Source organism: Trichosurus vulpecula, chromosome 6 (assembly GCF_011100635.1).
Source record: "Trichosurus vulpecula isolate mTriVul1 chromosome 6, mTriVul1.pri, whole genome shotgun sequence".
Classification (NCBI taxonomy): domain Eukaryota; kingdom Metazoa; phylum Chordata; class Mammalia; order Diprotodontia; family Phalangeridae; genus Trichosurus; species Trichosurus vulpecula.
This window is the reverse complement of record NC_050578.1, coordinates 14836097-15124454: the sequence shown is the minus strand read 5'-3', so window position 1 is coordinate 15124454 and position 288358 is coordinate 14836097. Positions and strand designations below refer to the sequence as shown.

Below are 288358 nucleotides of genomic sequence, written 5' to 3'. Positions count from 1 at the left end.
GTCCATAGGTTACCACTGATTGCCAAAGTCTCCATGACCCTAAAACATTTAGGAACCCCTGCTTAAACCTTATTCTTTTGTAGCCTTATGAATCATTGTAGGAGTGTTAAAAGTCTAAGGAGTCCCAGAAATCAACTGATGACTCATGTTCTCTAATAAACAGAATTTGTAATAAAAAAAATTAGCTGGGATTACTGCCTTGGATGCCACACTTATTGCAACAACAAAAATTCTAAACTAATGAGACTTGTAAATAGGCAATGATAATATTGGACAATTACTTCTGTAGAAGGGATAGTCAGAGGTTTTTATAGATCAATTGAACTTTTTCTCTTTGTTGGACTAAAAATTGCTATAGGCCTCATAAATGTATTCCTTCTTTTAAGGGCCATGGCTTAAATGAGACTGACCTAGAATTTCCCTTGTAGGATACAAAAGTGCCAGACTTATGATTTCATGGTCTGGGATCATATTACAATTACAATTACAGACACAGCAGTGAAGCAGTCATCTAGACATAACCCTAGGCTCTTCACCTGTCTAGCCTACAGCTGAGCTCTGTAAAGACAACAGCCTGTGTAATATCAATTAAGTTGGGACTTTCTTACTGTTTTAAAATGATTAATTAAGTGTCTTTGATTGAGTCTTACTAGGGGCTAAGCCCCAGGCCCAAATCCCTATCTATTAGGTGTTCTAAGCCTGTGTGGGTGTGAATAGGTAACTAAGGTTGGGCTCCAGGTGGGGACAATAAAGGGAGGTCTGATTATGTCTTCACTACCAAGTAGGCCCAAAACCCCTAGCTATTAGGTGCTAAGCTGATGTGGGCATGAAGCCCTCAGGGTCTTTGGGGGAGGTGCTAACTCCAGAGCCCACAGTAAGAGCCTAAGTTCTGGTCACTCAGAGGACGTTTGATATCAGCTAAAGAGTGCGTAGAAAGAGAAGACAGAGCTATTTGCTTAGGGCTGTCACTGTTTGTGGCGTGCTGATGTGGAGACCCTAGGTAGCTGTACAGCCCTCCAGCTTGTAAACCCAGATATTGGGACTTTGTTAAACTCTGGTAACTATGCATTGAGATTTGAGTCATACAAGCTCTGTCTGTTGATGTTTGTAATTTGTTTGTATTTGCTTTGAAGCTCAGGGTGCTGGCTTTTCCCCCTGAACTGAGTGAATGATATTTGTATACTGGATTAAAGTAAGATTGTATAGCCTTAATGTTGCTTTCCTTAGTAAAGCAGATCAAAAGAATCTGGGCTTGCAGCATTCTGTGAGCTGGTTGTTGTTGATTTTACATCCCCACAGCAGCTGCTAGCTGGATTGTTGAAACACCCTGCTCCCTCAAATCCACATGCATTGGTGCTCTTTGTTCTTAAAGAGCCACACTCTTCATCAGAAAAATCAATTAGGTAGGAATAATAAATTCCTGACCAGTGGGAGATTGTGACGTTGCTTGTCTGGAAACATATTTCCAATTTTCAATTTGATCTTCCACACGTCAGATAAGAGCAACTGGCCCTTTATGACATTTGCATGATTGTAGACTTCAAAAAAGTGATTTTTGAGGCATGGTTAGTATTGAATATGGTCTGTTTTAATCCAGACCTTCAGTTCTTAGACACAGGTTATACTTGTGTTGTTACCTAATTTGCATCTTCACTCACTAATTTATCTATGTGGATAAAAATGGGCAAGCAGGAGAAAGCTCTCAAACAAACTTTACTGGAAAGGACAAGTCATGACCCAGCAAAATACTCTGATTGCTCAACTAGATTATAAGGTGCTAGAACATTAGAACCATGGAGGTCCTAGACAATGATTTGTATCATCTGTGCCTCACCATTTTAGAACTCTACTATCCCCAAAATCAAGAGGAACTAAATAGAGAGCCTGAGGGTTACCGTTATACACACACACACACAAACACACACACACATGCATATGCACATGTACACACACATACACACGTGCATACGCGCACATGTGGACATGCACACACATATGCACATGAATGAAAGGAAGGCTCCTGGCACATTGCAAAGCACATAAAGGATTTATGATAAAACATAAATGAAAATTGCATAGGATGAGAAAAATACAGTAAAATAAGTCTGAGATCTGTATTAAGGTAATACCTACCATATCAATGAAATCATGCATCTAGATTTGTGAAACTAGAATGGCACAAGTTATGTGTTCCTGCCATGTCTTTCTCAGGAAAAGTACACACAGAGAAATAAAGGTCAGTGAAGGAGAGAAACCCACTTCAAAATGGTAAAGTCTCACTGAAGAACTCCAGCAACTGAGCGCCTAGCACAGCAAACATCTATGGCCGATAGGCAGTCTGCCATGAGAATTAGCCACAAAAGGTATTAAAAGTAACAATAGCAGATTAAAATCTTGAATCCAGAAAGTATGTGGGGAGGAGAATTTTGTGGTTACTTATATGAATTACTCTGGTAATGGATTTTTCAGTGACAGATGACAAATGTCTATGTATAAAAAGTGTATATGGTTGTGTGTGGTAGCTATATAGCATGAAGATATGGCTGACCTAGATATGTCATTTGGGAATTTAGTCTACCCTATCTCCAAGGGAAACTTTGATTTTCATTTCTGTGAAGAGCAAGAGGAGCAGAGAAGGGCAGGTAGGATCCAGGTAGCTCAGCTGTGGCTGAGCAGTCTCTCTATCTCCAAGAGGATGATTGGGATAGAATTATAGCTATCTATTGCCTAGCAGGGCAGCTAGGTGGCACAGATACAGTGCCAGGCCTGGTGTCGGGAAGATTCATTTTCCTGAGTTCAAATCTGGTCTCAGATACTTACTAGCTACGTAACCCTGGGCAAGTCACTTAACCCTATTTGCCTCAGGTTCCTCATCATGACCTAGAGAAGGAAATGGCAAACCACACCAGGATCTTTGCAAAGAAAACCCTAAATGGAGTCACAAAGAGTCGGACATGACTGAAAACAACTAAACAACAACATTGTGCACCAAATACTTGTAGTCTGGGGGTATGACAAAGAGTTCAGCATAAAGGTTGCTTGCTCTAATGACTCTCAAAGCGGGGGCGGGGGGGGGGGGTTAACATTTAGCTTACTCTCCCCAGTTTAACTTCCTCCCACCAAATGTTGACTACAAAAAAACCATCATGAATGGTAAATCTCTTTGTCAAAATAATCAGTGAGCAAAAATTGAAGTAATCCAATGAGAGTAGAAACGCATCAACAAACATTTATTAAGAGAATACATTATAGCAAATGAACTCTTTGACTTGTAGCAAGATTAAAAAAAGACTCAGTCAAGGAGTGAAAAAAGTTCTAACTTGGGGTTGGGGGAGTCCACGCTTAACAAGCCCTGTCATTATGAGTGCTGTAAACCAAAGATCAGGGAAACTGGCTTCCCTACATCTCTGCTTTTGTCATTTGAAAGCCTACATTTGCATTTCTCCATCATCTCTCTTGAAATCTTCCAATGAACTAAAAAAGTGCCTTCTCCAGTCACAAAACATGCCATCAGCCAATCAGGAGTTCTGTCACCTTATACATACGCATTACAGCACGTAGAATCACTGTCTTTCAGGGAAATAGCCCCAGTCTTGTGACAATGTGGTGTTGCATGTATAAAAAATCCAGATCAGTTTCCCTTCTAGAGAAGGTGAGGAGAGTGGACAAGCCATACAAGGATGAGTTGAAAGAACAAGGAATGTTTACATGGAGAAGAGTGAAGAAGTTGTTTTGAAGTCTGTCACGTGGAAAGGAACATTAAAGATTAGACCTGTTTGTACCTGCTCACAAACTGCCAAACACAACTAGAGGAACTCACATTACCATAGTAACTGATTTCAGTATGAATTTATATTATTGGACCTCAACCGGGAGTTAACTACAGCAAAACTTCTTTGTCTACAAGAGGGGTATTGGGATAAAATTATAATTATCTATTGCCCACCATGGCAGCTAGATGGTTCAGTGGATAGAGTGACAGGCCTAGAGTCAAGAGAACCTGAGTTCAAATTCAGTCTCATAGGCTAGCTGTATGGCTCCAGGCAAATCACTAAACCCCATGTACCTCAGTTTTTTTAAACTGTCAAATGAGCCGGAGAAGGAAATGGCAAGCTGCTCCAGTATCTTCGCCAAGAAAACCCCAAATGGAGTCGCAAAGAATTGGACATGACTAATCAACTTTAAAAAAACTGATTCATACTCTTAACAGCAGCTCTTCCAAACTCTATTTTCTTCTCAGCTCTCCAAAGCTAACTCTCCAGCTACACTCTCTCAGCAGAAAGTTCCAACTCACTTTACTGAAGATAAAGTTCATTTTCTATAAGCTGCTTCTTTTTTCTTTCTATACCTCCTTCAAAACCCCTTTACATCATTCCCATTCTTTCCTCTCTTCAATCTCTAATGAATAGAAGGTCCTTGATAGAATGGTTCCCAGTGACAGGCATCTGGTTGACCTGACAAATAGGAGGTGATGTGGGAATTGGACGAAGCTGGTGAGAGCCGAGCTAAGAGTTGCACTTATAGGTTAACCCTTATTCCAGGGGATTGGAAAGAGGAGGAGGAAGAAGAGACAGAGACAGACACAGAGACAAAAAGAGATTTCTGCTTACCACTCTGGGTGCAGAGACTGAATGAAATGCACAGTCTATATCTATACATGATGTAGAGTAATACTTTAATTTTATTGCTATTTTTTCAAATTCTATTAAATGCTTATTGTACTAGGATACATAAATGCAATGAACAAGATCAAAATACTCAAAACTGAAAACTTCAACATTATAATGACCAAAACACCAAAGAAAAGCTGTGGGCTTATGGATATAGAATATTGTATAAACTGACAGATGTGTTTGTATGTGGGCTAGCCTTGTTAAAAAGTTTTTTCTTCTCTATTTTTGTTACCACAGATTGCTCTGAATGAAGGTGATAATATGTTGGGAAATGTAGGAAGAATAAAAGCAAAGGAAACCAATGAAATTTAAATTTTAAGTGTATTTTATTATCAAAGATTTTTTGAAAAAAAAATTGTTGGTACCTTGCCCTTGAATTGAAGGTAAATCAATGAAGCACACAACCAGTGATGTAACAAATGGGCTTGCATGGCCCAAGCCATGGTCAGATCGATGGAAATAAGTAACTCACAACTTCAGAAAAATGAGAATGTTAGTGCTATCCAAAAAAAGTTAGAACCAAGAGGTGAGCAGAATCAGCTACTATGAGATACAGAGAAAGGCAGTTAGTCCAGAGTTAGGGTGGTACGCATGTGACAGGTATGACAGGTGGGGCAAAATTCCTAATCCTAAAGAAGAGACTACTTCAGGATGACATGATCAAATTTTTGAAGATTTATTATCTGGAAGAGAGATCAGCTTTATTTTGTATAGCTTAGAGCAATCCAACAATGGAAAGTCTGTTGTATGAAATAGCAGATTTCCCATTGTATTGTAATTTTTCTTCAAATATTTTTATTATTTTGTTTTTCAGTTATCAAGAATTGATTTTTCATCCCTCTGCCCACTAAAACAAGAAATACAGACTCTCCGTATAACATAAGTACAGTTAAGCATAACAAATTCCCACATTAGTCACATCCAAAAATGCATCATCTTATTCTGCATCATCTATCTGTCATTAGGTGGGCAGTGTCTTTTAACAGTCTTGTGGAATAATGTTGATCATTTAGTTGATCCGATTTTGTGGAAATCATTGTTTCAGTCTGGGGGGTTAAATTTCTGAGGTTTTCCCAAGTATATTGCATACCACCATGTCATCTGCAAAAAAGCAACACTTTTATTTTCTCTTTGTATATGTATGTTTCTTAATTTTTTTCTTATTTTATATATATAAATATAAAAGTATATGCATATTGTGGGAATGTGTGTGTGAATATATATGTGGGTATATACATACATACATACATACATATTATATATGTAATTTCTAGCTCTATGTCAAACAAAACTGGTAACAATGAACATTCATTTTCCACCCTTGATCTTATTGGATTCTAGTTTATAAGCAATATAGATAATGTTGGCTCTTGGTTTTAGATATAACCACTTATCACTTTAAGGAAAGGTCCATTTAATTCCCATTTTGTAATGTTTTTAATAGGAACAGATGTATTTTATCCAAAGGTTTTTTACATCCATTGATATAATCATATGATTTTTGTTATTTTGGTTTTTAATATGAATGATTAACTTAGAGTATATTCTTATATGTGGTATTTTTATATACTATATATACAATATATATAGTATACATAATATAGAATATAAATATGGTATAATTAAGCTACTGATTTTCCTAATATTACAACAGCTACAAATCCTGATATAAACCCAAGCTAGTCAAAGTATACAATCTTTGTGGTGTCACACTATCTTTGCTAATATTTTGTTTAAACATTTTGCATCAAGGCTCATTAGGAATATTGGTCTATGGTTTTCTTTCTTTGTTTTATATTTCTTGGATATATATTCCTGAAAGATGGCACATTTCTGAGCTGACCGTATGGAGTCTTCCTATAGCCATCTCTATACCATTCTATTGAGCGTTAACCATAACTGTTAACAGCTCAGTCAAGCATGCAAACATTAAACTATATTGAAGGTAGAGAATTCTACGGTTCAAGATGCCAAGTTCACCTGGGTCTAATTCACTCCAGGCTGTACACCATTTTTATGAGTTAGGAACCAAATAGATACTTCCAACTTTGCCATGCTCTGAAAGTAAAAGAGCTACATATTCATAACCAAGATAACAACCATTTGACCAATTTAAGGAAAGAGAAGGGACTTTACAAAAATAATATAGAAAGATGAACTTTTTATTTAATTTTGCCAGTGTAATCACAAAGCTACTGGGGACCGAGGGGAGGAGGAATTTAATTTCCGAAGACATCGTGCTATTTTTAACTGCTTTGAATCTCAGACCAGATTTCATGCATGGTTGGGTTGGATAGCCTACTTCTTTTCATCAGAAAGTTGGAATAATATATCTTGACTTGTCATATTCATGATTTAAAAAATGTTTTATTTATGATTTTTAGGTACATTTATTATTTCCCAATGAGGAGAGTAGTGAGGATAAAAAAAGAACAAAACAGCTTCATCCTAATGGGAGAAAAAGGATAGTAGAACATATCTAGTAGAATCCACCATTGTAAAAAGGAAGTATAATCAAACAAAAAAAAATCAGTAAATGTGATGCCTGACAACATATGCCTATTTGATCACGTATAGGAAGGAGATATATCTCACTGCCTTCATATGGTTTGTGGCTCTACCCACTTTTCCAAGTGGACAATAGGAATATTTCTGTTCTATTCCAAAAAGACCAAGGCCTACCTTATTCTGCATTATTTAAAAAATCTTTAGGTTCACAGACCAAATAAAGTAAAGCTTAGTTCTTGTGATTTCAAAGCAAGCCTTAACCTATGGACTCCGGACCTCTATTCAGACTTCCTAGGTGACCTTTAAAATGCACTTAAGAGTTGCATTTGAGAGCTTCAGTATAATTACTTTCATTGTTTTTCAGTTGTGTCTGACTCTTCTTGACTCCATTTAGAGTTTTCTTGGCAAATATACTGGAGTGGTTTGCCATTTCCTTCTCCAGCTCATTTTATAGATAAGGACACTGAGTCAAACAGAGTTAAATGATTTGACCAGGGTCATTGTAGCTAGTAAGTGTCTGAGGCCAGATTTGAACTCAAGAAGATGAATATTCCTGACTCCAGGCACAGCACTCTATCCACTGTGCCACCTAGCTGCCTATAATTATCTATCTCAAGTTTTATTCAGATTCCCCAAACAGCCTCTTTAGGTAGATGAGCACCTTAATATTCATTGACTTTAAAAGACAAATTCATAGTTTCTGGAAGGAAAGGTGAAGGAGAACTCAATTAGAAGAATTTACTTAAAAACATTTTTTCTTGTGCCACATGAATACCATATTGGTAAAAAATAAATTAATAAAGTAAAATAAAGGACATCCAGATATATGAGCCAGACATCTAAACTGAGATCTCTTTGAAAGGAAAAATAAATGTGTAGGAATAGAGTGAAAAATTCTTCATGTAACTTTCAGTGTATACACATACACAAATATGCGTACACATGCCTCAAATATACTGAAAAATATTTTTAAGAAAAATAAGGGATTTTTCAGTTTATTCTTCTACATTTATACATACTTATACACATAACCACATGCACATTATTATGACAATGACCCTTGGTTCTAAAAGTCTATGTCAGTGAACATAAGCTCTAGCTTATCCACTACTCTGAAAAGGTTTTGAGTATGGTCTTGACCACAGTGTCTACTTTCTGATGATCAGCCTAGCTCAGTACACAAAGGTGCATCGCCAATAGGCTGAACAGTAGGTGATGAATTCCCGCAATGACAACCTCTGAAAGACACTCCAACACTACATTGGATCAATGATTTCATCAATTTGGATATTCCCTTCAATAATGCAAATCATAACCTATCCAGGCCTGTCCACCCTAGAAACTCTCATCCGTGTCCTCCCACAAGTTCTCCACAAGATTCCACCTCATACGCTACAGGTCTTCCTTGATTTCTCCTGATATCACAAGGACACCAGTGGAAAACCAGGCTGTCCAACCTGTCCCATACCACATGACCGATCCATCTCTTTTTCCCCCATATATTTCTTTAATGACATCTTTTACTCTGCTTTAAAAGAATATTCTTATTTGACGTATGGCACAGCTTGCTCACACCCATCGTGTACCTGTCCATTGCTCTGTGTGATACTAAATTTCAAATTTTGAAGAATGTTATATAACATGTCTCACAGCTACCTAACAGTCCATGAAAGATGCCATAAAATTGCCATATATAATACTGTGAATATTATTCTTATTTAAATGAAGGTGTTGTGTTCCTTTTTTTCCCTCACTACTCTTATTTTCATTAATTTTATGGTCATTTTCCTGTTACACATCTTCCCATAATTTGTTATCTTTACCATCATATGTGAAATGCAGCATTTTTAAAGATCCCAATCAATTAGGAAGATACTTTTCCCCCAGTTCATGATGAAAATTACATAGTTCTTAAGGTCTCTTCTTATATCAAAGCATCTATGTCTATGGCCTATTATTTTGGGCCACTCTCAGGTTTTATACAAGTCAAGTTTGGAGAAAAGGAACACATCTTATTCAGACTAACAGTATTTATTCATCAAGAAATCTCAATGTTATTCACAATACATATCATTTTTCAAGGGACTGCCATCATTCAAGAAAGAAAATATCACATTAAAAAAAGTCTATTAAGGAAATACGGCAAATAGCCACTCTATGACAAATGATTATGCTAAGGATGCCTATGAAATATGTTAGTGATTGTATTCCTTACCCCAGGATTACTTTTTTTAAAAAAATAGCACAGGCTCGGATGTATATTTTATATGTATTTTTATAAATTTTATATAACTATTTTTTTTACATTTCAACTGCCAAACAGTGGCAACATATGAAAATTGTTTCAAAATGTCAAAGTTCTACCCAATCAATAGTTCCAAAAGATGTCAGGAAGTATAAAGAGACCATGAGAAAATAAATCCAAGGATTATGTCTGTGCTATCACAATGAAACAGTAAATAGAAGCTTCTTACGTTAGAAATTTGTAGCCTCTCTTCACAATTTAATTTTCTGTTCTTATGTCAGGTCAAGAAAAGCAAAACATTTTTAAGATGTTTTTGATGAGCTTACAGATCCTTTACTCAAAATCAGAAACAACCAGTATTCGGCTTGTGTTGGAATGTTCCCATTGACTTTAATTTTAAAAAGATTTCCTCTTCCGTCTTTCTAATTCCTGACAAAATTGAGAAAGTTTCAAACTGACAAGTATTGTGTCTTCTAACAAAATTGGAAAAGTAAGAGATCAATCTCCCCCCGCCAAAAGAAAAACATTTTCTCCATTTTATTATTTTCCTCTTTGTCAATAGCACACTGCATTAAGATTTTTTACAGCACCCTGCCCCTGCCCCTTCCAAAATGCCCCTCCATCCATCACATTTATATAGTTAAATATGTACAGTGATTTGTCCTCTGTAAATTGTTTCACTGATATCACTGTTTTGGGACCATGAGACAATTACTATCTAATAAGTCAGATTGCACTGAGAGCATATCTTCAAAGTGATGGCTGGCTATCACCCAGAAACACCCTTCAAAAGCTTCATGCCATATGGGAGTATGTTATACCAAATGTCAAAGACACAATTGTATTAATCAAGACACAAGGGATTCCTTATTTATAACCAATAAAACACAAAGGGATTTTTCTTTTATCCATTGTAGGGGAGATGTTGCTAACTCATTCATATCCATTAATCATTTACCAACTACAGAACTGCTGTTATTCTTATAAATTTAATCTATTCCTTTTATATCTTGAAAATGAGCTCCTTGTCATAGAAATTTCTACCTTCATTTCATAGTGCCATCAAAATGTATCAAGGAAAGGACTGGCACGACCACATCAACGCATAACGGTTAATCTCACAATAGTGTGAAGGATAGATTGCAGAAATAAGAGACTACAAATTCATTAGGAGGCTATCACAATAATTTGTATTGGTGGTAATGGGACTCTATTATAGTGGTGAGATTAAGTTAAGAAGTACAGACAAAGTTACAGATGCATATGTGTAAGATATGTAGAAACATCTGAAATGTAGAAACAGAAAGTTAGAGATGGAATCTTAGCGTTCATGTAGTCTATCTCCTTCTCAGCCTTCCTCAGCTTTGGCACTGGATACTACTTTGTTATGCAATTAACATGCATTGTTTAATATATCTATATGCTCAGAAGCTCGAACCTTTGTTTTCTCGGTAATTTCATCTTACACTCACCACGTCTGGAGGAGAATACATGTGGACAGTTAAAAAATGGAGTTGGTCTGGTATGGGAATCAAGAGAACCAATTAGAATCTATTTCATGAACACTGACTCCATCTTGTACTGCCACATGTATTCTCCATCTTCTTGTTTTTCTGCAACTCACCCATGGGAAACTAGAGGGTATAATACATCTATTGTTTCATAAATCCAGGTGAATACAGTTAACCATCATCTTTCAATTCCTGGGGGAAAAAAGACCCAGAAACCTACTTGTCTTCCTCCCAACTCAACCGAAATTAACTCTTCCCCCACTCCCAACTTAGAAAGCCCCTGATGTTTTCTCCAATTAGATATCAGGTTACCTAATTTTGTATTCTGGTTAATTGTTTTCTTATAATTAACTGGTTTTATTTGATTAATTGTTTTTAATACATAAAAATCTGTCTCACTCTATATTCAGGGTCTTTGGACTGACTGGGGAGTCCACTGACCCATTTATTATGCCTTTTTTGCTAATTAATTGTTTTGCTCAGATTTTTTCTTCAGTTATTATTAATTAATCACCACACCATTTCCAAATGACTATGCAAGATAATATATACACAAAATGACAAGGCAAGATTCCAATTAAGCAGTGCTCCAGGGAAATAAAATCAATACAATTGAGTCCATCATAATATCAACACAGCTTCATTGGCTGGCTTACTATTTTCTATAGCCAACTCTGCAGTGCAAAACAAGCTTACAGCTTGAATCTGGCTAGTATTGCCAGAAATTCTTAAGGGTGAATTTAAGGTGTCTTTTCTTAATCACGAGAATCAGTAGAAAATATTCGTACCATGTGGCACATGAGCATGCCTATCTGACTATGAACATTATGATCAGAAAACAGTTGTAAAGATAAAACTCGTGCTATGTTGACAGGAAAATACCATTCTAACATTCATAGGTTACTGTGATGTGAAAATTAGAGAGACATCCATGAGATTCACTTATTGACTACTTCCTAAAGACACATGCTTAATAAGTACATGCTTAAGCACATATATCTTGTGTTTTTGTCAAATTTCCTTATGGCATCTTCCCATCTAAGACCTACTAGCAGTTACTAATTGTTCACTTCACATAACACAGGCTATACCTTACAAAGCCCAGGTTTATTGCCAACATATGTGTGTATATGTGTGTATAAGGAAACAAAAAAGGATATATATGTGTATGTGTGTATACATATATATGTATATATACATGCATATATATGTAAATATACGTATATATACATACATACATATGTATATGTATGTATACATACGTATATATGTATATGTATATATACATACATATATATAAAGAACACTGATTGGGAAACTGAGTTTCCATCCTAGAGCTTTCATCAACTTACTGTAAGACTACTTCCTCCTTCTAAAAAAACTTAGAATCTTGTCCCAAGCCTCTATCTGACTTGAAGTTAAAAAGTCTATAACTTACATATAACTCCCTTATACAATTCCTGTACCCAAATCAATTTCAGGGGACTCTGCCAAAGAAACACAAGGATCATGTGGGTATATGGTACCTTGCTTCACAGCCATCACCACCAAGAACCTTTGGATTCCTATCCAGCTGAAAAAGAAGGAAATAGGATTATGCCAAGGGATAGCAAAGTTTCTTGTAAATTACAGACTTTCTAACCCCAATCCAAATCCTGGATTGATCATAGACTTATCCTCTCCAAACTAAACATTTTCATTCAACGAAGACTCTACATCAGCAGATTAGAGTGCTTCCCCATGTGTGAACAGTTTGTTGGTGACTTGGAGGGAAAACTGAGCCAACAAAATGTTGGTAACAGTGGAGTAGAAAATGAGTGGGCAGCTTTCAGAGATTTGGTGTACAGTATTACATTTATTCATCTGGGCCAGAACACTAACAATCATCAGGATTAGTTTGATGAAAACGCTGGGGAAATTCATAAGTTACTAAATGAAAAACAATAACTTCGCAGAGAATACCAGCAGAATAGTTCATCTGTCTCTAAAAAGACAGCATTTAAGTTCATCGAAAGTAAAGTGTAAGCAAGATGCAGAATTCTTGGCTCAATGATAAGGCAGATTAAATTCAATTTTATGTGGATAGCAACAATTCAAAGTACTTTCATGATGTCCTGATGGTTATTTATGGGGCAAAGATGTATGGTGCATCTCAACTGCTTGAAGGGCTTTGGTATTGTATACCAGTTTCATGATGGCATGCTCGAACAGTTTATCGATAAAGGACAATACTCTTGCACTTAACTAGTCGCCAATGGAGTGAAGCAGGGCAGGGCTGTGTGCTTACTTCTGTGCTTTTTAGCATGATGTTTTCAGCAGCATTGTCAGAGGCCTTCAAGGAGGACAAAGATGTCATCAAGATCAATTACTACACTGGCAGTAAATTACTTAATTTGAAAAGGCTACATGCCAAGACTAAAGTGGAGAGAGAGATGGTGTGTGACTTTCTGTTCACAGATGATTGTGCGCTCTATGCAGCCTCTGAAGCTGAGATATAACAAAGTAGGGATCACTTTTTTGTTGCTTATGCAATTTTTGGCCTAACAATTAACACCAAGAAAGCAGAGGTTCTCCACCAGCCAACACTAGACCACCCATACATGTAACCATCAGTTACAGCAAACGGAGAAATTTTAAATGTTGTGGATAAGTTCACTTACCTTGGAAGTATTCTTTACAGGGATGTTCACATAGATAATGAGGTTAACACATGCATTACCAGAGCTAGCTCAGTGTTTGGGAGGTTCCAAAAGAATGTATGGGAGAGAAGAGATATTAGGCAGCCTACAAAACTGAAGGTCTACAAAGACATTGTGCTGACATTGATGAATGCCTGTGAAACCTGGATAGTATAGCAGTGCCATGCCAGAAAATCAAACTGCTTCTATTTGAATTATCTTAGGAAAATTCTGAAGATCATAAGGTGCTGTATATGGAGCTAGGTCATTCACAATTCTTCATCAAACAACATTGCTTTTACTATGTACAACATTCTCCTGGTTCTGTTCATTTCACTATGTGTCAGTTCATGTAAGTCTTTCCAGGTTTTTCTGAAATCATCGTGCTTGTCATTTCTTATAGCACAATAATATTCCATTGCAATCATATATCACAGCTTGTTTAGCCATTCCCCAATTGATGGATATCCCTTTGACTTCCAATTCTTAACCACCGCAAAAAGAGCTGCTATAAATATTTTTGTACAAATAGGTCCTTTCCCGTTTTCTGAATGTCTTTGAGATGTAGATCTAGCATCGGTATTGCTGGATCAAAGGGCATGCACAGCTTTATAGCCCTTTGGGTAAGGTACTTTTCCTAACTGAACTGCCAAGCTTTCAAACTCTACTGCAAAGAGCTCAACCCCAATGGAATGACCACATTGTTTGAATGCCAAACACGTTTGCCTAAAAGATTATTTTACAGAGAACTCATGCAAAGCAGGTGGTGGTCAGAGGAAGCAATACAAGGATACTCTCAAGGTTTCTCTGAAGAACTTTGGAATCAATTGTGAGACATGGCACAGGATTGTCCAGAGTGGTGTGCCTGCATCAAAGAAAGTGTTATGCTCTATGAGCAAAGCAGAATTGCAATAGCTCAAAAGAAATGTGAGATTCATGATTTTAGAGACATTACTTTCCAAATGGTCATGTGCACTATTTGTGCCTGACCTATGGTAGTACCTTCTGAGCCTGTATTGGTCTGATCAGCCACAGCTTGATACTTTGTACATTGACCCCAACATTGTGATGTCATTTTAATATTCTTCAAGCATGAAGGAAAGACAGCACACAAACTATTCTCTTGCTTATGGCATGACTCTGATACCAGCACACTCTTAGTTCAGGCTCGATTCTAGAATGAAATGAGGCACTGAAAAGTTATTAAACATCCAACAAAGAAAATTTATTTTGCTCAGACATAGCAAGGAAAAATGGTACTTAGCTTTGTCTTTGGTAGACATGGCCTCCCTTACCTCATTACAAAATGGGTCTGCTTAGCACGTTTACAGGATATAGTGAATCTTTTGGTCTTAGGCTCCCACCAATATGGGCTCCATGTGACTAGGACTTTTTATGCCATTGGATGACCAGGAAGCTGGAGAAAATCAGGTCTCAAAGAGTAGCTTTGTTGGGGGTCTGTTCCATATTGGCTTTGAGGGTGGGGGTAGAGAGAAGAAGCTTCATCAAGGGAAGCTGGGGCCAAAGGAAGTTGCATCAGAAAAATACTGGTCCTGTCACACTTCTGAAGCTCTTTCTAATCTCTCTTGTTCATTTTCTAAAAATTCTTCACTGATTTTCTTTCTTCCTTTTTCTAGCATTGAACTACCCTTACTCTTCCCTCCAATTTTCCCCTCCCCATGAATCTTCCTTTGATTTTTTAACAGTTAGCAGAGTTGAACAACCAAGTCTATAAATGAGCCACATTTGACAATGGGTCTTATCTGCACCCACAATCCATCACTTTTCTGTCAGCAGATAGGTGGCATGTTGTATCACAAGTGCTCTTGAATTATGCTTGGCCATTGTGCTAGCGAGAGTTCTTTTCTTTTAAAGTTGTTTTTCTTCACAATATTTCTATTTTAGTAGCCTAAAGAAGTCTTTTTGAACATGCCATATTCTGTGAATCTCCTATCACCAGGAGAGAAGCATAGGTAAAGTCTCCCAAAGGTTGCCCCAACCAACGTTGTTTAATGATTTCACCATTAATATACTAAAACTAAATTATACCATAAAGAAAATGTCATTCAGACACCCATTTTAAATATTCCTAAGTGTTTTGTAAGTGTTGCTAATGTTTCTGTGAAAGCCACTGTCCTTATAACACTGTTTCACTGAACGTCATGTTTTTGTGGAACCAGTTAATGACTCAGGCAGGCTAAGCCTAGACTTTTTGTTCCCCAATCTCTTTCTTTCCTGGTTAGGGTGGGGTTGGAGTGTTTCAGAGCTTTTCTCAAGAGTCCAAATATTTGAACGTCACAAATATTTGGGGTGGAAGGCAACAATAAATTGAAACTTATTAGCAATCCCAGCTCTGTTGACATACCCTATTGCATATGAAGGGCGGATGAAAATAATCCACATCTTTTATGCATTGCAAACATTTTCCTAGAAACAATATCACAAGGCAGATGAGAGCATTACTATTATCACTTTACAAATGGAGAAACTGAGGACTTCATGATAATGAAATATCATGACAATTTCTTTTATAAGTTTTATTGTGTCTTTTAAAAAATATTACAGCAATTTCTAAGTAGACACCACTCCCTTTTCTAACAACTGGAAAGGAATCCTCCCTTTTAACAAAAACAAACAGTTAAGTAAAAGCAACATACAGCAACCATGTTTACAGTATTATGCTCCCTTAACCCCCAGGCCTGCTATTCAGCGGAAGAAGGTACACTTCATTATGTGATCATCCCGGAGCCATTATTTGTTTCTCAATTGCTCAGAATTCAGAATCCTTTAGGGATTTTTTCCTAATACATTGTTGTTATCCTCATGAATACTACTTTTCTAGTTCCCCTTTAGCAGCTCTACATTCTTTGCATTCATTCCATTGAGCATCTTCATTCTTTTAAGAGATGAAAGCAGCAACAAAGAGATACGGGCTTGATAAAAACAGAAGCTTCCCAACAATTCGAGCTGTCCCAACGTGGAATGGTACGTTCAGGAGCCGGTAGATTCCCCTTCACTAGAGGATCTCAAATGAAGAAGGAGTGATCGCTTATATAAATGTTAAGGAAGGGATTCTTGGTTAGGGATGATGTAACAACAACGTTGCTAGCAGCTGCTGTGGGGGTGAAAGACCAACGACAAGAGCACACAGGAGGGCCGCTAGCACAAGTTCTTTGATCTGCTTTTCTAAGGAAAGCAACTTTAAGGGGTGAACAAGCCTACTTTACTTAAACGTACATATATCATTTACTCAGTTCAGGGGGAAAAGCCAGTACCCTGAACTTCAGCAAAAACACAAACAGAAATTACAAGCATATGTTATATAAACAGAGCAAATAAACACAGATCAGTCTATCCATAGCAATACATAGTCACCAGAGAAGCACCAACATCTGGGTTTTCAAAGCCGGGGGGCTGCTTCGACAGCTACCCAGAGCCTCGTCACCAACACTCTTTCAATGAGTGTGCCCCAAAAAGCAAAATGCTAACCTCTGAGCTTGTATACACTTCTTCAGGGTCAAAGGACATCACAACCGTGTGACTCAAACTCACGTGACTTAGGCCTTCTTGGGACTTAGACTCTTGTTCAGGGTCAGAGGGCAGAACTAGGCTTTCCCTTGATGTAAGCAGGACATCAAAGACTCCTGATTCAATCAAAGATTCCTTAGGGCTGAGAAGCACTCCAAAACAAAGACAACTTTGTTTGCCATTACATTTGAAAGGCAAGACTCATCAAAGGTACTTGATTACCTTAGCATTCCAAAAGAGAAAACAAAAAAGTCCCACATTAATTACATAGCAGACAACCTCCTTGATTCTCTGTTATACATACGTATAGATAGATAGATAGATAGATAGATAGATAGATAGATAGATAGATATAGATATATATACGTATAGATATATATACATATGGATACTTGAATGCAGTGGATAAAATATACAAAAATTGTTGTTGACAAAACATTTAATGAGTCAATGTGGTGCAGTGGTGAGAACCCTGGATGGGTAAGCACAGTAAGTTGGAGAAGTGGGAAATCCCCCAAAGTATACCCAGATTCTTTATGTGAAGAAGAAATTTTATATGAGTAAATTGATGGGTTTTTTATAAGTTTTGCTAATGCTTTTTAAAATTCAATAAATATTTTTAAGTACTCACTCTATTGAAAGCATCATGCACTGGGGATATGAAGACGAAAGCAAAAAATAATTCCTGTCCTCAAAGAGTTTATATTCTACAAGAATATATAAATTGTTAATATTATTTAGGGGAAAAAGGTATATATACTGAATTTCTGTTTTACCCTCATAAAAAATTGGATCACATGCCTTAGATACCAGTCTAATAATTATAATAATAACCTGCTTCAACACAGTGCTTTAAAACTGCCTATTGGCAAATATTCCAAACTAGAGGCACATAATACTAAAAAAAAAAAAAAAAAGGCTGGTAGAGCTGTGAGGGACATGCCTGGCACAATTAATTCACTTCAGTGTGTCAAACATTATAATCTAGTGAACTTCTAGCCTTTTCTTACTAGGGAGTGAAGCTGGATAACATACCGCCTTGCTCCAGAGGACCGAAATTTCTACATACCACAGAACAAAAAACCTAAAGTCGTATTTCCAGTCATATAGAGACTGCCCCTTCCCTACCCAGAAGGAGCTGAGCTATACTGCTTTTGAAGTGGCATCAATAATTCTCCTTTACTGTGTGTATACAGCCTTCCAGCAACTAGAGAGGAGAAATTGTTACTCCCTTCTCAACCTCCCAAGAGTATTTGGCCAGCAAACACTCTAAAAAGTAGAGAGCAAAAAAGACCAGCACTTGCTAAGCTAACAGTTTGTTTGCTGGCTTGCTACTGAGTTAGCAGAATATCTCTAAGAGGCAGAGAGTCCCTCTGTTTTACCAATGAATTCTCAAGGCTAACCTCGAGCAAAATGACAAACTAGTCAAAGTCTGTCTTCAACATTGCTCCATCTTCTTTTGTTAGCCGTATTTACCCCAAGTACCTGGTTGCCTCATGCTGTCCCCCTAACTGCTCAGAGGTCCTCCCTATGACACCCAGTGTGCAATCCATCTCAAGTACCATTGGCCCTTGAACAATACTTTGAGGCAGCTAGGAAGCTCAGTGGATAAAATGTTGTACTTGGAGTCAGGTAGAATCCTAAATTAGATATTTTGTTGCTGTCTGACACTGGGCAAGTCATTTAACCTCTCTTCAACTCAGTTTCCTTATCTGTAAAATGAAAATAGTAATACCACTTTCCTCACAGGGCTTTTGTGAAAATGAAATGAGATAATGTATGTAAAGCATTTTGAAAACCTTAACATATTCTATGCATGTTATTATTAATATTATTATTATTAACAAACTCTGTGGCAGAGGCAGTAGGGGAAAGATAGTTGGGGGCTAGAGAACCCATTTCAGAAACCTCATTTTAAACCATAAAAGGTCAGTAATCACATTGTTCAAACCATAATTTGGACCCATAGTCTAACAAAGGATTGTTTTTTTTTTCCATTGAGTTTATGGAGAAAATGGCATCAAATATTCGAAATAAGGATCATCCCAGAAAATCAGGGACATATGGTCACTATACACATAAGCTATTCCACCTGCCAAAAGATGGTTGTTTAATTACAACAGCTTGAAATTTAATGAGACAACTCATACAGTAGCCCAAGCTGGCATTTAAGGCCCTCCATAATTAGATTCCAATCTACCATTTTGACCTTATTTCCTTCTTCACTCATTTTATATTCCAGACAAACCATACTGCTCTTCCATTTCATCCTTCTGTCTCTCACCTATGTGTATACCCTCATTATCTCTATCTTTGACATCTTTCTAACTTTCTTTTTTTTCTTTTTATTAATTAATTTTTAGTTTTCAACGTTCACTTCCATAAGATTTTGAGTTCCAAATTTTCTCCCATCACTCCCCTCCCCCCACCCCAAGATGGTATGCATTCTGATTACTCCTTCCTCCAATCTGCCTTCCCTTATATCACCACCCCCTTCTTTTATCCCCTTTCCTTCTATTTTCCTGTAGGGAAAGATAGATTTCTATACCCCATTGCCTGTATATATATTATTTCCTAGTTGCATGTAAAAACAATTTTAACATTCATTTTTAAAACTTTGAGTTCCACATTGTCTCCCTTCCCCCTTCCCCACCCACTCCCATTGAGAAGGGAAGCAATTCAATATAGCCTATACATGTGTAGTCATGCGAAACATTTCCATAACAGTCATGTTGTGAAAAACTAATTATATTTCCCTCCATCCTATCCTGCCTTCCATTTATTCTATTCTCTTCTCTGACCCTGTCCCTCCTCAAAAGTGTTTGCTTCTGATTACCCTCTCCTCCCATTTGCCCTCCCTTCTATCATCCCCCCTCTCTTTTCCCCTTTCCCTGTAAGGTAAGGGTAAGATAGATTTTCATACCCAATTGAGTGTGTATGTTATTCCTTCCTTAAGTCAAATCCAATAAGAGTAAGGTTCACTCATTCCCTCTCACCTCCCCCACTTCCTTTCCATTTTAAGTTTTTTCTTGCCTCTTTTATGTGAGATAATTTACCCCATTCTACCATTCTACCTTTCCTTTTCCCCTTCTCTCAGTACATTTCTCTCTCACTACTTGATTTTTTTAGATATCATCTCTTCATATTCAACTCACCTTATGCCCACTGTACACACACACACACACACACACACACACACACACACACATATTCCCTCCAACTAGCATAATACTGAGAAAGGTCTCATGAGTTACAAATATCATCTTTCCACGTAGGAACATAAACAGTTCAACTTTAATAGGTCCCTTATGATTGCTCTTCCCTGTTTACCTTTTCATGCTTCTCTTGAGTCTTGTATTTCAAAGTCAAATTTTCTATTCAGCTCTGGTCTTTTCATCAAGAATGCTTGAAAGTCCTCTATCTCATTGAATATCCATTTTTCCCCTAAAGTATTATCTCAGTTTTGCTGGGTAGGTGATTCTTGGTTTTAATCCTAGCTCCTCTGACATCCAGAATATCATATTCTAATCCCTCCAATCCCTTACAAAAAAAGCTGCTAAATCCTGTGTTATCCTGATTGTGTTTCCACAATACCAGAATTGTTTCTTCCTGGCTTCTTCCAATATTTTTTCCTTGACTTGGAAACTCTGGAATTTGGTTATGATATTCCTAGGAGTTTTCCTTTTGGGATCTCTTTCAGGAGGTGATTGGTGAATTCTTCCAATTTCTATTTTATTCTCTGGTTCTAGAATATCAGGGCAGTTTTCTTTGATAATTTCTTGAAAGATGATGTCTAGGCTCCTTTTTTATCCTGAATTTTAGGTAGTCCAGTAATCTTAAAATTATCTCTCCTGGATCTGTTTTCCAGATAAGTTGTTTTTCCAATGACATATTTCACATTGTCTTCTATTTTTTTCATTCTTTTGGTTTTGTTTTATAATTTCTTGATTTCTTATAAAGCCTTTAGCTTCCATTTGCTCCACTCTAATTTTTAAGGAATTGTTTTCTTTAGTGAACTTTTGGACCTCCTTTTCCATTTGGCCAATTCTGCTTTCTAAGGCATTCTTCTTCTCTTTTGCTTTTTGGACCTCTTTTGCCATTTGGGTTAATCTATTTTTTTTTAATGCAATTTATTTATTTAACATATTTGGTTTTCAGCATTGATTATCACAACATTTTGAATTACAAATTTTCTCCCCATTTTTACCCTCCCCCCCACTCCAAGATGGCTTATATTCTGGTTGCCCTGTTCCCCAGTCAGCCCTTCCTTCTATCACCCCCCTCCCCTCTCATCCCCTTTTCCCTTCCTTTCTTGTAGGGCAAGATAAATTTCTACGCCCCATTGCCTGTGTATCTTATTTTTTAGTTGCATACAAAAACTTTTTTTGTTTTTGAACATCTGATTTTAAAACTTTGAGTTCCAAATTCTCTTCCCTCTTCCCTTTCCACCCACCCTCCCTAAGAAGTTGAGCAATTCAACCTAGGCCACACATGTATTATTGGGTTAATCTATTTTAAGGTGTTATTTTCCTCAGCATTTTTGGGTCTCCTTTAGAAAGCTGTTGACTCTTTTTTCATGATTTTCTTGCATCCCTCTCATTTCTCTTTCCAATTTTTCCTCTACTTCTTTGATTTTCAAAATACTTTTTGAGCTCTTCCATGGCCTGTGACCAATTCATGTTTTTCTTGGAAGCTTTGTATGTAGGAGCTTTGACTTTGTTGCCTTCTTCTGAGTGTATGTTTTGATCTTCCTTGTCACCAAAGTAAGATTCTATAGCCTGACTTTTTCCTGCTGTTTGTTTGTTTTCCCAGTCAGTTACCTGACTTTTTAGCTCTTTGTTAAGGTAGGACTCTGCTTCTAGTGTGGAGGGTGTGCTGTCCCAAGCTTCGGGGGTTTTGTGCAGCTGTTTTTAGAGGTATTTATAGGGACCTGTAAATTTTCAATTCTTCCAAATTTGTATGCTCAAAGGAGAGGTGTTTACTCCTCTCCTGGTCTGTGCTGTGATCTGTGAGTGATCTCAAGGACTCTTTTCTGCCTTGGAACTGTAAGGAAGATTCCCTCTCCACTATCACCACAAGCTCTACCATGCCAGCCCTCTTCTTTGCCCCAGGACCACCACCCAGGACTGCAACCCAGATCCAAGCACAGGCAAAGCAAGAGAATCCAGCTTGGTGCCACCAAAGACATCCCTGCAATCCCCCTCTGATCAGCCACTCGATCCCCCCACTGTCTGTGGGCTAAGATCTGCAGAAATTGCTGCCACTGTGGCCCTGGGGCTGGGACCAGACCATGCTCCTCTCTCACCTAAGTCCAACAGACCTTTCCTACTGACCTTCTAAGTTGTCTTTGGCATTTGTGGGTTGAGAAGTCTGGAAACCACCACAATTACCAGTGATTCAGTCCCCTGAGGCCTGCTCCAGGTTTGCTAGAGCCCTGTCTGTGCTACATGGACCATGCTGGACTATGCTCTTCTCTCATACTGGTGCAACAGACCTTTCCTGTTGACCTCCAGGTTATCTTGGTCTGGAAACTTGTTTCACTCTGTCATTTTGTCGATTCTCCTGCTCTGGAATTTGTTTAGAGTCATTTTTTACAAATGTTTAGAGGGGTTGGAGGAGAGCTCAAGAAAATCCCTGATTTTACTCTGCCATCTTGGCTCTAGCCTCCACCTTTCTACTTTCCTCAAGTCCCAGCTAAAATTAATCTCTTTGTCTTCATTTTTCCCTAGACTATTTAGTCTACATCTACTCTTTTCCCCACCACATCCCATCTTTATTCTACTTTTTTGTGTTTTGCTTTATTTTCCCTAGTACAATATAAACTTTTTTGAGGTCAGAAACTGTGGTCCTGGTGTTTTTTTTTAATCTTTGTATCCCCAGCACTCATCACAGTGCCTTTGTATATATTTGCTGTTTAATGATATTTCTCAAGTTCAATTGAATTGACCTGAATAGATTACTCTGAGTGTCATACAAAATGATGTGCTATTATGCTCTCTTACTCATTCAAAATAAAAAGCTATCAACTTGCTATTTAAAACTTTCCACAGTTGTACTTCAGCATATCTTTCCATAATAATCTCCTAGTCAGCAAAACTAATAAGCCACCCTCTAAGCATTTCAATGTCCCCTATGCAGGGCACACAGTCTCTAGCTGACCCTATAAAGTACCTTATGCCTTCAGAGTTTAACAGAAAGTTGATTAAAAAGATTAACAATGATTCTCATTTGCTAGTTTGAGTCACTCATTGTTGTAGATGTTCCCTCCAACAAGAATGATTGTCCTCATACTGCCCTCATACTCTTGTCCACATTTTCCTGTAAATCCTTTATGTGTCCATCCCATGGGCTAGGAGCCTTCATTTAGATCACTGGACATCACATGGGTTCCAATGGAGTGTGTTGATTCTTTGCCCTTGGTCCACCTCCTCTTCCAGTCATTTATATCTCTTTGATGATATATCTCATATTATTTGAGTTGCATAATATTTGCTGTTGGTAATATGATACACAGATTATTCACATTTGCCACACAACTCTCTGCTGACCTTTGGGCGACTCATAACTTTAATTCTTTAGTAACTATGGTATGTCATAATTTATAGTCACATAGCATCACTGGAAATATATTGGCCTCAAAATCTTGGCCATTTGTGTCAGGGAGGAACCCAAGGCCATGAAAAACACAGCACCATTTCCCAGCTTCAGTCTAAGCTGCACTCTTCCCCTTCCTCATTGTTTGACCTGGTTCATTATCTACCTTCAGTGTGTGTTCAAGATTTATGTGCTGCAAGAACAGCTTTATGGACTATGAATCAAACAGCATATCATCTCCTAGATAATAGATGTTCTTCAATCACTTGATCTTTCCTTTCTGGACAGTTGGGCCAAATTCCTTTGATAATCTGGGATTTCATTTAGATGGTTCGGTAGTGTCCTAGGCTTAATTCTACTAGCACAATGTCACCCACAAACAGAAGGGTCTGGAAGACCTCACCATGTAAAAAGAATCCATATTCCCCCTGTATTCTGTTCTGAACATCTTCCAGGATGGCAGCAAAGGGACGGATATATCTTTCTGTATTATGCAGATCTAATAAGATTAATATCCATAAAGTGCTTAGCAATGCAGGACTACATTTGATAAATGCTTATTCCCTTTCCATCCCTTCCCTTCCCTTGGTCCTTGGACTGGGATTGGAACAAGACCTGAAAATTCATTAGTGCGGGGAGCTCCCAGAGAGGGACTTCCTCCAGCAAAGCAAATCAGCAGCTTCTCTATCACGTGTAGCCACAAGGAGATGCCTAAAACACCGAGAGACTTGCTTAGAGCCACACAGCCAGTATGTGTCAGAAATGATACTGGAGGAGTGGAAGGAGGAAGGAGGGAGGAGGAGGAGGAGGAAGAAGGAGGAGTGCTGGCAGTGGTAGTAATAGGAGTAGTCGTCATTGTGGTAGCAACAGCAGGTAGCATTTATGTAGCACTCTATGGTTGGCGAAGCCCTTTAGACACTGTATCTCTCTAGATCTTCACAACCCTGTGAGGTTGGTACTATTATTATCTCCATTTTACAGGTGAGGAAATTGAGTTTGAGTGACTCGCCTAGGGTCACACAACTAATTAAGAATCTAAGGCAGGATTTGAACTCAAGTCTTCCAGACTCCAAGGCCAGTGTTCTGTCTGTGGTGCCACCTAAATGCTAGGTTTTCCTGGCTCCAAGGCAAGCTCTATAATACTACATGACACCATACTGCCTCTGTTTATGCCTTAGCCAACATTAATGATAAGAGGATCATTAAACAAAGGTATTTCCATTGTTAACTCTTTTAAGGAATGTTTTTAAAATTTGATACATGAAGAAGAGAAACTTTGTTGAAGGAAGACCTTTAAGGCAGCATTTTATTCCCAGAAAAGCTTGGGCTTTTCTGAGAGTGCCTTGCTAAACTTTCACACATCACTTTCACACCACGATGAATCACTGGAGTAGTACACAAATTCCAGTAAATAAAATAAATTTTGTATAACTCATATCCTGATATCAAGCAGAATAACTCTCTGAGATGCCAATCTTCCCAGTGGTTTCCACCAGCACCTAACATGCCACTCTCATTTCTGCCTTCAAAGAAAAAAGGAAGTAGGGAAATACAACATTCTAGCCTCACTCTCATCACCAACAACTTATTAGCAGAAAGAGGCTAATTATAAGTAGGGGGGTAGACAACAGGATACATGTACTTGGGATTGGGAAGAAAAGAAAGAAAGAAAGCTATTGGCGTAGTTGGATATGCAAGTTAGTGGTTAAACAGAATATTTAATCAATATTTGCTACTTACTCACAGGATTTAAAGCCCATTAGGTCATCGTTCTTTCCTATATCTTTTAATTAATATTTTCTCCTATACAAGTGTTGTTTCACTGTTTGAGCAGCACATTATATCTCTATGAGTCCCTAAGTAACTAGAATTTTGACTCTTTGAACTGGATTGCACAGTGCGCTAAAAGAAATGGAAAAGTAATTAGAACTACTGGGAGTACAAGGATAATATAACTTCTGGCATGTCATCATACTATTGTTAGGTTGAGTATATATGTACCAGACTTCAAAATTCCTTGTGAACAACTACCAGATTTTTAAAAGAAACAATCTTTTGTGTTATATTATCTTGGGTAGTTATAGGAGTATGATTAACAACTCATTAAAGGCCAAAATGAGATAAATTCTGGAAACTCTATTACTCTGAAAAATCAGGTGCCTCAAATTTATATTAAATAGCTGCTTATCTTACTTATCGAGAAGAGAGATGATTTCATTCTTTGCACTTGTATCTCCAGCACCGTGCACAGTGACTGGTTATTGTTCAGTTGTTTGACTTGCATCCAACTCTGTGCGACCCCATTGGGGTTTTCTTGTCAAAGATACTAGAGTAGTTTGCCATTTCTTTCTCTAGCTCACTTTACAGATGAAGAAACTGAGGCAAACAGGGTGAAGTGACTTGCCCAGGGTCACACAGGTAGCAAGTGTCTCAAGCCAGATTTGAACTCAGGAAGATGAAGCTTCCTGATTCTAAGTTCTATTCACAGCCCCACCTAGCTAGGCCCTTAATAAATGCTGATTGATTGATTGGTTGAGTAAGTGATCATCCAGCCTTTGTTTGAAAACCTCTAATTATGGAGAAATCAATTCCTCCTAAGTTAAACCACAGCACTTTTAGACAACTCAAATTCTTCTTGGAAAATGCCCAAATTGGGGGCGAGGGGCAGAGCCAAGATGGCCATGTGAAAACAACATCTTACCGGAACTCTCTCACAAGTTCTGTCAGATACCTCTAAAAAAGTGAATCTGAGCAGATTTAAGAGAGCTAGAAGCCACTAATAGACTGAGTGGGGCAAATTTCCAAGCCAGGAGAGTCTGCAAGGTTGACAGGACTGATCTGTAGTCTCGGAGAGCTCCCAGCCCAAGGAGCTGCAACAGACCACACCAAAGCAGAAGCAGCTGCAGAAACCAGCCAGCAATCCAGGCTGGGAGAAAGCTGGGTGCACAAAACCGGTGGCCTCCCAACACAGGATGGGAGTCTGCTGAAGTGACGAGAGGCAGCAGCGCAGCATTTGTGGCCACGAGACATCTACTCTTGAGGCTTGCAAAGCAAAGGTTTAAAACTCACCTTCTTGAACTTCTGGGAGACATAATGGCCAGGTAAAGGGCTCTCATCCCTCCCTCCCTGACCCAGAGAGAATACTTTGGGGAAAAGGGAAGCCAGAAGTGGTGCTTCAGTAGCCAAACAGTGGTAATTCCTGAGTTCCAGAAAGGGGAAGCCAGCAAAGGTCAACACCAAGAACCCAGACATGCTTTTGCACAGCCAGGGGAAGTGGCAAACATCAGAATAGACAATGGCTGAGACCACCAGTGCTGGAGAGCAGCCTCAGGGTAAGAGGAGACTTCCAGCAGCCAGATGAACCCTCCCCCACACCTCAGGAAACCAAGGCCACAACACACAAAGCTAGTAACTAGGGTCACAATTCCCAGAAAAATAAACATGGGAAAGAGCTCCCTGAGCCCCAAAAGCAGAAATCCACTGTAAAGCCAGGAAAAAGCTAACCAACATGAAGAAAAACATGAAAAAACTGAGGACCATTGATTCTTTTTATGGAAACAGGGAAGATCAAAATGCAAATTTGGAAGAGGACAGCATTGAAACTATACCCACATCTGATACCTCAAAAAGGAATGTGAACTGATCTCAAACCCAAAAAGCATTCCCAGAAGAGCTAAAGGAGGAGTTTAAAAACCAAATGAAGGAGGTAAAAGATAAAATGGAAAAAAAAATCACTGATGGGGTCAAATCTTTAAAAAGTAAAATTGGTGAAATGGCTAAAGAAATTCAGAATCTAAATAGGGGAAATGACACCCAGAAAGGTTAAATAAACCAATTGGAAAAGGAGACTCAAAAGCAAAATGAAGACAGCAATTCATTAAAAATTAGAATTGAGCAAGTGGAAGTTAATGACTCAATGAGACATCAAAAAGTAGTCAAACAAAATGTCAAGAATGAAAAGATAGAAGAAAACATGAAATATCTGATTGAAAAAACAACTGACCTGGAAAATAGATCCAGGAGAGACAATTTAAGAATTATTGGTCTACTGGAAAACCACGATGAAAAAAAGAGCCTGGACAGTATCTTCTAAGGAGTTATGACAGATAACTGCCCAGAGGTCCTAGAACCAGAGGGGAAAACAGTGATCGAAAGAATCCACCGATCATTCCCTGAAAGAGATCCCAAATTGAAAACTCCAAGAAATACTATAGCCAAATTTCAGAATTATCAAGTCAAGGAGAGAATACTGCAAACGGCCAAAAAGAAACAATTCAAATACTGTGGAACTACAGTCAGAATCATGCAGGATCTTTCAGCTTCTACATTAAATGACAGGAGAAATTGGAATATAATATTCCAAAGAGCCAAGGATCAACCACCCAGCAAAATTGAGCATAATTTTTCAGGCAAGGAGATGGACATTCAATGAAATAAGGGAATTCCAGACCTTCCTGATGAAAAGGCCAGAGCTCAATGGAAAATTCGATCTTAAAATACAAAACTCAAGAGAGACATAAAAAGGTAAACAGGGGGACCCCACACACACAAACCTTGTTAATCAATAAGGGCAAATTGTTTGCATCTTTATATAAGATTATATTGCTTTATATATGTTTTATATATATATATATATCAATCTTGAGAATAGTACAGTTATTGTGACAATTGAAAGGGATACACATAGACCGTGGGTGTCAGCATAAAATAACTGATATAATGATAAAAAAACATAATTAAGAGTTGTAAAAAGAGGGTTCTAGGAGAAGAGGTAAGGAGGCAGCAGAAAACGGTAAATTACATCACATGAAGAGGCACAAAAACATATTACAGTAGAGGGAAAGAAGGGAGGGAGAAGAGTAGTATATGAGCTTTTATTCTCATTGGATTTGGTTCAAGAAGAGAATAACATACTCTAATAAGTATAGAAATCAAACTTGTCCTACAGGTAGTAGGAAGGGAAAGGGGAAAGAAAAGGGGGGTGGTCAGTAGGGAGGGAAGAAATAGCAAGGGGAAAAGAGTAAGACAAGGGAGGGAAATCAAGAGGGAGGGTAAATTGAGGAAGGCAGTGGTCAAAAGCAAAACTCTTTTGAGGAGTGCAAGGGAGGAGGGAGAAATAAAAGCATAAATGGGGCAGGGGGAACAGGATGGAGAAAAAGACACAGCTTGTAATCATAACTGTGAATGTGAATGGGATGAACTCTCCCATAAAACAGAGTCAGATAGCAGAATGAATCAAAAACCATAATCCTACAATATGTTGTTTACAAGAAACACATTTGAAACAGGGGGATACACACAGGGTAAAAGTAAAAGGATGGAGTAGAATATAATAAAAATTGCCCAGGTTAACAGAAGAGGATGTAAATTACCTAAATAATCCCATCTCAGAAAAAGAAATTGTGCAAGCCATCAATGAACTCCCTAGGAAAAAATCTCCAGGGCCAGATGGTTTTACATGTGAATTTTACCAAACATTTAAAGAACAATTAATTCCCATTCTTTATATACTATTTGGGAAAATAGGTGAAGAAGGAGTCCTACCAAGTTCTTTTTATAATACAAATATGGTACTAATACCTAAACCAGGAAGAGTCAAAACTGAGAAAGAAAGTTATAGACCAATTTCCCTAATGAATACTCATGCAAAAATTTTAAATAAAATATTAGCAAAAAGATTGCAGCAACTTATCACAAGAATAACACACTATGACCAGGTAGGATTTATTCCAGGAATGCAAGGCTGGTTCAATATTAGGAAAACTATCAGCATAATTGATCATATCAATAACAAAACTAGCAGAAACCAAATGATTATCTCAATAGATCCAGACAAAGCTGTTGACAAAATACAACACCCATTCCTATTAAAAACACTAGAAAGCATAGGAATAAATGAAGCCTTCCTTAAAATTATAAATAGCATCTACCTACAACCATCAGCAAGCATTATATGTAATGTGGATAAACTAGATGCATTCCCAATAAGATCAGGCATGAAACAAGGCTGTCCATTATCACCCCTATCATTAAATTTGGTACTAGAAACATTCGCTGTAGCAACAACAGAAGAAAAAGACATTGAAGGAATTGGAATAGGCAAAGAAGAATGAAGCAGATGATATGATGCAGGTGATATGATGATTTACTTAGAGAATCCTAGAGACTCAAGTAAAAAACTACTTAAAATAACAAACAACTTTAGCAAAGTTGCAGGATATAAAATAAACCCACACAAATCCTTGGCATTCCTATATATTACTAACAAAGCCCAACGGCAAGAGATAGAAAGAGAAATTCCATTTAAAGTTACTATACACACTATAAAATATTTGAGAGTCTACCTGCCAAGACAAACCCTGGGCCTATATGAACACAATTATGAAACACTTCTCACACAAATAAAGTCAGTTCTAAACAAATGGAATAACATCAGTTGCTCATGGTTAGGCCAAGCTAATATAATAAAAATAACAATTTTACCTAAATTAATTTACTTATTCGGTGCCATACCAATCAAAGTACCAAAAGATTATTTTACAGAGCTGGATAAAATAATAACAAAATTCATCTGGAAGAACAAAAAGTCCAGCATATCAAGAGAATTAATGAAAAGAAATACTAGGGAAAGTGGTCTAGCCATACCAGATATCAAACTGTACTATAAAACAGCAGTCATCAAAACTACCTGGTACTGGCTACAAAACAGAGTGGTAGATCAATAGGGAAGTAGGTACACAGGATGCAGAAGTCAATGACTATAGCAAAATACTCTTTGATAAATCCAAAGAACCCAGCTTCTGGGCTAAGAATTCACTATTCCACAAAGAAAATGTTGGGAAAATTGGAAAATGGTATGGCAGAAACTGGACATAGATCAATATCTTATACCACATACCAAAAATAAAGTCAAAATAGGTTCATGATTTAGGAATAAAGGCTGATACTGTAAGCTATTTGGGAGAGCATGGAATAGTTTGCCTATCAGATCTAGGGGAAAGGGAAGACTTCATGACCCAACAAGAGACAGAGAGCATTACAAAATGCAAAACGGATAATTTTGATTATGTTAAACTGAAAAGGTTTTGTATAAACAAAGCCAATGCAACAAAGATTAGGAGGGAAGCAGAAAATTGGGAGAAAATCTTTACAACCAATGTCTCTGATAAAGGTCTCATATCTAAAATATACAGGGAACTGAGCCAAATTTATAGGAATAAAAGCCATTCCCCAATTGAGAAATGGTCAAAGGATATGAACAGGCAGTTTTCAGAGGAAGAAATTAAAGATATCTATAGGCATATGAAAAAATGCTCTAAATCACTATTGATTAGAGACATGAAAATCAAAACAACTCTTAGGTACCACATCTCTCCTGTCAGATAGGCTAACATGACAAACAGGAAAATGATAAATGCTGGAGAGGATTGTGGGAAAATTAGAACATTAATACATTGTTGGTGGAGTTGTAAACAGATTCAGACATTTTGGAGAGCAATTTGGAACTATGCCCAAAGGGCTATAAAAATGTGCCTATCCTTTGACCCAGCAATACCACTTCTAGGGCTGTAACCCAAAGAGATCACACAAGTGGGAAAGGGACCTGCATGTACAAAAATATTTATAGCAGCTCTTTTTGTGGTGGCAAAGAATTGGAAATCAAGGGGATACCCATCAATTGGGGAATTGGGGAACAAGTTGTGGTATATGAATGTAATGGAATACTACTGTGCTATAAGAAATGGGGAAGATACAGACTTCATAATAACCTGGAAAGACCTACATGATATGATGCTGAGTGAGAGGAGAAGAAACAGGAGAACATTGTACACAGACACAGACATATTGATTCTGTGACAACTAACTTTGATAGACTTGGCTCTCCTCAGCAATACAAGGCTCAAAGACAGCTCCAAAGGACTCATGATGGAAAAAGCTAGCTACATCCAGAGAAAGAATTATAGAGTCTGAATGCAGACTGAGGCAAACTATTTGCTCTCTTTTTTTCCTCTTCTTTTTTGGTTTTGTTCCTTCTCACTCATGATTCATTCCATTGGTCATAATTCTTCTTTGCTATTTGACTATTGTGTAAATAAGTTTAATGAGAAGGTTTATGTAGAATCTATATCAGACTGCATGCCGTTTGGGGTGGGGTGAGGGGGGAGGAGAGGGAAGAAAAGAAAATTTTATACTCAAGAACATGTAGAACAAAGTGTTGTAACTAAAAATAAAAAATTAATTAAAATTTAAAAAAATTTGCCCAAATTTTCCTCTTCACAACTTAATTCATGTTACTAAGCAGAAGCAGTCTAATCCCTGGGGACCAAGACAAACAATTGCAGTCCTTCTTGTACTTAAAAGACCCTGAAGACAGCTTTCCTATCCCCACTAAGTCTTCTCCAGGCTAAATATCCCTAGTTCCTCCACCCTCCCTCCTCATTTGGATTTAACTGAAGACCCTTTATCATCCTAGTCACTCTCCCCTAGGTAGATGCAGCTGCTGGCACAGCGGATAGAACACTGTGCCTAGGGTTAGGAAAACCAGAGTTCAAATTTGGTCTCTGATACTCACTAGCTATATGACCCTGGGCAAATTTTTTTTTACTCCTGTCTGCCTCAGTTTCCTTAACTATAAAATTGGGATAATAATAGCAACTTATTGTGAAGACTAAATGAAATCTTTGATAAATGCTTGTGCCTGGCACATAGTAGGTGTTTAATAAATTCTTCTTTCCTTTCTTCCTTGGCACCCTCCTATTTGTCTATGCCCCTTCTAAAATGTGGCACTCAGATTGAATCCAATACTGCAAGAATAGTCTACTGTTTGACAAAAGCACAATTAAAATGATATATCTTATGGGGTGGGAATTATATAGTATGAGAAGGTATAGAAGGAGTTTGAGCTGCATCAGTGGATGGAGAGTACCCACATGAATGAAATCATAAATCCAATAAAATCCAACCTACATCTCCAATTTTCTGGATTTCCATCATCCACAAAAAAGCCAACTTCCTAGTTAGAGGAAACTTTCTCTATGTACGAAGTGATAGAAAATTAATACGTAGAGAATTCCAAATTTTCAAATTATGTTAAGGCTTAGTGGATTTTTTCAAGAGTCATTCTATTCCTAGTCTTCCTATGTAAGGGCTTTGGGACTACAGATTCCTAATGACCAGGACTTGACCCTTCCCCTTTAATAGCCAGCTAGCTATATGTATACATTAGGGAACAGTGGCTAGAGAACATTCCTTTATGAGTGTCCGGAAAATGAGGTAATTCACCCTAGTTTACAAACAGGAAAAACCCTTAACTTAATTGAACCCTCTTGAGAAGGAAGGGCCAGCTGGAGCTTAGATTAAAATGCAAGTTTAACATTTTATTTTATTTTGCACTAGAGGACTTTCCATCATGAGTACTAGAGACTTAAGTGGGAAATTATAGCAAATTGAATCTAATCCTAATTTTTTTCCCTGCTATGGTATTTGTTGTTTTACTGCTGTCACGGAAAAGCACAGGGGATCTGGGATGGGTAGACATGAGTTCATAGATTTCCTTTGAAGCTTATCCTGTATGACCTTTAGCAAGTTACCTTAACCCCCTGGGCCTCAGTTTCCTCATATGTTTAATTAATTGTTTGCACTGGATAACCTCTGAAGTACCTTCCACAACTAGATACAAGATCCTATGATCCCATGATGACCTAGTTTTTTCATGGGCGCTTCAACATTTTTATAATATATAAGGTATAATGACAAAGAAAGGATTACAGATAAAAAAGTACTGCCAGGGTGTAGAGAGAGGAAAAACACTGTGGTTCCAGTTGTCAAGGAAGTCCTCAGAGAGGAACTGGGCCATGAAGACTAGACAGGATTCTATAAGTCGAGAACAAAAGAGCTGAGTTAAATGCAGTGAGTTCTGCTAAAATGCAACGTAATTGTTCTTAAAAATCACTGTGCTATTCAGAATCATTCAATAAAAACCATAGAGTTTATAGAGAAAATGGAGTTAGGGAAACCATACTGAAAAACTACATTACTAACACAGTTAAAAAGAAAAGATAGGAACTTAAGAAAATTGGTAGTACAGTTGTATACCTGTTAAATGGTTAAGAAATCTTTTTGTCGTTGTTGTTTAGTTATTTTTCAGTCGTGTCTGACTCTTTGTGACCCCACTGGGGTGTTCTTGGCTGAGATACTGGAGGGGTTTGCCATTTCCTTCAGCTCAATTTACAGATGAGAAAACTAAGGCAACCAGGGTTAAGTGACTTTCCCAGGGTCACACAGCTATTCAATGTCTGAGGCCAGATTTGAACTCAGGAAGATGAGTCTTCCTGACTCCAGGCCAGGCACTCTATCCACTGTGCCACCTAGCTGCCCATGCTGAGAAATCATAAATACTATGATAAATAGTGGCAGCATTTGAGGCTGTTCACTGCACCTGGGTTCCCACAGGTCCCAGGCTAACAAAGCTGATGGCTACTATGGAAAGGTGAGACTGAGGACTATGGCAGAAGGTAGGAGAGAGGAATGGGGAAAGGAGAAGGGGATGGACCATCTCTTCTCCAACTACAAGTCCTACAGCATAAGAAAATATACAATCAATATGGCGCTTTACCTTGAAAAAGACCTGAAGTTTGCTTGTGGAAGTGAGTGTTGGAAGGCTTACCACTCATGAGTTATTGTAAAGTGGTGTGGTTTTCTATGTTCTCACTGTTTCTCATGTACAAAACTTCTCATAAGCAAACATGAAACTCACATCATGCTCAAATTCTTCCCTAATATACCATCTCCCTGAAACAAACTGGCACTTTCAAAACAAGCATTATGGCAAAATTGACTATAACTATGTGTTTGAGGCAGTTAGGATAGAGCACTAGGCCTACAATGAGGAAGACCTGAGGTCAAATCCTAACTCAGTGTAATGGTAATGGGAGGGGTGGGACTTTTTTGTTTTCTCTTTTAGAATGCTAGGGTAATCAAGCACCTTTGATGAGTCTTGTCTTTCAAATGTAACGGCAAGCAAAGTAGGCTTTTTGTTGTCTTTTATTTCTTTGACTGAACCAAGAGTCTTTAACCTGCTTAAGAAACAAGAAAGCCTAGTTCACATAGGTTTGAGTTGCATGGTTGTGATGCCTTTGACCCTGAAGAAATGTATATAAAATCAGAGGCTAGTGTTTTGCTTTTGGGGACAAAGTCATTGAAAGAGTGTTGGTGAGGAGACTCTGGGTAAGCTATTGAAGCAGCGCTGCCCCTCTCCCTCCTGCCCCACCCCCCCACCCTGGCTTTGAAAATCCAGATGTTGGTGCTTCTCTGGTGACTATATATTGTGATTTGGTTAGATAAAAATGCTGATCTGTTTATATTGTCTCTGTTTGTAATTTCTGTTTGTATTTGCTCTTAAGTGCAGGGTGCTGGCTTTTTGCTGTGAACTAAGTGAATGGTATGTTTAATAAAAATAAGATTGTTAACCCCGAAAGCTGCTTTTCTTAGAAAAGCAAATCAAAGGACCTGTGCTAGCAGCCTTCCTATGTGCTGGTGTTGTTGGCCTTACATAGCCACGGGAGCAGCAAGCAGCATTATTGTTACACTCTGTCACTTAACTACCTGCATGATCCTGGAAGAGTTTAAACTACTGTCTGCTTCAGTTTCCTCAGGTATAAAATGCAGATCACAAAAGCACCTTCCTCACTAGGTTGTTGTGTTGCTTAACATGGTGCCTGCAACATATTAGACACTTAAATGCTTGTTCCTTTGTCCTCCAAAATTAATCTTTTTTATTATGAGCTAAAAAGTAATTAATACACATGAATATTTCCATCTACAAAGAAATCCAGAAGATGGAGATTATACATGAAACTTAACATTGACTACTTACAGTTTGTTCCTCTTAACATGCATTAAATTTAATATGGTAATACCAACATTGTCCTGCTTGTCTGTGTTCCCCTCTGAATCCCGTCTGTAGAGAGATTTTTAGTGAAAGACAATTCTCTTTGTATTCTTGTTGATATAAGATGAGAGGATCATGGAAGATACCTCAGAAGGCATCTGGTCCAACTGCCTCCTTCTTACAAATTAGTAAAGTGATATTAAGATTAAAGTGACTTTAAGATTCAGTTTCTCTGGAAATGGGAGTGCTACAAAACTTGGATGAACCCAAAGGCCACCCAACTTTGCCCAAGCCCAGTCTAGCAGATTTGGCAGGAGATGGATCCTGTCAGTCACTGAGTTCAACCTCAACTGGATTTGAGATATTAAGTGGGTTTCTTCAAATGTCTTTGTCTTACTTTTCTGATCCAGATAACCCAAGAATAGCAATAAACATTCATGCCCAAAGTCATTCTGATGAAAATTCGACGAAAAGAAATGTCATTTTGTATTTCTTCAGTGTCATAAACAAACAAAAAAAAAGTAGTTTCAATGGTATCTTTTGTTTTTACATTATAGTCATTTCCAGATATATCCATCTGCCCCACCTTCCACCTACTGGACGTTATTTTGTAACAAGAGAACAAAAAGTTAAGCAAAACCAATACATAAACCACATCTGGCATACAACATCCCACACATTGTTTCCTATTTCTCCGATGAAAGGAGGAGGCGTACTTCCTCATTTCTTCTGAGTATAAGAGTTGTCATAATTACACAGCATTCCATTTCTTAATTTCCACTTCTTTTGTTGTAGTCATTGCATGTCTTATTTTCCTTTCTCTGCATCAGATCAGAAGGTTTTTCTATATTTCTCTTAATTCTTTACTTTCACCATTTCTTATGGTGTGATAATATCCTATTATATTCATAATTTGTTTTGCCTTTCCCCAATTGACAGGTACCCACTTTGCTTTTAGTTCTTTGCTACTACAAAAAAAAAGTGATGCTATGAATCTTTTGGTATGTTACATATGCATTTTCAAGAAAAATATTTAATCTTTTCACAAATGCTTTTATCTCACATATGTTTATTAGGCATTTGAAAATAACTAGGCCATTTGTTAATTAAGTCTTTGATTCTGGACCAGACTCTGGAATTTGAGTCTTCTCCAATCCTAGCAAAAATTTTCCCAGATAAAAGGAAAATATTAGACTCTAGGATGTTTAAACAAGTGAAAGAAATCATAGGGAATAAATTATCATTTTTTAAAAATTAGTAGCTAGATATGCATATATACAGACTCATAAAAACTTGGTGCCACAGAGGGAAATTTGGAAAAAATAAAAGATTTTCTCCCTCTACTGCAATTCTAATGGTGTTCACAAAAGCAAAGTTTAAGCAACTGGAGTTTCAGAGCATTTCCAAATTCTAATGTCGCTTTATTTTAATGTCCTTTCATTCATTTCCTCTCATGTGTTCCAGCAGAATTTAAAGTGGTTTGTTTTTGTTTTGTTTTGTTTTGTTTTGTTTGGGAGGAGGGATTGGGAATGGTAGAGTATAGTTAATATTTGGGGCCAGACAACCTGACTGTATCTCAGGTCAATGCCAATAAGTGATAAGGTAGAGTTGCTGTGATAGTTCTCAGAATGATATAATACAGTGTTAGTGCCCAGTAGAAACATCAAGAACTCCCCCCAACCTTGAAAACAAATTATTAAGAAATAGCCATCAATCTATTGAACTCAAAATTAGCTATATTAATGGGCACTAGAATAAAGATAGTTATACCCTGTGTATGAATAAGTGTTGCAGAAGATAAAGAATAAGGGGAATTCTGTGGAGAAATTCACAATTTAACTAGCAAATTGAAGTAGGCAAATAGGCTCTTTGGCATTCAAATCTGACCTCCGACACTTTCTAGCTGTGTGACCTCAGGATTAAATGATCCTGGACAAGTCATTTAGTTTCTATTTGCCTCAGTTTCCTTAACTGTAAAATGCAAATAATATTAGCCCCCACCTCACCAGAGTAGTTGTGAGGATCAAATAAGATAATATTTGTAAAGCACTTAACGCAGCTAAGTAAATGTTTGTTCCCTTCCCCTTCTCTTCTTTGTGCACCATAGATAAAGTTCTTCCTGCCAAGCCATTCAATCATCTACCTGCCTCTCAGTAGGTACCTACTACCTACCTACCACCAATCAGGACAATTTCAGACTGTTCAGGACTCTCCTAAGGACAACATGAGACTCCCACTTCCTATAATCTCTATGTTAGGAATAAGTTTGTCTTGGCTGGGGGCAGCTAAGTGGCATAGTAGATACAGCACCAGGCCTGAAGTCAGGAAGACTCATCTTCCTGCATTCAAATCTGATCTCAAACACTTACTAGCTGTGTAAAGTCACTTAACCTTGTTTGCTTCAGTTTCCTCCTAGAGGAGGAGAAGGAAACAGCAAATCACTCCAGTATCTTTGCCAAGAAAAACCCCAAATGGGGTCATGAAGATTCAGACATAATTGAAAAAAAACTGAACATGAACATTGTCTTGGTCTGATGCTTATTGGTTTTCACAGTTGTTTGTGGCCTGTCACTTAGCAGATACTGTTAATCACGGGAAAACAGCCACAAAAGGAAAATAAAATGGTCAGCTCACTGCTTCCATAGACAGGATGAAACAAATGAAACTCACTGAACTTTTTTCTTGCCTGCAGCCACACCTCTCTTGTTTTTGAACAGTTGATCCTATAATGGGCCATCTGTCTATGCTGCTTCTAGTTCTTTGTAGAAGTTTGCCTAACCAGCTGTATCTGCATCATTACTAACCACAGATACTAGAACACAAGTTTCAACACTGGAGGACAATAAACAAGAGCTCGATTGTTGAAGACTAATTGTCAGAAAAGGCCTTTCATTTTCTCTAGCAGATCGTTTTTGTTGAGTTAGGGTGTAGGGAGGAGCATAAATGAGAACACAAAACTAAATTTTCCTTGGAGTATGTATGTATGTGTGTTAGACAATTGTATGAGAGGCAGTGTTGCAGAGTGGGTTGTGTCTCTGACAGCTTTTAATTGTTTGCTTGTAACCTTACCCTCTTGGGTCCAGACAGCTATCTAGCATGGGAGAGACTACTCCCAATATGTATTGATAAGAGGTGTTCCAGACAAGGAATTCTTATGAAATTGCAATCCTGGACCAAAGAAAAATGTATTTATAGGGAGGAAAATGAACTATTTTCAAATGTTAAGGAGAATCCAACAAAAGGGAGCACTTCCTGTCTTCAAAGTAAAATATAGTGATAAGAATAATAATAATAATATTTACATAGAGCTTCAAGTTTTGAAAGGTCCTTCATGTAGGCTATCTCATTTGATCCTCATAATAGCCCTGGAGGGTGGATAGTATTATTATCTTCACTTTACAAAAGAAGAAACTGAGGCTGAGAGAGGTTAAATGACTTGCCTAGGTTAATCCAGCTATTAAGTGTCAGTGGCAATATTTGAACCCAGACCTTCCTGAGTCCAACTCCAACCCACTGTCCACTCTGCCACCGCCAAGCTGCTTCAACATCTACAATGAAGCTCCTTTCATTTGCTACATCAGCACTATTTCCAGGACATTGCCAAGGTGAAATGACAAAATGAGCTGGAGATTTCAAGCTAAAAACAGAACTAACCAATAAAGCTGTGAACATTTTCCTTTTACCCGAAGCACCGTTGTGTTCATTAAACCCTTTGCTTAGCTAGTGAAGACCTCTCAACAGAATATATTCTAGAGTCAAATTCCCATTGTAGTTTTGTCAAGTATCTGATTTTATATGTATTGGTGCTAAAATGTAAGCTTCATAGTCTGAATAACAAATGAAATGGACAGATTTCCACAGTTTCCCTTCTGTGGAAGAAGGCAGGAGCAAGAGATTGCCTTGTCCTAGTGGAAAGAGAACTAAACTTGGAGTCTGAGGACATGGGTTCCAATCCCAGCTCTGTCCTTTCTATGTGACCTTCAGTAGTCATGTTATCTACCTGGGATTTAGCTTGCTTCATGCTGTAAAAAGATTTGGTTGGATTTAGAGAGACAGACAGACAGACAGAGATCAAATAGATAGATGGAGAGGTAGAGAAGTAGTGAGATAGTAGAATGGAGAGGAAAGTAGTGAGATACATAAATACATATATATATATATATATATATATATACATACAGAGAGAGAGAGAGAGAGAGAGAGAGAGATGGAGAAATAGGTAGAGGTTGTAGGTAGATGATAAATAAATAAGATCCCTTCAAACCCTGTACTTTTACTACAAAGGAACACCTATAGAAATAATAACAAGGTGTATTAAGCAGAATTGTGCATTTAGAAGAGAAAATTGTTTTCAGACTCTGTGGTGACTTCAATATACAATATTTTAACTGACGTTTTCTGTCTTCAACAAATAATCATGATATGTAATTTATCTTTTTCAAAATTAAAGAACAAAATACAAACCCTCCTTATGACACCACTGTTTTCTCTGGGGTGGCCAAATTTATTCCAGCCCCCTCCTTAAGTCCCTCGCTGTCCCTAGCCAATGCGTGACTTGGAATCGGGAGGACCTGGGTTCAAATTCTATGTGACAGTAGTTTTATGACCTAGGCAAATCACCAATTCACTCTCCTCCTCATTTCTTATTCCTCATTTGTTTCTAACATTTATATAGTACTTACTATTCCATATCAGGCGCTGTACCAAGTACTTTACAATTATCATATTATTCAGCCTTCACAGCCATCCTGGGAGGTAGGTGCTATTATTATCGCTATTTTTTGGATGAGGAAACGGAAGCAAACGGGCGTTAAGTGATTTGCTTAGGATAACACACTGCTAAGTTATCTGAGGCCGTACTTGAGCTCTGGTCTTCTTGGCTCCAGGCTGATTGCCCTATCTACTGCACCATCATGGATATAGCACCTACCTCCCAGGATGAAATGACGTGTAGAAAGTGTTTTGGAAACCTTAAAATGCTAGGTAAATGTTAGACAACATTATTCTCTTGTTCTCAATTTCTTCAAGTTGATAGAAATTGTCCTGAGACAAGTTGCTATCATGGCTGCCATATTCTTTTATATTTAATGTTCTAAGGACTGTTATAGAGGTGGATAAAATAGCTGTAATTAAATCAGAACACTAGTCATCGTCTCAAAAATCAATGTAAACATCTGTAATACAACTCCTTTTCCTGACCTTTTCATTGTTGCCTCTGATATCACAATTCTTCTAGTCACCAAAGTAAGAAAACAGAGTCATCTTTAAAGCTTTCCTCTCTTTTGTCATGCACTTCCCATTTAGATACCAAGTTGTGACTTTCTGACTTCATAATGTCTCACGCATCTCTACCTTCCTTCCAATTCCCAAAGATACACTCTAGAGACAAAAGGTATGTGACCTACAATATGGCAGACCAGACATTTTCTCTGGCCCCCACTCTCAAAAAAAGGAGAATTTTGAACTCTATGTAGAATAATTGAAGTTTAATCCACTAGACAAGAAAGCAAGGTTTCTTCAAGGTATGAATTAACACTGGAAAAGTGTTCATTAAACATCCTTCCCTGACCAGCACTGGGCAAGAACACACAACTGGCCCACAGGCTTGTTACCTAGCTCCCAAATAGAGATAGCACTCAACAGAGACACATTTTTGTGGCAGAGACTTCTGGAACATCTTTACCTTCTCTTTGCTCTAGAACCCCTCAAAACAGTCAACAACAATTCTGTTTAGTCATGTTAGGAGGAGGAGAGGGAGAAGAAAGATAATATCCTCCACTTAGGGAAGCCCCTAGGTTAGAAGGCCCTAAAGACTATAAATACTCTATATATAGTGACCTTATAATCATCCCGCAACCTTGTGAAATGGGGGTTTGGTGAATGCTTCCAGGAATGGGGAACCTGTGGCCTCAAGGCCGCATATGGCCCTCTAGGTCCTCAAGTGCAACCTATTCAGTCTGTGAAATTTGGATTTGGTCAAAGGGCTGCACTTGAGGACCTAGAGGGCCACATGCGACCTCTAGGCCACAAGTTCCCCATCCCTGCTAGACTATCTAAGATGGCATAATCCATGTGGAAGATTCCAGGAGCCTGCTTCCAGGAAACTGGAGGACTGGAACATGGATGGACATTTTGCAGTAGCTTACCACACTAGGCAGCTATGTGGCACAGCAGATAAGAGTGCCTAGTCTGGAGTCAGGAAGACCTGAGTTCAAATGTGTCCTCAGACACTTACTAGCTGTACAACCCTGAGCAAGTCACTTAATTCTCTTTGCCTCAGTTTCTTCACCTATAAAATGAGCTGGAGAAGAATATGTCAAATCACTCCAGTATCTTTGCCAAGAAAACCCCTAAAGGGGTTACGAAGAGTTGGACACAACTGAAAACAACTAAACAACAACCACATGGTTGGGAGCAACATTTTTCTTTTGGTCAGAACTGTTCATGTCTTTAGAATGTTCCAACAGAGTAACAGGCAGGACTTTTATTGGCAGTCTTACCAGAGAGTGAAGGACTGACCATGCAGTAAGGGGAAATGGCTCTGAGGGTAAACTACTTCATCTTTCCCTGCCTTAAGACACTTGGTCTGAGAAATGGATCTGGGGTTTTGGCCTTTTTAAATTTAATTTTGTTTTTTGCATTGGAGGTACAGAAGCAAAGAGTCTTATCTGACCTGGGACTCCAACCTGGGATTCCAGAAATCTAGTAATCCAGGCTGGATGTTATAACCAGCCCTGTTTTGAGCAACAAAGCTCAGAAAATGATAACCCAGTGCAGCTTCAGATTTGAATTTGGTGAATTGAGCTAAGCTGTGAACCTAATTCCAGCCCTACTCCCCAGTGATGGGTGATTTAGTGAAGATTAGACCCCTTAGATGTTGAGGAAAATATTGTATATTTGTCCTTACTGTTTTAAAGTAAATGTCTCTGTTAAAGTAAATTCAATTTTAAGTGGCTAAAATGGAAGTGGGGTGCTTATCCTTGGTCCTCTAATAATGGAGGGACACAGCAGGTAGAGGCTTGAGCTTTTGGCAGAGAAAAGAAACCCCTCCCCCAGGTACCAGAGAACCCTTTAGGGGATAAAATATAACAGTCCCAGCCTTCAGAGAGTGGGGACAGCATCAACTGTGTTATAATTGCATGCTGATTTAGTTACCTAGAGAAGAGAAGAATGACAGTCTAGGAAGGAACTATGGGATAGGAGAGGAGGGTGACTATCCCAAGCTTCAAGAAAAGTGGACTAGAATCCAACTGGAGCCAGTCCTGCCTCTCCAGAAGCTACTAAAATGACCAAAAATGATGAAATGTAAGAGGAGGCTAAAGAAGCTTTATGGTCCTGTACTCGGGGGTCTGTACATACTGTCAAAGAAGGATAATTCAGGAAATGAATGATGAGTTAACACAGAGAAAAAAAAGTCTGAAATACCAAAGATTATAAAAGGAAGAAAATTGAATTAAAAACCCAAAGCACAAGCAGGAAAATCAATAGAGAAGAGACTAAAATTAGAAAACTAAAACTAGCTCTCTTAATAAATAGTAAAAGGATTCAAGTTAATCTAATGGGGGTAATTGGGTGGTTCAGTGGATGGAGCAACTGGCCTGGAGTCAGGAAGACCTGAGTTTAAATTCAGCCTCAGACGCTGGCTCTGTGACCTTGGGCAAGTCATTAAACCTTTGTTTGCTTATGTTTCCTCATCTATAAAATGGGCATAATAAAAGCACCTACCTTCTGTGGTTTTTGTAAGGATCAAATGAGAAATTTGTGAAGTGCTTGGCACAGTACTTGGCACATAGAAAGCAATTTAGAAATGTTAGCTCTTCTTTGTTATCATTGTCGTCATCATCATCATCATCATCATCATCATCATCATCATCATCATCATTTCTATAGGGAACTTTCAGGAAACTTCCTTTACTAGATCAGCTAGATCAGCACCCGCTCTGCAGTTTATAGTCTTAGTTGCCTGGTATATGAGCATTGAGGTGATTTGCACAGTATGAGACTTATAGATCAAATTGAGAACTAGAAGGAACCTCAAAAGAAATCATATCTATTTTTTTTTCACTTTACATATAAAAAAATTGAGGTCCAGAGAGGTTAAGTTTCCCAGAGTCGTACAACTATTAAGTGTCTGAGGAAGAATTAGAATCCAAGTTTTCCTAATTCCAAAACCAGTTCCCCATTCATTATACTATTCCCTTTCTGTGTTTAAGGCAGGACTGGAAACCAGTTCTTTTGACTTCAAGGCTGACCATAATGACGCTCTATCTGCCTTTTTCTATTAAGAGGTGCAGAAAAATATTTTTAAAAGTGGACATGCTTCAATTTTACACCAGATTTTGGGCAAATCCAGATATTCTTACTTTACTTATAGCCCTTACACCTGCATAGTATGATTGCAGGGGCTTACCCTGAAATTTCTCCCCAACCCACTATGATGGTTGGGGAGTGTCATACTTTGGGCCTGTGATGCTGTTCTTCACTATCTTTAACAAAACCGTGCTTTGGATGCCTGCTAGTTTATGTTGCCAGGCTAGATACAAGGGTTTGTAGCAATAAGCAAAATAGTAGCCGTCCTTTCTATCACTCTTTAAATGAAGTTTCTGTAAGCTCCTTAAGGGCAGAGATTGCTTAGTTTTTGTCTTTGTACACTCAGTGCTTGGCATAGTGGAATAAAGGTACTTAGGTAGGTACTTAGATACTTACAAATGCTGGTAGGTTGACTGGTTCATATGCATTAGTTCATTTGAGCCTGACAGCATGCCTTGTGAGGTATAAATTACATTCTCTCTCCCTCAAAGGTTGTAACAACAATCCAGCTAGCAGCAGCTGTAGGGGTGTAAGACCCAACAAGACCAGCAACAAGAGCTGCCAGCACAGGTTCTTTTGATCTGCTTTACTAAGGAAAGTAACTTTAAGGGGTTAACAATCTCACTTTAATCCAACATACAAATATCATTCACTTAGTTAAGGAGGAAAAGCCAGCAACCTGAACTTCAGAGCAAATACAAACAAATTACAAATATACACGATATAAACAAACCAAAACACAATTCATAGTTACCAAAGAACCAATGGGTCTGAGTTAGCAAAGCCAGAGGTCAGTTGCAGCTTGCCTACTCCTTCCATGAGTGTGCCCCCAAACAAAACATCTGAGTTTCTTCAAAAAGGTGGGGAGGCTCTTAACAAAGGCTGCCCAGAGTCTTCACATCAACACTCCTCCAGTAAGTGAAAGCCCCAGACAAAATTCTAACCTTTGGGTTTTTAATACCCTATTCACACCAAAGGATTCATACTTAATCAGCAAAAGGGTGTGAGCCTGGGGCTTAGCACCTAGTTAACAAAAGGGTGTGGGCCTGGGGCTTTGCACCTAGTAAAGCTTAATCAAAGGCATTTGATTACTTTAGCATTTATGAAAGAGAAAACAGTAAAAAAAAAAAAGTCCCACCTTAATTACCAATACAGAGGTTTATAATATAGTGGGGAGAGAGAACATACACACAAAATGTATACATGCATACTTACATACGTACGTATGTAATGGCAAGCAAAATGGAACTTTTTGCTGTTCTTTGTTTGAATGAGGCAAGTGAAGTAGGATCTTTTTTGTCTTGGATTGCTTCTCAGCACTAAGACAATCAAGTCATTGAATTGTATGTGATGTGGTACTGACCGTTCAAGAGCTTTTCCACACCTTAAAGCCTCAAGCCCCCAGGGTGTCTAAGATCCAAGGTTAGGATTTGACTTTTGAGGGTACACTCATTGAAAGAATGTGGGTGACAAGACTCTGGGTAAACCATTGAACCCACTCCTCCCCCCCCCCCCGCTTTGTAACCCAGACAGATAGATGTTGGTGCTTCTCTGGTAACTATGAATTGTGATTTGAATCAGACAAGGTCTATCTGTTGATGTTTGTAATTTGTGTTAGTATTTGCCTTGAAGTTCACAGGGCTTATCTTTTCTCCCTGAACTAAGTGAATGATACATGTATGTTTAATTAAACTGAGATTATTAACCCCTCAAAGTTGCTTTCCTTAGAAAAGCAGATCAAAGAATCTCTGTTAGCAGCCCTTCTGGATGCTGGTTGTTGTTGGTCTTACACAGCCACAGCAGCTGGTAGCAGCATTGTTGTTACAACGTATGTATACACACATGTATGCATGTATGTATATTTGTGTGCATGTACATGTATACATGTATGTTACACTATATATACTTTTAAAACTGTATAATAGCTGATTGCACAATGGGTAGAGCACTGGGCCTAGAGTCAGAAAGACCTGAGTTCAAATCCAGCCTCAGACACTTACTACTGGGTGACTGGGCAAATTTGTTAACCTCTGATTACCTTAGTTCCCTCAACAGAGCAATGGGAGTCCTACTTCACAGGGTTATTATGAGGATCGAATAAGATAACATTTGTGAAAGCACTTAGCCTAGTACCTGTCTCATAGTTGGTGCTGCATAAATGCGTATTTCCTTCCCTTCCCTCTCATAGGATACTCTTTCTTTTTCTTTCTATATTGAAATGATTATACTTGTTGGTCATTAAATTCACAATAAAAATTTCCATTTAGAAACAGCATAAAGTCTCTAACAATATAGGAATGCACACACACACACGCACACGCACACACACACACACACACACACGTCCTGTTCCCTGCCCTCACCTGAGCTCCACAAGGACAAAGGCCCAAACAGTGAGAACTATGTGAAGCCAATAGAGGTTTCTGAGGTCAGAGGAAACTCCTTACTGGTATGAGTATTGGTGAATAAAGGAAGGCTTTACTATGGAGGGGATTTTGGCTTCTGAGTGGAATTGGGCCAAGATGAATTTTGACAGATAAGTGAATGAGCAGGCTGAGACTTATCCATCTCTCCCAGAAAGTAAACAGCACTTATTTTGATCTATATGGGATATTTCGTGCCATAGTTTTGCATGGAGATGAGTTTCGTTTGCCTCATTAACAAAACAGAGGGAAAATAACTTGCTCCTTTGCTGAAAGCTGTGGCATATATGAACAAATGGATATTTTTACAAAGTATTCTGACCTTTCAAAGAAAGGTTTCATGTAAATTCCAAGTGATTTATATTTAATAGGCTTCTGCTATGAAGGTGTTTGGGCTGGATACGATAAGTCCTTTATTACTGTTAGAATGAGAGACTGGCCAATAGGACCTCAGTCCTTCTAACATGACCTGAAAGTATTCTGCCTACTGCCAACCCACAAAGAGGCTTAAGGAGGCTGCTTTTGAAAAAGTATGATGTTAAGTGATGGAGAAACCTGCTCTGCACTTCAGAGCATGCACAAGTATTCTGTGACTGTTTTCTGTCTGCTTGCTGCATGAAGAAAAGCCTTTTAATTGGCTACTTATCCAGAAGTGAGTGTGGATGTGTACAAAAGTCTCTAACAAAGGACCTTTATTTCCCCCATCGGTTTTTGAATGGGGAAGAGGAAAAACTATAGTGGGCCTCTAAATGAAGGAAGAGCTCCTCCATAGCCATGAAGCTGGAAAGGCATGAAAATTCTGCTTTTCTCTCTGTTGTGTTTTATTCTTTCCTGTTCTTGGGTGAATGGATAGAATGGAGGGAGAATAAAGTAAAATAAAGCCTTTGAAAGATTGAAAGGGCCACCAGGAGCTCCAACAACTGTTGTCCATAGAATAGTTTGTTAGCAGTAAAGGTCAACGAATTACTAGCCTTGAGGAGTAACCTGCTTGATACAATCCATTAGTAAGTAGACCCACTATCCCACAATCCAGGCAGTGACTTTTCCTTTAGCTATTCCTCACTCAGAAGGGAACATGGAAGAAGAAATATTTTGTAATAATCACTTTGAGTTTGAACCCACTTTCCATAGGGACTGAGGTATAGAGGGGGGAGTGTGCCTAGGTTTGGGGAATGCTTTTTGTACTTTTGTCCTTGCTAGATCTGTTTAGTAAATAAACCTTTAAAAAAGCTAATTGATATTAATTGGTTATCACTGATATTAAGGAGCTATCAACTGGTTACTTCATATTGGTTCTAATCATTGGTTAGATGATATTGAGGAGATATTAAGCAGTACTGGTCAATTTATATTAGGGATATATATTGAATGGAGTCTCAGGAGTGGTAGGATCCTTAGGAAGAAGTAGCCAATCTCTGGGAACCTAACTTGCCAATGTGAATAGGAATTGGAATAATGACCCTGTGAGCCTACAAGTATGAAATTCTTTTAACGCAAGAACTGTTAAAATACATGGAGGTTACTGACAAAGGGTCTTGTCATTCAGGCACAGTGGAAAATTTATAGTTTGCTAACATTTAGAAAGTTTCTCAGGGGTGTGGGGCATTGTTTATACATCATTCAAATTCACTCCAAAGCTGAAAAAGACATCTGGTCTCCTGGTAATCTTTATAAAAAACATTCAAAAGCCTTGGAAGTTGTTTTTAGGGTATTTCTGGAGAACAACTTTGCCAGAAGTAAAATATACCTTCCAATACACTCTAGATGTCCAAAATTTTGTTTTCCTGTGCTTGTATCTAGCCCAGAAAGGATTCGAATTTACATATACCTTCATGAAAGACTCATTGGTTTTCAATTCAATTTTATAAACATGTATTAAGGTGCCACTATAGACAAAGAACTGGGGATAAAAAGAGGGAAAACAAAATAATATCTGACCTCAATGAGTTCATATTCTAATTGTAGAGTTGCTATAATACGGAGAATGCATGCTGGACTTCCTGACAGTGCTCAACATGCTCACCTGCCAGCACTTGCTTGTTAAGACCTGTAGGCAGACTTGACTACTAAGACCTGTCCAACTTGACAGTAGGTAGGAGCAAAAATTCAAATAGGCTAAACTTCTTTGGGCCACAAATAAGTAAGACTAGAGACAGACTGATGATGGTTGGTTGCTGTAGGTCATGCCGCGGGAACAAAGAGGAGAGTGAGCAGTGGCAACCCTACATTTTTCACAGGCTGCCTGATGGGCCACAAGTGGCCTGCGGACCATATGTTGTGCAGGCCTGGGTTCTAACTTGAATTTTATGTGTTTATTTGGAAAATAATGTAATCACTATGACTTTAAGTCTGTTATACAGCAAATGAAACATGTGTGAATGGTTTTTCAAAATTTTATCTTCTTTTCTTTCCTAATGCTTCCACCACCCCCTTATTTTTATTTAACACCCCCCAATTGCACCCAAGGCTACTTCTGCCCCTCCCAGATTGTTCCAGTGCCAGAAAGGGCATAGTATCACCCACTTTGGGAACCTCTAGGGGGAATAAACACTAGATGGTATCAGAAAACCCAGGTTCAAGTCCAGAGTCTTCCACTCACTAGCTGAGAGTTGCTGCAAAAGGATTGTAAAACACTGTAGAAAAATATTGAATGGTTTATGGATTTGAATTCAAGAGATCTGGGTGACCTTGGGCAAGTCATTTAACTTCTCTGAGGCTCAATTTTATTATCTTTAAAATGGAAATAATGATATTTTCCTTACCTACTTTGTGTCATCATCTCTTCTTATTGGTATTAGTATTATAGTAGTAGTCAGTAGGTAGAATCACTGCAGGGAGAAGCAGCACTAAGAGGGATGAAAAGAATATTCTATGAAAATTCCCAGCCTGTTGAAAGGAGGGCAGGGGGAAGGGAATAAAAGGAAGAGTTTGGGCATTTGGATTTAGAAAATTCACTATTATTTATTTCTTTTTATGGTAGTTCACATAGAGTAGGAGCTCAAAAAACTTTGGTTAAATTGAACTAGTCTCTATCTCCAGAGAAGTTTCTTCTAGAGGCTATTCAATCTGAAGGCCCCAGATTATTTTTGTTACTGTAGTAAAGAAGAGGAAATATCTGTCAGGCTGTATGAGGCAGTAAGATCAATTTATTGCTGCATCCCATTCTTGTGAAGTTGAATTTGTACATGGGCCCATCCAATAGAAGACACACAGTGTTGCCATTCTTGGTTCTGGCTGACCTGGTAGAGGGTTTGAGGCCTGCTTTTGGTCATGTGTGAAGCAGGGCTAAGATTTATGCACTTTGAGAGGCTGAAGAATTCCCTTATTGGCTAAAGAGGCATCAAAGCTGATGATTCAGTGGTAAGCATTTCATTCTTTTCAATCTATGCTGCCTATAGCTACAGTTTTCACCTCCATCTGAACTGAAGATTCCACCCCTATGACCCTGGGCTCTGAGTGGTGAACATGTTACCTAATCTTGTCTAGTCTCAGCCATTATGCTTCTTTCCTCCAAAAGCTCTTAACAACACTTCCATTCCTGACAAGAACATTAAATCAGATGTCCTCTTTACTCAAATCACCATTCTCTTTGACTTCTTCATCCAAAACACTCCTCTCTGGCCACCATTCCACCACATGTGTTCATTTTCTATTAGAATACATGGTATTAGAGGGCAGGGACCCTCTTGACCACTTGAATTTGCAGCCCTAGATCTTAGCAGAGTGTCTAGCACATAGTAAGCACTTAAATGCTCATTCATTCATTCATTCATTCATCCATTTACAAATAAAAGAAAGCAAATACACTGTAAGTCTCTTTCTTCTATTTTGGCTATGAATTGTTTCTGCATTGATTTGAGCTGCTTTCTAAGATACATCTGGGAAGAGGGGCAGCTTGTCCTGAACTCCAACCCAGCATCTATGAGGACATAATCCCTTGGCATCTAAAACATGTATGCTACCTAGGTAAGCCTGAGCCTGGATTTAGACTGTTTCTTTTGTATTTATACTTTTCCAGTCTTAGGAAAGTGATTACCTATCCCAAGATGGATATTTCCAGGCTTGGAGGCAATCTTGTGAGTACAGGAAGGCTGGAGTTTTCATGAGGTTGTAACTGAATGGGGGCATGGGAGGTGTCCCTATAACTACTGCCACAGATGGACTAGGCAAGCTAGCTTGATCAAACTAGTAAAGAGGGGCAGCTAGGTGGTGCAGTGAGTAGAGCACTGAAGTCAGAAGGACCTGAGTTCAAATTCGGCCTCAGACATTTGACACACTAGCTGTGTGACCTTGGGCAAGTCACTTAACCCCAATTGCCCTGCCTTCCCCCCTCCAAAAAACAAAACAAAAAAAAAAAACTAGTAAAGAAACTTGAAAGAGAAATCAGAGGTGGCATGTGTCCGGCAAGACAAACCATTGCTACACTTCAATCACCACTCCTTCCTCTTAGTCCTGGTGCTCAAGAGACCTGAATAGCAGTACCCCTCTGACCAACAGCTTTGATAATCTGGGTAAACAACTCTTATGGAGATGTGGCCTAAAAACTGCTTCTGTAGTTGCCACAGCCCCTGGGTCCTCAGCAAACACTAAATACTAAAGGGATAAGAAAAGAAATTTCTTATCAACAAAGTTTTAGCATCGTTAAATGGTTCAACATCTGAAATGGACATGAATTTATCAGTAGAAATAATACTAAAGAAAATAGACTACAATGCACTTTACCATTGTATCCTAGGGGCTATGGAATATTTCTATTTAACTTGTAACTGAAACCTGCTATATGAAATGTCTCTTCCTATTAAAATGTGAGCTTCCTAAAAGCTGACAGAATTTTTTTCTATCTGTATTCCTATCACTTAGCACAGTGCTTTGTACATAGTAAGGGCTTAATAACGTCTCATTCATTCCTTCTTAATCTAGCACTTTCGGAGAGTCATCACTCACACAAGAAGATTGACCCAAGCCTGACCATTTAAAAAAAATAATATCTTGATTTTTCTCACTTGCATGTAAAGATAATTTTAACATTCATTTTTAAATAATATTTTATTTTTCCCTAACTACATGTTAAAACAATTTTTAACATTTCTTAAAGTTTTAAGTTCCAAATTCTATCCCTCCCTCCTTCCCCTCTCCCCTCCCTGAGATGGTAAGCAATCTGATATAGGTTATACATTTGCAATCATACAAAACTATATTAGTTTATAAAACTATGTGACCATATAGGTCATTTTTACAAGAAGACTCAGAAAGGAAGGAAGGAAAGAAGAAAGGAAGGAAGGAAGGAAGGAAGGAAGGAAGGAAGGAAGGAAGGAAGGAAGGAAGGAAGGAAGGAGGAAGGGAGGGAGGAAGGAAGGAAGGGAGGGAGGAAGGATGGAAGGGAAGGAGGAAGGAAGAAAGAGAAAAATAGTATTCTTCAGTCTGTATTCAGACAATATCAATTCTTTTTCTGGAGGTGGATAGCATGTTTCATCATGAGTCCTCTGGGACTGTCTTGGATCATTGTATTTCTGAGAATAGCTAAGTCACAGTTCTTTATCACACAATATTGCTGCTACTGTGTATACTGGTCTCCCGGTTCTGCTCATCTCACTTTGCATCAATTCATGTAAGTCTTTCCAGATTTTGCTGAAATCATCCTGCTTGTCATTTCTTATAGCACAATCATTTCCTATCACAATCATATACCAAAGCTTGTTTCACCGTTCCCCAACTGATGGGCATCCCCTCAATTTCCAATTCTTAGCCACCACAAAAAGAGCTACCAAGCCTGACTCTTTTACCAACAGACATACATATTGGTAGTTATTTAGGTAGTGTACTACTGAGGTGACATATAAAATGCCCACTTAGTGATGCTACAAATTGCTTTATGTTCTTATGAGGCTTAAGCCAAACCTCCCAGTAGTTCATAAAAGTTGTTATATGTTAAGTTCCTAAACTTGTTTAAGTTATTCCATCAAATACAAGCTTATGAGTAGTCTGTGTTTAGCATTACTTTCATGTGCAAAAATAAATTACCCGTCCCATACCTGATGCATATTGTGTATTAAATACCTTTTCATTTCCTCTTTGTAGGGAACCCTAGACTTGAGGCATAACCTAAGCTATGATTATAACCATCCTAAGGGCACTGAGGTGGGGGGGGGTGGTTAACAAGCAGAAGAGTATAAAAGGAAAAAGGAAACTAACCCCTTACATTAGAAATAGGCTCTCCAAGACTGAACCTGGTGCCAAATACTGACATTTTGCATACAGAGTATAGTACAGTTCTTGATACTAGACCACCACCAAGAAAATTTAATAAACCCATTAACAATCATTTAGCTGTTTCACCGCTGCCCCATGGAACTTTAGAGAAAGCAAAGTTGTTTGTTCCTGCAAAAAGCTATGTAGAGCTTTCAGAAGCTTGCCTTTGTCATTAAGATAACAGGCCAAAACATTTGTTAGTGGATTGAAAACTTTGGTACATAAAAAAACAGATGCAGAGGATTAAGAGAACTGACTGACCATTCATCATATAATGAAAATAAAACTAACTGCTGATAAATATATCACAAAAGGATTAGAAAAGAACAAATTGTTATGAATACACCCTAACATCAGGTCTTTTCTACTGAGCTTACCTCTTTATGACAGACAAGGCATTAAGGAATGCTGCACTTTAAGAGAAGCAATAGGGAGCAGACTCAGAGTCTGGAAGGCCTGGGTCCAAGGCCTGCCTCTGACATATACTGGAGATGTGAGTGATCATGGATGATTCAGTTAGACTCTAAGACTTAAATTTGTGTTTTGTTGTTCAATTGTTTCAGTCATGTCTCACTCTTTGTGACCCCATTTGGGGTTTTCTTGGCAAAGATGCTAGAATGGTTTGACATTTCCTTCTTCAGCTCATTTTTACAGATGAGGAACTGATTTTAGGAATTTACAAATATAGTATTTTGCACTGGTAGAGGACTGAGGGAATTTCTTTTCCAGGAACACCATACACCCATAAAATTACAGGTCTAGACAAAAGCAACAACAACAAAAATCTTACAAATATCAATTATTTATTTTGAATTACTTAGTGAGTGGGATAAATGAATACACTGAATGACAAGATCCAAAAGGATCTCTGGGCTAGAGCATTAGGATGAATCTAATAGGATGAAATTCAATAGAGATAAATATAAAGTCTTACAGGTGGGTATTAAAAAATCAACTCCATAAGATGGGAGAGGCCTGGATAGAGAGCAGCTGTTCTGAAAAGAATTAAGGGGTTTTCGTAGTGGACTGTAATGTGAATTAGCAGTGTCATGTGGGCCATAAAAACAAATGTGATATTGAGTGGCATTGGGAAGGGCAGAGCTTCCAGAAACAGAGAGGTGATAATCCCACTGTATCATGACCATGTCTTACCTATCTTGGAGAACTGTGTTCATTTCTTGGCACCATGAACCTTGACTGATAAATTGGAGAGCATTTAGAGGCTGCAGGATGGTTAAGGGCCTTGAGTCCGTGACATATGAGGACCAGCTGAGGAACTGGGTGTGTTTTGCCTGAAAAAGAGAAGACTAGGGAGTGCATGATAACTGGCTCCAAGTGCTTGAAGGGCTACCATGGGCTAGAGAGATTGAACTTGCTCTGTTTAGCCCCAGAGGACATAACCGGAAGCAATGGGTACAGGTAGCAAAGAAGAAAATTTAGGCTTGAAAGCAAGAAAAACTTCCTAATAATTAGAGCTATCCAAAATTGGAATGGCCTGCCTATTAACCTGCTGGCTTCCTCCTTCTTGTCTTCAAGCGGAGGCTGAATGACCACTTACCCGATATGCAAAGGTAGAGATTCCTTTAGAATCTAAATGGCTGCTGAGGTTCCTTATAATTCTCAAATTCTCTGATGCTGTGATACTATTAATTAAAAAATGGCATAGTGGATAATAAGCCAGTCTTGAAGCCAAGAAGACCTGGGTTCAAGTCCCACTTCTGGCACATACTGGTTTGTGTGACCCTGGGCAAGTCACTTGACCTCTTAGTGCTCTAGGCTAGTGGCCTCAAATTAATATAGAAAAGTGGGCCACTAAATGGTACATAAGGATCTCTGCAGGATGCATATTGACTTAGAAAACCACATATTAACATTATCTATGTTCTATTGCATTATTATGTTAAACATTTCCCTCTTAAATATTATTCTCTTCAGGAAGCACTTGGGAGTATTGCAGGCCACCAGTCCTTTATTTGATACCTCTGCTTTAGGTAATTCTCTAAGATTAAAGGTTAAGTAGAAGGTTTTAACTTGTATTAGTAGAGGGGGTTTCCTCTTCTGGGAATTCCATATATTAATGAAATCACTCTACCTTTATTTTATTTAATAATGAAAAAACAAAGAATATTGGTAACTATTATACATGTGATGAAGCTGGCTCTCAACAGGTGGCTTTAGATGGGAGGGGCGTTTCTTAGTCACTACCTACAATATCACTTCTATCCTTTCTAACAGGCAAGCACAAGCAAATCATATGTCACCCCAAACTAAAGCAGGGTTAAAAGCAAAGCTGGCTCAGCCTCATTAGCTGGCCAATCTAATTATTTAGACTAGTGCCATAACTAGCAATTTTGGTACCTGGGATAAGCACCACAAAATTCACCCAATCAATCCCTTATTTAACCGAATAAGCATTTCCTGTATGTCGGGCGTGGTATTAAGTGCTGGGGATGCGAATACAAAATGAGAGACAGTCCTTTAAATTATGATAGAGGTTTTTGTCGTTCAGTTATTTCACTCATTTCTGACCCTTTATGACCACATTTGGGGTTTTCTTGGCAAAAATACTAGAGTGTTTTGCCATTTCCTTCTCCAGTTCATTTGACAGATAAGGAAACTGAAGCAAACAGGGTTAAATGACTTGCCCAGGGTCACACAGCTAGCTAGTGTCTGAGGCTGGATTTGTACTGAGGAAGATGAGTCTTCCTGACTCCAGGACCAGCACTCTATATACTGTGCCACCTCACTGCCCTGTAATAGAAGATGACAACAGAAATAGAGGAATAAGGCTAGAGAAGAAAGTTTTAGTTCAAGGATGTCAAATTAATCTGGGCTAATAGGGATGAGAGAAATCTCAGAAAGCAATCATGAACTTCTAGTACACAAGACCTCATGGAATAAGAGATACTAGACTGTTGCTAGGAAGGCCACTGTAGGAGGACACAAGGCAAGAGAAGGCCAAGGAGGAGCTCTTCCTGGGATATGGTGGTCATCTGGTAGTTTCATTTTTCCTAATAGTTTCTAAGTTTAATTGTTTCTACCTGCTGTAGAAATGCTCTCAGTGCCCTATAAATTGTGGTGCCCTGAGGAAAAGGTCAATTTGCTCCTACCTAGTTACAACTCTTTTTGGCTTTCTAAGGCTGCTCTTCATCCATTTCTTTGTTCGGAGGCCAAGAGGAGGTGGACTTCCAACCTTCAACCAAGTTCTGTGTGGTTGCAGTAGTAGTCAGAAGATCTAGGTTAAAGTCACTCCACCACTTACTGTCATTTTGGACAAACACTGAACATCTCTTAGGCTCGGTTTGCTCATTCTGATTCCATCAGAGGTTCATCAATGCTTATTCACTTGACGCTATAGAGAGCCATGAAATTCAATATAACTGAAAACTCAGCCCGTCCTCTATTTAAGAGACTGTGGAATGAGGGAAGGAATGCTTCTGGAGAGGTAATGATGAAAATGAGGAAAGATTTCAGCAAGGGGAAGAAGGCTCTAGGCTGCCTTATATCACCGTCACCGCTGCTGCTGCTGCATATGTCTGGTCCATTGCTTCCACCTACTGCTCCCCAGGCTGCTGCTAGTTTAACCCCCAAAATATATACAGTGGGAATGAAAATATGTGTGCAATATATCTCATAAACTTCTTGTGAAGATTACGTGGAATAACAAATGTGAAAGCATTGGGTAACTGTAAAGCACTATACAAATGTAAGCTCTCCTCTCTGGCCACCACTCATAGCATCACTGCAAGAAGAGATACAAGGAATGAATAAATGAATGAAAAATCATTTGTTAAGGGCTTCTGGGGTATGTACCAAGCAACTAAGCTAATTGCTAGGGAAACAAGTAAAGAAATGAAATGATGCCTGCCCTCAAGAAGCTTATGTTCTAATAGAGACAATACACCGAAGGAAATGGTTGCCAAGGAAAGGAGCTTTTGTTCTAGGGAGTCAGAGGATGGTGAACTGACCCCAAGAGAATTAAAGCTATTCTGCCAGAAGGCAACATTATCAGCATCCTACTTTCCTATTTTCCCGGTCTCAATACCTAAAACCAAATGGCTCAGTATTCCTACTGTCTTCCTATATAAAATACATTCTATCTGGCCCATCTCAAATTAGGTTTAAATAACTTTTCCGTGAATTTTCGCCGAGAAATTGAACCTATCTTCCCTCTGCAGGCAATAATAGGATGCCTAATGTACATTGTTTCATGGCAACAGACATTGGAATGATAACGGAGGACAGAGCTACGTGCAAAGAAGTGCCTAATAAGTGATCCTGATGACAAGTATCCTAGAAAGAGATGCAGGAACCAGGCAGTCTCAGTGTTAAACTGGGAAGAAATGTATAGAATCTCTAAAACCCTGATATGAAAGTTTCTCACTTCCAGACCCCTCACAATGCCATCAAATTATGTTGCTGTATCCAACTTACAGCATACGAAATGACTTCAATATTTATAAATGCATTACTCTTCATTTGTCCCCCTCAGAATTAAAATCCTGGTGACATTCTGCCCAAGAGTCTATTGGGAGGAAAATCTACTTCCAAGACAAAGAAAAAGAAGAGTGCAATCTCCTGGAGTGTGTTTGAACATTACCAAGGGTTTCAGGTCAGAATTTCCCAAAGGCTCAGCTTTTGAGCCAAGAAATCCCAAATTCCATCCCAGCCCCCCTTTTCCCCACCTCCGCCCCCAAAATTATTCTTTTTTCCTCTCAGGCTATCAGTCCAAGAAATCTTTTCCTGAATATTTTTCTCTACAGGAGGTCCTCCATGGCTTGTGCCAAGTTTTTGGTGAGTTTGATTTAACTTCACACCAGCATTGATTTTTTCTTTCTCCATGATTGGATTCGCAACTCAAACCTGTCCCATCACTAATAACTCATATCGTTACAGGCAGGCTCCTTTCCTGACTAATCACAGAAAGGCAAAAGCCTACTCTGTTCTCCAGGCCGCCCAGAGCAGGAGAGCTGAGGAAAAGACGTGTTCCTAGAGCGCTATCTGGTGGTGCTTTGGAATAGATTCAGCCCAAATAGTCTTGCTGCATCAAACCATGACTAGCATGTCAAGAAGGCTGAATTTTTTTCTTTCCCCTTAAGAAGCTAGAGAGATATTTAAATCGAAAAGAGGAGCGATGGCTAAAATGTAAAGAAGCCTTGCAATTCCATCACTTGTAATTATGTTCAAGACATAAATATATTAGCATATCATATTATCAGTAACCAGTACCTCAAGTCAAAAATGGCCAATATAGCTTTCTCTTAATAGATCTTAGATGTTATGTTTTTTGTATGAAAGCTATAGATAGCACAGACTGAATCCTCACTACAGCCTTTTGAGGCAGGGGATATTTAAAAATGAATATTATCCTAATTTTACAAATAAAACTGGTATCCAAGAAGGTCAAATCTTTCTTCAAAATTGATGATCAACAAGTTAGTAGTAGAATTAGATTTTTAAAAAGAAATTGCCTACTAGGATAAAGGCTAATGGCAAACCTATGACCTCACACGTTTACAACTTTCAGTAGCAACTTATACCTAATCTATTTTAGGAAACTTTACATTGGTGCAGTATGAGGTGTATGGAGTGTTCAAGGAGGCTTACTGAGCCCTTTTCAGGGCTACCCACCCACCTTTGGTGTCCACCTTCTCCCAACTCTCCCCTGTGGCTCCAAGAAGCTGTAGCAAGTACAGCAGACACTCTTTGGTAAAACCTTCTCAGCAGATGAGCTAAACCAGGTTGAGAGTAACGAAAGGCTTCAAACCCATCGGTGAGTTAGGAGAATATCTATCCCAAGCATGTGAAGACTTCCCCTCTGGCAGAATGGGTGGATGAGAACAATTTTCTCCAACAGCCATGAAGGCAGATGAAATAGGCAATGTGGAATGCTTAGAACTTGGTTAGACTTTGAAGACACCAAGGTCATCCACTGCATCCCTAGCCGTTGCCAATCATCTTGAATTTTGTCTTTCCACTGGACCTTGATGACTCTGGAAGAGATAGGGAGGCTGATGACTTTGTGCAACTCTACCTCACTAAAAATCCAATTCACACATGAGTCATGTCATGTCATATCATTGGATCTCTTTGAAACAAAAGATGAACGACAACATTGGTGTAGAGAACGTGACTACATTTTTGCAAACTAATGATATGGCTCAGTTTTCAATAGTTAATGTACAAATACATTTCCTAGAACTGAGAGATAAAGTCAAGTGAACAATTATTTATTAAGTGTATTTATTAAGTGCCACTTCTTCATTTTGGAAGTCACTTAACAGGTTCAGTCATCCCAATGAATACTGAATTAGACAAAATATCTTGGTGAATGAATGAATGAATGAGTGAGTGAATGATAAAATCATTCATTAAACCCTGTGAAATGCACTGGAGATACAAATGGAAAAGTAACATAGTCTCTGTTTTCAGCTCACTTTCTAACAGAAGGAGAGAACACATAGAAGAGGTTTTAGCTGCAAGTCTGGCCATTGGAAAAGCCCAGTGGTCCTCAGGGAGCAGTAGCAAAGCAGATGAGAATAGAAAATATCAAAAATTGTGCATGAGGAATGGTTCAAAGAACTGAGCATGTTTAGCCTGGAGAAAACAAATCTCAAGAGAGATACACAAAGCAGAACTCATTTTCTTTTTTCCAAAACCTTTCCCTCTTTATAACTTTCCTATTATTGACTAGGGAACCCCCATCCTCTAAGTCACTCAGGCTTAAAACCTTTGTGACATTCTCACCTCACTTATCCAATCTGTTGTCAATTTTTGTCATTTTAATCTCTGCAATCTCTCTCCTTGATCTTTCATTCTCTGTCCTCACACAGCAGCTACCCTGGTGAAGGGTCTCATCACAACACAGCTGGATTATTGGAATTTAATTCTGATGGATCTCCTCCCCACCTCAAGTATCTCCCTACTTCAATCTATTTTCCACCCACCTGCCAAGTGATTTTCCTAAAACACAGGTCTGACCACATCACACCTCACCCCCTACTCAATAACTCTGTGGTTCCTTATTACCTTCAGGATCAAATATAAAATCTTCTCTTTGGCATTTAAGGACCTTCACAACCTAGGCCCTTCCTATATTTCCATCTTCTTACATCTTATTCTCCTCCATAAACTCTACAATCCAGTAACATTGACCTTTTTGCTGTTTCTTGCAGAGGACTTTCTATATCCTCATCTTTTTTCTGGCTCTCACCCACATCTGGAATATTCTCCCTCATACCCTATACCTTCTGGCTTCCCTGGATTCCTTTAAGATTCAGCTCAAATCCCACCATCTATAGAAGATTTTTCCCCCTTGCTAGTGCCTTACTTATGAGATTACATTCCATTTTTACTGTATATATTTTGTATATATGTTATTTATAACCTATTTTATTTTAACTATTTGCATTGATACCATTTATAATCTATTATTTATAGGTTGTCTCCTTCATTAGACTGCAATCTCCATTTGAGCAGGGATTATATTTTGGCCTTTCTTTGTATCCCCAGCATTTCGCACAGTGCCTGGTACATAATAAACATTAATAAATGTTTGTTGAGTATGAACTGATCAATATGATAGCTATCTTCAAATATCTTAAGGGCTGCCATGCCAAGAAAGATTAGGCTTGTTTTGTTTGGTCCCAAAGGGCAGAATCAGGAACAACCAGAACAAGCAGCAAAGAAGCCAATTTAGGCTTGATGTCAACAAAATCTTCCTAAAATCAGAGCTGTACAAGAGTGGAATGGCCGGCCTCGAGGAGTGATGGGTGATGGGCTCTCCTTGTTTGGAAGTCTTCAAACACTCAATGGAGAACCACTTGCCAAGTATATTACAATAGGGATTCCTTTGGGGTATAGGTTGCAACACTGGATGGTCACTGAGGTCCCTTCCAATTCTCAAATTCTTGACTCTAGATATTGGAAATCTATTTGCCCCATTTGGTTAGGTTTATGATGATCCAAAGGGACAACAAATACTTCTTGACTGTCAGCAGCAGATCAGATAGTAGTTATGCTAAACTTTGTCAGGATAAGAAAGAAGCATAAGATACAATCTGTCTCCTGAAGGAAGCTGAATTCTGAAAGAGGAAGGCAGTATTGCCTAATGGTAAGAACAATGGAGCTGAAGTCAGGTGACCTGTGTTAAACTCCCAGCTCTACTATCTAACACTAGAGTCACCTTAAGTAATTCACTTCACCTTTCTAGGTCTTAATTTCCTTGAGTGGAAGGTGAAAGGAGTGGATTCAAAGATGTTGGGGGCCCTTCCAGTACCACATCCCAAGATTCTCTTATCTGTGTCTAAGAAGCTAAGTTACTTTAGAATAGCGATTGACTAGTAAAGAGGCCATTAAGTTTTGCAAAGTACCTCCTATATACTCTCTTCTTTGGGACCCACAACAACTCTGTGAAGTAACTGTCACAGATATTATTATCCACGTTCCATAGGTGAGGAAACCTCCAGAGAGGTTAAGTGACTTCCCAAGGTCACCTAAATATTGTATCTGAGGCAGGATTCAAACCCATGTTTTCCTGACTCCAAATCCAGCACACTAACCACTAGACTAAACTTTCTCTGAGATATAGCCTAGAAAAAATACTAAAGAAAATATGTTGAAGACCATAAGTGCTTAGGGACTCAGGGAAGTATTGGTGACTTTCAGAACACGGGGACTTAAGAAACAGACATACCATTCTTATATAATACATGTTTTTGAGGTACCAGATGACTACAACTGTAAAACACATAAATTTTTGCTGTCCAAGTCACTATGTGTGATTCAACATTTCCATCTCCTTTCCAGAGAGGTATTTTTAATAACAAAGATATTGCCTGAATGCCTGACTCACAGAGGCTGATTGATTTCTTTCTGGCAGAAAAGTAGCACCTCTAGTTGAAGGAAATTTAGGCATCCTTGCAAAGACTTCATGGTGACTTTTCACTGCTCCCATCTCTACCTCGTCCTGGTTGTCCTCTTGCAGTCTCTCTGTCTTCTTTTCTCTTCATACTCACAATATTTTCACTTTCTGGATGAAGTGTGATCACAACCAGCATGGGAGGTGGGGGGAAACAATAAAGACAGGAGTGGGATCCAGTCTCGGTGTCCTTCTGTGGGATCTAAAGGACACTGTTAGCTCTTGGTCTTTTGGCAAAGCTAAGTGAGAAAAGTAGAATGACAAAAAACATAAGCAAAGCCTTATTGCGCAAATGTATTTGTTTGACTTGCCTCTGGGAAGCTGATTCATCTTTGAAATAGAGTTTATCATCTTAGCAAAATCCACTGGAAAAAAATTATTCCTTATGTAGAGAGTCCTTTTTAAATAACCAGGACTTAAAGAAAAAGTTATTTACTATAATATTTACCTGGAGACTTCTAGGCAGATAAACAGCAGAACAAAATAAACGCCTATTAGTACGATTGGAGTCAAGGCAGCCTGAGAAATTAGGTAAATAGTCCATAATATTATCCTGCTAATTCACTTTCTTGGTGCAGAGTACAATTGCCTGAAGAATTATCTATAGCAAATGACCCCGTTCTCTAGAGTAAAGAGTTTTTTTTCCTCACAGCTTTGTGTGGCTTAAGCCCCTTATTCAATCATTCAGTTAATAAATATTTTCAGTCAATAAATATTTGTCCAGGGCCTATTATGAACATAGCATTTGCTAATCCGGTGGGGTATACAATGAAGATACAAGACGTAAACGAAACAAGACAAATTCAAGTAAAAAGTTAGAGATTCCTATAAAGCAAAAAGTCATTCTCCAATGGTCAAGTGATATGAACAAACAGTTCTCTAAAGAAGTATTACATCCAACCATTCTGGAGAGCAATTTGGAACTATATCCAAAGGCGATAAAAATGTGCATACCCTTTGACACAGCACTATTGCTGTATCCCAAAGAGATCATAAAAATGGGAAAAGGACCCACATGTACAAAAATATTTATAGCAGCTCTTTTTCTGATGGCCAAGAACTGGAAATTGAAGGGATGCCTATCAGTTAGGGAATGGCTGAACAAGTTGTGGTATATGAATGTAATGGAATACTATTATGCTATAAGAAATGATGAACAGGCAGACTTCAGAAAAATCTGAAAAGATTTGTATGAACTTATGCTGAGTGAAGTGAGCAGAACCAGGCAAACATTGTACACAGTAACAGCCACAGTGTGTGATAACTGATTTTGACAGACTTAGCCCTTCTCAGCAATGCAAGGACCTAAAACAATTCCAAAGGACTCATGATGGAAAATGCCAACTACATCCAAAGAAAGAATTACGGAGTCTGAATGTAGATCAAAGCAGACTATTTTCTTTTTTTTGTTGTTGTTTCTTCTCATGGTTTCTTTCATTCATTATAATTCTTCTATACAACATGACTAATGTGAAAATGTATTTAATAGGAATATATATGTAGAGCCTATATCAGATTGCAGGATTGGGGAGGGAAGGGAAAGAGAGGGGAAAAAATTTAAAACTTATGGAAGTAAATGTTGAAAACTAAAAATAAATAAACTTTTAAAAGTATTGCAAACTATTAATAACCACATGAAAGGATGCTCAAAATCACTAACAGTAAGAGAAATGCAGATCAGCCTTACACCCTATTTAGGCAAGACGACAAAAGAGAGGAATAATCAATGTTGAAGGGGTTATGGGAAAATAGGCTCATTGGCGCATTGTTGATGGAGCTGTGAATCTGTACAAGTATTTTGGAAAGCAATTTGGAATTATGCCAATAAAGTGACCAAAATATCCATCCCCTTGACCCAGAGATTCCAAGTATAAGAAGAAAGTCCATATATACACCAAAATATTTATAGCAGCTCTCTTCTGTGATAACAAAGGATTGGAAACAAAGCAGATGCTCATAAACTGGCGAAAACAAAGTATGGTATATTTATGTAATGGGACATCAGTGTTCTGTGAGAAATGTTGACCATGGAAGAACCAAGGAAAGACTGATTAACTGATGCAGAGTGAAATAAGCAGAGCCAAGAAAACAATACTCAATGACTAACAACAATGTAAACGCAAAAAACAACTGCACATGCATGCACACACACACACACACACACATCAAAAGTGAATAGTGTTTTCAAAACTTATGAAGAACAAGCATGACAGACTTAAAAGAAGAGATATGAGAATACACTCCCACTCACCTCCTTGAAAAGGTAGGGGGTGCACAAGTGTTGCATATTGCACATATTGTCTGACTTCTCCAAAGTATTGATCAGATTTCTTGTTTTTTTTTCCCTTCAAAAAATATTGGTTATAAGGCATGGCTTTCTGGAAGAGAGAAAAGAAGAGACACTGGGGAAAACTATGAGACATCAATAAAAATTTATTTTGAAAAGCAAAAAAAGTTAAAGAACAGGATGAAATAATGTACAACTGTTACAAGTGCTAGAAGAGGTCAGAGAAGGGAAGCATCACTGTGGGTTGGGTTGAGTTTGGGAGAAGCCTTCATGGAAATGATTCCTAAGTAGAGCCTTAAAATGGGCAGCTCGGTGGTGCAGTAGATAAGAACACCGGGCTGGGAACCAGGAAGACTCACCTTTATAAGTTCAAATCCGGACTCAGATACTCACTAACTACATGACCCTGGGCAAGTCATTTAAACCTGTTTGCCTCAGTTTCTCATCTGTGAATTGAGTTGCAGGAATGAAATGGCAAATCACTCCAGGATCATTGCCCCAAATAAATAGAATTATGAAGAGTCAGACACGACTCAACAATTGCAACATAAAGCCTCAAGAAAAGCAGGTAGAATTGGGGCAGGCTAAAAGGAAAAGTGAGTATGTTTCTAGTAGGGAATGTCAGTGTGTTTTGGGGACGTGGTGCGGCCTACAATATCCTGATTCCCCCTCCCTTCATGCAAATTAGACTATTTTTATCCTTAAGAAATACTGAAACCAATGTTGGAATTTGATTGGCTTGGGGGACTAAAGGTTCAGGCTGTTAATGTTACTTCCTGGGCTCCTGAGTACAAAACAGCCAGGAGGAGCTCCAGGATCTCTGCCTGATGATTGATTAGTAGACAGTGATGGACAACTCCCATACAGGAAAGCTTTACTCAGCAAATCAATTCAGGGTGTCCTTGGTGTATAGCCTAGTTGAATATCCTTCTTCTTCTACAGATAAGTAAATCTTTGGTTAACTATTGAATGGTATACTGGAACCAATTAATACTGTCATGCTTGCTGTTCCCCAAACTTGGAATCCCCTCTCCTACCTCAGCGCTTTTGTATAGGTGTCCCCTCATGCCCACAGACATGCTGGAGCCAATTCAAACTGGCTCATTTTCAGTGTGAACATTTACATCTCAGAAATCAGCAAGTGTCACAAATCGCAGCTTGATGTATTGTTTTGTTGATTGTCTCGAATTAAGAAAGTGATGGAGAAAATGTCACTAAACTTAGAAATATATTGTGCATACATTTTTTTCAGAGAGCCAGTGTTAAACATTTACCAGCACACTCCTACCTTCAAGTGTCTAATTCCATTGCAATATGGAGCCTAAAGTACTGTATGACCGTCCAGAGTCAGTCCTGGCCCAGACTGAGAGCTCAAAGAGACCATTTGACTCTAGAGGAGGATCACTGTTGTGTCACACTGGGAAAGGAAAGGTTAGAAAAGAAGATTAGTAAGAGTTTGAATGCAAGCCAAATAGGTTCGATTTAACTTCTAAGCAATGGGAAAGCAATTTTTGAAGGTTTTTGAATGTTCAATTGAACTATATTTCAATAGAAATTCAATAGAATTGAGAGAATATTTCATTTTTGTCTTTGTATTCCCAGTGCTTTGCACATACTTCATAAATGCTGGATTGAATTGAATGTGGAATAACATAGTGAAGGCTGGGCTTAGAAAAGATTAATGGGTTGAAGAGAAAGGGAAGGGGCAGTGATATGAAAATAAATCAGAGAAGGAAGAGACTAGGCAGGGAGGTTCAGTAGGAAGCCAAGCAACAGCACCAATGGGAAGCGACCAGTTTGAACTAGTGAACTGGTGGTAGTACTAATAACGGCTAACATGTACATAGCACCTACTGTGTGCCAGGCATTGCGCTAAGTGCTTTATGATTATTGTCTCATTTGGTCCTCACTAAAATCCTGGGAGGTGAGCGATATTATTTTATAGACGAGGAAACTGAGGCAAATAGAGGTTAAGCGACTTGCCCAGGCTCACACAACTAATTAAGCATCAAAGCTGAATTTGAATTCAGGCCTTCCCAACTCCAGACCCAGAAGTGGAAGCAATGAGAGAAATTTGAGAGCCCTTACAAAAGAAAAGTCAACAAGACTTTGAAACAAGAAGGGAGGGAAGAGGAGGAAATAGGGAGAGCAAGGTGGAAGGAGAAATTTTAAGCTTGGAAGTTTTGATCCTGGGAGCTCAATAATGATGATGTCACTCATAGAATCTTTTTTTAAAAGAGAGAAATCAGAAGGAGAAACTCTTTGGGAGGGAGGAAGGAGACACGTTTGTATTTGAGGTTGCGATAGCAGGAGATAATCAGAGACCTAAGGCTCCTCTCTGGTAAGGTACTGACTCAGCTCATACTCTCTCTCTTTCTAGAAGGGCCACTCATGCTCTCTCAGATTCACAGGCACTCTGTGGGTCCCCACTGCTACGCTCTTTCCAAAAGAGCAGAGACTCTTACCTAAAAACCTCCCCGAGCTGCTCTCCCTCAGAGCCTTGGCTCTGAGATCTGCCGTCTCCCAGACAAGATACGGGAGAACAAGAGCCTCCCAGCAAGACGCCTTTAATGACTTGAGGCATATCCTTCGTTTTAAACGATACTTCCCGGTACAAAGCTGGGTCTTCTTGGGGAGTGACCTCACCCTAACTTATGGCAACTATCCGGTTCAATTTAATTTCAGTTATTGGCTTTTCACCAAATAGCTCCTGAGTTCAAGGTTACACTGGGTTTTTTTTGTTTGTTTGTTTTTAATTACCTTCTAAGTTAGCCCATTTGGTCCAGTTAGTCCATTCAAATGAAAGACAGGCTAGGGAAAGGCACTGAGACAGCATATCCTGGAGGCAAGTTTATCTGCTGGCTCCTGAGATACTTTCCTGGACTCTTTACAGGTTCCTGGAGAATGTTCAACCGTTCCGAGGTATAAATGAACCTACTCGGAGTTTTAGATCTCTCCAAATGATCCACTCAAACCTGAAAGAGAATATTTCCTTAGGAAGTCCAAAAGCAGTCTGACCGGGAGGGACCTTTATATTTCGTTGTCCCTGTTACTTACTCTCTGTAGCTTTCAAGTTTCCCCAAGTCTGAAAGGAGCGCATCCTTACACTATGATTCCTTTGCAGAATTGTAGAAGAATTAAAAAGTGACATAGTGCTAGAGATGTTGACCTTTGGACTCAGTTCTTAGTGGAAGTGGAATAGGTTAGAAAAATTCCACTCCGCAGAAAATTGTATCTTACTTTATGCAATGGATACATTCCTGAAATGTTTTACACAAAAGTATTTTTATATAAATGGAATCATAATTTTTCATTTAAAATTTTCACTCAAAAAAGCCTACTTTCTTTTATTCTCCTTTCCACCGATTAAAAAAATAGGAAAATCAAGCCCTTGTAATAAATATGCAGAGTCAGGCAAAACAAATTTGCATAAAGGTCGTGTCCAAAATGTATGTCTCCATCTGTACCCTGAATCAGTCATTTCTCTGTTCAGGATATCACCATCGATCCTCTGGAATCATGGGTGGTCCTTGCATTGATCAGAGTTCTTAAGTCTTTCAAAGTTGTTGTTTGTCATTACAATTATTGTTATTATTATAAACATTGTTCTCCTGGTTCTACTTATTTCACTCTGCATCAGTTCATAAATCTTCTTGGTTTTCTCTGAAACCACTCCTCTTTTCAATGGAATCATAATTCAGACTTGACCTTATACCTCTGTAGTCAAAACTTTTTTTGCAAAAAAAAAAAAAGCCCAGAGTTTTACTGACTTCAAAGAATCATCTTCTAACTTATTTTCTATGTAATATGTTTTTGTAAGTTGAGTTTTCCTGAAGCAGACGCACTTGAACTGTCTTCCTTCATAATTGTAGCAGCTACTCCTCTTTTCAATAAGTGCTCCTTCATCATTCTCAAAAGCCTGCTGGGAACTCAAGATTTCTAAACTTTCACCACTGTCCTTTTTAAACTTGCTAGTCATTTTAACAATATTTTTCATATATTGAGAATGAGAGATAACAGAAAAGAGCTAGAATTGGGCAGTAGAAAGAGTACCAGACTTGGAACCTTTGGACCCGAATTTGAATCCAGCCACTACTACCTGTGTTACTTCAGTGAAGTCATTTCATTCTATGGGCCTCAGTTTCCTCATCTGTACAATTAGGAAGTTGAACTAGATATCTCAATATGTATACCCAGGATTTAGCACAGTGTTTTGCCCCTTTTTATTTCATTCATTCATCAACAAGGTCCCCCTGACAATCCAACTATAATCCCCAGTGTAACTTAAATAAGACAATGTCGAAGCTTTATGGGTGAACAAAGACAAAAATAGCCTAGGATGAGAAGGTGTGAACGGACTGCAATCTATACTTGTGGAAGGAACCATTGACCTATTGAAGCTGTCACAGTGGATACCCTTTTCCATCCTCTCACAGAGAAACTATTAGAGGAAAAAAAAATATAAGATATTAGACCTAGCAGGGATCTTATACATTATCTAATTGCACCATTTCATTTTACAAATAAGGAAACTGAGGAACTATCTGACTTCTCCAAGGTCATTCATCTAGTGAATGACAGAGGCAGGGCTGGGACCCGGATGGCTTCTCTCAAGATACTCATGGGATTTAGAACCAGAATGAACCTTGGAGATTATCTAGTCCAAATCTTTCATTTTATAGCTAAGAAAACTGAGATCTGGAAGATCTGTCCAAGATCACTCAGGTACTAAGTAGAAGGAGCAGGACTGTGGCTCCAAATTCATACTATTTGGTATGGTGCCAAGTGTGTACGGTATAGGATTACAGATTTCAAATTGAAAAGGACTTTATAAACCTCTGTAGAACAATAACTGATACGAGGCATTTTAAAGGTTTCAAAGTACTTTGCTAACATCCTTTCATTTGAGTCACATAACAACCCTATGAGAGAGATACTGCAGAGGCAGTATCCCCATCGAGCAAATGAGGAAACTGAGGCTGAGAAAGATATAGTGACTCATCCACGGACACATAACAAGTTATCAAAACAGGAAGGATACAAACCCATGTTCCTGGCTCTAAGCTTAGCCTTCCATCCATGCTGCCAGGCAGTTTGTACTGTACCTTAGTCAAAGGACACAATAAGCTCATTTGCCAATAAATTCATTATTCTTTTCATTACGGTGAGAGTTAGGAAAGAACTTGGGTCTGGCTCAAAAAATACTGCTGATTTCCTGCCAAGGTAAATGACTACACTTGTTCCTAATATCAGCAGAGACACTTGGGCTTAGTAAATAAGAGTAATCTCTTGGATCTCTGGATTCAGTTGATCTTGGACTGGAAAGACATTTTTTTTCCTTGTCAGACACCGCGTATTTTGAAGTGGCTGATGGATAAATCCATCTTTGAGACTTAAAGCCCATTTTAAACATGAGTTTTATTTTTTTTAAAAATTAATTCTTGATATAGGTTCTCAAATTTTAGCGGTGCCAAGGTTGTTTTTTTTAAGAAGAATGCAACTTCTGTCCACCAGGCAAAAGACAAATTGTAGGGGTATTTTAGCCTTAGTATTTCCTGAGTAAATCTGAGGATTTCAAAATTTAGGAGTGTCACAAGGTTCAACTTAAAAGACCAAGTAATTAGAAGTAAGAGAAACAGGTGGAGAACAAGAACAAGACCTCCTTACTAGGGAGAGGAAATCATAGGATCCTGGAGGAGGAAGCAGCCTCAAAGACCATCTAGTCAAACACCCTTGTTTTGCAGCTGAGGAAACTAAGGTCCAGGGAAGTTAAGTGACTTGCCTAAGGTCAGACTGGTAAGCAAATAGCAGAAGCAGAATTTGAACCTAGGTTATTTGACTCCAGAGACAGAGCTCTTTCCACTGAACCACACTATCAGCACTCAATATACATTGCCAGGCTACTTTTTTCTTACCAAGTCTGTTCCTAGGGCTAGCAATCATAGTTCCTGCACTAGGTACAGAATAGTGGAGCAATGAGACCATATTTTCTTCTAAGAAGATAAATCCTACATTCTTCCAGGTATAAAGGGTTCACACTTGTAATCCTTGCTATGAGGGAGGCTGAGACCCGTAGATGTTTTGAGTTTGGAAGTTCTGAGTTGCAGTAGAGCTAAGGCCCTAAAGCAGGGGTGGGTAACCTGAAGCCTCGAGGCCACATGTGGCCCTCTAGGTCCTCAAGTGCAGCCCTTTGACTGAATCCAAACTTGACAAAACAAATACCCTTAATAAAAGGATTTGGTCTGTAAAACTTGGACTCAGTCAAAAGGCTGCACCCAAGGACTTAGAAGGCCACATGTGGCCTTGAGGACACAGGGTCCTTACCCCTTCTAAAGTGTATTCACTAGGTCTGACACCAGTATGGTGAGCTCCAAAGAGTAGAAAGGAGGATACCAGGCTATCTAAGGAAAAGCAAACTGGTCCAGATGGGAAATTAAGTACTTCAAAGCTTCCTTGCTAACCAACATTGGGATCCTGGGATCAAGCTTGTGATTAGGCACAGGACTTTCAACTTGGGCAAGATAAGAAGACCAGTCTCAAAAAAAATAAAAAATAAATTTTAGAAAGTCCTACATTTTTACGTATTCCTAGAAGGCACTGGGCAATTCTTTTCTCTGCTATTGGGCAATTGATATTTTGGATACTCATTCAAGTTGTAAGAATGAAATTGCCCCCTCTGAGAATACTGCTTGGTAAGCTGGTCCCCTGGGATTGTGCCCAGCTGGGTGTGTGGAGGCTGTCCACCCCACAAGAGATTGGTATGTCTAGCTAATTCCCTGGAGAAAGCAAAAATTTGACTGGACATACACTCTACCATGGGGTTTCCCAAGCAGTGTTCTGTGGAACTATGGTGAACTCCTTGGTGAGAATAAAAGTTTTTGGGGGGTAGGGGAGGGAATATCAATACTACTGATATTTTCCTCCTTTGAAATATTAAACGTGAAATTGTGCATATGCTAAAAATTACTTAGCACATGAAGGCAATTTTGGGGTGAAAATGGGCTTAATGTCCTTGATGTTATACCCAGATTTCCCAAATCCCCCTTCTTAGGAATAGTCTGTGCTCCCAGATTTTCTCAGCACCAGAACTAATGTTTTCCACCAATATGTTTTCATCCTAAACAGTTCCATATTCAAATGAATTTGGGGGATGGTGATCTATAGAGCTCATTGATAAGGATGTAGAGATCATCTGGACCAGACATGTCAAACATGTGGCCATAGGCATCATTCCCAAGTACAGCCTGAACCAGATTGAAATGTAATTGAGAGATGTTTAACAAAACAAATAAAAATACAATAAAACATAGATAATGTTAATATGTGGTTTGCTAAGTAAGTTTAGTGGTCCTCTTTCTATTTGAATTTGATACCACTGATCTAGACCAAGCATCTCATTTTATAGAAAAGGGAATGGAGGGCTCAAGAGGTAAGTAGCAAAAATCTGAGGTTCAATTCGAATCCAGGTCTTCTGACTCCAGAGACAGTGTGCGTTTCCATGGTACAAGTTCTTCCTGGTTTCTCTACAACCCATCCTTCGCCACATCCTCTACTGTGGCAGATTAGAAAGAGTATTGGACTTGAAGCCAAGAAGACAGGTTCAAATCAAGTATCTAATAAGAGTTTTTACCTATGATCTCGTCACTTTAGCTCTCTGAGACTTTGTCTCCTTATCTATAAAATGACTATTAATAATGCATATGCTACCTAGCTCACGAGGTTGTTGGGAAGAAAGTGCTATATAAATGTGGACTATTATAGATCTAGAGCTGGAAAGGACCATAGAGGTTTTCTACTTAAAATCACCTATTTGACAAATGAGAAAAATGAGGCCCAGAGTGATTAAGTGATTTCTCCAAGGTCACAAAGTAGCAGAGCCGAGAGTCTAACCCAAGGTCATCTAGTTAAATTGATCTTCCTAAACTTCAAGTTTGATCATGTCATCCCCCGCCCCCACCACTGAATCAACTGCAGTAGCTCCTTATTACCTCCAGGATCAAACATAAGTCCTCTGTTTGACTTCTAAAGCCCCCTATTACTTGTCCCTTTTCTACTTTTCTACTTTCTTCCTCCTTATACTAGTGACACTGGTCTCCTTGCCACTTTTCACAATAAACAACTCTGGCCATCATCACTGGCTCTCTCTCATGCCTGGAATTCTCTCCCTCCTCATCTCCACCCCCTGGCTTCCTTCAAGTCTCAGCCAAAATCTCACCTTCTGCAAGAAAACCAGTGCTTCCCCTCTGTTGTTTATTTCTCATATATCTTGAATCTCTTGCTTGTACATACTTGTTTGCATGTTTTCTCCCCCAGGCTCACAGGGTGGTTGTGTTTTTTTACCTTTCTTTGTGTTGCTGGTGCTTAGCACAGTGCCTGGCACACAGTAAGCATTATACAAATATTTGTTGAGTAAGTCATCTGCGTCTAAACGCAGCTTTCTTTCTGCTACGCTACACTGCCTCTCATAACCTGACCCTTCCTCTTGTTAATAAGACCAAACTTTTTATGGACCTCCCATCAGGTGCCTGTTTTCTTTACCTCAACCTCTCAGCTAATTCACAATAATAATATCTTGCATTTGTATAGCACTTTAAAGTTTGCAAAGCACTTTACCTGTTACCTCATCTGATCCTCACAAGAATCCTGTGAGGTAGGGGCTATTATTATCCCCATTATACAGATGAGAAAATTGAAGCTTAAAGGTTCAATGACTTGTGACCAGTCTCACACAGGTATTAAGTGCTTGCGATAGGCTTTTCACTCAAGTGTTCTTGACTCTTAAGTGCAGTGTTCTACTGGGCTTCATCATGCCCCCAGGCCCTCACAGTACTGAGAAAGATACGCCCTGGACAGAATGAAGGAAGGCTCACACCTTTCCTGGCTCAAGATATCAATTCTTCTCGTGCCCTTTGTTATTTTTTTTTTCAGGGAAGTGGTTTCTCTCAGAATCCCATCATGCAATTTTATAACATCAGAAGTATTTTAAGGATTCGGTAATCCAAGTTCTACTAACAACAGAGGTAAGGCCTTGTTTCACAGACTCTCGAGAGTTAAAAATCCAGAGCTACGTTGTCAGATGGAGCCCTGCCTGTCTTTAACCCAGAAAAGATGTAGGCTCCTTTGAGGCTACAGAAATCAGGGTTTTGTTACAGAGTCTCAATGGTCCCATAATAGCAGATTGAGACATATGGTAGCATATCAGCAACTCCAACAACTGGCCTGCAAATGTACCCTACACTCCTCTTGAAAAACTCGACTTAAAAAGCTTTAGTTTTATAACTTATCCAAAAAAAAGACATTCTAGTGTTATTACCATGAAGCTGAACATCAGAAACACATCCCTTTATGTCTCTTAGTTGCATAAACTACAAAGTTGAGTTACAGCTCTGCTTCTTTTCACTGAGAAACAGCAGTAGTGTTAAATCCACAAGATCTCCCAAAATAACCTGAATTTTAGCCATTAGGAATTTAAGAAGACTAGCCTCCAGACTCAACACTGTGGCAGGTTGGTGTCATTTACTGTTGAAGAATATATTACTGCAACAGCTCAGAGTGAACATAGACTTTTGTCAAAGGCCTGTCATTTCTCATAACTGGAAAAATCAGATTGTGCTGGTTAATCCATCTAGCCCTTGGCTCTGCAGATGTGCATTGATGCCTATCCTGTAAAAGCATCCATGTTTCCAACCAAGTAAGTTCTAGTAAAAAGCACTGGTTCTAGAGGGTGAAAAGCAAAGAACAGTCTTTTAATGTCTTTTTCCTATTTTGTTTTATGCTAAAATAAGAGGGTTTTTTTTTTACTCTTCAGCTATAAAGATTTCAACATATATTCTTAGTGAATAATGAAACACAGTTTGGCTTACTTCTAATCCCTCTTAGTTTCATTTTCTATTCCTTGCTAGTAGCCCAAGGGCACATGATAAATATTACACCAAGTTCTTCCAGTAAAAAGACTGCTCCCAGGTTGATAACAAAAAAGAGACACTAAAAGAGTCTAATATGATGCCCTGAAGCAGTAATTTAGTAAACAGCTGCATAATCAAGCTCCGAGATAATGAAGACACCTGCAAGGAATTCTGTGACATCATCCCAGCTGCCCACTCAGAACAAGAAACTCAGTTGGCAGGTTGCAAGGACAGTCGGTGGACAACTCTCTGTAACTCATATAGCTGTAAAGTTGAAAGGGGCCTTAGAAGTCATTTAGTCCCTCTTCTCATTTTGCAAATAAGGATTCTGGGACCCAGAAAGATGGTATCTTGCTCAAGGTCACCCATTCTGCAATGTTCAGACCAAGACCAGAACCTATTTCCTCAATTCCCAGTATTCACTCACTGTGCAACATTGGTTCTCCCATAGAGAAGGAGCTGTAGTTGTACTCTTAAAAATGACTAATGAATTTTTTTTAAGATTATAAGGCAAGAAACATGGAGGCAACTACTGTGAGGTGGCAAATATAAGAAAGAAGCCAAAAAAGGAAAGAGCCAGCATAATATACCGGAGTGGTATCAAATTTAAATAGAAATTGGAGCCACTAAACCATACATAAGCATCCTTATAGATCATATATTGACTTAGTTTTAAGATATAATATTATTTATATTTTATTGTATTTTTATTATATTAAATATTTCCCAACTATTTTCCAATACTTGGAAGTGTTGGGGCCTGCATGCAGTCCACGTTTGACACCTTGGACTCAGGAAGTCCTGGGCTCAAACTCCATTTTAGACAAATTACTAGCTGTGTGATCCTGGGCAATTCACTTAACCTCACGGAGACTCAGTTTCCTCATTTGCAAAATTAGGGGGTTGGACTTGGTGCCATTTATGATCCCTTATAGCTGTAAATTGTGAACCACAGGTAGTGGGACTGAAGGAAACCTGTTTTTCTATCTCCCTCCTATCTCTTTTCTCCTCTATACTCATTTCTTATTCTAGGATCACAGATTCAAAGGTGGAAGAGAACTTAGAAGTCATTGAATCTACCCTCTCCTCTCATTTTATAAATGAGAAAAAGTAGGCTCAGAGAATAAATGACTCATCAAAGGTTACACAGGGAATAAGTGCCAGAGTCAAGATACGGCCAGTACTCTTTCAGGTCAAACATTTGAGTATCTACTGTGTTCGAGGAGCTATACTAGATACAATAAATATGAAAATGGGAGATGAAGAGATTTTGTCACACAATCTATGTAGACTAATAGATCTAGTCTTACTTGATTGACGTGCTCTATAAGGATTTTAAGGCCATTTTACATGGCTTAAGCCCTAAGAATTCCTAAACAACTGTTTACATTATTAAAAAGAGACAAAACTAAGTGAGCTAAGCTTAAGGCAGTAGGATTTTTTTTTGGGGGGGGGGGGTATAGGGGTAAGGGAGAGAGAAATCTAGCCTACTATCTAATAGTGGTATAATAGTGACCCTAAGCTCTCAAAGGCTTTTCTTCAAATTCTGGCAAGTTTTATTAAGCCAGAAAGACTTAAAGTCCAGCCCTCGGGACAGATTTGATGCCCTACCACTGAAAGGGTCATCTTTGCTAAGTTCAGAGATGCTGACTGCCATAGGGCTGACCAGCATCTTTTTCTTTTGATCACAACTAAAGCGTATGTGGATACAGATCACAGCCTCTATTAATGAAATCACACATCCTTGAAGCATTGAAGTCACAGGTTCACCCACTTCTAGGGAACATTATGTTCTTCATGGTAGGATGCCAGGGTTGTCCGAGAAGATTGATAGTGTTCTACAAGGCAAATTAATATCCGGCCATAGCAGAAACTAATGCTAGTGACGGCTCTGGTGTAAGGGGGATCCACAAGCCCATGTTCTTGGTTTGCTGGGTATCTGACTCGCCTTTTTCCTTGGTCAGTCTTGACTGTCTCAATAAGGCACTTTCATTCCATAGACATGGATGTGCAGAAGTGAGTGAAATGTGGAATAGGTTGTGCCTATTCCCTCCATATGGTTCTGTTAAGCACCAGTTTCCGCCATGACCCTCATTTACTCCCCCTACAAAGGCTGGAGACTAAAAGTAGCTGAAAATTAAGTCAGCGTTGTTAGGTACATAGAGTGGTGTGGAGTCCAGCTTTGTCTCACTGTGATGCCTCAGCTGTCTAGCACCCTGAGGACAGCATTTTCCCTTTCCAAGTTCTTTCTGCCTGTATTTCCTTTCTAGATCCTGTCCATTTGTGTTCATTCCAAACTGACTTCTATCTTCAATACCTGAATAATTAGGTCCCTTCTCAGCTCCAACATCTATTGAAGTTCAAGCTGAATTTTACCACTGGGATCCTCAAATGATAACAAAGGTGTCTAACTTCTTTTGGACTAAAAACATTTCCTTCATCTCTAACTCTCCTCTGCCTCCTGACCTAAAGTATCTTTCTTAGGAAGTGGAGTAGAGTGCTGCTGTTGGAGTCAGGCATATCTGGGTCTCAACCCGGGTTCTGATATTTAGGAGCTCATAAATATGAACAAGGCTTCACTTCCTAGACCCTCCCTTTCCTCATCCATAAAATGAAAAGAATATTTGAAGAGCAATTGTTTCAAACTCAATTAGAAACTGCCACATCTTGACTTAGAAAACCACAAATTAACATTATCTATTTTGTATCGTACTTTGGCTTATTTTGTTAAACTTGTTAAAATTATTCAACAAATTGTTAAAATTGCTAAACAGTTTTGTTAAATTGATTCTCAATAACATGTAAACCTAGTTCCTGCAGCACAAAGGAGTTGTCTACCTTGCAGGGTAGTTGTTAAGACTCAAATGAGATCATTTGTGTAAATTGCTTTGTCGACCTTAACACACTATATGAACTAGTTATTATTGATTACTCATTAACAATGAACTGATATGCCTTTAAACCAGAAGCCATGCACTCAAGTCAAACAAATGGCATCATATATTTAAGCATTGTGAAATGCATAATTCAAGATAAAGGAGTGTATCATGGACTTTTAAGGTGGTTTTCTTTTTTTAAAGGCTGAATTTGTGGCCACCAAAAAGATCAGATGATGCACTCAATTTACTTTTGGGACCAATCATACCCCTAGGCACACAACATTTTTACCCAGTTTCTTTTCTCAAACATATTTAAAATCACTGGTCACTCTTAAATGACATCTTGAAATCTTAAATTCACTTAGTGGTTCTTTGTTCCTGAGAAACACATAAACTTGAAGGAGCCCTGTTCCCTACCTGGTGAGCTGTTTATTTCAAGAACTGATGACATGGCTAAGATGAAGGCAAAGATCTTTATAAAAAGGTGCAGCTGGGCTGAGACACTTACTTAAGTTAAAGACATTTGTAAACTAAGACCTCTCACTCATTCATGTAAAAACTGCTGTGCCATGATCTCTGCTTAATGCAAGTAGATACAATGAATCAGGAAGCACACACATAGAGAAGATAGAAGCTGTATTTCTATAGCCAAAGAACAACTACTTCAAGAAAATTTTCCAGCTGAAAATTGGTCTGTCAGAATGAACTATTTCTTCAACAGATAGGCGTAATGTGCATATAATTCAATGCTTCCACATCAGTATCTGAATATTACTGATGTTTTTCTACCACCATCTTCACTCTTCCACACAAGCCTAGAATCCACAGGCTTCCCTCCTTGATTCTATATCTTTTGTGTGTTTTCAGAGACCTGTATGGATATATCTGAGTGTTTACTCTCTCTCATTCTCAAGTTTTCATTGTATATTAACAATTTTCATGTGATGGAAGAGGACACAAGGAAAAACACTTGGAAAAAATATGTTAACCTAAAACAGAACTCTTGAGATTATTTAGACATAAAACCATACTGATTATTAATATATTAAATCATATACAAAGTGGACTTTGAGTTACAGTAATATCTGGCCCATAATCATCAACTAATTTCACCAAAAAATGGTTACGTAGGGGCAGTGAGGTGGTGCAGTGAGTAGAGCACCAGCCCTGGAGTCAGGAGGACCTGAGTTCAAATCCAGCCTCAGAAGCTTGACACACTTACTAGCTGTGTGACCTTGGGCAAGTCACTTAACCCCAATTGCCCTGCCTTCTCCCCTCCAAAAAAAATCCAAAAAATGGTTTTGTGATCCCATATTACAGTAGATATTAAGTCTTTCATAGAAACAATGTTGTGTTATGAGCACAGGATTTGATGAATAATGATAAACTGGATTTACAACTTTATGGTAATGTTGGATTATAGTATATTAACAACATTATCATGAAGCCACATGGGTCAGGGCAATATTATGAGGTATACACTGGTGGTACATATTTGCAGGAATGCTTTAAGAATATATATTTTTAACTCACTAATATCCCAGACTTTATAGGGGCATCTAAAACACTGAAGCCTGAGTTTCATTTTAAAGAATGACGGGATTCCATAAGGTGGAGGTAAAGAAGGGGTGTATTCTAAGCATGTGAGATGGCTGGTACAGTGGCAGAGATGGGAAATAGAGTAGGATTAAGAATGAGAAAGAAAGGACATGAAGCCAGCACTGAGGGGTGAAGGGACTGAAGGTCATAGTGAAGAACAAAAAAAAAGTTTAGAAGCGAGACACATGGAGAAATAGAGAGATAAGGTATTATGGATGGTTAGGAGAATTTCACCGTTCTTCATCATGGAAGTAGGATGCATGTGGGTGAAGATGAAATTAAGGGATTAATTGTCTTTGTTTGAGGATAAGTGATATGAAGGTGAAAGTCATGGAAGTGGAAGAGGAGGAGGAGGACAAGGATTTACTACCTTCATTTCTTCTCTAGTCAAGAAACAATACTGCTACACTCTGGTCATCATTTCTAGGTAATTTCCTCTTTTCATCTAAATCTATTCTAGACTAGTGCTCCACTAGAAGAAGATAAACGATAAATGGCCAAACAGGAAATATCTGCGCAGACACAGCAAATGGTGAACAATTGTCGACAGCCTAATCATGACTCATGTATATTAAAATTTTAATTCTAAAACCACTGCCCCCAGCCATTCAAAACATGTCTTGGCTACTATCCTGTGCTATTAGTAACACTGTGGTAAAACAAAACATAAATGATAGCAATAAATATCCTATTAAAATAAAGTCATCATTTATTCCAAAGTGAATTTCAAAATGACTTTAGTATTATAGCCTACTATTCTGAATTACTGATCCTACTGTTCTCCTTCCATTAGCAAAGATTAGCACTTGATTATATGTATAGTTGTTGTTTGTATGTTTATGACTTTGTTTTGTGTTATATGGATATTTACATGTGTGTCTATATGTGTATGTGCATATGTGTATGTATATATACACATACACATATATCTGTATATACATATATGCATATATGAGTCGAGTAGCTGGAGTTTGGGATGGCATGGGGCATCTTTATGACTATGGGAAGGATTGGGATATATAACAGTATTTATTTTAATCTCACCACCACAGTGTCTCTTACCATTTCACTATAATAAGTATATTTTCCTTGTTTCTAGGGAGAAATCTTTTAAATGGATGAATGAGTTAATAAATGACTAGATGGATGGATGAATGTGTAGCATGTTCCACCTCATATTCCCAAAATTAGGCCTACAACATTTGCCTCTCAGGGTTCTTGTATAGTCCTGAGCTCCTACTAGTTGTTACCCCACCATTATTAGGCACCAATGACTAGCATCCCATTTCTATTTAATCACTTCATATCAATTAGCTTTTACAAAACTTTTACAATATTAAGAAATATCAGGAACAAATGTACAGTAATTTCCTTCCATTACCTCAGGGACAGATGCCTAATTCAGTTCCTACATAACGTTGGTCCTACCAAGTTCATGTCCAGATGTGATTTGACTGCTGGATGAATCCTTATATCAGTTTCCTCTGACCTGAGGCCAAAAGGTTACTCCTTGTTCCTCACTTTATCTAGGCCCCAATTACTGGGTTGCAAATGGTTATAAAACCCAGACTCTGGAATGCCAGGATACTGGTGTGCCCTCCTGACCTTCGAAAACTCAAAAGATCGGAGACTTCACTCCCTTCACCTAAACAGAAAAGAACAAAGAAGACCCTTTCCCAAGGCCATGTGGCCTCAGAGGGGAGAAGACCCCAAGGCTTCTTTTCTCACACATTTTATCTTACCAGATGCTGTGAGTGAAAGACTCAATCAGATCCCCTCAAAAGCACATCTGAAGAGAATTAAGTGAAAAACTCAAGCCAAAGCTGACTTGGCCTTTTTTGAAGATTCCCCTAGTTTCACAGCCAATTAAAAAAAGGATTCTTCTTAACCTTGTGCTTAGCAGACCAGAACCAGTTACAGAATGTGTATGCATGCCCCACAGTCTCTCTAAGGCATTTCCATCCCACCTTTTCATCACTCCCCCAGAAGTAGGTTCTTCAATCTCTCCACTTGGAGACATACCATCTGAGGCACTCTCTGAAGCCCTGTTACAAATGAAAATTAGCAAGTGAATTTTAAAAATAACAATATCTATTAAGCCTCATTAAATGCCAAGCACTATGCTAAATTCAAGGAATACAAGCACAAAAGAAAAACTGTCTGCCATCAAGAAATTTATACTCGGATAGGGGTGATAGTACACACAGAGGTGTGGTAGCTAGGGAGGGGCAATAGAGAAGCAAGTTGAAAGGCTTCTTCCAGGAACATGGCAGAGTTGATTATTATCATGGTTCTAGAATTGGAAGGGTTGGGGGCAGAGGATAAGTGGTTGCTGAGAAGATGGCTAGTGAATTGGGAATGGAGAAAAATATAGTTGGAGCCTGCCTGAAAGAATGAGCTCGGTGAGACAGTCACCAATCAGGATAGCAAGACTTCAAAAAGTTCCAGATAAAGACTATCTTCATGTATGTGTGTGTGCATTTGTGTGCACTTGTATGTATGTGCGTGTGTGTAAGTACATGCTAAGCAAGGTGCTAGAGAGATAGAAAGATGCTAGCTGTATAGATATGTGTGTATACATACATATATACATATACATACATACACATATATACACGTATGTGTGTACATACACACATCCTATATTACTGATCACTGAAGAATGTATCAAATGCTGCAGAAAAGTCAGAGTCAGTCAGTCAACAAGAACTTATTAAACTTTTATAAATATTTACAATACGAGGAACTAAACTAAGAACCGGGGATACAAAGAAAGGCAAAAATATAGTCCCTGCTCTCAAAGTGATAGAGCACCGGGCTTGGAGTCAGGAAGACCTGAGTTCATATCCAGCCTCAGACACTTACCACACATGTGACCATGGGCAAGTCATCTCACCCTGTTTGTCTCAGTTCCTCACTTGTAGAATGATCTAGAGAAGGAAACGGCAAAGTGCTCTAGGATCTTTGCCGAGAAAACCCCAACACAAAGAGTAGGACACAACTGAACAACAAGTTTCAAAGGGCTCATAGTCTAATGGAGAAGACAACATACAAACAACTATGTAAATGCAAAATATAAACACTAGAAGTAGAAGGTAACTGCAGAGGAAGGTACAAGGGAATTGGGGAGTGGGGGATGATTAGAGATAGGGAAAGAACCAGGGAAGGCCCCTGGCAGAAGATGGAATTTGAGAAGACTCTTGAAGGAAGCCAAGAGGCAGGGATGAGAAAAGAGAGCATTCCAGGCACGGGAAACAGATAACACAAAGGCATGGAGTTGAGACCAGGAGGAAATATCTTCCCGTTACGTCCCTAAAGGCATCTCATGTGTTTATAACTACGTGGCCAAGCTACATCCAAGTATATATTGAACCAAGGCAAGTTGATCTACGATGATGCCCTTATCTGAGGAGCATAAAAAGCTTCAGTTCCTTCAGGGGGTCCTTGGTGGATCGTAAGAACCTCCAAACTACTCTGAAGCTCACAGAGATTCAGACGGTCATAGCTTGACAATTCATCTCATCCAAAGCCTCCCCTGGGGAGGTTTTGTTGAGTTAAGGGATACTGAATATTGTGAGATCATAATGTCTAATACAGAAAATTGGCAGAAGAAAAACTTTGGCAGGGTCCTGTGGGCACACCCACATGAGCTTGGTGAAAGAAAATACATAGTGATCATGAAGAGGGTGATGAAAATTCTGGATTCACTTCATTGAGTCATCTGCTTTCATTTATACTCCTTTGAACATCTGTTATGTATTTAGCAGGGCTGATTAGTAGCTTCAGTTATATTTAAACAGGTGAATGTATATGCCCAAGTGTACATCAGAAAAGAGAAAAAATTTAAGTGGGACACATAAGGCACCAGTAAGGCTGAAGCATCACTTGCATTAAAAACAAAAAGATTAGCACATATTCCTCATTTTTAAAAGATGTCCATTTGGGGAAAAAATAGTTTTATTGATTCTCTTTTAATGTATATTAATATATTGATTATATAGTTCATATGTTTTAATATATTATTGTAATATATTATATTATATATTTATATATTTAATGCATTATATATTTAAAAGGGCATCAACAAATTTTTTCCAAGTGAACATATATATTCATTATATGTATGTGTATATATATATATACACACATATATCCATTATTTATGGATATAAACACTTCCTGATGAGTAACCCTCCCCCAATAAAAAAAATGTTAAACAAAACACATTTACACAGTTTTCCAGCAAGAAACCTCCCCAATAGAAAGGTCCAAAGTACATGGTCACTTCCAAGGACAGTGCCCTGGTCCAGGAGATGGAGCCTGGGAGAGAGCTCCTCTGATTACCTTCCGTTACAAAAAGAAAATCTTTTTTTTGTTTTCTCAAAATGCAACAGGTTGCTTCCTATCTTCTAATGGAAGCCTTTCCCAAACCTTCTTAATTCTAGAGGCTTTCCTCTCTTAATTATTTCCAGTTTATCCTGTATGTAGCTCGTTTGCACATGGTTGTTTGCTTGTCTCTCTCACTAGATTGCTAGCACCTTGAGGTTAGTGATTATCTTTTGCCTCTTTTTGTGTCCCCAGAGTTTATTTATCATAGTCACTAGCACATAGTAAGTGCTTGATAAATGTTTCTTAACTGACTGACAGGAGGGAGGGAGTCCCCCCTCACTGGAGATTTTTTAAGAAGAAACTGGATGGTCATTTCTTAGTGATATTATGGAGAGGATTTGTTTTCAGCAAAGGGTTAAGATAGAAGGACCCTGATTCCTAAATTCTGTGATACATCTATGTGTTTGAATCTTAAACACAAACCCAGGCTAACACAAAGAAAACTAAATCAGGTCATCTATAACTCTATGCTGCATTCTACTATCCCAATTCTATCAATAAATGAATCATAAAAATGTAGTTTGGGAGGTGGAAGAAACCTTAAAGGTCATCTAGTTCAACATACAGTCAATCTTCAGCGGTCGCCGGGGTAAGGTATTGAGAAAATAGTACAAAAGTAAAAGATGTAAATATTGATACATTGAACCTGTGGGAAATAAGGGATTGGGTTCTCACAACCACCAAAAACTGTAATCTTTCACTACAAATCGCTGAAAATATATTTTTCTGCATATAATTCTTTATAACAAAACATTAATCCTGATAATATGCACCTTTCCTAACACAAGTAACCATGAAATGACCCACAAAAAGGAGAGGAGAGGAGAGGCAAAGCGTGGGAAGGAGCAGGGGCATTGAGGTCAGAAGAAACTGGAGGTAAAAAAGGAAAAGAGGCAACCTGCAATCTCTAACTTTCCTTTAGGCTGGGTGGTTGTGAAAAGCACAGAACTCAACTCAGGGTGAAGCTCAGAACTTCCACCCTGGCTTGGCCTGGCCCCACCAAGGGCCAGATGTGGATATATAGAGATAGAGATTTGGATATATTCATATACATCTGGGGCCACAGCAAGGGTGTGAGGGGGTGAGGAAAGAAGACAGAGAGAACACTTCTGTTGTAGAAATCTGTTTTGATGTCTCTAAGTTTTCACCTTTGGACCTCCACTAAAATCCTGCTCTGACGCATCATTATGACCAGGATAGAGAAGGGATTCTGCGTTTGAAGACTAAGATGGTAGACCGTACACTCTGGCAGATTTTACCAAGCAGGAAAAACTTTCAAGTGTGATCCCAGCAACATACTGTATGTCTCTTGTTGAGGACCAGCAAAGGTAAATTTGGGAAGTCCATCACCAGAACAAACCCAGCAGCTCACAATGATGTCACAATTCAATCTTAAAAGTAACCATTTACCTAACAACAAAGAAAAAGTAATAATAACATCACAGATACTCACATAGTAAAGCAAATGCATGATTAATAAGTATATCACAATCTACACATGAAGCTGGGTCATCCTTTTCTATTTATATATCTCTTCACTATCAGGTTACTCAATGTTTTTCAATGGCTTCAATCAAAGCCTCCTAATACTGACTCATGTTTCATTGATAACATAAAAACTTTCCAAATCTCACCTGCAGAATCACACTTCTTATTTTAATAATTACATAGTCTCCAAAAATGTATATGATTTTTTAAAAATCTTTAAACTTTGCCCTCTTAAGTTTCAAAATAGTTACATGCAAGGGACAGCTAGGTGGCACAGTGAGTAGAGCACTGGCCCTGGAGTCAGGAGAACCTGAATTCAAATCCGGCCCTCAGACACTTGACACATGTACTAGTTGTGTGACCTTGGGCAAGTCACTTAACCCCAATTGCCCTGCCCCCCCCCAAAAAATAGTTACATGCAAATGAGCCGAGAAATCACAATGTACTGCAATGCCAGCCCATTATCAGTCTTCAAAAACAGTTTATTTTCATTGTGTCTTTAAAAACTGTTCCTTCATAAATATCAGTTTTCTATAAATATAAATTATTTCTCCATACCTCTTAAAGCATCAGACTGTTCACATACGAAAGAGGCATCATCCTACATCAAGTCTTATATCCCTATAAACTTTTATATCTATACCATAGTTCATTTTCTTCCCTAAACTACAATAGTCAATACTCAATAAACATTTATTGAATGCATACTATATGCCAGGCACTGTGCTAGGCACTGGAGATATGAAGAAAGGTATAAGACAATCTCTACCCTTAAGGAGCTCATAACACATTTTTTAAAAAGCTGAAAAGTGGAGGTGGAGAGGATGATGAAGTCTTGTAGCTGGGCTGGGAAATGATCTGAGGAAGTGTGAGTTTCAGAGTTGATTTCTTCTTCCACAAATAATCTTACTTCTCATTAAGTTTCTGGAGATCATGAAATCTAGGAGGTCAGCAAGATGGGAAATGGTGAGGCAGATTCTCTGGTTGCCCTCCTCAAATAGAAGGCATGGGGGGGAGCTGTCATATGTCTCCCCCCACCAACTTTCCCTTACAGAGGGAGGGACCCCAGGGGCAAGGAGTGCTGAAGAGGTGTGAGAATTAATAATAATAGCAACTTGCATTTACATGGAACTTTATGGTTTGCAAATCACTTTACATTTATTACCTCATTCAGTCCTAGGATATAAGCATTATTATCATCCCCGTTCTGTAGACGATGAAACTAAAGTTGAGAGAGACGGAGTGGTGTGTTCCCGGTCATACAGCTTGTTAGTATCTGAGGCAGTATTTGTACTCAGACAGTCCTGATTCCAAATCCAAGACTCTGTCTATGATATCACCTGGCAAGCAGAGTTATCTTGTACAAAGGTACATGCATTTCCAGCTCTTACTGGGGGGACCTGCAGCTTCCTAGAAAGGACACTGAGCTTCTTTGGCTTCTCTGAGTGCTCTAGGGACATTGCCACTTATCTGAGTGGCCTTGGGCTTGTGTAGGCCTTGGTTCCCTCATGTGTAAAATGAGTGGGGGGGGGGGCAAACACTCGAACTTATGACCTTACAGGTTTTCTGTGATGCTCAAATGAAATACCTATGGAAATCACTTTGTAAATAATGATGTGCTTTCAAAAGTTCTTATTAAATATTGCTGCTAATAATGAAAGCTTAGCATTTAAGCCTGCCTTCACCTCAATTTCATCTGCTTTTTTTTTACCTAGTGTGCTCTTCCTTGAAGTTAAAATGACTAGTGGTAGAAGTTTCTTTATAAAATGTTTAGACAGATAACAATTATAAATACATAATATGAGTATATATAATTTAAATAATTTAGTTAAATGATAAAGTAATATATATAGTGTACATATGTATATGTATTAACATTCAGATTTGATCTTTGTCATGAGCAAACTAGATAGTTGCCTACTTGGCAAGAACTAAGGACACTGAAAGGCATCATTTTGAAAATATTTCTCTCACCTACCACCTTCTTCTCTACCTGGCCTCCTACTGCCAAGGTTAGGTGACCAAAATGGGGACAAATTTCCTGAATACTACTGCTAAAATAAACACTATTCTGGGGAAATGAAGGAAGCCCTCTGTGGCCTCCTTCAGCCTTTTTCCTTAACAACTATGCAAATATATAGACTGAAGCCAATCCACCCCCATTACAGACATATTAATTTATCAGATGAACAATTAGCCATCTTCAGTGGCACAGAAACCACAGAAAAACACAGTTTGACTAGAGAAGTGTGAGTCTAGGGGCAAGATTCAAGCAGCAAGTACAAGGGATGCAGGGGACATAGCAAGAGAGGAAAAGATGTCAGCAAACTAACCCTCTGGTCATGGAAGGGGGCAGAAAGTACATATAGGCAGCCAGTCTTAAAAGGGGCGCTCAATGATGGACCATAAGCATTCCAGGACAAGCACAAAGAGCAAACCAGGTAGCCCTGAACAACTTCAATCTAGAGTCAGGGAAGTAGGGATTCCAAGAGAAGGAGGGATGATAAGAGGAAAGGGAAGGCTAAAAAGAAAACTTTTCCTGCCTCACAATTTAGCTTAAAGCTTTTGCCCTAGTCATGTTCAATGTTACAGCAAATACTAGTGATATTAAGGCTGTAGTATTTGTTTTATTTCTTGCAAACTGTCCCCCCTTGGTGCCACAAAAAGTAGAAAAAAACAAAGAAAGTTATATGAAACACTCCTCCTAAGTCTATAAAATGTTGATCAAACACTGGCCCTTTTTTCTTTCCTCCTTTTTCTGCATTAATTTTTAAGGTTGAGGGGGTTTTTTTTGAAGTTTTGGTCAGCAATGCATTAACTGTTACACTAACAAGTGTTAATGTAGTTCCTGTCTTGCCCCCTAAGGGCTATAAAACTGCAAAGCTTTTAGGATTTAAGGCCTGGATATAAATATTGGACCCAGGTGTTTCTAAAGAACTTTCCATAATCTGAAATAATATGAGTCTTGCCTAGTACTAGCTAAATGTCTTGAGTGGAGGCCATGTTTGTATTAAGCTGAACTGCCTTCAGAATGAATCCATAAAATAAAACAAAGCCTCCTGACATATTTACTTTCAGGATGATTTTGTCCTATGAACTTTGTAATCATATTTGAAAATCCAGCTGTGGAAAGGTATGTGCCCAGTGATAAATTATTTCTGTGGATTCTCCAGATCACAAAATTGAGTTGAAAGAAAATGAGGAAAAACTCCAGCCCCGTGTTATGATAATTCAACCTTTTGTTTATTAGAATCCAGAAGGAGTAGTCCAATTTTGATTGCTGAGGGTCTTGTGGTCCATTCTGATGCTGATTAACAGATAAGAAATAGCTTCCAAAGGTTTTCTGGTGGTACCACAAAAAAGTCATTTGATTTTTCCATCCAGACAGCAAAAGTCCTCTCTTTGCCCAGTGGTTCTATAAACACAGAAGTCTTGAAGTATTATTCCCAAAAATGAAGTGGAAAGCTGCTAAGCTGCCAAGTCCAGCACAAATGCCCTCAGTAAACCTGTGCTGGCTATAATCAGCTTCTATTCTGAGGTAGGCTCCAAACCTCACTGCCCTCCACTAGAAAAATTTGCCCTGTGTCATCTGACTGATTGCTTCAATTAGCCAGCGAGCTGAGTTTGTGTTTCTAGACTGAAGTCCCAGGAAGGTAAGGGATTCATTGACATGCATCGAGTTCATCTAATTAAGAAGAAAATTATCTTGCCTGCTCCAGGGACATTTGACTGGAGCAAAAGTGCATGCATGTGCTCAGTTTGAATGATCATCACTCCAAATGAAAACCCACTCTGCTCACTGCTATGTTTACTTAGAACTGCTGAGCCCCGGACAATAAGTGGGTGTGATTAATGAATCTTTGGGTCTGAAACTGTTGGGCACTTCCAAACCTGAAACAGACAAGCTCTGAACAGCTTCCAGTCCCCAGGACCATTATTTGGAAGAGGTTTTCAGCCTTGTGGTGACTCATAAAATATTAAAGGGAATTTTATTTAGAGGGAAATGACATGGAAATCTCTACAAGTTACTGGTGCTAGGAGTCAGTAGATGAAATGGATGAAGCCAAGGCACATATGCGATAGGGTTTCATAAAATTTACAGAATGGCTCTCTCTACTTCTGGCAGGATTGCTATGAGTCTATTCAAAAAATGAATAAATATTATCCAGGCTGGGTTCTCTTCACCCCCTTTAAAAATTAAGTTGAAGGTCATAAGATTTAGAGTTGGAAGGAATCTTATAGATCATCCAGTACCACTCCTTAGTTTTATGCATGAGGAACTGAGGCCCAGAAAGATGAAGGAACTTGCCCAAGGTTACAAAAAGTAGCAGAGTCAGAATTTGAGCCCTGTTTCTCTTAACTCCAAATCTGGTGTTATTTCCACCACAGCCTAAAGTGATTGGGAGTACAGGATAGAGTTCTGGACTTAGTGCCAGGAGAACAGGGTATAAATCCTACTCCTGATTCTTACTAGCTATGTAAGCATGTGCAAATCAATTAAACTCACTCAGCTTTGGTTTCCACATAAACATAAAACAGGGATAATAATATTTGCTCATACTTTTCTCAGAGGATTGTTGTGAGATTTAAAAATATATAAAGCACTTTGCAAGGTCTATCATTATGTAAATATCAGCTCCTATTAATCTCCTCAAGAGGCAGCCTGGCATAGGATATACAGGGCTTAACCTAGAAGTCAGGAAGACAAGGACTAAGGTCATACCTTTGCCCTATACTGACTCTGTGAACTGGGCAAATCCCTTACCCTACTTACAGAGATTTGCATCGGTCAAGGAAATTCCTCACAAGGAATTCCCCATACCAAGGAATGTGTGGCAGACACTGTTTTTCACAGATAATGCTATTGTCCCTTTTCCTCCTGCTCCTACACAGCTAGGATCCTTTCTCCAGATCACCTTCCCTACTAAAACCTTTCCCATTCCCAAATCAGCAATCTCTCTGCATCATAGATAGTATTCAGTAGCATCTCTTCTTTTCCTATATTTGCAAAGTATTTGTGAGTTTGGAGAATTGATCTTTTCTTTGAATTTAGGTAGAATTTGCTCAAAAAATCCATCTGGTCCTAGCATATTTTGGGGGGAGTTCATTTATGGTATATTTATTTTTCTCTTAGACTGAGTTATTTTAATTTTCTATTTCTTGTTATGTTAATCTGAGCATATTATATATATATGTATTAATATTCACTTAAGCTGTTGATTTTACTGGCATAGAGTTGAGCAAAATCAGCTCTAATAATTTCCTTTTTTTTTTACTCTTCATTGATTTTGAATTCTTTTTTTTTATTTTTGATAATATTAGTTTAGTTTTCTTTTTTTAAAAAACAAATTAGTTAAATTGTGTGTTATCCTGACTGCAGCTTCATGATATTTGAATTGTTTCTTTCTGCCTGCTTGTAATATTTTCTCCTTGCCCTGGGGTAGTAACAATTCTGATTTGAAGATCTTTCCCACCCATTAATGGGCCATGCGACCTGCTTACATCACAGGAAGCCTAAGACATATTTAGTAGGAGGAGCTTCCTGACAGGAAAAGGAAGTTACGTCACAGAAAATGCTGAGAAAGACATTATGGCCGCTGGTGGCTGCTAGTGGCTGCCCTCGTGATTGTGAGAGCTGGACAGGCTGACTTAGCTGTACTGTGCGTTTGTCTTTGGGGAGGCCCCAGCAGGGGGTTGGAGAGGTTTTGGGATGTTGAGGCTCCATGTTATGATTTTCTGTACTGAATGTTTTGGATTCCTTGGCTGTGGGAACCGAGCGTCTGGTCATGGGCTATGGTTCTCTGGTGTCTGAATAAACGGTTTACTTCTTCTACCTTTTGACAATCACCATCTACATTGTTATCAGTGCCTTGCTGTTTCACCTGGGAGCTTTGGAATTTGACTATAATATTCCTAGGAGTTTTCACTTTGGGATCTCTTTCAGGAGGTGATCCCTGCGCTCCGCTCTCACCCCAGCACAACAGACCTTTCCTGACAACCTTCTAAATTGTCTTGTCCTGGAAAGTTGTTTTACCTCATTTTTTGTGGGTTCTGCTACTTAAGAATTTGTTTTGAGGTGTTATTTAAAGTTGTTTGGAAGGGAATTTGGAAGAGCTCAGAAGACTTCCTGACTTTTCTTTGCCATCTTAGCTCCACACACACCCTCCTTCCATGATTTATCTAACTCTTAAGGAGCATTTTGGTGTCCTCACTATTACAGATTTGTTACCTCTCTATCCCTTTGACTCATTTAACTTTTCCTTTAAGTGTTTAGTTACTATGCCTTTCAGTGCTTATAGGTTAAGTATTGGCAGCAATTCATTATCTATGCCACCTTTCAGCTAGATGTAGTTTTCCTCTTCATTACTTTTAATTGTTATTTTTGGTGTTGCCTTGTCTTGACGAACAACACCGCCCCCCCCCCCCCGCTTCCCCACCCCTGCTTTAGGAGTTCAGCTAAAGCATAATAGATTTTGCCCCTTACTTTAACTCTATGCTAGCCTTTACATTTCAAGCACATTTCTTGAAAACAATATATTGTTGGATTCTGCTTTCTACTCCACTCTGCTATCCTCTCCCATTTCATGGTGAGTTTCAATCCATTCATATTTACAGTTGTGATCATTAATTGACAGCTAGGTGGTGCAGTGGTTAGAGTAACAGGACTTGGGTCAAGAAGATTCCTGTTTGCTTCAGTTTCCTCATGTGTAAATTGGAGATTATAATAGCTCCTACTTCCTAGGTTTGTTGTGAGGATCAAGTGATGTAACAATTAATGAAGTGCTTGGCACAGTGCCTGGCACATAGTAAGCACTGTATAATTGTTAGCTATTACATCGAGTTTTATTCCCTTCATCTTATTCTCTTACACTCTTTCTTCTCTTTGCTCCCAATCCCTTCTTTATATAGAAGAAAGTAGTGAAAGAGGAGTATATTCAGCACCATTGCTTTATGCTTGATGAGATCAGCGTTAGGTTACATGGCCTGTCTTCTCTTCCCCTTCAATTGCTGGATAGATTCTCTGTGGATGATCTATGAAAGGATATGCACAAGAATTACATAAGATGAGGTGTTAAAGAAATGCTAGCTGCACCAGCAGACAGGGTACACATAACAATGACATGACAGATCTATCAAAGTAGCATGTTTATAATATTAATCAAAAGCTACCAAAAAAGGAATTTTGAGAACACGAGGATCAATATTGTCATGTTATGCATCTGGGGCAACTGATCCTATGTCTCCACTATTCAATGCCATAATTCATCCTCTTGGTGAATTGTAGAATGATAACCTATCACTAGACAACAGAAGCCAGTGCTTTTACCAGTCAAACCTATTCTGCACAGAAAAAAATAGATATTTTTATAAAACTTAAACAATATAATGTAATACAATGACATACATTATAAATTCTATTTTACCCCTAGATATTTCCTGGTTTATTTTTTGGAAACAAGACTCTTTAGGATCATAACACTAAAGAATAAAGAACTAGATAAGAACTTTTAAATCATTTAGTCAAATCCTCTCATTTTTTGAAGGTGAGGAAACCAATGCTCAGAAATGTTCAGAGATTTGGTCAAGATCACATAGGTTCTAAGTAGCAGAATAAAGGTTTGAAGTGAGATCCTGACCCCAAATATAGTATTCTTGCTAGATTTCTTGGCATAACTTTTTAAATACTGAGTAACAAAAAAACAAACCGAACAAACATATACTGCAATAAGTGTTCCGGCTTTAAAAGTCCGGGTCTGACTAGTTTTAGATATAGCAGCAGATTTTTGTTTACACAGTATGGGATATTATGTTTAACTCATCCAAATCCAACATTGAAACTTTAACAAGATGGATCAGCAGTTTATTTTTACCATGAGTCTATCCTGTGGGTGGATGATGATAACCGAAGGTTAACACGAATTAATTAGTGTTGTACTAAATTAGGCAATGGTGTATTCCCCAGTAGGCCTTATCCATTTTTCCAGATCCTTTTGAATATGAAGTAGTATCCTTCATTAGCTATGGAAGCAAAATAACGTGGCTCTGGAAGTACAGAATGCATAATAACAGCTCATATTTACATAATGTCTTAGAATTTATAAAAGGGTTTTCCTTACCACAACTCTGTGAGCAAGATAATACAATTGTTATTATCCCTACTTTTTCCCAGATAATAAAACTAAAGAGAAATAAGTAACTCACCTGAGGTCTTATAGATAAGAAATTAGTAACTAGGACACACACTCAGATAGTTTGATTCCTGGTCCTGTGTTCTTTCTCCCATACAAGCACATAAAAAATTATCAAAAATTACTTCTATAGATTTAAAATATAATAATGAAAAATAATCCCAAATGTACAGACATACAAGTAATCACATGCAGAGGATGGAATCAAATGACAAATCATGACTCTATTAGAGATCTTCTGGGCTAACTTAATTCATAAGAAGGCAGTGGACCTGCCACCTACCAACTAAGCCCAGAAAGCAACAGAATTAGTTGGAAAAGACTCATATTACCAATTCAACTAATGGTCTTTTAGGGTAAGGACTTTGTTGGTTTTCATCTTTCAAGGGAATGAACATTCTGGTACCTTGCCAGTACCTCAACACTTCAATATAGCTTCATTTGCCCTTTTGTCCAGGGATATTTAACGCCTGAATACGACTGAATAAACATATGGCAGCACAAGTTTTCAAGATGAACTTTGGGAAAAAGGACAAGAGAGGAGAAGGAAAGAGGGGAAGAGAAAAAGCCTGTAGCAGAGGTTTGGAGGATTTTGAAATTTATTCTCCCTTTCTGAGGACAGGTGTCACAGTTGTAGGCTGGAGCCATCCAGCTTTTTGTTAAATTTTCTGTATAAGCACTTATATCTCAGAAACTAGCAAGTGCTAGAGATCAGCACCTGATTTACTATTTTGATGACTATCTTGACTTAGAAAGTAAAGAAGAAAATTTTAATAATGCAGATTAAACTTAAAAATCTATGAATCATACATTCCCCCCTTCCCTTTTCCTCCCCCAGATCCAGTTGTTAAACATTGACCAGCACATTCTTGAATGTTGAACACAGTTGTAGCCATAGTTTTGAAGCCCCAGAATTTTTTTTTTACCACTTTTGGTAATGTTTGGCATACAGAGTTGATGTGGCCCATATCCTTCCAGACTCTCATCCAACTTTCCTTCCAACATGAAAACAATGATCCAAGGTAGCATGGTAGTGGCTTTTAAGTTGGATCCATGATAGTATTCCTGAGGCCATAGGCCAGTTCTAACCATATCTTATCCATTTCTCCTAGACCAGCAATTCTTAACCTGGGGTCCATTAACTTGTTTTACTTTTGAAAAGTATTTTGATAACTATATTTCAATATAATTTGTTTCTTTTAAAATCCTGTGAATTTTATTTTATGCATTTAAAAAAGTTATTCAGAAAGGTATTCATAGGCTTTGCCAGACTGCCAAAGGGATCCATGACACAGAAAAAGTTAATAACCTTCTCCTAAGATGAGGTGCGATAGGAGAGAATAGCTCAAACAAGGGAGCTTGGATTCATGGTTTCTTAATCATTTGAATGACATTGTGGGGGATGGGGGATGGAGAACCTTGACCTTGGGGCATGGTTTTACTTACTTCATATTTTTCTCTTAGGACATGGGGTGGGGTGGGGGGGGCCCTTAGGGAGTGACACATCAGAAATGTTCATTTAGATTCAAGATTGAACTTTGGGCTGAGGTGAGACACTTGCAAGTCATTGAAATGCAGGGCAGAATTTAGTGTTCTCATGGTCTTCAGATATCAAAAATAGAGGGAACTTGACTCCATATGGATAGGACCGGTTATGGTCTTAGGCATCCAATTCTAGTTTCAGGATAGTGATAGGAATGAGATGGGGGGAAGGAGGGGGGGTGGGGCACAGGAGGGAGTGATTCTGAAGAGCAAGTTCCATTTCATCAACACCACTCTGGCTCAGGATTTCCCCTAGCCACTGACATTTTTCCTTTTTTTCCATGAATGCAGCTTCTTTGGCTGCTGTCACATGTCCTCCCTACTCCTCTTCTTACTCCCATCAATTTCTTCAGCCTCAAGGTCAGGGGGAAAGTATTCTGGGAAGGGCAAGAGTGTTACACTATGGTGATGCTAGGAAAAAATATGACCAGCAAAAAGGGTCTAAAAACTGCTGAAGGTAAGAGGCCAAAGACTAACTATAAATACTACTTGTGAGGAAAAGAGATGGGGGTGGGGGGAGGGAGAGAGAGAGAGAGACAGAGAGAGAGAGAGAGAGAGAGAGAGAGAGAGAGAGAGAGAGAGATTATCCATAGATTCCTAAAGAATCTGTTACATTTGAATCTAAGTTTTTCCTGTTTTGCTTGTGTAGCATTCTAACCAATCTCATATACTGTCTCTTAATTTTTTAAGTTTTTCTTGTAATGACACTGCAGATAGTTGCGGTCTTTTCCCTAAAAGATCAGTTCCTCCATAGTCAAAGGAAGGGGGTATACACAGTAGATACTCTGAGTGTGAAAAGACTAGTCCTGAGAGGTAAGGGGTCACAAACAAGGTAAGGAAGATAACCCATCTCACCCAGTGTATAAATGGAACCACTACCATTTCCAGTGAGGCAGTTGATTCTCATATCGCCATATATGCACTCACACATACACAGACATATATATTCATTAGATGACTCTCCTCATCTACAGTAGCTTTTTCTTTGGGACTATCTGACAACGTATTTTGAGCCCTTCCCAACTGCCCCCAGTTCACCCATGCCAAGAACCCTACTTGAAGTCAAGAGGTTCATGAGACCTTAGTAATTCTGCTAATTTTGAATTTCTTTCTATTTTTAATAAGTGTTTACATTTCACACATTCTTAACACAAACCAGTAACTTTTATCACCCAATAGCACATGTAATCATTTTTCTGTCAGCACTTATGAAGGTCTTAGCATAAGTATGCATTTTATTGAAATAGAATTTTTATTTCTTGATGTGTATGGTTAATTTCTTTATTCTCTCTCTCTCGCTAATTTTTAAGCTACTGCTGCTGCTGCTATGTATTCTATAGAATGCCTAGTCACCATATGGATTCCCATATGTTAGTTAATAATGGTGATGATTTCATTCTTAGGAGGAGCAGGGTTTGGACACATCTAGCCAGAAATGAAGCTAAAGTAGCCACTTTGATCTTTACAAGAATACACAGTCCTTTGCAGTTTATCAGACAATTCAGTTTGAGCCATGGTTACTTGAGGTTACAAAACTGAATTGGAACAGAGTCCTTTTTTATTTACATAGTAAAAAGTACAACTTCTCCTCAGACTAGGCTAAATTATGACCTTCAAATCAGTGAAGTTTGAACTATGTTATCAAGGAGCTCTGTGTTCCTATTAAACTCACACAAGAACAGAGAAAGCCTTTTGAGTAAGTCAATACAAATAAGCTTTAAAATTCCTGCATCTAAAAAAATGTTGATAGAGCGTGTAAAGTGCTCATGTAAAACTTAGAAGTTAATATCACGTCCATTTATTCAATTCAACAAACACTTTTGAAGTGCCTACTATGTGTGCAACACTGTAAAAACAGTGACACTGCTTCCCAGAAGCTTATTTTATACTTGGACTATGTGCATCTACACAGGTAAGTATATTTCAAAGTAGGGAGCCAAGGGGGTTAAAGCAAAGCCAGATGAAATGCTCAAAGCACGATTAATAATGGAGAGGATTTTTTTTTTGTCTTTTTATTAGATTTTTTTATTTTTAGTTTACAACACTCAGTTTCACAAGTTTTTGAGTTCCAAATTTTCTTCCCCTCTTTTCCCTCCCCTCTTCTTCCCCAAGACAGCATGGAATCTGATAGAGAGGAATTTAATAGGAAATAAATCATGGAAGGCTGAATACAGGAGGGAGCACTGAGACCATGGAAGAATGATAAGGAATCTAATGGTTCCATTTGAGGCAATAACTTGTAGATTTTTTTTAAGTATTGGACACAGTAGAAAGGCCCTCCTCAAGCAATGTGATTCCTATACATTTTGATGTCACTGCTGAAGATGAAGTGAATTCCAAGATAAGAGACAACTTTGAGAAAGTACATGGGGATGGGAGAGGAAATGTTGAATTGGGGAACATCTAGTAGTCAAGTTGGAATAAAATATAGAGTGTATTGAAGGGAGTATGAAATTAGGCTGGGACATCAGACTGGAGCTTGATTATAGTGGACCATAAATACCTGGATGAAGATTTTGCTTTGTCCTAGAAGCAATAGGGCATCACTGGAGATTTTTGATCATAGAGTCACAGGTCATTCCTGTGATTTAGGAAATTATACACACAAACACACATGTATCATATATATGTAGTTATGTAGAAAATGAAATGGGGAAAAAGAGATTAGAAACAAGACCAATTAAGAGACTATTAAAACAGTTCAAGCTAGAGGAGGTGAGATCCTGACATTGCATGGAAGCTTTGTGAATGGACAGAGGGAGAAGGATGGGATAAAGATAAGAGATATCCAGCAAACAATTGGCGATATGGAATTCTGGTGAAATATGAAGGCTGGATACATAGATTTAGGAGTAATTTTGGTAAACTCCATGGAAGTTGATGAACTCACCAAGGGAGAAACTATAGTGAGGGAAGAGGACATAGGCTAAAGTTATGGACACTACCCAAGCTTAGAGGAGAGGAGATTAAAAAGTGATTCAGCAGAGGAGACTAAGCAGCTACAAGAAGTAAGAATATCTAGGAATAGGGATGGTCACCAATGTCGAAAGTATCTGAGATGGTCAAAAAGGATGGAGACTCAGTCTGATGGCCATAAACTTAGCACATAAGAGGTCACTGGTATACTTGAAGACAGCAATTCTACTAGTGAAGTAGGATAGGAAGCCAGACTACAAGGAAATGGAAAGTGAATAGGCTCTAAGGAAATGAAGGTATTGAGGATAGACTACCTTCTCATAGTGTCTCATCTGGACGCATCCTCAAGCTCAACACACATGACTCTGCCAGATAGAGTTATACCAGATTCAGATTACTCTGTCAGTTCCCGTCCATTAAGAGCCATAGTTCGTGACACTGATTAATACATATACCATTTCTAGTCATCCAAAGAACAGTTAGTTCAAAGCACTGACATATAACGAATGTCAGAGTAAGAAAAGTAACAATAAAATACTTCCTTCATAAACCAAAGGTACTTTATCCCACAAATAAATATATCATCAGTGAAAAAGTGATCAAATGGCTTGGTAAAAGCTCATATGTAGAGAACACACATGTTCAGAGTACATGTATAAAAGGGAAAAAACCCATGCTTCTAATGCTGCAGAGCTGTTGATATCTGGTGTTGTCATCATATTCCTCTCACTCATACTGCTGATCTCATCAAATGTGTAGTCTTCTCTAATACTAATACTTTCTCTCTGAGATTACCTCCAATTTATCTTATATGTATCTTGCTTGTACATAGTTGTTTGCAAGTTGTCTTCCCCACTAGATAGTAAAGCCCTAAAACAGAGAAGGAATTATTCCCCTGCCCTCCCCTTTCTTTGTAACCCCAGCCCTTAGAATAATGCTTGGCACATAGTAGATGCTTACTAAATGCCTGTTGACTTGACTACTCTAGATACATCTTCTCTGCCAGACATAAAGTCTTTTGGGCATTGCTTCCTACTAGTCTCATGTGGATGATGTTCAGTTGTCTTGCTTGTCCTGTGGTCATCAGACACAACTTAATTGGAAATGTAACTATGGAGCTTCTCTTCACCTCTCTGTCTTTCTCTGCTAAACCTCTTTTAGAAGGCAGAAGTCCTTTAAAAGCTCAGCCAAAGGCTCAGGTAAAATCCTTCCATGGGGAAAAAAAACCGCAACACCACACACACACACACACACACACACACACACACACACACACACACACATACCCTGGTTTTTCTGTTATTTTAATAGATAGTTTTTGGGCAACTGGGTAGTGCAGTGGATAGAATGCTGGGCCTGGAGTCAGGAAGACTCATCTTCATAAGTTCAAATCTGGCCTCAAGATACTTACTAGCTATGTGACAGGACAAGTCACTTAGCCCTGTATTCCTCAGTTTCTTCATCTACAGAATGAGCTGGAGAAGGAAATGGCAAACCACTCCCGTGTCTTTATACCAAGAAAACCCCAAATGAGGTCACAAAGAGTTGAACAGGACTGAACAAAGAAAAGGCTTTTTCACTTCCAGATGATTCTTTGCCTTGGGCACCAAGTTCTTTAAAACACTGAGGAGGGCCATTCCTAGCTATCCAAGCCATCAGACCCAAGTCTATTTCTTGAACTGCATTACTAGTCAACTCTCTAAGACAATAAGATGCATAAAAAGCACTGATCAGCATTAATAGAGGGACTTTCACACACATACACTGAGAGTTCCCTATCTTAATAAAATCATAATTCCCACATCATCTTCTTCCCCTCAAAAAAAAAAGAAAAAGAGAAAATCTTGGTTATTGGGTCTTGGGTCTGCAACAGCTTAGGGTTGAAATTCTTTATAGTTCCCTACTCAACCTACAAATTCAGATCCAATGCCTCCAAATTCATTTTGGAAAGCACCCTGCCCCAGAAATCTCATTAAGTTCTCTGGAACTGATTCTTTGCACATCCTTGAGGACCCACCATTTGGTGCTGCTGTTTTCCCAACGAATCTAAAGAAGTACCAAAGTTAAACCTTGAGGTTAAGTCCTTTTCTTTCCTAGTTAGTCATTCCTGGCCTTCCATATTTATATGCCTCAGCAAAGCATTTCAGCCTTTAGACATACTCTTATATTAGAGTTTAGTAGCTAAAGGAAGGAAAGATGTAAGATGATAGTTCAAGGGGATGGCATAGTTAAATGAAGGATTTTTAAGAAAAGAGATCTGAACATGTTCATAGGCATCTGATGAAGAGCACTGGTTAGGGAGAGATTGAGGATGGGAATGACTGATGAGGTATGATCCGGAAGGATCATGTAAGGGGTAGAAAAGGGGTAAAAGTATAGAAATTTTTTAAGAGAAGAATCACCTTTTCATAGTCAGTCAATAAGCATTTATAAAGCATTTATTCAGTGACTAGAGGAAAATACAAAGGGAAACGAAATTTTGAGGGAACTTGCTATGGATGGTATTAGGTTTCTCAGTAAAATAACAAGCAAGGTCATTTGTAAAATGATTATCTTGTATGTAACTAATTATTTTCATGTTGTATCCTCTATTAGAATGTAATCTCCTTTAGGGCAGGGATTGTTTTTACTTTTCTTTGTATGCCTAGCATTTAGTACACAGTTAGTGTTGGCCTCTGAGGTCCCTTAGAGTTCTGAATCTTATATCCTGTAATCTGAGGAAGAAGACACATTGGTAATGTTGAGAGCTCAAGACAAGAGGACAGTATTTGGAAAATATGTTGTGGCAAATTCGATAGTGTAATTAAAAATGGCTAAAAGGAATGCTATATAGCAGGGAAGGAAGGAAGGAAGGAAGCAAGCTGTGTTGCCCAACTGTTCAATTCCAGTTGGACAGCTGCCCCCGTGGGGCAGTTCCTACTTCTACTCACAGAGGTTGTTATTGTATGTCCATCATTCTAGAAGAGGGCCATGACATCAGAGAGGCGATGCCATGACATGCATGTGAATTGGATTTAAGTGAGGGAGGGCTGTGCAAAGTCACCAGTCTCACTTTTTCCTCCAGAGACATCTGAGCCCAGGGGCAATATATAGATCAGGATGACTAGAGATGTCCTTGGGTGCAGCGGGAGACCTTGGCCTTTTTAAGCTAATGTCTTTCCCAGACCTCAGTTTGCTTTATTAAGTATTTACCTCTAGAGTCAAGAGGAAGGAAGGAGAGAAGATGGTGATCAGGGAGTGAAATTTCAGAATTCAAAATCATGGGTGTGGAGTAATTACAGATAATAATGAGGTCTTAGGAGTCTTCTCTTCTATGAGTGGAAAGTGAAAGAAACAGGTAATAGGAATACCTAGATTGATGAACTGGGAATACAAGGTGTTTGGAAAAACATGAAAATGAATATTGAAGCCCCCCAAGTATAAGGAAAGGAGTTAGGCTGGAAATGAAGACCGTAAGTCAAGTGCTGTGTTGCATTAGAATGTTGGGAGAGTTGCCTAGAGACCAGTAGAGGATTTCAATAAGAACCTAGACAGGGGAATGAAGTGAATCTCAAAGGAGAAAGGGTTGCTAAGAAACAGCAGCAGATGGAAGTCTGGAAAAAGGAATGATGAGTGCTACTGAATCCTCTTGGTCCAAGGTGTCAGGAGCATGAGAGAAGGAGCAGGCAGCCCTGGTAAGAGTGAACAAGGATAAGAAAGTTGATTTATGTTAATGTCCTTTTTGGGAGTTTAAGAAAATGAAAAGAACATGACAGAAAGAGGTACAGGACAAAAGGAAATTTGCTTGCTATTAAAAGAGCTGGGAACAGAGAAGACAGAGGAGGAGGTGGAGAGTGGTAAGGCTGAGTTCATAGACATGAGAATAAGAGGGAAAAAGTAACAGAGCAAAAATTTTTGCCTTAGGAGAGCATATCCAAATTATAGGAGATTAGAAAAAATGGAGGTATGAATTTACCTCCAGGAAAGAACCATGTGATTAATTGAAATAGCATTGGATTGGGAGTGAAGAGACTTGGATACAGTCCTGACTTTACCACAAACTAGCTAGGTGACCATCTGCCAGTGCAGCAAAATGCCTGGCACATAGTAAGTGCTTAATAAATGCTTAGTGAATTGACTTGAATAAAAGTTATTTAACCATATATTCCCATGACCCTAAAGCTGGAAGGGATCAATGCATAAATGTCAAACAAGCACACACGGGAGAAGCTGTTCTCTATGAGCAAAGCAGAATTGCGGTAGTTCAAAAGAAACATGAGATGTGCAAATTTAGAGACATTTCCACTCCAAATGTTGATATAAACTATCCATGCCTGACATCTGGTAAAGCCCTCCAAGATCATGTTGGTCTGATCAGCCACAGTCAGATACACTGTACCTTGATCCCAACATAGTGATGTCATTTTGAGCATGAAGGACAACCACCATAATGAACCAAGCGCTATGCTAGGCATTGGAGATATAAAGACAAAAATGAAAGAGGCCTTTTCCTCAGGGAGCTTACACTCTATTCAGGGAGAGAACATTCATGTAAATAAATATATACAAAATGAATACAAAGTAAATTTTCAGTTGGAGGGCACTTACAGTTGGGGATGGGGAGGTGGTCAGGAAAGGCTTTGTAGGTATTGTTCAGAGTTTTAAAGGAAATAAGGGATTCTAAGAGGCAGGGGTGAGAAGGAAGTGTATTCTGGGCATAAAGGTCAGCCAGTGCTAAAGCACAGAGGTGGGAAACCAGTAAAAAGGCCAGTTTGGTCAGATTGTAGAGTTTAGAAGGGGAATAAAATATAACATGGTTGGAAAAGTAAGTTGGAGGCAGGTTGTGATGGGTTTTAAAAAGTTAAATAGAGGAGCTTAAAATATTTAATCCTGGAAACATTAGGAAGCCATTAGAATTCATCCCATAGGAGGATGACATGATGAGACTTATGCTTTAGGAAGATCACTATGTGGAGAATGGATGAAAGAGAGGAGAGAAACCAAATGGAAAACCAGTTCGTAAACCAATCAAGAGGTTATTGCAACAGTCCAGGTGAGAGGTGATGATCTTTAGGGGTTATTCCACCAAACTCAAACCTGAACAGGAATTCCATCTACAACATTACGGGCAAGAGGACCACTCCAGGGGAGTCTTTGGAGAGTACCCACTGCAACGGGGAGGCAAGAGAGAGGCTTCCTTCTATAACATCTTATGTAAGTGCTCCTTAGGGCAACGACCTGAAGACCACTGGCCACTGGGACTCCTTAATTCTGTAGGCAGCCCGATGCTAATGGTTAGCAAATTTTTTCCTTCATACAGACTCCCCTGTTTGTTGATGAGTGCTGAAGCCCTGTAGCAAAGCAAAAACAAGCAAACAAAACAAAACAAAACAACTCTCCTCAGTTATTGTCAAATCGGTCTTGCCCAGAAGTCCAAATGTCAGCTACTTTTCAATTGTTTCTCTTCTCTTTTCTCACCTTTGAGATCTGAGAAACCTTTTACCTTCATCTTCCTTGAATCTTTTCTGTACATCTTCCGTCTTCTCTGAGTTTTAGCTTCATCATCTCTAAAATTGTGTGTGTATATGTGGTGGAAATAAAGGGAAGTATATGATCTCCCTCCAAGGTTCTTTCTATCTCTAAAATTATATGGTTCTAGTGCTTGTCCAAAAGAGCCTTTCTTCCAGAAATAGCATCATTAATCTTACAATGCATTTTTTTGTCTGAGAGATGATATCTATTTACATTTTTCATTATTAGAAAATGATATTCAAATAGTTCCCTAATTGGGCTACATTTGGAATGACTAATTCGACACTCATACCAAAAACTATAACCCTATCCACTTTTCTTATCATGAGAATGACCCCAGGGAAAGGGAAAGAATTTATTGGCAATTCATGAAAATCCGAGCCCTGGGAGTAATATACTCAAAAAACTAAACCCCCACCCAAAATGACTCCTTAACAGAAAAATAAATTGCTTTCAACCATTATATATTCTGAATTATAACAAAAGGTGCCCAAGGGAACATATAAAACAAATATAGTAATTCCCAATATTTAAGAAGTGATGCCTCTACACTCCCAAAGTTGTGTCATATACAGTAATTTCACTGTTACTGAAGGATAAGTAATTTGTTATAGGAATCTTGACAGGTTTTTTCCATTTTTCATATGTCTGTTGTCTTTCTGGTTTCATCCTTAAATGCTCTCAGGATGAACTAGTTTTGGGGTGGCTTGTTTTTCATTCCACTGCTGCTCATTGTTTTATGAAGCAATAGTGCTCAGAATCTTCTACCACTTTCCATCATAGGATTTTATACCTGAGTTTATATTCTAAATTGATGTAACTTTGGCTGCCATGTTTTCTACTACAGGAAGAACTGGTTTCTAGGTTCTTTTTATCTCTTTTGGGTAGTGATTGATTTGTATTATTGACTTTAATGCATAGGGCAAAACATAGAGGAAGACAGAAAAAATAGATTGGAAAAATTTCTCAAGATTAAGAAAGAGAGAGGTCAAAAACTTATAGAATATGCAGAAGTCTCAGTAAGTCTATATATTATAAATACTTTATTCAAAATGAGAAAATAAAGAGATACTGAATATGACAAAGCATGAAATAACCTAAAAAACGAAAGTGACAAGGAAATGATTGCTCACTGATAAAGTAGTTAACACAATTTGGCTGTGTAAAGTCAGATATTTGATTTGTTAGAACAAATATCAAAAGCAATAGCAAATTAGAAGAAATATTTGATATGAGAAAAAGATAGAGTATGCAATTAAAACAACTACAAAGTAACTAATTTAATTAAACTACCAATGCAAAAAAATGAGAAATAATGAAAAGAACAGACATTGACATACTGTCACTATTTCTTAAGGAAGTTTAATCAGTATAAATCAATTTCCAATATTTGGGTCAATTAACCGGAAATTACATAAACCAAAAATACAGTAGGATGAGAGGAAAATTTAGAGTCTTAGCATGTTATAAGAATATAATTTTAATCCTTCAAAGGCAACAGTTAGTCTGATATATTCAACAACTTTCCTAGTTCACTTGTGATTTATCTTTTGCAAAATGAAAGTTAGGTGTATTATAGTCCTAGAAGTCAATGGAGACATTCCATCATATTAAGTGGAAATTACAAATCACCATAAGGCATAACTATATTCATGTAGTGAATATTCATGTAATGAACAGTCATCTTCAGTTGAAATATATAGATATAGATATAGATATATATCACAAGTTGTAACTAGTCTTTAAAATTTTGATTTTCCTACCTTTAACGATTCTTGAGCAAGCCTTCCAAAATAATCTTTGATTCAAAAGACTTACTTGTTATTGTTGTGAAAAATTCCCAGATAGTTATACAAAAGCATTATTTTTAATGCAATAAGTCAAGTAATTGATGCCTCATTCAATAAACTGTATATACTAATATTACTAAAAATTTGAAAGATAGAAAAGTATAATCCAAAACACTGTAGAAATTCAAGAAACAATTTATATAAAGTTGCATGAAATTAAAGAAAAATCAAAGTAAAAGTTATTGAATTTAGGAAGGGATAATGAATAGCCTAAATACGAACTGAGAAAAGATTGATTAGTCTGAGGAGATTATTTAGAATATGAAAACATACACAGGTTGACAACATGATAATGAGGAAATTTTATGTGGTATTTTGAGATGCAGCAGTAGGAAGAAGTTAAAAAATGAGCAAAATAATTTATTCTCTATTGTTCACTGAAGAGACCATAACTAGACCTGTTTTTGACTCATCAAACAAATATTTATTGAGCATCCTCTCATTTTCTAATTCTTATGGCCTGTGATTCTTTTATGCCTAACATTTCTTCTTTCTGTGAATGAATAAACCACCTTCTATAGCAGTAAGGCAAGATTCATGACATCAAGGATGACCATGAACATGTCTGTATGGTTCGGAATCGCTAAGTATAAGAAATTCTCTAAGTAGGAAGTATAACATTTATTTAGACACAAGAGAATCCAGTCCCAGGACCAGTAATTCCAATTCCATACTGTAGCAATTATATTCCCAAACCAGTAAGGCCACCTCAATGTAGCAACAAGGAAATTATAACAAAGTATTATTGCAAGGAGCCAAGCCATTCTGCAAACTCCCCACCCTGCCAGGGCCTTCTTGTAAACAATCACTCATGAATCCTAGCTCTCCACTCAGCACTCTCTTCTGCACCTCTGCTGACTCCAGGTTCCTTGATCTCTGCAACTCTCTCTTGTTCTGTACTCTCCACTCTGTAGTCTCTCTTGATGCTGGCTCTCCCTCAGTGTCTGCTGCCTCAATGTCTTCTTGATGTCTGCTTCTGAATCCTGCCACTCTCAGTTCCACTGCTCTCAGTTTTCAGTTCTCAGTTCTGCTGCTCTCAGCTCTGGGCTATCTTTTTATACAGTCCTAGTTAGCTACTGATTGACTAGAACTCAGTGCACATACCATTGGCTCTGGTCTTAGCAACTCACCTTAGGTCCCTGAGGGCTTCATGTCTATGTGGGCTTAATTTGCAAAGGGATGTGAGCCTGGGGCCTTACACCTAGTTAGTGAAAGGGTGTGGGCTTGCCTCTAATCAGGCTTTCCTTTGTTGGCCCCACCTGAGGCCTATTCAATCGGCAGGAAAGATCTTTCACTTACTGATTGGCCTTATATACTCCTATGCCCAACTCATGTTTACACATTAAGTACTCAGGTTCCTAATTCCTTTTTTGGAGGAGGCCTTACACTTAAACCAAAAAAACGATACTATTCCCAGAGTGAGGACTTATGAGCAAACCAATAAGTATGAGAATTAGGAGTCTAATCCACTTAACTAGAGGTCAGGCTTCTTCAGGACGGAAACTGGCCCATAAATGTTTGGCTAGAACTTGGAGGAGTGAGGGACCCCATTCTGTACTCCTAGTAGCACCTAGTACCTTAATGTTAAACAGACAAATGCAAAACAGTTCTTCCCCTCAAGGGTAAAGAATATAGACATTAAGCTATATCTGGCCTTCCCCTTACCCATTATGGTTTCAGCCAATAGTGGAGTGGTGAATTGGTTTAACCACTCTGGGAAGCCATTTGAAATCATGATAAACAAACGACTAGAATATTCATGCCCTCTGACCCAGAGCTTCCACTGCCAAGCATATATGCCCAAGGAAGAGAAACAGAGAAAAAAAAATCCCAGATGCACCAGAATATTCAAAGGAGCATTTTTTTATGGTAGCAAAGAACTGGAAATGAAGTAAGTACTCACTGCTTAGGGAATGGCTAAACAAAATGTGGCACATGAATCTGATTGAATATTAATGTCCAATGATTTTAAAGAATTTCATAAAGTACAAAAAGACATAGTCAGTGAGGTAGAGTTAGTCAACTGGCATTTATATTAAGCAGCTACTATGTGCCAGACACTGTGCTAAGCACTGGTGATAGAAAGAAAGGCCAATACCAGTGCCTGCTGTCAAGGATTTCACAGTCTAATGGAGTACACTACATGCAAACAGTTATATATGACAAACGATCTATAGACAGGATAACTTGGGAGTGGTCTCAGAGAGAAAACATTAAGATTAAAGAGGACTGGGAGAGGCTTCTTATAGGACTTTAGTTGAGACTTGAAGAAAGTCAGGGAAGTGAGGAGGTAGAAGGAGAGGGAGCATTCTAGGTATGGGAGACAGCCAGTGAAAATGCTAGGATAGGGTATTCTGTATGAGCGACAGGAAAGAATCTAGTGTGACTAGATCAAAGCAACCAGAACTGACACAAAATCAATGAAAATGGAAAGGACAATAACAGCAAAAAGAAATGGAACACTATATAGTTACGATGATGGAGCTTGGTCCCAAAGAAGACTTGGGAAAATATATCTCATTCTCTTCAATGACACAGGGAGTAGGATGTGGGTATGGATTATCGCATGCGCTATTAGGTCCAATATGCTAGTTTTGCTGAAATGCCTTTTTTTTTTAAAACAAGACATTTTTGTTACAAGAGAATGGATGGGGGAGAGGAAAGGATATATTTGTAAAAATTTGACATAAAAACAAAATGAATGAAAAACAAGGTTAAAATTATTTTAGAAGTGGGAAACTCCTGGAATTTCTCTCATAAAGCCTATGAACATATTCTTCATTGAACTTAAGAATTACTTCAGCTTCTTATAAAATTCAACTCTGATACATTGTCATGCCTTAAAGGTGATCCTGGCTTCTCAAAGGCTGTGGCTGTGGAGCTCACACTCTGGTATAACCTACCAAACTTGCAAGGTTTTGCAAAGGGGCCTGGCAATGGATTGTACAATTGTTGTTGGAGGCCTAGCCTAGCAAAGTTGAGAAGCTTTTCACCTTAGCATCAGATGATGATTTTTTTTAATTCTAATTTTTCTTTCTTTTTGAGGGAGGGACAGGGCCAAGGTAGCAGAATAAAGGCAGGGACTTGCCTGAGCTCTCCCCCGAAACCCTTCAAATACCTTTTAAAAATGACTCTGAACAAATCCTAGAGCGGCAGAACTCACAAAAATACAGAAAGAAACAAATTTCTAGCCCAAGACAACCTGAAAGGTCAATAGGAAAGCTCTGTTACAACAGGTTGAAAGAAGAGTGCAACTGTGCAATTCAGCACAGGCCTTGCCAGTGCAGACTTGGCCCCAGCAAAGCTGGAGCAGGCCTCAGGTGACTGAATCACTGGCAGCAGTGGCAGTTTCCAGACTTCTCAGCCCAAAGACACCAAAGACAACTTAGAAGGTCAGCAAGAGACGTGCGTCGGTCAGGGTGAAAGGAGTGCAGTCCAGAGCAGGCCATACCAGCATAGCCCCAGTCCCAGCAAACCCAGCAGGCCTTGGGAGTGACTGAATGGGCAGTGGTAGTGGCAGTGGCATTGGCAGCAGCGGTGGCAGCCTCTGGAGCTCTCAGCCCACAGACAGAATATACAGGGAACAACAGTCTTTTAGCTTGAGAGGCTAGGAGGACTAACGGGAAAGATCCCTCTTACTGTGGTTGAACGGGACCAGTACAGGATGGGAGGCATCCCAGCAAGCCAGCAACAAGCCCCACCTCAGCAAACCAGTGGTTGATCCTGAAGCCCAGGGTAGTAGAGTAAGCAAGCACCAGCACCAGGAACCATCCCCTCACCCCACCCCTCACCTGAGCTTTGGCACAGTCAGAGGAAGCAGCAGACCCCAGCAGGGAGAGCAACCACAAGCTCTGGAGGGCAGGCTCCATTAACAGCTGAACTCACCTGTGCTCTAAAGCAGCCCTGGTTGAAAAGGCACCCTCCAGCAGCCAGACCACCCCCACCCCCACCCTCCACATCACAGACTTCAGTGTAACTTGGGAAACACAGAAGAACTCCATCTGTCCTCAGCACACCCCAGCCAACACCACCAGCTCCAGCTCAGTTACAGGTAAGGTACCAGATCTCTACAGCATCCAGCTGCCAGCACCTGAGGCCCCAGCACACAAAACCAGTAACCAGGCCCCTAGCCCCCAGCACAAGAAGCATGGGACAGTGGCCCCTGTGCCCCAAAAGCAGAGATCAACTTTAAAAGCCAGGAAAAAGGCAAACACCATGAGCAAAAAGCAGCAACAACAATAACAACAAAAAAAAAAAACACCAATTACCGTAGAGAATTATTATGGTGATAGGGAAGATCAAAACACAAATTCAGGAGAGGACAACATTGATATTCCAAAAGGCAAAGGAGCTTGGATTACAACCAAGAATCAACTACCCAGCAAAAGTGAGCTTTCAGACATTCAATGAAATAAGGGAATTAGAGACCTTCCTGATGAAAAGGCCAGAGCTCAACGGAAAATTTGATCTTCGAATACAAGACTCTAGAGAGGCATAAAAAGGTAAATGGGGAAAAAAGAGAAAAAAACCTTGTTATTCAACAGGGACAAATTATTTACATCCCTATATAAGAGGATGATTTGTTAATCTTGAGAATGGTATAGTTAGTACGACATCTAAAAGGGATATACGTAGACAGAGGGTGTAGGTATAAATTAGCTGATGTGATGATAAAAAACCTTTATTAAGGGATGTAAAGGGATTGTAATGGGAGAACAAGTGAGGAGGAGGCAGAAAAGGATAAATTGCATAGCATGAAAAGGTACAAAAACATATTATAGTAGAGGGAAAGATGGGAGGAAGAAGAGCAGTGTTTGAGCTTGAGTCTCCTTGGATTTGGTTCAAGGAAAGAATAACATAATCTGTTAAGTGTAGAAATCAAACTTGCCATACAGGCTGTAGGAGGGGAAAGGGGAAAGAAAAGGGTCTGAGGGCTAGAAGGGAGGGAAGAAATAATAAGTAAAAATGGTAAGATAAGTGGGGAGGGGCTGACAGGGAGAGAATATTGAGGGAGTTGGTGGTCAAAAGCAAAACTTTTTTGAGGAGGGGAAGGAATAAGGGAGAAAGAAAAACACAAACAGGGGGGAAATAGGATGGAGAAAAAGACACAGATAGTAATAATAACTATGAATGTGAATGGGATGTACTCTCCCACAAAATGGAAGCAGATAGCAGAATGGATTAGAACACACAATCCTACAATGTTGTTTACAAGAAACACATTTGAAACAGATGGATACACAAAAAGTAAAGATAAAAGGCTAGAGTAGAATATATTATGCTTCAGCTGAAGTAAAAAAAAAAAAAAAGGAGGGGTAGCAATTCTGACCTCAGACAAAGCAAAGGCAAAAATAGAACTAATTAAAATAGATAAGGCAGGAAATTACATCCTGCTAAAAGGAACCATAGACAATGAAGTAAGATCATTACTAAAAATGTATGCGCTAAGTGGTATAGCATCCAGATACTTAGAGGAGAAGTTAAGGAAGTTTCAGGAAGAAATAGACAGCAAAACTATACTAGTGGGGGACCTCAACCTCCCTCTCTTTGAACTAGATAAATCTAACCACAAAACAAACAAGAAAGAACTTAAGGTGAATAGAATTTTAGAAAAGTTAGAAATGTTAGACCTCTGGAAAAAAAAATTGAATTGGGATAGAAAGTAATATACCTTTTTCTCAGTGGTACATGGCATATATACAAAAATTGACCATCTACTAGGGCATGAAAACCTCACAATCCAATGCAGAAAGGCAGAAATAATCAATGCATCCATTTCAGATCATGATGCAATAAAAGTTGCATGTAGTAAAGGGCCATGGAAAGATAGAGTAAAAATTAATTGGAAACTAAATAATCTAGTCCTAAAGAATCAGTGGGTAAAATAACAAATCATAGAAACAATCAATAATTTCATATAAGAAAATGACAATAATGAGACAATATAGCAAAACTTATGGGATACAGTGAAAGTCATTCTTAGGGAAAGTTTTTATATCTCTAAATGCTTACATAAATAAAATATAGAGAAAGAGAAAATCAGTGAATTGAGCATGAAACTAAAAAAGCTAGAAAAAGCACAAATTAAAAATCCCCAATTAAATACCAAATTAGAAATATCAAAGGAGAGATTAATAAAATTGAAATTAAGAAAACTATTAAACTAATAAATAAAACTAAGAGCTGATTTTATGAAGAAAAAATAAAATAGATAAGCATTTAGTTAATTTGATTTAAAAAAAAGAAAGAAGAAAACCAAGTTACCAGCATCAAAAATGAAAAGGATGAATTCACCACCAATGAAGAAGAAATTAAAACAATAATTAAAAGTTATTTTGCACAACTGTATGCCAATAAATATGACAATCTTAGTGAAATGGATGAATATTTGCAAAACTATAAATTGCCCAGATTGATAGAAGAGGAAATAAAATACTTAACCCCATTTCAAAAAAAGAAATTGACCAAGTCATCAATGAGCTCCCTAGGAAAAAATCTCTAGGGCCAGAAGGATTTACAAGTGAATTCTATCAAACATTTAAAGAACAATTAAATCTCATACTATATAGACTATTTGGGAAAATAGGTGAAGAAGGAATACTACTAAATTCTTTTTATGATACAAATATGGTACTGATACCTAAACCAGGAAACACCAAAACAGAGAAAGAAAATTATAGACTGATTTCCCTAATGAATATAAATGCAAAAATTTTAAATAAAATACTAGCAAAAAGACTATAGCAATTTATCATGAGAATAATACACTATGATGAGATAGGATTTATACCAGGAATGCAGGGCTGGTTCAATATTAGGAAAATTATCAGCATAATTGACCATACCAACAACAAAACTAATAGAAACCATATCTCAATAGATGCAGAAAAAGCTTTTGACAAAGTATGACATCCATTCCTATTAAAAACACTAGAGAGAATAAGAATAAATGGTTTTCCTTAAAATGAAAAATAAATCTACCTAAAACAATCAGCAAGCATTATATATAATGGGGATAAGCTTGAAGTATTTCCAATAAGAGTGGGGGTGAAACAAGGATGTCCGTTATCACCATTGTTATTCCATATGGTACTAGAAATGTTAGCTTTAGCAATAAGAGAAGAAAAAGAAATTGAAGGAATTAGAATAAGCAAAGAAGAAATAAAGCTATCACTCTTTGCAGATGATATGATGATATACTTAGAGAATCCTAGAGAATCAAGTAAAAAACTACTTGAAATAATAAACACCTTTAGCAAAGTTACAGGATATAAAATAAACCCACATAAATCATTGGCATTTCTATATATTACTAACAAAGCCCAACAGCAAGAGCTAGAAAGAGAAATTCCATTTAAAGTTACTGTAGATATTATAAAATATTTGGAAATCTACCTACCAAAAGAAATTCAGGAACTATATGAACACAATTACAAAAGACATTTCACACAAATAAAGTCAGATCTAAATAATTGGAAAAACATCAGTTGTTTGTGGGTAGGCCTACCTAGTATAATAAAAATAACAATTCTACCTAAATTAATTTACTTATTTAGTGCCATACCAAACTACCAAAAATTATTTTATGGGGCTAGAAAAAATAACAATACATCTGGAAGAACAAAAGTTCCAGAATATCAAAGGAATTAATGAAAAGAAATGCAAGGGAAGGTGGCCTAGCTGTACCAGATCTTAAATTGTACTATAAAGCAGCGAATCATCAAAACTACTTGGTACTGGCTAAGAAATAAAGTGGTGGATCAGTGGAATAGGTTAGGTGCACAAGACATAGTAGTCAACGACTACAGTAATCTACTATTTGATAAACCCAAATACTCCAGCTTCTGGGATAAAAACTCACTATTTGACAAAAACTACTGGGAAAACTGGCAGAAACTAGGCATAGACCAACATCTTGCATGGTATACCAAAATAAAGTGAAAATGGGTACACAATTTATGTACAAAAGCTAATATGATAAGCAAACTACAAGAGCAAGAAATAGTTTACCTATCATATCTATGGAGAACAGAATAATTTATGACCAAACAAGAGATAGAGAACATTATGAAATGCAAAAGGGATAATTTTGATTTCATTAAATTGAAAATTTTTGGCACAAACAAAGCCAATGCAACCAGGATTAGGAGGGAAGCAGAAAATTGAGAAAAAAATTTTTACAACTAGTATCTCTCATAAAGGCCTCATTTCTAAAATATATAGAGAACTGAGTCAAATTTATAAGAATACACATCATTCCCAAGATTTTGAGCCCCAATCGTTCAAAGGGGTGGGAATGATGATAGTGTTCTGTGTACTTATTTTGTGTTATCCTTGCTATGTTGTTTTATTGTTATGATATTATTGATCCTATGTAATGGATACAAGGATCCAGGGGTGGACATTTGAATTATTAATAATTATTTTGGGGATGATTGATTGAAGAGATTATCTTGCTGGGACCTAGGGGTGGATCACATTTGAATCATAAACCAATATTTGGGAATGTCACTGAATGATATGTCTTGCTTTATTATGAATGATATGTTTTAGTTTCCTTTGTAATTGAATCACAATGTATGTTCTAGGATACATGGCTGATTAGATTATGTATCCTAGAACAAGGGGTGGAGTGTGTTGGTAACCAAAAACGGGCTCCTTAGCACTTAGTCAACAAGTGCCCTTGACTAGTTTGGCTTTTTCCCCTGAACTGAATGCTGTTTGTATGTTGGACTGCAGTAAGCTTGTCGGCCCCTTCACCTTGCTTCCCTAGCTTAAGCTGATCGAAAGAACCTGTGATTTCCTGGTCAACCCTTTCACCTTGCTTAAGCAGATTGAAAGAACCTGTGCTTTCCCCGGTGTACCTTACACCCCCGCAGAAGCCGGATGGTTAAAAACAGCTTCCATTGGAGCCAGAGGCTGCTACTACAGCCACAGGCGAAGCTGAAGCAGGAGCTGCCGGTAGCAGAGCTGACCTATGGGAGGAAGCTGAACAAGGATTTGAGGCCAGTGGGTAATCTTTTTGCCATAGAGGGGAAGCATGTATATGATTTTGCTTTACACCATCATGCTTCTCTGTGGCCTCCTGGTTACTCTTGTGAGGCGGACTTATTGGGCCTGGAAGCTTTTGATCAATATATCAAAATGGGGATGCTGGTTCATGGGTTGGTTACTGTGGAGCCTAAATATATGGTTTGATTCTTCTGCCTCTTATCTTGAGAATTTCTTATATCCAGTGGTTCCGAACCTTTCAGACATATTTATGATCCTCTTTGAAATTATAAACTCTGCCCTCCTAACACATGCTCCTGTAGAATTTATTTAGAGTCATTTTTTAAAGTATTTGGACAGGTTTGGGGGAAAGCTCAGGTGGGTCCCTAACTTTACTCTGCCATCTTGGCTCAGCCTTGAAATGGAGGACTTTCAAGCATTCTTGATGAAAAGACCAGAGCTGAATGAAAATTTGACTTTCAAACACAAGACTCAAGAGAAGCATATAATGGTAAATAGGAAAGAGAAATCATAAGGGACTGTGGTGATAATGTGATTGAAGATCTTTCCCACTCATTCAATAGGCCTCAGGTGGGGCCAGTTAAGAGAGGCAGGTCCATACCTTTGTGATGCCAATCAGTGATTAAAGATCTTTCCTACACTCTTTTGCCCATTGGGCATGAAGCCCTTGGGCCCTAAAAAGAACATATATCCCCAAAAGGTAGCTATTGAGAACTGAGAATTCAGAAGTCAGAAGACAAGCCAGATTTCAGAATTCAGCCCAAGTAAGAGTAATAACTCTGAGTCCACAGAGCTGCAGAAGAGAGTGCTGAGGGGAGAGTGTAAACCAGAGAGCTGCAGACCAGAGGACTGCGGGGGGAGGGGACACAGGCAGGCAAGGATTTGTGACTGATTATTTATGGGAAGGCCCTAGAAGTGGGGAAAGGTTACAAGCTGACTTGGCTCTTTGCTGTAATACCATGTTTTAATCTCCTTTTTGCTACATTGAGGTGGGCTTACTAGTTTTGGAATACAATTACTGTTATATTGGATTGGAATTACTGGTTCTGGGAATTGATTCTTTGGTGCCTAAATAAGTGTTATAGTTCCTCTTCCTTCTGCCTAAAAAGTTTTTCATACTTTGGGATTCTGAACCATACAGGCATGTTCATGGTCATCCTCCAGGTCATGAATCTTATCTTGCTGATACAGGGACTCAATAAGGTTAAACTGTTTATAGTCCTACATGGGAAGATGATACTTGCAATTCATAAAATCTTTCTCATTTTTAGGGCAGTTAGAAGGAGTATATATAAACAGAAGGCACAATATGGGTTGAATATGAAAGGGTATCTAAAAAAATAAAATTAAGGCTTGAGAAAGTGGAATGCACTGGGAGAAAGGGAAATGAGGAGGTAGAATGGTGTAAATTATCTCACATAAAAGAGGCAAGAAAAAGCTTTTACAGTGGAGAGGAAGAGGGGGAAAAAGGGGGGGAGAAGTGAGTGAACCTTACTCTCATCAGAATTGTTCAAAGAGGGAATAACATACACATTCAATTGGGTAGAGAAATCTATCTTACCCTACAGGAAAGTAGGCGGGGAAGGGGATAAGAGAAAAGAGAGGTGATAGAAGAGAGGGCAACTTGGGGGAGGTTGTAGTCAGAAGAAAAACTCTTTTGAGGAAAGACAGTGAAAGAAGAGAGAGAATAGAATAAATGGGAAAGGGGGTCAGAAATAGGATGGAGGAAAATACATTTTAGTAATTATAACTGTGAAAAAAAAATTGAAGCAAAATTTCTCTGATAAAGGCCTCATTTATAAAATATGTAGATAACTGATTCAAATTTATAAAAATAAGAGCCATTTCCCAATTGATAGATGATCAAAAGATATGAACAGTTTTCAAATGAAGTAATCAAAACTATCTATAGGCATGTGAAAAAATGCTCTAAATCATTATTGATTGAAGAAATGGAAATTAAAACAATTCTGAGGTACTACCTCATACCTATTAGATTGACTAATAGGACAGAAAAGGAAAATAACAAATGTTGGAGGGGATGTAGGAAAAATGAGACATTAATGCACTGTTGGTGGAGTTGGGACCTGATTCAACCATTCTGTAGAGCAATTTGGAACTATGCCCAAAGGGATATAAAACCATGCATATTCTTTGACCTAGCAATACAACTGCTAGGTCTATATCCAAATATGGATTTTAAAAAACATAAAGGAAAAGGACTTATATATACAAAAATATTTCTAGTAGCTCTTTTCTGGCAAAGAATAGGAAATTGAGGGGATGCCCATTAATTAGAGAATGGCTGAACAAATTTTGGCACGTGATTCTGATGGAATACTATCGTGCTATAAGAAATGATGAGCAGGATGCTCTCAGAAAAACATGGAAAGACTTACATGAGCTTATGCAAAGTGAAATGTACTGGGTACAAAATAATAGCAATATTGTAAGATGATCAGCTTCGAATGACTTAGTTATTCTCAGCAATACAACGATCCAAGACAACTCTGAAGGACTTGTGATGAAAAATGCTATGTATCCCCAGAGAAAGAACTGATGATGTCTGAATAACGATAGAGGAATACTTTTTTTACTTTATTCTTCTGAAGATTTTTTTGGTCTATGTTTTCCTTCGCAACATGACTAATATGGAAATATGTTTTGCATAACTACACATGTATTACCTATATCAAATTTCTTGCCTTCTCAATGAAGTGAGTGGGAAGGGAGGAAAGGAAAGAATTTGGAATTAAAGTTTTGAAAATGAATGTTGAAAATTATTTTTACATGTAATTGGGGGAAAATAAAATACTAAATATTTTTTAAACTGTCTGCCTCAGTTTCCCAATCTGTAAAATGGGAATAATAATAAACGAATCTTCCTCCCAGGAGGTTGTGAGGATAAAATGAGACCTTTGTAAGGTGATTTGCAATACTTATATCATTTGTCTATGCAATGTATGTATTTGTTTTGTGTGGCTACACTTTGTTAGAGAAGCACTTTTTAAAAATTTTTATTTGGGGAGATTTGGGACAGGAGCAAGGCAAAGGGCAAGTGATTAAATTTTTAAAAGGAAGAAAAGATGGGAAAGAATGTTGATGAATCATTTGAAAAATAAACAGAAGATAGCAAAAGGAAGTTCAGAAGGGGACATAGACATGCAGGGAAATTTTGGAATTCCCATGTTAAATTTGAATTATACCACAAAAAAAACCCCACAAAATCAAACTACTAAGCTTTTCACAGTAGAAAAAAACATTGAGCATGACAGAAGTTGAGTTTCATTGTAAACTTTTTTGTTTATAAATGTTTACAAACTTGTTTTACAAATTGTTTTTTGTTATCTATTGAAATATTCATATTTGTTGATGCATATGAAGTTCCTAATAAATGTTTTAAAAAATTAAACCCCAAATGTGAAGCCACTGGATTATTAAAAGAAAGAATTGGCTGGAGTCCTATTGTAACGGCTTTAAAAGCCATGCTGAGAATATTATTGGCATGATCATACTTGTACTTGAGTAATATGAGTTTTTCAATAGTGTGGAGGCAAGATTGGAGAGGGGAGAGGCAGGAAAACCAATTAGGAACCTATTGCAGCTGTCTACATGAGAGGAGATGAGAGCCTGACCCTGGTAGAGGAGAGGAGAAGGGTGTAAGAGACAATTTGCAGAGGTAGAATAAACAAGACATGAGAACTGACTGGAGAGGTGAGAGTGAAGAGTTGAGCATGACTCCAAGGTTTCAAACATGGGTGATTGAAAGGATGGCACTGTTCTCTGTATAGAGAAATTAGAGATAAGGGATGATTTTAGACAGGCAAGATAATGAATTTCATTTTGAACATATGCCACTTGAGATGCCAATAGATGATGTCCACCAGGCAAGTGATTCAGGGTTGGAGCTCCATAAAATAGGGCAGACAAAATATGTAAACAAATATATATGACATAAGAGAGAATGTGATAGTAGTAAAGGCAAAATGTAGACAAAACGAAAAGTGACCATGGGATAGGTATCCTGTTGTTATAACACTAAAAAATGCACAGGAAGTTTAAAGGCCAAGTTTAATGAATTAGAGCACATTTCACATCAGTGCTAATGCTATATATGTGAACTTTTATGTGTTCTATAACACATTCTGAATCCCCATTGATGAGGGCATAGTCTCTGGGAACCCCCTTGAATCTGGAATACAGTATCTGGGAGCCCCCTTGAACTGTCCTTGAATCTTCCAACTAGATCTGGCCTTTCCCTAAGGCCATAAGCCTCACACTATCATTAGGCTGAAATCTCTACCTAAACCTTGCCCTCTATTGTTACTATAGGTATGCATGCCTTCAATTACTTCCCAACCTTGATACTATTGATAAACATGCCTTCAGCTACTTCCCATCCTTAATCCCATTCTCTTGGTTCCTGGACTCTGACCTCACCTCCTTAGACTCCTCCTCAAGACCCTCCCTGTACCCCTCCTCTAGTCACCCCAGACCACCCCTCAATCCCTCCTACAATCTTTGTGTATATAATCTCCATCTTGCCTCCATGAAGGGGCTCAGGTTCAATCTAGCTCAGCTCAGATTCAATCTAGCTCAGTAGATTGAATCTGGCCCGCTTGTGAAAACAGGGGTCACAAAGGGTGGGATTTCTTAAGACAACCCATTATGGTGACTCCCTAATAAACTTTGTCTTTTCCCTTGTCTGAGAAAGTTTGAGTCAAATTCTTTTGGCAGGACCTGGCATGTCAGTATTTTGGGGTCTCGAGCACTCCTAGAAATGTATAGTTTCCTTACAATCATCATTTTTACTTTAACCTCTTCACCATTAGCCTTAAATGCCTGCATACAACCCGGTGTGAGAGTAATTATTGTGCAAAAAGCAGAGTCAAAATAAGTTTGAAATGGAAAATAGGGTATGCAAATTTGGTTCAACGGGAATAAGATCTGTGATCTTTTTAAAAAGTGCATCTCAGGTGTGATGTTTGAGGACAAGAACAACATCTGCATATTGATTTCTGTCCACCTACATAACACATACTCTCATAAACAGTTATTAAAGAGGGATTTTGAGGTTTAGTGAGTCATATGTCTAGAGATCTTTAGTTGCTGTACTCAGAATACTTCTTGTGTTCCTTGGACATGTGGTGCCGGGGGCAATGCTGGGGAGAAAAAGGATACATGCGGAACTTTGCTTCAAAACTATGATCCCCAGTTACTCCGTCTCCGCTGATCTGAAATTGGATCATTTAACTTGGGCTGGGCTGAAGCTTCCCTTTCCATTACTGGGTTGGGTGGAAGGGAAATCCTGGCAAAGTAAAGGAATCATATAATAAATATCACAAGAGGCTTGCTGGTGGGAACAAAAGGCTTTCAAAAGTTTTAGCCACATGGTATTGATGAAACAGATAAAGTTATCTATTCCTTAAAGCAGGTCCTCTGGCATTTTGAGTGACTGTACTTGAAGAGAAATATACTTCTTTAAGAAATATTAATTCTGTTAGAAGTTTCATTTGTTTAAGCTAGTCTCAGTCTGTTCTGCTTTAGTTGAAGTAGTACGTATGCATATATACCGATATACATACATATAAAACATAAAAATATATTTTGTATATAATAAATATGTTAAAATCTATTAAACACATAGTGGGATTAACATGCAAATGTATATATTTCCACCAAAAGATTATATATTATATGCACAATATGTAATAATATATAAGATGTAATATGATATGTATGATATAAATTAGATGTAATATTATATGTAATGTAATATAGACTATATATAACATATTGTATATTTCCATGAAAATATATGTATTTCCATGTTAAATCTGTTGCTGTTTTAACAATCGGCTACCAGCTTCTGTGGGGGCCTAAGATCCCCCCCACAGCCAGCACAGCTGCCGGGACGCCGGGAAAGCACAGGTTCTTCTTATCTGCTTAAACAAGGAAAGCACGGTGAAGGGGTTGACCAGCTTACTTTAATCCAGCATTCAGTTAGTTCAGGGGAGCATACAGGCAAGCATCAAGAGAAAGGCCAAATATAGATTAGAGTCAGCTAGTTCAGGGGAACAAACAGCCGGCATCCTGAAGTTCAGAATATTAATTTAGTTTGGGGGAAAATAAAATCAGCATCCTGAACTACAGAACTAAATACAAACAAATTACAAATATCGACAGACAGACCCAATACAATTCATAGTTACCAACATCTGGGCTCAGCCCGAGAGCAAGGGCTGGCCCAGAGTCACGCTTGCCACTGCTCCCATGCCAACCGGAAAAGGAAAGAGGAATCTTCAAGCCATCTTCTCCCCTGTTATAGAGTTTTTGACATCATCAAGCGCCGCCTGAATGACCAGGGCTGATTGGTTCTTGAGTTGGCCCCTTCCCCTAGGTTAACACCCAATAGGGCGTGGCTCTGGAGTCAACACCTCCCCTCAGCCAGCCCCATGACTCATCACGCAGGAAGTTCTCTGCTTCCAGGCATGGTCTCTGGGCTTCCTGCCCCAGAAGAGAAGCCCCAGCACCCCACAAGGCTCAATGAGGTAAGCTGAGTCACTCAAAGCAAACAAAGGCCATTCTGGTCACAGTTGCTTTAATAGGTATATATTAATACATAAATAACATAAAGTATATTTCCATGTTAAGCCCACTATGCTTTTAATTAAATGAAAGGAAAGTGATAACTAGTTAAAAAAAATGTAAAAGAAAGTGTAAGTATGAGTACGGTCACCAAAGTGATAGCTAGTTATAAAAAAGAAAGTATGATTATGGTTACCCCTGAGCTTTGATGGCATTCATGACTTCAATTTTCTACTATAAGAAGCAGAGGAAAAGGAGTTCAGGACCAAAGAATTTCAAAAGCATACAAAAACAAAGCAAGACCAATTTAATTTGGGGACTGGCAGCTTTTTATCCTTCATCACTGGCCACAGGCCTCCTTTGGGGCCTTCTCATCCATTCCTCCCTTTCCTCACACTCTACAAACTGGCCTTATTTTTTCCCTTGTTGTAGCAACAATCTTGCTAGCAGCTCCTGGCTGTGTAAGACCAACAGCCAGCACACGGAAGACTTCCAACACAGGTTCTTTGATCTGCTTTACTAAGGAAAGTAACTTTAAGAGGTTAACAATCTTACTTTAATCAAACACATATATGTATATGTATGTATAAACTCACTTAGTACAGGAGGAAAAGCCAGCAACCTGAACTTCAGAACAAATACAAATAGAAATTACAAACATCAACAGACAGACCTTGTCTGATTCAAATCACAATACATAGTTACCAGAGAAGAACTAATGGGTCTGGGTTAGCAAAGCTGGAAGGGGGGAGCAGGGGGGCAGTTACAATGACTTGCCCAGAGTCCCACACCACTCTTCCAGTGACTGGGAGCCCCAAAAGTCAAACACCAACCTTGGATCTTATATACCTGTCTCAGGGCACCGGAATACTCGATTACCTCAGGGCTGAGAAGCACTCAAAGAACAGTGAAAAATCCCATCTCGGGTGTGGGAAAGTTAATCCCTAGTACCACCACATACAAGTCAATGACTCCTGATTGTCTTAGTGCTGAGAAACATTCCAAGACAAAAAGATCCCATTTTACCTGCTCCATTCAAACAAGGGCCAGAACCACTAAAGGCACTTAAGAGAAGAACAGCAAAAAGTCCCAACTTAATTACTGATACACTTGTCTACTCCCGCTGTTCTTTTACACTGGCTGTCTCCAGTGCCTGGGATAAATTACTACAGTTCTGCCTCTTAGGATCCCTTCTTTTATTTAAAACTCAGATCAAGTTTCCTCTAGATAAAGCTTTTTCTGACAATCCCGCCTACTTGTATTCTCCCATCCTAAACTACCAATATTTGTTTTATACACACACACACACACGTGTGTATATGTATACACATTTGTATGTATGTATATGTATACACATGTATGTGTATATATATATATATACATACCCACATATATGTATATGTATATATGTATATACACAGGCTGCTTCCACTAACAGAATGCAAGTTCTTTTAGGACAGACTTGTATGAAAGGAGACAGAGTAATATGAGCAGAACTAGGTGAACAATTCACGGTGATTCCCACTCTGATTAAAATTATGACCAACCTTTCATTCCTGGACCCTCATGGCTTCTCCCTCTCAGTGCATGACTCCTCCATTTAAGGAGGGTGCCCAGGCCAGTCAGGTCTTCTTGTTCTCCAGGCTACACTTCAGACTTCCTAAACTAATATTTTCATTCCTTCCTTCCCCTCCCTCTCTTTCTTCCTCTCTCCACATGGGGAGTCATACCTGTGGGTGCTCTGTCCAAAGGAACATAAATTTTGATCACTTACACTTCACAAGGTATCTTTGGGACTTGAGGGTTTTTCTCTTCCCTATTTATTTGTTCTATCATTATTTTTTCAAAAAACTGGTACATTAACTCTTTTGTCTTACGTAGTTTTCATTTATGATCTCTCGAAATATAGCTCTAGAAAACCAGGCTTTGATAAAGCCCATAGTGATTCAAATGGAGATACTTGACTATGCCTTTAAACCCAAATCACTCTGGCTCTCACTGATTGGCTAAACATAAGTTCCAGCCCGAGCCTTACTTCGGCTCAGAATGAGTGTAAATAGCAGCTGTTTCTGTTGTGGCCGGAAGCTTCGAGGATCTTCCCCTCCCAGAGTGATTCTTTTGTGAAGGCTTCTTTTGCCTTTATTCTTAGTTTTTAATCATTGAATTGTCGCCTCAGAAAAACTGAGACCCGAGAAAGACCTTAGTTTTAAAAGGCCAAGGTCTTCCACTGCATCGGGGCTGTCTGACCTAGTCTTACCTCTGGACCCTGATGACTGGAGGAGAAAGTGAAGCTGATGACCTTTCACAGCTCTGCCTGACTTCAATCCAATTCACTTACAAGTCAAGACATCACCCTCCTGACGGCATTGGTCCTCTTCAAGCACTAGAACAATGTATGTGAGGTGGAATGGATCCAATTTGATACAAGTTCCCAGGATCCATGGCCATAAACCATCTCACTGCTCTTGTGTCTCCTAGATGATATAAACATCTGAGTTTAGCTGGTAAAAGGCACACTGCCCCTGCTCTACGCTAAGTCACCATGCTTTAGCCAAAGTTAATGTAAACTTATGAGTCTACGGTCGTCATGTTGCCTTCTTTGTCTGTTTCTCTATAAATCAAACAAACACTGGTCAGTAAGTGTGGTATGTGAATGCTGTGCTTGTCTCAACTTGCTGCCATCAAGATGTATAATTAGGGGGATGCTGTAGTGGGGTGCCCCTATTTTTGCAGGCCCCTTCAAGAACAGTAATTAGGTGGATGCTATAGGAGCTGAGCTCCCCCACCTCCTCCCTGACCTGCTGTCAATCAGAAGAGTAAAATAACCCCTTATCATCTCTCTACTACCGTCCTTCTGTCCACCCAGATCCAGACTGAACCTGCTAGAGGCTGGAGCTGAGGAGCTCTTGTGTTATAAATGAACAATCCCCCTCTTCCTTTAAACCTTGTCTTCCACTATTAGATTGTAAGCTTCTCAATTCTTTCTGTTTGTATGTGTATCTTCAGTGCTTAGCACAGACCAACATGTCTCTCACTTTTAAGGTGTAGAATACATTTTTAGAAACGGCTATGACAAGGTTTGGGATTGCTGGGAACCCTGAAACGTCAGGGTACAAGGAGGAGTTGCCTGGAATGAAATTCACACACTCGAACAGTCTTCTAGCCAAGTGGCAAAGTTTATTGTAACACCAGTAATAGTGGGCAAAGTTCCTAAGAACCTGCAAACTGAGGATGAAGTTGATGCTTCTATACACAAAGGACAGTGAAAGGATCTGGGTGGGATTAAGTAGTCTGGGGTGGGCCAGGTGCAGCAGTGAAAGGAATGTCAAGTAAGCAAATTTGGTGATCTAGGTGGGCTGGGGTAGGCCAGGTGCCTTGGGTGGAGGCACCAGTGATCTGGGCTGCTAAAATGTATGGGAAAATTCAGGGACTGGGTTGCTTTTAAAGACATGGTCCTCTCCTTTCAGGGGTCCAGGTTCCATCCCCCATCACCCATTGTGTGGATGTGTTTTGCTTGCCTATACTAACTTACAATTGATGATATTTAACACATCACCCTGGCAAATATTTCAGTTTGTTTATTTTTCTTTGGGAAAAGTAAATTAGCTCATTAAGTGAGTAGAGTAAGTTTGAATCAAGTGGAGGTGTGTTCTATCAACATCACAATTTCAAAAACCCAAAGAATTTTATGACGAACACTTGTGGCAGGGGGTTTGGTGGGCAGGAGAAGAAATTATACATATCTGAGAAGTAATGGGCAATTTATGTGTGGAGAAGCAAAGGATAGAGGGATCTCTGCTGGCTGCAAACAGTATGTCTGCCACATAAACCTTTAATTAAGGTGATAGAAAAACAAGCATATATAGTAGGGAATTATAGTGAGTGTCAACCTTCAGAGTTCCCTCTAAGAAAGACAAACAGGATTAGGTTGTATCAGTGTTTATTTCTCTCAAAGCAGGCAGCATGCATGCATCCATGCATGGGAGCCGGTTTGGAACTGGTCTCCCTTAGAGTTTTGGGTACACAGTTTATAAAAAGGTATAAACCCTTTCAACAGGGGTTGATGTCACTCTGCCATCATTTTACCCCTGGACCATTCCCAGCCATACCAGACAACTCCAGGCCTGGGGCTATGTAAACAAAAGAATCTGTCTCCACCCAAGCTTGAGTAGAACACAATGGGCTTTCCTATAGTAGATTAAATTAAATGCAAGTTTGGGTGGGGGCTGGATAAAGGGAGTCAATGCAATCTTATTATCGGAAAGTCCTTCTGAAGAAAAACTGAACTTAAAGTCAGGACTTTGGAAGAAAGGGGCTGGGGAAAACTCTGAATCTCTAAGATATTGGTTATTATTAATCATTTTTCACATTAGTAAACATGTTTTGAATTATGATGACTAAGAGGCTGGATGCTATGAATAAGTGGGTCTGCATTCATGTGCATTTGATAAAAATTCAGACTGTGATCCAGCTCACAGAGCTGAGGCTTCAAAAATCTGGTGTCAGCAAGCATTGCGTTAGAACCATTAGAGAGGTTCTACTGCTGTTCTAGGTCTGGGGAAGAACCCAGCTAGCAGAAAGTCCAGTTTTTCTTATTAGGAATAGGGGCCCCTAGAGCCTCTGTGTAATTCATTAATTGCCACTGCTGTTGTTCAGTCTTTTCCATCGCGTCTAACCCTTCAGGACCCCATTTGAGGTTTTCTTGGCAAAGACAGTAGTAGTCGGCCATTTCCTCCTCTAGCTCATTTTACAGATGAGGAGCTGAGGCAAGCAGGGTGACTTGGTCAGGGTCTCACAGTCAAGTGTCTGAAGCAGGGTTTGAATAATAATTATTATCTAGCACATTAAAGTTTGAAAAATGCTTTACAAACATCATCTCATCAATCCTCACAACCACCCTGGGTAGGGGCTATTAGTATCTCCATTTTACGGATGAGGAAACTGAGGCAGATATAGATTAGGTGACTTACCCAGGGTCACACAGCTAGTTTCTGAGACTGGATTTGAACTCAAGTCTCTCTGACTTGAAATCCAACACTTTATCCACCATCCTATTTAACTGCTTCATACATTAGTATGCATTAATTAATAGTTAACTAATAATTAGTACGCATTAATACACATACATTGCTAAGCACTGGCTAGACAGTGCTTAGATTGAGTGAGATCTGTAACAGAAGTATCTTCTAATGGACAACATACTATTAATCTTAATCGTCCAAGGAATAGCAAATGAGAATGAATGGACCAAAAAAAATCCTTATGGGAACTTAGGAGTGGCTAAAATAGTTATGACACTTTATACATTGAAATCATGTAAATGGAAATAGTCATTAAAGCAAAGGTTAGATGGTTGCAATAGTGTCCAATGATAAGTGTAAAATAAAACATTTTATTTCCTTTAAGCAAATAAATACCTTTTTTTTTTCTTTCTAGTTCTTCCAGCAAGAAGTAATGGCATGATATCCGAAGTAATGGTGTCTGATGGCTAGTCAAATTCCACAGATTCAGTGACAATCTCCCAGGGAAATTAAATGTGTAAGTAATACCTTTATCTAAGAGCAAGATCATGGAACTGTCCATTTGGATAACTTGTAGGATTTTAGACCCAAAAGGAACCTCCTGTTTTTTTATATTTAAATTTTTCCTTTGTATGATCACGAACTTCATAAAAAGCAAAATGTACATTTCTCTAAACAAAAATCAGAGAAATGAGAAACGCATATGAAACTATGAATCTCTACTACATACAATTTGTTTTTGTTTGTGTATTTCAAATTGAACATGATCGCTCCAACATGGTCATGTTTGTCCATGTTTTCTTCCCATCATCAGAGACATGAAGTGAGTTGTCCAAAGTCACACGACTCGTTAGTGACAGAGCCAGGACAGCAGCATCACACGAGTACACTAGTGCTTCTGAAGCAGCTTGGTGGCCTAATGAATAGAGCACCAGACTTGAAGTGGAAAAGACCAGAATTCAACTCCTGCTTCAGACACTTACCGGAGAGGGGACTCCGGGCAAGCCATTGAACCTGCCTCAGTCTCCTCACCTGTAATAATCCTAAGGCCTATCACTGAGTGTTTGTTATTATTACTGTATATAGAGTACTAGCCTAGGCATGGGATGAGAAACAGTTTTGTTAAGATGTGGTCTGTATACTTAGAGAATTTATGGTCAAGCAGTGGCATAACACTAGCATAAAGAATGATGATACCTAATATTATGTGATAAACACATGAGGTACGAAATAAAGTACTATAAAAGGTCTGAAGAGGGAAGTCATTACCAATAGGCTATGGGAGAAAGCTTCCAAAAAGAGGGGGCAGTTGAGCTGGTCTTTAAAATATGGGTAAGTGCAGGCATGGTTATACGTCTGTAATCCCCACCTGTTTGGGAGTTCTGACCTGCAGCATCCTGTGCCCACACCAAGTCCAGTACAAATATGGTGAGTCCTGACAGGTGGAGTGAACTGGTTTAGGCTGGAGATATAGGAAGTCAAAGCTCCCCTGTCAATCAGTAATGGGATTAAGCCCCACAAGAGGCCACTGAAACCCTAATGTAGGCAAAATAGGGAGATCTAGTCTCAAAAGAAAAAAAAAAGATAGGAATTCAAAAGGTCAAAAGCAGGTCTGAGTTTCAGTCTGGTGTTCTAACTATACTATAATGCCTTTTTTTAAAAAAAAAATATGGGAGAATTTACATACAAACTACACTTTGACAATAGTGTAAGATTTTTTTTTTGCAAGTGTTCAAGGATCCATCGTTTCAACAGAGATCCTTACACCTTATAGATGATCTTCATGAATTGATATGGCGGGAAAAAAATAATCACCTGCTGACCAACCTTCCCATGGCAGCCTCTCTGAACTGAACTAATCGGATCTCATCAGAATGAGAGACACAAAGCCACTCACCTTGGTAGGATATAAGTTCCTTGAGATCATTGTTATCCAGCCAATTTCAGTTGTGTCCAACTCTCTGTGACCCCATTTGGGATTTTCTTGGCAAAGATACTAGAGTGGCTTTGCCTTTTCCTTCTCCAGCTCATTTTGCAGATGAGGAAAATAAGGCAAACAGGGTTAAGTGACTTACCCAGGGTCACACAGTAAGTGTCTGAGGCCAGATTTGAACTCAGAAAGATGAATCTTCCTGACTCCAGGCCTAGAGCTCTATCCACTGCACCACCTAGCTGCTCCTTGAGATTAGAGACTGTTTAATTGTTTACATTTGTATTCCCAATGCCTAGCACAGTCCCTTGAATATGTAAAGCACTTATTACACTATTGTTTGAGTGGTAGGATCTGCCAATATTATGCTATACTGGCATAGCCTTTGAGAATATAGAGTCATAACCACACAACTAGTTAGTGGAGTGATGTGGAACTTGGGACTCAAATAAGATGGGGGGTGGGGGGAGGAAGTACGTATTAGGGATAACATTAGATATGTATTTCCAAATTTGCAGTGGCAGTCAATGGGTTGATTCGACAGACATTAGTTTTATGCCCATTATTAGAGGAATGTACTGAAAACAGTGAGGGTCAATCTGTGTTTTGCAGTTTCCAAAATATTTTCGCATTGTCTCATTTGACCATTATAGGAACAAATTGTGTATATGTCACCTCTACCATGTAATTGTTATAGTCATTAAAAAGGCCTCTCCTAATTCCCTACCAGTTGTAGGGAACAGTAGGGAATGACACCAATTGGGCTATATTCCTCCTTCCCCAGAGTTCAGGGAGCTACCGTGGGCATGGAGGAAACATTAGCATGTTGTTTAGTCCCAAAGTCCTGAAGACTAGTTTGTATTTTAAGACAAAGATCTGCCTGCTGGTGTTTTTAAGGCTATTTTATATATCCATAAATGCTGAAACACCTAAGGACATGCTAATGAATGAGATTTTCCAGAAAACCTGAGTCTAAACAAAATAGTAACATAATACAGAAAGTAGTGAAAGTTGTCTTGTGTTTAAATATATGGTGATTATGTCCAAGTATGTTGCATCCCCAATAAAGCATGAGAAGAAAAATGAATTTCAAGTGTAATTGGATAACAGAAGTCTCCAACCCTTAGATTAGGACCTGGTAGCTCTCCAAGGTTCTAGTCCCTCTCTATCCTACTCAACCCTGACTTTCCTCTCCTTCCCACACACTTCATTTCCTCAAAGCTTTCTATGACTGAGGCAGAGGGTGTATTGGCAATCAAAATGGGCTCTTAGCACTTAATTCAACCAAGTGCCCTTGAAGAGTTTGGCCTTTATTTCCTTGATTTAATTAGGAGTCCTTGCTGACCTCCTTGCCTCAAGGTAAAGCCTAGTTTACATGGGTTTGAGTGACATGTTTGTGACATCAGAGGCTTTTAGACCACGTGGGTTTAAGTTGCATTTTTTGTGACAATTTTAGGTCATGTGGGTGAGTCGCATGTGTGACTCACTCTTGACCCTGAAAAAGATATAAAACCAGGACTTGGCTTTCCTTTTTCAGAGCTCTGACCCACAGCAGTAGTGGCTTGGGTGACTCTGGGCCTGTCATTGTTGTGAGCTCCCTGGCTGAACTCAGATGTTGGTAACTATGAATTGAATTTGGTCTGTTTGTCGATGTTTGTAATTTGTTTGTATTTGCTCTGAATTTCAGGGTGCTGGCTTTTTCCCCTGAACTAAGTGAATGGTATTTGTATGCTGGATTAAAGAAAGATTGTTAACCCCTTAACATTGCTTTCCTTGGTAAAGCAGATCAAAGGAACTTGGGCTTGCAGCGTTCTGTGAGCTGGGTATTGTTGGTTTTACACCCCCACAAAAGCTGCCAGCTGAATTGTTGCAACAAATGGCATAGCTGTTAGGACCTGCATTTTAAAAGCAAAGTATGGCGTTTTGGGGTACTGGGGTAGCTGAATGTTTCCCAGTTTTTGGATTGCTCTTTGTACTTGGGGTGGCTATGGTTCTGTGGAGCCCCAGGAGAGACAAAGGTCTGAAGGAAAACAGGCTAGTGGTTTCCCAGGAGCCCAGGGCAGGGCCCCTGGAAGACAATCCTTCCTTCTGAGGGATTAAGTTGATAAGCCTGGCTCCAGAGGACTGTGCTGAAAGGGTGAATGTTTTGAAACTATATCGTATTCAGAGTTTTGAAACTGGAGCAGAGAACAGCCTTTCTACAAACTTCAGAGAAAAAGCAGAGAATAGCCTTCGTGCAGATTTGGCGGGGGCAGCTGGTGAGGAGAGAGAAAAAGCTGATGGTGGTTGCCTACATATTAACTTAGAAGGAATGGAGGACTGCTTGCATGGGAACTTTGGAAAGCTGAAAGCGCTGAGCTGCCTTGGAGCTGACTTTGGTGAGATGAGTGAAAAGGTGGAGAATCACCAATATTCCGGCAGAAGTCAGGTGTGGCCAGCCTGAGTTGGAACCCAGGAGCTTGGAATTCAGCACTGCTGCAAGACAGAAACTTTGCAGCAAGGAGCTAAGTGTATCTCTGTGCTGCCTCCCCCACCAGGCCCATCTGGGACCCAGGAGGGAGGTGTAGATTTGTTTATGTTGGGGTGGGGGAAGTGCCTTGGACCCCCAGGGACCCCACCCTGTTGGCTTTATTGCCCAGCCACCACTCAGGACTTGGAACCGGGGACTGGAACAACACAGGGAGAACAGACCCCCAACAGAACTTTGTTTGGACTTTTCCTTTGAATTGGGACTTTGGGTGCCAGTTTGGGGAGGAGACATCCCCAAGAAACTCTATTTGTTTGTTTGCTTTAGGACTTTACTAACTAAAGCATGCCCATGCCTGAGGGTACTGGGAAAAAGCCTGCAATGGCAGTGTGATACTGAAGAAGTACTTTATTCAGACACTCTGTATTAGCTAAAGAGATTAACTTGCTTTGACCTAGGGGTGGACATTCGAATTGTAAACAAGTATTTTGGGAATGATTGATTGAAGAGATTAACTTGCTGGGACCTAGGGGTGGATCATGTTTGTATTGTAAACAAGTATTTGGGAATGACTCTGAATGATGTTTTAGTTTCCTGCTTGATTGGATCACAATGTATAATGGTTCTATTTGTTCCAGGATCCATGGCCATTTAATTTAGATTTTTGTTAGGCCATGGAACCTGGAAAGGAGTGGAGTGTATTGTGGATCCTTGAAGAGTTTGGCCTTTGTTTCCTCTGATTAATTCAGTGTCTTTGATTGAGTCTTACTAGGTGCTAAGCCCCAGGCTCAATCCCTATCTATTAGGTGCTAAGCCTATGTGGGTGTGAATTGGTAACTAAGGTGGGACTCCAGATGGGGCCAATGAAGGGAGGTGCTAACACCACAGCCAATCGATGGAGCCTAAGTTCTGGTCGCTCAGACCCTTTGATGAAGTCTGAAACTGTATAAAAAGAGAAGACAGAGCTATTTGCTTAGGGCTCGCTCCTGGAGGCATGGGACTCTGGGCAGCTGCTCTAAAGGCCTTCCGCTGAACACAGAAGTTGATGGTTTTCTTGGTAACTATGAATTGTATTTGGTCTGTTTGTAATTTGTTTGTATTTGCTCTTCAGTTCAGGGTGCTGGCTTTTTCCCCTGAACTAAGTGAATGATATTTGTGTGCTAGATTAAAGTAAGATCGTTAACCCCTTAACATTGCTTTCCTTAGTAAAGCAGATCAAAAGAACTTGGGCTTGCAGCATTCTGTGAGCTGATTGTTGTTGGTTTTACACCCCCACAGCAGCTGCTAGCTGGATTGTTCAAAGAGAGTGGAAAGAGGGAGAGAACTCCCATTTATGTGTATTACATCACAGTTTCAGTGATATCTATGTAACTGAAATTCCAATAAAGAAACAAACATAAAACTACCTGGCTTATTACCACACAAGGTGTCAAGATAAGAGACATTTGCAGTGGAAGCAATATCCCAACCCTTACTCCATACAAGTTAGGCCAGGTTTTCCTTCCATCCTCAAAACTTGATTGGCTCAAGAGACTAAAGGCTCATACTGTTAAGGTGACCTGGTTACCTGGATACAAAATAGCTACAAGGATCTCCAGGCAGGGTCTAGTGTTTTGCAACACAGGCAATGAAGCTTTGCTCAGATAAATCAGTTCAGAATGTCTTTAATGCACATTTTGTTGAATATTCTTCTCCTGGTATAGCTAAATAAATGTCCTTTTGTTAACTGTCGAATGCTCTACTAGAACCTTATCTTCTTACAATATGCAGCACAAACTACCACTAGCCTCACTCAGGCCTAGACCAAAACAACAGCTAACGTTTCCTGATAGTCTTCAGTTTTCTCCTGGGTACCACTCCTCTTTGTGGTGTTCCATTTATTTTGCTGTATTATATAAAATTTTATTTAGACATTTCTCCCCTTCTCCCTGCCTCCAAACTCAGTTTATAACCCACTTGATCCAGTCAGTAAATCTGCTACCCAAAGTTTTTTTGTTGTTTTGTTTTTACTTCCTAAGTCCATTGTTCCCTAGAGAATAAATCATGACTGGTTTATGTATCCAAATTCTGTTTTTTGATACCATCTACATAGACAAGTGTTCACTCCCAACATTCAACTAGCAGGATTAAGTCCTTCCCTATACTCACAAATCTGCCCATGTCCTACTCAGGACATTTATTTCACCAGCAATACTTAGAATCCTTGTGTCAGTCTTTCAATGAAATGAAGGGTCTGAACATACTTTGGGGGGATTTTTTGGTCCTTTGTTTTATAGTATCCACAAAACAAACTTGGAGAAATGCATACATAGCAATGGCAAGCATAATTCCCTCTTGCAAACACACAATTCACAATATTGACTTTCATCCCCTTTCACAACCTTTTTCACAATCTTTTTCTTCCTCGGTTTCTTCCTGGCCTACTTCTTTTGTTCTTTTTAGTACCTCTTAAGACTCTCTTTAGAAGCACGGTTATAGAAAAACATTCCTCAAATTCTTTCATTTTCTTTGCAGCAGAGCAGACCAATTTGTATTTGTCATCCTCAATATGGACAGGGAACTAAACAAAGCATATACACAACAGGATACTGGTACACACAGTTCCATCTTTCCTTACCTAGTGGATCTCAACTTCAATTACACTTTGTAGTTTTCTTAAAATTCCTCCTGTTAATTGGCATGGCAAATTACTTATTTGCTGAATCCTTCTGCCACTAGGCTCCTAGGAAAATCTTAAAGTATGAAAAGAGGAACCCTAAACACCAAGGATACGATAATACAGAAATCAAACAGACTGATGACTGCTAGAACCAATTAATTGGGCATGAAGTAAAAAGTATGTATTGGTACAACTCACTTGAGTCACCCTTAAGAGCTCTTGGCAGTGGAGATCTATTTTACTCTTACCTGCCTTTAATCTGCTTCCTACTTTTACCTATCTTTACAGAAAAAGTTGACTGAACAGCTAGAATTCAGAATTATTATCTCTACGCAGTTATTTTGAGTTTGTTGTTTGCTTGAGACTCTATTAAAACCCAGATAGAAGGGAAGGAGATCCAAATCAGTTTTGTAAGCCCAATTTGTATTTTTTTCTTCCTAATGCAAAGTACCTGGGGGCAGTTCACAAGTACACATTTAATAGACATCAGTTAGAAACTTGTTTCAATTGTGCAGAGCCAGAGACAGTCCCTAGAAATATACTCCTAGTAGACTCGAGCCAATATAGCAACAAAAGTGGGCTGAAGTGGATAACCATTTTGTCATTCCCTCCGGAAGGTAGTATGCACTAGGCTTAAAAGGAAAGCCATCCTCGAGGAGTTCTATGTATGTGACAGTACAGGAAGTTCCTCATGCATACCAGACAAAGCCCTAGGTCCAGTTTACCTTGTTTGCCAGTGCCACCTGGTAGTAATCACAAACTTAGCATGGCTAATGTTACCATGTGCAAATTGTGCAAAAGTAATTCGGTGAAAAACAGGTCTCAGAAGTGGGTACCACTGACACTACTGCTATGTCAGTTGACCAAACCATGACCTCACCAGTGTTAATCGATTACTGGAAGTTGCCAGAAGGAGAAAAATTGCCTCACCTCTTAGCCCTGTTACAACAGGAGAAGGGAATGGTACAGAATAGGGTGCACAAGGCATCATATCTTTTCATGCTGACAAGAAATATCAAATTAACTACTAAAAGACAAACTTCTCCTTTTCATATATAGCCCCTTATAAAATGGTAATTACTGCTGGACACCTGCTACCCAGCAATCCCTTTTCCTAACAATTGCATCCTTGCAAACTTCTCAGCTTTGCATTTAAAATAGGACACTAGCTACTTTTCAGATGCATTTGAATTTACTCTTCCTAATACACTCTTATGTTCCAGCCTACTTACTGTCCCTCGAATCCAGCTTTCCATTTCTCGTGTCCTTTCTTTCCCACATTTGGAATGCTTTCCATCCCTCCTCTGCCTCTTAGAATCCCCTTCAAGGCTCAGCTCATGCACTGTTTCCCACAGAGAGGTTTTCTTCATTTCCCTGGTTACTATTCTCTCAAAGTTTCACAGACATACTTATCTATAGCATGTTACAACTCCCCAGGAGATTGTAAATTCATCAGGGGCAAGGACTATTTGATTTTGGTTTTGTATCCCCAGAGCCTAGGACCTGTTGTTATACACTTATTTTGTATTCAATTCAACCAGCAACTGAATGTCTATCATGGACAATGCATAGTGCTAAGGAATAGAGTGCAAAAAAAAAAGAAAAAGAAGAAAAATGATCCTTGCCCTTCAGATGATTCCTTTTCATTTTAGTTGTCAGTACAATTGTGTCACATTACTAGACTAAGTTTCCTAAGGGTAGAGACTGGGCTTTAAACTCTCTCCCCTAAGAACTGGTACAGTGCATACAGTAGTTACTCAATAGATGTTTATTAAACTGGCTGAATCAGCTAATCATATTTTCAAAGGTAAATAAGTTACATTTTGAAGTTCATAGAACAATAGTCGGACTTCAACAAATACTCAAAATCCCCTGAACCTCTTTTTCAGTCTTCTTTTTCAGCTTCGACTAAACTACATTGGCCCTCACCCTATTCCACTGAACTCAGTAACAGGGAAAACAATACCACATTATATGTGTGTGTTTGGGTGCACACACATACATAGAAATATCTATAGCAACTTAAATGTATCTGCATGAAGTGAACAGAATGCTCAGTCAGTAAGACTGAACTTCAATCCAAGCTTCTGGAGCACACTGTGTGATCCTGGGCAAACATTTAAACCTCTCAGTGCCTCAGGAAAGCCTCTAAGTAAGATGCAGAGAGGCTGGCCACAAAGATGAGATCAAGTCCTCCATATGTAGAGAAGCACTTTTTTTGTTTTGCACTTAACATTCTATGTTCTCTGTTCTCAATTTTTAAAAGTTGATTCAATCAGATTATATTTCTCTTTAAGAAAAAGAAATGTTTATGGCCCTCTAGTTGATTCGGTTTTTTTTTTCCTTTTCCCTGTGGCTCAGTGGCCTATGATAGACAGGATGCTCCCCCATTTGCCCTTAGTCCCTTAAAAGTACATCCCCAAACAAATTAGTATGGAATAACTTCCCCAAATTTCCAAAGCAGTAAGACCTTTTTTAGGTTGTTCCTACCTAACAAGGTCCTTCTTTCCCAGCTTCCTTCACACTTGACACAGTTTTAGTAGTCAAAGAAGCTTCTCATTTTCACTAAAAGCTTATTTAAAGCACGAGTGGCACTGAAATTTTTCATTTTTGTGGTTTAATAAGTTTAAAGCTAAAAAAAAATCCTAAAAGCTTTACATACCTTTTCTACATCTGTGAGTTTTAAAGAACTGAGACAGACAAGCCTAGGGATCATTAAAAAGTAAAAATTAAACCCACGTTATTTGAGCTTTAGAAGTGTGGTAGTTTGTAAAGTTGACAAGGTTCTCTTTAACGCTTCCCCAAGTGCCTGTCAACCATGTGAAGGGTGCTATGAGGAAGGGCACTAAACAAAAGGGTCCTAAAACCTGCCTATCATTTTAAAAGTAGTATTTTAAAATGCTGGAGTAAATGGGATCTGAATGGCATATGGCTATTTTTCACCTGAGTACTGTTTTCTTATAAATATCATATTATCTAACTTGAGGTAATTATTCTTTCTAAATCTACCACTGAATATAACTGGATTACATTTCACCTAATTTCCCAAGGGCATAATAGTACTGATGGAGCAGAAAGTTGCTGCTGCCTTCTTATTACAGTAAAAGCTTTTTTATCCAGCTTAATAATTTTAATCTACTTCAAAATTCCATTTAAGAGTTAAGTCACATGGCCTTTGGTGGTCTTCATGTTAAGGAATGCATGTCTTAAAATCTACAAGCCAATCAAAAGGTAACAATTGATATTTACTAATTATAGGTTTTCCAAAGCCCTGAAAGGCTTTTAAAATTAAATTTTTTAACTTTTAATTTTTAAAATTATTCTCTCTCCTTTCCACTACTTCCCCAACTAAATTAAAACCAAAAACCCTCCTAACACTCATAGTCCCCAAAACAAATACCCACATTATTAATGTCCAAAAATGAATGTCTCATCCTAGATTTAAGCCTTTTACGCTCCAGCAGATGGGTGACACAATTCATCTTCAGTCCTCTGGACTAACAGTTTAGGCAGTGATTCTTTTCCCCTTTCCCCCACCACAAACAAGTGGAACAATAACTAACAAAAAATAACAAATCTGAAACATAATGAATCACTATGGGACTATTTTCATCACAAAGGGATAATTTATTTTATGCAAAGATTGAAAATAAGATTGTTCCCTATCCAGCTAGCCACACTTATTTTATTCCCCTTGCATTGACAACAAGAAATGTGGGAGAGAACACACTGTTACCCTCTTTTGAATTAACCCTTCCTTCCTTTTAGGTTCTGTCCTTCAAAGAACAAAATGTTAAGAGTTGGAAGAGGCCTCAGAGGCTGACTAGTCCAACACATCTTTGAAAAAGAATGCCTTCTACAACACTCAGGTGGTCACATTACTTTTCCTGAAGACTTCCAATGAATTTGTCTGAAGCTATTTTTAAATTGTAATTCTAAGCCTGAACTTTATTTTTAAAATTTTAAGGCTATCTTTTGTTTTCATATCACTTTCATTTCCAAGTATCTTTCTTCTTTCACCAGCAAACCCTCCTGGGTATAACTTCCTCTATCCCCCCCAAAAAAGAAAAAACATACCACCTCAACTGGGAACAGTATTCAGCGTTCTGTACCCAGGCTCAAATCTCTGGGGACAAGCTTGACCATACTAGTTTTGTTGTTTCTCGTGGCATTACTGTCATTTTTGTGTAATTGCTACCCTGGTTCTTCTTTCTTCACTCAACATCAGATCAGAAGTCTTCCCACATTTTTCTGCATTCTTCTTACTGGTCTGCGTTGTTTTTATCTTCTAGAGGGGTACCTGCACCTGAGGGCACTCCTGGTGAGGAACTTCCTCTACCAATACAACTGGATACCCCACCCACTCTGCAACTTAGTTTCAAGAAATAAGGAAAAGGGACTAGTTTATGGAGAAATTTGCAAAGAACTTCATGAACAATTGCTGAGTGAGATGAGTAGAACCAGGAGAACAAGCTATTTAGTATCATTTTAAAGACAAGCAACTTTGAAAGACTTAACTCTGATCAATGCAATGACCAACTGTGAAGCCAAATGACTGATGAAGAATCCCACCCACCTCCTATGGTATAGAGGTTAAAGATGCATACTGAGAGGTGCACCTTTAATAAAGGCATTTTTGACTACGCTTATTTAAGTTTTTTTTTTCTTTTTCAAATACGGGGACACAGTGGTGGCAAAGACAGAAAATTAATGCTTATCAATTAAAAAAAAATTTTTTTTAAAGAGAATTGGGTAACTGAGAAATTGAGACTTGCCCAGGGAAGTGGTTGGTACATGTTAGAAGGACTTGAACAAAAGGATTCCTGACTCTACGGAGTAGGCCATGCTCTTATATTCATTTCTTACGGTGCATTGTTATTTTCATGGACAACATAGTTTGTTTACCCATTCCCCAGTCAATGGGCATCTACTTTGACTCTAGTTCTTTTGTTACAACAACAAAAATGCTGCTCTGAGGACTATGAAGGAGATCTTCTTTCTGTCTTTGACCACAGTGGGGCATGTCCTGTGATGGGGTCTCAAGGTCAAAAAGTATGGACACTTTAGTTACTTTCTTCTTTCCCCCTACATGGGGGTGGGGGGCGGAGGGAGCAGCACAACTTTTAAAACATTTTCCCGTTGGCTAATTGTAATGGATTACTTCTGTCAGAAGGTGGGCAGTATGTTTCATCATGGGTCCACGGTTAGTTATTGCATTGATTATACTTTTTAGGTCTTTCGAAATTATGGTATTATTGTATAAACTGTTTTTCCTGGTGCTGATTCCAATAGCACATAGAGTGCTGAGTTTGGGGTGAGAAATACCCGAATTCAAATTTGGCCTCAGACGCTGTTTTTGTACTGGGTAAGTCACTAAACCATTTCCTTCCTTTCACTCACTTGATTCTATCAGTTCACAAAAATCTTTCCAGGATTCACAAAAATTGTCCCTTTCATTGATTTCTTGTATGTGCTTGTTTTTCTGCAAACTTTCAAAATTATTGCTACCTTTTGTCATCTTTTAATTTGTTGGGTATGAAATGAAAGTTGTTTTGACTTGAATTTCTCTTAGTGATTTAGAACACCCTTCATATGGTCAATAGTTTATAATTCTTTGGATAAGTTTGTTCATATTCTTTATCAACTTGTCCACTGTAGAATGGGTCCCGGTCTTACTCATGTATGTTAGTTTCCAATACACATCTTGGATATCATGTCCTTATCAGACATATTTAAGATAAAGGTTTTTTTTCCTCTATCTACTGCTGCCTTCTTTGTCCAAGTGGTATGGATTTTGTTACAACAAAAGTTTTTCAATTTCATGTAATAAAAATGATCTGTTTTATCACCTTCTCAATCTCTTGCTTAATTTAGAATATCAGTTTTTAACAATTTATGCCAAGTACTTGTTTTTTGAAGCAGCAATGGCTTTTATTTTGGTAAGTTTTTTTTTTTCCTTTAAGCTTCAAGGGAGGACCCATTCATTCTAGTAATTCCAGCGTTTTATTAACAAGTAACCATCCGTATTATCTAGGTAATTCATAATTATAAAATTGTGCCACAGGACAAATACTTCCCTTAAGTAATGATTTCTCTTGGCATACTTAAAGGTTTATTCCAATTGCAAAATTTTGTGTTACATGCCCTTTAGGTACAAATTTGTCATGTAACGTGTATGTATATGTGGGAGGGAACATTTGATGATGCTATAGCGAAAGTCAAAACTTCATATACAATACTCAAGAATGTAAAGCAAAAATTTCTGGTCACTTAATATGTTGTCTGTGGGGTTAAAAAAAATGCCAGATTTCTAATTGTCCTTTTCAACCACCACCACCACAACCAAATGGCAACCTAAGTAAAGTCATTCTGAGTCTTGTCTTCTCATGTTCTTAGATTCTGCAGAACATTAAATGGTTTTGCACTAATGTGTGAAATATAAAGGAACCACAAGGTGGCGCTATAATTCCATTGAAAAGGCAATTTAAAAGTCAGTTCTCAAGTTTGTTCCATTACTAATATTTGCTATTTTTTCAACTATAATTCTTCTTTAGACTAGAATGCAATAATGAACAATTAATACTATTAAAACCAATTATCTGTATTGCTTGTAACTCATAGAGCTGTTGAGGGGAAAGAATTTTTTCACCTTAAACTTCTACATAAATGTTAGCAGTGGACATGATTTCAAACTTTAAGAATCTGTAAGTTCATTTAAAAAAACATCACACCGGTAATGCCTTAAGTTAACATTATTTTATTTGACTTTAGTGTCATACAAAACATTTAAGTTAAAAATTAAGATTCTTACTCACATAGATTTAGGGGAAAAGAAAATCAAAGGAAAAAGCTGTTTTCCACCTTCATAATAAAGGAGTTGCCTTCTCTTGAAGCCTGTTCAGAGCAAACTTGTGTTATGATTTTTTAAAATTGAGAAATTTTTAAATTCCTTTTTTTTCTTGTCTCAAGTTCATGTAAACTTTCCATCAACATCATCCACATCTACAAAGAAATTTATAATTACAAATCATGGTGTCCCCTTGCCAAGACCAAAAAAAAAAAAAAAAAAAAAAAAGAACAAAATCCCAAAACATGCTTGTGTATCTTTATAACTCTGGATGGTCTCCATCTGTGCTGCTGGTCTTAAAATGTGTTACTGAATATGACACTAAAACACTCAACACCTTTTTCACAGTAAGACTTCAGACCTACACACAAATACAGAAATACAGAATCACATTGACCTCCACTATTTCAATGTTAATTGAGAATCTAATGCATCACTACTTTTCTAAGTTGAAAAAAAAGATGCGTTTTTAAAAATAAAAACATTTTCATTCGCAATGTGTATATTTAACTTTTCATTGCAACTTATTTGACTACACAGATGGCAAAATGGTATGCATGTAAATCTCTTGGGTGCAATATGCAAGTCCCCGTTGGAGAATTTCCAACAGGATGTAAACTGTGGTCCTCAAGCCTGCGCTTTAAAAAACATATTACTTAGCACACTGCCAACAAATGTCAACACAAAAATACACTGCTGTAATGACTTCACTCTGCAAAAGAAATCTACTTGGAACAACAGGAATATTTTCCTCGCAAAAAGCTCAAACACAGTAAAGTAGTGTAATTACAGCTTTTTAGAATTAAATTATTTCTTCAATAACGAAAACACCAAATGGAATTCTCAATGTAGCAATATCAATATATATTTAAAACTGCACAAACAAAACCTGAAGAAAATGTTCAGTGTCGAGTCTCTGAAGTCCAAGGAGATATTTCTAAGATGAGTTATTGGAATACTTCAACAAGTCAGCAGTTTCTTGAAACCTAAAAATATTTTTAAAATTATTACAATAAAATGGGCTATTTAAGCAATTAAAATTTTCCAAACGCTAAAACAATTTTTTAATGCTTATAGGAGGCAGTTACTATTAATAAAAAAGAGCTACGCAAAGAAAATGAAGAGTCAATTACAATTTTTCCATAAAATGTATACGATTTAAGATATAAGCAATAGAAGTGATTTTTGCAATAAGAGGACTTTTTTACTTGACACTTTTACAAGATTAAAAAACAATCCATTCTAAAGCAGATGACCACAAGTATTGTTTAGCGTTTTGTTAATGAATGATAGATAATGCTTTTACTAACCATCAATTCAAACCGGACTTTTTAATCCCCAGTTAATTCCATTAACAACCCTTTACATTACTATTTAAAAACCCAAATAATGACTCATCCGACAAATATATAACTGAAGGTGGATTTATTATCCTCTAGAGTCCTGAAGAAATTCCACACCTGATTAAGAGACCTTCAGTTTGGAACACATATGCACATTCTATAGGTACCTTAGTCCAATACGATTCCCTACAGAGAAATGAATTCTTGCTGCTCTTTCCTATTACTTACATTCTTTTTATCCTTTCTATTTTCTCCATCGTTGTCTCCTGTAATTTAAAAAGCAACAAAGTTAGATGATCCCTCTAAGATAACCAACTTCAAAAATAGACTCTGATCCTATAAAACAGTCTGAAACATTAGTTTACATAAGAATTTTTATGAGAACCTAAATGATTTTTGAATAGTTTTGCTCTTCTTTTTCCCAGTACAACTAAAACTAATGCTCACTTGTTCTCCTGACCTTACAGGAAAATCAACTAAGCATTTGCCAGTTTTACTTACCTTTGAAGCTTCTGTCAAACCAAAGTAATTAATGGTACTGGGTTGGGGAGAGGAATCTGTGGATAATAGTAAGTTGTATCCAGATGACTGCTGATGAAGACTCTCTGGCATCTCTTCTTTCCTTTTTCTATCTGTGGAAAAATTAATTTTTAAGTTACTTTTGTCTTTCTGCTCTCATAGTGGGGTCAACTATCGAACAGTCTGATTTACAGTATGTGACAGAAAAGAAGGTATTGTTTAGGTATGAAAAGGCTACTGGTACAGGTCCAAGATTTGTCCTCATAGTCCTTTACTGTAACATATATAGGGTGCTGTATGACCTACACTCTGTCTCTGTCTCTCTCTTCCTCTCTCCCTCCCTTCCTCCCTCCCTCTCTCTCTCTCTCTCTCTCCCCCCACCCCAAACTGGAGCCTACAACACGAACACTACATTTATCTTGATTACTGTCAACCCAAACACTTAGGCAAGTCAAATTAAGAGTACATGTTCAAATTCAATATTCTATTACTTTCAAAATAAACTACAAGTGCTAACAATATTTAATTATATCAAAAGGATGCTATCATCAATTATCTGACAGAAAATCCTTTCATTCAAGATTTAAAGTGCTTCCCAAGAGTCTCACTAATAAATTGAGCTAGGTCTTGGTGCCAAGTTGTGAAAAGTGAGGGAAAAAAATTAAGCAATTTTTGCAGCCATGAGTTAATTGGTAAATTCTTTTAAAAATTATTTTTCAAATTCCTGATTCATAGAATCCTACTCTAAAAAACAACTGGGGACAGAAATTGTCACCAATGTCATTTTTCAATTAGCAGAAATGCCAACAGTGTCAACAACTAAATCACATACACGGTATGCAGATACACATTTACCCTACCTGTCTACATATCTTAACAAATATATATTCTAATAGATTTGTGATCTTATCAATATAAGCATTCCTTTCAGTGATGCAGATAGCAACCCATTCTTGTCTGCTTATCCTGTGAAACTTCCATCTATGTCCTCCAACAGGGTCACCACCAGGGCTGACCAAATGTGCGGGGGCTTTTCCTTTAGTTCCCTTTCTATCACATGAATACCCATGGAGCATGCGAAGCATACTCTTGTCACCCTGTTCTTTTTTCAGGCATATGTTTCTCTGATAGCCTTTATACTCTTCTCTTGGATTTGTAATGTGTTACAGCTTCCTCATGCCTAACATGAGAATCTTCATTATTCTGTGTGGGCCTTTTAATTCTTTGCTGTCTATATTGCTCCAAAGGCAATCCAACTCACTCTCCTTTTGTTTAATTCTGGGCTCCAATTTACTATTCTTTTGTAGTCTTTCCAAGATACATTTTCTGATGGATGAGCTCTCTAAGTTGTCCACCCAAATCCATATCACAGAGCAGTAGTTTCCAAAGTAGAGAGCCTTGGCAAGACCCCAAGGGGTTTGTAATCAACCAGTTAGAGACTGGAGAACAAAAGAGAAATCCCACCTCTCCTCCCTTCAACAAAACCACATTCACTTTGCTTTCTTTCAGGTTTCTACATTCGTGTAGTCCTTTCAGGGTGGTTTTCACGTAACCCCACTACCAGCACTCATATAAGTCACTGTGGAGGCAACATTCTCCTCCCATCGTCCCACACCTTGCCCACATCATCTTGTAGCTACAGCAGCAGGCATTCCTTGGAAAGGTAGGCTCTGTATTGTGGGGTGGTGTTGAGTGAATACTTCAAATGGACAAAGATTCAGACAGAATGACCAGATGTGGATGGGCTATAAGATCTCATATATAGCTCAGTTTCCCCTTCAAACTTCCCAATTTCTGTCAAAAGAACCACTATTAGGACTGTTATATATCATCTTTTCATTCTGATGCTAAATGCTGTTTCATTTTTGGCAAAGATACTGCAGTGGTTTGCCATTTCCTTTTCCAGCCCATTTTACCAATGAGGAAACCAAGACAAACAAGCTGAAGTGACTTTCCCAGGATCACACAGCTGTCAGGTGTCTAAGGCCAGATTTAAATTCTGGAAGATGAGCACTCTATCCATTTTGCCACCTGGCTGCCTCTTCATTCTCATGCCACACAGCCACCACCCTAGTGCAGGCTTCTATCACCTCTTGCTTCAAGTACTGCAATAGTCTTCTAACGGGTCTCCTTGCCTCAAGTTTCTCATCCTCCTACAGTGCAAATCTGACTGTGCGTTTCTCCTACTCAATAAATTTAGGACCACAGATGTGGAGCTAGAAGGTACCATAGAGGTCATCTAGTCCCCTCACTTTACAGATGAGGTAACTGAAGTCCAGTGAGACTAAGTGAGTGGCCTAAATTCATACCGATAGTATATGTCACGAGCAGAATCTGAACCCAGGACCTATAACGCCAGATGGTGTTCTTTCAACTGCACCAAATATTAGTTAATCCATCTCACTCCTTTCAATGCCTATTTTTTGTGTAAGATTTATAACTTAAATAATTACTAGCATAATAGTACATGTCTACAACTTAAAAAATTAAGTTAATATACTTATATTGGGGGTGGATGCTAAAACTTTCTTTTACCAATGGGGTTGCACAACCACAAACTTTGGAACCAATAGGTTTAGATAATGATCAATCTTTCTTAATTTTTTGTAGTCTGTGGATAGTTAGAACAATCATTTTTGGGCATTTATGGATTTTGTCCAGGAGGCTCTATGAATATTCTGGGGCTTGATAAAATCAGCACAATGTCAGAACACCTGGAGGACTTCACCAACTACAGGTGTAGTTACACAGACTTAAGACTATAATGGATCTTTTCCACATGGAAGAGAAAAACTATGGTAATCATTCACCTCCCTATTTTATTGCCAGAAGGTCTTTGAGGTGCTGTTTGCACTACCAAATCAAGTATGCTTCTTGAGACAAGTGGAAATTGCACTAAGAAAACAAAGATGGGAAAGGCAACTGAACCAGAGATAGAAGCAATAGTGTTGGAGGCAACTCGATTAATTATTTGGTACATTTTATGTATACTTATATCTATTTGTGTGGTCTCCCCCGATAACAAGTACGCTACCCAAGGGCAGGGACTATTTTTTTGACATCAAATCTGTAGCTCCTAGCACAGAGCCTGGCACAGAGTAGGAGCTTAATGAATGCTTGTTGGTTAACTGAGGGTGCTGAGGAAACAGTTCTAATGAAATAAAGAGAAGAGGAAGAAACTAAAGATGTGAGGAAAATCTCAGATAATATTATCATCAAATAAAAGCTATCAAAAGAACACTGACAGTTCCCAACCCATATCGTTTCCTTCCTATCTATATGCAATTTTAATAAAAATAATCTATCCACGCAAGGGTATTTCTGGGGATTACAGCAGAACAGACAAGCAACTTTTTGTGAGTGATACTCCGCATTGGAGCACACCTTTACTCTCAGAAAACTGAATGAATTCTGAAGAAGATACAAGCTCTCACTGTGTTTAGTGTTGACATACATAAAGAAGTGTGTGTAAAGACAATCACAGGCAGACACATGAATGGGGGGTACAGAAGGGAGTGGAGTAAGTATTCATATATAACCTATTATGTGTCAGGCACTGTGCTACACACTTCTTACAAATATTAACCTTAATTAATCCTCAACAGCCCAAAAGGAAGGTGCTATTATCTTTTCTATTTTATAGTTGAGGAAACTGAGACACGGGTTGCAAGTGACTGATGTGAACTCTGGTCTTCCTGATGCTAGGTCCAATGCTTTATTCACTGCACTAACAATAAATTATCCCCCTCTCCCATAACAAAAATCCACCAAAGCCATTGCAAAGTACAAAAAATAAATAGTGTCAAAGCATCAAGCTGGCAGCCATACTCATATGAGGAAGAAAACTGAGATATTTGTAAGAAATATATTCATCGACTGGTTCTAATGTTTATAATTAATAAAAATGAAATATAAAGAAATAAACTTTCTAATTTCAGATTCAGATAAGTATTTGCACTTGCACAGTATAATAAACATTTTTTTGCTAAAACTATACTTCTGAAGATAACTTTCTCTGAATATTTTACTTACTGCAAACAGATTTAATCCATTAATGAAAAAGTGTTTTCCCCTTCTAACTAGTTCACTTTTGAGATAATTGCTTCACCAATATCTAAAACTATATGAGACACTTGTGAATTCTATACCTGCCTTACCATTACTAAACATTACACTCTTGTTTCTAAACAAATATATTCTTGATTTATTATTAAAGATATCCTCCATCACTAGGAAGGCTACTTGTTCAGAATTCTAAAACAAATGTCCATAAAGATTATGTAAAAGCATGAAGAAACAACAAAAACTATGGGAAGAACTTTTAGACAGTGTGAAATTATTTTGTCAGTAAAACAACATTCTCAGTCTCTCATGTTCAGCAGGAGTAAGCTCTCTTACGACTTCTCAATGCTTCCTTTACCTAAAAAAAGTATTCCATGTAGAAGAAAAGCAAGTAGAACCACAGAAATCTATCAGAGTATCTCTAAAATCTTCCCTTTGAGAAGGACACTAAAAGAGGCATGGAAGGGGATGTCATTATCACCCAAGATGACTATCACTCAAGAATAATTCCGACGACAGAAGTCAACACCAGAGATTACTGTATACCAATCACAAGCATCATCTACTGAAGGGCACTTCCCTTCTCAGCTTCCTTCACAGAAGACGACTTGCTGCTCTTCACAGATTTCCACTTTCATTTCCAACACTCCCATATTCAATCACACTCAGTATATGTACAAATTCAAAGAAGATTCTACACCATTACTAGATAATCCATACTTGTCTCTACTGTCTCATACCCCAGTCAATTCTCAACTCCCCTTACCTGGCTTTCAATCTTATCACTCGACTGAAACTGCTCTAACTTTACTAATGACCTATTATTAATTGCCAAGTTAATGGCCTTTTCTCAGCGCTCAGCACTCAACACTACTGACAACTGCCTTCTCCTAAACCCTCTCTCATCTGTGCATTTTCATCATAAAAATTTCTCCTGGTAGTCCTCCTACATGTTTGGCTTCTTCTAAACCTGTCCCACTCTTTTAACTATGGGCATACGTCAGGGTTCTGTCTTGGGCACGCTAGTCTTTCTATAATCCTCTTTTAGCAATCTAGATTCAAGCTCCAGTCTCTTCTGAACTCTAGTCACACATCACTTGGTGCCTATTGGACACAGCCAACTGGGTATCTCACAGGCATATCAATTACTACTAACTTTCTTCTCAAAACCCTTCTATTTTTCTAACTTCTCTATTTCTGTTGAGGGAACCCGCATTCTTCCTAAGCTTGTGACCAAGGTCATCTCTATCACATCCAATAAGCAGCAAGTTTATTCAATGCTACCTGCATCAAAACCAAATTACTGCTCTTTCTTTCTTTCTACTACTACTACAATTATTATTACTACTAACAATAACAACAGCTAACATTTACATAGAACTTATTCTGTGCCAGTCACGGTGCTGAGCATCTGACAATCTTCTCATTTGATCCTCAAAATCCTGGGAAGTGGGTGCTATTATCATCCCCATTATACAGATGAGAAAACAGAGGTTCAGTGACTTGCCCGGGATCACACAACTAGTGTCTGAGGCTGGATTTGAATTTAGGTCTTCCTGACTAGGTCTAACACTCTATCCACTGTACCTCTTAGCTGTCTTATTAGCTCAGGCTTCTGCCCCTTCTGCCTGAACTATTACAATAGCCTCTAACTTGTCTCCTAGGCACCAGTTTTTCCCTTTTCCAATTCATCCTTCACATTCTTAAAGCACAGGTCTGACCGTGTCACTTGGCTATTCCACTCGGCTCCAGTGACAAACATCAACTCATCTGTTTGGCTTTTAAAGCCTGTCACAATCTGGCTCCAGAGTAATTTTTCTGCTTAATGTATATAATATACTTTCCTCCCACGTTACAGCCTGACTGGTCTGCTAGCTATTTCCCACACAAAATGCTCCATCTTCCTCTTCCTTGTCTTTGTACAGACAGGCTACATTTTCCTCTCCCATGCTGGAAATACAATCCCTTGTCACTTGCCAAGGTGAGCTAAAATGCTCCTCCTACAGGAAGCCTATCCTAAGACCTTAAATGGCTGATTTCCTCCTAATAAAAACAACCCCATTTATCATTTTCCATGTATGAATCCACTTCCTACCTTTCTCTTCCCCCAGAAGTAAGCTTCCTGATGGCATGCACTGTTCATTATTTGGCACAAAGCAGGCACTTTGCTTGTTGACTGCACACTGATTGTACAGCAACTTTCTAAGCATTTAACCTTCTAAGTCACTCCTGAAAAAAACAAAGCTTATCTTTTTTTGAGTGACTTTGGTCTTCTTTGAACACCACCTCCCCATCTATACCTGATGGGCTCCGACAATGAATTCTGCCATGAGTTTCATCCTCCTGTCCCTTCTGTCATTTTAGTAAGCTGCCCTGATTCAATGAACACATGCAGTTTTCTTCTAAAGTGAGGCTGAAATAATTACTGAAGCCAGAGATCAGAGCTGAAATGAAGACCTGTTGACACCAGCTTCCAGTAAACACTATAAAAGTTCTTATTATAGAACTGCTTAGTCAGTAAGTCAGCAAGGTTCATCAATTTAGATTTGAAGCTAAGGCACTTCACTGATATGAACAATAAACATTTATTATTGAGTACTAACTTCTACATTCGGGAAAAGCCTAGGAAACCTACCCCAACCACCTGCCTCAGTGCCCAAGTCAGTAAACGTTCTCTCAGCTGAACCTTACAAAGCATTTTGTCTCCATCTTTCTTAAACACTTATCAAGTACTACAGTTTTTGTGTATGTCACATCCTCCCAGTAAAGCTTTCCAAGCCAGGCAAGATTCTCTTATTTAAACCTGAAGTCTCAACTACCACCTAGTTTTTACTGAATTGATGAATTTGCCTTACAAACGTATTTATATATATGAGATATATATGGAAATGTATACATATATATGTGTGTGTGTGTGTGTGTGTATACATGTATTTGCAGGGGTTATATTACAGAGCTACACTCACATATACTGTAAATTATTGCTCCATGGAGCAATCCTACTGTTAGGATTCTTAGTTATGATTTACTATTTTTTTCTATAGAAAGTTAACTTTGATACTGTATTGAAAGTAAATAGAAGAATGATTTGACATTCAAATTCTTTACAATTTTTCAAGAACATTTATTGTATAATAAAATGGAGTGGAAAATAAAGGGGACTTCTATATAAAGAGTAATTCTTTATGTACTCCATTATCAAATTAAAGAAGTCTTCTCAAAGATACCAATATATCCTTTTTGAGGAACTTCATGAACCTCACAAATGTTACACTTTAGATGAGGCATTCATAAACCTTTAATTTCAAATCAAAAGGCAAAATGAAATTGTTTCCTCAGACTAGTGTCAATGGCTTTCTATCCTAAGAAAACTATTTTTAGAATGATTAATTTTAGAACTAGAAAGAATCTCAAAAGAACATCTAATCCAATATAAAAGGTGAGAATTGAGGCTCAGACCAGCGAACTGACTTGCCCAAAATCATCCAGCTTGTCAGCTGGAAAGTTCTGGGCTAAAAATGCATCTCAGGTTCTTTCGTGTCCTTTGTTAATATGCTCTGCTGAGGGCCAATTATCTTTCTGTACACAATAGAAATGGATTTCCCCAAAGCATCATCACTTAAGTGATGTAATCTATACTGAATGTTTTTGACAAAGTATACTTCTGCCATTTTTTTTAAACAGGGTGGTATAGAATAAAAATGGGGGAGCCAGTACCAAAAAAAAAATCCAGGATATAATCAAGAAATGAAAGAATTTGGCAAACCACTTTTTCCAAATACTTCTTGTTGTTCAATGTTAATGATGGGTGTAAGATAAAAATAAAATGGTTCTTTTTTTCCCCCTCATATAGGGCCTCTCATATTTCAGAACAACAAACTTTTCAGTTCTTATTTTTAATAGTTTGCACTGTCTTTATAGTTATTGTAAGGCTCTTGACAACATAACTTCCTTTGAATTTATCAATTTCATTTTGGTTAAATTTTTGTAACTTCCAATAACCATAACTTACAAACTCTGTAACAACTAAACACTATTATTAGTTAATATTAAATCTTTAGTAGGCATCTTATTCAACTCACCCATCTTCCTTCACCTTCTATTCCTTTAGCTGCATCTATAAGAAACATTTCCAAATTGTACTATATGTTTTAGTTTAAAACATTCTTTGCTTTTTTGGTAAGGTATATTAAGGTATATTAAGCTAGAATCTTATGAAGTGTAAAGAAGGTTAAAAATCTGATCATTCAAATGGTGAGCAAATTCTCCTTAGAAAAGCTCCTTTAATAAAGCCCCTTTAATAATACTGTAGAAATAGTTTGAAACAAAAAACTACAAATAAGAATGGAACCACTTCCAACACTTACATTTCTGATCTTAACCACCTGTAACACTTTATTCTCAATAAAAATACTAGTTTATTATTGTAGACTCCTAACCACACTCCTTTCCTGACCTACAGCATTTTTCTGACTAAATGAAACTCTTGATACCTTTCCCACAGCTGACTATATAACCCAACCATTTACTCTGACAGGCTGCTTCTGGGAGTGAGTGTTCTAGTCCTTTAGAACTGCATGGTCCTTTAGTCCCTACATGGTAAGTGAAGGCTAGGAACTTGAAAAAGACGATAGTTAATCATGATTACTCACATATAAAATGCTTACTATCTGAATGATTTGGAATGATTTTCCCACTAACTTAATATACTACTAGGTCAGTTTTATTCACAATTTGTGTTCTCTTCCACTTAATGTGTTTTTAATAGCTTCCCAAAAGCCTAAGCAGTGCTCCTCTCCAGTATACCTCTCAATCTCATCTCCCCATCAAATCTAGAAAACATTTCTGTATTTAAAGTTCATATTCTTTACTTTATATTTTGTACTTTAACTGAGTGATTCAATTTCATTCATTTGCAAAGTCTTATTTTTAATCTAGCAAAAAACTATCAAATGTTCCTCTTTTTTTTCTACCAGCTAAGAGGTCACTGTTCTTGTAGTTCATAAATTGTTTCAAATTAGGAGATTTACTGCTATTATTTGGATTTTAAAATTCTCCTGTTGAATAAAATGAATAGCTAAACTTAGACCTTTCTATTATTAGGAAACCTCCAGAAAATTTCTGTTTTGATGCCTCTAACTGGATGGAAGGTGATCTTGAGTTCTCAAAGGCTATATCAGCAGAGGACAAGCTGGGAAGGCTTCAGGTGTGGGTTGTCTCTGACAGTGTCCACTACTATTAGCAAGCAAGTGCCTTACTGCCAGCAGGCAGACTCACCATGGCTTTGGTAACATATATAGCAGAAGAAAACATTAAAATGGCACTCAGTCTTGTGCAACCCTTGCCATTTTCTGTACTGACAAGATGCAAAGGGGAAGGACAGAGGATGCTATGAATTCTACAGTTTATTAATTAAACTACTGACATTCTGAATGGGAGATCTCTGTGACACACCACCAGAACACATAAATAAGTTGCAGCTACATGGAAGGATGGTTCACATGTTCTCAGAGAGACAAATTGACATCACAATAAATACAATTGTAGCATATGCACCTACATCTTTTGGAAATGAATTAGTGGGAAATTTCTATGAAGAATTCTGTTAAGACTCTCCAAATCAAATCAATATATACATTAGCACTCAGTGACATTAATAAAAAGGTGGAAAAATTGTTAGAAAATATGATCTGAGACTAAGAAATGAAAGTTTCCAAAGGTCTGTAGATATTCAGAAATCTCACACCTGTATTGTCATAAAGAAGAGCTATAAGAGCTGTTGGACATGGTGAGCAACTGAACAATGTCACAAAAAAGGAAACTGATAAATCCTTACTGGAAATGACTGGATGAAGGTGTCATTTCAGAATTAAGTGATCTGTATGCAATCAGATTATCAACTGATTAAAGAACATATTGAATTTATTACCAAACTAGAAGAAAGGATAATGAGTATATAGAACAGAATATCCATGGAGGATTTATGGGAGGATATGGACAAGAATCTCATAGAATGGTGAGGATGGGCTACAGTATATGCTACTGGAGGGAGCACCCACATGGATGAAATAGAGATCCACTGAAGTATCAAAGAAGGTGCAATAACTGATCTAGTCATGGGAACAATTCCATCATTATGATTTACAGTACCTTTTACTACAAGAACCACAAAGAATTTACAAAGATCTTATTATTAATAAAGCAATGAAACTACTTCAATGGAAGGTTTTAATAAATTAACCCTCCCCACCTCCCTGGCCAAGAAAGACATTTTTGTTTGGACCACGCAAAAGAATACCAGGCTCTTTTTCAGCAGCCAAGTCATTTTTTCCTCCTTCAAGTAATAAGTTGTTGTGAGTGAATCCTCCCAAGTGATAAGGATATTCGATACCTGTTATAAAAATATCAAACATATTGTTTGTAACACAGCTAACAAAGATATACTACCAATTTGGATATAGATATATTTTCAATATAAGATTCTCAATTAAACAAGATTACCTATGTCTTAGTATGCCATTGAGGACACTGAATTCAGATATGTCCCTTAGGGTTATGACATGAACTTAATAAAATGAAACAAAACAGCTATTTCCCTTCCAATGCTGAGCTGAAAGCAACCCTGCATCCAAGCCCTACTCTGCCTCATGCTGGTGTGGCAGTGACCACCTTCAAGGCTGTGTTAGCACAGGACAAAGGCTCTGGCAGAGCCTACAAAGCTGGAGAAGCTTTGGGATAGGCCCAAGGATGCAATGTATAGCTATCACTTGAAGAGTGGTCAACCTAAGTTCAGAGACAACATTCTCAGGTTGGCTTTGGGCCATAGTGACTCTCGAAGGTCATCTGCTAAGTTACAGAGGAACTGTGTAATGTTTCAATTGAGGTGATAACTGTATAAAAATACCACAAAATCTCAAAGTACTGAAAGGAATATTGATGTTTTGTTTTGGGAAAAGATGAGGAAATTCCTCCCTTTAAGCCAGAGTGGTGTGGGAAGGGAGAGTGGGGGTGTTATGGTTATGGAATCAGAGTAACTGGGCTCATCTGAGTTCTACCTAAATGAGCCATAATCATATAAAACATATAGATCAGTATTTCACTCCTTAAGGTGGATTTAAGAGAATCATAGATTAAGAGGTTGAAGGGATCTTAAAAGTTAAGCAGTGGAACCCCTTTATTTTACAGACAAGCCAATTAAGACCCAAAGAGGCTATTTTTGCTCCCATGATCACAGAGGGAGCAAACGGATTTGAACCCATATTCTCTGACTCCAAATCCAGTGTGCTTTCTACTGTTATTACTTAATTCAGGGTTAAAATCTTGGAATGACTTTAAACAATTTTTTTTCCTAAGAAAAATGTTATTGTTTCACAAAATTTTAACTATTCACAACTCAGAGGAAAACTTCATTTTTCACAAAGCATGTAACCTATATATTTTAAGGCAATGATTTGGATACTTTAGTAGAAATCCTAGTATGTCAGAAAAGTGAATGATGATTTTATCTATTTAACAAATCAAAAAAAGAGAAGTAAACCAATTTAATTATGGGTACTGACACCTAAGGGATATTTTTTGATACCTTAAAGTATGTATATACCTGCCGCAAAAAAATTATAGGATATTATTTTGTTTAACCAGAAAGGAGACCACAAACTACAAATATTCTTTAACAGAGACATAATCATTTTAATAAGACAAGATGTGTGTATACACGCGTGCACACACACACACACACACATATATATGTTTGACACATTTGTATTCTAAAAATCAGATTATTCAAGTAGAGTGATATGAGATATTTAAAATACTAGATTCTGCCATTAATTTAGTAGCATCACCCTTTTTCTTCCTGATTATGCACAGCCAGGAAAAAAGATAAACGTCCTTGCCCTTTCTATTCTCAAATACTTTCTAAATTTATTAAAAACAAGCCCTAACAATGGGGCGTAGAAATTTATCTTGCCCTACAAGAAAGGAAGGGAAAAGGGGATGAGAGGGGAGGGGGATGATAGAGGGGAGGGCTGATCGGGGAACAGGGCAACCAGAATATAAGCCATCTTGGAGTGGGGGGGAGGGTAGAAATGGGGAGAAAATTTGTAATTCAAAATGTTGTGAAAATCAATGCTGAAAACCAAATATGTTAAATAAATAAATTGCATTAAAAAAAGAAAATAAGATAAAAAAAACAAGCCCTAAAATACATTAAGAAAATGATTTTGATAATAAGAATTGAGAATACTGAGACAGTGTACCTGTTTGTGACATATCTACAAAAAATTCCCCACAATAAAGCATTAAAGATAATGCTATCTTTAAATTTTAATGTGTCACCAATTTAAATTATCTTCATTTAAGATAGTAGGAACAAAAACATTATGGTCCCCAGGGTATATAATTGCTAAGCAATGTCCCTGTATATCTTCTCTAATTGCCAAGGGGTTGTCATTTTAGGCACAGCACTTCTTAAACTGTGGGTCGCAATCACAGGTGAGGGTGTGATCCACAATTTATGAGGCACTGGGTTGTGAGTGGAAAAAGTTTAAGAAGCCCTGAGTTCCAAAGTAATTTGCATTATGTGCTTCTAGTTCCTTAGGAAAATAAACAGGAATAAAAGAGTCTTATAATCTTTGGAAAGTTAGGATGGAGTTTCTGGAAAAGACAAAAACAATCCCTGAGCGCAGAATTCTCTGGCTCAGCAGCTCCAAATGAGAAGGATATTGTATCTCACCGCTTCCTTTCTTTAACTATCAATCCTCCCACCTTAGCAATCTCTAACCCTACCACTTATGGGTTACCAACAACTTCTTAACTGCTAAAATTGATAGTCTTTTTTCAGTCCTCTTCTTTCTTGACCTGATATATCTAGCACTCTCAACCATCCCTTTTTCCTGGACATTCCTTCCTCCTTTGGATTTTGTGACACTGTTCTCTCTTACTTCTTCTACCTATTTGATCTATTCCCCGTTCTCACTTTTGCTAATGATAATCCTCCCACCCAATGGGGATGTAGCTAATAATATTAGTGGTAATCACCTGAAACTTAACATTTCCAAAACAATAGGCATAAAACCATCCTTCATCCACTCTTACCTGCTTATGTCAAATACACCACCATCCTTAAAGTTACACAGATTTACAACTACAGTCATTCTTTACTTTTCTGTCATCCTTCCCTACATCTTTCCCATCTAACCCTTCTCTCCACTCACAAAATCTCTACCATAAATTAGGCACTCAGAAGCTCTTGCCTGTATTATGGTAGAATGCCTAATTAGACTATTTTTAGTCTCCTTGCTCTATGATTAATCCTCTTTACTTGTATTTCTCTACATGAAAGTCTTCATGAAGAGGCTATATGATCAGGTATGGATTGGACTAATGGGCCCTGAGGGTGTTTCCAACCTTCAAATTCTGTGATTGTCTCAACAAGTTCAGAAACATCATCTGCTCCCTCCAATTTCTTAAAAAATGTTTTTCTTGTACCTTTACCATCACACAATTCTTATTAACAGCAATCAGAGTTCACTGACATAAGAGAATGTCTTACTTCTAGTTAGTTTTTACACTTTACTCATTATTACATGGAAAATCATTGAGTTATAAAATGACACATCATTGTCATATTCCTCAACTCCTATAACTTTAAAATAAATTATTTCAACATTTTCAAAACTGATTTTTGTAATTTTTTAATAACATAAGAACTTTTTAAAGAAAAAAATCACCATACATATCATGTTCTACCTTTTATCATAATCACAATCATTTATATATGTATTTATGTGTATATACCCTATTGGATTATAAACTATATAAATGATCAATGATCATATCTTAATCTGTGGCTATGACCTCCATACTACCTAGAACCACAGTACCTTACATGAAGGCTCAATATTTGCTGAATTAATCAACAAATAAGGGGAAAGGGCCTTCGTAGGCAATGGGAATAAACATATAGATTTAGTCTATATAAAACTACAGACCAAAGGATCATAAATCAGGTCCCTGCACAGGATAATCATTATGGAACTTGTAGAGCTTTGATACCTTTAATAGGATAACAACATCTAATATTTATGTGACTTTTTATGGTTAGAAGGCACTTTATATGCAATATCTAATACAGCAAAAAAAAGAAAACTGGATCTGGGTAAAAAAGATCTAAGAAAGATGCAAGTTCAAGGGTTTTCTATGCTCTTTATTGGTTCTCTGATTTCAAACAACTCCCTTTAGTTCTCTGAGCCTGTCTTTATTTGCAAAATGCCGAAAAAAATCTTTGCAAGGATAGTTGTGATGATCAAGTAAGAAAATACATATTAAAAACATAATCAAAGGCATAAATAACCTGTCCAGGGTCACACAGCTGCGACACAGTAGAGCCAGTGTGCCCTCCTGCCCCTTGCTACCTCTAGACAGCACTGTCCAGATTCTTGATTAGCAAGGTTTCTGATTTATCGCCATGTTTTTGTCAGCATGCTGGTCAAAGGGGAGAGGATCTGGATGTCCAAGATGATTAATTTCCTAGGTATGTTCACAAAATTCGAAACCTCTAAAGTGCCAAACGGACTCCATGTCACATGCAACTTTAGCACAAAGTTTGGCCAAATAAACTTTTTTTGTTGTTGTTGCAAAAATTTAAAACATAGAAATTGGGTAAATGTTTAAAACAAGAATTTTAATTAAACGCCAATTGTTATCAACCTTATTTGAGACTAACATGGGAATAAATTTGTTTATTAAATTTTATCCTTTTGTAATAGCTTTATGATAGCTGTAATACAATGGAGATTATACTGTTTCATTAGGCAGTAAAATATAGGACACTGTATAAAATCTGTGTCACAGGTTGTTTGTGCCTTTATATTAGGACTCTTAACTTGGAGTCCATGAAATTGCTGAAAGATTAAATAAAAATGGCTTCCTTTTTTTACACTTTTTTAAAAGTCTGAGAAGGGACCCCCAAAGGCTTCACCAAACTGCCAAAGTGGTACGACATGAAATTCTACACCTTAGTTTACTTCCAGAATGTGAATAACATATGCCAGTAAGTGTTGATAAAACAACTGAAATCTGATAAGATAGCACTCCTCAATAAGAAACATTTGATTAACTTACTGAAACAGTATGAATCTTTTCATCCCTATTTAATCAGGCTTCTTTTTAGAAGTACACATTTCTAAAACTTTCAGGCATTTTTACTTCCTAGATACTTACATTCAGGTTAAACTACAAAAGGAATTATGTGGGTTTCTCGACATTCAGAGGGATGCCTCACATAGTTAATGTCTGAGTTGGAAACATGGGAAAGTTATAGGACAATAGCACTAAAGTCAAATTAGATACTGCTCTCAAATGACAAAGGTGCAAAAGGCGTAATGCTCAAGGTCTTCATTATCTGACTATACTAGCTGGGCATCTGTTTATTAAAATGTAACTATAAACTCAACGAGAGACAGTATTTCACCTCCCAATTTAAGATGTCACCTGGAACCAAAGACATCTAACTAAACTTAAAAGCAAGACACTACACTTATAGAAAAACAGATAGACCTATGTAACCTCGAGTGTAACAAACATACTACTGGAAGATCAACTGGCTTTGCCAACTCCTTTCTGTAAAATCTAGAATTTGCCAAAACATGATTTTTTAAATTTTTGAGAAATATCTAGAAATATTAACGTGACTATTTCAAATGCCTTTTTGAATATGTGCACTGAAATTATTGTTAGGGCTCATATGGTTATTACATGTAGATGAAAGGCTTGTAAATATATCTATTTACAGGAAATAAAAAAATGTCTCTAGTAGACAAAAAAATTCAGTAATATAACTGTGGGAAAAAAATTAAACTGTCAAAGGCAAAAAAATAATATAATTTTGAATTACTGTCTAATTCAAACTAGAATCCAGGACAGAATGTAGTTCTTTCAGCTTTGCCCACAAGAATTATAAGAAACAAAACAGAAGTCACCACTAAAATCCAGACCAAACACTTTTAGCTCTGCTACTATTCCCATTTGGGAAAAATGCAATGTAGAACACCCAGTAAAATAAGCCATGGTCCAATTCCAGACCATTCATGTCAAACATTATGACAATTCACCTTTCTTAACTGAGGTGGTAGCAAATACACTACACACACACATATATGTACGTGTGTGTGTATATATATATATATATATATATATATACACACACACACATATATACATTTATATATATTTTTTAAAGTTCTACAGTACTTTTTATATTACCAGCTAAAGTGATGTCTCTTCTCTCCAACATTTACCATAGATAAGCTACTGATTAAATGTAAATTCAGCACTTTTGTATCCCCATTAATTACTTTAGGGCACATTAAGTAAATTATTATTTAGAAGATCACAGATCCAGAGTCTGAAGGCACTTCAGAGACCATCCTGTCCAACTCTGTCATTTTTCAAGTAAGAAAATTGAGGCTTAGGAAGGTTTAGGAACTTTGCTCAAGGTCAAACAGTTAAGGTTCAGAGACAGAATTTGGTCTCAGGACCTGACTCTGGGGTCGGTGTTCTTTCCCTTAGTGTATACTGTCCCTACTTCCAGCCTTGGAGCGTATTTATAGCCATACGAAAAAAAAAAGTATCTCCCAAAGTCCCCCAGTCATAGGCTCCAGGCCTATTTTCTATAATTACTGGCTTCCTTGAAATTTTTATAGGTAAACTCATACCAAGTATGTCTTAATAAAATGATCAAACAGGCATAAACATTATTGAGACTGTTGTAACAAAGTATTTTATATGTCAATATTTTAATTATGAATACCAAAGTATAATAATTTATCATAACTAGTAACCATAACTAATATCCATCCTCATGGCAAACTATGATCTTTACAATATTCTGAGGTAGGTATGGCAAATACTGCTATTATTCAAGAACTTACCAGGAGATGATAGATCCCTGTTCCTGCTGTACTTATGGTCTTCTTTCATATCAACAGTTTCTAAAGGTATATCATGCTGAAATGAAATTTTTAGGACTTAAGATACAAATACCTAAGTATATTAATATAACCATATTTTACTTTCAATCAAGTAACACTGGTGTCTTTGTGTAAATAAAAGCTATCTTTTTTACAAGTAAAAACAATGGATAGCATTCTTCTGTGATTACTGTTATTAGCATATTAGTTTTGCCTGAAGGGGAGAGGAGAAAAGTAATGAACTTTTCTGGCAGACCAGAGAATGTAGTTTTCACAATGTGAGAGCCAAAGGTACAATAAATGTTTTAATGTAATTTATTAGACTGTCGTGATGGAAAGGAAAGAAAAAGAGCAAAGAAAATAGTTGCATTTTTTGATCAAACAAAATATAAATTGTTGAATTTACTGCTCTCCTCAGGCTACGTATCAAATGACACAATTTCAGAGACTCTGAAAACAAAGTCAGATAGTAACTTGCCTGATTTTAAATACTATCCAAGTTATTTCAAAACCACCATCAGGCTTATCAGATTTTCTGGCCTGATGTAGGGGATAGAGGGCTGGAGGTGGCATTAGGAATTTTGTTTCAAATACCAACTAGGCATATAACTGTAAACAAGTCATTTAACCTGAGGCTTAGTTTCCAAACCTATAAAATGGGGATAATACATGCAGTATTTACTTCACAGAGTTATTGTAAAGTCTCAAAGTAATGTAGGCACAGTCCTTTGTAAATGCTAAAGAACTACTTAAATGGACATTAATACTGGTTATTTAATAAAGAAAAAAAGGAACTGTGTAATCAAGATTATTAAAATTTTTTTTACCAGATATATAATTCCATAAAGGTGAATATAAAGATTCAACATATCTCAAAAATGCTTTAAGGAATGTAAAATACCTTTTTAAAGTGTAGGAGCATTTCTGTTTCAAGGAGGGTGACACGACTTAAAAGATTATTCCAGACCATTTCATCTATAATAACTTTTCCTTTTAGCTGTTCTTCCAAATAACGTAACTTATCCTCCATCAAAGTCTGTTTTTTAAGTTTTTCTTGGCATTCAGCAAGAATGTTTCGTATTTCTGCAATTTCAGAATTTACATCAGAGTCCTGAAATAATAAAAAAAAATAGGTTTTATAATCTAATACTCATGTTGAAAGTTCTTCTAAAAGAATGCTTAGCTTTTTTCCTCTTTTCAACAGGTTTTTCAGCATTTAAAGACCTCAGCATCTAGTCTTCAGTAAAAGCACCCAGCAGCAAAATCAAGAGAACAATATACACAAAGATTTTTGTTGTTCAGACATTTTTCAATCATGTCCAACTCTTTGTGACCCTATGGTTTTTTCTGCCAGGTTTTCCTGTGTGGTTTGCCATTTCCTTCTCACAGATGAGGAAACTGAGGCAAACAGGGTTAAGTGACTTGCCCAAAGTCACACAGCCAGCAAGTTTCTGAGGCTACATTTGAACTTAAGTCTTCTTGATTCCAGGCTCAGAGCTCTATTTACTGAGCTACTTAGCTGCCCCTACGCAAAGACTAGATTAACTTAACAAGAGGCAGCTGAACTTAGCCAAAAAATCTTGGTTCTTCAGAACAAAAAATGGAAGCACAGACCTCTATTCACATTAGGTGGCATGTGTATGGGAAGGATAATGGGTTCAGAATGTTGCATATACTGACGTGGCAGCCTTCTAGTGTTATCTCTTGTTTTAACCTCACCTACATTTCCCAAAGTATCCTTCATCTCTACCCTTATTAAGGGCCACAACTTACACAACAAAAACACTTCAGAAAAACCAATACATTGAAAAAGTCTGATGTCATCTGAAGTGTTTCACACTCAAAGCCTCCTGTCTATGCAAAAAAGGGAAGAGAGGAGACAACCTTGGCTGACATACTTTCACAGCATTGTTTAGAATTTTCTGTGACTGATTTCTTTCCATTTCACACTGTTGTGGTCACTGAAGGTCACTGTGGTTTTGCTGTTTTTCCTTACTTCATTTTGCATTGGGCCATGTAATTCTTCCCATGCTTCTCTGTATTAGTCACTGTTTCTTACCACAGAGTAAAATTCCAATGCATTCATGTGCTACAATTTGTTTAGCCATTTCCCAACTGAAGGGTATCTACTTTGAGTTCTTTGCTAAGACAAAGAGGAGTGCTATAGATATTTTTATGTAAATATGTTATGCCTTGAAAGTAGTAGAATCTCAGGCTCAAAGGGTATGGACATTTTCACCTTTTTTTTCCCCTAAATCCAAATTTCTTTGCACGATGGTTGGACCCATTCTCAGCTCTACCAATAGCACATTAGTGTGCCCATCTTTCTGTACCTCTTTCTCATTAAATACAGGACTAGGGCAAGGATGCTCCCTCGCTTTCCACACAATCTGATATAGTTGTAAAAAAGTCATTAAAAGCAATAAGCAGAGAAAGTAATGAAAGGCCCAAACACAGAGAGGAAATACTATCCTTATTTGCTGACAACATTATGGCAGAAAACCCTTCAGAATCAGCAAGGAAACTAAGACAGTAGTTTTCAGTAAAGGAGCAGGATAAAAAATAAATTCATAAAAATTAAGAGTTTTTGTATATAGAGTATTCAAGAGAAAATAACAGAAAGGGAAGTCCTATTCAAAATAACAACAAAATGCATCAAAACATGGGAGTCAATCTAAAGCATGTTCAAGACTTATATAAGTATTTTTTTTATTATAAAATACTCTTTAAAGGAAGCCTTAAATATTCGAAGGGTATTTCACTGCTCATGGCTGGGCTGTGCCAATATGATAAAAATAAAATTTATAATACTACTTAAGTTAAATTATAAATTTAATGCTACATCAACCAAACTACTAAGGATAGACTAATTTATAAAGGTAGGTAAAATAACAAGATTCATTTGGCACAGCAAAAAGTCTAGTATCTTTACTAGGAAACAACAGGAAAAAGTTGGAAGATGGGATTATCACTTTTCACCTCAAAATACACTAAAAAGCAGTAATCACCAAAACTACTGGGTACTAGTTAAGAAATAAAGGCAGAAGAGTGTAGATGAGGAAGAACCAGAAAGAACTAAAGGCAATAACTCAGTATTCAATAAAGGCAAGAACATAAATTACTTGGAGAACTCCTCCATATGCGAAAAGAAGTGCTGGGGAAACTAAAAAGCAGTTTGGCAGAAATTAGGTTTAGACCAGCCATTTTTACCATTTACTGCCACAAAAAATTCAAAATGAATATTTAACCTAAATATTAAACATTATACCTTAGCAAAATTGAAGGAAAGCCAAATCAGGTGCCTTTCATAGCTATGGCACGGGAGAAAAATTCTCAACCAAAAAAGGAAGAGGCAATCAAAAGAAAAATAGATAATTTTGATTACATGCAAATAAAAAGCTCTTACACAAACAAAATCAATTCGACTAGCTTAAGAAGTAGTCAAATGGGGGGAAAGAATTACATTGAACATCTTTAATAAGGGTCAGATAGTTACCAAGGTAACTAACAAAAGTTGAACAAGAGGCAATCCCCAAGGGATAAGCGGTAAAAGGCAATAAACAAATAGTTCTCAAAGGAAGAACTGCAGATTGTTATTAACTACAAGTGAGATAGTTCCAAATAACATTAGTTAGAGAGAGAGGAAAATCAAATGATTCTGAGGTTTTATTAATACCTAGCAAACTGGCAAAGATAACAAGAAAATAAAACAGCCAATGTTAGGATATATGGGACAGCACATTGATACACTGCATATGGAGTTGTGACCAGGTCCAACCACTGTGGAAAGCAATTTGGTGATGCTAAAAGAAAGTTATCAAATCATTCAATGAGCATAAAGCCTTATATGTAGCACGATGTTGACAGCAGCACTTTTTATGGTAGCAAAAAAATAAAAACAGAGTAGCTGCCTATTGACTAGGGAATAGCTAAGAAGACTATGGTACATGAATGTAAAGGAATACTACTGTACCATAAGAAACTATGAATACTAGAAATTCAGAGAGGGCAGAAGATTTTAAAGGAATGATACAGAGTAAAGGTAAGCAGAACCAAGAAATATAAATAGAAAGAACATTAAAAAAAAGAAACTGAATATTGTGTACTTATGACCAAATCAGGTCATAAACTCTAGATTAAAGATAAGAAAACACATCTCCCTCCCTCCTATGCAGAAGTGGAAGAATATGAGGCATGAATACTTTTAACTGTCAGGCTGTTGTTGGGTTAGTTGTGTTAAACTGTTCTCGTGTGTGTGTGTGTGTGTGTGTGTGTGTGTGTGTGTGTTTTCTTGATTACAAGAATAGCTTGCAGGGGAGAGGAATAAATGAAAGTGACTTTGTAAATTGTAAAATCATTTCTAAATTAAAGCGATGTAAAAACAAAAGATATCAATATATTTTTAAATTAAAAAGATTATTCCAGACCAGTTCCTGCATAATCACTTTTCCTTTCAGTTGTTCTTCCAAATAACGTAACTTATCCTCTATCAATATCTGTTTTTTAAGTTTTTCTTGGCATTCAGCAAGCATACTCCGTAGATCTTCAATCTTAGCATTAAGTTCTGTGTCCTGAAATAATTATTAAAAAGAAACCTGTTAGGTTTTAGAATACAATACTCAAGATTGAAGTTCTTTTAAAAGAGTATTTGACTTTATTTCCATTTGCTATCTAGCAAATGTTCAGGAAAAACATCTAGTAGCAAGACCAAGAAAACAATATATGTAACAACTACAATGATTTTAAAAAGCAAAAACAAACAAAAAAAGACTTCAGCATCAAAAGGCAGCTGAACTCAGATCAATTCTGGAAAACAGATGAAATATATCCTTCCTCACAAGAAAGGTGGGGGTGAAAAAGAGATGTGGAATACTGCATCAAATGCTGTCAGACATGGTTCCATACTAAGTAGATTTTGCTTAACTGTTTATCTTTGTTACAAGGTAAAATCTAATGAGTGTGTGGGACCAGGGCAAAGAAACACTGGGAAATAATTATGATGCAAAAACAAAACAACCAGGAGGCTTCAGTAAAAATCTTTCAAAACTAGTGCTTCTATTCTATTATTTTCTGAAGTTACACCTGACACATTTCTGATTAGTGAAGGTTTACCAAACAGAAAGAAAAAGAGCACTTGGGCTGGTAACATTTATCAAAGGCAGGCTGAGAAGTATGAGTGAATCAATAAAGGACAAAAAAGATGAGGAAAAAGTAGAGAGAAAGAAGAGGGTGGTAGAAAGTAGAAGTGGTAATGAGGCGGCAGCAATAGGAGGAGTATTAATGGAGATTAGAAGCAGTGATAGGCGTAGAGAGGGGCAGAGAGCAGACAGGATGACAGGCCAACTCTAAAAAAATGTAGAGAATAAATAGCTATCTTGACCTGAAAACCTTAGTTCCTTGGGAGAGCAGCATGTCATAATACCATAGTTCACAAAGGCATCGGCATGAACTATTAAGGCATGCTAACCTGTATAGTTCAGTAGTTTTGGGGGGATGGAGGCATTCACTTCATATAGTGTTATAGTAAATAACAGCAAGCCAAGACATTCAGCCCTATGCCTTACATCAGTAATACCTATATCTATACATACATCTAAAATTAAGTACAAGTTAAAAATGAGTCAAGAACATTTAAAAAAAGTAACGGTTGTGCTTCACATTATGTAAAATGACCAAGCTTGATAAAGAAGCAGCTAGAAGGCTCAGTGAACAGAACACTGGGTCTGGACTCAGGAAGACCTGAGTTTAAATCCAGTTTCAGATGTTTACTGGCTGCGCGACATTGGACAAGTCACTTAACTTCTGTTTGCTTTAACCCACTGAAGAAGGAAACGGCAAACCAATCCAGTATCTTTGCCAAGAAAATCCCATATAGGGTCATGAAGGGTCAAACATAGCTGAATGACTAACAAGAAACCTGGTACTGGAGATAAGAAAAGAGTACCTCCCTCCCTTCTTCACAGAGGTAGAGAGTTAAAAATGGGTATATTGCTTACACTTAAATTGTGTCAGTTGACCTGTTTTACTTTTTTTTTTTTTGTAATTCCTTGTCACAAGGGATGGTATGTGGAAAGAAGATGATATAAAAACAAAATATCTGGAAAAAATAACTCAAACCAGATTAGTAGCATCTTCTTTGCATACCTGACAGTAAATAGTGCATACACGTACACACACGCACAGTCCCCAACTTAAGAGTTCTGCTATAACATTTATTTATACCTGAATTGTTTAAAACTCAGGACCTATTTCTTCATAGAAACAATTCCTCTTTTTTCCTTCATCTCATTGTTTAAATTTTGCTACAATGATAACCCACCTCCTACCTATAATTAGGTCAAACTTTCAGCAAACCACCCTCCAAACAGAAATAGCCAAGCCTGATTTCTTATATTTAAAACACATACACTTTTATTAGTCTGTGTTTATTTATCAATAGTCATACTGAAGACTTGGACATCAAGAAGAGATTAAAATACATTGTGTTCCCTTTAAGAAATCTGAAGGGCTCAGATTCAATCTAGCTCAGTAGATTGAATCTGGCCCGTTTGTGGAAAAAAAGCATCACAAATGGTAAGATTTCTTAAGACAACCCAATATAGCGAATCTTTAATAAACTGTCTTTTTCCTTGGCTGAGAAGGCTTGAGTCGAATTCATTCGGCAGGACCCTGCGTGTCAATGTTCTGGGGTCTCGAGCACCCCTAGAAACCTATGGTTCCCTACCATAATTTTTTTCTTTAACCTCATCAATGTTGCATTTTCATCAACTTAGTTCAAATCTAATTTAATTTTTAAAAACTTAAATTTTATATACAATATTTTTTGTACCAAGGTTTGTAAAAACCTAGTGACATCTATCACAAAATCTTCTTTCCGAATATAGATTACTCCCTTCTTTGTTAGTACTATAAAACCATTGATGTCTAGCTTGTTGAAGGAATAAAGGGCACGTGAGATGATGTTTATAAATTACATTAAACCCTAAAGTGCTATACAAATATGTGTAGCTGTTTTTGAACAGTAATGGATAATCTGATGAATTATTCCTCTGCTTTGCTCTTTCAGGTTGGCCTTCTCAGTAATGGCATCAGCTCTACCTAGGACCCTGGGGGAGCTGCAGCTGTACCAAATATTACAAAAAGCCAATCTTCTTTCTTATTTTGATGCCTTTATCCAACAAGGTGGTGATGATGTCCAGCAGCTGTGTGAAGCCGATGAAGAGGAGTTTTTGGAAATCATGGCCCTAGTGGGCATGGTTAGCAAGCCCCTTCACGTCAGAAAGTTACAGAAGGCTTTACAGGACTGGGTTACAAACCCTGGCCTTTTTAATCAGCCTCTTACTTCCTTGCCTGTCAGTAGCATCCCCATTTATAAATTACCAGAGGGCTCGCCTACATGGTTGGGAACATCCTGTAGTTCTTACGAGGGGAACAGCAATGCTCAGGAACCTCATTTGAAGATTCCAAAATGTGCTGCTACTACACGTGTGCAGAGCCTGGGGCCAGGTAAATCAGATGTTGTGGGGACCTTAGTGCTACAGAGTGCCGGTGACTCAAGACTTTGCCAAGGTCACCACACTACAGAAAGCGAACACAGCCTCTCCCTAGCAGACCTTGGCTCCCCAGCCTCACCAAAGGAAAGCACGGAGACCCTAGATGCAGCTGCTGCTCTGTCTGTGGCTGAGTGTGTGGAAGAAATGGTCCCCACGCTTCCCAAAAGTGACTTGAATGAAGTGAAAGAATTGCTGAAAACCAACAAGAAATTGGCTAAAATGATTGGCCACATCTTTGAGATGAATGATGACGATTCACATAAGGAGGAGGAGATTCGGAAGTATAGTGCAATATATGGGAGGTTTGACTCGAAAAGGAAAGATGGCAAACATTTCACACTTCATGAGGTGACTGTTAATGAAGCAGCTGCTCAGCTCTGTGTAAAAGATAATGCCCTTCTGACAAGAAGAGATGAACTCTTTGCCCTTTCTCGGCAGATTTCTCGGGAGGTCACCTACAAGTGCACTTACCAAACAACCAAGTCTAAATATGGAGAAAGAGATGAATTATCCCCCAAGAGAATTAAAATGGAAGATGGGTTCCCAGATTTCCAGGATACTGTGCAGACCCTTTTCCAGCAGGATGCTGTAAAAGTTCAGTTAGCATTGGCTAAAGCTAAAGGTGAAGAATTTGCAGCTTTTAATTCACAGCAGCCTGAAAAGGTGATGGCAAAACAGATGGAGTTCCTTTGCACCCAAGCTGGTTATGAGAGACTACAACATGCTGAAACACGATTGTCTGCAGGGCTTTACCAGCAGAGCTCAGAGGAGCACAGTCCAAATGGCTTAATAGCAGATAATTCTCACAGACAAGTAGGAGAAAGACCCTTGAATCTCTGAATGTCCAGTCTACAAAACAGAGAGCCTCCACATTTTGTTATGGATGGGGACCTGAGCAGACTTTATTCCAGTAATGAGGCCAAGTCTCAGTCATCAGAAAGCCTTGGGATTTTAAAAGATTTTCCTCACTCAGCTTTAAACTTAGAATGGAAAGTCATAAAAACAGAGCCTGAAGATACAAGATAGCCATGATTCTCCCACTGTACCTTGGAAAAAATGGCATCAGATCTGAGGATAAAGCTACAATACATAAACAAGCCTTAATAACCAATGTTGCCTCATTCAAGTCAAACAGATTTCACAGCCAAAGCTTAAGGACTGGTACATTAGTCTATGGAAACTGAGTGGGGAGAAGGGATAGCAAAAACATCACAATCTAGAACAGTAATATCGGTAAATACACATTCCTGTATAAGTTGTTTCATTATGTGGGGAAGCTTACAAATTAATATTGTAGGCATCCATTATTTAAGAATGTAAAAGGTATTTGTATAATTTATAAAAGTAAACTCTAGGTGTTGAGATATGTATTCAGTCCAGTAGATGTGGATACAGCTTATTTTACTTGAAATTTCAATGTCTACTTTAAATGTATCTAGCACAAATATGATTGCTGTACATCAGAATTAAGAAATCTATGGGACTATAGGAAAGAAAGTTAAGTAAAGTGACAGGTAAACAGCAAGTTTACTTTATTTGGGAAAATGGAAAATAAGTACTTTACATTTTAATGAAGTATGAGTGGCTATTACCTTTGAGAAAGCCAAGCTTGTTTTAGAGGATACACACACACACACACACACACACACACACACACACACGACATTTATTAATGTAATGTCATTTTACCAGTTTCATCAGTGTACTTTTAAATATTAATCAAGTACTAGGGAAAAGCCAGAAACATCAATATGGTGGCTGCCATATGGACATGGCCTACAACACTGGCCTTTGCATAACATAATCACTAAGGCATTTAAAAAAAAAAGATTGGAATATCTTCCTTGGACAGAAAACTTGAGATGGATAGACTGATGTGCAAATGGTCTGGTTTCAGTATGGATGTTTCAGAGCACTAATGTGGATCACAGAAGGCGTTCGACCAGAAGGTGATAAAGATGTGATGTATGATGGCCAAATCCATATACCATTACTGAAATAACTTTCCTCTGTATCTTAAAATCTTTCTCTGCCTGCAGAGGTGGACGTGAAAGACTAGATTCCAATAGGAGGTGCCCTCCTCCCCAAATGATGCTATGTTTTTACCAATCACTGCAGACACTGTGCAGACATTCTTTTCTACATGTGCTTCTATTTGATACCTATATTTGTTATTTATTTTGCAGTTTAGTTTTTCATCTCTTCAAATGCTTTTTTTCCTGAAAGTAATAATAGCCTGAATACATTTGTTTTTAATTTCCACTGTTTAATGTAAGGCTTTTGGCATGCACATATATGTATATATGTATATGCTATATATACATACACACACATATATATAGCATATTCACATGCTTACAACATATATCTGCCTACCCACTTAAGAATAAGAATTTCACATTTGAATCCTTTCCCCATGATAAAATGCAAATGCGGCTTTTTACCAAAACATACTTTCCCTATTGGTTTGAGAGGCAGTAACAAGGACATGGGTAAAAGACAGATCTTCGTGCTTGTTACAGAGTAACTCAGCCCTTGTTTGAGAACATAACACGTCCCTGAAATGCACCTTTTCTGTCTCTAGTTCAGTTCTGCATTGTAGATATGGAACAATTACTCAGTCATCATGTATGTCATACTAAAATTTGTCATCCAAGTGTTAAATGAGGTGTCTGCACTGTAGTCCCTGATCACTGTAAATGTGTATAATTGTTTTATCACTTTTGATTTGTGGAATAGCTTTATAGTAGAAACACCAGTAAACAACTTCTCTATTATTAAAAGGTGGTTTTTCCTCCCTGAAAAAAAAAAAAAAGAAAAGAAAAAAGAAGTCTGAGGAATGTGAAAAAAAATCTCCCATCCAAATTGTTTGTAGTTTCTGTGCTTCAATAAGTTTCAGATATCTGGAAAATTCACTTAAAAGTTCCCAATAATTTCAGATAAATGAAGTACTACTGAAACTTTTTTCCATTGCTAGTATAACTCCTAAAGATCGATGATGTGGGATTGGAGTTCAGGAGAGAAACTGGGTCTGAATATATAGGTATAGAAGTCATCCGTATAAAGATGATAATTGAATCCAATTGAGCTGACAAGATAAAAAAAATAACAAATTTCGAGAGTAGTCATTACAGTTCATAACTCTCAGATGACAGCATCAGTATCTCTTGAGCTCCAGTTCCACATAATAGCAACTACCATGTCAACATTTTGAACTGAATGTTTCATATGCATCTCAAACTCACCATGTCTAAAATAGAAATCATCATCTGCTCCTCAAATCCTCCTCCCTTCTCTTCCTAGCTTCCTTATTTCTTTTGAGGTCAGCACAATGCTTCCAGCTACTCAGGTTTGCAACCTCACAGTCATACTCAATTCTTCCCTCTACCTGAAATTCCAAGATGCCAAGTGTAAAGGCAATCAGTGAATGGGAAGATCTTCCCCACCCATTTGAATGGGCTTCGGGGGCGGGGCTCTCAGGGTCCTGGGGGGAGTGGCTAGGACTGGAGCCAATGGAAGCCTGTGGTGGGAGGAGCTTGCTGAACGGTTGGAGCAGAGCTAAGAGGCAGTTGGTGAGAGCAGTTGAGAGCTGAAAGAGAGAGGAAGCAGTCAGCTAGCTGGAACACAGCTTGGAGATTGCAGCGGAAGTGGCGGCGATGGTGGCAGGCACTAAATAAAAGCAGGACTGACCCTCGTGGAGACCAGAGAGTGCTGAGCTCAGAGGCTTGAGGCCAGTGGGTGGTCTTCTTGCTGGAGGTCCCTGGCATTTGGGGGGGGGGGGGGGGGGCGCGGAGGGAAACACCAGTATGGCTTGGCTTGCTGCCATAATGTTTTTCTGTGGCCTCCTGGTCACTATTGTGAGATGGGCATACTGGTTTTGGAAGATTCTTGCCAGGAGGTCGAACTGGGGACACTAATCCGTGGGTCTGCTACTTTTGAGTTTCAATAAATGCTTTAACTCCTCTGCCTTCTACTTAGAGAATTCCTTATATCCTGCGATTCTGGACCATTCAGGCATATTCATGGTTATCTTTGAAGTCATGAATTCTGCCTTACTAATATATCTGGTGACTGGATGGGATCGCTAGGTATAAGATCTCTATTTAGAAGCAGAAAAACTTCAGAGAAAGAGATCAATGTCCCAGGATGGGAGGATCCATTTTATTCCTCCCTAGCAAAGGAATGGGCTAAAACAGCCAGACTCTGTGAAAACTGGGAACCAAGGCTACAAAGAGATCCCAGGGATTTGGAAAGATGTTTACAAGAGGTCAGAATTCAGTCAGGGGCATCACTATCTAGGCAAAGCTGGGTAGTGTTATCAGCCTACCGCCTAGTATGTGAAAGACTGAGATTAAGTGAAAGAAATGGGGGCACTCCTACACCACGGCAAGAAGGGGAATCTCAGATAGCAGGAAAACAAACTGTTGCTCAAGAGTCTACCGACTGAAATGAGAATTTTTCCATTAATGTGGCTAGAAGCAACGGGAGGCCAAATAAGGCAAGAGTGCATTTCAACCCAGCCCAGGTTGAACCTGACTGCCTGCTTTGTCCTTGCCATGGTGGCAGGGGAAAGGAGTGGAGAGAAAATGAGACAATGTCAGGGGCTGAGGCAGAAAACGCTACTAGGGCTCAGGATGTCCCTCGCGTAGATAAAAAGAAATGGTCAAATACTCAGACAGATGTTCATCCCATACAAAGGAGGAGGACAGAAACCCAAGGTGACAATTCAGTTATGAGGGACATTCAGGAAGATTTTTCACAGCAAGAGATCACAGACCTTTTGAGTAGATTCACCCAAAGAACGGCAGAACTGTTAGTACCTTGGATGGTAAGACTCAGTGATCAAGGGGCCAGTGGAATATTTTTCACATCCATTACATTTCTCACATCAATTTTCTTTTCTCTACTCACACAATACCAACTTACCTTAGGTCCTCTTTGTCTGTTGCCTGAACCACTGAAAAAGATCCTTGAATCAGTCTCCCTGGATCTAGCTCTTTTCCTTTCTCCAATCCATTTCTACACAGAGCTGACAAAATGACAGTCTGAAAGCACTGGTCAAACCCTGTTACTCATCTATTCAAGATGCTCTCCTGTCTCATCTCCTAAACCAATTCTTTATTCTCGAAGGGGATCTCTAATCTCTCCATCCTTAGATATTGTGCCAGGCCATCACCCCTGCTCCAAACTCACTTTCCTCATTTCCTGACCTCAATCCTATAACAAACCAGTTCAGCTCTGCACAGCCTCAAATCTTTTGCCTCCAGTTTATCAATGCTGAATCCTGGATTACTTCCATTATCTTCTTATTCTCCTACTCATGGGGGAAATCACACAAACTGAGTCTACTACAGATTTCTATTATCTAATCTCAAGACAGTCCTCATCACATCTAGCAACGCTTTTTTTTTATTCCTTCTCTTCTCTTTGTTAAGCAGTTAAATATTACACTGTTACACAGTTCTCTTGAATTTCTTGCTTCCTACCATTTGCCACTTATGCCTTGTTTCCAGTTCTTAATCCTCAATTCTTTAAAACCGACCAATAAATTTTTCCTAATTTATTATTTATTTTTAGTTCACTTTTTTAAAATTCTGAGTTCCTGAGTTCTTGCCATCCTTTCCACCCCTCGCCCACCCATTGAGAAGACAAGAAATGTGATAGCATTTATACATGTGAAACATGCAAAAATATATTTCCATTTGCATTTTTTTAAAGGAAGAAAAATAAAGAAAGTGAAAAAATTATGCTTTGATTTGCAGAGTTCAACAATTCTCTGGAGATGTAAAACACTTTTCATCGTAAGTCCTTTGGAATTTTTTTGGATCATTATATTGATCAGAATAGCTAAATCACTCACAGTTGATCATCATGCAATGTTGCTGTTACTGTGTAGTGTTCTTTTGTTTCTGCTAATTTCAATGTACATCACTTCATGGCCTCACCAGCTCTAGCTCCTGGACTGCTGTGATAAGCTTTTAATTTGTCTTCTTGCCTTATTCCCCCTCTCCAATGCATCACACAACTGACAAAGTGATTTTCCTAAAACACAGGCCTCACCATGTTTCATTTCCCCACTCAATAAACTCTAAAGGCTTCCTATTGCCTCTAAGATCAAATATAAACACCTCTATTTAGCTCTGCAGTCCCTTACATACAATATTGTCTAGCCAGACTGTTGTTTTTACTGTTTATCACATACCCATTTCCTGTCTTGGCATCTGTGCACAGAGTGTCCCCTGTCTTACCTCTGAGTCTTGCAATTTCTAATTTCCTTCAGGACTATGCTCAAGCACCCCTTTCTACATGAGGGCTTTTCTAATCCTGAGCTTAATTCCCCTTTGCCCCCATAGTACCATCTATTTATTTTTTTTACCAACCTTTATATGTATATATTGTCTACTTTGACAAAATATAAGCTCCTTGAGGACTGTTTCACTTTGGTCTTTATATGCCCAATGCCTGGTATTAAGTGGGTGAAATATAAACTTCTCTCTTTGGCTTTTAAAACCTGGCATATTGCACATCAGCCTCCTTCATTCTCTAACCAAATGGGTCTATTTGTTGTTTTCATTATAAAACAGCTCATTTCCCATCCTCAGTCCCTCTGCGTAGGCTCCCTCTCATCCACCTCAAATCCTAGAAGGCACCCCCTCCTCACTTAGACCTCTGGGAATCTCTAGCTTCCTTCAAGGTGTGGTGAGATGCCACCTCCTACAGAAAGCCTATCTCCCCACAACTGTCAGTTCTTTGCCTCTAGAAAGTATTTTGTGTATATTTTGTATTTATATATTCATCATACAAGTTGTTTTTCTCTCAATGAAAGCTCTTTGAAGGCAGAGACCCTTCAAGTTGTTTTTGTTTTTTGTCTGGTGCTTAGAATACTGCAGGTACTTAATATATGTTGGTTGAATGAATGTAAACTCTAGCCAAATACCAAAATCATAATTAGAAGGCTTCAAAGGAATGAAATTCTATTAAAATTATAGATCTTTTTGGCTCACACAAGTGTAACTGTTACAATCTAACTACAAATATACTTCATATCATCAGTCCCAATTAAATATTATTCTTATCTAATATATTTCATTAATCCAATTAACAGTTACTGAGTCTAAGGTGTAATGGAATAGTGACATACACCAGAGATTAAGAGTTATACCTGACTTCACAAGGCAAGGTAAAGATAAACATAAATAGCTAGAAATTAATCGGACTAGATAAGGGAATAAAAATATACTTTGTAAGCTGAATAAAGTTTTAAGTTGTCCATTTTAATTATACAATCAGATACTGTTATTTATTGTAAAGGCATAAAAATACTCACTTGTGATTCACACGTGATTTCAATAACATCTCTTCCAGGTTCATCAAAATTTTCATTACCTTCAGTTTCAGAAAAGAGTACGTGAGAAAAATTTTCACTATTTGGGTGACGTTCCACAATTGGCTTTTTCTATGTTAAAAAACAAAATAAAACACACATGAAATACTAACTAATCAACAAGCACTTATTAAACTGATATTCTGTACTAAATACTGCACTAAGTACTAGGGGTATGAAGACAAGAGATAAATATTCCATTCCCAGAAGAATCTTATATTCTATTAGGGGAAATGACATATGTGCAAAGTAAATACATGATAAATTTCACAGGGGTTGGGTAAAATGAAGAATCTTCTCAGGTAGGAGGATAGGGAATCTTTTTTTTCTTTGGCTAAAGTACAGGTATTATTCACAGTCCTGATCTGCCTCTATAGGCACGAACACAGACTTGCTCTGTTTCTTAACTGGGCCAGTTTGTGCCTCCTTAGGCAACTTAGTGGCTGCAGGGGGGTTCTACATGTGAATACTGAATTTCATACAGATTTAAGCACTCCTAAGGCTCAAGAGATCCACCAAACTCATTCTACCAGTATGCAACACCACACCCAGCTTTGAGTGGATCTTTGAAATAAACTAGGGATTCTAATCAATGAATGAAAAAAAAATTATAAAACTCACTATGTGCAAAGCATTGTGCATATAAATAGAAAAGCAATATAGTCCCTCTTCTCAGGGAGTTCTTTTTCTAAAAGAGGAAGACATGGACTTCTGAGAATGCAGCAGCAAATCACACAATAACACGTCTTTGTCATTTCCATTAATAAAACTATATCTATTTCTGATGCTGGACCATCTGCCAGGATGAAGGTTTTGGAAACGTTTCTTTCTAAGTCTTTAGTCATTGAGGTTGTGGGTGAGGGAAAGCAGGCACAGCACCTGCAGAAAAAGCTGACCAACTGCATCCCCATAACAGTTGCTTGCCTGCCTGGACAATGCTGCAGGTTTAACAGTCAGTCTAGGGGGCACAGGTATTTCCATGACATTGGGGGGGGGGTGGTAGGAATGCCTCTTTTACACAAGGGCTGCTCTCCTAGATGATGGCTCCGGTAGTCAGACTACTATAAGTAAGATAAGTTCCTAGAGGAGTAGGGCACTGCAATTCCTGAGGGCCCAAGACTCTGGGTCTGCTTCCACTGGGGCTATGATAGAAGGGGGTCGCTCAAGTGGTAGTGGTGGTTGGACCCATGTGGCACATGCCATGTCCCATCTGCCCCATTGGGAGCAATTGGTAAATAACTGGTGGCAGGGAATGAGAGAGAATGGTGTGTCCCTTTTTCACAAAGTTTGCCCCCCCCGGATGATAGCTGTGGAATGCAGGGTAGAGGCAGGGCTTGTGACCTAAGCATATCGCTATTCCCAAGACTCTAGGAGCTTACTTGTCCATCTGGGTGGGCAGTGGTTGGCAACCAGGGATTTCAGAGACCAATATTCTATTTCCTACAAGTCACTCTCCTCAATTATGGCTATCGCGGCAAGGCTAAAGGCAGGATCTATGTGTAGGTCTTGGGAAGGGGGAGAGAGGTCACTGAAATGCCCAGGGCTTCACTACAAAAAGGCACAGTAGCTAAAGATAATTTCCTTTGAGTATTTCAAAGGCATGGTAATGGAAGACAGAGGTTCTTGTGTAAGGAACAGTAAGGTCATAATGGGTTAACTGTAGAGTGAGTGAAGAGAAGTAATATATAACAGACCAAGAGAAGCAGGCTGGAACCAAATTATAAAGAGCTTTAAAGGCCAGAGGAAGGGGGAAAGATGTGGCCAAAGAACAACAAACGGACAGCCTTGAGTAGTGTGCTGGTAGTCATGAAACCTTAAAAACAAATCTAGAGCAAAGACTCCAATATACTGCATGGACCTTCTATGGAAAATGTATAGGGGAACACGCGTGAGGATGATATAGGGATGAGAAGGCATGGATGGGCTGCTATCTGTATTGAGGGAAGGAAATGCATCTGCCATGATGAGATTATAGACACACTGATGTACATACTCAGTGGATGATGGACAAATTTCATGGACATGAAATAGAAGAGAGGGTTCAAGTTGATCTACTTTATTAGTGATGAAGAAATCACAAATACTCTAACCTCTCTCTGACCTCTAGACTTGTATCTCCAATAGCTCACTGGACATCTAAACACCCCATAGATGCTGTAGGCTCAGGGTGTCCCCAACTGAACTCACTGTTTTCCACCCCTCTCTAACACTCCCCTCTGTTGACAGCATCACCATATCTTCCAAGTCACCCAGGCTCACCATCTAGCTACCATCCCTGACTTCTAATATCTAACTAGTTGTGAAGTCCTATCCATTTTACCTTTATAACATCTCTCATGTACGTCCCCTTCTCTCCTCTGACACAATCACCAACCTGGTGCAAGCCCGCGTTATCTGACTCCTTAACCACTGTGATAACCTGCTGGTTGGCCTCCATGCCTCAAGTCTTTCCTCATTTCAGTCAATTCTCTACTTAGCTATTGAAGTGATCACCCTAAAGCTTAGGTCTGACCAGGTCACCTCCCATTCAGTAAACTGCAGTGGCTCTCTATTACCTCCAGGATCAAATATCAAATCCTCTGGCTTTTAAAGCCCTTCATAACTTGGTTCCTTCTGCTTTACTCCCCTTAGTGTACTCTAGAACAGAGGTATCAAACATCTCTACATGGGTTAGATTGCAACTTAAACCAGATTAAAATGTAATTGGGAAATATTCAACAAAATAAATAAAAAACATACAATTGACCATTTAAAAAAAGGCCACGGGAGCGTATAGGTAATCCTAGAAGCATCAATAAACCGATAAAGCTTACTGATGGAATCTAGTCACTGCCCCAACCCCAATCTGGCCACTACCCCACCCCCAATATCCCAACTTCCTCATATGCCTCACCATCTCACTAGAATAGCAAGTGCGCCCATGTTCTCAATTACATCATCCATTTAGGCTCAGACAAGACCACAATAGCCAGCCTATCAGAAAACAACACTAATAGGACATGGACATGGATGTTTGACCACTAAATCACAGTCTAAGTGGACACCTGTGCAATAATAGCAAAAAACTGTCCTAAAGTGACCTTATGATGTAGAGAGGCTTATTATAATATCATTATCATAAATAACTACCTCCCCCTCACCCCCCCAGGGGCTTTTCTGTATGCATTCTGGGTAACCACATGTGCAATTCCAACAAGGCTAGGACCCCTCTCATATCAATAAAATCTTCCTACATTTTAATATTCATATATTTTATAATGATGCAAGGACATCTTTTGCTCTATAAAAATCTGTCTTACTCCGCTAAGCTGCTGTTTCCTTCTTGGAACTTAGCCCATTTTCTGTGAGGTTTAATTCTCAATAAATGTCTTTGCTTGGGTTGGGGATTGTGTGAATCTGTGAATTCTTTTAAGACTACCCCGCAACACACCTTGAACCTCAACACTTATTAGTTAATCAAGCAACTAATCAGCATTTTTAAAGTGCTTACTATGTGCTAAGCATTAAGCTCAGCACTAGGAATACAGAGAAAAGAAAAAAATAGTCTCTGTCCTCAGGGAGCTAATACCTTAAAGAGGTAAGACAACAAGTACATATAAAGGTATATATATATTACACACACACACACACACACACACACACACACATATATATGAGGTAGATACAAAGTAACTTTTATATATAAGTATATATATATACACACACACATATACACACACATATATACATACGCGCGCGCACACACACACATGAGGTAGATACAAAGTAACTTTTATATGTAAGTATATATATATATACACACACATATACACACACATACATACATACACACACACACACACACACACACACATGAGGTAGATACAAAGTAACTTTTATATGTAAGTATATATATATATATACACACACATATATACACACACACACACACACATGAGGTAGATACAAAGTAACTTTTATATGTAAGTATATATATATACACACACATATACACACACATACATACATACATACATACACACACACACACACACATGAGGTAGATACAAAGTAACTTTTATATGTAAGTATATATATATATATATACACACACATATACACACACATATATACATACACACACACACACACACACACACACACACACACACACATGAGGTAGATACAAAGTAACTTTAGAGAAGACACTGACAGCTGGGGCGGGAGGGGGTGGCCAGGAAAGGCCCCTCGCACAAAGCAGCACTAGATCTGAGTCTTTAAGGAAGCCAAAGAGGATAGGAAGGCTATGCCTTCCAAACATCTGAGCCAATCAGTGAAAACGCACAGAGACCAGAATTGGGGGCTTCATGTGTGAGAAAAGTAAGCACGTACGGATGGACCACAGATGGTGTGGAAGGTACTAATATGCAAGAGAACTGAGGAGATGTAAGGGGATGAGGTTGCAGAGATCCTTAAATTACAAAGTAGTTTGTATTTAGTCTTAGAAATAAGAGAGAACCACAGTTTATTGAGTGGGGGGAGGTGGGTAGGTGATGGAGACCCATTTTTTTAAAATCACTTTTACAACTATGTGAGGGAAGAATTAAACTGGAGTGGAGATGGACTTCAGGATAGCCAAAGTCAAGACCCCCATTCATGAATCCTTAGTTGCTACCTATTGCCAAATATGCTATACCACAAACTCCTTAGCTTGGCATTTGTACATTTCACTCTGACTTCAGTCTATATTCCTAGATTTATTTCACATAACTCTCCTTCAAACTAACAAAAGGTCTACTTGCTATTACCCAAATCTGACATTTTACCTCCCATCTCTATTCTCTCCCTAAAGACTGAGCCCATCTGTGGAACTCCTAGTGGCTGCCTTTCCTGACATTCCCCAATCCCCATTATCAGTGCTTTCTTTTTCCTCAAATGATTATGTTTATACTTATCTAAGTATACTTTATATCTCCTCTCCACACCAAGTAAAATGTATGCTTCTTGATTTAAGTTTTTCTTTTGTCTTGGTATTCTCAGCACCTAATAAAGTCCCTCATACATAGTGCGCACTTGAATGCTTCTTGGATTCTATTAGGTGCTGTAGCTCTCTCAGAAGAATACAAGTTCTCTGAGAACAAGGACTACTTCAATTTTGTCTTGATATACCCCTCCTCCCTCACACTCCAGCATATATCACAGTGCCTTGCAGATTTAATTCAATTCTTTGGTATACGTCAGTGATGCTTTCCAAGTGACTGTGTAAAGTACACTTCTATCAAAATTATCTACAGTCTTTACCTAGCCTGTATCAGAAAAGTACCTCTTAGGTGCATATTGATTACACAAATTACATTTATTCCAAATCATAAGGCATTTACTACAAAGCAAAACATACTTTAAACATCCATACCTGTTCTGAAGGCACAGCCCTAAATGTGAAGTCAGGAACAACAGGTTCTACAAGAGTTTTCTCAAAATTTATAAAAGCCTCTGACTTCACGGGACGAATTTTCTTTTTCTGTGCTACAGCCTAAAGAAGGAAAGTATTCAAAACAATACTTTTTAGCAAAAGCATCAAATAGCTTTAAATAATGTTACCACTTAATTATTCATATAAGGTGCAACTATAGAACAATGAGGCTGCTTTTGTGAGATGTTAGAAGTCAGAAGAAGAGTGATTACTATCTTAGCAATATCTTCTAAGTTGAGGAAGCAATACTTTCAAAGTTGATCACTCAGTCTGTGATTGCAGCTATGCTAAAAAAAAATTAGGTTTTATTTCAGGAGTAAAAAAAAATTAAACAAATCTATACTTGGCATATCCAAAGAAACTTATGGAAATGATGTGATGTCAATTTTCGTTGACATAAAAAGTTTAAGTAATATAGGGAAGATGTCCATATGATAAATGAAATACTGTATAATCATAGGCATGTGACTTATACATTTTAGCTTCCTTATCTACACAATGACAGATACATCCGTAAATAGCTCTCAGTGTTGCTGTATCAAATTAGACAATGTGTGTAAAATGCTTAAGTGTCTACTATTAATCATAATTATTACTATTTAGTTAGCTGTAAAGTCTAAACTAGAAACTTAATCTCCTGTCTTCTATGTAATCTCTTTCAGCTAGAGCAGATTGTCATCTATATTCATCAGATAATTAATGATAAAAATGACTGACAAGTTAATTTAGATAGACTTGTTCTGAAAGAAAACTCGAATTTGACAAAAGTTTTTACAAAAAGTGGAATAAATGTTTGGAGTGATGAGCATAAACAGCAAAAACTTAACATCTGTTCTGATTGCTCAGTTTAAAGCTGAACAAAACAAAAAAGCTGAGAAGAATACATAGGAAGGGATTGCACAGGAAAAAATGTTATAGAATCCACAGCAAAGCATAAAAATCTACAAATGGAAAGCCCCCAAATCACTGAACTGTGAGAAAATATGCATATTAAAACCACAAAGACAATGCTGAATAACTTCTTTGACTTAAATGGACTTGTTCAGGAAGAATTCATCCCACTAGGTAAAAAATTCAGTCAGGACAAATTACAGAACTCACTTCTCTGTATATCACTTAATAAAATCAATAATCACCAATTAAATTTTAAAAGGTTCTTTAAACTGTATAAATTCCAAGTGCTAAGTAAATCAGTTATTATTACTGCTATTGTTCTTGCTACTGAGAAAGGAGACAATACTTAGACTTACAAGTTTTGATATATTTATATAACTACTTTCAAGTAAAAAAGATGTATATTTACCAAGTGGAAAAAAGAAAAACAAAATTTTAACTAAATTAACTGTCAAATAAATGATCTTAAACTAAAACACATCATTCCTGTGGTTAAAAGTTTTATAAAGCTTTTAATTTTTTTAAAGAAACAACAAGCATGAAGAATTGAAAGATTTATGCAATCTGATGTAAAGTGAAGAGCCAAGGAAAAAAAGACATAATGACTACAAAAATGTAAATGGAAAGAACTACAAAACTATAAAAAGTGAATGTTTAGCAATTTCTAACAAGTATGACCTAAAGATGAAATATAAAAGACATTCTATGTCCTCTGCCAGAGGTAAGAAGTCTAATGGGTGTGATACACTGCATATATTTTCAGAATTTTTCCATATGCTGATTGGTTTTGCTGATTTTTCTCTTTTCTTTTTTTTTTTTTTTAAATTTAAATTTGCTATATGTAATTACTGGGGGATAGAGGATGGGAAAAGTAGTGGAAGAAATTTAGGTGATTTTTTTAAAATTTTGAAACAAAGAGATCTGTTGGAGGTCAGAAGGCAGCAAGTTATTTTAAAGGTCCCTTGTAACAGTGTGATAGTAACACTCACAGTGAATTTTCTAAATAGGATAGATTTTATGCATTCAAATATTAGATCATTTCCATAATTTGACAAGGAATTACCTTATCCAGGTTACACAGCTCCTTGTGTTTTTTCATCACTAAATTCAAAATATCACAGACAATCTGTATCTTCCATTCGACAAACCCATACTGGAAAAACTGTTTTTTTGTCAAAATGGGTTTATAATGAAATTTATCTCGAAGAAGCTGCAAAGACAAAAAATAAAAATCAACAGAACATAGAATTTATTTTCAAAATAAGAAGTCTTCCTGTTTAGAATATTATCTTAGTGTGTACGGGACAATGTATCTGTCTCAATTACTTTCCTAGAGTATAAAATGATTTCTTCCCTAATTGGAACAGTACATACTGATAGTTTACTGGCTTTTGGCTATTTTGAGTTCTCAGTGGCACTGAATATACAAAATGAACTACAGCTAAATGACTTAAAAGGAAAAATACAAAAATTAGGAGACGATAAATGGAATCAAAATACTAGAAGCTTAGCTAGACAAATAGCACATCAACCAGAAGTAGTATAATTAATATAAATTAATATAGAGTAAGTCAGGATATATCTTCCAGGGGAAGAAGATGGCAATCCAACATTCTGAAGACCTTTCATTAGGTCCTGTCTTTGTGTTAAGGATTGCTCATTACACAGAAGGATGCTCTGAAATGAGCACGTGATATAAAAGCAATAAACAGCAATAAAAGTGGAAAAAAAAATTACATTAACAGTAACACATGGGTTAGCCATCTGTTATAAGTCCCCTGTTGTGATTTAATCAATTTCTTTGCTTTGTAATGTTGTATTTGTCATATTGAGTGCCTTCCAACTCTCTTAGTGTGCAAAGTATTCATGATACATAGGCATGAGCCTTTCATAAAGTCTATAATCCCTTGGCCTCTTTTGTTTTGTTTTTTTTTAGTAACATTTATTTTATTTTTTTAAAAAATTATTTATTTTATTTTTCCTCAGTTACATGTAAAAACAGTTTTCATATTCATCAAAATTCCATCTCCTGTTTATTCTATTCTCTCTCTCCTTTCACAATGTCCCCCCTGAAGTGTTTTGCTTCTGACTACCCCCTTCCCCAAACTGCCCTCTCTTTTATCATCTCTCCTTCCCCCCACTCTAATCCCCTTTCCCTTCTATTTTCCTGTAGGGTAAGATACCCAATTGAGTGTGTATAAGCCAAATCCAATGAAAGTAAGGTTGACTCATTCCCTTTCACTTCCCCTTCTTCCCCTCCATTCTAACAGATTTTTCTTGCCTCTTTTATGGGAGATAATTTACCCTATTCTATCTCTCCCTTTCTCCTTCTCCCAATATATTCCTCTATCACCCCTTAATTTTATTTTTTAGATATCATCTCTTCATATTCAACTCATACCTGTGCCTTCTGTCCATATATACCCCTTCTAACTACCCGAAAAATGAGAAAGGTCTTATGAATTACAAAGTATCATCTTTCCATGTAGGAATGTATAAACAGTTTAATTTTAATAAGTCCCTTATGATATCTCTTTCCTGTTTACCTTTTCATGCTTCTCTTGAGTTTTGTATTTGAAAGTCATCAAATTTTCTATTTAGTTCTGGTCTTTACTTAAAAACGCTTGAAATTCCTCTCTCATGGGATGTCTGTTTTGCTTCTCAACTTCAACAATATTTCCTAACATTTCTCACTGTTTTCCCCTCTGCTCACCACTGAAGTCACTGAATATTAAGGGAAGCTGAAAAACTAAGGCACTGTGAGGAACACAGAAAAGGCAGCATGTGCCAGGAAAGTAAACTACCACCACCACCATATCTACTAGAGGCCCTGGATAGACACAGTCTAAGACTGAAGCCAGGAACCTTAGGGATAGGATACCCTCCCAACCATCAGTCCTGCTTCCAGTGAACTAACTTCCTTGGCCACCATCATCATCCAACAGCAAACAACAGGCTGAGTCCTTCCAACAAGAGTCATTCCAGTGGCGGCACACGGTCATTTTCCTCCCTTTCCCTCTTTTTCCCCCTCCCCACCCAGGTCCTGCTTCCAACCTAGCCCTTACGGCCATCATGCTGAAAAGCAATTTCCATTGAGATATGGCCTGACAACTTATTCTGCAGGAACTTCAGTCAAAGCTACCAAAGATCCAGAAAGAACACAGATGCCACCAATATTCCTGGCTCTGTCAAATGGCTCAACATCAGGGATTTCTATCAATGGAAATGGCATTGAAGAAGAGGCATTACCTCATAACCCTGGAACCTTTCTATTTGAATTGCAGCTGTGAATTTTTCATGTGCTGTCTCTCTCCTTGGGAATGTGAGCTCATTGAGAGCTAGAACTGTCTCACTCTTTTGTTTGTATCCTCAGTACTTAATATAGTGCTTTTCACAAAGTAAATATCTACTAAATAAACGCCTTTTCATTCAAATGATCACTACATATACTACTGTGGGCAAGAATCCCCAAAAAGAGGGCAGCACCAGGGGATGGAGCCAAGATGACTGCTTGAAAACAGGAACTCACTTAAGCTCTCCCCCAAAGCCCTCCAAATACCTGTAAAAAATGACTCTAAACAAGTTCTAGAGCTACAGAACCCACTAAATAACAGAGGTAAACAAGTCTCCAACCTAAGAGGGCCTAGATGGTCACTGGGAATGGTGTATCGTGTCATGCTGGGTGCAGAGCACAGCTCAGTGTGGGCCATGCGAGGACAGACCAGGCTGGGAATGGACCGGGCAGAGCAGGTCTCAGGGCCCTGAATCACTGAGCCGTGGCAGTTACCAGACTTCTCAACCCACAAAAGCCAAAGACAACAGAGCAGGTCAGTGGGAAAACTGCTAGATCTGGGTGAGAGAAGTGTGCAGTACAGCCGCAGGCCCAGGGGCGGCAGAGGTAGTGCAGCAGCAGCAGCAGCTACAGACATCTTTGGTGGCTGCTTCCAGAGCTCCAGCAGCAGCTGCTTCCGGAGTCCTGGCCCACACGGTGGGAGGAATTAAGTGGCGGATCAAAGTGGGAGTGCAGAGATTGCTTTGGTGGCACTGAGGCAAGGTTCTCTTGCTTTGCCCTGCGTGGATCTGGGTTGCGGTCCTGTTTGGTAGTTCACGGGGGAGGAGGAGTGCTGGTGTGGCACAGCTTGTAGTGACTGTGGAGAAAGAGTCCTCCTGGTAGTTACATGGCAGAAAAGAGTGCCTGCACTCACAAACCAGAACACAGGCCAGGAGAGGAGAATCATACCACCTCAGAAGAGAAGTAGCTCTGAAAACAGCATTGCAAAACCCCTGAAACTTGGGACAAAACACTCTCCACTCTAAAAGCAGTCATATCCTGATAAAAGGCTCAAAAGCCAAGTAACTGGCTCGGAAAATGAGCAATCAGTGTAAAAGGACTCAGACTCAGAATGTTTTTTTGATGACAAAGAAGATCAAAACATACAGCTAGAAGAAATGAACAAAGGTACAGATCCTACATCAAAAGCCTGCAAGAAAAATATGAATTGGTCTCAGGCCATGGAAAAGCTCAAAAAGGATTTGGAAAATTAAGTAAGAGAAACAGAGGAAAAATTGGGAAGAAAAATGAGACACAAGAAAATCATGAAAAACAAGTCAACGACTTGCTAAAGCAGACACAAAAAAATACTGAAGAAAATAACACTTTAAAAAATAGACTAACCCAAATGTCAAAAGAGCTCCAAAAAAACCAATGAGGAGAAGAATGCCTTAAAAGGCAGAACTAGCCAAATGGAAAAGGAGGTCCAAAAGACCACTGAAGAAAATATCCCCTTAAAAATTATAATGGAGCAAGTGGAACCTAGTGACTTTATGAAAAATCAAGAAATTATAAAACAGAACAAAAAGAATGAAAAAACTGAAGACTGTGAAATATCTCATTGGAAAAACCACTGATCTGGAAAATAGATCAAGCAGAGATAATTTAAAAATTATTAGATCACCTGAAAGCCATGATCAAAAAAAGAGCCTAGACATCATCTTTCAAGAAATCGTCAAGGAAAACTGCCCTGATATTCTAGAACCAGAGGGTAAATTAGAAATTGAAAGAATCCACCGAAAAAGATCCCAAAAAGAAAACTCCTAGGAATACTGTAGCCAAATTCCAGAGTTCCCAGAGTTCCCAGGCCAAGAAAATACTGCAAGCAGCCAGAAAGAAACAATTTGAATATTGTCCAAACATAATCAGGATAACACAAGATCTAGCAGCTTCTACATTAAAGGATCAAAGAGCTTGGAATATGATATTCTGGAGGTCAAAGGAGTTAGGATTAAAACTAAGAATCACCTACCCAGCAAAACAGTATAATACTCCAGGGCAAAATATGGACTTTCAATAAGATAGAGGACTTTCAAACCTTCTCGATGGAAAGACCAGAGCTGAACAGAAAATCTGACTTCAAATACAAGAATCAAGAGAAACATGAAAATGTAAACAAGAAAGAGAAATCCTAAGGGACTTACTAAAGTTGAACTGTTTTGTTTATATTTCTACATGGAAAGATGATACTTGTAACTCATGAGGCATTTCTCAGTTTCACAGTAGTTGAAGGGAATATGCATATACATACACACACACACACACACACAGAGAGAGAGAGAGAGAGAGAGAGAGAGAGAGAGAGAGAGACAGAGACAGAGACAACAAGGCACAGGGTGAGTTGACTATGAAGGGATGACATCTAAAATAATAAAATTAAGGAGTGAGAGAGGAATATATTGGGAGGAGAAAGAGAGACAATGGGGTAAATTATCTCACATAAAAGTGGCAAGAAAAAGCAGTTATAATAGAAGGGAAGAGGGGGCAGGTGAAAGGTAATGAGTGAATCTTGCTCTCATCAGATTTGACTTAAGGAGGGAAAAACATACACACTCAATTGGGTATCTTACCCTACAGGAAAGTAAGGGGGAAGGGGTATGGTCAGGGGGAGATGACAGAAAGGAGGGCAGATTTGGGGAGGAGGTAGTCAAAACAAACACTTTTGAAAGGGGACAGGGTCAAGGGAGAAAATTCAGTAAAGGGTGAATGGGTTGGGAAGAAGCAAAATACAGTGAGTCTTTCACAACGTATGTATTGTGGAAGGGTTATACACAATGATACACATGTGGCCTGTGCTGAATTGCTTGACTTCTTAGGGAGGGTGGGTGGGAAGGGAGGAGGGGGGAGAATTTGGAACTCAAAGTTTTAAAAACAGATGTTCAAACACAAAAAAAAAAATGCTGAGCTCAACATGCCAGCAATTTGGAAAACACAAAAGTGGCCAATGGATTGGAAAAGATCAGTTTACATCCTAATCCTAAAGAAGGGCAATGCCAAAGAATGTTCAAATCACCAAACAATTGTACTCATTTCACACACCAGCAAGGTTATGCTCAAGATTCTGCAAGCTAGGCTTTAGCAATATGTGAACCACAAATTACCAGAAGAGCAGGCTGGTTTTTGAAGAGCCAGAAGAACTAGAGACCAAATTGCCAACATTCATTGTATTATAGGGAAAGCAAAAGACTTCCAGAAAAACATCTACTTCTGCTTCATTGACTACCCTAAAGCCTCTGTGTGGAACGCAGCAAAATGTGGCAAGTCTTCCAAGAGATGGGAGTACCAGATCATCCTACTTGTGTCCTGAGGAACTTGTATGCAGGCCAAGAAGCATCAAGAAGAAAGAAACACGGATCAACTGATTGGTTTAAGACTGGAACAGGAGTGTGACAAGGCTGTATATTGCCACATTTAACTTATATGCAGAGTATATCATGCAAAATGCCTGGCTAAATCAAAAGCTGGAATCATAGTTGCCAAGAGAAATAGCAATAACCTCAGATATGTAGACAATACCACTCTGATGGCAGAAAGTGAAGAGGAATTAAGAAGTCTCTCGATGAGCGTGAAAGAGGAGAGTATCAAAGCAGGTTTGAAGTTCAACATCAAAAAATCCTAAAATCTTGGCAACTGATTCCATCACTTCCTGGAAAACAGGGAGAAGTAGAAGTGTGTCAGAGTTTAAATTCTTGGGCTCAAAGATCACAGTATGAGACTGCAGCCAGGAAATTAAAAGATTCTTCCTCCTTGGAAGGAAAGTTATGGCAAATATGGACTGCATACTAAGAAACAGATTTAGCATCTTGCAACAAAGATCCATATAGTCAAAGCTATGGTTTTTCCAGCACTGAGTGCTGCACCAGCTGAGTGCTGCAGAAATCAACACTTTCAAATTGTGGTGCTGAAGAAGACTTTTGAGAACAAGGAGATAAGATCAGTTAATATTTTAAAATATTTAATTCAGGCTTTTCACTGGAGGTCAAATACTGAAACTGAAGCTGAAATACTTTGGCCACATAATGAGAAGACAGGACCCACTGGAAAAGACCCTGATGTTGGGAAAGAATGAAGGCAAAATGAAAAGGAGATGGCAGAGGATGAGATTGATAGACAGTATCATGGAAACAAAAAAACATGAACTTGGATAGACTTTCAGAAACAGTGGAGGACAGAAAGTGCCTGTGGTACTATGGTCCATGATGTCATGAAGACTCAGACATGACTGAAAGACTAAACAACAACAACAAATGCTTTTTCAATGATCTATTCATTCACACTGACTTAACATCTTCTCATCTTTAGCAACAAACTGGCACATAAACAGTAATTATCTCCAAAATTCCATGAAATAGTTCCTCTTGTGTTTGGGAAGACAATGAAACCAATTGCATGGTTTGCCTTTCCAAGGAAAACCTTCAAGACACCACTCACTCCATCCTCCTCGAATGTCTCTCCTGGTTTCAATAGAGTGGGAATGTCAATACTGATATAGTTCAGTTCAATGTTTCAACTGATTGGTCACAGGATAAGCATTTCATATATGGTTTAATTAATGTTTATAAATATTATAAAATGGAGGAAGAACAGATGTGCATGGAGAAAACTGATTTATCCAGTTTGGCTAGAGCATAGTTTTAGAGGAAAGAGTAATAGGAAAAGTAGCAGGGGTAATGCAGAAGCCTCCAATGTTAGGTTAAAGAGTGTGAACTTTATTGGACATCACAGAAAAAATAAAAAAATTCCCTATTGATATGTAACAATTTAAAGATGCCTGATTAGCTATGACTACCTAAGTTTTCTTTACTGCATATTAAAGCATCCTGAGGATTAAAAAGCAATTTAGCTCAATATAACAAAAATTATAATATTGCCAAAGACAATGCTATACCAATCAAACTATCAAAGGAATACTTTATAGAACTCAAGAAAATAACAAAATTCATTTGGCAGAAAAGAAGAGCTAGAATATAAACAGAAATAATGAAAAATGGTAGGAATGAGATACGAATAGCACTTCCCAAACCGACTAAGCTGCCTTTCTCTGCAAAATTTAGTTTAAAACATACTACTTATCCTTTTATTAACACTCTTCAAATCCACTCTTCTTAAATCCTATCTCATTTCCACTTTAACATCCAATGAGAGTGAGAATTAGGTCCCTGTTACTGATAAATCAGATACACAATACCACTTCCTTATGGTGGGTTTTTCACCTCTTGATGAATGAATTAGCAGCTCTATTTTGGCCAGAGAGACTTTTAACAGATATCTGGATAATTAAAACACACCATATTACGCTTTTGTGCCTAATTTGATACCAGTTTATTAAGCTTCTTAACTAATGCCTCTTTCTATCTAGGTGGTTTGGAGCTGCTATTTGTCTTTCATTCTCGAAGAAGACCATGACATCAGAGAGGTGATGAAATGACATGCAAGTGAATTGGATCTAAGTGAGGGAGGGCTGTGCAAAGTCACCAGCCCCACTTTCACCTCTAGAGCCATCTGGGTTCAGTGGCCAGATATAGATCAGCACGACTGGAGATGGCTCAGGATGTAGTGGGGAACCTAGGCCTTTTCAAGCTAAGGTCTTTAACAGGTCACAGTCTGACTGAAGCAATGCTCACTCAGTGATTAAGGCTTAATAAAAAATGAGGCAAAGTATGGCCTCTTTAAAAAAGAAAGAAAGAGCTGTGAGGAGGAGTCTCTCTGGGTTTCTGGCCAAAACAGAAACAATTGCTATTTACATTCATTCTGAGCCAATCAGGGCCGAAATGATGACCAATAGCTTGGGACCTATTATTGGCCAATCGATAGCTAGAGTGATTTGGAGAGCCACTGATTTGGGGTTAAGGCTAGTCTTTAAGAGAAAAAGAAAAAAGTTTCAGAGACTGAAAATTTACATTTCTTTTGGGGTGTGATACCCTATGTGGACAGAGGAGAGGGAGGGAGAGGAGGAGGGAGAAAGGGAAAGAGAGAGGGAAGAAGGGAGGAAGGAAGGGAGGGAGGGGGGGAGAAAGGAAGGAAGGAAGAAAAGACCCACCCATGTTGCCCAACTGGCCAGTTCTACTTTGGGGCCTAGTGGGCAGCTCCTTTTCTACTCATAGAGGTTGCTGTTTGTCCTTCATTCTCAAAGAGGACCATGACATCAGGGAGGTGATGCAATGACATACATGTGAATTGAATTTAAGTGAGGGAGGGCTGTGCAAAGTCACCATCCTCACTTTCACTTCTGGAGCCATCTGGGTACAGTGGCCAGATATAGGTCAGGACAACTGGAGATGGCCCAGGATACAATGGGGAACCCCGGCCTTTTCAAGCTAAGGTCTTTAACAGGTCTCAGTCTGACTGAGGCAATGCCTATTCAGTGATCAAGGCTTAATAAGAAATAAGACAAAAAATGGCCTCTTTAAGGAAAAAAAAGGTGGTCTACTATACATACTCCAATGACAATTCTGCTACTGTTTCTGCCTCCACTTATCAGTCAATTAATAAGCAAGTATTATTAAATACCTATTATGTCTCAAGCACTGTGTTAGGAACTAGCGATCACAAAGACAAAAGTAAAACTTGCTATATGCAAAGGGCATAAAAATCTTCTTGGAGGAAACAACATGTATATAGTTAAGTATATACAAAATTAAAACAAAATAATTTTGTGGGGAGGGACATTAGAAGCTAGGGAAAATCAGTTAGTTTAAAGGTACAACTGAAGCTGGGAGGTAAACAAGCACTCTTAAGAGGTTAAAGTGAAGAGGCAGTGTATTCCAGACCTGGGAGGCAGCCAGTGCAAAGGCATGGAGATGAGAGATTAATTACTGTGCATGAAAATCATAAGAAAGCCAATCTGTCTGGACTACTGATAGGGAGGGTAATGTATAAGGCTGGAAATATAATTAAGGTAAGACTGTGAATGACTTTCATAGCCAAACTTAAACAGCAGAGTTTATATTTGATTCTATCAGTGACAGGAAGTCACTGGAGTTTATGAACTAGAGGAATATCAAGATTAGACATGTGCATTAGGAAAATTACTTTGGGAGCTATATAGATGAGAGAAGGGCACAGAGAAAGACCTGAGGCAAGGAAGCTTAATTAGGAGGCTACTGTAACAGACCAGGCAAGACATTAAGAATGGAGGCATGACTGGGGGGGGGGGGGCAGCCACATGAGAAGAGAGAAAGGGACACATGAGAGAGATGCTGATTATCAACTGATTGGACATCAATGACTGACAATGACAGCCCAGTCATCTGGAAGGAGAGCAGATAATTTTGGAATCTGTGACACAGCTGAAATCTTTAAAATTGTTCTAAGGGAAATGGCCACCAAGTCACTAGATCATTCAATAACCTAGTATTTCCAAGTTATTCCATCTTAATGGTGCTACACCCTTATGTGTAACAACACTTACATGTTTAATAGTTCCATCAAAACATCTTTTAGAGTATTGTCTATATTTTTTGTGAACTCCTTCTCGAGGTACTGGCAAACAATTATTAAACAGTTAACTAGATAAAGCATTTTAGGCACTTACTGTGTTCCAGGCACTGTTTTAAGTGTGGGGGGAAAGAAACAGAAAAAATCAAGAAAATCCCTATGCTCAGGAAGTTTGTACTCTAATGGGGAGGACAAAACATAAAAGAGGATACAGAAAAGGGAAGGTGGAGAAGGGTGGAAGTTCAGAGAGTAAGTTGAGCTAGGACTGAAGTAAGCAAGTTTACGGTCCCTCAAGGAATGGCAGTGTGGGCTAGGAACTCACCAATCAAGAGAGAAGGATCCAGGGTTCTCTTGATAGACCTAACCTAGATCCTTGTAGCTGAGAAGATTTGAGGTTTTGATATCTCTACGTACATGTTCGTATACATAAATGAGGAGGGGAGGAGGGGGTGAGAGGTTGAAGGGGTGGGGAAGGAACTCTGAGTTCAGCTTTGCACACATTATACTTGAGATGCCTTTGGAATGTCAATTTTGAAAGGTCCAATAGGTAGTTGTAGTGCAACTACCACTCAGGAGAAAGATATGTTTGGGGTATATAGATTTGGTATTCATTTGCATAGAGATAATTAAATCAACAGAAGCAGATAAGGTCATTAAGACAGTGTCCAGAGAGATGAGAAGAGGGTCCAATGCACAGAGTATTAGGATATGACCACAGTTAAGGGATATGAAATGCATAATGATGCAGCAGAGGAAACTGAGAAGTCTTCAACCAAGTCTTCTCTGTAATATTTCCCCATTCTGATTCCTTCATTTCCTTGCATGAATAGAACTTCTTAATAATTAAGTATGCTGCTAAGTAGCTGCTGCTAAAGTGATTTCCTTAAGTTCATTCCCTACTTAATAAATTCTATTAGCTTTATACCATTTCTAAAATAAAATACTCTGTCTTAAAATTTGGCCCCGACCTATATTTCCAAGCTTATTGTACATTGCTCATCCCTCTGCACCCAAAGATCCAAACTAGTCTTCTTTGTCCCTCACACATTATATTCTTTTTCCTGTTTCCATGCCTCTGCAATGGTTCTCCCTGTTACTTGGAAAGTACTCTCTCCTTATCCCTACCTCACAGAATCTCTCTTTCCTTCAAAGCATCACTCAAGTACCACTTTGTACATGAAACCTTTCCTAATCCTCTCAAGTGCTAGTGTCCTTCCTCTCAAACTACTCTGAATGTATTTATATCTATTCTCTTTATATTTATAAGGTCTTACTATCAACCATTAGAAGATAAATTCCTTGAGAGTAAGGATTGTTTCATTCATTGTATCTTCAGCACCTAGCACAGTACCTGATACAAAGTAGGTGCTTAAGAAACACCAGTAGATTGACTTATATACATAATTCTACTTTATCCTGCTTCTTCCGAATGAAGTATAGTTTTCCAGGGTCAAATTCTAGTCACAGATCCATCAAATGAAGTCTCAATAATACCTATGTGGTCAAATTTGGTACCTTATTAGACTCTCTAATTCATCTAGCTTATCACCCAATTTTAATTTGTTTCTCCTAAAATTCAATGAAAACTTTCCAACTCAGCCATTTCCATTTGGGACATCCCCATCCTTCAAATCACATAAGCTCAAAATCTTGAAGTCATATTTAACTCTTCCCCTTTTTATGGACATCGCATTCAATCAGATGATAATTCCTACAGATTCCAACCAAAAAAAAAATCTCTAACTCCATTATTCCATTCACAACCCTAGTAATGGCCCTCCCTCTTCATTCCCTGCACTATTGTACAGCATCTTAACTAAACTCCCTGGCTCCAAACTCCACATTCCCCAATCCAGCCTTCAAAAGTCTCCCAAAATAATTTCACTATCTCTTTAATGCACAAGTTTGACCATTATCACTCCCCTCCTCAAGAATGTTCAGTCATTCCCTGCTATCTATAGGATAAAGTACAAACTTCTTCACCTGGCACAGAAGGTCTTCCACAATCTGGTTTTCCCTTATCTTTGCAGGCTCATTTTAACAAAATTATAATGTTCAAACTTTAATTTCCAATAAAATTTGAATGTCCACTTGCATTCTTGCCATGTATCCACAAAGGCTACCATAAAGGAGGCTGAGATGTTCTAGGTATGAGAAGAAAGAGTGGTACAAAAGTAAAGCTACTAGAACTGGAGGGAAAACTTATTACAGAGATCTTGGCTATAAGAGATGCAGAAAGATTAGGATGCTGGGAGGGGAGGGGAAGAGGGTAGAGAGGAGTGGTGAAGGGGTTGAACAGGTTGCTAGTACACAACAAATGGTGAAGAATGACCAAGCTCAACCTTGTTATCAAGTCAGATATCCATCGAACACATTAAGTCAGCAGACATCCATTGAACATATTAAGTTATGTGGCATGAGAAGAGTGTGAAGAACAATAGTAGTATTTGGGAGGGAAAGACTGAGTAGTATCAAGTAAAAGTTTGATTAATTTTATGTGGATCAATGACTCCAGAGATTATAAACAAGTAGAAACAGAAGTTTAAAATTTTTTGATGATTAATTGGGATTATTTTAAATTAACTAGTCTAATAATGACAAAAAAATTGAAACTTTCTACACTGGTAAGTGGCATGGAATGGACATGAGGAGACATGGGTTCTAGTATTAGCTCTTCTAACTAGCCATATGACTTTAGGCAAGTCCCTCAAATATTTCTGAGTTTCACTTTTTTCTGTAGAAGATAATTGGATAACATTTAAGGTTTGTTTCAGGAACATTTCTAAAAAAAACTTACATTGAGTTTTGTTTGATGATTTAGTAGGACAAAGAACTATTACTGTCAGTTGATAAAACTACTTAAATTATTAACAGCTAGAACTGAGTCAAAAGTGTTCTGGTACCAAGACATTTAAATTTTACAGCAGGTTTAAAAAAAATCATACCTAGGAAACCAAGTCCATTCAAATGTTCCTTTACCTGTGTTACAAAAAACTCAATGAATGCAGTTACATCTCTTACCTCTATCCAAATGCCACGTTATTACTTTTAAACCAACAAGAGATATATACACTCAAAAACTTCCACTGACTGCCATTTTATTTCAAAATGTTACTGAAAAACTTAGTATTTTATACTGTTATTCAAACCAGTTAGCTATTGTCAAAATCATAAGATAGACATATCCTAATGGTCAAACGCAAACATGAACCTCACTTTAATCAGTAATTTAACAGTTTCTTGCTTTATAAATTTACAATACCTTATAGACAGAATCAATGAATCGATAATCATTCTTTGCAGTGAGTTCTGTATTGGAGATGACCAAAAATTCTGCTACATAAGTTGAATAAGAAGTCAGGGAATGGCTGATAATAGGCAAATATGCTGCAGGATCTCCTTTTACTAAGCTGTTGAAAGAAAAATAATGTGTTTTAATGACTCCACAAAATTAGATCTTCAAAATTTTGTTAAGATTTTTCCCTTTATAAATGCTACCATGACCTCAGGTGGTGGCAAACATTTGTAATCCCTGCTATTAGGGGACAATAAGGCTGGTTGACTGCTTAGTGCTGTGGTATGACATCATGAGCTCCAGGAGCAGAGAGATAATAGGTAGCTTAAGGAGGGGCAAACTGGCTCAGTTCAGAAATAAAGCAGATCAAAGCTTCCACAAGGATCAGCAGTAGGATCAAGCCTGTGAGTGGCTACTATACTTCCAGACTAAGTAACATAGAGAGATCCAGTCTCAAAAGAAAAAGAAAAGCTACCATGAAATTATTATCTACTCAAAATAAGTTCCACTGTGGAGAATCTTAACTTAGACAAAAAAGTAATCCAATAAATGTTTGTTATCAACAAAGTCTAAATTAAGTATCTTCCAACAGCTTCCTTTAATGTCAAAAATGAAAACTCTAACAAGTATATATGCACCTGAACATAGTGATATTTCATTCAACATTTACACACACAGGAAAGATGGTGGCTCATTAATTTAAAATAAATAACCAAACCTCAGAAAATTAAAAAGAATTAGCTAAAAAGTAACTGGGGGAGGAGGTATGGCAAAGATAAACTTACAGGTAAATTATATTAAAAATATAAAAAATTAGTAATATAATACATGTTATACACAAATTCTCAGAACATTGAGGGAAAAATACATCAAATTCCCTTTGAGACAAATATAATATTACTTTGTAGTAGAATGAAACAAAGAGAATTATAAATCAATATCACTAATAAAATACTAATACAAAATTTTAAGTAAAATCCTAGCAGAAAGACTACAGATGAGACTTTATGATCGAGATTTTAAAACCAGAAATGGAAGAACAATTCAACATTAGAATAATAAGCAATCATACTGAAAACAGAAACACTCCAAATTACATTATATCAATAGATAAAGAAATATTAGACAAAATACAGCATTCATTTATGCCCCAAAAGAAAAACTTACAAAGGATAAATACAGAGAGGCAATTTTTAATATGCTAAAATGTAAATACCTGAGATTAGCTTGCAAAGAAGCCTTCCCAATAAACTCCAAAGTAAAGATTCAAAATACTGCACTGATATTGACATAATTTTAGAAACACTAGCAATAGAAAAATTAACCCTATTTGTTTTTAGTCCAGTGGTTTGAGTAGAAAACCCCAGAGAACTTGCAAAGAAGCTTACTGAAATAATTAATCACTTCAATAAACTTGCAAGATACAAAATAAATCTACAAAAACTAATAGTATTTTTATACAGTAATAATAAATTTCAAGAGGAAATAACAGGAAGAGACATTCCATTCAAAATAACTACAAAATGCATGAAATATATGATCTACTAACCATGGATCTCTATACATTTAGATAAATATAATTAAAAACACTCTTTAAAGAAATAAAAATCTCCTAAAAGTGTTGAGCAATATTCATTGGTTACATAAGTGTCAACACAATAAATATTATTTACCTGAGAGAAGAACAACAATTTAAGCAAATTTACAGATTTGCACTATACGAACAAAACCACTACAAAGATACTTTGAAGAGCTAAATAAAATAAGAAAATTTATTTGGAGAAATAAAAGATCTAGAATGTCAAGGGAAATGATGAAAAACAATAGAAATGTAAGGGGAATAGCATTTCTAGACCTCAATTCTTAATATACAGAAGTAATTATTAAAACTACTGCTACTGCAAAAAACATTTATACAAACTTTTTTGTGTCAAAAAACTGGAAATTAAGGGGATTCCCATCAACTGGGGAATGGCCGAACAAGTTGTGGTATGACTGGGATGGAATACTATTGTGCTAGGAAAAATGACAAGCAGGATGGTTTCAGAAAAACCTGGGAAAACGTATATGTACTTATGTACAGTGAGGTCAGCAGAACCAAAAGAACACTGTACACAGTAATAGCAATACTGTATGATGATAAACTCTGAGTGATTTAGCTATTCTGATCAAGAAATTTCCAAAGGACTTATGATGAAAAATGTTATCCATCTCCAGAGAACTGATGAACTCTGAATGCAAATTGAAGCATAATTTTTTTCACTTGCTTTATTTTTCTTCCTTTAAAAAAATGCAACATGGTAATATGGAAATACATTTTTGCATGATCTCACATGTATAAATTTTATCACATTTCTTGTCTTCTCAATGAGTAGGCAAAGGGTAGAAAGATGGCAAGAACTCAGGAACACAGAATTTTAAAAAAATGAATACTAAAAATAATAAATTAGAAAAAAACTACTGGGAACATTTTTAAAAATCGAAAAGTATATTAAATCAAAAAGTACATTAAGAATTGAAAACAAGGCCTAAGTGGTAAATGGTAGGGAAGCAAGGAATTCAAGAGAACTGTGTAACAGAGTAATATTGTACTGCTTAACAAAGGGTCAGCATTAGGAAAGGAGGGAAGTGAAGCCAGGAGTAGCCTAGGAGGGACTGAAAAGTGCAGGAACTCAAGGCCAGAATGAGGATAAAAAACAGATTTAGGAAAAGTGAGGCATAAGGACAAAAAGAATTGTAACAGATCATGGTCAGATAAAGAAGTGGAATGCAGTGGATTATAATGAAAATACTTAGATTAGGAAGAGGAAATACAAAATTGAACAAAAGAGTCAAAGTGGTCAGGAAAACTAGTAAAAGAAAGCAAAAGAAAATAATCCAGATCACTAAGAATAGCAAACATGAAAATGAAAACATCCTTGAAATTTTACTCCACACCCACACCCATCAAATCAGCAAAGATGATAAAAGATGGAAAGATAAAAGATGGGGAAGATAGATATGGCAATACATTATTGGCACAGTTATGAAACAGTCTAATTGTTCCAGAGACAAATCTGGAATTTTTCCAGAAATGCTGACAAACTGCTAGCTATGCAATGCAATGTTAGCACCTTTGATGCTTCCAAAAAGATAAGAGAAAGATAGATCCCAAAGATAACAAAATTTTCAGAGCATAACTTTTTATAATAGTGTATCAACAATATTACTTGCAGCTGTTATGGGGGTGTAAGATTAATAACACCAGCACACAGGAAGGCTGCTAGCACAGGTTCTTTGATCTGCTTTTCTAAAGGAAAGCAACTTTTAAGTTGCTGGGGTCAACAATCTTACTGTAATCAAACATATATGTGTGTATGTGTATGTGTGTGTGTGTAGGTGCACATATATATACATATACACACACACATATACATATATACACACATATATATGTATATGTGTATATGTATGTATATATGTATATCATTCACTTAGTTCAGGAGAAAAGTAAACACCCTGAACTTCAGAGAAAATACAAACAGAAATTACAAGCAGAAATTATATAAACAGAGAAAAAAACCTATAGGGCTTCTAACTGTCTGACCACAGCAATATATACAGTTACCACAGAAGCCCCAACACCTGGGTTTCTCAAAGTGCCGCATGTGTGTGTGAGGGGGTGGGGGGGGGGGAGGTTCAAGGGGGTTGCAAGGCAGCTCCTTACTGGCTACCCGGTCTCATATGGCTACATCACACAAACACTCTTCCCATGAGTGACCCCCAAAGCAAAATGCTAACCTCAGAGTATATATACCCTTCTTCAGGGTCTGAGAGAATCACAACCCTCCTGACCTAGGCTCATGTGACTCAAATTTATGTGACTAGGCTTCCATGTGACTTAAGCAGGTCACATTGGCCTATTAATGGATGGGAAGATCTTCCCATTAAGCAAAAATATATTAACAATACATATAGCAAAATAACTAGAAAAAAAATTTTGAAATGCATACATCGACTTTATCAAGATCAATTTAAATAGTATCCATGCAGCAGTATTTTTCTTCAATCACTCCACTCCTCTTACAGAAGTGAATTTTTCTACAAGTTATTTAATGTCCTGAAATAATAGCTTCAAAATAAATGGAGTCAGGTACTTCACTGTAACTTACCCTGAATAATCCACCTCTCTCGGATAACCAAGCAATCGAATTCCTTGCTCTAGATTTCGTAAGCTTCTTTTTAAATCACCAGTTGCCATTATCCAAAATAGAATTAAACTCTGGTTTTGATGGGATTTTCACCTTTAAAAAAAAGGGACAAAAAAGCAATTGTAAACATCTGGACTTTCAATGAACTTTCCAGAAGTACTTTGGTTTATACTTTATGGTACTTAATACAATAAGCTAATTACCACTTGCTATTTATTTCCCTTACTAGTTTATAAATCTTTGCGAGATTGTGGCAATTGCTTTATGTTAAGTTATTACTATAGCTCCCACAATGATTAATACATTAGACACTCATAAATATTCCTTGAGAATTAAATGAATAAGCTTCTTAGTTTTTACTTAGACTTAACACTGCAAATTCATGTTGTCAACAACAAAGCTCAAAACAAAAGAGATCTATCAACTAAAGAACACAAAATAGACTAAGTAGTTTCTTTATAGTTCTACAGCACCCATAAAGAAATGAGGAAAAAAACCCACAAGAAGTTAATTCTTGTTAATGTATTCTGAAATATAGCAAAATATAATTTATTCAGACAATCTTAATCAGTACCAAATTGAACTTCAGTTTAAATAGGACTTTGGTACTTTAACGACGCAAAGTAAAAAGCTGGCTAATAGCCATCCCTGCCTGTAAATCTAGTTCAATGAATAATCATAACCTGTGTTAAAAAAAAAACTGTCAGAGGGCGGAGCCAAGATGAAGGCTGGAAAGCAGGGACTTACTTAAGCTCTCCCCCAAATCCCTCCAAATACCCATAAAAAATAGCTCTGAAGAAATTCTAGAGCTACAGAGCCCATGAAATAGCAGAGGGAAGCACGTCTCCAGACCAGGAGAGCCTAGATGGTCCCTGGGAAGGGTTTATCGCATGGTGCTGGGAGCGGAGCGCAGCCCAGGCTTCGCCAGGACCAACCAGACCGGGAGTCAGGCGGAGCAAGTCTGAGGGCCATGAATCATCAGGCTGTGGCAGTTACCAGACTTCTCAACCTACAAATGCCAAATACCATGGAGCAGATTAGTGGGAAAACTGCTAGATAGGGGTAAGAGAGGTCCGGCCCCAGCCCTGGGGGTGGTGCAGGTGGCAGCAGCAGGACGCTCCTGCAGCTGCTTTCAGAGCTCCAGTGTCAGCTGCTTCAGGAGTCCTTGGCTCACACGTTGGGAGAAATCAGGCAGCAGATCAGAGCGGGAGCGCAAGGAGAGCTTTGCTGGTGCAGAGGCAGGTTCTCTTCCTGTGCCCTGCTTGGGTCTGGGTTGCTATCCTGGTTGGTGGTTCTTGGGGGAGAAGGAGCACTGCTATGGCAGAGCTTGAGGTGACAGTAGAGTAGAAGTAGCTCTGAAAACAGCACTACAGCCCCTAAAGCTTGGGACAAAACACTCTCTACTCTACAAGCAGTCATACCCTGACAAAAAGTTCAAAGGTCAAGTAGTTGGCTAGGAACATGAACAGGCACTGAAAAAGGATGCAGATGCTAGAATCTTTTTTTGGTGACGAAGAAGATCAAAACATACAGCCAGAAGAAGTCAACAAAGAAAAAAGATCCTATATCAACAGCCTCCAAGAAAAATATGAATTGGTCTCAGGCCATGGAAAAGCTCAAAAAGGATTTGGAAAAGCAAGTAAGAGAAGTAGAGGAAAAATTGGGAAGAGAAATGAGAGTGATGCAAGAAAACCATGAAAAACAAGTCAACGACTTGCTAAAGAAGAAACAAAAAAATACTGAAGAAAATAACACCTTAAAAAATAGACTAACCCAAATGTCAAAAGAGCTCCAAAAAGTCAATGAGAAGAATGCCTTGAAAGGCAGAATTAGCCAAATGGAAAAGGAGGTCCAAAAGATCACTGAAGAAAGTACCACCTTAAGAATTAGACTGGAGCCAAGTGGAAGCTAGTGACTTGATGAAAAATCAAGATATTATAAAATAGAACCAAAGGAATGAAAAAATGGAAGACAATGTTAAATATTTCATTGGAAAAACCACTGACCTGGAAAACAGATAATTTAAAAACTGTTGGACTACCTGAAAGCCATGATAAAAAAAAAAAGCCTAGACATCATCTTTCAAAAAATTATCAAGGAAACTGCCCCAATATTCTAGAACCAGAGGGTAAATTAGAAATTGAAAGAATCCACCGATCATCTCTTGAGAAATACCCCAAAAAGAAAACTCCTAGGAATATTGTAGTCAAATTCCAGAGTTCCCAGGTCAAGGAGATAATACCGCAAGGAGCCAGAAAGAAACAATTTGAGTATTGTGGACAAACAATCAGGATAACACAAGATCTATCAGCTTCTACATTAAGGAATCGAAGGATTAAAACCAAGATCACCTACCCAGCAAAACTGAGTATAATGCTCCAAGGCAAAATATGGATTTTCAATAAAAGGGAAGACTTTCAAGCTTTCTCAATGAAAAGACCAGAGCTGAATAGAAAATTTGACTTTCTAATACAAGAATCAAGAGAAACATGAAAAGGTAAACAAGAAAGAGAAATCATAAGGGACTTACTAAAGTAGTAAAGTTGTTTACATTCCTACACAGAAAGACTGGTGTGTAATTCATGAGACCTTTCTCAGTATTAGGGTAGTTGAAGGGAATATATATACATATGGACAGAGGGCACAGGGTGAGTGGAATACGAAGGGATGATATCTAAAAAAAAAATAAAATTAAGTGTTGAGAAAGGAATATATTGAGAGAGGGACAAAGAGAGAGGTAGAATGGGGTAAACTATCACATAAAAGTGGCAAGAAAAAGCAGTTCTGTTGAAAGGGAAGAGGGGGCAGGTGAGGGAGAATGAGTGAATCTTGCTCTCATCAGATCTGACTTAAGGAGAAAATAACACACACACTGAACTCGGTACCTTACCCCACAGGAAAGCAGGGGGAAAGGGATAAAAAGGGGTATGATAGAAGGGAGAGCAGATGGGGGAGGAGGCAATCAAAAGCAAACACTTTTGAAAAGGGACAGGGTCAAGGGAGAAAACTGAATAAAGGTGGACAGGATAGGAGGGAGGGAAATATAGTTAGTCTTTCACAACATTAGTATTTATGGGAGTTTACATTTACATGATGATACATGTGTGGCCTATGTTGAATTGCTTGCCTTCTTAGGGAGATGGGTAGGAAGGGAAGAGGGGAGAGAATTTGGAACTCAGTTTTTAAAGCAGATGCTCAAAAAAAAAAAGTTGTTTTTGCATGCAACTGGGAAATAAGATACATAGGGAATGGGGCATAGAAATCTATCCTGCCCTATAAGAAAGGGGAAAGTGGGGGGGAGTAGGGTGACAGAAGGGAGGGCTGACTGGGGAATGGGACAATCAGAATACATGCCATCTTGGAGTGGAAGGGAGGGTAGAAATGGGGAGAAACTTTGTAACTCAAAATCTTGTGGAAATCAATGTTGAAAACTAAAATATTAAATAACAAAATACGAAAAAAAAATTGTCTATAAATTGGTGGTTTTAAGATATGGTTTCATCTTTCCAGTAGAAAGGATCCTCTTGGACACCTTATGAAATAGAATGAGATGAAGAAATTTTTATTAAGCACTTATTACATTAAAGCACTGAGGATACAAACAGAGAAATGAGACAATTGTTGCTCTCAAAGAGTTCACCTTCTAATTAAAAGAGACAACACATACAGGAGGATTCACCTGAAGGAGAGATGGTACGAAGGGCACAACAGCAGGACAAATGATATGGACCAATGGAAGGACCTTAGTGGCCAGTGAGAGGGAATATGAATAAGGCCTGACAGTCTTCCACTTTACCAGAAAGATTATAGTTGATGGTTGCCTGCTCATCCAAGTGGTGAGTAGCCATGTCCAGACTGAAGCCAAGAGCCTTGAAAAGGCCTGGCACATGACCTTTAAGAAGGAGGAGATCCTGATAAAAACTAAGCAGAAAAGCAGGGGCATTGTTGAGGGCCCTTTCAAGGTGGCCTCTGAAATCCTGAGCCTGGTAGTAGGTTCTAGGCAGGGAAGGGTCCAGCTAAGGCCCTTGGGGGGAAGGATTATTTACTCAGCATTAATTACTATTAACTTCTTAACAATTCCTTTTTATAGAGAATCAAAAGTATACAACACTCCAGAGTCATTCATTAAAGAGGTTTTACTTCATTTTTGACTAATTCATGTTTTAAATATTTAACATAAGTAGGGTAAGTCCAATAAATAGCAACTGGCCCACAAAGGCAGTGTTGGTTCTGTTCTCCAATACTAGGGTTATCAAAAAAAATTCCACCACATTTGTTGATAGGATGAGTCCAAAAGTAATACTATTTATTAACCTATGCCAGTGGTCCACACCTTATCTACTAGGATTTTTGTCCATGTTATTATCTCATTAATCTTTAAAAGAAGATCAACCCCAACTGCTAAGAGGTCTTATTCTAGGACCTTTTTACATTTTATGGGTACCAGTAGAGGACCTGAGCTACCCACTTATTACTTGTAACTCTAGTTACATGAACATTCATGTCCTCAGTAACATCCCTTAGTCCACTTCATGCACTAAGTAATTATTAAAAATATGGGGAAGCTTACTTGGACTCATCCTGTTTCCTCAGTGTCCTGTGGGTCACCTCTAATTTTAACTGTTCAGCCTGTGGTGCTCTAAGATTTCCTACCAAACTATCTATCTCCAATGGCTCCCTATTACTAGTACCTCAAGGGTCAAACACAAAAACTCCTCTCTTTGGCCTCCAAAACCCTCCACTACCCTCCACAACCTGGCTCCAACCAACATTGCTTGGATAAAGCTGGAGGCACAATGGACAGAATGCTGGGCTTGGAGTCAGGAAAACCTAATTTCTAATCTGGCCTTAAACATGTGAATAGCTGTGTGACCTGGTTTGCCTCAGTTTCCTCAACTATAAAACGGGGACAATAAGCGAATCTACCTCCCAGAGTTGTTGTGAGGATCAATGACACACAGCGCCTGGCCCAGAGTAGGCCATGTATAAATGCTTCATCGATCCTCCCTACCCTGCTTCCTGTATATGACTCCCCTTTACACACACTATAGGCTACACTAACTTTCTTGCTGTTTCTCACACATGACACTTCACCACTCGTCTATGACTTTGAACAGGTTGGTCCCCAGGCCTGAAATAGGCCGTTTCCTCATCTCTACATCTTAGAATCTCTAGTTTCCTTCAACTCAAATACCTCTTTTTACATGAGGCCTTTCTTGACCCCCTTCCCCCATTATTACCTTATATTCATTTTGCATATACTTAAGTACATGTTGTCTCTCTGGTCGAACGCAAGCTCTTCGAGTGCAGTTACTACTATTTCACTCCCGCCTTTGTGCTTCCTAAACGTTTGCTTTAGTGAAAAAGATTAGAATCAAATTATTTAACAATTTCCCAAATACTAGAGGCATCTAGGGGGCTGGGCGGGAGGAGAGAAAACTGGACCTGTGGGTAGAAACATCTAAACTCAATTACTGCCATGGGCACTGATCAGCTATGTGACCCTGTGCAAGTCACATAACCTGTCTGCCTTGGTTTCTTCATCTTCCCAGTAATAACGGCAGCTGCCTTCCAGGGCTGCTGTGGGGGTCGAGACATTTATAAAGTGATTTGCAAACCTTAAGGGGCTATAGTTATTACTATTATTATTATTATTATTCCCACATACAGTCCAGTCCAATCTCTTCCTCTGGTTCAATTCTGAGGTCAACTTCCTGTGCGTTCGGAGTGGCTGTTTGTATTGATACACCCATTCAATGGACTGGTCATTCAATTGCATGTCATAGTCTAGTTGATATTTTCCATCCATGTGGTTTTTCATGTCTGCTTATTAGGCTCTTTTGGGTAATCAGATTACTATAATGCTCTGGGACTCAATATGATCTGCAAAAAGGAATACCTGGTAGACCTCATTCTCTAGAGGAAATCTCACTTCCATTTGGACCCAGCCTAGAACAACTTTTATGACAAAGGCAAACACCTCTGGCAAGCACCTCTTGCTTTACGCCTTCATGCTGATAATCAAAAAGTCATTGAACACTATGGTTATATGTATAAAGGAATCTTTTATCATTTTAACCTAAGCATGAGAGATTCCTTATTGGTGATGAGCCAAATGTTACCAAATAAAATCCTTTTTAAAAACTGGATATACGTATATAGAAGGGCTACTAGGTGGCCCAGTGGAAAACAACTTCCTGGGTTCAAATCTGGCCTCAGACCCTCACTGGCTGTGTAACTCTGGGCAAGTCAGTTAACCCCATTTGCCTCAATTCCTCATCTGTCAGGTGAGCAGAAAAAGTAGCTTTGCCAAGAAAGCCTCAATGGAGTCAGAGTCAGACAGGACTGAAAAGGCTGAACAAGAAAAACATAGTGACATCTTGTATTCTGTACAGCTTTTCAGGCAACTGTGGAACTGTAAAACTTAGGTATACTACAGAAAAGCACTTGCAAAAGCCTATCTATTCTATTCTCTTCTCACATTTTTATTAAGGACATAGCATATGATCATAGCCCTCAAAGAGATCTTAGGTCATGTAGTCCAACCCCTTTAATTTACAGTTGAGGAAAATGAGGGCCAGAGAATTTAAATGACTTTCAAAAGAAACATCATCATTGAGGACATGTACAACTAGAAAAAAAGTTGGTAACGACAGATAAAAGATACACATCCTGAATGTTACACTATTACTCACAAAATATTAAAAGGACTAGAAAAAGGCTGCTGGTGCTTTGATTACATCAGGAAATTACAGACTTAGAGCTGAAAAGGAACAGAGACCATCAAACCCCCATTTAAAGGTGAAAAAAAAACCAAAGGCCAGAGAAGTGAAGGATCCTGTGCAATCTTGTCAGAGTAAATGCAGCCAGTGACCAAGCCCATGCCTTCCTCGCACCCCAACCCCCTAATTCTCCATTAAACCACAATGCTTACTTCACAGAGGGCTTTTTGAAAGACACAAAAAAAAATAACTCCTAACGACCAGACATAGGTTGTGACCTATAACGGGTACAAAAATTATCCACGCCAATGACATGACAGATGGATGGAAGTACTTAGAAGAAATGGATCCAGGCAAAAAACACACACACACACGCCTTTACAGAATTGTCCAACCTATGCAGAACTTACTGCTTTCAGAAGACAAAAGAGGAAAAATGGCTTCTAGCTCCATGTTCTTTGTCACTGTCAGCCTGCAAACCCTTCTTTAAGGAAAGTGGAAGAGATATATTGTTGTAGAATAAGGCAAAAAAACCAGATTTTTCTTATCCACGAATGCCTCAATGCTGCCCCCTTCAAGGCAGCAAGTATTATATGATGACCCAAGAAAAGCAAGGTTCTTGACAGGTGAAAAGAAAGCTTGTAAAAGGAAGATGTATGCTTGGTTTCCCCTCATAATGGGAGAAAAGACAACCCAGAATATAGCAGCCAGTACTGTTTAATTCTATTAGTCTTTTTATTGATTCTTGTTTAATTTAAATTCTTAGGAACATTCAATTAAAAATTTGCTCTGAGGAAGAAGGGGATTGTCAGTTTTTACAATTAAAACATGTTTGGAAATGCTGTTTCAGTGTAAGGAGGGAGAAGCTGTAAGAGATAGAAAAAAAAATTCCCCCTGACGATTTAAATTACAAATGGTGCTTGCTATTCATTTCAAAATAAGATTTCAGTTAATAAGGAATTTTAGAAATCCTTCCTCTTTTACCCCCTACCCCCTAAAATGGATAAAACCTTAACATATCTAAAATGCAAGTGGTATTTTTCCAAAACGAAATGAAATCAGCTTTGAAAAGAGATGTTGGGAAAACCCGGAAAACACAAGCAGGAGGTTCGAGCTCAAACATCTCGGCATCCTGCACTGCCCTCCAGGGGGTCTCATGGCACACGTCTCAATTTCCACCTGCCCGCCCCGCATGAACAAAGCCACCACCGAAGCCCAGCCACGACCTCCGAGTTCTCCTCCAGGCTAGCCCTCGATTCTCGGATCTGCTACTTACTGTGTGACAATGGCCCAGTCACCACCCCTCTCCGGACCTTCCCCAGCCGCTGACCCCTACTCCTCGGACATGCCACTTACACCTCCTTGGGCTGCTTTCACGAAGAAGGTAAAATGAGGGAATTGGCCTGGAGGGCCTTTGCGGTCCCTCCCAGCCTTGGATCTGGCCTGGATCAGTCCTAGAGGCAAGGAAAGCCGGTGACCATCAAGGAAGAGCTGGATGCAGACGTTGCTGCGGACGCTTAGCGGAGGTACGACCCTTAAGGGCTTAAGCGTCTAAGACTCAGTTTATCCTTCTGCACAGGGGAGATGGAAACAACAGCGCTACGCTCGCTCGCAGGTCGTGGGGCGGGGGGGGGGGGGGGGGGGGGGGGAAGGGGGGCGGTAATGGGGCTGAGGAAGCGAAGGTCCCTTGCAAACCACGAAACGGCGTAATTATCAGTGTCGGCCGGGTGAACCGAACCGCCAGCCCTTCGCGCCTGCTCCGCCCCGGGCCTGGCCCAGGAAAGGCGAGAAGGTGGGGTGGGGTGGAGAAAAAGCGGTAATTTCCCCTGCCCCGCTCCCGCTCGTCCCCGCCGCTCACCTCGTAAGACCGCGGGCCAAAGAAGCCGTGTCAGAGACCCCGGAGTCGCAGAGGCTGCGGGCAGCGAGCAGGTCCTGTGCGCACAGTGTCAGGACGGCGCCTGCGCCGCTTCACGCGCCGCGCCGACCGTTTACGACCCGGGCCGAGGCTACCAGGCCGCCGGGCTCCCCGGGAGGCGGAGCGAATTTAGCCCCTCCTTCATGCTCTAGCACCCCCGCCGCAGATTCCAGACGGCGGCGTCAGTACCCCTCGCGGAGCGGGGCGGGGGTCACCGAGGTTTTCAAAGGCCCCGGAGCCGACAGGAGAGGACAACCAAGGCGGGGGCGATTTAGGGGAGTCTCGGGGACCTCGAGGAGCATGATGGGAAGACAACGAGAGGGTGACGAATCGTGAAGTGGCGAAACGCACATCTTTTGTCTTCTAGGGCACGGGAAGGCCGTCACTTCCGGCAACAATAGGAAACGTCAAAACTCGGACAGGCGGCGACTAGGGCCGCCGCAGCGGGAGCGGCGCTGAGCTGGAGGCGGCGGGAGTTGCGCCCGGTGCGGACATCACCACCACCACATCTCTCCCCTTCCCCTCCTCGGCTGAGGCCGTAGAGCTCGAACCGGCTTCTCCATGGCCTGGACAACCGTGCCCGGCTGAGCCGCTTTCCAGTTGGCTGAAGCCACCCTCCTGAGGCTGAGTCGTCGCGGCGGCGGTGGGGATTGCAGGTGGCTCAGGTACAAACCCCAGTTTGTCCGTTTCCCTCCCCCCACCCGTTCCCCACCCCCACCCGGCGGCTGCTTCTCCTCCCACCGGAGGCACCTGGTTACCTTATCTGCCTGCATGTGGGCAAAGGCTGACCGACCTGCGTTAGGCAGTGACCAATAGCAGTCGTCATCTCCTCGAGTGACGGCGCGTCAGCCAATGACCGTGCGGGATTCGGGGTGTTGGGGAGGCGGGAAGCTGTAACTCGTCTCTGGGGTCGTAGACCCTGGAGACTGGGTGTCAGTCCCGGGAAGAGGCGAAGGAAGCTCTGCCTTCACCCTTAAGTCTGGCACTCAGGTAGTGGGAGCATCGTTCTGCCCCTAAAACCTCCCTGGAACAAAGACCTGGGAGTTCTTGTCTCAAGAATGCCAGCAACACACCCAGCTGGGCAGGACTCGCCCCTTGAGCCTCTTCAAAGGGATTGCCGCTTTTACACCTGGCATCCTGATACTTAGAAAAAATCTCTTCAGTATTCGTTTTAGTGACAAGATTAGCACCAGCCCTCCGAGACGGGAATGATCGGAATTATCAGATACTCCAGTACTCCCAGCACCTGTCATTTAAAATAAATTCTCTTATGTTTCCTTGCCCATTCACTTCATTTTTAAGAAAATAAATTTTGTTGAGATCTTTAGTGTTTTTCATTACCAGAGTTTCTCACAGTGTTATCCATCCTTTCAGCCTTTCTAAAATGTATTACACGCCATCCTACTTTCTTTTTTAAACGTTTTTGTGCTCTTTTTCTTAGATCACTGAAACTTCAAATGGCTCCATTATAATAATTACAACGAAACAAAATAAATCAAAAAAAGTTACCCATCCTTTCTGTCTTCTAAAACTGTATTCCCTTTAAAACAAAAGGCACCCTAAGTTCACGTCAAAGTATTGGTACTGAAATTATTGGTCTGATAGTGCAACCCTGTTTCCTTTGTGAGTGAAATATGAATCTTTCAAAAGTAAAATTGTCTTGTTTTTATGTCGTCTAAATTTTCCCCTGTTCCTCAGCCCCTTTTAAAAAGCCTTACCACATAACGTTTTTTCAAAAAGAATAAAAGGAAGAGAGAAAAAAAATGCATCAACACATTGAAAAAATCTGAAAATACATGCAGTTGTTTCACATCCTTTGGAGATGAGGAGTGAGAGCATTCCAGGCACTGGGAACAGATGGTGAAAAGGCCTCGAGTCAATAGGTGGAGTGTCTTTTCATATCTCCTTTGAGACTATGCTTGCTTTTTGTAATTTTTGTTAAATCTTCATTTCAAAGGCTTTTAGGTTCTTTCCAATGAATCATTTTGAGCCTACCAAAGGTTCTTAATTTCAGAACTGTTCAACATTTCATAGTACTTACTACTTCATTTATTACATATGCTGAACCTCATACTTAATAGCAATTTATGTTCCTATCAAGTTTTTATAAATAGGTGAAAAGGGTAGCCCTCCTTTCTGTTTCACAAGAAATAATCACCAAGACTTTCACTGCAGTGGAATTAGTAATCCAGGTCTTTAATTAAGTATTCCATTGTCACTCAAACACATTACAAATCCTTTAATTGATTGAGTTTCTATTTTTCAAATGAAGGTGAGGCAAACCAAATGGTTTGTCTTTGGTAAGCATTAGCATTATTCATTAGCATTGAAATTTACATAGTAGTTAGACCTATTTTACTTAATTGTGTTATTTTAGTTCAATAATGTTCCAAATGAATTGATGAATATCCTAATATCATGAGTCTGCCCCCCCATCCAAAATGATGCCATTGTTTCAAAATGTGTATATTAACTTGCTTGCAAGTTCTACAAATACTTTTCACATTAGATTGCTGCCTTTGATTCTTAATCATCTTCCACCTTTGGTTATTATCACTTTAGGAAATTCAGTATTAAAGAACCAGGGTTGAGATATAGTCCATTCCAAAGATATAATAGTTACTTAAAATACTTTTTGAAGATAACCTTGTAGTTTCTATACATTGCTAGCTAGAGATTGAAACAATAGGGATGGCATGCTTGCCTGTACTATTTTTTCCCCCTGGTCTTTTGCCTTAAATATGTAAGACTAGCAACCAAACCTGATTCTGCTATCTTTTATGCAGGGGTTTAAGGACATAGACCAGGTATTGTCTTAATGATCATATTTTACTTGTGTAACAAAGAGACAAAAATAATAATCCTAATAATTCTTGGCTGTTCTGGTTAAAAATAAATGAGTCCATTTAAAAAAATTTATAGACTGTGATAAAATGTAAGTTTTAAGAAAACAGTGATATAGTAAATCTTTGCAAAATTTAAAAAAAAATACAAGGTGTGTGCTTTTTAGTAACAAAAACTATTCTTGCAGAGCCAGACCTCTAAATTTAATGAGAGCTTTTTTATGTCTTTGTATGTACCTCATGACCTTTTGGTACTTAACTGTTTGCCTTTTCTACTTATAAGACCCCTTGTGGACCTAGACTTCTTTCATTCTTCTACAATTGTTGCCTTTAAGTTTAGGGAGTGAATGGTTATCACTTTTTTTTATCTGTTCAGTCTGTTCTGGACTACTTTGGTGGTCTACTATTTTTTAAGGAGAGAAATGAAATGCCTGAAGTAATAACTCCCCATAGAATCCTTTTGTTTTCTATTCTTTTAGAATAATCTTAGGAGATCTCATTTAAAGATTATCAAATTAGAGTAATTTCAGATCCATTTGCTAAGCTACCAGCATTTCAGAAGCTACAGATGTAAAAAAGATATTTTATTCACTTTTAATTGGTAATTTCATGGTTCTCAATTTCATATTTTTCAAGCTGAAATAGCATAAGATTTCCTTAATGCTTTAGAAATATATTGGATGCAGAAAATAGGTTACTTTAAAATTATGCCACTACTTTGACACCAAAGACATGCCACAGTTTAGAATGAGTGCTTTAAGTGAGCCTGTGTATAGATTAATCAGTGTATGCCAAAGATTTAATATTAGTTAAGTGATAGTGGAATGGATTTGCCCCAGACCAGTTCAGGAAGCAGAATATTTCATTCATCTTTGAGTAATCTCAATTCTGTACTCAATTCTCTTCCATTTCAATCCCCAGAAAAATCAATCATTTTTTAATTAGATGCAGTTGTTCCCAAAGCCATGTAATGTGTGTGAGCACTTAACAGCTTACATAAACTGACAGAGGAGAGTTAGTCACCTTTTCCTATTGCTCATACAAAATAGTAATTTATTTAATTTTTAACTCATATAAATAATATTTTCATTTAAAAATGCTACATATCTTATAATACAGTTGTAAGCATTAGAGTACTGTTTAATGTATCATCCAATGACTATTGTAAAATATTCCTGGAAGTAATATATAATAAGATTTCTTGGAAATAATAAAATGTGGAATGTTAGGAATATATTTCTGTTATTACATTTGAAGAAATATGAAAAACTTAATTTGTCATAAAAAACTGTACAATAACATGCCAAACTCTAAAGTAGAAACTTTTTTTATATAGTTATGCTATAGCAAACAAAAAAATTCTTCAATAAAATGATTTAAAAGATCATTTAGGCCTTCTACAAACTTAAATCTGAAGCAGAACACTCAAGAAACCATTCTTAGTAATATATACTAAATTTATTCATGTTGTTAGTACAATTGCCTGGAATTATTTTTTCAGCCTTCTTTGTATCGCATTTTTGATGTTAGCTCCCCAACAGTGGAGCACAAAAGACTGGATTTTACTATCCTTTGCTTACTTGGCTAAAGAGTGCAGGAACCTTATACTACCACAGCTCTGCTCTAGGCTGATATAGTTCAGGTATTTGATTTTTAAAATGCTTTAGATTGTCTGGGAAGTAGTTATTCTAATTTCTTTATAGCTCATTAAGCTTTTTAAGAAGTGAAGTAATTGCATTTAAATTGAAAATGAAACATTTCTGCTTTACCTTTCTTAAAATGGGAAAACTTTTTTCTCTTTACCCTCCCCAAAACCTATTAAAGCCCACTTAAAAAGAGTTCATTTTTCCAAAGTAACTTTTTCCAGTTTAATTGTTCTGTTTTACAGTATTTTAAAATTTTCAGAATCATATCAAATTTTTTTTCAAGTAGAATGAATACAAATAAGTAATATTTTTGAGTTTTAAAGCAAAATTCAATTTGAGAATTTGTCTTAAGTTCACTTGTACATTTTTTCATTTTTACCTGATCTTTGTTGATTAAAAATAACCACTGTTTTTGTAACAATTACATTCAATGAAAAGTAATTTTAAGTTAAAATTCTGATATATTTTATCTTATTTTTAGTAGCTAGTCTACTAAAGAATGCTAAAAACTCTGATTTATGCATTATTCTTTCATTACAACATGCATTTATAATACAATGTACATTTAATTCAGGTTGTCGTAATTGATGATTTAACACCATCAATCTAACCTTTGATTTTTAATTAAAATATTATTATTTAATTTGGGGATAAATGAGTTTTACCTTTCTGCAACATTGCAAAAGCAGTCTTGTGTAGTGGAATTTTTCCTACATTTAGAGCAAGAAGAGCTCAATTCTAGTCCCAAATCTGCCACTAAAGTAGTTGTGTGGACATTAGGCAAGTCATTTAATGGTATTGGGCCTTAGCTTCCTTCATTTGTAAAATGAGAAAGCTGGACTACATAACCTTGGGCTGAATGAATGTACTTTCTGCTCTAAAATTGTATAGTACTATTAAATGCAGTATACTTAAATTTTTCAAGTTTCAAGATTCATATTGTAACTTTTTTATTTTGTCACTTAATAAACAAAAGCTTCATCTTTTCGACAATATATTGGGAGGGAAGTATTGAGTTTGATGGTTGGAGTAATGAGGGCTTTTGCTGCTTCTGTTGACTCACAAAATCATCTAAAGCAAGTCACTTTATTTTGCATCAATTTATGTATGTCACCTTTCACTTATGTGAGTATTACAGTGCTCTCTATGATGTATAACCTTTTTTTTTGAACCAAAAACAGGCACACCTTATGAGTTTGAGTCTCTTGTATTTTCACCTAAAATTGACCCAACTAGAACTCCCATCATGACATATGTAGTCCATGTTGTTACATATGTTTAACTGTAGTGTTTGAATTTTTTTTTTCAAAAAAGAATTACTGTAAATTATTTGAGGATTTAGAAGGTGCTGATACTTGATCCATAATGGCTATGATGACTCAATGGAGAAGTGACTGTTTTGTTTTGTCAAAACTTTTTGGAAGCAATTCACTTAATATTTGAGTACTACAGAATAATAGGTGGCACTCAACTCAGGAGTTAGTGTCAGAAAGGACCTTGAAGGTCATCTTATCTCACACCCACATTTTACAGAGAAGAAACTGAGGCCCAGAAAAGCCAAATGACTTGCCCATAAGTTATACACAGCCAATAATGAGAAGAAACAAAATTTTAACCCAGGTCTTCTGACACAAAATGTAATGTTCCATTGTACCATACCATTATTACAGCATTAAACTTGTCTCTTTAAACATCAGTGTTAAGTATTCCATATTTATTAGCCCATATTTAGCAATCAGTCTGCCAATAAAGACTTCCCCTTTATTCATTAAGGAAAAAGCTTAGAACAGAATGAATATTGATCTTCAAGTAGTTGAAGGATTATCATGTTGAAAAGAGATTAGTTATTCTGCTTGGGCATTTGTAGGTAGATATTTACAAGTAGGAAAATTTCTGTCCAGCATAAGGAATAATTTCCTTAACATTTAGAACAACCCAAAAGTAGAATTGGCTATTCAAACAAGGAAATTTTAAAGTAGAGGCTAAATGACTGTTTATCAGGGATGTTATAGAAGGAATTCATGCATTAGGTTGGTGGTGTGCTAGATGACACCTAAAGTCCCTTCCAATTCTTATTATATAGTCTGGCTTCCTGCACCAAATTCTAATCTCAGGAAATTTTATAGCTTTCAAAATGGACCTTTTCTTAAATTGAATTCAAGCACATTATGGCATGTGAAATTTTTAAAAAAATTATTCTGGCCTGTAGTTTTATGTATTTAAGTGCTAAAGACATGACTACTACAATTAGGGGAAATATGAATGTTCCCTATGAACACATGGTTCTTCGGGATTCCCAGGAATTGGTAAAAACTGCAGCAATTGCGAAAGATATATTGTGGATTTATTGATAATAGCCATCATTATATATTTGTGTGTATATGTATGTATATATAGGTATATATATATGTATATATATACCTACGTACACATACACATATATGATGATCATTGGAAATCTTCAGTCTTGCTGTTTACGTATTTCAGGTACTAAAAACAACACTGAAGATTCTGAGGGTTGATAAGATCATATCAATATTTGACCCCAGGTTCTTTCTGCTTTAGCCTTTCTTCAAACCAGATGAATGGAGTCCATGAACTTCTTATATTTTGATAACTGTTTTTTTTTTTAATATAATTGATCTTCTTTGTAAGGGATTCACGAAACTGCTAGGGGATTAATGTCATGAAAAAGGGTAAGAACCCCTGCTAGTTCAGTACTTTTATTTTTTAGCCAGGGCAGCTGAGGCCCACTCAGAGAAATGAAAGACTTGCCTAAATGGCACAGCTGGGATTCCAGTTCTGGTATCCTGCCCTCTTTGATTTTTACCAGTGATATCTAGACCACTCCATAGTGTTGAACTTGCCAAATTTTTTAGATCACTGGAAGAAGGTGGTGTTAGGCTACTTCATATTTAATCACCAACTAATGCATTTAAGAAGAGCAGGAAATTATGTATAAGCTTATAACATCAGTTACTTTAAGCGTTAACATAGAACAATTACAAAGGCATACTAAATTGGGCTCAAGTTAGTGACATTTTAAAATATAGGCTGTTTTAAAAGAAATTCAGTCTTCTTACTCTCAAAATGCATATAATATCATACATACAATAAAGGACAAAATTGGGAAGTAGTTGAACTTTTTCCTCTTTGTCCCCTACCTAACCATCTTTAAACATTTCCCCCATTTTACTGTTCCCTTTTTCTTGTGTCTATGGGCATCTTGGTATTTGGAGTATTTGCATTTTGAAAAAATATCAGAATGATGAGAACAATCTGTAAACCAGGGAATGACTTTCTACTGTTGGAATTTAGGGTACTGTGGTTCCTGTGGTGAGGTTGTTTCGGGGTAGGTAAAACTTTTAGCCCCCTCAAACAATTCCACATAGCTTTGACATGTAACTAAGATCGGAGAGATAACCAACCGTAGTCTGGTAATGAGGCTAGCCAGATTCTGAATGATCTTGCTTTAATGACTAGATATAACTTGTAATTAACATATCCCATCTTAAGGAGTACTATTTATTGCTTACTTTGCAATCATATTCTTTATAAATGAGTATTTTTAATATGTTTGAAGGTGGCTTAATCTTTTAAGTAATAAAAGTCCATTTATATTTTTATATATCCTCTTTTGTCTATTTCTATATTTTCCATTCCATGTTTTCACTTCGCAGAGGTAAAACTGAGCCCATTCTTTATTTAAGTAGATGAAATTCTAATCGCTTTTTCACTGTACAAAGATAGCTTTATGTAATACAGTTAATTACTGGAACAGGAGTGTGAAAATGAGGACTGCTTCTGTAGAGTCAGGATATATCTTAGTTTTGTCTGAGTGAGTAGTATAAGAAAAGGTCAGTCAGAAATGTGGTTGATTTAACAAGGAAATAGAGTAGCAAGTCATTTAACCCGGATTATAATGGATTAAAGCAAGGGAGCCAAGGTAGAAGTAGAAGAACCTAAATTTGACATGAAGGGATCACATGTAGCCATACATTTATACCAACCACATGCAAATCGAAATGATACGAAAACATTTTTTCTTCTTAGACATTTCCTTTCTGCATGGCTACCCAGTATAGGTGTGCAGTGTTTTGAAAAATAAAACAAAAAAGAAAAAATGATATCAAAACAAAAGGAAAGAAAAATACTTCTTTTCAGAGCCCCTCCTTTTTTTTTGAGGAGAGAGGGCTATCTTACAGGAAACTACAAGGCAGAGAAGCTAATGAAGAGGATCTTAAATTTATAACCAAATTTGGACAGGTCATAGGAAAGAAAAATGGTTCAATCATTTTCATGGCTTTTTTTGCTAGGTAGCTATTTATGGGTAATGTAGTTATAGTAGTTTTTGTGTGCCTCAGTTGAAGATACAATAAAATTTTGCTTATCGGAATACCAGAATCACTAAGACTTAAACCCAGAAGTAAGCCCAAAAAGTCTTTAGTGAGATAACAACAGATATTGAACAACTGGGAGCTAAGGTGAAAACAGCCAAGAAAAGCTGAATGCCCATGTTTTACTTAGGTTTCTATAACTGGACACAGGACACAAGAAGGAAAAAAGAAAAATGAATAGTAGAGGGGAAAAAACCCCAGAAATTAGGACACAAAGCCAGTAAGCACCAAATACTCCAACAGCAGAGAAACTAGCCAGACATAACAGAATCAGAAGATGGAGAGGCTTCACAGGTTTGCAGGGCATATCACTAGCTCCCTTTGCTCCATTTTGTAGCCCTCAGAGGCACAGGTTCAGAGTACTTGTGTATAGAATAGGACATGGTAAGGCAGTTGTAGAGAGTAAGGGAGTGATGCAGTAAGATATTAGGAAAGGACAGCAAAAAAAATTTCTCAGAAGCCTTTAAGCTGGTAACATAAAGACAATGTTTTTCTTTCATCCCTCAGATGTTTATTGAGCTTTTACTTTGTATGGACCTGTGATAATAATAAACACTGTGGGGATGCAAAAAAGTCTTCTATCAAGGAGACAAAAACATATATAGAGGTAACTAGAGTACAGGATTGAATAGAAATACCTTAAGAAAGGTGCCAAGTATTCATTGGAGTTCAAAGGAGACAATCCTTCCAACTAGGGAACAGAGCTATGTTTATATACAATGCTTAAGAAGCCAGAGTATATGAAACAATTTAGAAAGATTTCTATTTTTTTTAGTGCTTATAATTTAACTGTTTTTGTGCTTGCTTTGAATGCCTCATTCCCTAACAGTGCTGAAAAAAAAAATTGAGATTTTACTATGATGCTAGTTATGTTCACAACTCTTGGAGAAAAAATTTACTGATCCAAATTCTTTTGGGAAACTTAAGTTATTTCCTGAGTATAAATAAGCCATATTGTTAGTGTATTTATGGATTCTTTAAAGAGTGAATTTGACTCTAAAGGTTCATTAACTGGCAAATGGATATTTTTAACCTTCTTACCTTGTGTGGAATTCCTGAGAAGAAAGGTTTTGTTTGAAGCAAGTTTTTAAATTGGGCCTACTTATGCCCTTTCATCTATATGCCAGAAAAGGCAGCCAGGAGTTACTAAAATTTTGTGGCAAGGACCCAAGTCAGGTAGGCCAATAATTTCTTGGATCCTTGGCTCTACAGCCTTTTAAATTAAGGGAAAAAATACTAATTCATTTGCAATAAAAACGTAGCCAACTACTGCCACTGTCAGATTGTTAAGTTGATATGGTGCCAAAGAGAATTATTCATTAACATTTCTATAATGGGTTAAAATCATACTACATACAATAGTGTTAGATATAGAGTATTTGGAGTTTGTTTTATCTCATTTTCAAGTTACTTAGATTTATACCACAGAAATGTCACAAATGTATATGTACTATGTATTCTTCTCTGCCCTTTAATGAATGATTCAGGATGTCAAAGGTTATTCAGAAAATGATTTGCTCTCAACTATATGCACTAATGAGGAGAGAACAGAAATAATCTTCAGTTCTTGGATTTTATGGTATTATATAACTATTCTCCTTGGAGGAGTGTTAGAGCTGGAATTGATTGTGTATATCATATAATACAGTACTGTTGGAGGAGAGAAAACAAAGCTTTGCAGTATGTGAATGGCATACCCAAGGCCATACAACTAGATCACTACAAACTGGTACCTAGGTCTCCTAGTCAATACTGTTCTTCTACTATACAGTATGGCCCTCTGTACTTATTTATGACTGTGTTAGTTCTAGCTGTTTGTCAATTTTGAAACATCTTTTCAGAAACATCTTTTAATATCATTTTTTAAGTTTAGGAAACAATACAACAAAAACATTTATTTGGAAGAGAAGTTACCTGCTATATAATCCATTCATAATAATTAGGATCATCCCTAGAAGGATACATGGCCTGGAACAAATAACACTGTTCTACCAATTTTTATACCCATGGCATGAGATGAAAAAGCACATCATAGAAATGAGCAAAATTTAGGCTGGAATGTAAACTCCCTCTCCTTGGCATAGGTTTGACAAATGAGTCCTTTCTCTCTCTTCTCTAAAATCTAGATTTAACCCTACTGGGGTTTTTAGCGTGTCCCAGAGTTGCTAGTGAATAATCCTTTGGAAGTTTTGCTCTTAGTGTTTGTTTTTAAATTATCAGCTACCAAACCCACATGTCTCTTCCTGCTAGCTCTCTGTCCTAATCAGGCATCATAATGGTACTGCCCTCCCAAACCCTGGGCTTAGGACTCAGATTTGCCATACCCCATGGATGGTTATAATAACTGTAACCTTACAGGAATAGACTAGGTAGATGCCTACTGGGAATTTTTAAAAAATCATCAACTAACGTCAAGTGTCTTAATAAAACTTCAACCACTTTAATTATCCTGATTATCATATCTTGTATCACATAAAGACAAGGAAGACTATCCATAAAAGACAGTAGAATAACGTCCTGAATTAGAACACACCACAACTCAAATTTATACTGTTTCCTGTTAAACAATATATTACAGCAATAATTTTAAAAACTTTTCAAGATGAGATTTTTAGGTTAAATTCATGTTAAAATTCATATAATATAATATGATTTACTGTATAACGGCTTTTTAAGCCCTTTCTGTGTTTGATATGATATGGCATAATAGAAACCTAAGTTTCCTGTAATTGATTCTGCTATTTTTTTTAAAGTTTTGATTTTATTTATATTAATATTTACATATCTTCAGCTCCATCTTAGGAAATATAAAACACATTGTCTATGTCTGACATTCATTAAAATTGAATAAATGTATTATGATCCTCATAGTAACTGGAAAATTAAAAATAATTGACCACTTTTAATTTCTACTGGTCATCTTTCCGTGACTATTTTGATTATTCTAAAGGAAAGAAATATGATAACTGTATGAACACAAAAGTCACCAGAACTTTTGTTTTAATAACAAATTTCAAATGATGTGCTATATTAAATAAACTTAACATATCTTACAATTTATAGATTAAAAAAATTCATTTAGCTTTAGGTCAGTTTAGCAATTAGACTAGCATTTTAAAACATTTTTTTATTGTGTGTAAGTAGCAAAAAGAGAAAAGAGGTAATTAATCAGTCAGTAAATATTTATTAAGCATCTACTGTGTGCCAGGCACTCTGCTAAGTAAAAAAATCATCTGTGATTTGCCAGCATCCTGAAACATATAACGAAAGGTACTTGAATCATTTGAGAATATTTACTTTTTTTTTCCACCTTAAAGTTTAAGCTGTGAGGCTTCAGGCAAAAAGTTCTTAGGGGAAAGAGGGAGCAAGCTATTAAAATTCATCTAGGTGACACAGACTTCAAGTCAGGAAGACCTGAGTTCAAATTTAGCGTTTGACATTTACTAGCTTTGTGACCCTGGGCAAGTCACTTAAGCTGTTTGCCTCGGTTTCCTCATCTGTAAAATTGGGAAGATAATAACACATACCTTCCAAGATTGGTGTGAGGATGAAATGAGATAATAATTGTAGTGTTCAGCACAATGGCTGACACATACATAAATGTTAGCTACTACTAATATTAGTATTAAATTGTCATAATGCTTCATTACTTCCTCAACTGATTTTTTTTCAACAGACCTTAGTGGTATATCACAAAGTATGTGATTTATTGAAGACTTATTAACTCACAAAATGTACAAATAAATGAGATCTTGTCTTCTCTCACCCCTAAAATAACAACCACTTTGGACTGATAGCTTTCTTTTTTTTTTTTTTAGGGGGAAAGGCAGGGCAATTGGGGTTAAGTGACTTCCCCAAGGCAACACAGCTAGTAAATGTGTCAAGTGTCTGAGGCCACATTTGAACTCAGGTCCTCCTGACTCCAGGGCTAGTGCTCTACTCACTGTGCCACCTAGGTGCCCCAACTGATAGCTTTCTTTCAAATCCTAGTCTATATTTTCAAATTTCTCAAAATTTTCTGAATTCTTAGCTTTTTGTTTAGTCCTCATTCTGCACAGGTTATTAAAACCAAACTTATAGTTAAGAATTTGCTCTGAAAGTATTGGGCTATTTTAATAATCCTGTTTAGTACTTGATTTTTAAAATTTTTATCCTCATAATTTTGCATACCTTTATACCCAACGCAACATAAGTCCTTTGAAAGTCTATAAGATCATAGATTTGGAGCTGGAAAGAACCTGAGAGTCTATCCAATTGAACTCTTATTTTACTGATGAAGAGATGGGACATGGAGAAGTTAAATGTCTTATTCAGTGTCACACAGTTTGAGGCAGGACTGGAGTTGGAGTTCCTTGAAGAGGAACAAATCATGAAAATGTTAATTGTTGTAAAAAGCTACTATAACATAAAATTTTCCTTTTTTCTTTACTAACAAAAAGTTGTGTTTTGTTTTTTTTAAGAAACTACTCATCTTTTCCTCAGCATCTCCTTGGGAAACTAGGTTATTTTTTAAAGTGTTCGGCTTTTTTTTCTGGGTAAACTCTAATTGTCCCTTTTAGTAAAAACAAGTTGTTACTGAAATATTTATCATTGAGATCTAGGTGTCTAATTTACAAGACTGCTAAATTAGACTTCAGGGCCTATGTTACATTTTATTACAGTCTACAACATAAGTGTAACTGGCAAGAATTAACAAAATAAAAGCCAGTTACACAGCTGTTACACATCTGGGATTTTGGTAAAAAGGGGGGTAGTTTAGCTTTGCTTCATTGTGATAAAAAGCAGGGTCTATGAACCTTTTTAACTAAAGTCTTGTGCTATAATCAGAGCTCTATTTAATACTGGCCTATAAGTCCATGTAATAATAATTTGTACGTCCTAAGGCCATTGCTAACTTTTACATATTACCATGTGAAAAATGATTATGTTAACTGCAGATTTTTAAAAATAGTTTGTTAGCAAACTAGAAGAGAGGTGATGGTCAAAGTAAACATTTCTACAACTTTCTTTGTCCCAATTTTACCATTGTCGTGTCTCCGAGCTAGCCTTGCAATGCCATACCAGTTTTACCATACATTCGTCAAGAAGTTTATCTTCAGACCAAGTGGTTGTCTAATACTACTTTATGTCAATTAGTTAATCCACTGGAAGGGGCATGTACCTTTTCATTTCTTTTCCTTATTATATTGCACTGCTCTTTTTCTGAATTTCACAGGCTCGCAGATGGGTCAAGGGCTGTGGAGAGTGGCTAGAAACCAGCAACTGCAACAGGAAGGCTATAGTGAACAAGGCTACCTAACAAGAGAGCAAAGTAGGAGGATGGCTGCTAGCAACATTTCTAATGCAAACCATCGAAAACAAGCCCAAGGGGGTATTGACATATATCATCTTTTGAAAACAAGGAAATCTAAAGAACAGGAAGGATTCATTAATTTGGAAATGCTGCCTCCTGAACTAAGTTTCACCATTTTGTCATACCTGAATGCAACTGATCTTTGCCTGGCTTCATGTGTTTGGCAGGACCTTGCTAATGATGAACTTCTCTGGCAAGGGTAAGTTTTTTGGGCTTGTCTGTTTGTTATCCTTTTTGAGGTTTAAAAAAAAAAGTTTAATTGATAACCTTTTGGGCTTTACATCACATTCATGTTTAAATATTACTCCTCTCCACCACCAGGCCAGCCTTTTCTTGGCAAGCCTAAGTTATTGTAAACCCAACACTACATGGTATAAAAATAATTACATTTGCACCATAATTTCAAAGTGTTCTCTTTAAATCAAAGATTCATGTGATAAAAATTTCTATTAGATTTTGCCGAATGAGTTCACATGCACATTTTATCTTATTTCAAAATAAACCACCAGTAGACCCAATATCTGACATTTGGAAAACAGTGATAGTACAAAAAGAGAGAGCGTTTTTTTACTTGTTAATTAAAAGAAAGGTTACTTGATCAGGAGGAGGAAAGGTAACATACTCTTTTACTTTGTAAATTTAATCTGTACCAAAAACAGAGTGAACTCTCAGGATGGGTTTCTCATTTAAGGGTGTCTGAAATGATCATACTTTTCTTTGATTTGTTTTCATTATGTTTATGACATTTTCCACAAATGAGTCTGGGTGTTACTGAGTAAGTTTAAAACAAACAAACATAAAATGTCTCAGTAGTAGATAATCCAAAAACCATATTTTAGACATTAGTAGCAAACACCATCTCTACCAGTCCTTTTATCAAAGCTGCTAACACAGCAAAACTGACCAGCTGGAGTTTCATCTGCTTCTTATTTACCTCCGACCACCTACTGGTAAGTGCTAACGAGCAATGAAGTGACCAAATATTATCTGGCAGAAAGGGAAAAGCAAAAGGCCTGGACAGCAGAGCTCCTGAATATTTGAGAACTGAATGTAATGGACCAACACTTACATAGAAGTTAAAATGTAAACTGTAAACCTGAGAAAGTTGGCTGAAATATACTGTAAATTTAATGTATTATTGAAAAGAACGTTTAGCCACTTAAACTGACTACACAAACTAAAGACAGTATATCTATACGATTGTCTCAGGTTTACAGTGACCATGTCAAAGGCTACATTTTTTTGAACACTAAAAATTTGGCCAGGTTTATTACTGAAATTCAATTTTCACGCATTTTTCCTTCCTTCTAGATTTTAAAAATATAATTTTTCTTGAAAGTTTTCTAGAGTAAATTATTTTTTTAGATAAAAGAAGTCATTTTTTTAGAAATTTGTTAGCCTATGCCATGACTACTACAGCTCTTTTATCATAGGAGTAGAGCATCAGTACAATATATGTCTCTTAAATATAAATGTAATCTCTCAGTAAATAGTGTAATCAGTAATGTCTTCATGTTAATACCTTGTTTTAGGGAAAGTATATAAAGTTACATTCATTTTAACATAGTGTAGAAGTGAGTGAAAGCTCTAGTTCTTAGTTAACTGAAAAGAATTTTTAAAGCCATCAAAATAAATATCAAAAGTGAATAGTTTTATAATAAAATGTGGTTTTCTCATTAGATCTTATGAAATTGTAAATAACTTTAAAATATTACTATTAAATCAAAAAATTTTGGAGTGTGTGTAAGTGGAAATTAAAGTTTGTTAACACTAGTTCATTCTGATATTTTCCATTTGATATTTTGCTTTCAGCAAATGTAGAGGGTTTTCAGTTTATAATAAAATTAAGGATGACTTAGTTATCTGAATTTAATTTTAAACTTCATTTCTAAACCCATAATGGCTTAATTAATGCTTCTTTCCCTTTTGAGACTAAAATCTGAGTTTTGGTAACTTTTATTATCAAAGATAGTTTTGTCTATATGTTTTCTCCCCAAGTATTGAATTATATTCATCGTTTGATTTGAGGCTTATATATTGTTTGATTATGGTTCTTGGAATATATGTGTTTCATAAAATATTTGTGTTAACTTTTATGTGTATACTTATGCAGTAGAATTTATGTTCCTGAGTATAGGGACTGTTTTTATTTTTATTTTTTAAACCACATATGCTTTGCATCATAACAGGCCCTTAATAAAATATCAGTTTAAATTTTGTCATTAATTTGAATAATTATGCTTCAATGCTTATCAAATGCATGTTTTCATAAGCTTTGGTATTCCAGCCACTAACACCAGTCACAATCCCTCCAACATTAATACCATTATTCATGAGTATCTGTGACTGGAAAAAAAAAATCATCACTTGGTGGCCAAGCCCCTGGTAATGAGCCTCTCTACCACATAGAATAGTAGGGCCTGCAATAAAAGCCTTCCCAGCTTGGTATGACCTGTTCACCTATGCTTACTGATACAATCTTGAGGAATTCACGGTCACTTTCTTTGTCACAGTGAGGCCTCAGAACAGGACTTTTCTAGAGGATTTTCAGATATCTTAAATAATTTTATATAAAATAACATATATGGTATAATAAATAGCTAACATTTGTATGTTATATGCCCATTGCTAGGAGTAAGGAAGACTCCTCTTCCTGGGTTCGGATGTAGCCTCACACACTAGCTATGTGACCCTAGGTAAATCACTTAACACTGTTTGCCTCAGTTTTCTCATTTGTGAAATGAGCTGGAGAAGGAAATGGCAAACCATTCCAATAACTGCCAAGATAACTCTGAATTGGGTCACAAAGATTTGGACATGACTAAAAACAACTAAACAACATTTACGCAGCATTTGAGGTTTACAAAGCGTTTCACACACATTACTCATTTGAATAAAACTGTGTGTATTCATATATATATATGTGTGTGTGTGTGTATATATATGTAACACGTACATGTTATATATACACATATATACATATGCACACACATATATATATATAGAGAGAGAGAGCGTGCCAGAGAGAGAATCCTTAAAACAGTGGCCAGTCAAAGTAGGACAACATAATTTTGGTTTGGGAATCAAATACTTCATTTGGAGGTTTTAAAAAAGTAAAATTTTTAAAATATCAGAATATTCTACTTTTTATAAATTGTATCTAAAAGTTTACGCTAAGACTATCATATACTTTTATTCCTTTTTCCTCTGTACTGGTAGAAATAAGACCTGAGTCTAAGAGAAACTGTACTTGAGTATATGTTCATTATAGGCAATATGATAAAACAAATTGTAGAATTTTATACAAGCGGGTTCATAAATTAGTCCCTTAAAATATGCTTTTATGGTGAATATTATATCAAAATGTATCTCAGCAGCCTCTGTCTGGATAGCATTAGATGTTATCCTGGTTGATCTCTATCATCTTGGCCATATCCTAATTTCATATTTGGAAATTATTTCTTTGCCATAATTAAGATCCTGTTCTTTCCTACACAACTGGAAAACAACTCTCAAGTTAAATATATTTTTGGCTTTAAAAAAATACAAAAATATTTATTTCTAAGGAGAAATAGAGCTAATGTTGGCATAAAGGTTTTTAGAAAACTTTTTTATAACTTTCTGGCTCTGTGATAAAGTTCTAAAAGGTTTCAAAAGATATATTAAAACAAATTACTGTGATTATACTCATTATTGTTCATTATATGATCTGTTACTGGGTAGTGGGGAAAAAAGGAGGGAATTCAAATCCTTACCTAGACAGTATTATCTGATTATATTCTACATATTTATTGGATAGATTTTTATCTCAACTAAGTTTAATAATGCAGTATTACTAAGCTCAAGGCCTGTGTATAAACTTTTCTTTTAAAATACCAAAAATAAAATCCAAAATGTAAAGCTTTAAGCTTTTGGGAAACTAACATTATCAAAGTTAAATTTGTAACATAGATTTTTCATACATTGTCATTTGTATGCAAGTTTAAATTATAGCATTTTTCTGTGTGCTTGATTTACTTTCATTTTTATAGGTTGTGCAAATCCACTTGGGGTCACTGTTCCATATACAATAAGAACCCACCTCTAGGATTTTCCTTTAGAAGACTGTATATGCAGCTGGATGAAGGCAGCCTCACCTTTAATGCCAACCCAGATGAGGTAAGTGAAGGACTTGAATTTTAGTAACAGTTGTAATTTTATTACTTCTTTGCTGCTGCATGTATAAGCGTTGCAATATAATAAATTGCAGATAAAATTACAAATATTTGTAAATGACCCTTTTAAACATTGTGAAATCAAAATATGAAGTTACTGCCTTATAAACATGGTCAGTTTTTCTTACTTCGATACATCACGTATGCAACTTAGTTCACACATACTTTGTGTGACAGTCTTAATATATCAGGTATGTAATATACTGGCTTTTCAGATTGAAAAATTAAAATTAAAGAGCATAAAATATTCCTGATATGAACAAGAAGCATTTTCATAAAGTTCTGTTACTAACAACAGAAACATAAACTGCTTTATTCTTATATAGCTTTATAAGCTAATTGAAGGAATTGCTTTTATTTAGGAGGTAGTAAAAGGACATGTATTTAAATGGCTAACTTTCAAAATATTGCCATTAACTATATAACTATATCTATAGAATATACTAATGAATTCTGTTATAAGTATCTTTCTTAAATAATAGTTTTATCATCTGGTTTTCTTTTTCTAAATAATGTATAAAGAAAATCATCCAGATATAAAATACATACTCTAACTTTTCCCTGTTTTTATTGGTGCAAAACTGCAGAGTTTGAAAGACAAGAGAGTAGATTCTAGACCTATAATTTCCATTAGAACCCTAATATCTGCTTTCCCTATCACAACATTTTCTGTGGGAAAATAATGACTTAATTGTTTGCATTTTCTTCTTTTTTTTTTTCACTACCTAAAACTAAAATCTCTCTTATTTTTTTTAAGATAATGAAGAATTATTTACCAGACGTTCAAAGTATCTTCTAAAGATGTATTAAACTTAGTAACTTTTCTAATTTTTTTGTTTGGAACATGAAGTTGCACAATGTGATTTTTTTTCTTTTACTCTATCAAAAGTAATTCATTCTAAAAGCCTTCAAGAAAAAATGATATTTAAAAAATATGAATATGTGAAAATACTGATTATAGGAACAAGCCAAGTAATACGTAGAATAACATTCTTTTCAAAATAACAAATTTTTATTTTCCGTGAGGTTTTTTTTTTGTATGAAGCACTTTCTTCTGCATTATGTGACAAATACAGTGAAACTCCTTGATAACAGTTAGTTATTATACATTTTGAGATACGCTACTAGGTTCCCTTGGAACAAACAAACTTAGTTGTTTTTTTGATACAGCAACCTTTAAATTGTCTTCTTAGTGCTGGCCTTTCCCATTTTTCATAGTTTAAGAGTTCTACTGTGAATGTAAAAGAATTAAAGGATTAAGAGTGTCATAAAATATATATACATAGTCTTTATACATTTGAAATCAATATGACTGCCTTTTAGAATCTCATGACCTATTGAGGCAAAATGATCAGTCTTTAAATATGCATCGAAACTGTGAATTAAAACTCTGCTGAGTTGCCGTAGGCTCCCTTCACTGCGGAAAACTTTCTTTTACTGCCTTTCACTGTACAACTTTGTTTCTGTTTTGGTGTCAGGCAAGATTGTTTCAATTTTCTTTATAAACATAATAACAATAACTACTTGATATTCAATGCTAGCTAATGCTAATTAGTGCCAATTCTATTCCGTTACAATCTTGCACTGTGGTATAGCCACTATGTGCAAGGGACATAAATCATTTGTACTTCAGTTACATTTTTTTCAAATCACCAAGGGCTACATGCGATTAGTTACCAGGCATATTTTCCATTAATTAGCTAATGATTGTTATTATAAATGAAAACTAATTTATATTTTCAGAGCCATGTAAAATCCACCACCTGCTTCAATCTTGTGTATCAGTTCCATGAAGTAGTTCAATACTGTCATCATTACCTCCATTTTACTAAAAGGGAACTGAGGCAGAGATCGATACTGAACTTTATTTAAGTTGTCTGACAGTCAGAAGACACAGCTCTCAAAGTCCCAGGCTTGTGTTTATCACACCAGGTCATCGTGGTTTATGTTTATGTTAAATAAAACTGTCATCCCCAAACCCTACAACTTGTAAATCTTACAGACTAAGCAAATTTAACTTGGTGAGAGCTTGAATAGTAAATGTTCAAAAGAGAAAAAGCCAATGTACCAAATGATACTGATGTGGTAAGTGACTGTCACTTTGCTATTGGATACTCATTTTTTGAAGGAGTTATGAAACCAGGTTCTTCTCTGTCTTCCCTTGAGTGTAGTATGTATGATACACTAGAGAGGGTTGGATTGGGAATCTGAAAGCCAGGGTTCAAGTTCTATTTCTTCATTTGCTATAGCTCTGATCTATGAACTAGGGCAGTATATCTAACTTTTCTGAATCTCATTTTCCTAATCTGCAAAATAAGGATGATCGATAATGCCTCCATACATTTTAAGGAATGTACTTTGAAAACCTTAAAGAACTATGTAAATAAGAATTATTATTATTCCTCATAACTTGCACCAAGATAGAAGATCCTCATAAATTAAATTGCTATGGAAAATCTTAGTTAAAAATCTAATTCTTCCTGCATTTTACAATCATATACACCCAGTCTAGTTCAGAATAGTACTTGTTAACACTTCAACTAGACCCTTTCAAAGGGAGAGAGAAGGTAAAATTTGAGTTTGTTTTACTTCTTGCTAATAACTCTAATACAAAGTTTAGAGGAGAATGAAATTTATTAACATGAGATTTTTGGGAGAATATCTGGATTTTACTTATCCATCCTGTCCCCCATTATTATTGAGAGTTGGCTGTATTTTTAATTTTCTCTACTTCCTCCCCTAAATTTAAGTGCCTCACAGAGCATTCAAGAATGATTTAATTTCTATGGAATGGCGTCATAACCTTATCTCTGGGTACTGGGCTAGAATATATGACCACGCAAGACCTCTTTCAGTCCTAAAATTCTCACTCCATGGCTTTATGAACGCTAGTAATTTAATAGGTTCTGTACCAAATATATTTAGTCTAGTTTAGGAAGGGAACCATCTTAGTCATTTCATCTCTATTATATTCCGCTTTTATTGGTTAATATGATTTATCCAAATTTGGTCATGTTTTACAACTCAAAATCATATAAGTGAAGATTTCTCTTTATTAAAAATGTGTTAAATACTACAGTATTCAAAATCAAACTATATTCATATGTTAATCTGGTCATTTGTAAGAATATTACCAAGTCCATTAAGAGCTAGAAATCAATATGTACCTCTTGGAGACTAATATTTGCTCTCATTTAGAAAAATTCTTACCTAATAATTGCATCCATCTAAATCTATGGACATAAAGTTAACCCTCCATTGATGGCATTTATCATGAGAGCTTCGGATAAAATGTCTAATAATATTCCACTTTTACAAAAGTCTACTCCAAACTTTCCAGTTATGTACTTTACATTTTGGTAGCAAACATGATTAAAATATAAAAATAAGAATACTTACAGCCACAGGGAACAAGATTCTCCAAAGGACACCGTTCATGTCTTGGAAATGGGTAACCAAACTCCACAGCAACAGCTCCAGAGCTGGCGGTGGCTCACGGGGTGGGGGAGAGCATCTACACACTTTGTGGTAGGAGTATCTAGCACGCTGTTGTTTATGCATGGCATTGTGAACTCACGTGCATGAGCTTGTGTACTTTGTGGCAGATGATCACATTCTAGTAAAGGAATGTGCTGACAACTGTATGTTTAGCCTATATCCCCCATGCATGTAAAGACTGTTTTTGTCATGTTTATACCATTGGCAGTGTTATAATAGATAAAATCAATTTTATTTATCTACCAATATGATTTACTCCTTATGCTTTATTTAGTATAGACATTTCCATGACACAGTCACTCCATAATCAGTCGTATTAATAATGTACTATCTGAAAATGGATAGTAAACATGGTTCGATTTTAACATTTTGTTCCTTTTTTCTATATACAATAAGTTTTATCTTCTTTACTAAGTTAATTTTTGGAATGCACCTGAATGAGAACACATGAAAACGGATTACTTAACTTAGAAGCTGATTATCTTATTTTCATGGTATTTTTTTTATAGAACTATTATGCATTTTCTTCAGTTTGTCTTTCTTTGGAAATGGGCTCTCTACTCTCTAAAATACATCTAATATTATGACTTAATTGTCTTCACATGGTTAGAATGGAAAAAGTAAGGCAGTTATATTTCCACATGTTGCATTTTTATCATGGTAGTACATGGTCACAAAATATAGGAACATCTCTGTTATTCATAGTTTAATTTTTTATACTTATTCTTTTAAATCATATTCCAGATATAGAATCTTTCTGTGTTTTTGGCCCTAAAGGCAACAGCACAATGTTAAACCAATGCTTAGCAGAGTGCCTGGTACACAATAGGTGCTTAAGAAATGTTTATTGATTGAAGTTTCTTTGCAAAACAACCTTATTGAAGAATTGCTTCTGCTTTCCTTAGAAGATGGATAAATAATTGCTACACATTAATATGTACATATTATATGTAATTGGCCATTTGTGTTCATATTTTCAATACTTCAAAAGTTCCATGGTTTCACAAGTATTAGTCCTCAACTTCACTGATATAGATTGTAACCTTGTACTCTAACACATTCATCACCTGGAGGCCAATACTTTAGCAATGAAATGTGTGTCCTATTTATATTTATGTGTGTGTGTGTGTAAATATATACACACATATGTGTTTGTATATCTCTGGACTTAAAAGTTGGAAAAATATTTTTCCCTCTCCCCAACTCCCCCTTCTTCTCCCCCATTTTGAAGATGGTAGGCTCCTTCTGAAAGTACATGAATTGATGGTATTGTAACTCATTTGAACTAATTTGCCTTTATTTGCCTTCATAACAGCTTAGCATTTGAGGCAGGTAAAATGCCTAATTATTGATCTATTTCTTTACTATGTAGTTTTTACCATAAGTAGGGAATTATTTGGGAAAATAAGTATGAGTAAGATAATTCATAATTCAGATTGACTGTGGTGGGAATATTGAGGTCAGAAAACTGCTCCTCAAGTTTGATCTAATGGTATACTCTCAGTTCCACATGAATTAAGTCACTCAATGGCCTTCGATGCTTGGATACCAAAACATCATTATGCATAGCCACTCAGTTATTCCAGTGGACTACCCTCAGGGTAGTCATATTAAATGGAAGGTCATATTAGGACTTAACCGGACTCCAAAGGAAGTTTTGTGAAGAGACCTCCCTAAAGTCTCTAGTGTGGTTCTATGGCCTGAATAATTTATCTAATGATTTGATGTTAAGTATCTCATGACATTAATGAAGGCTAAACAGCATGATTCTTTTTTTTTATTTTGTTATTATTCCTGAAAATTAAGTAGACTCATTCATCTCCTAAGGAGTAAAAAATTGCACAGTCCTTAAAAGCACATACTTTCTAGAATAAGAGTGATCTGAGTTTAATGACCACCTTAATGGATTTGGATTTTATGTGAGACTCAGATGAATTTAGTTCAATATTTCTGATATGTTTTTTTCCAACTTTTCTAAAACCTAAACTTTTGGCTTGAGTTAGTTATTTTTCTTTCTTTTCTGTATTCTGTACTTGTTTACAAATTTATATAAATGTGTGAAGAGGTCCTAGGATTAGACACATGATGTTTTTATTTAAATGTATTTCAAAGAAAGCTTAATTTGCTTTTAACAAATTATATCTTCTCTACTTAGTACCAGTCAGTAAACATTTATTAACCACCTACTATGTGCTAGGCACTAGGATAAACACTTGATATACAAAGAAAGGTAAAAGACACTCCCTGCTCCCAAGGAGCTCACAATCTAATTAGGGAGAAAACATGCAAAAAGTATGCACAAACAGGATAAATTGGAAATAATCAACAAAGGGAAAAGCCCTAGAATTAAAAGGGATTGGGAAAGGCTTCTTGTAGAAAGTGGGATTTTATCTGGAACTTCAAGGAATCTAGGGAAGCCTGGAGGTGGAGATGGAGCCAGTGAAAATGCCTGGAGTCAGGAGATAGAGTACCTTGTTCAAGAAACAGCAAGGAGGCGAGTGTCACTGGATTATTAGGGTAGGAGAATGGAGTTGGGGCATAAGGTGTAAGAAGACTGGAAAGGGAGAGAGAGGGGCCAAACAAATGATTTTATATTTAATCCTAGATATGATATGGAGCCACTGGAATTTATTGAGTAGAGGGTGGGAGTGATATTGTTAGACCTGAACTTTAGAAAGATCACTTTGACAGCTGTGTGGAGAATGGACTAGAATAGGGAGAGAATTGTGACCAGAAAGCCAATCAGCAGGCTATTAAAATAGTCTAGGTGTGAAGTGATTAGGTAGTAGCAGTGTCAGAGAAAAGAGAGAGACATATGCAAGAGATGTTATGAAGGTCAAATTGACAGGCTTTGGCAACAGGTTGAATATGGTGTATGAGAGAGTAAGGAGTTGAAGATAACACCTAGGTTTCAAGCCTGGATGACTCAGGATGCTGCTGCTCTCAACAGTAATAGGTAAGTTTGGAAAGGGCGGGGGTGGGGAGGGAGGTTGGGGAAAAGATAATGAGTTCAATTTTGGTCATGTTGAGTTTAAGATATTTACTAGACATTCAATTTGAGAGACCCAATAGGCAGGTGGTGATGTGAAACTGAAGATCAACAGAGAGGTTAGGGCTACATAAGTAGATAATTGAATCTATGGGAGCTCATGAGATCACTAAGTGAAATAGTATAGAGGGAGAAGAGAAGAAGGTCCAGGACAGAGTCCTCTGAGACACCCATGGTTAGTGGGTATGACCCAGTTGAAGATCCAACAGAGACTGAGGAGTAGTCAGATAGGTAGAAGGAGCTAAGAGAGAGTAGTGTCTCAAAAATCTAAAGAGAAGGAAGCTTCAAGGAGAAGAGAGTGATCAGTGGTGATAAAGGCTATAGAGAGATCAAGAAGGATGAACACTGAGAAAAGGTTTGGCACTTACGTTGTTGGTAACTTCAGAGAGAGCGGTTTTGAGTGAATGATGAAGTCAAAAGCTAGCCTGTGAAAAGGAGAGGAAAGGAAGTGGAGGCACCTACTGTAGACGGCCTTCTCTGGGAGTTTAGCCATAAAAAGGAGAGGTATGGGATGATAGTGGGGAAAATTGGATCAAGCAAAGGATTTTTGAGAATGGGGGAGACTTGGGCATGTTTATAGAGACTAAGGAAACAACCAATAGAAAGGACAAGATTAGGGAGCAGTCTGCTAGAGAAGACAGGACAGAATAGATCTCTTGTGCGTAGAGGGGTATTCTGCCATTCCTGACAAGCTGCTACCTTGGACCATTTGCTGTCACTTTAATTGTTTAGGTTTATAGTATCAGTACTCAAGGTATCTTCTCCCCTCATAGGTACTTTTCCTGCATGTAGAGTGGGATTGTTAACCAAGTGGTGGTAGGTACCTTGCCAAACTATAAGGCATGCACTTTTTCAGAGATCCAGAATACAACCACTATGTTTGCATTACTTATCTATGAAAATGAAACTTGAAATATCTAAATATAAATATTAATGATATTGACACAAGAGCTTTGCTAACTCACTCTGTGATCTTGAAAAAGCCTCTTCTTACTAATCCTATTTTCTCATCTGTAAAATGGGCATAATAATATACTGCCTAATAAATTCTTTAGAATGTAGGTCTGAATTGTTAACTTCACTTTTTGCTAGTCACAGCTGACATTTCTATCCTCCTTCCCCTTTTCCCTCATCTCTTCACATCTCTGCAAGAAAACACTGCTTTTTTTGGGATGGGGGGAGGTCTACTCCATCCATCCCTGGGAATCTCAGTGAAAATAAAGAACAGAGCCTTTTGGGGGAACAGGAGTAAAGTACTTCTCTTCTAAAACCAGCTTCCTAAAATGTATGATACCTTAAAAGGTACTTTATTTTTAATGTAGTGACTTAGACCATTCAAGATCTTAACTATTGTTTGAGCTAAAAACAGATGTAACCCATGTATTACATAGGACCTTCAAGATACTAAAGGAGCAAAGGAAAGGCCTGCCATAGGTTGGTTCAATCCACTATCTAGATTTTGTGGGAAAATGTAGATAAAAGTTGCAAAGGATAAGAAGGCCCAGGTGTATTGTAATATGCGTCAATATGGAGTACACACCTATGAGATGATAAGAAGCCTAGGGGCAAGTTTTGAAGTAAGTAGGTAGACTACAGACTTGATGATGAATTTGTCTTATCAACATGTTTACTGTCTTTTCCAATGACTACCACAATAATGTTTAGGATGTTTGTTGTATAATAAATAAGACCAATTGAAGCAGATGTGAATCTTGCTTAATAAAGATAAAACTGTTTCACGTATTTCAAATGACTGAAAAATCCTTCAAAATAAAACTAAAATAAGAAACAAATTATAGATTTATATGCCCTTGATTGGAAAGGGGGGTAGGGTAGTGATGCTGAACATAAAGGCAGAAAGAACGTCAACTTCTTACTTGAACAAATCTGGGCAAGTAACACTTAGCCTATTAAACTTTGTTGACTTCCTCCTTATGCCAAATAACCCGTGTCTTACCATCATATAGAAGAGAGCCTCAGTCCATCAACATTAATCTTCAGTGGTATTTTGAAAACTTTTCATACCATTCACAATACACAAAGAAGTCTCAACCAGTGCTACTCTGATTATCAAGTAAAAAGAACAGGCATTTGTAGTCTTATACAACCTGTAGACTGGATTGCCTCTCACCTGCTTATTAGATGTGCAAAAAGTAAATTTCATCTAATAGCATACTTGGTTTGTGCCTGCATTTAGGTAAAACATTTAAAATACTTTGTGGAAGAAAAGTGTACTTGAAAGTTGAATATCTATTTATCAGGCTTGTGTTTACAGATAAGGAAACTTGGACCAAAGAGGTTTTTGCTTGCCTAAGATCACTTATGTCATATATAGCAGAGTAATGATTTGAAATAAGGTTCTTAGACTTGCAGATAAGTTTATATTCTAAATCTTTGTTGCCTTTAGCTTCCATCTCTTTTCGCTTGGCAAGTAAGCGTTTGCTTACTGAGGCCCTTCTTAGACTCTCAAGCATCTCCATGAGGACTGCTGCATAACTGTGAAACATTGAATAGTTATTTCCAAAGAACTGGAAATGAATATAATAATGATAGTAATAGCTAGTATTATATAGAACTTACTACGAGCCAGGGACCATGCTAAGCTCTTTACCATAATTGTTTTATTTGATCTTCACAACAACCCTGGAGGTATATGCTATTATCCCTGTTTTACAGATGAGGAAGTAGAGGCAAACAGAGGTTAAGTGAATTTCAGCCCAGAGTCACATAGCTAGTGTCAGAGGCTGGATTTGATCTCGAGTTATCCTGACTCCAAGCTCGGTTCTCTGCACTGTCTCCACCTAGGGAGAAACACCTACTAGACATAAGCTATAGTATATAACCATTAAAAGGTCCTTTGAAGGACAGCAGTAAAAGATGCATTTATCATAAGAAAAGAAAATAGGCTCATGTATGAGAGAAGAGGCAGAACAGGCAGGGCAACATATGTGCTCCGCTGGTATCCTTGCAATGCTAGAAGAAACTGAGGAATGATTCCAGGACTTTGAGTGAACCTCCTGTTATAAATTTATGGGAGGACAGGGACCATATGGACAGGCAGAGATGGGTTCTGATCTACATCATTATGGGGAATATCAAATTCAGTGAGATTGTAAATTCGTTTGTGTATTTGAGAGCATATTTTGTATATACTTGGATGTCTACATATTAACTCCTATGATAGTTCCTGCCCTCAAACGGGCATACTTTCTGATTCCTTTTTATCTTTGTAACCTCAGCATGTAACATGGCACCGTGCTTGGCACAGATGCTTATTGTTGTTTAATTGTAGTTCACATTAATACTCCAAGAGCAATAGTGTTTATTGTGAGTGTTTCTGATGTAGACTTGGATGAAAATAAAGTTAAACATTTAATTCCTCTGTCAAGTTTGTTCCTCACAAAAATTGCTATTGGTTGCTTTTCAAAAATTACAGACCAACATTCATATATATATATATATATATATGTGTGTGTGTGTGTGTGTGTGTGTGTGTGTATATACACACACACAAATATTTGTCAGGTGTCAATAATAGTTTTGTTTTATTTTGGTTTTTTTCCTATTCATTAACTTTGCACAAATAATTTTTGAGAATCCATTCACTCCTCAAATGATCAGATAGTCTAGCTTGTTTAGTCTAATGGCTTCTGTTTTTCAGGATTGTTTTATATGGTAATGATTTGAAAAAGATCTTTTTAAAAAGAGAAATAACAAATGTATCTATGTAATAAAGAAAAGGTGGCACAGCAAAAAAAAAAAAAACACCCAGGAAAGTATGGTATTTATATTAAATTTATGTGAAATTCTCCTATCAAATTGGCTAACATGACAAAACAGGAAAATGATAAGTGTTGGAGAAGTGCAAAAATTGGAACACTAGTGCATTGTTGGTGGAGTTGCAAACTGATCAAGGCATTCTAGAGAGCAATTTGCAGCTTTGCCCAAAGGGCTATAAAACTGTGCATATCCTTTGATCCAGCAATACAACTACTTGGTCTCTATCCTAAAGAGTTCATTAAAAAGGGAAAAGAACCCACATGTACAAAAATATTTATAGCGGCTCTTTTTATGGTGGCCAAGAATTGGAAATTGAGGGGATGCCCATCAATTGGGGAATGGCTGAACAAGTTGTGGTATACCAATACTGTTGTTCTATAAGAAATAAGGAGCAGGCGGATTTCAGAAAAACTTGGAAAGACCTATATGAACTGATGCTGAGCGAAGTGAGCAGAACTAGGAGAACATTGTACACAGTAACAGCAACACTATGCAATGGCCAATTTTGATAGACTTAGCTCTTCTCACCAATGCAAAGATCTAAGACAGTTCCAAGACTCACGATGGAAAATATCATCCACACCCAGAGAAATAATTATGGAATCAGAATGCAGTTTGGAGCATACCGTTTTCGCTCTTTTTTTCCTTGTGGTTTTTTCCTTTTTCTGATTCTTCTTTCACAATGTGACTAATGTAAAAATATCTTTAATATGATTGTACATGTATAACCTCTATAAGATTGCATACTATCTTGGGGAGGAGAGAGGGGGAAAAATTTCAAACGCAAAATCTTATAAAAGTGAAGATTGAAATTTTTTATTTACTTTTATAATTTTTTTTAAAATTATGTGATTATTCCTGTAGAAAGGAGGAGAAAAATCCCTTTTGTAAATAGTAGATTTCCTCAAAGCCTGCTTCTTAGTTCTATATATTCCTTCTCAGTATTCAAGTTTGACAATCTGATTTAATAAGGATAAATCAGCAAGAATTTATTAAGAATCTACCATGTGTTAGGCACTAGAAATACAAAGACAAAGGCAAACATTCTGCTCACGAAGAACTTAAATTCTATTAGGGAACATGCGTACATAAAAATGAATACAAAACATATATAAGGCATTTTAGCGGGGTGGTATGTAGAAGGTGGAAATGGAACTATGCTTTGACAAAAACTACTGATTCTCTGGAGCAGAGGTGAAAACAGCACTTTCTAGGGCTTGAAGGACAGTCTGTGAAAACGGGAGAGAGTGACTATGGTGTGAGAACAGTCAGTAGACTAGTTTGACTTGAGCATTAAATACATAAAGTATAGTAACATATGTTTGGATAAGTAAGCTAGAGATAACAACAGTAATTTTATATTGAGTCTACAATGTGCCAGGCACTGTGCCAAGTGCGTTACAATTATTATCTCATTTGATCTTCACAACAACCCTGGGAGGCAGGTAGTATTATCATTTTCATTTTACAGTTGAGGAAACTGAGGACAAATAGGTTAAGTGACTTAACCAAGATCACAGAGCTAGTGTCTGAGGTAGGTTTTGAATTTTGTTATTCCTGACTCCAGGCCCATTCAGAGTTCTTTATCATACAGTATTGCTGTTACCATGTGCAAAGTACTCCTTGTTCTGCTCACTTCACTTTGCAGTAGTTTAAATAAGTCTTTCCAGATTTTTCTGAAATCAGCCTCATCATCATTTCTTATAGCACAATAGTATTCCATGATAATCATATACTACTTCTTCAGCCCATTCCCCAATTGATGGGCATCCTCTCAATTTCTAACTCTTTGTAGTGGCCCATGTTTCAGTTCGAGTTGACATGACTGGCAAAACTTGGTATTTTCACTAATTGTGATGAAATATAATAGGTTCTACCTCAAGTTTTCTTGAGTCACAAATAATGATTTTACTTAGGCAATCTTTAACATGATCATTTTGACTCTTACTGTTTAACTTGAAGTACTGACTACTTAGAACCAGTCCTGATTGTCTCATACCGTTAAATACTTCATTTCTTTGTGCCTCAGTTTCTTCACCTGTAAAATGAGGGGATTAGACATCTCTAAGGTCCTCTCCAGCACAAATTCTGTGATTCTTGTAATTATTCTTCCTTCATTAATACTCTCATGTTCACCCTATCCTTTCCCACTGCCCATCCCACTGATTCAAATCACTTATCCCCACACACCTGGCCTAAAGCAGTAGGCCTCCCCGCCCCCTTACTGGTATTCCTGCCTCTAATCACACTCTCTTTTGATTTATCCTAAACATTGCTATTGGGATAAACTTCCTGAAATACTATTTTCATCCTGGCATTTTCCCACTCAAATACTTTCACTTGTTCCTTGGTATTCTAAATCCTTCAAAACTTGACTCCAATTCACCCTCTAACTACTACTAGATCCGCAAAGCAACTTGTACTTTTCTTTCTTATGCATCCAATGATGCCCTACTCAAGTTTCATACAAGCCTTAATGCAAGCTTTACATACAAAACTTCTTTAACTTCCCAGCCTACAGTGAGTTGTCTTGTTCTCCTTATCATTCAATTGCTACATATGCACTCTTGGTTCAAATGCAGACCACACTCCCATTTCTCCCCTACCTAGATCGTAAAAATCTGAATACAGTTATCATTGAGCTCCAGTCATTTTTTTTTTTGCCACATTCCTTAGCCTTCTTCAGTAGGTGATGAGCTTCAAGAATAGAATTTGTAATTAGTCCTTACTACCTCTTTTTGTTAACTTTCTCTGTCACAAGATACTGCAGGTCATAGACCCTTCTTTTTAGCAGCCCTGGGAAACTCCTACCTCTTTCCCAACCCTCCAGTTTTTATAATAAATGTATTTTTCATGGTAATTTTTGGTTATTTTTCACTCTGTGTTTATTCGTTTCAAAGAGGCCTCATTTCCAGTGCTTAGCATAGTAAACATACTAAATGTTCATCAATTGATTGATTGATTTTAGAGGTGTGGTCTGTTTTTGAGGACAACCTACATATTTTTTCATTTTTTGTATTTGTAGACTCACCACCTGTGACACAGTGCCTGACACATATTATAAGCCATGCTTGTTGGTTGATTGAATACACTATCATGCTTTTACCATTAGTTGACTTTTCATGAGTATTTTTGCTATTTTGCTTACATGTTTTACCTATCCAACTAAATTGTAATTCCATTCAGGAAATATGTGTTATGAAATAGGAATAGGGACTGTATCTTCAGTCATTGGTACAGGGAACTTCCAAGTGAGGAAAATCCCTCTACCAATGCAGGATTGCATCTTGTCTTCACTTTATAAGGTATAGTATAAGCAAATTGCCTCAAGCCCTGTGAGGCTAATCGACTTGCCCAGTGTCACATAGCCAGGATGGGTCAGAGGTAGGATTTTAACTCAGGTCGTCTAGCCTCAAGGCCAGCTCTCTAAGCTTCCTTTAAAAAGGCGGGGGGGGAGGGGTGGACGTTTTTTATACTTTAAAAAAATGTAGTCGTGTGTACTAAGTACTTTATACAGTCTGTTGATTCAATGATATATGCATAGATTTTATTTTTTTTCATATTTTGATTGTTAATAGCTGTTTAAAGCAACCTCTCACACATAATTGATAGTTTAATCTCTTTATCCAAACTTGACTTTAATTTAAAAAACCCAAAAAGTTACCAGGCTTGCAGATTAGTATATTTCATAAACACTGCATACCAATATGCAATTTTTAGTTTGAATACAGGGAGATTCACTCTTTTTCAAAGAAAAATCTGACCCAGACTATCTATAGCCATATAAAAAATGCTCCAAATCCCTACTAATTAAAGAATTATAAATTAGAACAGTGTTTAGATTCCACCTCACATCCATCTAAATTTTAGTCAGCAAAGATGACAAAAAATAAAAATAATGAGTATTGGAAGGACTGTAGGAGAACAGGAACTTCAACGTATCATTGGTAGAATTGTGAATGGCTACAACCATTCTGGAAAACAATTTGTAATTATACAAAATAAGTTACTTGTTATGCCCTTTGATCCAGCTAAACCACTCTCAGACCAATACACAAAAGTATCAAAGAAAGAAGAAAAGGTCCTATAAGTACAAAAATATTCACATCAGTTCATTTTGTGGTAGCAAAAAGCTGGAAACTAAAGGGAGGCCTATCAGTTGAGGAACAGATCAATAAATTGTGGTATGTGAATGTAATAGAATACTTTTGTGTTATAAGATATGAGGACATAGCACTTCAAAGAATTGTGGAAAGACTTGTATGAAATGATTCAGAGTGAAGTAAGCAGAACCAAAAGAATAATTTAAACAATACTAACATTATAAAGACAAACAACTTTTTGAAAGCTGTAAGGACTGTGATCATACAATGCCCATCCATAATGGTCATGATATTATCCATCTCCTGATACAGAGTGATGGATTTAGGGTGCAGAATGAAACATTTATTTTTGACTGCAGCCATTGAGAAAATTTGTTTTGACTATGCAATATTTGTTGCATGGAATTTGTTTTTCATTTCTCTTATTTTCAGTGTGCCATGGGGTAGTGGAGATGAAGAGAAAATACATTTCTTTTCATTTTTTTCATTTAATGATTTACTTTATTACAAGAGAGTCATCACAAATAGGGGTAATCTGGGAATGTTTGAAATGTTTTTTTTTAAGAAATCAATAAAACTTAAAATTTTTATAAAGATCTACAATTAAAGGAACTTCATTCCCTACAAAATAACTTTTTCCTAGCACTTGGCTATATTTTTATAAAATGTTCCTTCTAGAATGATCCATCTTTCTAAAGCCGGTCACCACAGTAGATCTGGTACAGCTTGGGATAGCCAATTACACCAGGACCAGACAAAATCATGATATATCTACAAGTGTAGAGAATGGATCCTTTAAGACTTCTCTTGTTGGAGAGAGAGCCCTGAGACATCATGCTGTGTCCTCAATAATCCAGATAATCCTAAGTAAGACCCAGAAGGAAGGGAAAAGACTGCTCTACATGGTTTTAATATACAGAAATGAGCACAAAATCAAACTAAAATAAATACCAACAAATTTGAGAAGTTTTTTTTTTTTTTTAAGTGGTGGTAAACTATAACTAGCCACTCATGTTAATCTGGATATCTACAGATTTCAATCTTGTTTCCACATTTTTGTTCACAATTTTTGGAATTTGAGTCACTATAGAGTAGAATTCCTAGCCATGCCCTCTTAAGTTATAGTGGTAAATTCAGCCTTAAATTGAGGTTTTATTTTAAGTTTGTTTGTTAAGATGTAGAAATTTTATTTCTCTTTACAAAGACTTGTTAATTTAATTACATAGTTATGAGAGGGAAAGTTTACTGTATTGGAAAAAGGAGTAAATTTGGAGAGAGAGAATCTAGCATGCCTAGGTAACCTCCTATCCAAACCTTACTTTGATATCTATAAAATAGCAAGGGGTTGGCCAGTTAGACAAGATTACCTGTAAAATCCCTTCTTGTTCTAAATCTGTAATCCTATCGTACGGAAAAAATATTGCAGTTTTTACTTCAGGGTTTATAATGGGAGGACAAGAAAGTTTGATCTCTAATTTGGAGTACCACTCCCAACTTTCTAAGTGTAAATTGAAATAGTTGCTACTGCATGATTTCGTTTTGAGAATATTAAAAAAGAAATTATAATTCAACTCACCTAATAGGTGCTAGTGGTAAAGACCTTAGAGAAAACTGGGTTTTTACATAAAAAGCATTACTTAAAAATATTACTATGACTTAGTTATCCTTAAGATATAGTCAGTGGATCCATATGATCCTTAATATATATTCCCTCTAACAGTAGAGATCAAAAACTCATCCTTGCCATCCCATTATAAGTGACATTCATCTTTTTTTCCCTGTAAATCATCCATTAACTACTTAACCAAAATACTGGTCTTCTTTGGATTCTTTTAATATTTATTGTTTTGATTTTTTTATAACCTTTAAAGCGGAATTTTGCTTAGCTGAGTCAGTAAACATAGTGTTATTGTATATTATCTACATCTCTCCAATTAATTATGTGGCTGTGAAAATGTTTTCTGTAGAAAATTATACCTTCTGTAAGACTTAGCAAAAAATGACACAAATGAAAATCAGACAACAGTATTCATGTGCTTTCTTTATCTTAAATGTATTTATTTTACCTAATCATTCTATTGTTTCCATAATTTGCCATGGAGTCTCTCATCCCATTTTTTAGTGCCTGTAAATCCTGGAATTGTTCACCTGCCATTTTAGCTATGACATAGCCTTCCTGGCCACTCTGGCCAACCTTTGTTGCACTTTCACTCATAAGCCCTGCCCCCATCACTCACTAATTGTGGTAGGAGAATTGGAATACTCATTGCCATTTTCAGGCTCTCCCTCTATCACTATTACTCAGTAACCTCTGCTCTTTTTAAGTTCATTCAATCCACATTTATCATCCAGTCAAAATCCTAGTGACTATTATCTGCTGACCTCCAGGATACTCTCTTTCCTTCTTTAAGGAATTCAGTGACTGTCTCACATGAAGTTATAGCCCTTCTCCTTGCTTCTTACCAAGGTGCACTCTCCCATCTGCACAAACAATCCCATTCCTTTCCATCACCAACAGATTGCCTCCCCTGTCATCCCCACTCCTTCACCTACCTTCAACCTCTCCTTGTCTACTGTTTTTTTTCCCTACAGCCTGCCAACATGCCTACGTCTCCTTGATCCTCAAAAAATCCTCACTTGATCCTTCCATCTCCAGTCACCATTGTCCTATATCTCTTACGTCTTTTATAGCTTTCGTTTACCCTTTGTTTTCAGAGAGAACCATGACATCAGGGAAATGATGACATGACTGGCAGCTGACTTTGATTTGAGTGAGGGCGGGCTGTGCAAGGTCACCAGCCTCACTTTCTCCTCCAGAGCCGTCTTGGTCCAGTTACCAGATATTTATCAGGAAGACTGGAGATGGCCCAGGATGCACTGGGAGACCCTGGCCATTTTGGTGCCCAGGCCTTTTCATGTGTTCACTTAGAGTGAGATAACGCCCATTCAGTGATTAGGCCTCTTTAAGAAGTGAGTCAAGCAATGGCCCCTAAAGGCCATCTACAGTTGGTGCCTCTACTTTCTCTCCTTTCCTTCGCCTCATAACAGCTTACAATATGGCTTCTGACCTCATCATTTCCCCAAAATGTCTCCCTCCAAAGTTATCAATGATCTCTTAAGTGCCAAAACCACTGACCTTCTTCATTCTTGACCTCTCTGCAGCTTTTGATACTGTGGATCACCCTCAATCACCCTTGATGTTCTCTTCCTTCCAAGTTTTCAGGACACTACTCTCTCCTGGTTCTCCTACAGCCTATCGGATCTCTATTTTTCAATCTCTTCCTAGATCCCAATCCAGATCACACCCACTAACCAGGGTTGTCTTTTAGGACTTTGTCCTGGATTCTCTTCTTTCTTCCTCTATAGTACTTCACTGATCTCTTCAGCTCCTCTAAATTTAATTATCATCTCAATGCTGCTGATCCTGAAATCTACCCACTCAACCTAACCTCTCCAATCTCACATTTCCAGCTGCCTTTCAAACTGGATATTCAGTAGATATCTTAAATTCAACACATCTGAAATTCATTATCTTTTTCCCTAAACCCTGCCCCGCGCCTGACTTCCCTATTATTGTTGAGAACACCACAACCTCTGAGTCCCTCAGGCTAACAATTTAGTTATCATCCTTTGCTACTCTATATCTCTCATCCCCCGTATCCAATCTGTTGCCAAGGCCTGTTGATTTCAACTTTGCAATCTTTCTCAAGTATGGCCCCCTTCTCTCCTCTCATACTGTCACCACCCTGATGCAGCTCTCATCGTCTCACACCTGGACTATTGCAATAGCCTGCTGGCAGGTCTGCCTGCCTCAAGTCTCTACCCACTCCAGTTCATCCTCCATTTTATGCCAAAGTGATAGCTGTTAGAATTAATTGTAATTAAATCATGCTAGAGAGTGTATGAAGTTCTGTTTGCTACAATTTTCCTTCCCAGGCATCCCAGACCAGTGTCTAATCCTGATACTTTCCTCACCCTGAAAGTGATGGAGCACCTACCTAGCCCTTAGTCATTGAAAGTTTGTTGCCTCAGACAAACTGAGGCCTGGGAAAGACCTTAATTTAGTAAGACCAAGGTCATCCACTGCATCCCAGGCCATCGTCAATCATTTTGACTTGTAAGTCTTGCCACTGGACTTCAGAACTCTGGAAGAGAGAATGAGGCTACCAACTTTGCTCCACTCAGCCTCATTTAAATCTAATTTGTAACTCAAGTCAAGACATCACCCTCACGATGTTATTAATCAGTCCTCTTTGAGAACAAAGGACAACAGCAGTTTTCCTAAAGCACACATCTCACCATGTCTCATCCCTCTATTCAATAAAAATAAACTCCAGTGGCTCCCTCTTGCCTCCAAGATCAAATACAAAATAAAGACCAAGAAAAGACCATTGTATTTTACAATAAAAGTCATAAATGGAAGTTTTCTATTTGGGAGTTAAAGCCTTTTATAACCTAGCATTCCCCTTCCTTTCCAGTCTTCTTATACTTTATTCCTTGCTTACATACTCATTGATCCAGCGACATTAGCCTCCTTGCTATTTCATGAACAAGAGACTTCATCTTTCAGCACTGATGATTTTGTCTGACTGTCTCCCACCCACCCTACCCCTATCTGCCTGGAATGCTCTACCTCTTCATGTCCACCTACTGGTTTCCCAAGTAGCTTGGGAGCTTCCTTCAAGTCCCAACTAAAATCCCATTTTCTATAAGAAGCATTTCCCAAATAATTCTAGTGTCTTTCCCCTTTTTAATGATTTCCTATTTTTCCTGTATATAGCTTATTTATACATATTTGTTTGCTTGTTTTCTTCCATATTATGTTGTGAGTTCCTTAAAGGCAGGAATTCTTTTGTCTCTTTTTGTATCCCCAGCCTGGCACATAAAAGGCTTTTAATAAATGTTTATTGATTGACTGAGTTTCCTCACTCAGGACTTTCCTATGCCTGTGGAATAACAGGTCCAGTCCCTACCCTTATATCCTGTATTTATTAGTTTGTGAACAGGCTGCATTCCCTACAAATGAATGTAAAATTCTTGTCTGTTTCTTTCTCACTTTTGTATTTGTATAACCAGTTCCTTACATAGTGCAAAAGCATAAAGGACAGAAGTGGTTTAGGGATATAAAGGTAAAGAGAGTGGAGACTAGGAAGCCACAGTAACGGTTCAAGTAGGTAGTAGTGAATTTACTGATTGGTGTCGTGTAATAGGTACTTAATCCTCATTTATTGATTGCCCTTCATTGCGCCCAACATACGACTTAATTTCAAGCACAATTCCTAGTTCTACATTGGGCCTAAAATTGATTTACTTGCCACTTTCCTATATACTTAGTAGGATTAAAATCTGGAAATTTGTACTATTAAACACAGTGACCTTTCCTTAGTCTTTAACATCCTTGATCTTTCTTCAGTATTTGACATCATTAATAATTCCCTTCATCTAGATACAGTCCCTCCTTTTGACTTCTGAGATATTCTGGTTTTCTTCTTCCTTCTCTAACCAGTCTACTTCTCTCACCTTTTCAAGTGCCCCTTTAAAAGATGTTCCCTAAGGTTCTATCACTATTATTATTCTTCTCTTTATACACTCTTCACCTTGGCAATCTCATTTCATTCCATAGCTTCAACCCTCTCATCACTATGTAGATGACTCCCAGATCTGTACATCTAGGTCAGCGTCTCCTGGGGCCTATAGGACATTTCTTTTTCTATGTTACACCAGATAGCTAAGCTTGTCTTGAACCACTTGCCTTATTTTGGGTTGTCATAGACCTCCAACGAACCAGTGTATGTAAAGAAGCACTTTGCAAGTCTTAAAGAAATATATAAATGTCAGGATTTATATTTTCCCTTAAAACTGTTCTTCCTGTTTATGTCACTATAACCACACTGTCTACTGCCTTTGAAGCATTGGTATTATCCTTGTCTCTTCTATTTTTTTCATATCCCCTAACTTATGGTTCCCAAATCTTTTCAATTCTCTTTTTATAATATCAGATTCATCCTAACCTCTTTTTTCTTACTGCCACCGACCAGTATGTTCATTACTACCTACTTGAACCCTTACTGTGGCTTCCTAATCTTTATTCCCTTTTCCTTAATAACCACTTTATTGCCAGATAATTTTTTTATGTTCAAATCTGAACTTGTCACTTCTGCTCAAAACTATTCAGTGACTCTGTGTCACTTATGAAAATTCATGCTCCTTATCTTGACATTTGAGGCCTTCAAAAATGCAGTATTAGCCTACCTTTCCATTTCTCTCTTACACTATTCTTCATGTACTATGTGTCCTAACCAAATTGAATTACGCATTATCCCTTGTACATTTCACATACTTTTTCTACCTGCATACCTTTGGTCATGCTGCAACTTGTATTTGAAATGCCCTTCTAACCCTCCAGCTGTTGATTTCACATTCTGTAAAATCTCAGCTCAAATACCAACCCTTTGTGAAACTTTGCTTGATCTCCTCAGTCAGTAATGAAATGTCCCTGCTCCGACTGTGGTTGTTTGTGTTGTGTCCCCCACTAGACTGACTGTAAGTTCCATGAAGGCAGGGCCCATGCCTTACTTAGAGGCAGGCAGGTGGTGCGGTACGTAGAACTCAGGAATCAGACACACACTAGCCATGTGTGACCCTGGGCAGATCATTTACCTCTGCTTCAGTTTCTTCAGCTGTAAAATGAGGATAAAAATAATACCTACCTTGCAGAGTTGCTGTTGAGATCAAATGAGATAAATATTTTGTAAAATGTTTATGCCTAGCACATAGTAGATGCTATATAAATGCCTATCCTCATCCCTCCCTTATTTAAATTACTTTACTCTCCCAGAATATAGTAGGCCCTAATAAATATTCTAATCGAAATGAATGTCAGTTGTTAATGTGTTGAAACATGCTATCCGAATTGTCTTCTGTGAATTCTGTGAACCAGAGATCAAACCAGTGCTACACATGGAGCATCATTGGGCACTTATCAGTGTGAATGTACATTAAAAGCATTGTTGCTTTTGTTCATCCTTTGCATTAGAGAACATTAAATAATGCTGTAATGCTTACATTAGAGAATTTAAATAATCACTAAGTATTTTCATTTAGTAACATTTTAAGATGTTAATAATTTTGTAAAAAAAAAGTTAGCATCATGTACTTTTGCAGTTAGTTCTGTATAAGCAGTCATTTAAATAACACTTTTTCCATATTGCTATGCATCTAAAATTTTCTAGCAAATTCAGTCATTTAGATTAATTGAGGCTTAGGAAGTTTCTAAAGTATGAATTTAAAAATAGAATTGTGAAATAAACCAAGAAGCCTTTTAAGTGTACAGTCAACTCTCTTATTATTCTTGCTAATGGAGGGTAGGATGGAAATAGGCAACCGATAACTAATTCAAGATTCCACCGTGTATGCCTGAGATAACTGTTGCTAATTTCATGCCAGGCCAGTCATTTGACCTATTGTCTAGGCCTTCTTATATTCTGTACCTACATCCAACATTTATTCTGAAATGCTGCTTAACATGGAAGCATCCTTGAGACTCCCAGGAGTTAGGCTATATTGTACCATGTGCTTCTTATCCTTTCCTTTACTCTATTTTTCTCTAATGATTTAGCAATTCTATTTCATTGGTTTTCAGAATTTATAAATAAAGTATAAATAAGGATCTTCAGAGCATTAATTACAAAATACTATAATCTGCTCATAAGAGTACATAATTATGTATATTAGATTATCTCATTTTTAAATTCTAATTTGCAGATATTCACAATATTTCCTCTTGCTATCAAAATCACTTTTTAAAATTCATTATGAAAATATTTGGGAGAGGGATCTTATTCTTTATGAAAAACTTTCTAGACATGAATTATTAGTTAAATGTGCACAGCTCCCTAAAATACTACATAAATGCTTCTTAAACTAGAGAAATACTGAAGAAATACGAAATGTATATGTGGAAACAGTATATCATGCATGCAAAATAAATCACTTTTATACCAATTAAATACACACAGGCTACCATTATCCAGACATAAGCATTCATGGGCATGCATGTATCCTGGATATCTGCATGTTGAAATAAATATACCTGCCTTTTTTTGAATGACTACACATTCAAATCCATAAAAAATATTTATTTGAATGTGACTTCCATATACATGTAAGAACATAGATTTCAGTGTTTGTTTGGGTTTTTTGTTGTTGTTGTTGTTGTTTTTAAAATAATCTAGTCATAAAAACTATGGTAATGCTTCTCTTGAAAGTTTTGCATGCGGAGGTCAGGAAATTCAAAGATAAATGCCATGAAAACAATGAAATTATTTGCCTTAATAGGTGTCTACATTTCTAGCTGGGTGCTCACAATATTTAGCATTATTCAAAAACCGCACATCACCTGGCCTGGCAGTGCTTTAAATCTGTAGGCAAGCATAGTCAGGCATTTCTGTTTCCAAACTACAATTCAGTATAGTTAGAAAAAAAAAATTTAGAAGCTCTTTTCTTTAAAGGACTGTTAGTGCTTATAGCTGGTCTTCAGGTACCATGTTTTCTATTTGGGCAGGGGGGGAAGAATTGGTATGGGAAATATTTTCAAGTAGGTAGAATAATGTTAGTCTTTTTATATGAGTTTCATTTTTTGTTCAGTAAACAAACAAATAATATAGATGGAAACTTAGCAATGGTTGCCTTTGCAGACATTATATTTAAATAAGTGCAAGAAGATTGTTATACTATCTATAACTTTGAATTTCCTACCTTTCATTGCATGTAAAATATCAACCATAAATTACAGTAACAATCTACTAAGTTTTAGCTTGTATTTTGCATGTTTAAATACAGTTTGAAGTAATAGCAAAATAAAGCCTATTAAAGCTAAAAGTTTATAGTTATTGGTCTGCTAAAAACAGTAATTGTCTATAAATGTAAATTTTAAAGGACAATTTTATTCATCTAGCCATATCTGTTTCTGCCTTAGGGAGTGAACTACTTTATGTCCAAGGGTATCCTGGATGATTCACCAAAGGAAATAGCAAAGTTTATCTTTTGTACAAGAACACTAAATTGGAAGAAGCTGAGAATCTATCTTGATGAAAGGTAAAAATAAATAAAAATTAGTTGGGAATTCAAATAATTTTTTAACCACACAACATTTTTATAAATTACTTATATTAATCGGGAGCCACGTTTTCCTTTAGATGTAGGTAGTTCTTAACAATAAAGTTTGATTAGAGTACAGAATTCGTGATGTCCAGGGGGCAGAATGAAATAAGGCAGAATGAAAGATATTTTGGAACCAGATTGTGGAGGGTCTTCTATGCTAAGCTAAGGAGTTTGTAGTTTATCTTTTAGGCAACAAGGAGCAACTGAAGACTTTTGAACAATAGAGTTATAATGCATAATTACGTGTTAGTAAGATTATTTTTGGCATCTCTGCAAAGGGAATGGGGTAAAACTGAAGTCAAGGAGACCAGAGATGAGGTTATTAAAAAATAATCCTGGACAGAGGAGATGAGAGCCCTGTCACAGAATGAAATGGGCCTTCCTTAACACATGACCTTAGAGAAACTGTCTTCAGTTTGGTAAACAGGAGACCACTGTTGTAAAAAATTGTTCTAATAATGGTTCATTTTAAAAACAGGCATTTATAGAGGAAATACTGATGTCAGGGAGAGTGGCTTTCTGCAAAATAGTTCATGAGAGAATGATAAAAACACTAATTGGCTGCAGTATGAATTGAGAAGAGGGACCAGATGCAAGAGATGTTGTGGAGGTAGAGAACTTGATAACAGATTGTATCTTTGAGTGCAGTAAGATAGACTTAGTCAAAAATAAATCTAAAATTTCCTGCATGTATGACTGAGAGAATGACAAAACTTAACAGCAGGAATCAAACATTTGGGTCATATTGAGTTAAAGGTGCCCTTAGGGCTATGCAGGCAGAGATTTGGGACTGGCATTCAGGAAGGAGATTGATATTGGTTAGGTAGAGTTGGGAATCCTCTCCAGAATTAAGGCTAGGGAATGGGTAAAGCCATCAAAGGATAAAATAAGAGAGAAATGAGGGCTGAGGACAGTCGAGAGAGAAAATGGTGAAACAAGAGAATAGTCAGGAGAGAATGGCCAGACAAGTAGGATAAGCAGAAAAGAGTCATACCGTGGTGGTCAAGAGAAAGTAGGTGGTCGACAATATCAGACAACATAGAGGTCAAGAAGACTGATAACTGAGAAGAGATCATTGGTGCCCTTGGAGAAAATAATTTCGTTTGTACAAGTGTGTGTTTCCCAGAATGGGATAGGCAAGAAATGGATGAAGGACACAAATGGAAGAGTTAGTTATCACAAGGAAAAATACCACTTCATCAAGTAAGATAACCAAAAATGGAGAGAGCAAATAAAAACTTAGGTTTTTAGGAGTAGAGGATATAAAAAAAAGGAGATTGTAACAGATGGTCTCAGCCTCCTTAGTAAAGAAGGAGGTGAGGGCATTCATCAGCACCTGTGCTAGCTTTTCAGACCCAAGCTTTTATGGAAAAACCTTAGCATTATATTTTCCTATTAATCAGTTACACGTATTCACTGCTAGCGGTTTGGATCTAATGAGAAATTTTCAAGTTTTTATATTGTCCATATAGAAATCAAATTTGAAATTCAGAATAAAACATCTTATAAAACTAAACCTAAAAGCATTAAATACAATATAAATGCATACAAACATCAAAATGTTTATATAATCTTCAGAATTCCATATGTCTGTCCCTTACAGTGGTATACAAGGGATGCATTGTGCCCCACTGCTCTAGTCCGATGACTATAGCAGTTATTGTACAGTTTTACTCAAATTATTAGTAGATATGGAACCAGTAGGATAATTGAGGAAGAGGTTAAGATAAAGTTCAAATCACATCTCTAGTATTGATATAGTGAATGGCTTAAATTTACCTTCTGTAATCAGTGTATTTAATGTTCTTCATTCATGTTACGCATTTTTGCAGATAGAAGAATAAAATACTTTATCTTTGTAAGGTATTATTGAAACATGCACCACTGAAATAATATTTAGTATGTCGTAAATGTAACGTAGTAAATTCTATGGGTTTAAATATGTCTTCTTGAGACATCTGTACTTGCTCCTTTGCAGTTAGGAAGTCCACTGGTGTAGAATAGTGCATATAATAACAGGGTTGGGGCTTTTTAAAATGTATTAATAGGTTTTGCTGAAATGGTTTTTTTTCCTCTTTTAATTTTTTAAAATTCCATGTTATAAGGGATGGCTCTCTGGGAGGAGGAGAATACCAGGTGAAATTTAAGCAATATTAAAACAAAAAAAGATAAATCCAAGAAAGAGAAACATAGACATTGATATCACTACCAAATAGTGATTCAAAAATTTTAAAGAAAATCCTGTCAAACACTATAGCAATTCATCCAAGAAATCATTCATTATGGCCAAGTTGGATTTTTACTCAGGATCCAAGGTTAGTTCAAGATTAGGAAAATAATCAATGTAGTTAACATATTAAAACCCATAGTAACATCATTATCTCAATGGAGTAGGAAAAAAACTTTCACAAGGCATAACATTCATTTATGCTAAAAACCCTACAAAGTATAGACATAAAAGGACCTTTTTAATTTCATAAAATGTATCTGAAACTGAAAGCAAGCACCATGTGCCATAAGAATACATTAGAAGCTTTCCCAGTAAACATAGGAGTAAAACAAAGATTCCCAAAGTATACACAAAGTGTATAATTCTAGAAATGCTAACAATAGCAATAAAATAAGAGACAGTAGATTAGAATTGGGCAAAGAAGTGATAAAACTATCCCTATTTGCTGATGACTTAGAAAATCATAAGGAGCCAGCAAAGATGCTGAGAAAATGGCTTTGGCAAAGTTGCAGCCTATAAAATAAAACTGCAAAAATCAACAGCATTTCTCTGTAATAATGACAAAATCCAAGAAGCAATAATATTAGGTAAATCTCCTTCAAAATAGCTATAAAATGCACAAAATATCTTAGGATCAGTCTGCCGAGGCCCACAAAATACCTGTATAGATTTAATCACAAGCTGCTCCTTAAAGAAATAAGGAATAATTTAAACAATAGGAGGGATATTCATTGCTCTTTGCTGGTTGTGCCAGTATAATGAAAACAACAATACCTGCAAAGATAATTTATAGTGTTAAGGTTATACCAATAAAGCTATCAAATGGATATTTATAGAACTAGAAAAAATAGTAACAAATAAAAAAAGAAAGAGTGAAATAGCAATTTCTGATGCAGTCATGAAAAACCACTTAGTATTGTTAAAAAATAGAAATGTAGATCAATGGAATAGACTAGATAGGGAAAATCAGAAAAACCTCAGTAATCCAGTGTTTTAGAAACCAGAAAATAATGGAACTCCATATTTGTTTTAACTGAAATAAAAACTTCTAGGGAAGCTAGAAAAGAGTCTGGCAAAAATTAGGCCTAGACAAACATTTTACACCATGTTCCACAATAACTTCACAATAAATATGCACCTTTAATGTTAAATATAGTACCATATAATATTTAGAAGAGAAGCAGATTATATACCTGTCAAGCTATAGTAGTATTCTTAACTAAACAACAGATAGAAGCAGTTACAGAAGATAAAGACTTTGATTACATGATACTAAAAAGATTCTTTAGAAACAAAATTGATATATCTAGAAAAAAAAGAGAAGAGGTGGAATGGGAAAAATCTTTGTATCAGATTTTTCAGATAATGTTTAGTATTCAGGATATATATGTATATATACACATACACACATATGCATATATATGCACATTTATGCTTATATGTGTGTGTGTAAAAACATTTAGCAATAGATAAGTCATCAAAGGATAGGAATAGTTTTCAAAAAAATTGTAAGCATATGAAACATCCATGTGAAAGAATGCACTAAACCACTAATAATAAGAGAAATGCAAATCAGTACAACCTCAAGCTTTCACCTTGCACGTAAAAAAATGACAAAGATGACAAAAGTTAAGGATATTCAGTGTTGGAGGCATTGTGGGAAAACAGGTAAACTAATACGGTGGTGGACTTGAGAATCAGCGAAAAGCAATTTGAAATTATGCAAATAAGGTGATTAAAGTATCCATACCCTTTGACCCAGAGCTCCTACTACTAGGTATATATCCTAAGGAGGTCATGATAAGAAGAAAGCCTCCCATAAATACCGAAATGTTTATAGCATCACTTTTTGTGGCAGTAAATAACTGGAAGCAAAGTAGATGCCCACTGAGTAGAGTATACACACTGTGGTACATGAATGCAATAGAACATTAATGTGCTATAAGAAAGGAAGAATATGATGACTAGAGAAGCATGGAAAGATGTAGGTGAACTGATATAGACTAAAACAAGCAGAGCCAAGAAAACAGTATACATGATGACTGCAATGAGGTAAATGGAAAGGAATACCGCAAAATAGATGAAAATGTTCAAAACAGAAAGAAAAAGAACAAACATGATCCCAAAGAAGACATTGGAGAAGGCCTTTCCCCGCCCCCCTCCCCATTCTTTTGCCGAGGTGGGAGGTCTACAGGTGTAGAATATCACATATATTTCATGTAGTATTTGGTTTTGATGATTTCTCTCTTTCTTTTTCTTTGAAAAGTATTATTTGTTATATGTCATGGCCTTCTAGGAAGGGTGAGGTAGAGGAATACTGGAAGAAATTCTGATGATATAAAAAGCAAAAGGTTATCAATAATTTTTTTTTAAAAAACCGGATATCAATAAAAATTTAAATTGCTTAGTATATGTAATAAGAGTGATAGCTGTATACACCATACCTTTGGCTTTTGAGATAAATTTAGCATCTTTGGCTTCAAATAACCAAATATTTTCTACTAAAAATTGGACATTTACCTTTCTCATCAATACTTTTTTTTCTATAATGAAGAAATGGAAACTAAAAATTTACTAAAACTTTATCTTTTTGTCTTTCTCCTAGGAGAGATGTCTTGGATGACCTTGTGACATTGCACAATTTTAGAAATCAGTTCTTGCCAAATGCACTGAGAGAATTTTTTCGACATATTCATGCCCCTGAAGAACGTGGGGAGTATCTTGAAACTCTTATAACAAAATTCTCACACAGATTCTGTGCTTGTAACCCTGATTTGATGAGAGAGCTTGGCCTTAGTCCTGGTAAGAATTTCCATAATAAATTGCTACTTTTTTTTTCCCCTTGGCATGTTATAAAGTCTCATCTCCCAACTAACTAGAAGCTAAAACGGGTAAAAATTTTTTCAAAAAGTTTAGTTTTTACAATAATGAACATTGATTGGTTTGCAGTCTCAGCTTTCTCAATATAAAACTTTATATGCCTTATTATTTGCCTTTTTATATGAAATCCAAGTATTTCAAAACAATGAGAAAACTAAATTATTATAAAAATACCAAAGGATGCAATGCCCTTTTGTAGATTCTGTTAGGGTGAAATTTTTTCTCACTTCAAGTGTTCCAGAATTCTAGTCTGTTTAAGTAAAGGTACCTGGCCCTTAGGTATACTCTGTAGTATATCCCATGTCAGGGCTGCCACAACGATTTAATGTTTCTGGGAGTATAGGATATATTAATGATAGATTTTTTTGAAAGGAAATCAAATTTCTTCCTCTATGTCAGTTAACAAATATTTATTAAGTGCTTACTGTGTTCCAGGCAGTCACTGTGCTAAGTGCTTAGGATGCAAAGAAAGATAAAAATACAGCCCCTGCCCTCAAAGAGTTTCACATTCTGTTGTGGGAGACAACATGGGATAATACATGCGGTCAGACAGACGGACACACGTATACACACATACACCCCAAATACAATGTAAGTGAAAGGTAATCTTAAGAGAGAAGGCACAAGTAGTATAGGGGATCAGGCCTCTGAGCTAAATTGAAGGAAATCAGAAGCAGGAGTGAGGAAGGAGAGAGTATTCCAGTCATAGGGAACATGTAGTACACATTCACAGTAGATGAAGAGCATGTGTGAGGAACACCAAGAAGGGCCCTGCCACCTGATCATATGTGGCCAGGATGGCCTTTGTTTTCTTTGAGTGACTCAGCTTACCTCATTGAGCCTCGCTGGGCACTGGGGCTTCTCTTGCGGGGCAGGAAGCCCAGAGACCATGCCAGTGATGAGTCATGGGGCTGGCTGAGGGGAGGTGTTAACTCCAGGGCCATGCCCTATTGGGTGTTAACCTAGTCTGTGCTAGGGGGAGGGACCGACTCAAGAACCAATCGGCCTTGGTCATTCAGGCGGTGCTTGATGATGTCAAAAACTCTATAAGAGGGGAGAGGACAGCTTGAAGAGCGCTCTTTCCTTTTCCTGTTGGTGTGGGAGCAGTGGGGAGCATGACTCTGGGCCAGCCCTTGCTCTCGGGCCGAGCCTAGATGTTGGTAACTATGAATTGTATTGGGTCTGTCTGTTGATATTTGTAATTTGCTTGTATTTTGGTTTTGAGGTTTGGGGTGCTGATTAATTTCCCCCAAACTAAATGAATGTTCTGAACCTCAGGGTGCTGGCTTTTTCCCCTGAAGTAAGTGAATGAACCTGTATTTGGCCTGTCTCTTGATGCTTGTCTCTTTGCTCCCCTGAACTAACTGAATGCTAACTGAATGTTGGCGTTTTCCCCTGAACTAAATGAATGTTGTCTGTATGCTAACTGAATGCTGGATTAAAGTAAGCTGGTCAACCCCTTCACCGTGCTTTCCTTGTTTAAGCAGATAAAAAGAACCTGTGCTTTCCTGGCGTGCCAGCAGCCTCCTGGGTGCTGGCTGTGGGGGGATCTTATGCCCCCACAGGAGCTGCTAGCTGGGTTGTTAAAACATCATAAAGTCTGTGGAGGGGAATAAGAAGATTTGAAAAGGTAGCAGGGAGCCAGGCTGTGAAGGGATCTAAAAGCCAAACAGAAGATTTTGTATTTGATCTTGGATGTAATTGAGAGCCTTTGGAGTTTTTATTGAATAGGAAAGTGACATGGTAATACCTGCATGTTAGGGAAACCATTTTGGCAGCTATTTGGAGGATGGATTAGGATAGGGAGAGATCTGAATTAGGGAAACGAACCAGAAGAGCTTTGTAATAGTTTAGGTATGAGTGATAAGGACCTGAAATAGTGACTTTCAATGCCTGTGACTTGACATTCAAGTAGAAACGTAGAAATGTGATAGTAAGGACATTTCTGGTTGCAGTCCAAAGGAGATCTTGTTCACCTTATTTTTTTTCCATTTCAGTAGTTTAAATCCATTTCATTATCTTACAGTGAGTCAAAACTGGTATTGGGAAGTAAGTGTGATAGTATTTATAGGCTTTGTCTGTGAAATAAGGGATATGTGCATAAGAACAGAAGCAGCATAGTATAATGGAAGGAATGGATTTGGAAAAAGTAAATCTTTGAGAAAGTTGAGACCTAGGAACACTGAGCAGTGTGTCCAGGATCATAGAGAGAGAATGGCAAAGGCATTTCCCACTCAAAATTAATCTATGTTAGACTCATTATTGTGTCATAACTACAGTTGGGATCACTTTACCTAATTTCTGAAAGTAAAATTTTGATAATAATAGAAAAAGCCACTTTAAGTAGTATATCTGCCATTTCTTCCAAATTTGGAAGATGGTTCCAGAATAGAAATGATTCTTTTTTTGTTTGCTTAAGCATTACATAACAACTATGATTTGTAAAACTGACCTTATGCAGGCTTTGATAGATTACATCATTATGTCAGAAAATTAAGTGGATACCTCAGCACGTCTTTCTTTTCTTTAGTAAATGGTTTGCATTTGTATAGCACTTTAAGCTTTGTAAATTGCTTTCCATATACGTATGTGTCTATATACATTTATATATGTATACACACATTATATATCTCATCTCATTTGATGGCATGACATTGTAAGTTAGTGAGATCTAATATTCAAATATATCAATTCTTCAGAGCTGCTTGATGATTTTGATGGCATAGAAATTTTGTTCCAGCTTTTTGTTCCACTCTAAGGCATGTTTTACATGATAAACATCTAATTGAAAATTATGAAATTAAGTTTTAAAAGGTGAGGAAAAGTTTACAGATATTCAACTGAGTGGTACCATATAGAAAATATCTGGATTTTAAAATTAAATGTCCATTTTAATCCAGCTATGTCATTGTATTATTTATAAATTTGCACTGTAATTTCTCACCTGATATATCTTCTTTTTCCATTCTTACCCCCAGTAATTTCATTGTTTTCTCCTATTAAGAATAGATGTTGTATAGCTAGTTACATAACAGGATTATGTGAAATATTCTCAATATGCCCATAGCTGTGATGTCTATTGAATGTGTTTTACAAAGAATATTTAATATAGATGTTTTGCACATGTGTATATATTTTTAAAGCACATGGAAACACTGAATTTCTACAACTACCATAATATTAGCGATATGGAACCAATTGTCTTGACCAATACATATTTCCAAAAAAAAAATTTAACATCATAGCACCATATCTTTTTTAACAGAACAGTCAAGAAATCTTCCAAATGTATTTATAAAGTGAGAAATTTATATCAGTAATATCTTTCATGAACAACACATATTTGCACAACAAATCCTTATCACAAATTTTTTTCAACGACGACACGTATCAGTTAACTTATTTTTGAAAGGACATTATGGAAATATATTTGGGATGGAGAAATTGTTAGAATGGGTTTAAAGTATGATTTAGTTCCCCAGTTGATAAATGGTCAAAAGATATGAACAGGAAGTTTTCAGATGAAGAAATTAAAGCTATCTAAGTCATATGAAAAAATGTTCTAAATCACTATTGATTGGAGAAATGCAAAGTAAAACAACCCTGAGGGTACCACATCACACCTATCAGATTGGCTAACATTACAAAACAGAACAATGTAAATGTTGGAGAAGATGTGGGAAAACTGGAACACTAATGCATTGTTGGTGGAGTTGTAAACTGGTCCAGCCATTCTGGAGAGCAATTTGGAACTATGCCCAAAGGATTGTAAAACTGTGCCTACCCTTTGATCTAGCATTGCCATTTCTAGGTCTGTATCCCAGAGAGACCATAAAATGGGAAAAGGAGCCACATATACAAAAATATTTATAGCAGCTCTTTTTGCTGTGGCCAACAATTGGAAATTGAGGAGATACCCATCAATTGGGGAATGGCTGAATAAGTTGTGGTATATGAATGTAATGGAATACTATTGTGCTATAAGAAATGAAGAGCAGGCAGACTTCAGAAAAACCTGGAAAGATTTACATGAACTGATGCTGAGTGAAATAAGCAGAACCAGGAGAAATTTTACACAACAACAACAACAACATTGTGTGGTGACCAACTTTAATTCCGGTTTGCATACCAGCTTGGGGGAGGGGGGAGAAAATTTAAAATTTGAAATCTTATAAAAGTAAACTTTGAGAACTAAAACTAAACAAATATTTTTAAAAGTGTGATTTATACCATTAATAAATACATAATATACCTTACAACTGAATGACTTAATATGTATCTTTTGAAAGGAGATATTAAAAAGTTTGAAATTAATTCCAGTACTTTACATTTTCAATTTATTTGTACTGAAATTTCTTAAACAGTTCTAAAATTGTTTTTAAATAAAAAATAAAGCTTTTTGATCTGTTCCAATCACAGACTATTAATCAGGACCACATCTTGAAAACTTGTTAATAATTTCTGACATTTCTTTTTTCTCTTTAGATGCTGTATATGTACTGTGTTACTCTTTGATCCTGCTTTCCATTGACCTCACTAGTCCTCACGTGAAGAACAAAATGTCAAAAAGAGAATTTATCCGAAACACTCGGCGCGCTGCTCAGAACATTAGTGAAGATTTTGTAGGGCACCTTTATGACAACATCTACCTTATTGGCCACGTGGCTGCATAAAAGCACAACTGTTAGGACTTCAGCTTTGAAGGTGAAAACAACTAAAGCTACCCAAGAAATTATTTTGTAGATATGGGGGTTACACTAGTGCTGGTCATTCTAACCTCTGCATACAATCAAGTGTGTGTATACTACCTTTTTTTTTTTTTTTTTTTTTAGTAATTTACCATGGGAACTGAAGGATTTTGCAGAAATTTTTCTTAATTTTCCTTTTATTTTGCACAAAGCAGAGCCATGACAAAACAGAGTCTGACACAACCATTTAAGAATGTTTGAACTGACATTACACTAAAACAGTGGTAAATTTTTGCATTTGATTTGCTTCAGAAATCTTAACCAGTTCCATTCTTTTATAAAATACCATATAATGTGTACATATTTAACTAAAGAGATTTATAATCATAATTATTTTATTGTATAGTATTTTAACTAAAGTTTTTCCTTTTCTCTCTAAAATTGACTTCTTACTTTCTTTACTACTGATCAGAGATTGTGATTGTTTTCCCGAAAGTCACTTCTGACTTCTGAGAGATTCATCAATAACAATATTTATTTCATTTTTGAATTGGAAAGGAGGGCACTAATTTCTGATTAATTTTACATCACATATATGTGTATATACATTGTGTGTCCACACATACATTGACCCATTATTTTAGGGAGACAGCATGGCATAGTGATTGGAGTGCTAAAACTTGAGTGAGTCCTACCTCTAACATTCTGTCACCATGGACAAATCATTTAACCTTTTGGTGACCTAGACAACTCTCTAAGACTATAAGTCGAAGATGAGCTGCTGATTTGCATATAGGGTGGGAGTTTCCATATTGGAAGTTCTGATACATAGTGGTGAAATCACCTGTCTGATGCCACTCCCATGTACACACACACACACACACACACACACACGCAGCAACATAAAGGTACATGACGGGTATAAATAGGTTGTAGGACATTACCAACCATTACTTCCATGCAAGGAGTAATGTGTGTATATGTACATGTGAACATATAACTACATATGTATGTGTGTACATGTAAGTATATGTATACATCTAGAATAAGAAAGACATGTTTAACCCATAATTACTTTGTTAATTCAACTTTTAAACCACTAGTTAAACAACTACTCGATGAAGAGTGCTGAGCAGCTAGGTACCGAGTAATATTTTTTAACTATATAAGACATGATCCTTGCCCTCTTGGAATTTACAGTTTACAGCATTTAAATTTTCTGTTCCATACAGACTTAACTCTAAGATACTATAATAACATTCTTATGGAGCATAGATTACATGTCTTTAAAGGATTTCTTTTCCTCAGCACTTGAATAAATCAAAATAAAGTATTCATTGAGTAGCATAGTAAATCTCTCTTGACTGTCTTTAAAATAATTTGACTAATGTTACTATCTTTGAAATAGTCTCTTGCCAATGAACTTTCAAAAGGGATATATACATATATATATATATAGTAAGTGTCACTTCAGTCTGGTTAGGAATAATCAGATTGTTTTGGTTAATGGTAAGTTATCTATGCCACAAATATATTAGCACTTCTTAGAAAATTATAACACTTTAAAACAGGAATTATACAGATCATAGCTTAATCACTGGTAATTCAATAACTCACTAGAACTGTATGTGTGTGTGTGTGTATCTTTGTATATCGAGACTTGCCACTTTAATCTAAACATGTCTCTCCCTCCTATCCCTACCTCCCAAAAAATCTATGTAAAAAGGGGAGAGATAACATCCAGGTTTGTAACAGCACACTTATGGATTGATGGGTAGGGGTTTTGGGGTTTTTTTTTGCTTATTTTGGAAGAATGGAATGGTAGGAGGAAAACATTTAGATCAAAATGGGAACCTCAGTTGTTGTCCAGATCTGCCCTACAGGTACGCTGCAAAGACAATACTTTGATCGATGCCAACCAACAGTAAATCAACATTTAACAAGCGCCTCCTATTTCCAGATACTATATGTGAACTCTTTAGTGTGAGTACTTTCTCCACTATTACAAATTATAATTATTCTATGCCTTTTCATCCTGTTTACCTTGTGCCTGTTTTTGTAGGTTTTCTTCAAGGACAACCAAGAGCTGTCCATCTATTATGTCTAATTCTTGCCGCATAAATCACTTCCTTCTTTGTCTAGTAAGACATATCCTTGATGAGTTCTTTTTATACCACTTCTTTCAGGCAGGTAATGGTTGGTGATATATGGCTTACTACTTACACCCATCATGTACCTTTATGTTGCTACATGTTTTATTCTTCACAGGACAGTGGTAGTCTATGACATGTAGTCATGTAGCATCATCAGGAAAATATTTTGTGTAAATAAAATAGATTTTGCTGTAGGAAGCAAATTAAGATCATTGAAAATAATAAACAGTTTCCCCAGTAAAATCCAGTACACTCATCTCCCTGTTCATTTCTGGACCCAGCTCAGTGTGTGTCTGCAGGGCCTGGATATATTAATAACACAATGTCTACTCTGTAAAACTGAATGTCATAATTTGTGGAATACCCATTCTTCACACTGAGTTTTTCCCACATGAATTGCTAGACTAATCTCTTTTCGGTGATTGTGGATGATTTAGGAGGACCTATGGTATTGTAGAACTTGAAGCCGATACAGTGGAAAGGCACTAACTGTGTAGTCAAAGAACATGAGTTGGAATCCCAATTCTGACCAAATCATATTACCTTCTAAGCCTTCAGTTTCCTCATCTTTAATATGAAGAAGCTGAACCAGGTGGTCTCTTCCAGCTCTAAATATGTGATTCCTATGAACACAATGTCTTCCAAAAACAGGATCACATATAGAACCTGACCATCTATAAAGAATTTCTCTTCCATTTGGACATCTGAAAAGCATCTCCCCTGGCCTGCTCCTGGTGAGCTTATACTGTATCTCCCTATTAATATAAGGTTATCTCTTTTATAATTTGAAGATAGCAGTTGTTTCAGTTTTCCTCTATCAAGTCAGATGTGCTTTTGTAACTAGTAATAATAGAATCTTATATAATAAAAATTGTCCAAATTTGTTCCAAGGAACCTCCCAATTATATGACTTGAGATATAATTTGCTGTGGAAAGTCATCTGTCAGCACCTTTCTCTTCCCTTCTTACACTTTCATCAAGGATACCCATATTCCAGGGGTGGGGAAGCCACATCCTTTAGGCCACACATGACCTTCTAGGTCCTTGGGTTCAGCCTTTTGACTGAGTCCAAGTTTTGTAGAACAAGTCCTTTTTATCAAGGGGATTTGTTGTGCGAAGGTGACTGTTGGATTCAGTCGGAGGGCCACACTTGAGGACACAGAGGGCTACATGTGACCTCAAGGCTGCAGGTTCCCCACCCCTGCCCTCTGCCACTCTCATAAAGATTTTATGGAAGTGAGAAAATAGATGCTTGGTTCAGTATTATAGTTGCTTATATCTTCCCAGTCAACGTTTTGGAAATGATCTAGATTCTGATCCTTTTTTTTTTAGTTCTTTGGAATCATCCCCTCTTTTAAATAGCTTGAAAATTGATCCCAGAATGCTTTTAAAGCTGATTTCTACTTCAGCATTGATTTTTTTTTCTTTTATATTTGGTCGGGTCCTGGTTGTTTACTTTATCCATTTTAAGAGACATTTTCATTTCCTCCATGTACGATGTTGGGTACTAAATAAGGGTTCGTATCTGTCTGGGATGACTTCAGTAGAAAACATTGATACAATTTTTTTTTTTACTTCACACCTAATTTTTTGCATCCTTGCAATTTCATCTCTTAAGTTTTCTTGGGATGACCGGGCTTAGTTGGATCTCACACCAAGATTTCTATATCTGCCTATATAATGTTTCAGTTTATATTCTAAATTGTTGCTCTTGATTATTTTGTCTCTCTTTTTTTTTAAGCAAAGATAGAGTCTGGCTGAGGCAGTTTCTTGCCTTGTGGCTACATGGTACTCACTTTTTTTTAAAGCAATTAAACTTCCCTAATAAATGGTGATAAAAGATCAATATCTTACCTTTAAACGATTTGTTTAGATCAGGTCGAAACTGATATGTCACGCAATGTCTTTATCATTTTTCCTACTTTGGTTTTGGAATTGATTTTGACCATTTTCTCTAGTCCAGCTACATGTAGACAGCTTACTGTGAAATTGCTCTCATCAGTGGTAACCAGTCATTTCCTGTCTATTATGGCCATTTAAATTTTCTTTGATGTTGTTTGGTGTTCATGATTTCTAGCCTCTTCTAACTCTTCCTGAGGAAAATATTTGGGCCTCTAATTACATTTTCCGTTATGTTTTTCATGGTCCTTATTACTCCATGCCCATCTTCACAGTGTAATCTTTGAATATCAAGTTTATGTTGACTTGGTTTGAAAAGATTTATATTCTTCATAGAATTTCTCTTCATCCTCTGCAACAGATGTTGGTACAATATTGATCATATCATTCTCACATGTAACATTAAATCATTGTGAAAGGATACAATCTCAGTATTTCAAAGAACAGAACATGACTGTCAGATGACTTGAATATCAAAAGAATATGGTGAAGTGATGGGCCTCTAAAGTTCTAAAAAATTTTCTAAAATATGCCATTTCCTCTTACATGCAAAATTGAGAATTCCACGAGAAAGTAAGCCTTATTACCAAAACAACGTGAATTTTTTTTAAAAAAATCAAGCTGATACCCCAAATGGAAAGGACCTTTAGTAAAAAGTTTAAAGGATAGTGATTGGTGACAACTTATCCTAGTGTCCACATCCCAGCTGTACAATTGAGGGTGTCATCTGTCTCTTTTTATCCATATCTTCCTCTCTGCCTCTTTCCTCTGACTTCCTGGTTTGCCCTCTTCCTTCTGTCTATATGCCTCTCTCTTCCTACTTTCTCTTTACACTGTTGTCAATTTCTATATTTCTCCTTTCCTTTATGTATTTTGTAATCTCCCAATCCCCCGAGTAATTATCTCTTAACTGGCTGTAATATGAAACCAAAGTATTTTTGTTGCCGTTATTTATCCCTATCTCAACATAGTAGTTGAGAATAGTTTAGAAATAAAACCTAGGTTTATGCTTCTTTCTTGTGTGTGACCTTCAGTAGAAAAAACAAGGCTCTTCAACCTACTGTATGTAAGAATGATCTATACACATTTAACTCAGTGTCATTGTATGGTTCAGTGACCTACTGTGTTTGGGGTATGTAAAAACAAACATGAAAATAGCCCCTTCGATGAGTTTATACCTATGGTCCAGACCCACATATCCGTACCCCCAAAATCTAGAGTCACACAAAGTTCTGTAACTGGTGGCCATAAAAGATCAATGTCACCCTTGCGTTGTTATGCTCACGAGCAGTTTACTCTGTGAAATTTTCAGTTAAAGCTTATTTGTCTCTTGTATCTAGGCTTCCAAAAATGTGGGTAATGGACTCCCTAGATCTTATATAAGCAGTCAAAGTAACAAAAATATACTAAGTAGAATGTTCACCTATAGAAAATGAAGATAGGGGGCAGCTGGGTGGTGCAGTGAGTAGATCACTGGCCCTGGAGTCAGGAGGACCTCAGTTCAAATCCGGCCTCGGCCACTTGACACATGTACTAGCTGTGTGACCTTGGGCAAGTCACTTAACCCCAAATGCCCTGCCCCCCCCAAAAAAACCCAAGAAAATGAAGATAATGCGAAAGACAGGAGCCCATAAATAGATTAGAGGAAATAAATAATTTATTCAGTAGTCCATTAGGTCCCCTCCATGTGAGGCGGCACCCACATCTTCCAATGAAATTCTTCTCTCCCAAAGGTTGAATCCGGAAAGTAGACAAAGTGCTAATATTTTATCTTGCAGTTTTTTATCTGCATTCCTTTACTCTTACTCATTTTTGTCTAAGAAACAACAAAACCCTATTGGAAAAAGAGGAACTCATTTGAGATTTCATTTAAACCACTGAAGTTTTTTGAACAGAGGATGATTATGGCCAGAACTCTTCTCAGAGAGAGCATTGGATGGGCTATTGCAGTTGTGCAGGCAGGTGACACTGACAGTCTTCTAGCGGTGTGGCAGTCAGTAATGATGTAAGGGTGGATCTGAGCTGTTGCTGAGGTGAAATAAAGATTGGGCAAGTGAAATAGAGAAATCAGAGATAATGACTCCAGGGTTTCAGACATTAGATACTCGGTGAATAGCAGTGCCTCAGACACATAAATAATCAAGAAGGAAGTGTTGGGGAAGTTGTTAAGCTCAGTTCTGGATATGTAAAGTTTAAAGTTTTGGTGGGATATCAAAGCCTTTGGGCTTTATAGGAAATGGAAGTCTGAAACAGTGAAGTCAGGCCTGGGACTTTAGAGTGTGCTGTATAGATAGAAATAGTAGTGGAAGTAATGGAGTTTGCAAAGGGAGTGTGTGTTCTGCATCACTTAAACTGTGGGCCACGACCCCATTTTGGGGTCATGAGTGGGAAAGTTTAAGAAGCCCTGTTCTATAGGACACCCACATTAAAGCTTTGGAAGAGGATGCAGAGCCAGGGTATATGGAGGAGCTGTATTAGTTTGAGTCATAAATTTCTGTTGGAATCTTCTGTGGTCACTGACTACACAGTTTTTGTCAGATGTTTTAATGGTCATTACATAGTTGTTTAAATGATCCCCCCCCCCTTCCCCTAATTTGAGCATTACAAAAAATCTAAGCTACACAAGGTAGCTCAGAAACACTAGGAAGTTTCTTAGAGGTGTGCTTATAGCATGCCAGTGACCACTTATTTTTCACAAACTCTACTTGAATTATTTTTTATTATTCAAAAAGATTTAAAATCTTCTATCAGTGAGTTTTTAGGTATGTCTCCTTTACAAACCCTGAATTACATTGATGAACCTTAGTTCATAAACCAAGTGGGGATAACTTTGCACAGCATATAACTTTTCTCAGGCAGCCAGTGGACACAGAGTCAGACTTACAGTCCAGGTAGAGGAGTCAAATGCAGCCCAAGAGACTTCCTAGCTGGGTGACACTTGGCAAGTCACTTCACCTTTCTGTGCATCAGTTTCTTCATCTGTAAAATAGGGATAATAATAACACCTATCTGCCGAAGTTGTGAGGATAAGTTGAGATAATATTTGTAAAGCACTTTAAGAAATACTAGTGGGCAGAGTAAAAGCAGGGACTTGCTTGAGCTGTCCCTCAGACCCCTCCAAATGCCTGTAAAAATCACTCTAAATAAATTCTAGAGTAGCAGAACCCACAAAATGACAGAGTGAAACAAATTGCCAGCCCAAGACAACCTGGAAGGTCAACAGGAAAGGTCTGTTGCACCAGGCTGGGAGAGGAATGGAGTCCAGCGCGGGCTGCACCAGCACAGACAGGGCCGGATCAGGCCTCAGGGGACTGAATCATTGGCAACTGTGACAGTTTTCAGACTTCTCAACCCAGAATGACAACTTCTTGATGCCAAAGACAACTTAAAAGGTCAGTAGGAAAAGTCTGTCTGATCTGTGTGAAAGTGGAGCATGGCCTGACCCCAGCCCCAGGGCAGCAGGGGTGGCAGCAGCTGCTGCTTCTGGAGCTTTTGGCCCGCAGATGATGGGGGGATTGAGTGACTGATCAGAGGGGGATTGCAGGGATCTCTTTGCTGGTGATGAGGCAGGATTATCTTGCTTTGCCCATGCTTTGATATGAGTTGCAGTCCTGGGTGGTGGTCCTGGGCCAAGGAGGAGCGCTGGCTTGACAGAACTTGTGGCAGCTGTGGAAAGGGAATCCTCACAGTTCCAAGGCAGAAAAGAGTGCTTGAGGTCACTCACAGATCAGAGCACAAACCAGGAGAGGAGTAAACACTTCTTCTTTGATCATACCACCTTGGAAGAGCTGAAAATTTACAGGTCACTAGAAGTATCTCTGAAAATAGCTGCACAAAACCCCTGATGCTTGGGGCAGTACACACCACCCCCGCTCCCCCACTGGAAGCAGAGTCCTACCTTGACAAAGCATTTGAAAGTCAAGTAATCAGCTGGGAAAATGAGCAAACAGCAGAAAAAAATATCAGCCTGTATAGAATCTTACTGTGGTGACAAGGAAGATCAAAATATGCAACAGAAGAAGACAACAAAGTCACAACACCTACATCCAAAGCCTCCAAGAAAAATATGAATTGGTCTCAGGCCATGGAAGAGCTCAGAAAGGATTTTGAAAATCAAGTAAGAGAAATAGAGGAAAAATTGGAAAGAGAAATAAGAGTGATGCAAGAAAATTATGAAAAACGAGTCAACAGCTTGCAAAAGGAGACCCCAAAAATGCTGAAGAAAATAACACCTTTAAAAATAGACTAACCCAAATAGCAAAAGAGGTCCATAAAGCCAATGAGGAGAAGAATGCCTTATAAAGCAGAATGAGCCAAATGGAAAATGAGGTCCAAAAGCTCACTGAAGAAAATAATTCCTTAAAAATTAGAATGGAACAAATGGAAGCTAATGACTTTATGAGAAATCAAGAAATTATAAAACAAAACCAAAAGAATGAAAAAAAATAGAAGACAATGTGAAATATCTCATTGGAAAAACAACTGATCTGGAAAATAGATCCAGGAGAGATAATTTAAAAACTACTGGACTACTTGAAAGCCATGATCAAAAAAAGAGCCTAGACATTATCTTTGAAGAAATTATCAAGGAAAACTGTCTTGATATTCTAGAACCAGAGGATAAAATAGAATTGAAAGAATCCACTGATCACCTCCTGAAAGAGATCCCAAAAGAAAAACTCCTAGGAATATTGTAGCCAAATTCCAGAGTTCCCAGCCCAAGGAGAAAATACTGCAAGCAGCCAGAAAGGAACAATTTGAGTCAGGATCTGGCAGCTTCTACATTAAGGGATCAAAGGGCTTGGAATATGATATTCCAGAGGTCAAAGGAGTTAGGATGAAAACCAAGAATCACCTACCCAGCAAAACTGAGTATAATACTTCAGGGGGAAAAATGTATTCAATGAAATAGAGTACTTTCTAGTATTCTTGATGGAAAGACCAGAGCTGAATAGAAAACTTGACTTTCAAATACAAGAATCAAGAGAAGCAATGAAAAGGTAAACAGCAACGAGAAATCATAAGGGACTTATTAAAGTTGACGTTTTATGTAGGAATCTACATGAAAAGATGATATTTATAACTCATGAAACCTATCTCAGTATTAGGATAGTTGGAGGGAATATACATACATACATATATTTGTGCGTATGTGTGTGTGTGTGTGTATATATGTATATAAGGCACACAGTGAGTTGAATATGAGGGGATGATACCTAAAAAATAAAGTTAAGGGGTGAGAGGAATATATTGGGAAGACACGGAGAAATAGAATGGGGTAAATAATTGCATAAAAGAAGCAAGAAAAAGCTTTTACAATGGAGGGGAAGAATGGGGAGGTGAGAAGGAATGAGTGAGCCTTACTCTCATCAGATTTGACCTAAGGAGGGAATAACATACACACTCAATTGGGCATGAAAATCTTTCTTACCCTACAGGACAGTAGAGGGGGAAAGGGATAAGGGGGGGATGATAGAAGGGAGGGCAAATGGGAGGAGGGGTATTCAGAAGCAAACACTTTTGAGGAGAGACAGGGTCAAAGGAGAGAATAGAATAAATGGGGGGGGGGAGGATAGGATGGAGGAAATATAGTCTTACAACATAACTGTTAGGGAAGTGTTTCGCATGACTACACATGTATAACCTATAATCCATTGCCTTCTCAGTGAGGGTGGGTGGGGAGGGAGGGAGAGAATTTAGAACTCAAAGTTTTAAAAATGAATGTGAAAAATTGTTTTTACGTGCATCTGGGAAATAAGACATACAGGCAATGGGGTATAGAAATCTATCTTGCCTATAAGAAAATAGAGTGAAAGGAGATAAGAGAAGGGGGGGCAGACTGGGGGAAGGGGTAATCAGAATACATGTTGTCTTGGGGTGGGGGAGGGGAGAGATGAGAAAATTTGAAACTCAAAATCTTATGGAAGTGTATGTTGAAAACTAAAAATAATAAAGAGGATCCCATATATAGAGGATGGAATCCTACATGTACTAAAGGACATACAGGTTTGCAGGTAGAAAGTATGAATAAAAAAAATAAATAGATGAACAAATAAATACCAAATAAAAATTTTAAAAAAAGAAATGCTAGCTATTATTAGATATGCTCTTATTATTCCTACCTCTTTGAAATGGAAAGATTAAAGATTTTAGCCCATGTCACCAGTCTAGTTTCTTGCATTGTAGGCTATGACAAAAATTATTCACTAGTTCAAATATATGGCTTCATGGCGTCACTTGGATTCCCCCTGTCCAGCTGTTTGAATCTAATAATCCAACTCAATCTAATCAATATTTCTTAAGGGGTTACTATGCTCCAGGCACTGTGCTAAGCAAAAATAATAATAGATAATCAAAAATAATAAAAAGACAGTCCCTGCCCTCAAGGAGTTTACAGTCTAGCAGGAGGAGACTGTACACAAAAGGAGTCAGGCAAACTGGTGGGCTTGGTGGGGAGACCAGGGGACATTGTGTTCCATGGAGTTGAAGCCAGGCAGAGTAGCAGATGCAGAACAGAGTGGGCCAAAAAGCCTAGTAGTCCCTGCCCTCTATAAAGGAAGGCATTGGAGGAGTTTGGTACCTTACCCTCCAGCCCTTCAATCAGAGGAGAGAGGGTGTTGAGAGAAATGGTGTCAATCAAGGCTTGAGTTAGCACCATGGTGATGAGATTAGGGGAGATGAGTTTATCCTGGGAGGGGCAGCTTGTTCTGTGGGACTGAAGCTAGGCTGGGCAGCAGACACTAAGTGGACTGGGTCTGTCATGTACTCAGATTAGTAAATCCACTCCCATTTCCCCGAATCTCCCCCTTTTCCACCTCCGCTGGATCAACCACAACAAATCACATGCCATCATAGTAAAGCAAAGAGCTTCAACTTAAAGCAGTGGAAAGTAAATAAAAAATAAAATCAAGAAGCGGCTATTGTTGGTACCATTTCCAACAGCTGTCTCCTCCCAAATGCATTCCAATACCTTCAGCACAACAGGAAATAAAGTTTGTTTCACCACATCCTGATTAGCCTTTCTGTCTCCTCAACAAATTGAGTTGGGAAACTACCTCATCCATTCATGCAAGGCTATAGAGAATGTCTGGGGCTTCTCAGCACACACCACAAATAATGAGGACACCTCAGCTGCTTTTCTTGTCCACCATCTTCCCATAGCCACCCTGGTTTCCTGCCTCATCTCTTGACCTTGCCTTTCTACCATTACTGCTGCCCCAATCCCACTGTCACTTTCTGTCAAGCTAGTTGTGGCACGAATTTAGCCTTCTGCTAACACTATTGTGATGCTTCCAGGTTCCATATCTATGTTCTACTTCCTCATTCCAGTTACATCTTGTATTTTTTCATTCACAATCCTTTCCTTGCAAAACTTCTGTGTGCTGTGGAGTTTTGAGAGGCCCTTTACATTCTCCCGAGTATAAAGTTTGCATTCCCCTGCATTTTGCACTTGATACCACAGGAAATCTATAGGTACACATCATAAATATTAATTAATTAGTGTACAGCATAGTCACAGGTAATTATCTCAAATAGTGCAGAGTCAGACATGTCTATAGAGTATGTGTGAAAAACTTAATATACAGCCCATCTGCTACATGTAGCAAATTGTAGGTTGTGGACTATTTCTCGTGTAATAACACAAACCGGGTTAATATACAGTCCACCAAATATATGTTATATACTTCATATGAAACATTATATAAGCTCCGTATTAAAGTTGGGACATGTAAAATAGACCAAGGACCCAGGACACATATTATGCATAACATCACAGGTTGAGTTTAAATAGCAAGTTCATATTACATATACTTTAGTGAACATAATCCAACTGTATGGAATAATGAATCATCTTGGTTACTGAGAATAAACCTGGTACTTCTACAGTAATCTATCAATTCTGTGCCCTTGGTATCATCATGGCTGCTGTCCTGCAGTTCCATTCCTGAGTTTGTGGATGGTTCTGGCTAGCTATTACTATCTTTAAACTCTTAACGAACCAAACTATGTATGACATCTATCCTCTGGGGCTGCTACAGCTGAAACATTAGGCAGAAAAAGGCAAGCCTCTAGATTCAGCCTCACCTTCCTGTCCAGATAGACATGCCCTCATAGTGAAGGGTAGGAACTCATTCCCCTGAATAAAATGCACTTACTGTGCTCAGCACTAAGAATACAAATACAAAAAGTGAGATAGACCCTGTCCTAGGGGGTGCAGTGGATAAAGTGAACCAAGGTTGCCTTGACTCCCAAGCCAGCTCTCCATTATTCCTTACCACAGTGCCAAAAAAAATGACAGTCTGGTTACATCATGTAGCTCTGGTAAAGGTTTAAATCAAATTATGAACGGGCTTTCTTTGCCAATGGAAAACATTGCCCTATGATAATTTGTTGAAACCCAAAATGAATGAGACAGACAGAGAAAGTTGGTACGGGTGGGTGCCGAGAGTGAGAGAGAGGTTTGTCCTTTTTTTTTTTTAAGGTTTAATTGAAATGCAGAACAAATTCAAATTGAAACCTAGCCTATGTATAATAGTAAACCAGGACAAAATTGAAATATTCTGTTCAACATTAGTTAAGCACCAACTATATACTGAGTTATTCTTGAAAATTGAACTGAACCAATAATTCATTTGGTTCAAGACCTAGCCAGTGTTCCAGCTGATTCAACCCAAAGTTCTCAAAATAGAAGCTACTGCAGGTACCTCTCTAAAGGCAGCACTCTCTTAGTTCAGGTTCAACTTTGGGATGAAATGAGGCACTGGGGAGTCATTGTGCATTTAACAAAGGAGGAAGTTGGGCGGAGCCAAGATGGCCGCATGAAGGCAGTGTCTTACCGGAGCTCTCTCACAAGGTCTGTCAGATTCCCATAAAAAAGTGAATTTGAGCAGATTTGAGAGAGTCAGAAACCGCGAGCAGTCTGCGTGGGGCAAATTTCCGAGCCGGGAGAGTCTGAAAGGCCGGAGGAACGAACCTGCAGGCTCGGAGAGTGCTCGGTGCGGAGCTGCTCCAGACCAAGGCGGAAGCGGCCGGCCGGGAAATCCACGTGGGAGACGGGCTGGGAGAAAGCTGGGCGCCGGAAACCGGCAGAGATCCCCAGGCCTCCCAACACAGGACGGCAGTCTCTGGGAGCGACGAGAGGCAGCGCAACGCCACCAGCTGCGAAAACACCCAGTCCTGACGCTTGCAAAACCCAGGAACTCGGCCTCTTGAACTTCCGGAAGACTCAATGTCCAGGTAAACGGCTCTAACCCCTCCCCCCCTCACCCAGAGAATTCCTCGGGGAAAAAAAAAAAAGAGAACTGAAACAGAGGAGAGAGTAGCGGGGCTTCACAGGACAAATACTAGAAGCTCATTAGTCCCAGAGGGGAAGAGTCGGCAGGGGGCCACGCCAGGAGCCCAGACGTAATCTTGCTCCCCCAGGGGAAGCGCCAGTCATCAGCTCAAACAACAAACAGCTGAGACCATTGCTGAAAAGCAAGTGCTGGAGAGCACCCACAGGGAGTGAGACGCCAGGGAGCCAGACCCCTCCCCCACACCTCAGGAAACTGAAGGTTATAATTCTAGACTCACAACCCCCAGAATAAGAAAGCTGGGACAGAAAGCCCTGAGACTCACAGATAGAAATTCGTTGTAAAGCCAGCAAAAGGCAAACCAACATGAAGAAGAACACAAAAAAACCGAGGACAATAGATTCTTTTTATGGAGACAGGCAGGATCAAAATATCGACATAGAAGAAGATAGCAATGACACGGTAGATACATCAGATACCTCAAAAGCTAATATGATCTGGTCTCCAGCCCAAAAAGCACTGCTGGAAGAGCTAAAAGAGGATTTTAAAAACCAAATTAGGGAGCTAAAAGAAAATATGGAAAAAATGGAAAAAAGGGAGAAAAAATCCACTGACGAAATCAAGTCCCTAAAGAATAAGATTGGCGAAATGGCTATGGAGATTCAGAATCTAGAGAGAGAAAAGGACACCCAGAGAGGTGAAATCAACCAATTGAAAATGGAGGCTCAAAAGCAAAATGTAAACACTAACTCATTTAAAATTAGACTTGAGCAAGTGGAAGCTAATGAATCTATGAGGCATCAAGAAGTAATAAAACAAAACGTAAAGAATGAAAAAATAGAAAAAAATGTGAAATATCTGATTGGCAAAACAACTGACCTGGAAAATAGATCCAGGAGAGACAATTTGAGAGTTATTGGTCTACCGGAAATCCACGATGAAAAAAGGAGCCTTGACAGTATCTTCGAAGAAATTATCAAAGACAACTGCCCAGAGGTCGTAGAACCAGAGGGCAAAATAGTCATTGAAAGAATTCACCGATCACCCCCTGAAAGAGATCCCAAACTGAAAACACCAAGAAATATTATAGCCAAATTTCAGAGCTATAAACTCAAGGAGAAAATACTGCAAGCAGCCAAAAAGAAGCAATTCAAATATCGTGGAACTACAGTCAGGATCACGCAGGATCTCTCAGCTTCCACATTAAAAGACAGGAGAAATTGGAATATGATATTCCGAAGGGCAAAGGAGCTGGGACTACAACCAAGGATCAACTACCCAGCAAAACTAAGCATAATTTTCCAGGCAAGGCGATGGACATTCAATGAAATAAGGGAATTCCAGACCTTCCTGATGAAAAGGCCAGAACTCAATGGAAAATTTGATCTCCAAATACAAACCTCAAGAGAGACATAAAAAGGTAACCAGGGGGAAAAACCCCACAAACTTCATTAACCAATAAGCTTAGGTTGTTTACATTTTTATGTGGGATTATATCATCTAATGTATGTTTTTTATGTATATATATATATATATATATATATATATACATATACATATATAAGTCATTCTTGTGAATGGTATAACTATTGTGACAAATGAAAGGGATATACATAGGTTGTGAATGCCTGTATAAATTAACTGATGTAAAGATATAAAATATAAATAAGAGATATAAAGGGAGGGCTATGAGGGAAGTGGTAAGGAGGTTGTAGAAAAGGGTAAGTTACACCAAAGGAAGTGGCACAAAAACATATTATAGTAGAGGGAAAGAAGGGAGGGAGAAGAGCAGTATTTGAGCTTTACTGTCATCTGATCTAGTTCAAGAAGGGAATAACATACTCTGATAAGTTTAGAAATCTAACTTGTCCTACGGGAAGTGGGAGGGAAAGGGGGGAAAAAGGGAGGGGGGAGGGCAGAAGGAAGAGGAGAAGTAGCAAGTGGGTAACGGTAAGATAAGGGAGGGGAATAAAGAGGGTTAACTGAGGAAAGCAGCGGTCAAAAGCAAAACTTTGTTGGGGAGGAGAAGGGGAAAGGGAGAAATAAAAGCATAAACAGGGGAAATTAGGATGGAGAAAAAGACACAGATAGAAATCATAACCCTGAACGTGCAGGGGATGAACATTCTCACAAAACAGAAGCAGATAGCAGAATGGATTAAAAACCATAATCCTACAATATGCTGTCTACAAGAAACGCATCTGAAACAGGGGGATACACATAGGGTTAAGGTAAAAGGCTGGAGTAAAATATATTGTGCCTCAGCTAAAGTAAAAAAAGCAGGTGTAGCAATCCTAATCTCAGACAAAGCAAAAGTAAAGATAGATCTAATTAAGAGAGATAAGGAAGGACATTATATCCTGCTAAAAGGCACCATAAACAATGAAGCAATATCATTGCTTAACATATATGCACCAAGTGGTAAGGCATACAAATTCTTAGAGGAGAGGTTAAGGGAGTTACAGGAAGAAATAGACAGCAAAACTATAATATTGGGAGACCTCAACCTCCCCCTTTCTGAACTTGATAAATCTAACCTCAAATAAGAAAAAAGTTAAGGAGGTAAACAGAATTTTAGAAAAGGCACATATGATAGACCTCTGGAGAAAACTGAACGGGGATAAAAAGGAATATACTTTCTTCTCAAAAGTACATGGCACATACTCAAAAATTGACCATGTACTAGGGCATAAAAACCTCACAATCCAGTGCAGAAAAGCAGAAGTAGTCAATGCATCCTTTCAGATCATGATGCAATAAGAATCATTTTTAATAAAGTACCATGGAAAAATAAGCTAAAAACTAATTGGAAACTAAATAATTTAATTCTAAAGAGTGAGTGGGCCAAAGATCAAATCAGAGAAACAATTAATAATTTCATTCAAGAGAATGACAATAATGAAACAACATACCAAAACTTATGGGATGCAGCAAAAGCAGTTCTTAGGGGAAGTTTTATATCTCTAAATGCCTACCTGAATAAAATAGCAATAGAGGAGATCAATGATCTGGGCAGACAGCTGAAAAAGCTAGAAAAAGAGCAAATTGAAAACCCCCAATTAAATACCAAATTAGAAATACTGAAAATCAAAGGAGAGATTAATAAAATTGAAACCAAGAAAACTATTGAATTAATAAATAAAACAAAGAGCTGGTTTTATGAAAAAACCAATAAAATTGACAAACCTTTGGCCAATTTGATTAAAAAAAAGAAAGAAGAAAATCAAATACCAGTATAAAAAATGAAAAGGGTGAGGTCACCTCTAATGAAGAGGAAATCAAAACAATAATTAGGAATTATTTTGCCCAATTGTATGCCCATAAATTTGACAACCTTAGAGATATGGATGAATATCTACAAAAACATAAACTGCCCAGACTAACAGAGAAGGAAGTGAAATTTCTTAATGACCCCATATCAGAAAAAGAAATTGAGCAGGCCATCAACGAACTCCCTAGGAAAAAATCTCCAGGGCCAGATGGTTTTACATGTGAATTCTATCAAACATTTAAAGAACAACTAATTCCAATACTCTGTAGACTATTTGGGAAAATAGGTGAAGAAGGAGTCCTACCAAATTCTTTTTATGACACAAATGTGGTACTAATACCCAAACCAGGTAGAGTTAAAACAGAGAAAGAAAATTATAGACCAATTTCTCTAATGAATATTGATGCAAAAATTTTAAATAAAATATTAGCAAAAAGATTGCAGCAACTCATTACGAGAATAATACACCATGACCAGGTAGGATTTATTCCAGGAATGCAAGGCTGGTTCAATATTAGGAAAACTATTAGCATAATTGACCATATCAACAACAAAACTAGCAAAAACCATATGATCATCTCAATAGACGCAGAAAAAGCCTTTGACAAAGTACAACACCCATTCCTATTAAAAACACTAGAAAGCATAGGAATAAGGGGAACCTTCCTCAAAATTATAAATAGCATCTACCTAAAACCATCAACAAGCATTATTTGTAATGGGGATAAGCTAGATGCATTCCCAATAAGATCAGGGGTGAAACAAGGATGTCCATTATCACCCCTATTATTCAATTTGGTACTAGAAATGTTAGCTGTAGCAATAAGAGAAGAAAAAGAAATTGAAGGAATTAGAATAGGAAAAGAAGAAACTAAATTATCACTTTTTGCAGATGATATGATGATTTATCTAGAGAATCCTAGAGAATCAAGTAAAAAACTACTTGAAATAATAAACAACTTTAGCAAAGTTGCAGGATATAAAATAAACCCACATAAATCCTCAGCATTCCTATACATTACTGACAAAGCCCAACAGCAAGAGATAGAAAGAGAAATTCCATTCAAAGTTACTGAAGGCACTATAAAATATTTGGGAGTCTATTTGCCAAGACAAACCCAGGGCCTATATGAACATAACTATGAAACACTTTTCACGCGAATAAAATCAGATCTAAATAAATGGAGAAATATCAGTTGCTCATGGTTAGGCCGAGCTAATATAATAAAAATGACAATTCTACCTAAATTAATATCTATTCAGTGCCATACCAATCGAACTACCAAAAAATTTTTTTACTGAGCTGGACAAAATAATAACAAAATTCATTTGGAAAAACAAGAGGTCTAGAGTATCTAGGATATTAATGAAAAGACATGCTAGAGATGGTGGTTTAGCCACACCAGATATTAAACTGTACTACACAGCAGCAGTCATCAAAACTGCCTGGTACTGGTTAAGAAACAGGGGTGTGGATCAGTGGAATAGGATAGGTACACAAGTAGGTGAAATCAACAAGTTTAGCAATCTACTCTTTGATAAACCCAAAGAAGCCAGTTTCTGGGCTAATAATTCACTATTTCACAAAAACTGTTGGGAAAATTGGAAAATGGTAGGGCAAAAACTGGGCATAGACCAATATCTTACACCATATACCAAAATAAAGTCAAAATGGGTTCATGATTTAGGAGTAAAAGTTGATACTCTAAGTAATTTGGGAAAGCAAGGAATAGTTTACTTATCAGATTTGTGGAAAAGTAAAGAATTCATGACCCAACAAGAGATAGAGAGCATTACAAAATGCAAACTGGATAATTTGGATTATGTCAAATTGAAATGTTTTTGTACAAAAAAAGCCAATGCAACCAGAATTAGGAGGGAAGCAGAAAATTGGGAGAAAATCTTTGCAACTAGTATCTCTGATAAAGGCCTCATCTCTAAAATATACAGGGAGCTAAGCCAAATATATAGGAATACAAGCCATTCCCCAATTGAGAAATGGTCAAAGGATATGAACAGGCAGTTTTCAGAGGAAGAAATTAAAGCTATCTACAGGCATATGGAAAAATGCTCTGGATTGCTGCTGATTAGAGAAATGCAAATCAAAACAACTCTTAGATACCACATCTCTCCTGTCAGATTGGCTAAAATAACAAATCAGGAGAATGATAAATGCTGGAAAGGATGTGGGGAAATTGGAACATTGTTGCATTGCTGGTGGAGTTGTGAGCTGATCCAGCCATTTTGGAGGGCGGTGTGGAACTATGCCCAAAGGGCTATAGAAATGTTCATACCCTTTGACCCAGTAATACCACTTCTAGGGTTGTATCCCAAAGAAATCACGCAAGCGGGAAAAGGACCCATATGTACAAGAATATTTATAGCAGCTCTCTTTGTGGTAGCCAAGAATTGGAAAGCAAAGGGATGCCCATCAATTGGGGAATGGCTGAACAAGCTGTGGTATATGAAGGTGATGGAATACTATTGTGCCATAAGAAATGGGGATGATGCAGACTTCATAACAACCTGGAAAAACCTACACGTCATAATGCTGAGTGAGCGGAGCAGAGCCAGGAGAACGTTGTGCACAGCCACTGATATGTGGATTCCGTGAGGACCAACCCTGACACACTGCGCTTCTCTCAGCAACCTAAAGGGGCAAGGACAACTCCAGGGGACTCACGATGGAGAATGCTATCTTCATTCAGAGAAAGAACTGCGAAGTTTGAATACAGACTGAGGCACACTACATGCTCGCCTTTTCTGCTTCTCTTTTGTTTTTGTTTTTGGGGTTTTTTTTTTGGTTTTTTTTTGGTTTTTTTTTTTGGTTCTGTTTCTTCTTTCTCATGATTCATTCCATTGGTCAAAATTCTTCTCCACGACTTGACTAGAGCATAAATTAATTCAATGCGAAGTTATACATGACAGTTATATGAGACTTCATGCCATCTTGGGGAGGGAGGGGGGAGGGAGGGGAGAAAAACTGGAACTCAAAACTATGTAGAACCATGTGTGGTAAACTAAAAATAAATAAAGAAAAAAAAAAACAAAGGAGGAAGTTTCCTTTGCCCTAATACAACAAGGACGTGCAACAAGAATATATAGTAAGGATACAGCTGCCACTTAGCATTTCTGGACCGAAGACCCATTGTCTCCATTTGGAAATGCATCTGGTCAGTATATAGTGACTCCTAAGGTCTCCGCCACAAACCAGGTCTGACAGGACCTGAGCACTTGTGGCTTGGATTTTTTATTGGCCCTAGGCCTAAAGTCAGAAAGACTCATCCACCTGAGTTAAAATCTGGCCTCAGGCACTTACTAGCTATGTGACCCTGGACAAGTCATTTAACTGTCTTTGCCTCAGTTTCCTCATCTGTAAAATGAGCTAAGAAAGGAAATGGTAAACCACTCCAGTATCTCTGCCAAAAAAAACCCAAATGGGGTCATGAAGAGTTGGACATGACTGAAAAATAGGCCAGGAAGCTGTGTCAGAGAAATTGGAGCCAATCAGGTTTTGTGAGGGAAGGAAGCTTCACCAAGGAAGCTACTAGAGCAGCAGAAGGAAGTTGAGTTGGAAGAAAGCTTTGTCAGGCTAAGGGGAATTGCACCAGGAATCTGCTGTCCTAGAAGCAAAGAAATGTAAACAACTCCAGGGTTTTTTTCTTAGAAGTACAGAAATCTTTTTTTTTTTAATTTTAATTAATTAATTTATTTATTTTTAGTTTACCACACATGGTTCTACATAATTTTGAGTTCCAGATTTTCTCCCCTCCCTCCTCCCTCCCTCCCCAAGACGGCCTGGAATCTCATATAACTACCATGTATGACTTCGCATTGAATTAGTTTATACACTAGTCAAGTTGTGGAGAAGAATTATGACCAATGGAATGAATCATGAGAAAAAAGAAACAGAACCAAAAAAAAAAAACCCAAAAACAAAAACAAAAGAGAAGCAAAATAGGCGAGCATGTAGTGCGCCTCAATCTGTATTCAAACTTCACAGTTCTTTCTCTGGATGAAGATAGCATTAACTATTGGAGTTGTCCTTGCACCTTACGTTGCTGAGAAGAGCGAAGTATGTCAGGGTTGGTCCTCACGGAGTCCATATATCTGTGGTTGTAGAAGTACAGAAATCCTAAAGCAAGAAAGAACCACAGATTTATAACCAGAAGGGACTTTAGAGATACTTTTTCCTAATTGTTCATTTTTTAGAGAATGTTCATTTTAGAGAAGACAAAACTGAGACCCAGAAATGTTCTCATTTGGCTCAGGGCACACAAATACTAAGCTGAAGAGTCAAAATTTGAAAACCGATGGTGTCTTTTGACACCAGATCCTGTGACTTCACACAATACCATGTTGCCTGTCAAGTTCAGCCCCATCATTCTATTTTTTAATGAAAAAACTGAGGTCCCAGAAAGTTTATATAGTCATATAACAAAAATAATAATACTGCCTAAAATAATTTACTTATTCTTTGATATGTCAGTCACACTCTCAAAGGAATATGTCATAGTGGTAGAAAGTCGTTTTTCAGTCGTGTCCAACTCTCTGTGACCCCATTTGGGATTTTCTTGGCAAAGATCCTAGACTGGTTTGCCATTTTCTTCTCCAGTTCATTTTTCAGATAAGGAAACAGGCAAACAGGGGCTTGCCCAGGGTCACACAGCTAGTAAGTGTCTGAGGCTGGATTTGAACTCAGGAAGGTGATTCTTCCTGACTACAGGCCTGGCACTCTGTCCACTCACTGTTCCACTTAAGGGCGTTGATATCAGATCCCAATAGCACTACAAAGCAGTAATCATTAAAGATTTGATGCTGATTGCATGGGGAGAAGGAGAGAGAAAAAGAAAGAGACTTTCAGTGGATTAGCTATACAACATACAGAATTTAACACAGTAGCATAGAGTTTAATAAACCCAAAGACTCGGTTACTAAGGAAAGAATACTATTTGGCAAAAACTTCTGGGAAAACTAGATAGCAGTCTGGCAGAAATTATTTACAGACCACCACCATCTAATACCATACACCAAGATAAGCTTCAAATAGATGTGACCTAGAAATGAAAGGTTACATCACAAACAAATTTGAGAAGCAATGAAGAAATTACCTCTTAGATAGATCTATGAAGAGAAAAGTTCATGACTAAACAAGTGATGTGGAGGACTACATAAGGTAAAATAGACAATTTTGTTTACGTAAAATCAAAAACGTTTTGCATGAACAAATCTAATATAGTAAAAATTAGGAGGGAAACATTCCTGGGAAAATACAATTTCTCTGATACAGGTCTCTCATCCAAGATAAACAAGGAACTGATTAAAATTTATAAGACTAAGAGCCACTCCTCAATAGACAAATGGTCAAAGGATCTGAACAGTCAATTGTCAAAGGATATCAGCTATCATGGGAAAAAATTATCTGTGTCTGATAATTAGAAAAATGCAAATTAAAACAACTTTGGGGTTCTACCTCTCTTGTATCATACTGGCAAAAATGACAAAAGAGAAATGTGACTAATTTAGGAGGGACTTCACAGAGAAGAGCGTTCACTGATGTACTGTGGAGCTGTGAATTGGTCTAGCCATTCTGGAAAACAATTTAGATTAATACCCATAAAGTTACTAAATTCTGCATACCCTTTGTTCCAGCTATACCACTACAATGCCTATGTCCCCAAAGAAATCACAGAAAGAGAGAAGATATCTATATGTTCAAAAATAATTGTAGCACCTCTTTTCTTAGAAGCAAAAAATTGGGAACTTAGGGGGCATCCTATTGGACAATGGCTAACCAAATTGTGGTATATGAAGAGAAAGACTCTGGATAGGTCACTTGATCACTGTCTGTTTCCTCATCTTTAAAATGGGGATAATAATAGAATCTACCACCCAGAGGTGGATCTGCAAGGATAAAATAACGTAATGTTTGTAAAGTATTTGCAAACCTTAAAGTTCTAAATAAATGCTGATTATTATTATCAGAATATTATTGTACTATGAGAAATCATAAAATGAATAATTTCAAAATGAACTGATACAGAGAGAAGTGAGCAGAACTAGGAGAATAGTTAGGATGCTAACAACATAGAAAAAAACAACTTTGAAGATTTTATTTAATCAGTCAGTAAGCATCTATTTATTAACCTATGTAATGGTAATTTAGTAGGCCCATGTGACCTACTTACATCACAGGAAGCCTAAGTCACATGTGGTGGGAGGAGCTTGCTGAGAGGAAAAGGAAAGCATGTCACAGAAAATGCTGAGGGAGAACAGTCAGAGCTGAGGTAGAGAGCAGAGGTGTGGTGGCTGTGCTGTGAGTGGTTGTTGGTGGCAAGGCCCCAGCAGGGGGTGGGAAGGTGGAGTGGTTCTCTGCTGTGATGTTGCGTATTGCATTCTTTGCTGCTGTGATGGATTGGGCTTATTGGTTTGGGGATCTGGTTCTCTGGTGTCTTAATAAATGGTTTACTACTTCTGCCTTCTATGTAGAGAGTCTCTTATATTTTGCGATATGGAATTACATAGGCATATTCACAATTGTAATCTGTATTTTGATTATTGTCTTGCTAATACAACCTACTATGTGCCAGAAACTGTGCTATGTGTAGGGGGCACAAATAAAGGTAAAAGTCAGTCCCTGTTCTCGAGGAGCTCACAGTCTAATGGGGGAGACAACATGAAAACAACCATGCACAAGCATGATAAATACAGGATGAATCAGAGCTGATTAACAGAGGGAAGGTACTAGCAATGAGGAGGGTGGGAAGGGCTTTTCATAGGAAGTAGGAAGATAATGATGATAATAATGATAATAACATTTATGTAGCACTTGCTGTGTGCCAGGCACCATTCCAAGTGCTTTACAATTATTGTTTCCTCTTCACAACAACCCTGGGAGGTAGATGCTATGATTATCTCCATTTCACAGATGAGGAAACTGAGGCAACCAGCAGTTAAGGGATTTGACCAGGGTCACACAGACAAATAAGTGTCTGAGGCAAGATTTTAACTCGGGTTTTCCTGAATCCAAGCCCAATACTTGTCTTGAAGAATTTGTCGTTTTTTTTCTAAGGATAAATTATCTTGGCCATACCTCCAAGTACACCAGGATTCAGGAGACAGGTATCTGCAGGCTGAGCAGAACTTTCCCAGTACCCTCCTTCTTGACCTTCCTGGAGAATTTTGCCTAGACCTTGAGGATGTAGGAGCAAGAAGCAGGAAAATGGGTAGATACCTGGAGGCTAAAGCATGTGCAAGGACATGTGGAAATGCAAGAGAAAATACACATTTTTAGGTATGGCCAATGTCAGCCTATGCAGCTATGTACTAAGTGATTTTGTTATTTGTTTTTTTTATTAGCTTAATGGTTGGAAGGAGTGGTAGGTAGACCATGAGGCTTGTTCCACTTTTGCTTTAAGTTTTGCAAAGTGCTTTAATGTATTATCTCATTTGAACTTCACAACCCTGTGAAGTAGGTACTATTACTATCTATCATAAGAAAAAATATACCCCAATTCTCCCATATACAGAAAAGTAGCCAAGCAAATGTCAAAATTCAATTCCCAAACCACCCCCAAAAAGATTATCAGAATCTATAGAGGCATATTCTATGAAGAAGGGTGATGATTCTGAAAACCATTGCATTGTTGGGTCAGAAGACCTAGGATTAAGTCTGGCTTCTGACAGTACATAACTTTTTTTTCAAGTAACAATTTTTTCTATCAATCTATTCAACCCACCACTCCCACCATTATGCAAATTTGAAATAAAAACAAACAACAAACAAATTCCCACATTGGCCACATTAGAAAATGTATATTTCCTCTTGCATTCTAAGTTTGTCACCTCTCTCTCAAGAGATGAATGAAATGTCTCATCTACATTCTTCTGGACTTGTGGATTATATTGCCATGATCAGAGTTCTGAAATTCAAAAGGAAGCTGGTGGCACAGTGAATAGAATATCGGGCCTGTATTCAGGAAGATTTGAGTTCAAATCTTGCCTCAGACACTTATTAGCTGTGTGACCTTGGTCAAGTCCCTTAACCTCTATTTGCCAATCATTATAAGCATAAAGTCAATAATAGAAAATATTCAATTCTCAAATTATTCCATGTGTATTTAGATTTGGCCAATCCTTCCATCTTTGACTAATATAGGTGTCAGGGCTATCTGGGAAATGACATTATATCATTGAGGCAGAAAGTCCAGTGAAGAGAGTAAAGCATGGGCTGAGTTTCTCCAGAGCCAGAGCTCCATTTTTCTTCTTTAAAAAATATGAAATCTCTTGGAAAGTTATATGCTGTCAAGTTTAATCCTTTCACCTACTCCCGATCACCATACACCCTCAAATCACCTTCACATGCCATGACAGATGTCCTATTTTGGTGAGGTCTTTCTGTTAGGACTATCCTATATAGAGAACACTAGAAAACCATGTTGAAGTAACAATTGGCTTACCTTAGGGCAAAGTTATTCATAATTGATCTACCAAGAGTGCTCATCTCTAACACTTAGCATGGTGATATTTGAATCACCCACCCTCGGGTACGTAATAATAGTGATAGTAATAATACTAGTAATAATTTTAATATATGATTGGTAAAAGGCTTTATCAACATTACTCCATTTTATCCTCACAACAACTCTGAAGCAGTTGTATATTTGTAAGGTTAACATAGCTTATATGTGCAAGGAAGCAAAGCACTAGCTTTGAATTCAAATGATGTCTTGCTATTCTTATTAATAATACTCATTTTATTCCATTGCCTGTAGCTTGAGATTTCAGTAATCAACACATTAATCTTAAATTGTGACAATCTTAGAAAATGGCAGCAAATTTCAGCTCTACTTCCAATTCAGTAGGAAGCTGTTTAAATAAACAATCTTTATGTGCACATATATACTGGATTTGGGTAGGCGGTATGATGTAATGAATAGAGAGCTGGCCACAAAGCCAGGAAGAACCAGAGAAAAATCTCTCTTGCCTCTGGCACATACTGGCTCAGTGACCCTGGCTGGGCAAGTCAATAAACTTCACTTAAGGACACTCTTAAAGATAATAAATTGCAAAGGTGCATAGAGTTCCCTCTACAAAGAGGTCCCTATACCAATGAAATCACAAGTCCACTCCTTATCCCAATCCCTACATACATTACTGTCCCCTTAGCAGCAAATTTGTATTCTCTTGTTAGTGATTAATTGTATCTTTATTGCAGAAACAGTGCATAAAAAAAGTTTTCACAGAAAGAATTTATTATACAGTATTTTACCACCACGTGTTAAGCATCTCCTAATTCAGGCCAGATCCAGCCTACAGACATTCCAAGTGAACATTCATAAGAGTTTACTTGGTCATTTACTGACTCAAAATCTAAAAACAAATTCTTGGAGTTGTTTGAATTTTAAATAAATACTTCAAAGCATCATGACTAATAGGTTAGGAGGTTGATTACTTATGTTTTGCCTTTCCCAAATCACCCAGACACAGAGGATTTCCTGTTTCTCTCATAGGCACCTTGCTTTTCATTTTTACTGAAGGAGAAACGATGTCCACAACTCTTGTCATCTAGATCCTCCATTGATTGCATTTATGGAAAAAATGGGTGTTTTGGAGGAATAGAATGTGGGATATAGTGGTGAATATTCCAAGAAACTGAAGCACCGCTAGTTAAAATTTGTTCTTCACTTAGAAATGGACTGGAAAGCTTGAGGTTATTTGGGGAGAGGTACAACTATGTTTTAGATTTTAAAAATTAAAAAAATCAGAAGAGATTTTTTCTTCCTTTTATCTCTTCTGCAGAAAATGTGTTATTTTATCAAGAACAATTAACTAAAAATTAACTATCTACCATTGTACTTGATCCTCCCAAAAGAATTTCTAGTAAGAATAACAGGGAGGAGAGGATGGGGGCAGGATGTCAGACTTAAATATAAAAGAACTGACACACAGAAGTGTGATTACTATGATTGGTGTCACTTTACTTTGACTCTTAGTGATGTATGATCCTTGAGTTCGTTCAATGTCCAGTCATTTACGTTTATGGTGGTATTCAGCCAGTTGAGCCTTACTAGAGGCAGGCAGTACTTTAATGAACTTATATCTCTGTCTGCTTCATAATGTGCATAGCATAAGGTTTTATCTGGCTTCCAGCTTCCATTTGGTTTCTTCCCCTAACTCACCCTAAGCCCTATTATCAAGTATCTTTTGGTTCTAGGCCCATTATATTGTGAGCTCCTTGAGAGCAGTGACTGTTTTTAAACCTTTCTTTGTATTCCCATCACTTAGTATAGTGCTTAGCACATAGTAGGTACTTAATAAATGCTTATTGACTGACTGAAGGCCAGGACCAACGCAACCCTTTTCTGAGTAGTCTTTGGTCTGCTCTAGTGAAGGGGAGGAAGGCAAGACTATAAAGTAGTGATGCTCATTTTCTTCTATGGCTAGTCAACCACTTTTAAAGTCAGTTCCAGAAGGAGTTCCAAAATCTTTTGAACGAGGTAACTTACTTGGACAACACACATTCTGATGTCTTTTGGGGGGCAGGGATCACCCCTTATTTATAGCCATGTTTTTATTCAGTCCTATAGAATGATTGATAAAAAGAAAAAAATTCTTAAGAGTTCAAACCCACTATTATAAGACAACATCCAGGAGATAAAGAATTTTGGCTTTGTGGATTCAAAATCAAACAATGCTATGACCACTGTTCAAGACTAAGCTTTGAGGCATTTTGATGCTAATGCAAAGTAATAAAACCAGAAATCAAAGGATGGAAAATTCAACAAAAGCAAAGGTTTGTGTGCATTTTTTTAAAGGCAGGTATGCATCAGGATACAAATTGAAGCTGCCCCTATAATGTCAACTCAAGAAAGCAGAAAGACCTTCTGCTTTCCAATGTAGAAAGATCAACAAATTTATGTCATTCTTGCTCCAAGAAAAACTACAATAAGGGAAAAAGGGAAGTCACATAGTCAATTCCATAAAATCATCTAAGGTTAGAGCAGGAAGAGACCTTGGTGATCAGTCTAACCTCATTTTGTGGATGAGGACACTGAAGTTCACATGGGTGAAGTGACATGCTTAAAGTCACACAAGTTAGAACTGGGTCTAGAGCCCAGGTTTCCTGACTTTCTGGTTTGTTTTTCTCATTACCCCCACCCCAAATTAGCAATGGGAGGGAAGAGGTGCTGTGGAAGATAAATTGACCTTCTGCCTTGTTTTGGTCAGTTACAGCTGCTTTTGGGGACCTAGAGATTTCCATAGAAGAGGCAGAATGGGCAATGATGCAAAAGCTATAGGGCTTTATTATGGGGACATTTTTCCATATACAAGGTAAATTTGTGATTTGACTTGAGATATCTAGGTGGGAGGAGCAATGAAAGAAGGGGCAAGGTTACAACTTTTTCATAATCACCAGAAATACAAGAATATAACTGGTATTTGGGGGGAGGAGGAGGCAGAATATATTATAACTATTCTAGCAGTAGCAATTTTGGACCTCAGGTCAGATGAGAGTCAAGCCACAGTAAGAGGATGACGGGGTTCAGTAATCATGAGAGTGGATTTTCTTGACCCAGATTGTGCAAGGTTCTCTTCACTCTTCCCAGTTCTATCATCTCACACAATTGGATGTGTGTGTATGTTTGTCCTTCGTTCTCAAAGAGGACCATGACATCAGGGAAATGATGACATGACTTGCAGTTGACTTTGATTTGAGGGAGGGAGGGCTGTGCAAAATCACCAGCCTCACTTTCTCCTCCAGAGCCATCTGGGTCCAGTGGCCTGATATTTACCAGGATGACTGGAGATGGCCCAGGATGCATTAGGAGACCCTGGCCCTTTCAGGCTAAGGTCTTTTCAGGTTCTCACTTTAAGTGAGGTAATGCCCAAAAACAAGATGGGAGGCATGGAGATTGGATTGAAGGGGTGGAGGCTGAGAGACAAAGTTTATGTGATCACTTGCAGGCACATCAAAATGTTTTCCCATTTCTGGTGTCAAAGGCACTGCCAATTAATGAGGCTGCATAGACTATGGAACTTTTCAGCTTGTTATGTTCCAGGCATTGGAAGTTCCATAAAAAGGAAAGCAGGGGGATACCAGGCAAAAAGAGGCAAACTAAGATTTTAGAGAAGATACAGCCTTCTGAAAGAAAGGCAAGGCTTAGGATTCCATGGATTTCTTGGACTGTCATATTTCTTTTCTCCAAACTCTACCTCCCCCAACAGATACCTCACTACCCCACCCCTGACACACACACAATAAAAATATGATTTCCTTAAGCTGACAAATCAACTTGAAAGTTCATTGAATTGCCCTAAGTTTCTTCAAATCTCCTCTGTCAAAATTTAGCACAATAAAAAACAAAACAAAACTCTGCTAATAGAGTTTCTTTTACCTTCTGGTTTGTTGAAGTAAAAATAAGGCAGGAGTCATATAAAATTTATCTCCGTATAGTACACTAGGTATCCTATTAAATACATTTTTACATGATTGGTTATGATGTTAACTTGAGTTATGCACAATTTAGAAAACATTCTAATATATCCTGTGTTGGCTTATCACGTATAGCTGATTAAATAAGGCGTTTTGGGGAATCAAACTTTTGGCCAACAAAGCAAAATGTTTTATAGCATCATTTCTCCAACAGGGAACATTGCATTTGATTTGCATCATTTTGACTTATGCCATCTTTTTTCAGTACTGTAACTTACCATTGGTTAGGGCTCTGTGAATGGAACACTTTTGTGTTCAACCAAAATGGTAAAAAAATGTCGGCATACTCCAGAAATAGTCATACTCTTCATGGTATTTCCCTGATAACCCACATTTGCCACAATATTAGTGTATTGTAATTGAGCTCCTCTAATGGTATGAAATCTCATTGGAACATGATTCTGTCACTTACACCTTTACTGTACCAGATTATTTCTGTTGAAACAATGGACCCAAGTACATCATTTTACCTAACATCATGCTTTTGTGAAACCGATGAATAGTGTTGGATGAGGTGTGCCTGTGCTGTGAGACTGGGGCTAAAATCATATGGTTCCCACCACTACCACCAACAAGCGAAGGGTTACTTAAAAAAAAGTAAATGATTCATTGTGGAAAAAATTATTACAACAAATTAGATTTGCTTGGAAAGTATTTTCACTTAAATATATACTTTCAAATATATCAAATATCAATAACAACTGTGTAGATATTCCTAATTTCCATCATTTCAGCTATGATTTTTTCACTTTCCTCTTATACAGTCATAGTTAGTGTATGTTTTCTTCTGATTCTATGTATATATTTGTTCTTTGTACCTCCCATTATTTACAAGGCAGTGTGGTATAGTGGATAGAAAACTAGCCTTGAATACCCTGGGTTCAATCCCATCTTTGACACATACTACTTGTGTGATCCTTGTTAAGTCATTTAAATAAACTCTCAGTCCTCTAAGCAATTGTCCAGGATTATAAATTACAGAGAATGCTAATCTGCGCTGGTATAAGAAATTTCCATAACATTTCAATGAAATAATGGTCCAATCCTGATTTCCATACTAATAAGGCTCTTTCTGTATGTATTTTTATTCTTCATCCTTATGAAGCTAAATTACATTATATTATTCTGCTACAGTAACATAACAATTTATTTAATTCTTCTCCTATTGCAAGATTTTTAGGTTATTTCAGGTGTTTTCCAATTATAAAAATGCTGCTTCTATAAAAAATTGAACAGATGACTCATTATTGTTTAGTAATGCTTTCAGAGCATATTTGCAATGATGGAATTATTGGGTCAAAGGATATCGTTATTGTGAAACTTTTGACATGTCTTGTCAGATTGCTTTCTACAAAAGTTTTTCATAGGTTGCAATTTCATCAGCAATGAATAAGTGTACTTGTTTGTATAACTTCATTGCAAAATGCAGTACAGGATAAGATGGCAAACAAATATGTTGGAAAATATGATATAGTAGTAAGAAATTAAGGAGACTATAGAAAGCTCACATATATTTATCATTAATGTATTCTTTTGGAAGAGACCCAGGAAGCGCTGGATGGGTCTAGCAATAAAAAAATTACAGAAACTGAGTGTGACAGAAAGGAAAAAATTGGTTTCCACTAAGAGTCATTCCTGAACAATCAGGCCATCAATTCATTGAAATGAAAATCAAAACCAATGCCAAATTAGAAGAAAGGAATAAAAACTGAAAATTCAGAAAACAC

The 288358-nt window shown here is 37.6% G+C and overlaps 3 protein-coding genes across 7 annotated transcripts; 2 read left to right on the top strand and 1 right to left on the bottom strand.

Moving 5' to 3' along the window:
- Positions 1 to 138497: 138497 nt before the first annotated feature.
- On the bottom strand, positions 138498 to 206447 carry CEP44 (centrosomal protein 44). Of its 5 annotated transcripts, none has more exons than XM_036762563.1 (13): positions 205620 to 205953; positions 197001 to 197132; positions 192817 to 192964; positions 179850 to 179996; positions 177833 to 177952; positions 172384 to 172512; positions 161931 to 162074; positions 158405 to 158614; positions 157465 to 157540; positions 150831 to 150923; positions 140453 to 140583; positions 140180 to 140217; positions 138498 to 139594 (listed from the first exon to the last, which is right to left on the bottom strand). In XM_036762563.1, the coding sequence occupies exons 2-13, from the start codon at positions 197087 to 197089 to the stop codon at positions 139546 to 139548; spliced, it is 1374 nt and encodes a 457-aa protein (XP_036618458.1). In that variant the 5' UTR covers positions 197090 to 197132; positions 205620 to 205953; the 3' UTR covers positions 138498 to 139545. The 5 variants fall into 5 exon arrangements, with proteins under 5 accessions (XP_036618458.1, XP_036618459.1, XP_036618461.1 ...); XM_036762564.1 differs by having other exon boundaries at positions 161982 to 162074; XM_036762566.1 differs by lacking the exon at positions 161931 to 162074 and having other exon boundaries at positions 205620 to 206447.
- LOC118852861 (NGFI-A-binding protein 1-like) lies at positions 164577 to 166101 on the top strand. Its single transcript, XM_036762570.1, is given in 1 exon segment — positions 164577 to 166101. A coding segment is annotated over 1 exon segment (1497 nt). The 5' UTR covers positions 164577 to 164585; the 3' UTR covers positions 166083 to 166101.
- FBXO8 (F-box protein 8) lies at positions 205739 to 259919 on the top strand. Its single transcript, XM_036762569.1, has 6 exons — positions 205739 to 206341; positions 219778 to 220114; positions 223947 to 224073; positions 247537 to 247655; positions 252557 to 252753; positions 257317 to 259919. Exons 2-6 carry the CDS (start codon positions 219786 to 219788, stop codon positions 257502 to 257504), a joined length of 960 nt encoding a protein of 319 aa, XP_036618464.1. The 5' UTR covers positions 205739 to 206341; positions 219778 to 219785; the 3' UTR covers positions 257505 to 259919.
- The last annotated feature ends 28439 nt before the right edge of the window (positions 259920 to 288358 follow it).

Excerpts from the sequence above, each read along its gene's own strand:
- CEP44 (XM_036762563.1), bottom strand. The coding sequence starts at position 197,089 with ATGGCAACTGGTGATTTAAAAAGAAGCTTACGAAATCTAGAGCAAGGA. Across the intron at positions 172,513-177,832 it reads GGGCTGTGCCTTCAGAACAG|AAAAAGCCAATTGTGGAACG; the intron begins GTATGGATGTTT and ends TTTTTAACATAG. Across the intron at positions 140,584-150,830 it reads GGCTGCTGAAAAAGAGCCTG|ATAGAAAAAGGAAAGAAGAG; the intron begins GTATTCTTTTGC and ends ATTTTTCCACAG.
- FBXO8 (XM_036762569.1), top strand. The coding sequence starts at position 219,786 with ATGGGTCAAGGGCTGTGGAGAGTGGCTAGAAACCAGCAACTGCAACAG. Across the intron at positions 247,656-252,556 it reads AGAATCTATCTTGATGAAAG|GAGAGATGTCTTGGATGACC; the intron begins GTAAAAATAAAT and ends TCTTTCTCCTAG. Across the intron at positions 252,754-257,316 it reads AGAGCTTGGCCTTAGTCCTG|ATGCTGTATATGTACTGTGT; the intron begins GTAAGAATTTCC and ends TTTTCTCTTTAG.